Source organism: Notamacropus eugenii, chromosome 1 (genome assembly GCF_028372415.1).
Source record: "Notamacropus eugenii isolate mMacEug1 chromosome 1, mMacEug1.pri_v2, whole genome shotgun sequence".
NCBI lineage: Eukaryota > Metazoa > Chordata > Mammalia > Diprotodontia > Macropodidae > Notamacropus > Notamacropus eugenii.
The window spans coordinates 474,236,766-474,496,722 of NC_092872.1; the positions used below are offsets into that span (position 1 = coordinate 474,236,766).

At 38.7% G+C, this 259,957-nt stretch overlaps 3 protein-coding genes and 1 long non-coding RNA gene across 12 annotated transcripts; 3 read left to right on the plus strand and 1 right to left on the minus strand.

Annotated features, from left to right (window-relative positions):
* Nucleotides 1-25,546: 25,546 nt before the first annotated feature.
* NUP93 (nucleoporin 93) lies at nucleotides 25,547-149,306 on the plus strand. 2 transcript variants are annotated; one of them, XM_072632303.1, is made up of 23 exons: nucleotides 25,686-25,789; nucleotides 39,392-39,610; nucleotides 48,852-48,969; nucleotides 109,179-109,241; nucleotides 115,481-115,609; nucleotides 121,334-121,372; nucleotides 122,894-122,968; nucleotides 124,896-124,985; nucleotides 126,413-126,552; nucleotides 128,385-128,517; nucleotides 130,661-130,818; nucleotides 132,225-132,390; nucleotides 132,719-132,812; nucleotides 133,533-133,724; nucleotides 134,868-134,994; nucleotides 135,117-135,189; nucleotides 135,537-135,581; nucleotides 136,685-136,801; nucleotides 137,453-137,571; nucleotides 143,976-144,093; nucleotides 144,410-144,493; nucleotides 146,088-146,216; nucleotides 149,080-149,306. In XM_072632303.1, exons 2-23 carry the CDS (start codon nucleotides 39,432-39,434, stop codon nucleotides 149,188-149,190), a joined length of 2,499 nt encoding a protein of 832 aa, XP_072488404.1. In that variant the 5' UTR covers nucleotides 25,686-25,789; nucleotides 39,392-39,431; the 3' UTR covers nucleotides 149,191-149,306. The 2 variants fall into 2 exon arrangements, with proteins under 2 accessions (XP_072488405.1, XP_072488404.1); XM_072632304.1 differs by lacking the exon at nucleotides 121,334-121,372 and having other exon boundaries at nucleotides 25,547-25,789.
* A 14,774-nt stretch (nucleotides 149,307-164,080) lies between these two features.
* SLC12A3 (solute carrier family 12 member 3) lies at nucleotides 164,081-214,331 on the plus strand. Of its 6 annotated transcripts, none has more exons than XM_072632298.1 (26): nucleotides 164,081-164,489; nucleotides 165,606-165,752; nucleotides 170,630-170,705; nucleotides 171,287-171,382; nucleotides 172,706-172,845; nucleotides 173,334-173,444; nucleotides 174,324-174,435; nucleotides 174,992-175,122; nucleotides 182,928-183,012; nucleotides 183,668-183,822; nucleotides 184,322-184,429; nucleotides 184,844-184,967; nucleotides 185,626-185,727; nucleotides 186,079-186,234; nucleotides 187,684-187,783; nucleotides 189,161-189,272; nucleotides 190,089-190,229; nucleotides 191,158-191,264; nucleotides 193,902-193,984; nucleotides 194,071-194,142; nucleotides 194,517-194,618; nucleotides 195,764-195,875; nucleotides 198,405-198,491; nucleotides 202,327-202,462; nucleotides 203,668-203,735; nucleotides 209,790-214,331. In XM_072632298.1, exons 1-26 carry the CDS (start codon nucleotides 164,199-164,201, stop codon nucleotides 209,929-209,931), a joined length of 3,096 nt encoding a protein of 1,031 aa, XP_072488399.1. In that variant the 5' UTR covers nucleotides 164,081-164,198; the 3' UTR covers nucleotides 209,932-214,331. The 6 variants fall into 6 exon arrangements, with proteins under 6 accessions (XP_072488399.1, XP_072488400.1, XP_072488403.1 ...); XM_072632299.1 differs by having other exon boundaries at nucleotides 165,609-165,752; XM_072632296.1 differs by having other exon boundaries at nucleotides 164,082-164,489; nucleotides 213,765-214,331.
* A 10,548-nt stretch (nucleotides 214,332-224,879) lies between these two features.
* LOC140519380 (uncharacterized) lies at nucleotides 224,880-229,203 on the minus strand. Its single transcript, XR_011972196.1, has 2 exons — nucleotides 229,103-229,203; nucleotides 224,880-228,777 (listed from the first exon to the last, which is right to left on the minus strand). It is a non-coding gene; the product is annotated as an uncharacterized lncRNA (long non-coding RNA).
* Nucleotides 227,750-241,107, plus strand: HERPUD1 (homocysteine inducible ER protein with ubiquitin like domain 1). 3 transcript variants are annotated; one of them, XM_072632307.1, is made up of 8 exons: nucleotides 227,750-227,833; nucleotides 232,610-232,687; nucleotides 232,778-232,843; nucleotides 234,302-234,435; nucleotides 236,336-236,458; nucleotides 237,599-237,949; nucleotides 238,980-239,085; nucleotides 240,326-241,107. In XM_072632307.1, exons 3-8 carry the CDS (start codon nucleotides 232,832-232,834, stop codon nucleotides 240,488-240,490), a joined length of 891 nt encoding a protein of 296 aa, XP_072488408.1. In that variant the 5' UTR covers nucleotides 227,750-227,833; nucleotides 232,610-232,687; nucleotides 232,778-232,831; the 3' UTR covers nucleotides 240,491-241,107. The 3 variants fall into 3 exon arrangements, with proteins under 3 accessions (XP_072488408.1, XP_072488406.1, XP_072488407.1); XM_072632305.1 differs by lacking the exon at nucleotides 227,750-227,833 and adding an exon at nucleotides 228,346-228,690; XM_072632306.1 differs by lacking the exon at nucleotides 227,750-227,833 and adding an exon at nucleotides 229,472-231,229.
* The last annotated feature ends 18,850 nt before the right edge of the window (nucleotides 241,108-259,957 follow it).

Here is a 259,957-nt window from a genome sequence, read left to right on the forward strand (position 1 = left end):
GGACTTTGATGAATCAGGAAGATAGATTGGGGCTGACAATATTTTTACAATTCTGACTCACTTAAACCCAATTCACGTGTAAGAGAAGACATCACCCATGATGTCATTAGTCCTCTTTGAAGGACATATATACAATTATATATATATATATACAATACATGTATATATCATACACATTTCATTCAATATATTTGTAAGGATGTACATATACTGAGCAAGAGGCTCGATAGTTTTGTTTTTGTCAGAGTAGTTACTTAAGCAGAAAATATAGGTTTTTGTCAGAAAAAAAGAAATAGCATCGTGGGTGTGAGGCAAAGATATCAAACATATGGCCCGCAGGCCACATTGTCACCTGAAACATTCCCAAATCCAACATGAACCAGAGTAAGTTGCATTTGGGAAATATTTAACAAAATCAATAAATATATGATAGAATATAGATACTGTTAATATGTAGTTTTCAAAGTAAATATGTGTCCCTCAAATATCCTTATATGTGACTTAGTAGCCCCCCATTTCTATTTGAATTTAACACCATGGTTGTAGTGGGTAGAGTATAGGACCTGGAATCAGTAAGACCTAGTTTCCTATTCTGTCTCTGACACTACTTGTATGACTGACCTAATCACTTAACATCTCTGAGCTTTAAATTTCCTCATCTGTAAATGAGAGGAACAAGATGATCTAGAAGGTCTCTTCCAACTCTAAATTCAAGGTGTCTACTAAAAGCTTCCCAAACTTAAACCTGCACTAACCTAAAACTGCAGTAAGACTTTTGGGACACCTTGAAATAGGGTTCAAATGCTTTTTGAATTGAGATTATGTCAGATTTAAATACTCCTATAGTATGAAGTTGACTATAAACCAAAGACCACCCCTTTATGACTTAAAAGAAATGGAAAGAAAAAAGTAAACTCAATGAATGACATATTGATTTTTTTTCCTTAATCTTTGCACACTTAATAATTTAGACATTATTGGCAGGATGGCTAGAGAAATGCTTTTCACTGACCTTCCCCATTGCTTTGGGGCACATTTATCTTTAATCTAATAAGTGGGGTATTTAAAACATCTCTCATTGTTTTATTGATTGACTTTATAAGGGCACATTCTTGACTCATTTGAAGAACCCAAAAAGCCTGATCAGCTAGCTCTATATTCTACTTCTGTGGCCCCATGGTTTCCTGTTAACTATAAGCAGATAGTATTTGAATTGTGTCTTCAGGGAATGTTTCCAGAACCCAATAATGCAACTAAATAATCTACCAACCAGTTCCTAATGTCTAACTCTCAGAAGAGAGAATCATGCATATTGAAATCACTATCATATGACCAGAGTGCTAGTTACTGCCATAAGTTTAACTATGGAATAGCTTTAAAAAAAAAAAAGCTATATAGAATTGAACCTAGATCAAGACTTGAAATGCTGGGTATATCTGAGAATGTTAAGATCTCTCATTCAATTTATCTGTATCTGGTACTTCAAGAATTCAAAAGAAAATACTGTGACTTCAGCTTCCCCTCTACTGATACTTAATAGATGAATGACTTCATCATTTGTCATAGTCAAAAACTTTGTCACCTGGCAGACAATCTACTGATGATGAAGAATTTCTCTGAATATAGGTTAGCTGGTTCTTGGGTGACAATTTTCACTGGGCATATACTTGAAGTCTTTTCAGACTGGTGGGACCCAGCAGGACTTAATTGCCATTGATATCACCTGTAAAAACTCAGAGTCATCTTCATGCCATAATAAGATATCAGAGAAGAACTTTAGTGTACTTTCTTTACAGATTTGGCCTAATTCAAAGTGCATCAAGATTCAGAGCAGCTGTGAAGTCTCCTGTCTAGTAATAATCCTTCAAAACTTAGCCATATGCAGATACTAAACCACTCTCTGAGAGAGGATGGGCAAAGCAGACTCATTTAAGTTTTGGCTGCCTCTAGGGCTAGAAAAAAAATAACATATCAGCCATTCTGGGAATCATATCCTCTTTTCATCCAAGATCCTACACCTACAGGTTAATTAGGACTTCACTGCAAAATGAAAAAAAATCCCTAAAATTAAAAATCTACTTCTCTCTCTCCTTTGAGTCACTAATTATTCCAGGGAGGTTTCTTTTTTTCTAGTATACTCTAATTGGCTTCAATTTCCAAATGCCCACAGGGTAGATCAGTTACTGAGTGCTGGACCCTCTTGATGCTTGTCTGCAGCAAAAGGCAACTTAGCCCTTAAAAAGCAAATACTGGCAAAGCTGAAAGATGTTCATCGATTCTTTGTTAGCAGGAGATTTCTTGGCCTTCAGAGTAACCCCTATATCTATGCCAAATGTTAGCATTTCTGAGAAGCATTAGTCTGGGAAATTGGTGTAGGTTCTCTGAGAGTATCAGAAAAAGGCAATACATATTTAGGGAACAACAACCCTTTGCTGGAGGGCCTAAAGCATGGAATCTTAGCCTTTTTTGAATCATGGGCCCTTTTGGTCATCTAGTTAAGTCTATGGATTCCTTCTCAGAATATTTTTAAATGCATAAAATAAAATACACAGAATTACAAAGCAAATCAATTATGTTGACATGCAGTTACCAAAATATTTTTTTAAAAGTTCATAGACCTCAGGTTAAGAACCTCTAGACTAAAGTAAAGAGTGAATCATGGAATTAGAAACTAAGAATAAAAGGAGTCTTAGTAGTCAAAAAATGAAAAAAAATTGTAGAATTTTGACCTCAGAAGGAACCTTAGAGTTCATCTATTCCAACCTTCTTCTAAATGCAGGTATCCCTTTTACAAAATACTTTGTGAAATGTCACCCCAAGTTTGTGTGATGAGTGAGAAGAGAACTAGACAGAATCAAAAGACCTAATATTTGAACTCCATCGGTGTACACAATGTGGATGATCTGGAGATCATTCTCATTGGCTCTTCCCCACAAGGGCTATGCAAGTCTATGAAAATAGAGATATGAGTACAAAGACAGTAGGAATGGTACAGAGTAAGCACCTAACAAGTACTTATTGGCTGACTGATCACATGACTTTTGTGAGAAAGTTCTTTGTACAGTATAATGCATTATATGAAATGAGGGTATTCTTTCTATTATTCAGCCTCTGCTAAAACTGTTTTAGTGAGAAAGAGCTCACGATTTTATGAGACAATCTGTTCCAATATTGGGCATTTCTATCAGGAAACTCTACCTTATATAGGATGTACCAAAAGTTCCAAAACTTTAATGTCTTAAAACAGCACTAAGACTTTTGGGACATACCACATAATTGTTAATTCAGTACTTGAGCTGAAATCTGCCTTCCTGTAATTTCCACCAATTGCTTCCAGTTCTGGCTTCTGAGGCTAGTCAGTACAAGTATAACTACTATTCCATGTTACAGACCATCAAATATATGCCATTTCCTCTGGCTAATTGTCATACTAAATCAGTTTTAAGACACTCTTACCATCCTGTTCATTCTGTTCTAGATGGATTACAATTTGACGATGTCTTTCTTAAAATGTGGTGCCCAGAATGAACACAATTACCAAGTTGTGGTGTGACTAACACTGATTTAAAAAATGGAATTCACTTCTCCACCTCCATATGTTACTCTAGGTTGGGCCCTTTTTGTGTCCATCCCTATTTCTGAGTAATTTCTTCTTTAAAAAACAAAATGACATTTTGAGAAAACATTCATTCCTTTTTTTCTCACTTACACTGTCTGAAAGTGACCCTAAGTACCAACACAAATCATGCTGATAATTTTCCAGAAATAAATCAATTCAGGGAGTGAGGATGGGCTAAGATTTTATAATAATGCAAGGAGATGGAAGAGTACAAAGGTTCTTTGCATCTAGTGGTTAACTGTCTTGTGTTTTTTATTGTTCTTTATGTCATAAATGCGAGCTAGTTTTTATTTTTGGTCTAGAAGAATGGGAAAAGAGAGGGGTATGCAAAATGGCAGTGAATCTATTTTGTCTATTCTTAGGCAACAATTCAAAAATACAACATGATGTAGTGGTATGGTAGAGAAAGGGTAGGATTTGGAGTCAGGAAACCTGGTTTTGAATTTTGGCTCCTAACCCTAACTAGTCAAATGACTGAACGATAAGTCTTAGTTTCCATAAAATCTGGGTGACAGTCTGTAAAAGGGCGACAATGGTATACTACCCACTTCAAAATAAGTAAATCACTTTGTAAACCTAAAGGTATGAGTTAATTTAACAAGCATGTATTAAGTGTCTTCCCTATGCAAGGCCCTAATTTGGGTCCTAAGAATAAAAAGATGAAAATAGAAGAGGTGTTTATATAGCATTTTACAGTTTAAATTTTAAAAATGATTCTTCACAATGGACTCAAGTATCAGGAGATAGGTCTTCCCTCAGTGGCTGAGGTGCTGTCCACAAGTTAGGTGCTGACAAAATAGGAAACGCACTTCTCAAGTCTGTCTTGTCTAGAGGAGGAGGAGCGGGGGAGTTAACCAGCTTTCTATATTTCTCCTTTCCCAAGGCCTTGCTTCCCTCTTCTCATTCACCTCCCTCTACCTTATTATCATTGCTTTTCTTATTTCTTCCTCTACTGTTAGGATCCCAGCTCTGAGATAGCTCTGAAACTGGTACAAGTCAAATTTGGGCTTTTTACAGAATGAACTAGGTTATTTAAGATAATTCCAATGACTTCATATGCTTTCCCAAACTTTTTGTCATTTTGCTCAATTCTATTAACAAAATATATTTATTAAATGCCTGTTATGTGCAAAGCACCGTGTTATGCAATGGAGATAAAAAGACAAAAATAGAACAGTTCCTACTCTTAGGTTCTGTTTGAAAAAATCAAATATTTTTTCAGTCAATGAAAATCCACCTTCTCTCCTCCTACATTGAAAAAGAAAAAACAAATCCTATTATAAACATTCATAGTCAAGCAAAACAAATCCTTGCATTGGCCATGTCTAAAAAAGACGTCTTAATCTTCACTCCAAGTCCATCGCTTCTCTGTCAGGAGGTAAGCAACATGTTTTGTAATGAGTTCTCTAGAATCATGGTTTGTCATTGCACTGATCAGAATTTCCAAGTCTTTCAAAGTTGTTTATCTTTACAATTTTGTTGTTATGGAATAAGTTGTTTTCCTGGTTCTGTTCTCTTCTCTCAGCATCAGTTCATGTAAGTCTTTCCAGGTTTCTTTAAAAGCCATCTCCTTCATAGCTTTTTATAGCACAAAAGTTTTCCATGATGTTTGTATTTTAGTTGGGGATGGAGAACACAGTTTCAAATTCTTTTCCAGAATGGCCAGACTAGTTCACAGTTCTACCCACAGTGTATAATATACTTGTTTGCCCATAGCCCCTCTGCATTTTTCATTGTTATTTTTGTCAACTTTGCTAATTTTATGTGTGTGTAGTGGAACCTCAAATTGTCTTGATTTGTGTTTCTCTGATTAATAATGATTTTAAGAACTTTTAAAGTATACCTATTGGTAGCTTAGATTTCTTCATCTGAAAAATGCCTATTCATATCCTTTTACCCTTTATCATTTGGGAGAGATCTTATGTTTTATTGCTCCTCATGTATTCCTCATTCTAGTAAAACTGGACTTCTAGCTATCCCCTGAAATTGTTTTGCCATCTTCCACTTCTGTCTATTTGTGCAGCTATAATGGAATATGTTCCATTCTTATCTTTACCTTTCAGAATCCTTGTTTTCTTTCAAATTTCATTAAACCTTTCCTGATGCTCTCAACAAAATGATGGAGATGTTGTCTCCATCAAATTTTCCTAGAGCCCATTGCTAAAATCTCTTTCTTTGTACCAATCACATCCTACTTTGTATCATACTTATTTGTGTATATATTATATTCTTCTCTGACACCACAGTAGATACGTATTATTTGATGGCCAGTTAGCGCAATTTTTATCTTTGCACTAACATGTTCTTCCTCCTCATCTCTTCCTAAAAGAGTCCCTACCTTCCTTCAAAGGACAGTTCAGATGTCAGCTCCTATGTAAGGCTTTTCCTGATCTCTCCTGATGTTCATGCTCTCCCTCATTCACTTTTTCCTTACCTTGTAATCTGTTCTCCTCAAGGAAAATATAAACTTCTAGGAATATAGAGACGTATAGGAAGATTTATATGAACCAATGCAAAGTGAAGGATTATATTCTTCCATTTCCATACTATTTCTACTACATAGAATGAAGAAAACAATAGATAGACAAAATGTGATGACTACAACAATGTAAATGGGAAGCTCAAAAAGCGATGGAAACTAAATTATATGAAATTATAGTGTCTAAGCCTAGCCCCAAAGAAGAAATATGAGAATATACTTTCTTCCATTCTTTGCAAGGTGAAGGTCTATGGGTATGGAACATTGCATATTGCATCAAACTTGGATGATGTGTTGTTAATATTTCTGAAGAAGAGTTTTCTTTCTTTTTTATTCTTTGTTACAAGAAATGGTGTTATAGGTTGGAGGTGGGACCTACTGAGAAATGTAGGTGATGTAAAAACAAAAAAAAACCAATAAAATTCTAAAAATTAAAAAATAACATAAACTCCTTGAAAGTAAGAATTATTTTATTTTTGGTTTTGTATCCCCAGTGCCTCACAGTATCAGACACATAATAGTCATTCAATAAATGTTTGTTGCTATTGAATTTGTAACTCCATCACCTAGAGTGGTACTTTGCACAAAGCAGACCCAATTGTATATGGATTGATGGGAAGATAGATGTATAGATGCGTAGAATAAACTAAATTGAGCTAAATAATGAATGCTTGGTGGGGACAAGGAAGAAAAGAAAGTAGAATGAAGATAATTCTTTAGTTCCCTAGGGATCAAATTCAAATTTAGGACTGTTCCTTCATAAAAGCAGTACAACACTAAATTGTGTGCCTATAATGTAGACTTTAAGTACCATAAGAGTCAAGAAAAGAGGGAGATGATTGAGGAAAGGCACATAGGCCAGGCCTTGAGAAACAGGTAGGGTTGAGATAAGTAGTGAGTAAAGTAGATATTACAGTTGGGGAAACAATTGGATCAAAGTCTTTGATATCTGAATAAGCATGGGGGATAGGGAGGAATATTGAGGGTAACTTTGCAGTTTTTGAGAAAGAAGACAAAAAACTGAGAGGAAGAAAAGAGAAAGAGGTAGGTAGCAAAGGAAAGCAGAAAAGAAGGGAAGTTCAGGAGGAGGAGAAAGAGGTAGAAAGGTATTTTGAAGTAAAAGAACAGTCAAAAGCTGTCCACAGAACTGGTATGTCCTTTGCAATAGCTTCCTCAACTCATCTCCATCCCTGTCAAAATCTTCTGTTCAGATTTATTAACTCTTCATCTCGAAGTCCCTAGCATGTTCCAGAACATTAATTCTGAGGATTTGATTCAGTCTCAGGGTGGTATTTAGGTCAGTTTCATTTGTGGTGCCACAGAAAACTCTCCAGAGAGAAGATCAAGGTGGCACCTATTCAGAATGATTTTAGGCCTCCCCTTTTCCATATATGTCACTAACTTAGGTACCACTGAGATCCTTTCCTTTGGAGTATTTCCCTCTGAGTGCATCCTTTTATACATGCCATGTAAGAGGAAACATATTAAGCCAATAACATAGTGTGTGTGTGTGTGCGTGTGTGTGTGTGTAGGAACTTTCAGTTACATGGTGTTTTACAAACAAAACACATCACAAATCACAATAACTTTCTGAAGTATGTAGGGAAAGCATTATTACTGATTTTATTGATAAGGAAGCTAAAGCTCTGAAATATTGTGACTTGCTCATGGTCAAAGAATATTGAGTCAAAAGACCTGCATTTAAATCCCTGCATTGCTATTGCATGACCTTAGGCATGTCACTTCCTCTACTTTAGACAAAATGATTTTGAAAATTTCTTCAAGTTCTAGGTTCTTATGATTCTACCATCTTTTGACCTGGAAGAGCAGGAGAGCCCTGCTTGCCACTAGAGAGAGGTGTTCAGATGGGGAGGAAAAAACAGAAAAAGGCATTGAAGAACATCAAAGGTAAACTTGACCAACTGTGCAGTTTCCTAATAGCCAGTCTTGCAGATAAGTCAAAGGAAAACTAATTATAATTTCATATGGCATCAGTGAAAAACAACTTGGAGGAGATCCAGGCTGGTGGACTGGTCATTAGGGGTTGTTTCATTGTGACCTTCCAATTCATCTTTGGAAAGGAAGCAGGACAGACTCTGGGTTTGCCAGATGTATAAAGATGAGTGTTGAGAAACACAGTGATTTCCTTCCTGGCAGACAGGCATAAGTGACTTTGGCAGCCCACATAGGAGCCTGGGAAACTGCTCATTGTCTATTGCTTATTCATGTCAGATCTCACAGACACAGAAAAGCTCAGTCTGGACAGCTGTTGACTAAAGGGGAAGGAGAGGAAAAGAAAGAATGATGCAAAGGAAAGAAACAAATGCAGGATCATTGAGATTGGGTTATAAATGACATGTAGGGGAGGGCTGGTAAGAGGCAAAGGAAATAAGGATATCTCCATATTTCTCTTTTGGTTCCTTCAATCCAATCACATAATAATGGCAATGATGATAATAATAACAACAAACCAGCAATAAAAACCCATTTAATAAACTATACTATAGCCAGAGAAGGATCACAGCCCAAACTATTGCCTACAATTACATGGACATAATATTGGTTTATAACAACTTAAGGACATTTTAAATAGATGTTGCCATATCAAATACTCATGATCTCTGATCTGGTGGAATGAAAAGTTTTCAAAATATAAAGACCTAGAAAAATAAGCCAAAATCATGTGAAGTAGAATGAGTTTCATATCATTCCTGTTAATCTGTGTGCTGCTGCAGTTGTACCAAGAATCCTTTAAATGAGACTACAGAAGAGATTACATCCTAACAATTTCATTCAACTACGAAAAGTCATTATTCTTTGTAATAGTTTATAGAGCATAAAATATAAAAAAGCCAAAGAACAATTTGTCCCAAGACCATTTCTTCCTGAACATCATTGAACAAGATGAATTTTTTCAATATTAGTAGTAATAAGTTGACAAAAACAGCAGTGTAAGCTCACATACTGATAGAAATGTAAGGTTTGCAGTTGATTTTATTCAAAACAATCCCACAAGGTAGCTAGTCCAATAATTGTTATCCACATTTTAAAAATGAAGAAACTGAAAATGAGAGTGGTCATGTTGAACCTCAAAACTCTTTGTCAGTTAACTGACCAATTAAAAAATGTGTATAGTTATTAAGATGGCTTGAATGCTCTGCCTTAAGTCACTTAACTTCTCCATGACTCAGGCACCTCTCTAAGATTTTAAAATTGCAGAACAATTGCTATTCTGTATTAGCAGAGGGAGTTTTATTTTTTTCATCAGGAACTCCCTGTAGAAATGAAATAATAATGCCTGGTTCCCCTCAAAGAAAAAAAAATATTGAGAAATTACTACATGTTTAGTATAGTGGTAGATGCAAATGGCCCCTGTCCTCAAGGAGTTCACCCTCTAGCTGGAGAAATGAAACAAGCATCCATTAATTAGTGAACATTAAACAAATCATTCTGGAATTCAGTGCCTAGGTAGGAGCCCACATAGTACCACCAAAAAGGAGATGATTCCTAGGACCCAAAAAGAGATAACTCCTAGATCCAAGCAGAGGATATTCAACCACAGTCCTATGAGGCTACCTCTCTGATTCAGTTTTATACTTTGAACAAAGAGTAGATTATAGTTAAGTATTCTCTAATGTGCTAAGTTTGAATCAGAATCAGATCCATGGGGCAATTTGTTTTTGTGGGATTTTTTAAAAATACATACAGTACAGGAATATTCTTTCAGTTCTGCAGGAACTGGACATGAAAGAAAGCAAATACACAGTTGTTATGTAGTGCTTAGTACAGAATCCTGTAAAGAAAAGTAAATGGGCATGCAACTTTCCTTCTCCAAACTCATAGACCTTTTTTGTGTGCTATGTTGGTTTACAGTTTTTTAATTTAGGTGGGTTGTTCTGGTGGTGGTAGTTGGGATGTTTGAGAGTGAATAGAAGTTCGAGAATAGTTAAAAAGTCATTCTTGCTTGATAACAAAAAAATTTAGCTGCAAATAGTTCTGATATCAGTATACCTTGTTAGTATGTAGAATGGTTAACATTTGGAACAGAAAAGTATTTGGATTATTTGTGGAAATGTTGTAGAAAGGTCAGTGAAATGCAATCTCTGGTTCAGAACCCCAAGCTCTGAGTTTACACAGAGAAGGTTCCATCTTGGGGGCTTCTTTGTCTAATTCCTCTGCCTAGGCTTTTCCCTGGAAACATCAGATTATAGCCTAAGTCAAGGATTTTATCAACTCAAGACAAAAAGGGTCCTAAGCTCCAATGCAAGCAGTTAAGCAAGTAATATATTTCAAATATAGTAAAACCTTTATATCATGTCATAGAAAGAACCCAAAAAAGCACAGAAGACTCAAAGGACATCAGAAACGCTCGAGACAATTCTCTTTCACTCTTTGGTGAGTGCCATCTTCCCTTGGGGACAAACTTACTAGTTGTATGACCATTGATAAATCACTTGACATCTCAGAATATTAATTTCCTCACTGAAAAAAATGGGGGTTATAATATTTATACAACCTACATCATAGAGTTGTGTGGAAAATATTTTGATAACATTTGAAGTACTGCATAAAAGTGAGATATTACTGTTAAACCCACATATTTTTTTATTAATTTATTTAACTTTTAACATTCATTTTCACAAAATTTTGGGTTCCACATTTTCTCCCCTTTTGTCCCCTCCCCCCACCCCAAAACACCGAGCGTTCTAATTCCCTGTCTGCCAATCTGTCCTCCCTCCCTCCCCACCCCTTCCCTTTGGAAGGCAAACAATTCAATATAGGCCAGATCTGTGTAGTTTTGCAAATGACTACCATAATAGTAGTGTTGTGTAAGAACTAATTATATTTCCCTCCATCCTATCCTGTCCCCCATTACTTCTGTTCTCTCTTTTGATCCTGACCCTCCCCATGAGTGTTGACCTCAAATTGCTCCCTCCTCTCCGTGCCCTCCCTTCCATCATCCCCCCCACCCTGCTTATCCCCTTATCCCCCACTTTCCTGTATTGTAAGATAGATTTTCATACCAAAATGACTGTGCATTTTATTCCTTCCTTTAGTGGAATGTGATGAGAGTAAACTCCATGTTTTTCTCTCACCTCCCCTCTTTTTCCCTTCACTAAAAAGTCTTTTGCTTGCCTCTTTTATGAGAGATAATTTGCCCCATTCCATTTCTCCCTTTCTCCTCCCAATATATTCTCTCTCACTGCTTGATTTCATTTTTTTTTTTAAGATATGATCCCCTCCTCTTCAGTTCACTCTGTGCACTCTGTCTCTATGTGTGTGTGCATGTGCGTGTGCATTTGTGTGTGTGTTATCCCACCCTGTACCCAGATGCTGAATAGTTTCAAGAGTTACAAATATTGTCTTTCCATGTAGGAATGTAAACAGTTCAACTTTTGTAAAGTCCCTTATGACTTCTCTTTGCTATTTGCTTTTTCATGCTTCTCTTCATTCTTGTGTTTGAAAGTCAAATTTTCTTTTCAGCTCTGGTCTTTTCATCAAGAATGCTTGAAAGTCCTCTATTTCATTGAAAAACCAATTTTTCCCCTGAAGTATTATATTCAGTTTTGCTGGGTAGGTGATTCTTGGTTTTAGTCCTAGTTCCTTTGACTTCTGGAATATCCTATTCCACGCCCTTCGATCCCTTAATGTGGAAGCTGCTAGATCTTGTGTTATCCTGATTGTATTTCCACAATACTTGAATTGTTTCTTTCTAGCTGCTTGCAATATTTTCTCCTTGATCTGGGAACTCTGGAATTTGACCACAATGTTCCTAGGAGTTTCTCTTTTGGATCTCTTTCAGGTGGTGATCTGTGGATTCCTTGAATATTTATTTTGCCCTCTGGTTCTAGAATCTCAGGGCAGTTTTCCTTGATAATTTCATGAAAGATGATGTCTAGGCTCTTTTTTTGATCCTGGCTTTCAGGTAGGCCCATAATTTTTAAATTGTCTCTCCTGGATCTATCCTCCAGGTCAGTTGTTTTCCAATGAGATATTTCACATTATCTTCCATTTTTTCATTCTTTTGGTTTTGTTTTGTGATTTCTTGGTTTCTCATAAAGTCATTAGCCTCCATCTGTTCCATTCTAATTTTGAAAGAATTATTTTCTTCAGAGAGCTTTTGAATCTCCTTTTCCATTTGGCTAGTTCTGCTTTTGAAAGCATTCTTCTCCTCATTGGCTTTTTGAACCTCTTTTGCCAATTGAGTTAGCCTATTTTTCAAGGTGTTATTTTCTTCAGCATTTTTTTGGGTCTCCTTTAGCAGGGAGCTGATCTGCTGTTCATGCTTTGACTGCATGTCTCTCATTTCTCTTCCCAGCTTTTCTTCCACCTCTCTAACTTGATTTTCTATGAGCTCTTCCATGGCCTGAGCCCACAGAATATTTAGTCTGGATGTTTGGGATACAGACGCCTTGACTTCTATGTCTTTGCCTGATGGTAAGCATTGTTCTTCCTCATCAGAAGGGAAGGGAGGAGATGCCTGTTCACCAAGAAAGTAACCTTCTATAGTCTTATTTCTTTTCCCTTTTCTGGGCATTTTCCCAGCCAGTGATTTGACTTCTGAATATTCTCTTCACACCCACTTCGCCTCTGGATCCTCCCAGCCAGCGCTTGGGGTTTGAGATTCAAATGCTGCTTCCCAGCCTCAGAGCTTTTGGCGGGGGCAGGGCTGCTATTCAGTGTGAGATGAAGTTCAGGTGCTCAGGTCAGGGCAGGGCCGCCTCACGGGCTCAGTTCCCTCAGGGGGTTTATGCAGAGACCTTCAACAATGGATCTGAGCTCCTGCCTGCTTGGGGAGCCCTGGTCTGCTCCCGCCTCCGCTGTTGCCTCCCGAGGGGGCCTGAGTTATGGGGGCACCCCACTCCCCTCTCGACCCGCCAAAGAGACCCTCTCACCGACCCCTGTCACCTGTGGGTGGAGGAACCCGTGTGGCCGCTGGAGATTCCGTCCCTGAAGCCTGCTCGGATCTTTTCCTCTTGGTGCCGCGGCCGCGGCAGGGCTGTACTCAGCTCCCAGTCCCGGCGCCCAGTCCGCGGCGCAAAGGACCTTTTGCGAGAGGTTTGCAGGTCTCTCTGCAACAGAAATCTCCCTCACTCCAATGTTCTGTGGCTTCTGGGTGCAGAATTTGCCGTGAGTTACTTTTTGTAGATGTTCTATGGGTTGTGGGTTCGGAGCTATGTATATGTGCATCTTTCTACTCCACCATCTTGGCTCTGCCCCTAAACCCACATATTTATAAGAGCAGTTATTGAAGTCCATTTCCATGTTCACTACAAAAGAGAGGTTTCTGACTTTTCTGATTTTCCTGAACATCCAGCTGTGTGTGTGTTGTATACACACACACACACACACACACACACACACATATATATATATATATATATACATGTATATATGTATATACACGCACACATACATATACATTTATACATATATATTTAATAATCACTCCCAACATATGTGACCTCAGAACAGATGGTTTCTTTGGAAATTTAACAATTAAAAATGGAGGGCATTTGGACAAAACAACCAACTTTGGTTTTTTGGAGGCAAACTTTTAACAGATACCAAAACTGCAGAGTACCATCTCTTTTTATATTTTTCAATAAGTCTTCTTGGGGATAGGGACAACTTTTGTCAACATCTGGAACACTGAGAAAGAATACGGATAAGCCACAGGACACTGCCAGTCAAATTGAGCTTTTCTTTTGGCTAACTCTTCACCAGCAGCAATTTGTACAATTTGACATAAACAAAGTTGATGGAAGTCTACAGAGCTGTTATGAAACAATGGCAATGAAGTGATGAATGGGATGCTTTCTTCCCCTCTCAACAGACAATATGTTTAATAACATCAACTAAACAAATAGATGTTTCAAAAAAAAACCCTTCAAAATGTCATTAGAAAGTTAGCTGCCTGGGATGATGACTAATTAAAATGTAGGATTCAATCCTAATGTTACTTGAAAGATTTGGCACTAAACTCCACTGGTGGAAGAATAAGCTTATTTTACACCAGAGTGGGCCAATGGATAGCTCATTCTTATGGTCACTTAACAGGTCCCAAGCAGAAGTATTGGAATCTTACATATCACATGGTAGAGGGAAAGAGTACCTGAATGGGAGACGGAAAACCTAAGTCCTGGCTCAGTCATTTGCAAGCAGCAATTGCTATTTGGGGCAAATCGCCTGTTCTTTTTCATTTGTGCTCTGTTTCCTCATCTGCAAGGAGAAGATATTAATACTTGCAATTATTGTTCAAACAAATCTGCTATGAAGATCAAATGAAATCATAGATGTTCAGTAAAATGCTTAGTTAACTGTAAGGTGCTATGTATGGATGAGCTATTATAAATCTCCTACAATTTCTTCTAGGCAACTAGGTGTTGCAGTAGATTGGGTGTAGGCCTTGGAAGAAGACCAGAGATCAAACTCAGACTCAATTACTAGCTTTGTAACACTAGGCAAGTCGCTTACCCTCTCTCAGACTCAGTTTCTTTATCTATATAATAGAGATATTCATAGCACCTACATCCCAGTGTTGTCAGAAGAATAACATGAGATATTTGTAAAGAACTTTACAAATCTTAAAGGGCTTTATAAATGATAATACTAAAATGGCATTTACATAGTGTCTACTACGTGTCAAGCACTGTGTTGAGTGCTTTACAAATGTCATTTCCTTTAATCCTCACAATAACCTTGTGAGGTAAATGTTATTATTATTCCTATTTAACAGTTGAAGAAACTGAGGTAGGCAAGAGATTAAGTGATTTGCTCAGGATCACATAGGTAGGAAGTATCTGAGGCAGAATTTGAATTCAGGTCTTCCCAACTTCAGGCTCAGCATTTTATCCACTGGGCCACCTAAACACTTAATTGTTGTCATGTCGTTGTTGTTATTGTTACCTGGGACTTTGCTGATATCAGAGGGTGCGCCTTTGATTAAATTAGATGCTCATGACAATAAAGTATTGCTAATTCAGAACAAAGTGGGAGAAATTTAAACTAATTCTCTCTAAATTAGTATGAATTTCAAATTATAGGATATTTTAACAATGAAATACAACATTTATTTCTTTTCAGGTACTCTATCCAAATAATCTGAGAAACAGAAACTTGGGGTTGAGGGCTGGAGGGAACCTGAGAGATCCTCTAATTCAGTGCCCTCCTCCACCTTCCCCTCTTCCCATTTTTTTGTGTGTATGTTTGTCCTTCGTTACCAAAGAAGACCATTCCATCAGAGAAATAATGACATGACTTGCACTTGACTTTGTTTACAAAGAAGGAAAGTGAGGCCAGAAAAAGGAAGTAGCACAATCAGGTGATTGTAGAGCAAGGACTGAATCCAGATTCTAGATGATAGGTTCATAGGACTTAGAGTTACAAGAGATCTTTTGGAAATCAACTAGGTCAACTTACTCATTTTACAGATAAACACTGAAGTCCATAGAGGTTAAATTATTTATCCAAGGTCACCTAAGTCCCCATACTCCCAGAATTTTCTGGCAGCTTTTTAGTTGGCCAAAAATATAAATTTTAAATGAAAATATTGTAATTCATAATAGGTATATATCACATAATAAACTATTATAAAACAGAGACCTTTAACTCGATAGAATTAGCTGCTTAATTAAGTACTTAAGGATCTTTTTACTCCGTGTTGTGTCCATATTATCACAAATTTCAAATTAGTGGGATTAAAGTAATTGTCATTTCCGGATCACTGCAAATCATCTGAGAGCCCTTGTCCCTAAGAAATTGGTGAAAAAAATGTACTAATCAGTATTGGATTCAGTTGAAACTGAAGGCATAATCTAGAGAAGTGGATATAAATTGTTAAACCGGTAATTTGACTTATGCAGCTGATGAGTACATTAACTGTGCTGCTCTAAAAACACCATGGGGTCACTGTCAGCAAGAAGAAAACTATCAAAAGACCAAAAAAACTAACAATTTATTTGGATTTCTAGATTGCATGTACCTGAAGAATTACCTAGAAGATTGATTTTTGGTAGATTTCCAAATGCTTTGTTATCAGGTAACGTTTTAATTTTGTGAAGGGATAGAGTCTGCTAAGAATTCTGCTTTTATGGCTTCCATATTGTATCCCAAGTGTAGGTTATGTTTCTTTTTAAAATAATATTCTAAAACTTTGCTATTTTATTTTAAATAATTACTTGTATTATTCAATCAATTCAGACATTCCTGACTCTTCATGACCCCATTTGGGGTTTTCTTAGCAATAATACTAAAGTGATTAGCAATTTCCTTCTCCAGTTCATTTTATAGGTGAGGAAACAGAGGCAAACTGGATTAAGTGACTTGCCCAGGGTCATACAGTTAGTAAGTATCTGAGTATAGATTTAAATTCAGGAAGCCTGAATTCAGGGGCCTGATTCTAGGGCTGGCACTCTATATACATTGCACCACCTCAGTGGAGAAGCAGACAGAAGTGTGCTGATAAATGTTTAACAACCAGCTTTCTGGGGAGAAAAAGGTATGAAAGATTCATTTTTTCAGTTTAATCTATAGCATTAACATTTTCTCTATTACTTCATTAAGTCTAAACATAACCCACAAAACTAATTAATCAATCAAGCCTTGATTTGTAGTACTTGCTCATTTCCATACTGTAAATGCTCATGCTAAAGATTAACAATTAATCTGGAGAGTTGTTTCAGCTATCTCCAGCACACCCCTGGACCTAAAGAGATCAGCTAGTCATTCACATTGCTTTCATTTTGCAGATGAGGAAACTGAGGTTCAGAGAAGGAAATTATTTGGCTTAAGGTCATGCAGGTAGTAAATAACCCCAGACAGATTTTTAATCCAAAGCCACTGATCCTTCCATCATGTTGTTCAGTCATGTCCAACTCTTTGTGACCCCATTTGAAGTTCTCTTGGCAAAGACTCTAGAATGGGTTTAACATTTCTTTCTCCAGATCTTTCCATTTTCCACCAGCTTTAAAACATATTACTTTATCAAAAGAAAAAAATCTACCATTCAGAATATATTCAATCAGTCAATTAACCAGCATTTATTTAGTGTCTACTGGGTGTCAGACACTATACTAGGCCCTAGGGATTCAAAGAAATGTTATTCCCAGCATTATTCCAGTTGATTGACTAATTCTCCTTTGAATAAGCAGTTCATTACTTTCCAACAAATGCATCAGTTTTGGACATAAAAGTCTCTAACAAATTGTCAGCCACTCCTACGAGCACTCTTCAAGCTTTTTCTGTTTGTTCGTTTATCTTCTGTAAAATTTTCTTTTTGCATAGTTACAGCTGGTACAGACTCTGCTTTTGTTTTGCATTTCATATTTTGCATTATTGCAAGTCATTTTAAGAATCTTGAAAATAGAATATGATCAAGCCAGAATGTAAGTTGAATCAGGCAGAAGACAAGAGGTATGAGAAAGGTATGTCAAAGGAGGTAAGAGAAAGGATTTCCGCCTTAATCAGAGATTTCAGAAAGCCTGACTTTTTTCAAGGGCAGATGATGTATCAGTGTTCCTCTCATTTGCAGTATCAGTGAGAAAGAATGATGAAGTGGGGGTGGTGGTGAAGATATTAAGATCCACCAAAAGCCCTCAGTTACCTCCTCTCTATAAGGAGGGGGTTGGATTTCATTTCAATGTCTCTTCCAGTTCTAAAATACTATGATTTCTCCCTGGAAGCTTCAGTGCATCACCAAGAACAGACACTTGTAAGCCAGGTCGCTGTATCTCCAGTGTCCTTGAAAGTTACCACCATCAGATGGTAGCATTATGAAAGTCAAACACCAGACAATCACGCGGCTACATGTCACCAACGGGGCAGTCTGCATGAAACATGTCCAGATGGTAAGGCAAGAAAAGACCACACAAGATTGGGGGAGGAGGCAGAGAGGAGATGGAGGGAACAGGGATAGATTTGATGCTCTCTGAATGCCTTTTAAAGAGCATTGTAAATCCCTTCAGCTTCAGCACAGGAAGGATTATTAAGAATTCCTTCCTGCATGTTTCCCTGAAAGCCCCACACCTGGCATAGAAGCAGCTTAATACAGTCAGGAATTATCAATTCCTACTCACAAGGACTTTTATGAAGTATGAGTGATAAGATGACAGCATTCAGAGAAATGGTGCTTCTCAGTTTTTTCATAGAGAAGTGGTGTTTCTCCATTGTTTCATGCAGCCTAAATCAGCATTAGTAATAGTGATGCACAGAGCAGGGAAGATTTTCAGCCATAATGTCCTAGGTTTAAAATGCTCATACAGAATGACAAAAAAACAAACAAACAAAAAAGCAAAAACATGTCATTCAGAAGATTGGTCAACCTGCTCAAGCTTTCAAATCTGCTACGTAATTTATTTATCGGCATTGAGACATTTCAATTCAATTTAACAAATGTTTATCAGATGCCTAATATGTGCAAGCCGTTATGTTTGGAGCTGGGGATACAAAGTCTCCCCCAAGGACCTTGTTTTCTCCTGGGAAAACACATGTTCATAAATAAACATAAAAATACATAATACAATACGGAGTAGTTTTAAGGGGGCAAATCCCAATAATTAGGGAGGAGAGGGACACTAAGGAAGAGAAGAGAAGGTTGTCAAGAAATGCCTCCAAGGGGAGGTAGTGCTTGAGGGATTCCATGAGAGGGTGGAAGTGAGAATGGAGCACATTCCAGACAGGGTACACTATTTGTGCAAAGGTATGGATTTTGAAGGGGGACTGTTGTGTGTAGGGATTACTTTTCTGGACAGAAAATGAAATAGGAGAGGAAGGGGAGAGGGAGACAAAGAGAAAGAGAGAGACAGAGAGAGAGAGACAGAGGGAGACAGAGAGAGACAGAGAGAGGGAAAGAGAGAGAGAAACAGAGAGAGAGACAGAGAGAGAGACAGAGAGAGAGAGAGAGAGAGAGCTGTTCTCCAGTTCTTTTGGGGCATAAAGTCCTTTGCACCTGTCCCCTCCTCTTCATTCGCAGTCACTTCCTCAGTTTAGATCTTTGACTCTTCTTGATCCAGCTCATTGCAATAGCACCTTCTCTAGTCTGTTTGTTTCTAGTTCCTCTCCTCTCCAAGTCATCCTTTGCAAAGACGTCAGAAATGGTTCTGCTAAAACACATGTCCTGCCTTCATCAAGAATGTTTAGGGGTTCCTCATAGTTTATAGGACAAATTGCAAACACCATCACTTAGCATTTGAGGCCCTCCATGATCTGCCTTAAACCTGAATTTCCTCATCTCATTTCTCATTACTCCCCTTAATGCATTCTATGTTTTATAGGTCAACTAGTTATTTTTCAAACTTGACTTGGGTCTCCTGTCTCTGTGTATTCTCAGAGCCCTGTAAAAATGCAAAATCTTCTCTGTTCTGATTATACCAATTGTAGGGTGGTAGACCCTCCGAGACAAATACTGAGATCCCCGAAGAAAGAAGGGTAGTCCTTGCCAGCATGGGTATGTATGCATATATGTGTACATATATGTATAGTGTATGTATATGTATGTATATATATGTTTAGGAAGATATATTTACATATGTGTATATTTATACACAAAAAGTATATGTAATATATACATACACATATGTATGTGTATGCATGTATGTATAGTTTTATTAGGGTTTATTGGAGGAATTTAGGGAATTTACTAGCAAGACCTGTCCTTAGCACCAGGAAGACTGAAGAGAGGATCCCCCTCCATGCCCTTAGGACAGGTCAGGCGTTATATGGAAATAGAACAAAGCACGCATAGTGCCAGGGACGGCTCAGGGTCATGTGCATTTTCCCCCATGATATAGTTAAAAGTTGTTTTGCTGTTTACATTCATTCAAAGTAATTTACATTAATGGTGGAGTCATACGTAGTATTCTTACACTCTAGTTCCCATCATACAAGGCCAGGAATGCCTCAAACTTTACTTTTACCCATTAAAAATCCTTCTCTTCCTTTGAGACTCAGCTTGTAAAATCTCTAATCCATTCAGCTGAAAGTGTTATCACCCTCCTTAAATTTTCTTAGCATATTTTTTTTGTGGATCCTTCCCTTGCTTTTATGATATTCTATAATGCAGCATACCTGCTTCTGAGTCATATGACCCTCCCTCAATAGACAGTAAATTCCTTGAATGCAGGGGCTGTGCCATTTTTCATCTTTGTACCTTGAAGATATGGCATAGTACTTGTATATAATAATTACTTAATAAATGTCTGTTGAGAGAAGCATGGGAAGACTTATATAAGCTGATGCAGAGTGAAGTAAGCAGAACTGGAAAAACAATATATACAGTGACTAAAAGAATATGAATTTTAAAAACAGTAATATTTCCATATTAGTCACACAATAAATGTAATCAATCAAAATAAATTTCTGCACTGGCCATATCTAAAAGAAATATACATATGTAAACAAATATAAAATATATATGCATATCTACTTGTATACACATGCATATTATATGTCTATGTGTGTGGCTATATGTATATATATACATATATATGTTAATTCTGTACTCTTGATTCTTTCACCTCTATCAAGAGATGGATAGCATGTTTCATCATTATTCCTCTGGAATCACAGCTGATTGCTATGCTGATCAGAGTTCCCAAGTCTTTCAAAGTTGTTTGTCTTTATAATATTGTTGTCGTGGTAGGAATTTTTCTTTTGGTACTTTTCACTCTACATCAGTTCATATAAATCTCCTCAGATTTCTTAGAAATCATCCTCTTCATCATATCTTACAGGACAATAATGTTCCATCGCACATTCCCCAATTGATAGATACTCCCTTAGACTTTCACTTTTCACCACCTCAAATAAAAGAATTATAAATATTTTTGGATATTCTTAGAGTTTGCTTTGCTTTGAACTAATCCCTCCCTTAATCTACCCTCTTTCTAATTCCTCCTTCTCCCTTCTCCCCTTTTCTTCCTATTTCTCTGCTGGGTGAAATGTATTTCTATTCTCAACTGTACATATTTCTTCCTTTCTTTGACTAGTTTAAGTGAGAGTGAGGTTCAGTGCCAGCTGCTTTCTTCCTTGTTTGTGTAGACCAAATATGTGAGATAATTTCCACCTAATCTTCCTTTCCTTTCCTCATCCTAGTATCATTTCCCCCTACTTTTCCATTTTTCTTTTAAGATAATCAGGACATAACAGAATCATTTCAAGACTTTCTGTTTAATTAGACTCCTCCTATGAACCCTGATAAGATAGTGTTCAGAGGAAACGCAGGCCTCATCTTTCCATATTAGAATGTAAGCAGAGACAAATGATTGAGATACAAGAGTCAATAGGTCTTGACAGTCACCTGAGGGGACCTTTCATATGTAAGCTTGATAAAGATTGTATGTCTTACTAAAAGAAAAAAATGGAAAGTACTCCTATAACCCAAAGGACTCAAGAATCTCATTCTGGGAGAGCTTTAACACTTTCCTGGGAAGAGATAGAGAGGAGTGGATGACAGGTGGAAGCAGAATGGCAACCGACCTTGAAGTGTTTAATAGGACTAAGAGATGGGAGTGACACTGAGCATTACCGTGTGGAGCTGGAGGTAGCAGTAATAGAGTGAATATTGAAGAGTTCAAGGGTTAAGCAGGAACCTCAGAATCAAGAACTGGAGGAGAGACCAGAACCAAATTGCGAGAGCTACACCAGGAATAAGCAAATCTGGACCTTTCCTTCCACTGGTATTGTGAGTCATAAGTACTGTAAGGTGCCAGGTGGAGGATGGTGCGTGTGTGTTTGTATGTGTGTGTGTGTGTGTATGTGTGTGTGTGTGTGTGTGTGTGTGACTATTAGCTACCTAAATTATTTTGTTGGGGCTCTATATCACAATAATGTTATAGAATTTGTGGGGAAGGTGGGAAAGTAGAACTCTGCATAGAACAAACTTTTCTAGACTGGCTTGAGTATGAATTCTAAATGCATTTGTCATTGTGGCAATTAACTTGTTCTGTGTTCTATACCTGGCTAGCCTGCGTCCTTGGAGGAGAATTGAGTGTCCCTAAAAGTGAGGTAGAAATGAATTGGATCCACATGGTCTGAAGGTTTCCCTGGGTGGGCACATGAATCAAAAAATTACTGAAAAGCTTCCAAGATTGATCTCAGTCTCTTTGAGCCCAGAGGTATGGATTCTGGACTACAGATTACAAAAAACAAAGATTGCCATATTTTACAATTATTTGGTATTTTATATTTTGCAAAGCTCATTGTCATAACATCTAGTCAAGTTTGAGGGCAGAAGAGAGTAGGAAAGAAACAGAAATGAAACTAAGTTAAATACCTTTTTTATACAAAACTTTGGAAGAAGACTAGCCTTTTTTCTGGATATGTATGGGAGGTATATGTAGATATAAATGGATATTTCCCATAATGCCTGGGTTACAAGGTTTGCTGGAAAGAAGAAAGTCTGGAAGGGGACTTTAGGGGATACAGGGAAGATTAGTATCATAGAACTGATTGGACAAGGAGATATATTACTCAACCTAGTGACAAAGAACAGTTGAGCCAGAAACAGCATGGGCCCCACAACAATCTGTGCTGTACAGAAAGGCAAGGGCAGGACTGGCGTCTGAGATAGGTGTATGTTGGAAGCATGGATGCCAGAGGAAATGAGGAACACAGCCAAGATTCCAAGTAGGCCACAAGAAGAAACACAATTGTTGCATTCCCAAGGTTCCCAGCTCTTCCCATACAACTAGAATTTCCCCTATGATGTTGTGAGTTTTGCTTCTGTGGTTACAAACCAATCTTTTCAAAGAGGAAAAATAGACATGTTTCCTTCCTATCCAGACTCCGAAATGAATCCTGTTTCTGTTTTCCACGTTTTGTAAGAAACTATTCGTATTCATATGTTTATCAAAAGGTTCTTTGTGGGTGGGGAGGGTGAAAGTAGGTGCTGGGAAAGGAAGATCTGACCATAGCAAGTGGAGACCCAATTTCAGATGTCCGTAGAGAGACCTCTTGGTGAGACAAGCCAAAGGCATATTAATTTTTAATAGAGAGAAATTCCTCAAGATTGAACCTAATTTGCCTGGTAATAGGAAGAGTGTGTTAAGAAGCCCCACCAGGGGTCCTAGAAACCCTGATTTTATTTCATGGGTTATATAGCTAAAAGGCCCTGGGATATTAAGGATGTTTAACTGTTTTCTTAACTAAATGAGACACCAAGAAACAAGTGTCATTCATAGCCTGGATCTTTATTATTATTATTATTTTATATTATTGTTATATTATTTATAATATAATATAATAATTATACATATATATAAATATATATGGGGGTAGCTAGGTGGTACAGTGGATGGAGCACCAGTGCAGGAATTAGGAAGATCTGAATTCAAATCTCACCTCAGACACTTGACACTCACCAGCTGTGTGACTTTGGGCAAGTCACTTAACCCCAATTGCCTCATCCTGAGTCATCTCCAGTCATCCTGATGAAAATCTGGTCACTGGATTCAGATGGCTCTGGAGAAGTGAGGCTGGTGACCTGCACAGCCCTCCCTCACTCAAAACAAAGTCAAGGGCAAGTCATGTCATTTTTTCTCTGATGGCATGGTCTTCTTCAGCAAGGAAAGACGAACACATTCTGCATTCTACATTGTACATTATATTATATATAATATGTAGTAATAATATATTATTATATTAACTTTATTATCACCATATTTTTCCCTAAAGCCAATCTTTAATTTTTTTTATTCATTCATTATAGGTGTGTCCTTACTTTAAGACAAACAGAGGTTTCTATTTGGATTATCTCACTCATAGTGAGGAAAAGCCTTGTTGGTACAGGCTCTGCTCTGTTCCTCTAAATTCAGGGAAATGCTATAGACATAGTTTATCTAAATTTCACAAAATTTTTAACAAACACTCCCACCTTCTCTTTGTAAAAGAAAGATAAGGGCTAGATCAAGGCTGGGGAACCTGCAGCCTTAAGGCCTCATGTGGCCTTCGAGGTACACAAGTGAGACCTTTAGACTGAATCCAAACTTCATAGAACAAATCTCCTTAATAAAATGGTTTGTTCTGTAAAACTTGGATTCAGTCAAAAAGCTGCACCAGAGGACCTAGAAGGCCACATGTGGCCTTGAGGCTGCAGGTTCCCCACCCTTGGGCTAGATGCTAATTATGTTAGGGATTTAGAAGTAGGTGAATGACTGAACTCAAAAAATAATCATTAATGGGTTGATATTTACTTAGAGAGAGCTTTCTAATGGACTGCCAAAGACTGTCTGTATTCCTCAACATTTCTATCAATTACTTGAAAAAATGCATAGGAAAGAAAGGAAACATGAATATATGAAGAGCCTATTATGTGCCAGGTACTGTGCTAAGAGTTTTACAAATATTATTTAATTTGATCTTCATAAGAACTTTGGAAGGTAGGTGCTTCCAATCTTGCAGTTGAAAAAACAGGCAGAAAGAGGTTAAATGATTTGCCTAGGATCACAGGCTAATAAGTGACTGAGTCCAAATTTGAACACAGGTGTTCATGACTCCAGTCCCGGGGCTCTATCCACTGCTTTACCTAGTTGCCATAATAACCACAAATCCCATGTGTATCATATTTGCAGAGGACACAAACTTAGGAGGGATGGCTAACACATTTGACGACAGGATCCAAAAGGATGGGTCTTGATAGCCCGGAATGGTAGGCTGAGTCTAATCATTTGAAACACTGTAACAATTAATGTAAAACACCAGACATTCAAAGCTGTTTTAAATGCACTTCACCAGGTGCAGCACGCAGGGAGCTGAACTTGTGGTCAGGAAGACTGAGCTGAAGCTCCTCCCCAGACCTTCACTGCAGGACCCTGAGCCAGCCACTTCATGCCTTTCTGTCTCAATTTCCTGTAAATTCTGTAAGTGGGGATAACCACGGTGCCTTCCTGGTAGACTAGGATTATTCACTTAATTCCAGCGCCTGCCTCCTGTTAATCATTTCTTACCTATCTGCCAGGCTGCTTGCCCTGCATCTGCCTGCATGTCAGCTGCCCCATCCCAGGGAAGCTCAGGACAGCAGGCACCGTCACTAGCCTCTTTTTGCACCTCCAGAGCTTAGCCCAGCACGGGGCACATGGTAGGCCCTGAATAAATGTTTACTGAACTATCATAAAGATACAAGGAGGTAAGGCTGTCAAGGCTCTTTGCAAACCTTGAAATGCCATGTAAAGGCTGGCTGTTAGGGGACATTATTATCATTATTGTTCATTAACACAGATACAAGATGTGGAGGCTTGGCTGGGCAATAGTAGAAGATCTAGGGGCCCGGGTGGACTGCAAGCTCAGGTCAACAGCAGGGCATGACAGCCAGAAAGCTCAATGGAATCTTGGGTTGTATCGACAGGCATAAAGCCCGGGACGCCGATTCCCAAGAGTTAGGAGGGGCTATCTGGGCCAACCCGTCCCTGAAGAGGAATTCCCTCCACAACCAACTGGTCGCTCGGTCTTCACGTGAGGACCTGCGGCTCGTGGCCCGTTAGCCCAGGCTTGGCACGCCAGGCGCGGCTCCCCACCGCGCGTGTTCTTGTCCCTGAGCGCCCTCTACCAATAAAGTTAATTTGGCGGAGAGTGCCGCGCGGAGGCTGCTGGGTAAGGCTCCTTCCGCCAATCAGGAAGCGGCGGCTCCCTCCCGCCTCGTTCCTGCTCCTTCTCCGAGCCGGCTACGGCGGCAGCGGCCGCGGCTCCAGGGCCAGGTAAGGAAGCCCCCGGCGGCCCGCCCTCCATCCCGGGCTGCCCCAGGGCCGTGCCGGCCTTGCGCCCCACCGGAAATAGCGCTCCTGAGGTGTTCCACCGCCCCCGGCCCTGCGCCCGCCCGCGCTCAGACCTCCCCGTCCAGCCCGGGGTCACGCCCCACAATCCCCCCTCTGCAGGCCGCCCGTGCCTGGGTGGGGTCGCGTTCAGCGTCGTCCCCACCCTAGGCTTGGCTGGGTGCCCAGCAGAGCCCCCCAGAAGAGCTCCCGCCGCCCCAGTACGCTTCATCTCGTCAGCCAGGCCTCTGCCCTCCCATCCGCCACCCCATTCTATTACGGAGTCCGGCTGCCTGGAAGCCCCTGCTCCCTGTGCTCCCTGAGGGCTGCTTTGCCTTCTCTCCGCTACAGAGAAAGGCTCTGGAGCACAGCGGGGTTCACGGTTTCCAGCGACTCTGCCATCCCTTCTCTCCTCCCTCCAGACCCCTGGGTGCAAAGGCCAGGCAGCTGCTGTCTGAAGTATGAACTGTGCTTCCCAGGAGGCACAGAAATTAAGTCTGGAAGCTGCTTTAGAGCAGTCTAGGCATGGGGTCCTAGGGCTGAAAGAGACCCGGGAGGTCTAGGCTAAGCACCTCATTGTACAAGTGAAAAGTCTGAGGCCGAGGTTCCTGATCACACAGCAAGCAAGAGGCAGTTCCTCTAATTACAAATCTAATGCCCTTTCCACTGCCGTACTCCTTCCCCAACCCTTTTATTTTATAGGTGGAGAAGCAGGCCTAGTGGAGGGAAATGATTTGCCCATGATCTCCTGTCTAGTCGGTGAAGAAGCATTTATTAAGTGCTTGCTATGTTCCAATCAATCAGTAAGCATTCATTAAGTGTCTACTCGCCAAAAGGCACTGGACTAAGACTTAGGGATGCAGAAAGAGGCAAAAGACAGTTCCTGCCCCTGAAGAGTTTATAATCCAATGAAGGTGACAGCATATAAATGCAAAGCAAACTATATACAGGATAAATAGATAATAGAGGGAAGGCACTAGAATTAAGGGTAGGCTTTCTGCAGAAGGTGGGATTTTATATGAAAATTGAAATCAGGGAGGTCAGTAGTTGGACTGGAGGAGGGAAAGTGTTTCAAGCATGGACGGCAGTCAGAGAAAATGCCTGCAGCCAAGAGCTGCAGTGACTTTTTCATGGAATAGCCAGGAGTTAATGGCAATGGATCAAAAAGTTTGTGTAGGGAGGTAGATATAGCTGTCCTTTCTGCTTTCAGTGGACCAAAGTGATATCACTACGTGAGGGTCAAGACACAGTGTGTGGGACTGTGGCTGATTAGACCAGTAGGAGCTTGGGAGCTACCACAGGTTAGACACAAATATTCCAGTCCATATGAACGTTTGGAGTGGAGATATCCCTAAATTTGTGCATTTCACATTTTTTTTTGAGCTTCTGAAATTCCTTGCTCATAGAATATAGTATCTTCTTTGATTTGGGCATGCTTTGCTCGGTGGTCCTATGCCAGTGTCTCCCATGGAGTAAAGTATAAGCAGATTGGAAAGGTAAGAGGGGTCTAGTCAGGGGTGGGGAACATGCAACTTCAAGCCATATGTGACTTTCTAGGTCCTTAGGTTGAGGCACTTTAAATCCAAACTTCACAGAACAAATCCCCTTACTAAAAGGATTTGTTCTAGAAAACTTGAACTCAGTCAAAAGGCTGCACGCAGGGACCTAGAAGGCCATATGTGACCTTGAGGCTGCTCTGTGTTAAATCATCTTTGAGCCTTATCTGTAAAATAGGAGGTAGTAATGTGTTCTATCTAGAATACTGTTTTTTGTGAAGGCAGATAATGTGATTGATTTAAAGCTTGATGTTCCCCTATTGTGGTATAAGAAATGATGAACAGGAAGACTTCAGAGAGGCCTGGAAAGACTTATATGAACTGATGCTGAGTGAAAGGAGCAGAACCAGGAGAACTTTGTACACAGCAACAACCACAGTGTGCGAGGAATTTTTCTGGTAGACTTAGTACTTCATTGCAATGCAAGGAATTAAAAAATTCCCAATGGACTCTTGAGGCAAAATGCCTTCCACATCCAGGGAAAGAACTATGGAATTCGATCGCAGAATGAAGCAGACCATTTTATATTATGTTTTGTTTTGTTTTATGATTTCTCCCATTCATTTTAATTCCCCTCTGCAATATGACTAAGGTGAAAATGTATTTAATAGGAATGTATGTGTAGAACCTATATAAAATTGTATGCCATCTCAGGGAGGGAGGGGAAGAAAAATCTAAGACATATGGAAGTGATTGTAGAACACTGAAAACAAAATAATTTAATTTTAAAAAATATTTCACTTTTTAAGAAAGAAAGAAAAAAGCTTGATATTCTCATGTAAAGTATAGTTAGTGGGGTTTTTTTGTACATTGGTCTTTTCAGGAAAAGCAGTTCATATTTGTTTACATCATCCAATACAATGAATATAATAGTATGTAAACTCCTTGAGGACAGAGCTTGTCTCATTTTTGTTTTTATATCTTCAATGCCTGGCATACAGTAGGCATTTAATAAATACTTCTTGATTGGTTGTGTTCAGAATGAAAGGTGGCTCCCTATCTTAAGGCTTCCTCTGATTTTTTAAGTGTCTAACAGACACTTGGACTTTTGTGTTTGTCACACTTTGTCAGTTTGTCACACTTCACATACCAGATAATAAATAGCAAACATGTTGAAATTTACAAAGTGCTTGATGCACATTATCTCATTTTATCATTACAGCAGCCTCTGAAGCTGGTAATAACAATATAAGGGTAAGTGTCCTGACCACATTCTAAATGAGCCTCAGCGGAACGGTTTTGGTCGGCTTAGTCAGCCAAGGCGATTGACGAGATGTAGCATCTTATTGGACAGGTAGGGTAGAGAAGAGTATGAGGTGGAGGTCCTCTGGATGCAATCAGATTTCAATATTGTTCACACACCTTTTGTATTATTGCTTCTTTTCCTCTGCTCCTATATCTACAAAATGTAGATTTATATTTATGCCTTATGGTATTAGGGACCACGATGTAGAAAAGGAGACATACATAATCAGTTAAACTATCAATCGTTTATTATGTCCCAGACATTGTGCTGTGTGTAACTGGATTAGATCGAGGAGAAATCAGTCATAGGACCATGGGTTTGGAGATGAAAGGGACCTGGGAGGTTGTCAAGTCCAGTGGTTCTTTGCCTTTTTTGTGGATGCTGTGTTCTGCAGGAGAACTTTTCTGACTCCACCAGTTGTTAGTGTCTTTCCTCTCCCTCTTTTCTATTATTTTGTGTTCATTTATTTGTGGGTATATTCTCCACCCTCAAAGAAGGGTAGGCACATTTATTTTTGGTCTTTGTGTTCCCAGCACCTACCCTAGTACCCAGTATATAATAAAATGCCTGATAAAAGCTTCTTGAATTGAATTGTTCCTTATGTCTGGAATGTTTTTCCCCCTCTTTTTCTGTTGAATTCCTACCTGACTTTTGAAGCGCAATCAAAACATGTGCCCTTTCCTGGTTCCCCCCTCCTCCCTCCAACAAGCTTCCCTATCAGACTTGGAACTTGGTTTCACAACTCCATAATGCACTTACATAAAATAGTTAATATACATTTATTAAAGACACTGTGGTAAGGCACTGGAAATTTTAAAAATTGGAAAAAAAAAGTCCTTGCCCTCAAGGAGCTTACAATCTAATGGGGAAAGACAATACACAAAAGGAAGCTAAAAAGGGATGAAGGGAGAACCATATCCTGTGCTGGGATCTTGATGGTGACATCCAGTAAAGGAATACAGAGGAGGGTTGGAGCTAGGTGGGAAGTGAAGAGATGGCTGATTCGGTGCCTTCCTTGAATAGAGGTTCATTTCTTCTTCATTCTCTCCAAACAGAGGGAGGGTCACCAAGGGGCTGGAGCTACTGATGAGGTATAAATTCCAGGACTGAAGTGATTGTGCAGAATGCCTGAGGTTTCTTGCGCATGATGATGAGGTCCAGAAGAATGCAGTTGGGTGGGAAAATATTGTATATTTTGTGTTTGATTTATCCCCCCCTGGACTGTAAGCTCCTTGAAGTCATAGACTATGTCATATTAAATCCTCCAGGATTTAGCTTAGAGTTTTTCAACCAGTATGTCCTTAATAAATATGCCATACAAATATGCCAAAGGCAGTAAATGAGTTGAAAATTATTCCTAAGGCTTCTTAACATGACATAAAAAGTGTCATGAATCCCTTTGGCGGTTTGATGAACCCTATGGACCCCTTCTCAGAATAACATTTTTAAATGCATTCAATAAAATGTGTGAGTTTACAAAGGAAACTAGTTACATTGAAATACATTTAAAATATTCTTAAAAGCTGGAAACTAATTACTGAAATAAATTTATCAAAACATTAAACAACAACAACCCACAGTTCATAAATTTCAAGTTAAGAACTCTTGGTCCACTACAATCAGGAGAAATATGTGATTAACATAGGATCCTAGGATTTTAGAATTGAAACAGGCCTTAGAGCCCATGGAGTCCAAAAGGGAAGAGGACTTGGAGAAAGGGGACTGATTTTAGTGGAAGAGAAATGTGGCTTGGGGCATGCTGAGTTGGAGGTGATACCATCTAAATAAAAATATCCATTGACTGACAGTTACTGGTGTGAAGAGAACACTAGAAATACAGATTTTTGAATTATCGTCATAGCATTTACAATGAAGGCATTGGAGAGGGTAACCTCTCTTATGGAGAAAGTACTACATAACAGAACAGTAGGTGAACCTTTAAAAATACAGGATTCTAGATGAGGTAGAAGATTGTATTTATTCATATACTTATAGTAGTCTGTTGTAAACTGTGACCACAGAGAATCATAGAACTTACTATAGTTCTTATAACATGCTACATATTATACATTATTTATATATTATTATACTTCTTTGTTTTCTTTAGACATCTACATACTGAATAGTGATCAGAGCCAATTTTCTTTTGCATTGTGCCTTAGACCATAAAGAGTTGTCCAACAGCACTTGTAATATACCGTATGACAATGGACACTTGTAGTTGGATGGGACCATAAAGATTATTATATAGATAGAGTTCCCAAAGTGGGTGGTACTGCCCCCTGGGGGGTGCTGGAACAATGAGGGGAGCAGTAGTAGCCTTGGGTGTATTTGGGGTGGGGCATTGAAGGGGGCAGTAGAATCTTAAAGAAGAGAATTTTGAAAAACTATTCTTACATGTTTCATCTGTTGTGTAACAGAGCTAAAGTTGTAGTGATTACATTTCCAAATAAACACACAAAATGCAAGTTATAATCCATCAATGGTCAAGTCCTGGGACAGGTCTTAACAAGCAGGAGGTGACAGGCGTGTGTCACACACTGTTGGGAAATCCAGCATGTGTCAGCAGGAATGTGTGTGTGTAATGACTTGTTTACAGTATGATACTATATAGTTACATGATGCAATATTGCATCATCAAAATTTCAATGCAGGTGAAAAAACCACACATAATTAAATTTAAGATGTGTCATTTAAAAAATATATGTGTGTATATTTTTAAATGATGCAAATTTTTAAGAAACTATTAAAGGGTTAAAGAAAGATTTGCAGGGGGTGACTGAGAAATTTTTTTTTTGAAAAGGGGGTGGTAGGCTAAATAAGTTTGGGAACCTCTGATCTATCCCATGTATTTATGCCGGATAACTTACCTTTTAAAATGGGACTGTTTGGATGTCAGCAGATTCAGTTCTGTAGTTTGATAGAAATGAAATTTACCTTACTCATAAAATGTTAGAGCCTAGCAGTTACCTAGCTTAACCCCTCTCATTTTATAAATGGGAAAATAGCCCCAAGAGAGATGATGTGAACTTGATCAAAGTTCCACAGTTCGTCAGTGGTGGAGCTGAGACTAGAACCTAGGTTTCTTGACTTTTTGTCCAGTGCCTTTTTCTACTACATCATGAATTGAAAGCATAGTATAAACTTTGTTGTTATAAAATTGTTATAAACATTTTTTTTTGTTCTATATGATGCCACCTTTCTTGTCATAATAGAAAAATAATTATTTGTGTTGGACTTCATGCAAGTTTAGAGTCATTTTATCAGATATTTACTAGAGACAAGATTTTTGAAATGCCAGATAGATCTATAAGATGGAGATTAGGGTAGTCAGAAGTTCAAATGAGATGATAAGATGTAATATGCGTTGCAAACCTTAAAGTGCTATTTTTACTATTATATATATAATGTCAGTTGTTAAATTGGCAGTTATGTAATGACAAATATATTTGCATGTGATTTTCACATTTAGAACATTTTTTAAACTGAGCAAGGGAAGAATTTTGTGAAGGTGAAATAGTTTTTTAAGATAATATGTAATATAAAATTTAGTTTTCTACTGACAGCATCCTGAACATACTGCAAATACCTGTTGTGCATCTGTTGGGATGTGGAGGAGATGCTTTGGGGGCATGGAGGTGGGAAATAAAATATGGAGTAATCCAAATAACTAATAATAAAGCATGTTTTTTGGGTATATAGGAATCACTCAGCGAGAGGATTCATATAGTACACTCAATTGAGAGCAGTCTGTTCCCTTCACGTACAAAAAAGAAAGATGGTCTTTTTCCTGTTTTTTTCTTTGGGAAAACTTTTCCTAAAACACTTTGAGAACCCTATCTATCTGATAATTTTTATGGTCCCATCCTACTGATCTCTTTATTTAGGTACTTTGTATTACTTGAGTGAGTATGTTATTTTGACTGTAGGGAGTAAGAAGGAAAAGAAATAATTATTGCATTGCTGAAGTGCTTTCATACATGCTTAGGAACTTTATTATTGGGATAAAAGAAATGCCTCACCCTCTTAAACAGAAAACATTTCCTATAACAATCCACAGAATTAGGTCAGTAGATAGATCATTTACATAACTAGTATCCAGTGAAGCCCACCTTCAAATAAATCCTATAAGCCCTCACTTTAAATACTTATTTTTAAAAAGCAAAGTAAAAGGTTTTAAGTTACTATTAGTCTGGATTGCTGTGAAGCTCTTTAATAGTTTCTTTTGCTTTATTTTCCAGGCACTGTGGTGACTATGGTAACTCAGGGACAGCTTATTTCTGTTAGATATAATGTAGAGAGTTGCAGCCTTTAGTCTTCGATGCCATAATCATTTATGTGTTGACCATAAACCATAGTGTATTGAAAGCAGTAATTTTCAAGCTTTGAAGATCGCCTGCTTGAACCCACTTTTGTTAGCTGGGGGCTGGGCATGAAGACTTACACAAAATAAATCCTTTGTGCAGCATTTCTTTAAAATAGTAAAACACCAGTGAGAAGTATCCCAATTAAATTATGAGTAGAAAATATAGAATAATTAACCTTTTCATTTTAATTACTGTAAAATACTAGTCCTCAAACCATCTTGGACACTGGAGTTTATTGGGAATTGTACTTTGATAACTAGTGATTTAAAAGGTAGCTGAATGTGCTCAGCAATTTGAATATTTAAGTTTCAAGTCTTTTGTGGCCTGATTAAATATTGAACATAGCTCTATTCAGAAAGTGAAAATGATTACAGTTTTTTTAATTCAGTCTTGTTAATACCAAGTGATGATTTCAAATAATTTCTAGTGAAGGAATTTGACCTTTTTGCACTTTTACCTTTAATTCAGTTTGTCTTACACATGAAATATGAGAATTTCTTCTACAGAAATGTTGGAGCCCAGTAAAATATTGAAGTCTTATTGGACATGGAATGTTAACATGAAGTAGCAGATAGTGGTTTTGGTGGACAAGGCTGGTCCCAATGTAAAATTGGTTATGTAGAAGTCAGCATGAATTTTCTTCTGTTCATCTTTACTTATCAGCTCAGTCTTCTAAGCCAGATGCAGAAATCTAGAAACCTAAAATGCTTCCCCTGCTGTTCAAAGTTCCCACTTTGAACAGTAACAGCCTTATACCACAGTCTCTAATTCAGTTTAACAAATTCTTTTTAGATTGAGTTCTTTCCATGTGCAAAGTACTGTAGCTCCAAAGACAGAAAATGAACTAGTCCCTGCTCTCAGTGTGAATAGTTGTCTTTCATTTTTGCAGAGGATACTACTGACTTGATAATTTTTAGGTGCCAGAGCACCTGGAAAGTTCAGTATAACCTGGAGTACATAGGAAATTTGCCTCTGATCCCTTTCCTTGCCTTCTTTGCCATCTCCAATCCAACTTCTGTTAATATAAAGAAAGGCTTGACTTTTCTAATTTGGACAGAAATAGCAATGATTTTTTTAAAAAGAAGTTTAATTTATTGGTCAAAATTGACTTTGTTTAATCATTGCATTTTGTTAGACTTCTTTTCCATTTTTTATTTCATGAAGTAGATTAAAATTGTACTTTGAATCTTAGACAAGCAAGACAGCTTTGAAAGCAACAGCTTGAATTTATTTTATAATTAAAAAGAAAAGCAAGCTGTACATAATAGAGGTTTGTGGTTTCATGTACAATTCCTTTTTTTGTTCTACTGTGTATATGTTAATGCCCATTTTGTTCAGTATTTAAGTGCATAATAAGTTTTTTTAAATTGCCTTTTGCTAATGAGTGGAATCAGCTTTACCTATAGCAATGCTAGTGTTAATGCTGTAGCTTAAACATAGATTTGGGATTAAAATCTTCTCCTAAAGCTTTCAAAACCTCAAATTCAATGATAATGCAGGTCAAATCGTATTTCTCCTATACATAGTATGTTATAGAGTTTTTTCCTCTCTGGCCCCAGAGTCTGTTGTATCCTCAAGTGGCATGTAAGCTCACTGAAGGCAATAATAGTCAGTGCCCGGCAAATAGTGAGCATTTAATAGATGCATGTTGAATTGAATTCTAACATGGAAACAATAATAGTTGTTATATTTTTCTCTGTCACCAGAGTTATGACACAGTCCTGCTTTCTTATTCTCACCATTCATCCTTTTTTGCTTTAGATTTTTTTACAGTCTGAGGAAAAAGTAGTATTTATGTAGTATGTTTATATAAATTATATAAGTTATATAAGTAGTACTACATTATATTTCTATAGTTTATAGAAAGATAGTACATTTATCTAGGCAGTCTAAATATTTAGAAGGCGAAGAGTTAGATTCACTAACATGATATGAATTCATACCCTCCAAAGAGCCATTGCCTCAGAAATGTTCAGGATGAGTTGTTCTGCATGGCAAGGCAGTGGTGTGTGTGCAAAGAGCCTATGAAAAAGGAAGAGAGCTGATAAATAAAAGTGGAAGCCTTCCTGTGCAATCTTTTATTTTCACTATCCTGTTATGGTCAAAATATATCCATAATTAATTTTCCTGTGGTTCATTCATATTAAATCAACTGATTGTTTTTACTCAGATAAACCAAAGTGAAGATTTGCATAGGTTGGCTAGTTGAAAATTTCTGGCAGCTTTATGACATGAGTCTAATACAATTATATTTTTTAGCAAAATATATTTGAAAAGTAGAATATTTTAACTTATTATGTTATTCAACTTGTATATTCATGAAAACAAATGCTCTACTGTCTAAACTTTTATTATTCATTCTGGTAGTAGGAGTTAGAGACAATTGTATAACTAAGTATACAGGCTGTCTCCTCAGAACTTTCCCTACAAAATGGAATAAATGTTACTGATAATTTGCTGCATTTCTTTCCTTTTTCAAGGAAAATTTCATGTTTTTACTTTTCACTATTGAAGTTAGTAGAATGTGTGTGTTGTTAATGTAGCTATATTCAGAAGTTGAGAATATATACGTATATGCACATATATATATATATATCTTTGCAAACCTTTAAGCTCTATATGTTAGCCATTATTGTTGTTATTATGAAAGTGGAAATTATTACATATTCATTAGTTACTGTTTTGTTGATTCTATTTCCATAGCATCTGTCCCCCTATTATCTGCTCACAGGGCCATCACCCTAGTTCAAACTCTCATCACCTTTCATTTAGACTAGACTTGGCTGATAGTTGATTTCTCTGCTACAGGTCTCTCCCTTCTTCATTATGTCCTCCACACTGTTGCAAAAAGTGACTTTCTAAAGCACAGGTTGGATCATGTTAGTCTTTTAAGGCCTCAGCAAACTCTAATGGCTCTCTGTTACTTTTAGAATCAAATACAAACTTCTCAAAAGACATTTAAAAGCCATTATAAGACTCCATCTTATCTTTCTAGCTTTATTATATACATTACTTCCCTTCATATATGCTAAACTGGCTTTATTGTAATTTCTCACCCATGACACTGCGTATCACATCCCATTGCCTTTGTACCAGCTTTGTCCCTTATGTCTGCAGTACATTCCAACCTTGTCTTTGCTTCTTAGAGTCTCTGTTTTCTGTCAAAGCTCAGCTCAAGTTCTTTTGCATTAGGAACCTCTACATTAGGCCTTTCCTGGTCCTCCCTCCTGCTAGTGTCTTCCCCCTCCCCGCCCCCCAACTTACCTCATGTTCATTTTAAATATACTTACACTTACACTTGCTCCTTATAGAATCTAAGCTCCTTGAGGGTAGACGTGGTTTCATGTTTGGCTTTGTATTCCCAGTGCATGGCACATAGTAGGCACTTAATAAATGCTTTTTGCTTGATTGAAACTGAATATCACAAAAGTATACAAGGAAAAAATAGTTCCTCTTTCAGTCAGTAACATATATTGGGAAATTGCTATTGGAGAGCATCATTTACTTTTCTTTTTCCTTCTTTACTTTCTCCTGGCCCCAGCCCATCCAGGAACTTTACCCGAAACGACTATGTTGTAGGAACACTCATAGGCTTCTAGAGTTCCCTCTTTCCTCTGTAATCCAGGCTGCCTAAACGTTCACAGGGATTAGATGAGGTGGGAGTCAACAACTCCATTCCTTCTAATGAGATGAAAGTCCTTCAAAACCTGTGCTATCACTGCCTTCTAAGGTCCATATCATCCACCCTGCTACCGTATACCCTACAGTGTCAGCTGTGTTCACCTTCCTTTTACCTCCCCCTTCCCTCTCATTGTTTTTCTGAGTGGGCCCAGTGGGCACTTTTATTGGCTCTGTACATGTGATCCACTTTTGATACTTCCAGGACTTTGCATCTACCCTATAGCTGTACCTTCTTTTATTTATATATATCCTCCAATAGAAGCATAAACTCCCTAAGAGCAATAATGGTCTCAGTTTGCATTTCAAACACTTTAGAAATGTGCTTAGCACATGGTAAACTCTTAATAAATCCTTTTTTCTCTCATTCATTCCGTCCCAGGAGTGCTTTGCTTTCAAAGTCTCTCGTTTTTCCATAGATACAGATTGTTTGGTCAAACATTTGAAATGATCATAATTTAGTGTTAGGTAGAAAATAAGTGTTTATTTGAGACTCAGTCTAGAATTAGACTATATTAGACTATAAGGAATATTGAAAAGTTTCTTCTCATTTACTCTAGCTATCTATGAGCAGCTGTTATTTTCCTTTGAATCACACTTCTTTACCTTCATGTCCTTTAAGTTAATCCTTTTAAAAATTTTAACTTTTCTGCTGTGAATTTATTGCCAACTAAAGATTATACTTATTCTAATGCAGTAGGATATTAAGAGCAGGGGGAGAAGGTAGGAGGTGAACTAAGAAAAATATTATGACAAAGCTCTTCTATTTAAACTGTCTTGTTTGTTTGCTGTCTTCTAATGGGGTAATATTTTACCAATGAACATTTTATTCTGCATGATTTAAATGCAGTAATCGTCAAAAATAATGTTATATGAAAAAATCTTTTCCCAAAAACATCTTTATTGATAAATTTTGTTTCAGCATATCATACAAGTCCCCAGCATACTCCCAGTCAGATTCCTCACAGTGAACACTCTGAAAATGGTTAAGTATAATGATATATAATACAGAACAATGATTTGGAGTGACAGTACATGCTTCCTTGCACCTTAGTAATTTTATATTTGTTTTAAGAAAGAGCAGGTATTTGCTTTATTTGTTAGTTTCCATACTATGCATTGTTTTGGATCTAAGGTTTATTGCCCCCTAAAAGTTTTCTTAATTTACGTAATTATGTATATTGTCCTTTTGGTTCTACTTTATTCACTCTGCATCCTTTCATACATGTATTTTCATATTTCTTTATATTCTCCATTTTCATTTTTCCTTATGATTCATTCCCTAATGTTTGTAAACCACAGTTTGTTCAACCATTTCCACATTTGTTGCTGAAATAGGTTGTCAGATTTTTGCTTTTGCAGATAGTGCTACTATTGATATTTTCTTGCAGATTGTTCTTTTATTACTTTACTATTTTTATTATTAATGCAAATGCCATAGGATATAAACCTAATAGTGGGATAATTAGGTTAAAAAGTATGAAAAAATTTGTAAATTTTGTTGCATAATTCCAACTTTTCAAAGTGGTTAGATCAGTTTTCAGTTTCATCAGCAACGTATCATTGTGTATTCCTGTTACATTCAGAATTTTTCACAGGGATATTGGTCAAAAGGCTTAAATTTTAATAATTTATTCAGTATTGACATTGGCTTTTCTTAATCAATTGTATTGTAAAGCAAGTATTTCTGCTATCATTTGTGATTTGGAAGCCCTTTAGTATTATTAGTAGTAGTAATAGTAGTAGCAGCAGCAATGACAACATTTATTAAGCCCTCATTACCCTGAATGAACATAATGCATATAGGTAGATAAATGACTCAAGAGCCATTTAGTCTAAAAATATAATAGACCAGTAATATCTGGATACACATACAGAACTGGAGCTTTTGTGCTGATGAAAGAAAGACAAGATGGTGCAATGCAGAGAACCCAGGATTTATTGTGGGAAGCCCAAAGTTCTTGTCCTAATTGCCACTTGGGTACCAGTTATTATGAATCTCAAATGAGAAAATTCCTTGAAAATGGTGATGTACCATACAAGGTACTCTCCTTGGACATTTTTAGAAGAATGGGGGAACAAAAGGTGCTAGTCATTTTTAAAGTTCCCTGAGGTTGGTGCCAGAATTTCTAGTACCTGTGCTATTTTAGGTCTAGGGCACCTAGGGCAGGGGTTCTGTGAACTTGGATGAGTAAAAAAAAAAATGCATCTTTATTTTCACTAACCTCTACTTGAAATTGAACATTTCCTTCAGTTATTTAAAAACATGATTCTAAGAAGGCTTTGCCAGACTGCTAAAGGGGGGCAGGACACAAAAAAGGTCAAAAAATCCTGGTGTGGAGAGAGGCAGGAATTCAGGTCTGCTTAATCATATCTTTCCATTTGATCTAGTTTATACACACACACACACACACACAAACACCTTATATATGCATATATACACATAATACATATATGCATATGCAATATTTTAAATGAAATTGAGTCCTCATTGTGCACACACATCCCGAATATATCTGCTCCTCCATCGTCTGACTCATTTCCTCTATCACTATTGTTCCTCTGCTGTGCACATAAGGGCCCTTAATACCATTTGGTGCCAGTCTCTGTTGCTTCTTTTGTTTACAAAAAGGCCTAGTGATTTCTTAAGCTTTGCTGAAAACCCGCACAGTGTTTGAAGTTTCTCTTTTTCTTTTCTTAGGCTTCCTGTTTTCTCTTTCTGCATAATATCTGCCTCAGAAATGGATACTGAAGGTTTTGGTGAGCTTCTTCAGCAGGCTGAACAGCTTGCTGCTGAAACTGAGGGCATCTCTGAACTTCCTCATGTAGAACGTAACTTACAAGAAATCCAGCAGGCAGGTGAGCGGCTGCGCTCTCGGACATTGACACGTACGTCTCAGGAGACAGCTGATGTCAAAGCGTAAGTACTTGATTGTGAAAATGTTGGGCTATGTGAGCTGGGAAATAGAATACATTTTTTTCTCTTACTGTTTTGTTATATTCTGTAAATGAAGGGGAAAAAACATAAATAATCCTCCTAAGAACTTAAGAGAGTTTTTGAAATATGTAAAAAAATATTTTGCCTGCTTCACCTGTCCAGGCTTCAAGGAGATGTTGCCTACAGAGATGTTCAAGGGATAGTGGAAGTAAGAGAAAAGCCATTTGCTGCTATGGTATTATAGCAGTTGATGCTGTAAAATGAGATGATATTTGTAAAGTGCTTTGTAAACCTTAAAGCATAGAAATACTAGCTGTTACTGTGATTATTATTAGCCTTGTATTATGTCTTTGAGTGCTGACTCAGAAATGCCTGCTGCTACAGGTTAACAAATGTGAGCCATTTAGGCAAATCATGTATTTGAAGCCCAGGAAGTACACCACAAAGGACAGTGTTTTGCAGAGTACCAGGAAGAGCTTATTATGCTCAGTCAATAGTAAGATAAATCATTAAAGCATGATGTGATCCTGAATTGTTTAGCGTTAGTGACTGCAGAGGGCAAGACTGAAGGAAAGGAAAAGCATTGGAAGCATAGCTTCTCCTTAGGGGTGGTAGAGCAGTAAAGCCAGAGAGCCCTGAGAGGAAGTAGCTAGTAGAAATTGCTGACTGGCAGCTGTCCACTGCAATGATAATGTTTTACATGTCATGGATGTGCTTATATTCAGGATTCGGTGTAAGAGCAAGTAAGAAATGGTTATTGCATCTTTCCTCATTCTTCCAACCTGAGAAAAATATTTGTGTTTGTGTTTGATCTATTAGGGGACCAGCATATGTGGTATGTATTCAACAAATATATACCCAGTGTTAATTGTCTGGACCAAACTTTACTTGCCCCAGTTAGTAGTAGTTTCTAGACTTGCTGAATGTCTTGACTACAAAACAGAATTAGTAGGTACAGAATAGAGATTTTTAAAGTAATTCTCTCCTTTTCCTCATGCTTTAAAGCTCATGCTGGCTGTATCTACTTGTGCTTTGAGGCACATACTTTTTGTCCATTTTAAAGAGGGGCTAAAGGAGCTCTGGAAAGGACCTTACCTGGGTGCTTTGAAGCTCCCTGCAAAAAAGAAGTATCAGTCTCAGGCATCATCTTCAAGCATGTCTATTGTGGAGGGTAATCAGCTCATGTTTGCAGCATTATTAGTTTTGACCTACTAGAAAACTGTTATACATTTCCTGAGCATATAGGCTGTATGCCTATAGTTGTAATTTCATTTTATAAGTTCTAGAACTTAAGACCTAAAAAAATGATTTATTAGTAACTCATGTTCTCCTTTTCCTTGTTAATTCTATTCTTTCTCTAAATTACTTAGGGAAGAGTAATTAATCCATTGAAAGAATGAGAGCAGGGTAGGTTAGGTACGTGTATTAAAAATAACTTGAATTGACAGTAGTCTTTGTGCATTATTTTTCTGATAGGTAGAGAAATACACCATAATTTGAATAATGTTTTGATATATGGTAAGGTAAGCAAATGACAGATTGAATGGGATATTTTCTTTCTTCTTCAGATTGATAAGGAAAATTCAGGCTTTAAGATTTCAGTTTAGAGATAGGATTTAAGCTTGACATTTTCTTGATTAGATGTAATAGGGATGGTGTTGTCGGACTTAACTTTTAGATATAGACTAATATGTATTTGACTACTGAGTTAACCAAAACAAATTTAAGCAACTAGATTTTTTATTTAAAATTTTTTAAATTTTAAAATATTTTTAAATTTAAAAATTTTAAAGCAGAATTTTAAAAAATTTAAACAAAAACAAAACCCCTAGCTGCCAAATTGTATTTGGGTTATTCCTGAATTAACAACATAATGTAGTATTTTAATAGTTGGAAAGTTTGAGTAATTCTTTGCTACTATTAAAGTAGTTGATTAGAGTAGAAAATGAATTAAGCAAAAGAGATCTTTTCAATTCTTAAATATGTTCTTTTAGAAAAAATGACTTTAAGTACAATTAGCATATACTTATTCCTGCCTTTGCTTCCAGATGTTCAGTCAGAAGTTGGTATGTTAGGCTACATTGTGGGCTAGGCTTTAGGAGGGGGATCCAAAAAGAAAGTATAAAGGAAGTATGACTGAATGAAAGAGCACCAGATTAAATGTTGAGAGACCTGGATTCTGGTCTGCTCATCCTCAATCCTGAATCAAGCGTACTGTCTACCTTCTCTGAGCCACTTAATATTCCTGAAGAAAATTAAAAATTTATATTTATTCTGCAGTTAATTCATGTTATCTAATCTCAGTTGGACACTTATCACTGTTTGAAAGTTTAAAAAATTCATTGCTGATTGACTATTGATTCATTTATTGTATTTCTCACATCTGTTGTTACGTACTTCTCTGTGCTCAAGCCATCATCCATTCTCTCACTGTCACCTCTCAGCAGATGACCCCACCTTCTACTTTACTGAGAATGATTGAGGCCATCTGTTGTCAATTCCCTCATCTTCCCTCCCTGAGTTAATCAGAGTGCCTCCATCTTCATCTATCCTCTTCTCCTTTCTCTAGTCTCCGAGGGTAAACTCAAGTCTCTTTGCCAAACCTTACTCTTCTGCTTGTGGTCTCAATTCCATCTCTCATTCGTTCTAGCTCTTGCTATGTAGATTATTCATTCCTGTTTTCTCTCAGTTTCTTCCTCTCTGCTTGTTTTTTCTTTGTTTTCTAGAAGTATGTTTGTATTTCTCCTATTTAAAGCCTCTCCTATATACATCATCCCTTTAACCTCTTGTCCTATAGCTAATTTCGCATTCACTGCTAAATTCCTAGAAAGAGCAATTTACAGATCCTTCCTCTCATTCCACTTCCATCCCTTGCAGTGTGGCTTCTAACTATCATTTCATAAATAATAATGATGACAATAAGAATGATAGTTAGCATTCATATAGCATCTACTTTGTATCAAGTACTGTGCTAAGCGCTATACAAATATTACCTCATTTGATCCTCAACAACCTTGGGAAGTAGGTTCTAGTAGCCACATTTTACAGGTGAGGAAACTGAGGCAAAACAGTTAAATGACTTGCTCACCAATCTAGTAAGAGCCTGAGGTTGGATTTGGAAGTTAGGCCTTTCTGACTCCAGGCCTAGCACTCTACTGGGCCACAGCTGCCTCTACTGAAACTGCTTTTTAAGTTGAAATTGAATTAAAACTGCTTTCTAAGTTGGTTGACTTTTTTCTCAGACTTCATCTTCCATAATCTTTCTGTAATATTTTATGCAAGGAAGCAGACAAACAACAAGTATTTAAGCACTTAGCAGGTACTCCAAGTTCTGGGGGCACATAAAAAAGCAAAACAAAAACCAAAAACCAGATCTTCCTCAAGGAGTTTACATTCTAGCTCAAGGGAGCTAGAAGGTCAGGGGTGGGCTTATAGAATAAGTGGTACCTGGAAATGTATTCCATCACATTTAACATGTTCAGCCATCTTCTAATTGATTGGCACCCTCTCACATTCCCATTCTTTGTCACCTCAAAAAGAGCTATAAATTATAAGTACATTCTTAGAGTTTCTTTTGTTGAGTATTAATCCCTCCTTTAATCTACTTTGTCTAATTCTCCCTTCCCTTACTATTTTCCTGTTGAGTGAAATGTATTTCTGTACCCAATCCTGTGGATGGATGGGTATGTTTGTATGTATATGTGTTCTTTCTTCCTTTGCCTGGTTAAATAAGAACAGTGTTCCAGTGTCAGCTATTCCACCCCACCTCTCCTTCATTCATATAACTAATCTTCTTGTGCACCTTGATTATGTGAGATAATTTTCCCTAGCCTTCCTTTTTCCTTCCACCCTGTGTATTCTTCTTTCCATCTCTTTCCTTTCTCCTGTTTAGATCATCAAGAACCAACAGAACTACTCCCAAGCCTTCTGTATAATTAGAATCCCTCTACCCCCATGAAGACACGGTTCAGAGGGGGCACCTATCTCCTCTTATTAGAATATAAACAGTTTATCCTTGTATAGTCCCTCATGGTTATTCATATTCACTTTTTTATATTTCTCTTCTCTGTCCTCTATTTAGAATTTCTATGTAGTTCTGGTCTTTTTATCAGTTATGCTTGGGAATTCTCCCTTTCATTTAAGGTTTATTTTTCATTTTGTAGCATTGTAATCAGTTTTGCCGGTACGTTATTCTTGGTTGCAAGCCTATTTCCTTTGCCTTCTGGAATATTGTATTCCAAGCTCTCTATTTCTTTATTATGGTGTGTGCTTCTGACTGTGATTCCTTAACTTGAATTCTTTCTTTCTGACTGTAGTATTTTTTCTTTGCCCTGGAATCTCTGAGTTTTGGCTATAATGTTCTCAGGAGCCTTCATTGTGGGGTTTCTTTCCAGAGGTGAGTAGTAGATTCTTTCTGTTTCCACTTCACCTTCTGGTTCTAAGCGATCTGGGTAGTTTTCTTCTAAAATTTCTTGAAATATGATGTCCAACCTTGGTTTTTTGGGAGGGTTATATAGCATTCAAGTAATCCAGCAATTCTTAAATTTTTTTCTCCTTTCCAGGTGTTTTGTTTTCACTATAAGATAGCTTGCATTTTCTTCTATTTTTTCCCCAGTCTTTTTGACTTTGTTTTAATATTTCTTGTTGTCTCAAGGAATTGTTGGCTTCTACTTGATCCATTCTAATTTTCAGGGAGTTTCTTGCATGGCAAGATTTTGTACCTCTTCTGCCAAGCTGTTAATTGTCTTTCTAATTCTTTTTTCCATAGCTCTCATTCCTTTTCCATTTTTTCCTCTGTTGCTCTCATTTCATTCATAAAAAAACAAAACAAAACATTTTTACTCATTTAAAAAAAGAATTCTCTTGCTTTATCTGTTCCAGAAATTCTAGTTGAGTTTTTGCCCAAGCTCTAGTTTTCTTCAAGGCTTGCTTACAGATGCTTTGGAGTCACTCTCTTGTTCTAGGTTTGTGTCTTGAGCATCCCTGGCACCATAATAGCCTTTTGTGATGGGATTCTTTTTTTGTCTGCTCATTCTTCCAGCCTACTTTCTGACTTTAGGCTGTATGTTTGAGCACACTTTTGGAGGGAAAGTCTGGGCTGGTCCTTTTGCTGCATTCTTGTGAGCGTTCCAAGATCTTAGGAACAGGTCAGTAAGGGGATCTGTAAGCTTTCAGTATTCCCACCATGGTCTGACCCAGGGTTAAGTATGATTACTGGCCCCCGTTCCCCCCCCCCCCCCCATTCTGAACTCTGCAAGTTTTTGACCTTGGTTTGGTCTGAACAATAGTAGACTGCTGCTTGCCTACTCTGTGCCTGGTGGGAAATTCTGCTGATTCATAGTGACAGAACTGCAGGCTCCCTTTTGGGCTGGGGTTTTTGCCCTAGTTATTACTCTGCAGACTTCAGATTGGACTAAAGGTTTGAATTGAGACCCGTCTCTGTTTCTGGAGTTGGAGTCACACTGCTGCTACTTGCTTCTGAATTTCTGTCTCCCAGACTTGGGCCTGTGGCCATTTTCTGCTCCAGAATACCACTCCTGGGAACTGGAATCCTTCTGCAGCCCATGCTGAACCCTGATGTTCTAATATGGGTCTGAGATGTCCCCCTGCCCTGGCACTGAAGTGCATTGTATGTGGCTCCTCCTGGACAGACCCAGTCCCCTGGGTCTACACACTATGTCACTATGCTCACCTGGGTTGCAGAAATGACTCGGTGATAATTTAATTATACATACATATATACATACATATACACACACACACACACACACACATATATATATATATATATATATACATACATGTTTGTGTCTAATGATAACCATGTCTAGGATGGAAGGAGAAGGGAAGAAAGAAATTTACATGATAACTTTATTATATGTTTAAATGGAAGAGTAAGGTGTACATAATAGATTTGCAGTTTCATGTGTAATCTTTTTTTATCATACTGAGTTATGAAAATGCTTGTTTTATCCCGTAAATTAAAAATAAAATAAATAAAAAATTTTTTAAATGATGCACTGACTTTTTCTTGGGCTTTGCCACCAGATTTCAGTCTGGTGTGTTGTTTAGATTTATCTGGAGGAGTTTTGGGGAGGAACTCCCTGTACTGCTTCCTGCTGGTCGATCTTGGTTCTGTCCCTTATCTCTGTCTTTTAAAATCTCCTGCCTTGAAGGTTTAATTGAGTTACTACATCCTCCATGAAATCGCTTACAAATCCCCTCCATCTCCATGTGTCCATTCTTTCCATCCTCTGATTTTCCTAAAGTACTTTGTCTGGATTTTCCCTTTTCCTTACCCTGATCAACATTGGGCTATACTCACCTGTACATCTGTTATACCTGTTTTAGCAGAAACCGAGCTCCTCCTTGAGGCTGAGCATTGAAACATTCCTCAGTCTTTGTGCCAACAGAATCTAGCATAGCACCTTGCACATAATCAGTATTTAATAAATGTTTGTTAAATTGGCTTAACTCTGCCACTAGCCAGTGGTGTGACCTTAGTCAAACTGTTTTAGCTCTTGGGATCTTTTGTTTCCTCATCTCTAGATGTGAGTTTTGGACTGGATGAAGTTTAAGATCTCTTCCCAACCCTTAAAAAGCTGTCATTCTAAACCCTCTGCTCTCAAACTGCTTATTGGTTTGTTGGAGGCAAGACTTTGGTCTTTGAAACAGCTAGAAAACAATACCTAAAGGTGCTGAATTTTGGAGTACTTCCTGTGAGCAGTCAAAAACAGTCCTTCCCCACAAATCATTGTGGATTGGAGGTAAATGCAGTCTGACTGGAAACTGTCTGGCAGAGAAACTGAATTAGAACAGAAAGGCTAATGACTATGCCAGTGTTTGTCTGTGAAGAAACAGTGACCTGGAAATGTGGCACTCTTAGAGGGAGTCTTTGGTTAAATGTTGATGCTATGGGTGTTAGGAGTAGATTTTAGATTAAGACAGAATAGAAAACGTAGATGAGAGGGGCTTTGATAAACATCGAACACAGGAGCATAGAGGAGAAAGGAAGAGAATTATGACAGCAGAAATTAAGGGGGAGCAGAACAATAGGTGACAAGTTAGTCTGGGGAGTTTCACTGGGCACTGGTGGAATTGGGGTTTAGGTATCTTCAAAGAAAATGATTCTGATCAGAATTCAAGAAGATGTACCAGACAGAAAAAGACCTTGCTTCACTCGGGGGTAAAGGAAGCTTAGAATAGCTCAGACATTTGCCTGGGAGGTGGAAATAGAGTAAATTAATAAGAAAGGACAGTGACCCCAAAGGAGTGGGGCTAGAGGAATAATCTATGGATTGGAAGGAAGAAGTAAAATAGAGTGTCTGAACAAGATGAGTCAATGCTTTGAGTGTATTCCAAGCTAACTGAATAATGTTAGGCTATGTAACTGTAACTTACCTAATAGAGGTATCATTTGTATTCTGATATTTCATTTTACTATAGAAAAAAAGAGTAGCATGTAGTTATTGTACTATAGTAGCAGCTGTAGGAGAAGGGCTCTTATAAGAGAAGGGGAAAAGGAAGATTCTTTGAAGAATTTGAATCTAGTACTTTGGAGTAGCAATCTCTCCTATATGTCACTGTGTATTGGAACTAGAAAATGACCTAGAGTAAATAAGATAGAATCTGCTTTGGAGAGCCTTCTTCATTTTGTTGTTTATTTTTTGAGGGGTTTTTGTGTGTTTGTGCCATTTTTTTTTTTTTTATCACAAGCATATAGGAATTCAGTGAAGGAAAAGATCAGCAGTATGTGAAGGCTTTGCAGAGGAGATGAGACTTGAGCTATGCTGTGAAGAGCAAAAAAGAATTTATTAAAATCTTGTATGGGGATGATTCTTCTAGGTGCTATACTGTTATCATAGTAATTAGAATCTGTTGCCATTGAGACCAGGTTAGGAGTTCGAACTCATGTGGGCTAGTTAGTGTTTATCTGTTCCACATACTATAGACTAATAGACTTTCTTCTTAATCCTTAACCGCCAACTACCTTATAAGTTTTCCATAGGAGGAATTAGGAAGAATGTATGAATGGATTGGCACAAACTCATCACCAAACAATTCAAATTATATCCCCTGCTGGTGGTGCCTTAGTAATGCCATTTTTGTATAGGAAAGAGCACATTGATAAATTATTTAAATACACAAAGTTCCTGTCGTCTAATTTCATACTATGAGTCAGAGACAGCTGGAATCAGACTCCAGATCTCTTAATGTCTAATTCGGTGGAATGTGCATTAATTCAGGGCTTTAGACTAAAGGGCAACAAAACTTAGGTCCATTACAAGGAACAATGTTGGTACCAAACTTTAAGTTAATAATTAAGTGGAAGGTCATGAGACAGAATGGATGGAGAACTGGCCTTAAAGCAAGGCCTACCTCTAATACATACTGGCTGTGTCTTTTGGGCAAGTCACTTAAACACTGAGTGCTCTAAGAAATTCTGACTCGGTAAGTTGCAGGGAAAGTTCTGATCTTCAATGGAAGAGAAAGTTTTCTCACCATGGAGTTCCCATTGCCAGTGAAATCAGAGATCTAATCCCTGATGAATGGTTCTCATTTATATAGTGATTTAGGGTTTGCAAAGCTCTTTACATATATTGTTTTCTTTATCCTTACAACTTGTGAAGGAAGTACTGTTATTATCCCTGTTTTACAGATGAGGAAATTGAGAGTCAGGTTAAATGCCTTCCTCAGGGTCATGAAACTAGTAAGTGTCCAAAAATTCAGATTTTGGGAGGTGTGACTGTTATGTCAAAACAATATAATGATAATATATACATATTCATAAACATGGGACAGCTAGGTGGTGCAGTGGATAGAGTGCTATGCCTGGAATCAGGAAGACTAATCTTCCTGAATTCAAATCTGGCCTCAGACACTTAATAGTTGTGTGACCCTGGACAAGTCACTTAACCTTTTGCCCCAATTTCTTCATCTGTAAAATGAGCTGGAGAAGGAAACGACAAACCACTCCGGTATCTTTGTCAAGATAACCCCAAATGGGGTTGCAAAGTGTCAGACATGACTGATCCACCAAATAAGCAAACCCATAATATAATAAAAATAATCTAGACATTTATAAAAAGGCATAGTTCTTGTATATATGAAGTCTTGAATATAGAAAAAAGTCTTCATATTCATAATGCAGTGATCCAATTTTTTCTCTCATTTTTGTTTTTCTACTCTTTCTCTCTTCCTGTTTTTCTCTTCAAAAAACCAGGTCAGTTCTTCTCGGGTCTAGAGGACTTGACATATCCCACATCTCACAGAGGTTGGAGAGTTTGAGTGCTGCAACTACATTTGAACCTCTTGAGCCTGTGAAAGATACAGATATTCAGGTAAGAGTAATCTGACTTAAGGAAAGGAAAATAAAATCCTTGGAAGTAGTTGATTATTTGTTTTAGAACAATTGGCATTTTACCAGCTATCCGAAAAAACTATTATTATTTTTCTGCTTCCTGATTAAGTGAAACATCTGACCAAAAAAATCCCTTCTGGTTGGAGTATGGTGGTGAAGGATAGACTTGGATATATTTAGTTACTTTGAGGGGGTTTGTGGGGGTTTAAATTGTGGAAAACAAGCAATCTCCATCTTAACTTGCACATTCTCATTTCTTTACATTTCCTTTTTTTCACTTCAGTCCAAAGGACAGCAGTCATGGCTGCAAGATAATATTTCAGGCTAGTCTTTGTCTATTGGAACTCAAATGGTGTTATGTTCCTTTTCATGTTATTGGTTCTTAGTTGGCAAAAGTTTAAAAAAATTTGACTTCAACTTATTAAAATCTTTTCTTGGTTGATTTCTTTTTTTCCTCAAACTTAACAAACACCTGCAAACATGAACATTTCAACATGCAAAGATCAGAAAAGAGGAGAGTAGACACACTTGGGAACCTCTTTTACATATTTTTTAAAGGTACATGTTATATTTAGCACAATAAATGTAAAACTGCTCTGCTCATTACCTTCTACATATTTAAATGTTTCGTTGACATTTTAGTGCTACTACTGACCAACTTCTTTTCCTACTTTCTTCTCCCTTATACAAGCCTTGTCTTGTAACAAAGTATAGCTGAGCAAAACAAATCAACGCCATATTGAATAGGTCTGAAAATCTGTGTCTTCTTTTATACCTGTGGTCCATCATGTCTCTGACAAGAGCTGAGAAAAATGCTTCATCATTCAGCCTTTTGAAGTCATTATTGGTCATTACATTAATCAGAGATCTTAAACCTTTGAAGGATATTTTCATTTACATTACTCTAGACATTGTACAAATTATTCTCCTGGTTCTGTTCACTTCGCTCTGTCAGTTCATTCAAATCTCAAGTTTCTCTGAATCTGGTCCTTTAGTAATTTCTTGCAGCATAGTAATACTTCATTGCTTTTTTGCTATAATTTTTAACAATTTTACCAGTTGATGGGCATCCATTTTGTTTCTGTTTCTTTGCTACCTCTTTATTGATTTCTAAGGAGTGTTTTTATTGCCTTTGTATAAGGCACAAGGAATAATGTGAAAGAATGCTTCAATACTAATGTATCGTTGGTGGAGTTTTGAACTGATCCAGCCATTCTGGAGAGCAATTTGGAACTATGCCAACGGGCTATAAAACTGTTCATACCCTTTGACCCAGCAATACTACTTTTAGGTCTGTTTCCTAAAGAGATCATACAAATGGGAAAAGGACCCACATGTACAAAAATATTTATAGCAGCTCTTTTTGTGGTGGCCAAGAATTGGAAATTGAGGGCAGTACCCATCAGTTGGAGAATGGCTGAACAAGTTTTGGTATATGAATGTAATAGAATACTATTGTGCTATAAGAAATGACGAGCAGGCAGACTTCAGAAAGACCTGGAAAGATTTTTATGAGATGATGCTAAGTGAAGTGAGCAGAACCAGAAGAACATTGTATGTACAATAACACCCACATTGTGTGATAGACACAACTTTGATAGGCATAGCTCTTCTTAACAATGCAGTGATCTAAGACAACTCTAGAAGACTCATTATGGAAAATGCTATCCACAGTCAGAGAAAGAGCTTTGGAGTCTGAATGCAGATGAAAGCATAGTATTTGCTCTTGTCTTTTTTTGTTGTTTTGCTTTGTTTTTTCTTTCTCATGTTTCTTCACATTAGTTCTAATTCTTCTTTACAACGTGACAAATGTGAAAATATGTTTAATATGAATGTAGATGTAGAACCTATATCAGATTGCATGCTGTCTTGGGAAGGGAGAAGGAGAAGGAGGGAGAGAAAATTTAAAACTCAAAATCTTATAGAAGTGAATGTTGAAAACTAAAGATAAATTTATTTTATAAGAGAAAAAGAAAGAAAGAATGCTTCAGTAAAATTTAATGAACTATGCTAGTAGTATGTCTTTACTATATTAATGAGGAAAAAGATAATAAGAGTGTTAAGAAAGGTATGTCTTCTGTTAGTTTCAAGGGCCTTCAAATACCGTATTTACATTTGAATTCTTCCTTGGGAGAGATGGAGGTGATCTTTGTTGTCATTTTGGCCAATAATACAACTTTCAGATAGCTACATCTTGAGGATTTATAAAGAAGGATACTATACAGATGCATAACAGTTTTTCTATTGTTCTAATTTTGCTTTAATTGTGGTCTTTTCCCCAAACCTGAACAATCTTACCTAGTCACCTTAGTGTCTCAGTTCCATTATATTAGTTTTCATTCCTAACTCAGAAACTTTACATACTAATTTTGAATTTGATTGTAGAGATGGAAAGCATTTCTTTTTCTAAGAAAATATAATAGGAAGAACTCATATACATGGTGCCTTAAAACTTGCAATGTTCTTTTCTCTTAACACTTCAGTGAAGTAGGTAATCTGTCAGTGAGCAAGCATTTATTACGCTCCCACTATGAGCTAAGCACTGGGGATACAAAGAAAGGTATAAGACAGTTCTTCACAAGAGTCTCACAGTCTAATGAAGAAGACACTATATTCAACTATCTACAAACAAGCTATATACAGGATAAATTGGAAATAGGCACAAAGGAAAGGAATAAGAAAAGGCTCCTGTAGATTTTAGCTTCTGAGATTTTAGCTGGGACTTGAAGCTAGGGCATATAGGTTATGGAAATGAGGAGAAAGAGAATTCGAGGTGTGAGGGACAACTAATGAAAATCCATCGAATTGAGAAAAAGAATGTTTTGTGGAGGGAACAGCATATGGCTTGAATAATAGGTGGAGGGGGAATATGGCATAAGACTAGAAAGGTAGACAGGGGCCGGGTTAAGAAGGAATTCGGTACTAGTGGATTTTATATTTGATTCTGGAGGTGATAGGGAGTTGATTGAATTAGAGGGTGGTAGTGATATAGTCAGATCTGTGGTTTTAGAAGATTTGACAGCTGAGTGGAAGACAGATTAGAGTGGTAAAAGACTTAATACAGGAATACCAATCAGTGGGCTATTCAGTACTCCAGGCATGAACTATTGAGGACCTGTTGTAGGGTAGAGTGTCAGTGTCAGAGGAGAGAAGGAGGTGTAAACATGAGATGTTGGAAAAGTAGAGCAGCAGATTGGAATTGGGGGTTAAGAGTTAGGAGTCAAAAATGACACATAGGTTGTAAATGTGGGTGACTGGGAGGTTGTGTCCTTGATAGTAATAGGGAAGTTAGGAAGAAAGGAGGATTTGAGAATGAAGATAAAGAATTCAAATGAGTTCAGTTTGGGACATGTTGAATTTAAGATGTCTGCAAGCTATACAATTTTAGATGTCTACTAAGCAGTTGAAGATGGAAGGCTGGAGAGTAGAAGAGAAGTTAGGGCTACCTAAATGTATCTGATAATCATCAGCATAGAGGTAACTATTGAATTCTTTAGAGTTGTTAAAATCTCCAAGCAAAATAGCATAAAGGGAGAAAAGGGCCTAGGAGAGAATCTTGGGGAACACCCAGTTAGTGGGCATGACCTGGATGAAGTTCCAGCAAAGGAGACTGAGAAGGAGCAGTCAGGAGAAGAGAACCATTAGAGGAGTGTCATAAAAACTTAGAGGGAAAAGAGATATCAAGGAGAAAGAGGGTGATTAACAATGTCAGAGGTTACAGAAAGTCAAGAAAGATGAGGATTTCAAAGAGGCCATGAGATTTGGCAGCCAAGATATCATTTTTCAAGACTGATGTGGAAATATGTTTAACATGATTGTACATGTATAACCTGTATCAGATTGCTTATCGTCTTGGGGGAGGGAGGGAGAAAAATTTGGAACACAAAAATTTTACAAAAATAAATGTTGAAAACTATCTTTACATGTAATTGGAAAAAAAATAAAATACTATTAAGGAAAAAAAGATATTGTTAACTTTGGAGACAGCAATTTCAATTTAATGAAGTCAGAAGTCAGACTGTAGTCTGACTCAACTCTGTAGAGTTGAGAATGAGAGGAGAGGAAGTGGAGGGACCAATTAAATATGGCTTTCTCAAGGAATTTAGCCAGAAGCAAGAAATTTAGCAAGAAGCAAGCCCCTAGTGAGGAGGGGCAGCTCAGTGGAGCAGTGGTTAGAATGTTGGTCCTGAAGCCAGAAAGACTCATCTTCCTGAGCTCAATCTGGCCTCAAACACTTACTAGCCATGTGACCCTGGGATCATTGTAAAATGAGCTGGAGAAGGAAATGACAAAACACCCCTGGTATCTCTGTCAAGAACATGACTGAAAAACCACTCAGCAACAACAACAACAGCAAACCTCATGGGGATGTAAAGATCAACTGAGGGTTTTTTGAGGATCTAGGGGACATGGGCATGTTTGTAGGTAGTAAAAGAAGCAGCCAGTAGATAGGGACATGTTGAAGATTAGTGAGAGTGGAATTGATAGAGGAAGCAGTCTACAAGAGAAGGCAGAATGGAAGGAGATCATTTGTGCATGTGAAGGATTAACCTTAGCAAGGAGAAGGATTACTGTTTTTACTTGAGATAGAAGTGTAGGAAGAGGTAGTGGTATAAAGCATCTTAGTGATGTGAGATGAGGATGAATTGAGGAGGGACCTGGTGAATGGCCTCAATTCTTAAAGTAAAATATGAGGGAAAGTTCTTTGCTGAGAGAGTAATGGGAGAGGAAGCCATGGTAGATTTAAGAAAGAATGAAAAGACTTGGAAAAACACTGAGGTGAATGGGCTACATAGTGAATTGATTAGGATGAATTGAAATGAATTGAAAAGGACTGCCTTGCAGCAGTGAAGGTCCATTTGGGATTACGTGGTATAATTTTGTAGTAGACCCAGTCAGCCTGGTATTGGGATTTTCTCCAGGCTTGTTCAGCAGCACGTTGAGTAGGAGAGAAGGTAGTGGATGATGGGAGTAATCCTCGGCTGAGGCATGCCAAGGCAAGATCTTTGACAGGACAAAGAGGCAAAAGGTTAAGGGTAAGAGGACAATGAAGAGTTGAATTGCTTCACCAAGGAGTCCCATGGAGAAAAAAGGAGAGGTATATCCAGTGGAGAGGTTTTGGCCTGGGAAAGAAATGAGAGGAGAAGGATGACTCCCATGAAGACAGTAGCATTTAGGGTTGCATAGCAGAAAGGGAACTGCCATGACAACAGATTGTAATTAGATAAGGGAATTTTAGAGTTCATGATCATGGAAACAGAACATGTGGGGATGGTGGCAAGATCAGTGTGTGTATAGGGGAAGTAAGATGAAGGAGGAAATGAGTTAATTAAGGAAATTAATTAAGTTAGGGTGTATGTTGAAATCCCCTTCTGAAGGCAGGAATTTGAAAGGAGAGAAAGACCAAGCTAGGCTTTGGATGCGTTGAGGAAAGGAGAATGGTCCATATATAACAGCTACTAGAATTTTGATTTAAGTGATAAATATGGATTGAATGAACATCAGAGGAACAGAAGTGATGGTGGTAGAGGGAGAGTGTGGAAGTGACTGATTTTTAAATCCCATTTTTTTTTGTCTTCTTTGGCTTTAATTCTCTTGAAGTGAAACAAGAAAACATCAAGAGCTAAGCATTATTTCTTTAACTGTAATCACCTACTTTAGATTATTTTGTCTTTCATTTTACTTTTCAGTCTTAATCTGTGGCTGATGTTTTGTAGTGATGTTTATTCTTCAACATCAAGATGAACTTTTTTGTTATGTATTAGAACAATTCTATGACTCTAGTACTCTATTGAGAAACTTCAAACTTTGAGACTAACGATACTTCAGTTTTGAGGTGATGAAATTACTTCTCTTGGTTGGATTTTTCCATAAGCAGTCTTAACAATGCAAAATGTTTTCTTTTTCTTCCAATTAGTCACAGGATGGCGTTAAAAACAATATCACAATTTGATATTTGAAACTATAAGTAGAGAATGTCACCTCTAATTTAGATTGCCAATAATCTAAGTCCCATGAAATGATAAAAAGGGAATATTAACATTGAATTAAGACCTTAGTGGAATTAATTTTTATTACAAAGGTCTCAAGGAAGAAAACTTAGAGATGACAATCTTCTCTGCAAGGAGCATCATTATTTTTACTTACAGTTTGGGGCTGTAGGCTTTGGTCAAACTTGAGATTTCTTTTGTTTTTAAGAATTCAGTTTAGGGGGGGCGGAGCCAAGATGGCGGAGTAGAAAGACGCACATACACATAGCTCCGAACCCACAACCCACAGATCGGCTACAGGGGAGCAACTCATGGTGAATTCTGCACCCAGAGGCCACGGAATATTGGAGCGAGGGAGATTTCTGTTCCGGAGAGACCTGCAAACCTCTCGCGGGGGGTCCTTCGCGCTGCGTACTGGGCGCCGGGTCTGGGAGCAGAGGGCAGCCCTGCAGCGGCCGCGGCACCGAGAGGAAAAGATCCAAGCGGGCTTCGGGGACGGGATCTCCAGCGGCCACACGGGTCCCTCCACCCACAGAGGGACCTGCAAACCTCTTGCAAAAGGTGCGTCGCGCTCGGAGCCCAGCCCAGCCCAGACCTGCTCCGGCCTCGGCACCAAGAGAAACAGACCCGAGCAGGCTTCAGGGACAGGATCTCCAGCGGCCGCACAAGTTCCTCCGCCCGCAGGTGACGGGGGTCCGTGAGAGAGTCTCTTTGGCGGGTGGAGAGGGGAGTGGGGTGCCCCCATGATTCGGGCCCCCCGGGAGGTAGAAGCTGAGAGGCGGCTGCAGACAGGGGCTCCCCAAGCGGGCTGGAGCCTGGATCCATTGTGGAAGGTCTGTACATAAACCCCCTGAGGGAACTGAGCCTGAGAGGCAGCCCTGCCCCGACCTGACCACCTGAACTTAATTCTCACACTGAATAGCAGCCCTGCCCCCGCCAAAAGCCCTAAGGCAGGAAGCAGCATTTGAATCTCAGTCCCTAAACGCTGGCTGGGAGGACCAGGAGGCGAGGTGGGTGTGAGGAGAATATTCAGAGATCAAGTCACTGGCTGGGGAAAATGCCCAGAAAAGGGAAAAGAAATAAGACTATTGAAGGCTACTTTCTTGGAGAACAGACATTTCCTCCCTTCCTTTCTGATGAGGAAGAACAATGCTTACCATCAGGCAAAGACACAGAAATCAAGGCTTCTGTGTCCCAGCCCACCCAATGGGCTCAGGCCATGGAAGAGCTCAAAAAGAATTTTGAAAATCAAGTTAGAGAGGTGGAGGAAAAACTGGGAAGAGAAATGAGAGAGATGAAAGAAAAGCATGAAAAGCAGATCAGCTCCCTGCTAAAGGAGAACCAAAAAAATGTTGAAGAAATTAACACCTTGAAAACTAGCCTAACTCAATTGGCAAAAGAGGTTCAAAAAGCCAATGAGGAGAAGAATGCTTTCAAAAGCAGAATTAGCCAAATGGAAAAGGAGATTCAAAAGCTCTTTCAAAACTAGAATGGCACAGATGGACGCTAAGGACTTTGTGAGAAAGCAAGATATCACAGAACATAGTGAGAAGATTGGAAAAATGGAAGATAATGTGAAATATCTCATTGGAAAAACAACTGACCTGGAAAATAGATTCAGGAGAGACAATGTAAAAATTTTGGGACTACCTGAAAACCATGATCAAAAGAAGAGCCTAGACATCATCTTCCATGAAATTATCAAGGAAAACTGCCCTGAGATTCTAGAACCAGAGGGCAAAATAAATATTCAAGGAATCCACAGAACACCGCATGAAAGAGATCCAAAAAGAGAAACTCCTAGGAACATTGTGGCCAAATTCCAGAATTCCCAAGTGAAGGAGAAAATATTGCAAGCAGCTAGAAAGAAACAATTCAAGTATTGTGGAAATACAATCAGGATAACACAAGATCTAGCAGCCTCTACATTAAGGGATCGAAGGGCATGGAATAGGATATTCCAGAAGTCAGAGGAACTAGGACTAAAACCAAGAATCACCTACCCAGCAAAACTGAGTATAATACTTCAGGAGAAAAAATGGTCTTTCAGTGAAATAGAGGATTTTCAAATTTTCTTGATGAAAAGACCAGAGCTGAAAAGAAAATTTGACTTTCAAACACAAGAATGAAGAGAACCATGAAAAGGTGAACAGCAAAGAGAAGTCATAAGGGACTTACTAAAGTTGAACTGTTTACATTCCTACATGGAAAGACAATATTTGTAACTCTTGAAACATTTCAGTATCTGGGTACTGGGTGGGAGTACACACACACACATGCACACACGCACACATACATAGAGACAGAGTGCACAGAGAGAATTGAAGAGAATGGGATCATATCTTAAAAAAAAAAATGAAATCAAGCAGTGAGAGAGAAATATTGGGAGGAGAAAGGGAGAAATTGAATGGGGCAAATTATCTCTCATAAAAGAGGCAAGCAAAAGACTCATTAGTGGAGGGATAAAGAGGGGAGGCGAGAGAAAAACATGAGGTCTACTCTCATCACATTCCACTAAAGGAAAGAATAAAATGCACACTCATTTTGATAGGAAAACCTATCTCACAGTACAGGAGAGTGGGGGACAAGGGCACAAGCAGGGTGGGGGGGATGATAGAGGGGAGGGCATGGGGAGGAGAATGCAATCCGAGCTCGACACTCATGGGGAGGGAAAGGATCATAAGAGAATAGAAGTAATGGGGGACAGGATGGGATGGAGGGAAATATAGTTAGTCCTATACAACACAACTATTGTGGAAGTCATTTGCAAAACTACACAGATTTGGCCTATATTGAATTGCTTGCTTTCCAAAGGGAAGGGGTGGAGAGGGAGGGAGCTAAAGAGGTTGGAACTCAAAGTGTTAGGATCAACTGTAATGTTCTTACCACTAGGAAATAAGAAATACAGGTTAAGGGGTAAAGAAAGCTATCTGGCCCTACAGGACAAAAGAGAAGACGGAGACAAGGGCAGAGAGGGATGATGGAAGAGAGAGCAGATTGGTCACAGGGGCAATTAGAATGCTTGGGTCTGGGGGGGGAGGGGAGAAAAGGGGAGAAAATTTGTAACCCAAAATGTTGTGAAAATAAATGTTAAAAGTTAAATTAAAAAAAAAAAAAGAATTCAGTTTAGTTTTTAGCTCATTTTACTTGTTCCTGAACTGATTACATATACTCTAACATTATGTCTTTCAAAAATGAAGCAGTTCACACTTTTTATGCCATTGAGTTTAGGAGCTAGCCATTATTACTAGAGACAGGGCTTAACTTTCAATCATTTAAAAATGTTGTGGTAGTTAAATTTATATAATCAATTATACATTGTCAGAAGTTACTTTATTTTCAGATTTTTATTTTCCAAAACTATAAAGACAGCTCTGTGATTTGATAGACTTACTATTGTGTGTGATATTTTCCAAACAGTGCTTTGCTTTTTTTTTTTTTTTGAGATAAGGAGTATAACAAAATTTTCTGTGCTGAACCTAAGTCAGAGTGAATTTATTTATGTCAATTTACAGTACTCTTATAGTTTATAAGTGAAAATGTTGATGCATCCTTAAAAGGATGCTGCCAAGTACTTTGCAAACCCCAGCCATTGTTTGTACTACTTAGAAGCTTGAAAAGGCATTTTCCTTTGTGCAGATCACCCTTTTCTATTCGGTAAACATTGATTATTTTTTCCTCTGTTTCTAATGGAGCTTGAAATTAATATAGTTTTTCTTGTTTGTTTCCTTGTTTGTCGTAATCAATGATGTTGGTGTGTTCTGGAACCACATTTTCAAAAGTTGCTATGGCTAGCAAAGGTAACATTTTTTGAAAAATCCATTTATACATGTATGAGTGGCATGAGTGGATTTTTAAAAATGTTAATTGCTTTTTAAAAAATGTAGCCATGAGAAATCACTGCAAAATTGTGTAACAAAAGCTGAATGATAGCTGTTAGCTAGACATGATAATAAAGATCTGATTTTGAGCCACTTGTGACTGAACTGTTGTGGGAACTAAAATCCTTCTACAGTTTTACAAAGACCATTTTACTTGTGTTTGTCTTTTGCGAAAAAATTTCTTGAGGGTAGGTTTTAGGTTTTTGCTGTGTTCTGATGCATAGTGTTAGGTACTAGTATGTTTTGAATGTGTTATATGTGTTGAAGAAAAACAAATTGATGTGCCCTTTGTTGCAGGATAGCAAAATCCCCATTAAGGAAACTCCCTCTATCCTACTAATGCCAGCACTCTTTTTGCAACTCAGACTTTTAGAGAGTTGTTTAGAGTAAATACAAAGTGGTTTAGGGAGAGCACTAACAGTTGTGGGACTCAGGGAATGTATGTAGAAGAGAGTACTTGAGTTGAATGTTTAAAAAAAAAGGAACTAATTCGACCTGGCACAGATGAAGAGGGAGTGGGTTCCAGGTTGAGGGACAGTACAAAGGTGTAGAAGCAGGAGATCACTCAGTCAGCAAGTATTTCTTTAGTGCCTCTTATGTACCAGGCACTGTAATAGGTACTGAAGATAAATGTACAGAGAATGAAATAATCCCTGCTTGGAGGGAGCTTGCATTTTAATGGGAGAGACAGCTACGTATTTTAAAGTGTACAGTATAAAGGTAAATAATACAAACATATACAAATTAGTTACATACAAGGTAGTCTGAGGAGGGCACTAGCGACTGAGAGCTGGGTGGTTTTATTTAGGTGTGGAGCTAGATGATGGAGTGTCATATAATGAACATAGAGAAGGATAGCTTAGCTGTATCGTATAGCATGAGAGGGAAAGTAATGTCCAATGTGGATGGAAAAAAAGTTTCAGTCAGAGTTGTGTAGGACTTTTAAGTGCTAAATAAAGAAATATATTTTTTCTAGAGGGCGTAGGAACACACTGTAGTTGATGGTGTGGGCGGAATCAACATCTTCAGATCTACAATGTGTAGAGTGACCGGGAATGGGGAGAGTCTTTTAAGGTGGTGAGATCAGTTAGGAGATTGTTATCACTGATAGTCTAGGAAATGATATGCCAAACTAAAGTAATAGATGTTTGAGCGGAGAAAAGGGGAAAATGTGAGAGATATGTGGAGGTAGAAATAGGAAATTTTGAAATCTGATTGGATATGTGGGATGAGGGAAAATCAGGTTATTGAGATTAAATAATCTACACTATTTATTACTAAATCATTTAAGTATTTGAAGTACCTGGCAAAGTATCTGATGGTATGCCTTGATCTCTGAAGTAGCTGTGATATAATAAACCACAGGATTTGGAGTGAGAGGACCTGGGATTCATATCCCAGACCTGCCACTTATTAACAGTATGATCTTGGGCATTTTAGTTAACTTCTTTAGTCCTCTTATAAGAGGTCACTTTTTGAAAATGTTTGCATAATCTGCCTTCATCTCTGAATACAGTCTGTTAATGAAAAGGGGGTTGGGGTGGTTTACGAGCGAGAAACATTTTTAAGCAATTAGGGTGAGGGAAATCTGTGTGTCATTTATAAGAATAGATCCTCAATAATTGATTTTTACTCCACTATACAGTAACTATAATGAAATATTCATGATTTCCTTCCCTTTTCTGCTCATAGGCTTGTAAATGAAAGAGAACATACTCAGACTTCTTTTAGCCTGTCTTTTAAATAGTTATAAGAAGCTAAAAGGCATTGACAATCATAAAACTAATTCAGTACTGAAGTAATCCCATATATTCCTTTAAGACAAATCAGTAACTTTAAAATTGCAAAAAACTACACAATACAGTGAGTTAATTCCATTTTAAGAAAGCTTAAAATTCTGCTTTTTTGCCATTGGCCTTGCCTTTATTATTAAAAATATATTTGCATGGTTGAAGTTTTGAAATTAATTTTTTCTTTGTTTTTCTTCTAATTTTATACCTTCAAATTAAATCAGTAGATTTTTAAATAAATAAAACAAAGATAGGGAGAAAGATGATTTCTAAGTGTAAAATACCATAGTGCTGTTAATTACCCTTTATCATCTTCATATCATTTCCATTGTTTAACTGGACCTTAACTGATATTTAGTATGGGATTTTTTCAGGCCAGTAAAATGGAAAATTGAATTAGGCATAAGTAGTTTGGAGAATTTATGTTGTTTCCTTGCTTCCTTTTGATTAAATCTCATTGGATAAACATCCTATCCCTCCTCTTTATTTTTAATTCTTGGTTGTCTATACCTGATTGTCATCATCTATCTGTCTTATTTTCTGAGGTGAATGTCTACATGAATTCTTTGCCCAAAATGATAATTTTATATAGTACTTTGTAAAGTGCTTTACTTAATCTCATTTGTTCCTCAAGACAGCCCTCCGACTCAGGTACTAAAGATCAGAAGACTGAAGCCAGTTTTCTTGACTCCTCCTCCAGCTCTCTCTTTCTCTCCCATTCCCCCTCCAGAGACACTGACCTCCTTACTGTTCTTCATGTGCTCTATTCCATCTCTCCACTCTGGGCATTTTCACTGACTTGTCCCTATTCCTGAACTCTCCCTTCTCATCTCTGCCTCTTGACTTTCGATTTCTTTCAGATTTCCCCTAAAGTCTGAGGTTTGCCTCTCCTTAATCTGAGTATTTTCCCTCTGAGACTATCTCCAATTTACTCTGAACATATACTATCTGTACATAATTGCATGTCGACTCCTCTATTAGACTGAGTTCCTTGAAGACAGGGGCTGTGTTTGCATTTCTTAGTATCCTCAGTGCTAAGTATTGTGCGTACCACATAGTAGAGCTGCTTAAATGCTTGTTGACTTACTAACTGATGGTGATGTGGACTATCCTGTGTGAGGAACAGAAAGAAGGCCTGTTTGACTGGATTGAAAAATACAAATAATGTACAGTGAGACTGGAAAAAATAAATTGGGACTAGGTTGTAAATGACTTTGAAAGCAAAACAGATTTTTTCCTAAAGGCAATAGGAAACCACTGAAGTAGGTTGTATAGAGTAGACAAATGGTTAGATTTGCACTTAAAGAAAGAATTGGAGTGGGGAGAAATTTGAGATCGGGAGACGGGTTAGGAGGCTTTTGTAATGAACTGGGCAAGAGGTGATAAGGACCTGAGCCAGGGGTGGTAGCTTGTGAGCAAAGACATGGAATCAGATGTTGTGGAGGTTGAAATGACAGATTTTGGCAACTGATTGGATATGTGGGATAAGAGGGAGAATGAGGAGCTGAACTTTGGAGCCTGGAAGGATGGTGGTACTCTCAATAAAAATAGATGAAATTTGGGAGGGGAGGAGATTGATAATGAGTTCAGCAGTTCAGTTTGGGACATATTGAGTTTGAGGTATCTCCAGGATATCCAGTTTGCAGGTCTAACCCTCTTTATATTGTGCCTTGTTGCTTCTCCACATTGTAATAATGGTGCCTGTATTTAGGAAGAATTTGATAGTTTGGGCTAATAATAACCCATGTTTATATAGCACTTTAAAATTTACACATTCCTTTTCTCACAACAGTAATGAGGATGGTAGTGCAAATATTAGCACTGTTTTACAGGTAAGAAAAATCAAGCTCAGAGAAGTAACCTGATTTGCATATGTTTTTTCATGGCTAGCATTGGATCAGAATTTGAACCTAAGTCTCGTAAGACTAGTGTTTTTGTGGTTTTTTTTAACTTCACTTATTGTCTGTGTTAAAAGTAAAGCGTAAGGTGAGAAAGTTAAAGTTTGTTGCTGAAGACAGACAGATGGTAGAACTAGTACTCTGTATAGTTTTTTATCTTTTGAAGAGACCTAACTTGTTCTGACCTCAGACCTGAAGGAGAGACATCAAGTTGAGAAAGATTAAAGTGTATTCCTCAGTGATTGTTGGAATTACAGTGTTATAACATGCCTGGGATGTTTTGAAGATGGACATTTTACCCAAAAAAAATACTATTCAGACTGCTGTAGAGCAAATACAGGTGGCAAGATTATATTCCTTTGTAGCTTTTTTCCAACCATATCAGCTTCACATTGTCATTTAGATGAGACATGATTGTCAGCAACTGCCTGCTTAGGAGTCTTACCAAAATGATATCATTAGATATTCTTATCTTGGCTATGATGAGAATTTTGACTTATTTCAGTAAATAAATTGTTTTCTGCCCTAGGACAATTTTGTTTTGTAAGTAAGAGCATCTATTTCACTTGCTTTCATTTACCACTTTAAAAACTCTACTTTAATAAGATATTTTTGAGGACTATAACAAGTAAAAATTTTTCTTTCAGAAAAAAAATTATGGTCTGTTTGGTTTCGGAGGATGTGTTAGTCTAGTTAGAGCTCTCAAAGAATAGAAACAAGGCCATGCCTGCCTGTAATCTAGCTATGAGGTTTAATAATTACATACAAACCCCTGACCACACACACACACACACACACACACACACACACACACACACACACACACACAGAAACAAAGGGTCCCGTTCTTGATCTGGTTCTGGGAAATGAAGCCCCACGGGTAAGTGTATTCTAGGAAGTCAGTAATCCAGACCATAGATTACTACAGAGTGACCTGAGGCAGGGAAAATCTGTGTAGTTTTATGTTGAGGTAGATAGGAAACCCGGCATCTTACAAATGTCCCAATCTAAGGTAAGCAAACCCTAAGCACCTTTGAATACACTACTCATGAGTAGACTAGATATGGATAAATACAAGAATTCCTTTAGTTTGATGTCTGAGCTTAATGGTTCATCATCAGTTTTTCCAACTGTTTCTATTTACCTGTTCCCCCTTTCTTCCTCTGAGAGAAAGCACCCAAGTCTGATCATCCTGTTAGAGGAAGCCCAATTAGAAATATTGATATGAGACTACATTAAATGCAGCTTTGCTCTTTTCACATAATCAAGATCAACATCTACTTGGCCACAAGCTTAGTATAGACTAATAGTGTGACAGTGCAGCCAAAAAAAGCGAGCGTAATACGGAATCATATTTAGTAGAAGAATAGTATCTCAATTATAGGATGTAATAATTCTGTACTCCGATTGTAGTCTAACAGCAATGACTATTGTATTTATTTCTGGGTGCAAAATATTGCAGGATACCAATGGATCATGGTACATTCAGAACAGAGTGACCAAGGATAGTGAGAGGTTGGAAAGCTATGTTGTGTAAAGAACAATTTAAGAATCTAGGGATATGAGTCTAGAAGATAGATAATTAAGGGAGACATAATAGAGAGCTATTTTTATATATTGAAGGGCTGTCATGTGAATTATAGACATAATCTGTGTAATTCAGAGGTCAGAACTCATGCCAAACAGCTGAAAATTATAGGATGCTATATTTCAGCTTAATATTATGAAGAACTTCTAATAATTAAAACAGTCCAGCAGTGGAAAGACTTGCCTCAAGTAGTACTGAACTCCCTATTTTCTGGAACCACTTAAACAGTTTAAGAATGAATGCTAGTCAGAGATGCTCTGGAAGGGATTACTGTTGAGGGAAACGAAGCCTCTGAAGTCTGTTCTTACTCATGAGAAATTTGTAAATCAAGCTAGGTACTAAATATAAGTCCTACCTAAGTATGATTCTTATGAAACAGATGAATTTCATCTATAAATGCTTACATACACAGTTTTTCAGGTTCTTAAAAGTTTGTTTTAAAGTAGATGTACTCCCTTTCAAGAAGAGTTTGAACTTAGTTTAGAAACCACTTTTGTAAATTGTGCTGTCCTCTTACTCCTAGTAGAATAGTAGTTAAGTTCATGGTAGCCTTTGTGTTGTTGCTTTGCATATTTGATCTTTTGGCATTTGCATGGTGAAATGGCCTTTCTTTAATGATGAGCTACGTTCTTTTTTCTCCTGTGTTTATAGACAGATCTCAGTGGATCTCACTCTGTTTAATTCAACACATAAGGTTTGAGAGAAATCCTTTCCTAGCATGTAGCAGGTTTATTTTAGTTCAGGATTTAGCTGTGTGGACTGAGCTACATCTGGAAAATTCACAAACACTATTTACCTGCCTTGTATTCTGTTTTCATACTACATGGTAAATTGAAAAACAGAGATCCTTAGAGCTAGAAGTGAACTTGGAGATTATTAGTTTTGTGTTCATCTTTGTCTCGAAAAAAAAAAGCTGGGTTCACACTCTACATGTAAATATTCTTGCTGTTCATTGTCATTGAACCTTGATATGGTGTGAAACTCAAAACCAGTAAACCTGAGATAAAAATTTCACATAGATTTGGCAGTCTGGAAGCCCTTTATCTAAGCTTTGTGTCTTTATGAGTACCTAGCACAAGTCTCTAAAGGGAGATGGAGTTTATTGAATATTACTGGTCAGGTTAATGGACTGTCCCATTTTGTTTCCATTTGTAGTAGATGTTTACAGCTAACCTAATGATGATTGCTTTGGTCTGGTTGCATTGATTTACTTTTCCTGCTTTACTGTGATAAGAAAAGGTAGATTAGGTGCTATGTTCAGTCTATTGAGAAAAAGTAGGCAATTAACCATAAGTATTCTGTGAATCAAATTAAAAACACTAATCTTATTTTTAAAATTTTTTAAATTTTAGACAAATAGTAAAACTTAAATATGTAAGAAAAAGAAACATTATAAACTTAAATATTAAACTTAAATATAAAATAAGAAAATAAAAAAATCATCATGTGCACAGCAGAACATAGGAGAGGATTCAGAGTATATAATAATAACTTATCATTTCAAGAAAGCCTATATATTAAATACTGTGCATTATGTTGAAAGCTGTCCATCATTTTTTTGCTTCCTTGTAGGTTTTCTTTTGTGTTCTGTTGTACACTTTTTACTTTGTTTCTTTCTCCCTTCTTCCCCCCTGCCTGCCACCCCAAGGCTACAGTTGAGCATAGATATATTTATATATAGGTTAAAAATAGCAATTTTAGAATAACAGTGGATATTGCAGGCATCTTTTTAAAAGAATTTTGAAAAACTGCATTTATGGTAAGCCAAGGATATAAGATTTCAGTTCTTCTCTTCATCCATTCACAGTTTCTGTGTGAAGGCTGTGCGTTCTAAACAAGCAAGTAAATGGATGTTGAATGCATTTTAAACAAGCAGGAAATGACAGGCCCTTTTGTTTTCTCAGAGGTTTCTTATATCCTGTAGTGAGCAAGGAGATATAAATTACTGACGTAAAAAAGAAGTAAGTTCAAGTAATTCGGTAAGAGTATTTTGGGATAGATAACCTTTGACTAAAATATTTATCTCACATTTTGGCATAACTCTTTAGGTATTGGCTACCCAGTGGTGTCTTTGAACTGGACCTGCATTTAGCTTGCAGTTCTCTTAACCTGCCAGTATCTATTGATAAATGCATCTTTTGAAACATATATTATCACATTCTAGTTTATTGAATTCCACCAATTTTAGCTGCTTATTTTCAGAAACTAAAAATGAGCATACAATTTTATCTTTTAGAATCTTTAATATGCAAATGGGTAGGACTTAAAAGAAAAATAACCTTATAAGAATAATAAATGTATTGGTCCATTATGGTAGAGTTGTGATACCACATGTGACTTTTTCATGTTAAACTGCAACTCTTTGAGACAATTAATTTCAGTACGTGGGTGATAATATTAAACTGATTTTGGATTCCAAGTTTCCTTTCACTGCCAACATTCTGATACTTGACTCTATAGGACAAGAGTCCTTGAATAAGGGTCTTCATTAATAGTGATTATAGATGTGACTCCAGAGTTACAGAACTATGAGAGTCACTGTTATAGGACAGCATATGATAAATCACATGAACACAGTGAAAGGAGGGCTTAAGTAGTATGTTCATAGTATCTTACCTCAGAGTTTGTTCATGATTTTTTTACAAATCTCTTTTGTTGTTGTTGTGTCTGTTTGGACAAGAGAAAAAGGGTTGGGTGGGAGTACCTTTGGGGGCGTGATGGGGGAGAAGAAAGCCATCACTCCCCATTGTATTGTGACTGTATTACTTTTTGTTTAAATGCTTTTTGTTCGTGTTTCCATTTTGTATTTTGGATATAGAGAAGTTAAGTGATTTCCCCAAAGCAGAGAGAGTTGGTCACAGGGCTGGGACCAAGTTCTCAATGCCATCATCCACTAATCTGAAACACTAGTGATTAGACTTTGCAGACCCACTCCAATTATGTTGTATGACTGCAGGATGAGTCCTTTCTCTTAATGGAGTGACTGTGAAGCTGAGATGTGATAAAGAAAACCTTGCCTGTGCCTTCTTGAGACTGCAGTTTTTTAAGCACTGCAGCAGATTCTTCTGAGAGTAGCTGCGTGTAGCACAGTTTCCAAGAAACTATATAAAAAGAGCCCTCATCTTGTAAAAATATACTTCCGACTAGGCATAATTCATTCGTTTTTTGAAACAAAGGGGCAGATTATACCAATGTCTTGGCAGTATGTAGGTGGGAGTTCAGAATTTACACTCTCATTTGGGAACTTTAAAATGATTTGGCTTATTTCTTTAATTATGTGGTGTGAGATGGAAGATTCTGAGATAGGCAGTCCTCTCACCTTTTTCATTTGTTTATTTTTAAATGCTCCTGCTTCCTTGGAAGCAGCAGTAAGACTCTTCAGATCCATACACTTGTTTTTTGCTGTTGGTACCTGTTTATCTAGATGAGGGTAGAGGTTTCTGTGAATGTTGTATACTGTTTGTGAGGGTAGGGTCGGGTGAGGTGTTCCTGTTTGTTTATCTCTTATTCCAAGATACAGTTTAGACTAGTAAAAAACTTGTAATTTGTTCATAGCAGGTGAACCTCAGCCAAATTCTGGATACTTTGCCTGGATATAGTCTATAAAAGATGACTTCCCATAATAAGTATTCTTCTGAAGAGTAGTGAACACTCAAAGGTTTAAAAATATTTTAAGGAAAAGTGTTGACCCCATCACTAGAGGTGTTTAAGCACAGACTGAATAACCACATGGTGGGCATTGAAAGCTCTTTCTTTGTTTTTGATAACTTTAGTGAGTATTCCCTACAATGGAATTTATTGAGTCAAAAAGTATATTTTCTGTGATAATGGTGATGATAACTGACATTCATACAGTGCTTTAAAATTTGCCAAGTGCTTTATGTACATTTTCTGCGCATAGCCAGATTGCTCTCCAAAACAATTCTGCAAATTTTCAATTTCACTAGCAGTGAATGGGCGTGCCTGTTTTTATTCATTCCCTCCAGCATTGAATTTTGTTGCATTCCCTTTTCCTTTTGGGGAATTTGATGGATGCGAAGTAATGCCTCAAAAATAACTCTTATTTGGATCTTTGGTTATTAATGAGATTGAGCGTTACTTTAAATTATTAAGTTTGTGTTTCTTCTTTTGAAAATTACCTCTTTCTCTTATCATTTGTCCTCCATTATTTATAGATATATGGGAGACCATTTAGTCTAACTCACTTTTCTAAAGGATTAGAAATTGCTTTTGAAGGGAATTTTTTTCTTTTTTCTTTCTTTTTTTTTTTTTGCACTTAATAGTATTTTAATTTTTTTCCAATTACACGTAAAGATAGTTTTGAACATTCATTTTTGTAAGATTTAGTTCCAGATTTTTCTCCCTCCCTCCTTTCTTTCTCCCCTCCCTAAGACAACAAGCAATCTGATATGGGTTATACATATACAATCAATTTAAACATATTTTCACATTACTTATGTTGTGAAAAAAGAATCAGAACAAAAAGGAAAAACCATGAGAAAGAAAAAGCAAAACAAAAAAAGTGAAAATAGTGTGCTTTGTTCTGCATTCAGACTCTATAGTTCTTTATTTGGATGTGGATAGCATTTTTATTACAAGTCTTTTGGAATTGTCTGGAATCATTGTATTGCTGAGAAAGGCTGTCTATTATAGTTGTTCATCACATAGTGTTGCTGTTACTGTGTAAAATATTCTTCTGGTTCTCCTCACTTCACTCAGCATCTTAACTCTCACGTTTTACATTTGAGATTAACACCTTGTCTAAGGTCATACAGGAGACAAGCATCAGGGCCAGGACTTGAACACAGGTACTTTGATTCTATAGTCAGTATTCCTTCCCCAGTTGTAACATGCTGCCTCTCATATTTACCATCAGTAATTTCCCAGTACAATTTTTCTTTTTTATATCATCATATATATGTTTGTGCGTATAAATTTGTACTTTTAAACAATTAATGCAACACATTTAATATTAGATTTTCTAGAGGATAACTGATGATTGCTGTTTCAGGTAGGAGTTAGGTTAGATGATCCCTAAGATCCTTTTAAATTCTAATATTCTTTGGTTCTTTATCTTATGGAAGGCTAATAGATTTTGACTTGAAAAGGTACTTAAAATTATTTGAAGATCAAACAGCATTTTTTCTCTTTAGTATAAAAAATGATATCAAAGAAGAGATGGTAAAGGCCCAGTTTCATCTTCCACTTTCCTGCTCCTAATGTTGGAAAAATTCCAGTTGCAGCTTAGACTGTTTTAGAAAAGGAGTAAATTATGAGGAAGTATTTGAAAGTAAGACGTTAACAATAGAATAAAAGTAGTGTGACTCAGTGAGCCAGTGAAATAACATAGGGAATGGGAAGGAAGTAAATCTGAAAAATTTCTGGCACAGATAAAATCTTTAGGGCCATGAAAGACTTGGAACTGGTTGTGCAAAGTATGATATCCATTCATATGTGCTTAGTAGTAAAATGATTTAGATTCATGGAGAAACTATAACATACCTTTATAAACATTGATGCAAACTTCTTTCCTGGGGAGATGAGTTTTCCAGGAAGATCAAGCCTAGTTTAGCCTTTCATCACAAGGTGCTTGCTTCTTGACCAGAGTTTTCTACTTTCCTGAACTGTCAGCTTAATTTACAATCTGAAGCTCAGCCTATTATTTCTTGGTGTTTGCTGCCCTACAGGTACAGTGTAAAAGATTTCTGTGAAATCCTGGAGCAATATTTGGCTTAGAAACACTCAAAGTCCTGTGCTTGTGAAAATAGGTTGTATTTCAACCTCTGCTTGATTGTCTTCATTTTGTTTTGCTTCTGAAGCTGAATCTGAACATCTGACAAAGAGAAGGATAATGCTAGAAGCAATTTTAAAGGGCACATCACGTTTTACTGTAAAACTGAACTATTGATTGTTGACTTATTTGTAGGCTTAATGCAGGCCCATTTCCTTCCCTTAGTGTCTCAATGGCCATTAAGATTCTGGCATTGCGCCGGAATGTTGAAATCTGACATTATATAATATGATTTGGCTCTCCAACAGTATTAATGTGGGTTTGTTTTTAAAGACATAGACAAGGGCTAGCTTCCTTTCTAGTTATTTGTGTACTTTCAAATTTTAGAAAGAACCTCTGTAAAATAAAAGTATTCTCATTTTCCAGGGGTGATTGTAAAAGCACAAACCTGGCATTCAGTGTAGCAAGTGATATAACATATATACTTCATACACGAAAGAATCTTTTTTTTTTTTACATTTCCACCTTAGTCATCTTGCATAGAAGAGTTAAAATGAATGGGAGAAACCATAAAGTAAAACAAAATAAAAGAATCTTTGAGTTATAAACTTGAACATAGATATATACATACATTCAAATTTGTACCAACTGGGCTATCTGGTCCTTTTTATTAGATTGTTGTAATGACAGGGAATGAAATACAGGCCGTTTCACACTAGCAGAACAGCAGTAAGTATAGTAGTGCTGGGTGGTATAAGCTTACCTAGAATTGTCCTAGAATACCTCTCTGGGAAGGTTATTTATTTTAGACACGTTAGGTTTTATAGTATAGATTTGAAAGTACTATTTCTAGACTTTGGTTCGGTTTCTTGGGAGACCACTACCACAAATTAGAGAGGAAAAAGAGATATTAGTTATCATAGATATTAACATAATTTTTCCTCCCTTTGCCCTCACACCACTGACGTCAGTGTTTGTCATTGTAATTAAAGATGACTTGGGTGAAAAAAGGAGCATTAAAGGAGATTAGAAGTTTTTAAGGGTGAGTGATACTAAGGTGATTGGTTTGTGATGGTGTCCCAAGTTTAGGGTCCTAAAGGAAGTATTAGACAAGGCAAGCTTATTTTTAGACAAAAATAAGAGTCTTGGGATATAAACTTGAACCTTTAGACTTTGAATAAGAAGGTAAGCACTGATTTCTTGCTCTAAATAGCATACTATGTTTGGCCATTTACTTCAACCCATCTGAAAAAAAGTCTAGTAATATAGCCACTACTTTTTCCCCAAGAGTGTTAAACTAGTTTGTCAGTAAGAAAGAGAATGCTTGAGAAAATGCACCCTTACCTGTCTTAACAAGGCAAGTGTATAACGTAGAAATGCAGTTATCATCATTTCCAGAATAAAAAGACTATGACATTGATTAAGATATAGTAAAGGTAGCATGATGTAGTAGGAAGAAGATTGTGGAACTTGAAGTCAAAGGCCTAGGTTCCGGTTATGGCACTAATACTTAATACTTGTTCAATATTGAGGAAATCATGACACCTTTGAGCCTCAGTTTCTTCATTAATAATAAATGGAAAATGTTATATGAGCAACTTGCCTTACTGGAGTGGTTTTGTGAAAAGTACCATTTTTTTACCCTTTTAAGGGCTGAACATGGAGCATAAAATTACTTTTACACAATTTAGAATGAAATAACAGGTCAAAAATATCACATAGCCCTGCATAGACATGAAATGACAATTCACTTTTATATTACTTTTTTCTGTTCACCGAGCTTTCTCACTTGATTATCACTACAGTTGGGCCCCCATTCTACAGATGAGAAAAGTGAAACACCATTCTTTGTCTTTAGATCATGCAGCTAGTAAAGGGTAGAACTGAAACTGGAACCTAGATTTCTTGACTACACTTTCCACCAACACAGCTAAAGTTCTTACATTTCTAAGGGAGGCATCAAAGCTTGCACATACTTGGGTAACTCTTCCAGTATCTAGGACTTTGCTACACTTCATTCTGGGTCCTTTGAAGAGACCCAAAGCTCATTCTTTCACTGGATAAATTACTTAACTTTGTAGTCTTTTCCTTAAATTTTCTTTCTCTAGAAAACATTTTTGACCTGCTTCTTTCTCTGTAATGGTGTTGTGTATTTCCCAAACTTTTTGAAAAGAAGAAAGACAAAAAACTTCAGGCTTATTTTGATGCCTTTCATGGTATGGAAGTATCCAGAGTTCTAAATTGGAAGCTTTTCCTTTTGGACCCCAGAAACACATTATTTGTCACTTCACTCAAGGATGGCCTCCCTAAATTTAGAGAGTCTCATCAGGAGATGATAGTTGAACCAAATGGTGATATTCTTTCAAAAACAGCATCTCATGAAGATTATTTGCTGGGGTATTATAGGGTATGTCAGTGGAGAGAGTTTGATCACCAGCAAAATAGTGGATCCTTAAAAGTGTTGAGGTGATATAATTGTTAATACTGTTAATGGCAGAAACACATGTGCTTCCTACTACCAAAGTTAGTTTTCTATGGATGGAAGCAAGCAGCTTCTTTCTTATAGAATTAGGAGATGATACTGCTATTTATTATTGCTATCTTGGTTTACATATGAACTACTTAGACTACATTTGACAAGATTTGTATGCCTTGCTATTTTCTTGAATCATGTCCTCTTTACCCCCTGCCTTTCTTTCTTCTGAGAGGAATTTGATTTTCTTTACCTTAAATTGTGAGAGTTCATCCTTTTTTGAATCATGCTACCTAAAATGATTTTGGAGATAATACTTTTCACTGAAATTCTTCTGTTAAAAAAGTTTTCAAGGACAGCTAGGTGGCACAGTGTGTAAAGCACCAGGCCCTGGAGTCAGGAGGACCTGAGTTCAAAATCTGCCTCAGACCCTTACTAACCCTGATTCCCCAACCCTTCCCCCACACCCGTAAAAAAACAAGCTTGCACATCTGTTTACTCCACATTACATTTTGAAGATTTGTACCTTGGATTTAAGTTTTCTTCTGTTCTTGTAATTACTTCAAATTTGTAGATTCCATGGCTGGTTTTTAATAGAACATCCCTGCCATTTGAATGCCAGATCCAAACCATAACACATTTAGTTCTTTAAGTATTAGTAACATACTCCTATCCGGGGTTTTAGAAGACATTTCTTTTGTCCAAATTAGAGATTGACTGTCATAGTACGAGAATTGTCTCATAGGTAGATCTTTCTATGCTGCTATTGTTGGCTTCCTTAGTGGAAGATATCAGTTTCTATATTGGAATCAGAGGGACCTAGGTGCTTACTCCTCTTTTGGACAAGCCACTTCACCTTTCTCAGCTTTGGCTTCCATATCCATAAAATAGGGCATTTGGACTAGATCTCTGTAGTCCCTTCTAGTTCTAAATTCTCTGAGAATATACTCATACTCATTTAGTTTACCTTGGACTAATGTTGATTAGGTTCCAGTGACAGAATTCATTTGACTTAAGCCATCCATCACCTTTCTAAACCTTATATGTTGTCTACTAGTATTTGAAAGATGAGGTTAAAAGAATTTGGTTCCCTACTTAGCAGCCTTGTTCTTATTTAGCTCTTTGAATGATTACTCATAAGTGAATTTTCTTTGTCATTTTTGTGGCTCTTGTCCAAATGCTCAGAAAATATTTTCTGTCTTATTCTGAGGAGCTCGACTCAGATTGTCAGTAAAGGTAGATAAGCATTCTGTGGAATGGTACATTGGGCTAGCAAGTTAGATTGCATACTTTTAAAATAGGAAATATTTAGTTGGAATAAAGTAACTGTTTTTCTAGTGTTTATCATGCTATTTAAAATTAAAAGTTACTCATTGCAAATTAAATATGTTTAGCAGTAGACTGCAGGTTGATCCTAGACCCAAGAGCTGCTCTTTCCTATCAAAGAAAATTTGCATTAGAACAGATCTCAAAAGCAATCTAGTTCAGTATTTCAGTGGGACTAATACTTACAACAACCTCAGCAAGTGATCATCCAACCTTCTCTTGAAGACTGAGGGAAAAACCACTACCTGTAGAAGCAACTCATTCCACATTTGGACAGATCTAATTGTCAGGAAGTGTTTGTTTTTAAAGTTGTATTACTAGCTTTTACTTTATCACATCCTTCCTGTCCCCTATCTGACAAGCCTTCCCTTGTAACAAAGATTTTTTGAAAACCCAATAACTCAGCAAAATCAAATCAAAGGGCATCCTCTGACACTGTATATAACATTCCACATCCACAATCCCTCACCTCTCTAATGAAAGGAAGAAGGTACATTTTAGGAAGATTTCCTTACATTGTGCCTAAATTTGCCTCTGTGACTTCTCTCCGTTGTTTCCAGTTCTGTGCCTCTGAAAATGATCATAGTAAATTTAACCTCTCTTCTACACAGTAGCCCTTGAAGTACTTGAAGACAGCTCTCATGTCTTCTCTCCCTCGCACCCCTACCTCCAGGTGTTCTCTAAACATTCCCCTTTCCTTCAATTAATCCTCATATGTGTTCCATATGAAGAACATATATGTTCTTCCTATCAGCTCCTGTTAATTCAGGAAAAACTGTAGTCTGGCAGGGCTTGGTGAGGAGAAGCAAATGTACATTATTTAAAGCTTGGTCGTTCTTTTGGATTTTTATATTTTGTTGAATAAGGAAACATGAAGATATTGACCTCTTCTATTGAGGGCTACCTCTGTCGTATAAGCATGTTGGAAAACACTGAGCTATGTGTCAAGAAAAAGTAAGTTATAGTCATCTTGGTTTCTTGTGTTACTTTCCTAATTTAAATTGAATTGAAGTTAGTTCGTATTTTCTTTATTTAATGACAATTGAAACCTAAAGGAAGTTTTTTTTTTTAAGTGGTCATAGGAATTAAGTATGAGTAGTTGCTTTTCTGGGGAGGAGTTCCTAATATACAGTTCCTAATATGTGCTAGGCAATAGGCTAAGTACTTTATGCAAATATTATTCTTTGGAATCCATCCTCAGGGCAACACTTTTGTGAACTTTCAACATACAAATTCTAGGCCTTTTCTAAGAAGCAGGGTATTTTTTGAAATGTTTAGACTAGAATGCAAAGAGTTTCCAAACACTCCACTTTTGAAATGTATTTAATTGCATAAATGTACTATGAATGGTAACATTCGTATTTTTAAGCTTCTGAATTTTGAAAGGTGCTTTTTAGCTATTGATGTATTCCTGCTGCTTGGGCAGGGAGATGGGGAAAGGTGTGTTCATCCTTCGTTGCCGAAGAAGACTATGCCATCAGAGAAATGATATGACTTGCACTTGACTTTGTTTTGAGTGAGGGAGGGCTGTGCAGGTCACTAGCCTCACTTCTCCTTCAGAGCCATCTGAATCCAGTGACCAGGTATTCATCAGGATGACTGGAGATGACCCAGGATGAGGCAGTTGGTATTAAGTGACTTGCCCAAGGTCACACAGCTAGTGAGTGTCAAGTGTCTAAGGTGAGATTTGAACTGAGGTCCTCTTGATTCCTGCACTGGTGCTCTATCCACTGCACCACCAGAAGAGGGAGACAGAGAGAAATAGGAAGCAAGGAGATTCATAAACCATTTTGGTTAATCATCATTATCTTCTATGATTACTAGTAACTGATGTGCTAATACTGCCGCAAAAGTTAATCATTTATAGCTGAACTATGCCAAGGGGAGGTCTGAAATCTGGTTCCTCTGAAGTTTTAAGTTTGCCAGTATTCTATCGCTAGGAGTCGGTAGAAATGAAAGATTGTTTTTAGTCATTTACTTGGTTTTTCTGGATTTCCTTTTTTTCTCTCACTGATTCCATTTTTGTTATTATTTTATTAGTGGCTTTTATACATAAAAATCACAATCATTTCCCCTATCTCTCCCCTTTGATTTCTTCCTCAACAAGGAAAAACAGTTTAGCAAAACTCTGAGAACACATGCACCATCTGACATCAGTAATCCTCCACTTTTTTTTTAATTTGGAAATTTTAATTTAATAGAAAATATATTATAAAAAGTCCATTGATCCATCAATTTAAAAGAGAATTTTGCTAATCACATAACTAAAATAGGGGATACAAGTATAAAAAAATCAGTATTCAAAAGTTCTGTCAGAGGTACCTGAATCATTCCCAAGATTTCCCACCCCATTCCCCAACTCTCCGTGGAGCCAGCAGCAACTTCTGATAGGCACATAAAAGATTATATTGTAGGAAGGATGGAGTAGTCCCTACCCTTTTCTACTAAGAAGGAAGTTATGTTTCAATTGCCATTTTATTAGATTGTACCTCTGTGATTCTCTCTGTTCTTTTTCTCTTTCTCAGTCAAATTAGTCAAGGTCTTTGGTGCTTTGACACATTGTAATATTAGATATTAGTTTTAACAACTATAATAGTTGCAGTAGTGATACAACTTAGATTAGTGGGTGCAGCTTTTTAAAAATTTTTGATAGCTTTTATTTTTGAATCATTTTCATTTCCAAATTTCCTTCTCCTCCACTCTTCAGAGAATATCCTCCTAACAAGGGACAGGGAGAGGGAAATTTGGAGGTGGAAGTAATCTAAAACAAAGAAAGAAAAGGAAGTTAACAGAACTCATAATACATAAGATCATAGCTCTACAGCTGGAAAAGCTGCAGTTTTAGAGGTCATTTAGTCTAACATCCTCATTTTACCGTTAAGTGAACTGACATCTGGAGAGGTAAATGAATTACCCGAAGTCACCCAGGCAGTAAGTGGCATTCACAGAGGCTGACTGCATGTGCATCTTCCACATCCTTGGTTTCCCATCTCTGCAAAGAAGGGAAGCAGTGCATGTTTTCTTCTCTTCTTCATGGCCTGGCTTATTCATTGTAATTTTGCAGAGTATTCAGTTTTATTGTTCTTTCCATTTACATTGTTGTAGTCATTGTGTATATTTTTTCCTAATTCTGCTTTACTTTGCATGAGGTAAATTAAATAATAGGTAAATTAAATCTTTGCTTACTTTTTTCTCTTTTTGTATTCATTGTTCAGATGCCTGAAACATAGTAGATGTTTAATAAATATTTGATTATGGCTAGCAATAGAATCTCTGAGTTAAAGGTGTGGGCATTTAAGTCACTTTCTTAGCCTAATTCCACTTTAGAAGTGTACAGATCTAGTCTGAACACATATAAGACTTGGTTTTAAGTTGTCTGTTTTAGAAACTCAACTTTAAATGAATTCTCTTCATTTAGAGATAGTGTTTAGAGGGCTTCAGATGAAAATTTCATGATGAAAATGTTAGACACTGAAGCTTTAACATTACCAAAATAGTACAAGGGGCCAACCTCCCTTTTCTGGAATGTAGCCTTTTTCAGATATACAAGGGAAAATTCTGCTAACCTGAGGATAGTCACATATTGAGATTAGAAAACACATTAGCATGGTTACTTATTTTTGACTGTTTTCTCTTGGAATTTGTAACTCATGAGTTTGACTTTTAATTGTTAGCAAAATTCTTCTGTCTTTAAAAAATTTTTCTTTAAAATTTTTCTTTTCAGTTCTGAATTCTCTGCCTCCAGTCCCTTCCCTACCTATTGAGAAGGCAAGAAATATGATACATATTTCCACGTTAGCCATGTTGTAGGGAGGAGGAGTGGGGGGAGCAAGAAAAATAAAGTGAAAGAAAATATGCTTCAGTCTGTACTTAGAATTCATCAGTTCTCACTCTGGAGTTGGATAACATTTTCATCATGAGTCCTTTAGAATTGTTGTGGATCATTGTATTGATCTGAGTAGTTAAGCCTTTTTCAGTTGATTGTTGTTACAATATTGTTATTACTGTGTACAGTGTTTTTCTACTTCTCTTCACTATATTTTGTATCCATTTGTATGTCTTCCCCAGTTTTTCTAAAACCATTCCTTTCATCATTTCTTCTGTTGTCACAATTATATCCCATTTCTCAATTGATAGGCATCCCTTTGTGGTGCAAAGAACTTTCCAGTTCTTTGCACCACAAAAAGAGCTGCTGTGTAAGCATTTTGTGTGTATGTGTAGATAGATAGATAGATAGATAGATCCTTTTTCTTTGATCTCTTTGTGATACAGACTTAGTAGTGGGGGTTTTTTGATTTTAATTTTTTAAAAATCCTCAAATTTATTACTTTTAGCATTCTTTTATTTTTTAAATTCTGAGTTCCAAGTTCTCTCCCTCCCTCCCACCTCTTCTCCCACCCACTGGGAAGGCAAGCAGTATGATATCAAATATACATGTGAAATCATGCAAAGCATTTCCATACTAGCCTTTTTTTTTAAAGCATGAAAAATAAAATGAAAAATTTATACATCAATTTGCACTCAGAGTTCATCAGTTCTATCTCTACAGATAGATAACATTTTTTCATCATGAGTCTTTTAGAATTGTATTGGATTGTTGTGTTGATCAGAGTAGCCAAGTCTTTTACATTGATTATCATTACAGCATGGCTGTTACTGTGCACAATGATCTCCCTGTTCTTCTCACTTCACTTTGAATCAGTTCTTATAGGTCTTGCCATGCTTTTGTGAAACTACCCCCCTTGTCATTTCTTATAACACAATAGTATTCCATCACAGTCATATACCATAACTTGTTCAGCTGTTCCCTAACTGAGCATCCTCTTGATTTCCAGTTCTTTACCACCACAGAAAAATATGCTATAAACATTTTTGTTCATATAGATCTTTTCCCTTTTTCTTTGATCTCTTTGGGATACAGACTTAATAACGGTATTGCTGAATCAGAGTATACACAGTTTTATATATAGCCCTTTGGGCATAGTTCCAACTTATTTCCAGAATGGTTGGACCAGTTCACCGCTTCACCAGTAGTACATCAGTGTCCCTATTTTTCCATATCCTCTCTCGCATTTGTCATTTTCCTTTTCTGTCATCTTAGATAGGTATAAAGTGGTTCCTCAGTTTTTTTAAATTTACATTTTTCTTGTAATTAGTGATTTAGAGCATTTTTTCATGTGATTATTGATAGCCTTGATATCTTCTTCTGAAAACTGCCTGTTCATGTCCCTTACCCATTTATCATTTGGAGAATAGTGGTTTGTTTTTTTTAAAATAAATTTGGTATAGTTCCATATGTATTTGGGAAATGAGAGTTATCAGAGAAACTTGTTGTAAATCCACCCCCAACTTCCTGCTTTCCTTCTATTTTTGCTACATTGCTTTTGTTTGTGCAAAAACTTTTAAATTTTATTAATCAAAACTATCAGTTTTACCTCCTGTGTTCCTTTCTGTTCACAAACTCTTCCCTTATCCGTATGTCTTACAGGTAATTTTTTTTTTGTTGTTCTCCTCTAATTTGCTTAGGATATCACCCTTTATGTCTAATTCATGAACTCATTTTGAGCTTATCTTGGGATATTGTGGGAGTATATTGGTAAGTTTCTTTCGAACTGTTTTCCAGTTTTCCCAGCAATTTCTGTTAACTAGTGAGTTCTTGCCCCAATAGCTTGGATATTTGGGTTTATCAAACACTTGGTTACTATGGTCATTTACTTCTATATATTGTGTGCTTAGTCTCTTCAAAAGATCAACCATTCCATTTCTTATCTAGTACCAGATTACTTTGATGATCACCACTTTGTACTATGGTTTGAGATTTGGTACTTCCAGGCTACCTTCCCTTAACTTTTTTTTTCATTTATTCCCTTGATATTCTTGACCATTTTGACTGCCAGATGAATTTTATTATTTTTTCTAGCTCTATATAATTCTTTAATACTTTTATTGGTATACCACTGAATAAGAAAATTAATTTAGGTAATGATGTGGTTTTGAGGGGTTCAGGGCCCCCTCAAGCACCAGGGAGCAGGACAAGGATCCTCTTTAAAGAATTCAAGGACTCAAGCGGTCTTTAAGCCAGATTGGCAAAGGTTTATTTTTACTCTACCCAGCAGGCAAAAGTTCTTAAGGAACCTGTGACCTTAGAGGGGTACAGTTAAAGTTTATATAGGAAAAACTATAGTAAAATATGTTCCAGATATGCTGATTAGGTGATTCAGGGCAGGATTAAGGAATGGTTAAGAAGTGGTCAGTTTTTAAAGGAACACACACTCTTTGTATCTGCTTTGCAAGCTTTTTACTCAGAATTCACCAGGAAAAAGCCCATGAGGGAGGCCACAAAAGTTGTGATTTTTAGGTCTGCTACTTCAGTAAGTTAACTAGTGGTCAGGGCTGACTGTGGATTGTCCAGTCTGCTACCAATCAGTGTTTTGTTTGACAAGATAGTCGTCAGGAATGTATATATGTCTTAAGTCTAGAAAATACATAAAGAGGAGTCCAGGATGCATATAATGAGATGGGAATTGGTATGGATAGTCCAGTGGGTACCAAATATCTTTATGAGCCCATACAAAGCCAATTCAAACCAGTAATTCCTACAGGTATGGTTTGTTGCTGTACCAGGGAGAAAGATAAGTATTTTGCTGGGGCCCACTCATGAGTAATTGGTAGGTATGTTGTCCTTAGGCTGGGGAGAAACTGCCAGGGATAGTGTTTTTGAGGATAGGGAGAAATATGGTCTTGGAATTGGGGTCCAAGTACAAGCACCTCATCAGGTAATATTGTCATTTTTTATTATCATCAGCCTAGACATGAGCAATTAATATTTCTCCTGTTTTTTAGATCTCACTTTGTGTGAAAAACGTTTTGTAATTGTAGACTCTCAAGTATTTTTTTTACTGCCTACAGTTATTTTTAATGGAATTTCTCTATTTCTTCCTGGTGTGTTTTGTTGGTAATATATAGAAATGCTAATGATTTGTATGGGTTTATCTTATATCCTGCAACTTTTCTAAAGTTGTTCAGTTTCAACTAGTTTTTTAGTTGACTCTCTTGGGTTTGCAATGGAAGAAAAAAAGAGGGAGGAGTGGCAAATGTGCTCATTGCAAGACTTTGGAGTTAAATAAAAGCTCAGAGCACACAAAAGGAGAGTCTAACGTAAAAAAATTATGTTTAATATGGACATGTGTAAAGTCCTACACTGGCTTTCATTAAATCACGAGGATAGTATAGGAAAGACTTAGTTGGACAACAGTCAGTGGGGGAAATACATTTCCTTTGTGCAGAGCACCAGGAAGTAAGGTGTGTGATACCCTATGTGGAGAAAGAAAAGAAAAGAAAGCGGTGTTGCTCAACTGGAAGTTTGGTCCCTAGGGAGCAACTCCTCTTCTCACAGAGTTTGTCCTCCCTTCTGGAAGAGGACCATGATGTCAGGGAGATGATGCTATGATGTGCAAGTGAATTAGATTTAAGTGAGGGAGGGCTATGCAAAGCCATCAGCCTCACTTTTTCCTCCAGAGTCATCTGGGTCCAGTGGACAGATATGGATCAGGACAACTAGAAATGGCCCAGGATGCAGTGGGGGATCTTGGCATTTTTAAGCTAAGGCCTTTAACAGGTCTCAGTTTGACTGAGATAGCACCTATTCAATAATTTTAAGTCTTAATAAAAATGAGGCAAAAAGTGCCCTTTAAAAAAAAAAATAGATCTTGAAGGAGATCCTCAGAGTTTCTGGCCAAAACAGAAACAATTGTTATTAATGTTCATTCTGAGCCAGTCAGGGCCCAGACAGTGACCAAGTGGAGCTTGGTGTGGGACCAGAGTAATTTGGGGTTAAGATTCCTCTCTCTCTCTCTCTCTCTCTCTCTCTCTCTAATTCTCTCTCTCTCTCTCTCTCTCTCTAATTCTCTCTCTTTCTCTCTCTCCCCCTCGCCCCCTCCTCTCCCGCTCCCTCTTCCTGTCCCTGTCCCTCTTCCTCTCCCTCTCTCTCCTCCTCTCTCTCTCTCCCCTCTCTTTCTTTCTCCTTACACCCCTACCTGTGGGTGCTGTGCCCAAAGGAAATTTTAATTTTAATCTCTAAAACTTTTTTTTTCCTCTTAAAGACCAGCCTTAGGTACCAGTCACTGGTCCCAGACCAAATCCTACTTGGTCACTGTCTGAGCCCTGATTAAACTTAAATAACAATTGTTTCTATTTTGGCCAGAAATCCTGAGGGTCTTCTCCTCCCAGAGCTGATTTTTTTTTTTTAAAGAGGCCATTCTTTGCCTCATTTTTTATTAAGCCTTTATCATTGAATGGGTGCTGCCTCAGTCAAACTGAGACCTGTTAAAGACCTTAGCTTGAAAAGGCCAAGGTCCTCCACTGTATCCTAGACCATATCCAGTCTTCCTGATCTATATCTGGCCACTGGATGAGGTGACTTCGGAGGAGAAAGTAAGGCTGGTGACTTTGCACAGCCCTTCCTCACTTAAATTTACTTGCACGCCATGGCATCATCTCCCTTGATGTCATGGTGCTCTTCCAGAATGAAGGACAAACAACAGCAGGGGAAAATATGATGTTCTGGTGTAGAAGCTCAATGAAAGTCACACATGTGGAGTAGGCTTAAAAACTAATTTAATTTTAGACTCATTAATAGAAGCTTAGTGTTGTGAACTTCACAAGGCAGGTAAAAACAACACTGTACTTACTCTATCCTAACCAGCCATATCTGGAGTATTCTCTCCAGTTTAGGTAGTCTATTTTAGGAAAGACTTGAATAAGCTAGAATGGGTCCGTAAAAGAACTGGAGATGTTTAGCCTGGAGAAGGAAAGATTTAGAGTAGAATATGAGATCTGTCTTCAAAGGTTAGAAATGCTTTTGTGGGGAAGAGGGATTTCGTTCATTTTTCTTAATTTCATTAAGCAAACTGGATAAAACTGGGAGCAGTGAGTAGAAGTTGCAAAGAGGGAGATTTAGGCTTTCAACATAAGGAAAAATTGGCAAGTAATTATCATTGTCCAAAAGTATAATGAGCTAGCTCATAAGGTTTATCATTAGTGTAGGTCTTCAAGCAGAGAGCAAGATAACTCTTTCTTGGTGATATTGTAGAGGAGATTCCTATTTAAATATGAATTAAACTAGGTGACCTTCAAGGCTCCTTTTGACTCTTAAGATTCCACTAAGTGCTGACAGTGGATTCTTCACTTTGGAGTTAGAGTCAAATATGAAATAGAGGTATATTTTCCCTCATGTGATAACTTAAAAAAAAAACCCCTAAAATACCCTAGATCAAACCTGGAGTTCATCATATGCATACTGTACAATATCAATCTGAGTGGCACGTATGGTTGTAAAAGAATGTTTTCCTTGAAATCAGGAAAATCTGAGTTCTGGGCCTTGGCTTTGATACGAACTTCTTGCAGGTGCCTCAGTTTCTAAGGTGTTAAATGAAGAGCTTGGACTAGATTTTTTTTTAGGCCCTTTTGGCTCTAAAGTTGCAAGATTCTGTGAAACTGACCGTTTATTCTGAATACTTTTGAAAACTGTTTGCCAAAAAGGTTCACTATTTCTTTCTTCCCATTCTGTTCTTAAAGGAGAACAAATTAGAATTGTAGAGGCTTAATGTCCACTATCTGTTTTGCACATAGGAGTTTGTGTGTCTGTGTATGTGTAAACTGGAGAAAGGGAATAGACTCACTAAAACTTGGAAAACTTTATTTTTTATTTTTTTATTTTTTATGTTTATTTTTTTAAATTTATTTATTTAACTTTTAACATTCATTTTCACAAAATTTTGGGTTCCAAATTTTCTCCCCATTTGTCCCCTCCCCCCACCCCAAAACACCGAGCATTCTGATTGCCCCTATCACCAATCTGCCCTCTCTTCTATCATCCCTCCCTTCCCTTGTCCCCATCTTCTTTTTTGTCCTGTAGGGCCAGATAACTTTCTGTACCCCATTACCTGTATTTCTTATTTCCTAGTAGCAAGAACAGTACTCGACAGTTGTTCCTATAACTTTGAGTTCCAGCTTCTCTTCATCCCTCCCTCCCCACCCATTCTCTTTGGGAAGGCAAACAATTCAATATAGGCCATATCTATGTAGTTTTGCAAATGACTTCCATAATAGTCGTGTTGTGTAAGACTAATTATATTTCCCTCCATCCTATCCTGCCCCCCATTGCTTCTATTCTCTCTTTTGATCCTGTCCCTCCCCAAGAATGTTGACTTCAGATTGCTCCCTCTTCCCATTGCCCTCCCTTCCATCATCTCCCCCACCCTGCTTATCCCCTTCTCCCCCACTTTCCTGTATTGTAAGATAGGTTTTCATACCAAAATGAATGTGTATTTTGTTCCTTCCTTGAGTCAAGTGTGATGACAGTAAACTTCATGTTTTTCTCTCACCTCCCATCTTTTTCCCTCCACTAAAAAGTCTTTTGCCTGCCTCTTTTATGAGAGATAATTTGCCCTATTCCATTTCTCCCTTTCTCCTCCCAATATATTTCTCTCTCACCACTTAATTTCATTTTTTTTGAAGATACGATCCCATCCTATTCCATTCACTCTGCTCTCTGTCTCTGTGTGTGCATGCGCGCGCGCGCGCGCGCGCGCGCGCGTGTGTGTGTGTGTGTGTGTGTGTGTGTGTGTATGTGTATGTAATCCCACCAACTACCCAGATACTGAAGAGTTTCAAGAGTTACAAATATTGTCTTTCCATTTAGGAATGTAAACAGTTCAACTTTAGTAAGTCCTTTATGATTTCTCTTTGCTGTTTACCTTTTCATGCTTCTCTTGATTCTTGTGTTTGAAAGTCAAATTTTCTTTTCATCAGGAATGCTTGAAAGTCCTCTATTTTATTGAAATACCATTTTTTCCCCTGAAGTATTATACTCAGTTTTGCTGGGTAGGTGATTCTTGGTTTTAGTCCTAGTTCCTTTGACTTCTGGAATATCCTATTCCACGCCCTTTGACCCCTTAATGTAGAAGCTGCTAGATCTTGTGTTATCCTGATTGTATTTCCACAATACTTGAATTGTTTCTTTCTAGCTGCTTGCAGTATTTTCTCCTTGACCTGGGAACTCTGGAATTTGGCCACAATGTTCTAGGAGTTTCTCTTTTTAGATCTCTTTCAGGCGGTGATCGATGGATTCCTTGGATACTTATTTTGCCCTCTGGTTCTAGAATCTCAGGGCAGTTTTCCTTGATAATTTCATGAAAGATGATGTCTAGGCTCTTTTTTTGATCATGGCTTTCAGGCAGTGCCATAATTTTTAAATTGTCTCTCCTGGATCTGTTTTCCAGGTCAGTTGTTTTTCCAATGAGATATTTCACATTATCTTCCATTTTTTCATTCTTTTGGTTTTGTTTTGTGATTTCTTGGTTTCTCACAAAGTCATTAGCCTCCATCTGTTCCATTCTAGTTTTGAAAGAACTATTTTCTTCAGTGAGCTTTTGAACCTCCTTTTCCATTTGGCTAATTCTGCTTTTGAAAGCGTTCTTCTCCTCATTGGCTTTTTGAACCTCTTTTGCCAATTGAGTTAGCCTATTTTTCAAGGTGTTATTTTCTTCAGCATTTTTTTGGGTCTCCTTTAGCAAGGTGTTGACCTGCTTTTGATGCTTTTCTTTCATCTCTCTCATTTCTCTTCCCAGTTTTTCCTCCACCTCTCTAACTTGATTTTCAAAATCCTTTTTGAGCTCTTCCATGGCCTGAGCCCATGGAATATGTATTCTGGATGTTTGAGATACAGAAGCCTTGACTTCTGTGTCTTTCCCTGATGGTAAGCCTTGTTCTTCCTCATCCAAAAGGAAGGGAGGAGATACCTGTTCACCAAGAAAGTAGCCTTCTATAGTCTTATTTTTTTTTCCCTTTTCTGGGCATTTTCCCAGCAAGTGACTTGACTTCTGAGTGTCCTGTCCACCCCCACCTCGCCTCCAGATCCTCCCAGCCAGTGCTTGGGGTCTGAGATTCAAATGCTGCTTCCCAGCCTCAGGGCTTTGGGCTGAGGCAGGGCTGCTATTCAGTGTGAGATTAAGTTCAGGTGCTCAGGTGGGGGCAGGGCTGCCTCTCAGGCTCAGTTCCCTCAGGGGGTTTATGTGGAGACCTTCAACAATGGATCTGAGCTCCTGCCTGCTTGGGGAGCCTCTGTCCACTGCCACCCCCCGCTGCTGCTTCCTGAGGGGGCCTGAGCTACGGGGACACCCCACTCCCCTCTCGACCAGCCAAAGAGACCCTCTCACTGACCTTCAGCACCTGTTGGTGGAGGGACCTGTGAAGCCGCTGGAGATTCCATCCTCGAAGCCTGCTCGGATCTGCTCCTCGGTGCCGCGTGGCCAACGCAGGGCTGGGCTCCACTCCAGGTCTGGTGCGCAACAGACCTTTGGTGTCTGTTTTCAGGGCTCTCTGGAACAGAAATCTCCTCCACTCCGTTGTTCTGTGGCTTCTGCTGCTCCCGAATTTGTTGGGAGTTCTTCTTTACAGGTATTTTATGGGCTGTGGGTTTCGGAGCTAGCATATGTGTGTCTTTCTACTCCACCATCTTGGTTCCTCCCCCGGAAAACTTGTTAAAGAGCCTTGGGTTACACTGTTAAAATATTTAGAGTAGAGATACTACCTACTACTATTTTAATTTGCTACCATCAACAGCTGCTTTTATTGGAAATCCCTTATTGATAATGCATTTAATTTGAAAAGAGTATTTCTAAAATCTCATTTCATCCCCTTCAATTAATTCCCTTGTTCATTTTAAACCCTGATTCTGCCCTCATTCTGTTATAAGCCTCTCAAAGATAGCTGCTTCCTTCTTTTGCTGAGGGAATGGTTTAGCTTCTCTGTAGTCTGGCATCTAGATGTAGAAAGATCTTGCAGTTGTGTCCAGACCCCTGGGCAAATAAACAAGTTGGCGCATGAATTGAAGAAGCACCTGAAATTGCACAATAATTTGTTTTGCTGCCAAGTAAAGAATTGGAAAAATCATCTCTATTTTATCAAACTACTCAAACCTGGGATTGCCTTGTTAAAAAAATTTTTTTAAGAGTACTCCATGTATAACTTCATCACATCACTTTCTCATTTTCCAGTAATTTGTCCATATATCACCATCACCATCATTGTCATTGCTTTAAAATTAGCAAGTTGCTTAATATATATGTTCTCTATTTTCACCACAGCTCTATAAAGTAGGTACTATAGACTTTATCATCCCTATCCTATAGAGGAGGAAACTGAGATTCAGAAAGGATAAGTGAATTGTCTGTAGATACAAAACTTGCTAGTGGGCCTGTTTCGAACCTAGCTCTCTCTGGACTTCAAGCACAGTGTTCTTTTGGTATTGTCTTGCTGCCTTTCCTCACTGGCCCTGAATTCATTTCTACTAAATTTCTTTGCCATTATGTGTCTCTCAGTAGTTGAGAGGACATTGGTCTGGTTAGTGGAAGCCATCGTTAACCACAAAGAAGTGCTTAATAACTGTGTATGATGACAAATAACTTAGCTGCAGAATCTTCTCTGGAAAAATAGAAATGTCAGAGTGTAATGGGGCACATTTGCCAACTTTTGAGTATATTTGCTTCCATCTTAAGTAATATGAAATCTGCTTAAGCTATGCCTGGTGAGTGATGATCAGTCATTCTATGTTCTCCAGGTTGCCACCCTTCCCCTTACCCCTTTTCTCTCCCAAAGAGAAAATAATCTTCTTTTGGCTGACATTCCATCTGTTCACCTTTCTAGGTTTAGCTAGATTGATCCATGACTAGTGCCACACTCAGAGCTTGTTAGGACCTACCAGTTTTGTTTCGCTAGTACTTTCAAAACATCTGGCAAGGGAAAGAATCCTGGAGATGTAGTCAGAGGACTTGGGTTTGAATGTCAGTTCTATTCTTTACTACCTGTGTAACCTTGGGCAAGTTACTTAATGTCTCTAGGCCTCAGTTTACTCATCTGCAAAACATAGGGGTTGGATGACTTGGTCTCAGAGATCTCTTTCAGCTCACAATCTATGCTCCTTGAAGAACCCAGTCATTAGCAAAAGACTTTAGTGTAATAATCACTAATTTTTTCTTAGATGTTTAGCACTATGTTACACACTGTGGAGATGGCAAAGAGGAAAGTACATACAGAAGTGGGGAAGGGGATAGAGCACATAAAAACAGGGAAAATTCAAGAAGAGAGAATGTTCACATTACTGTTAACGGGAATAGCATGGAAAAGCCCATAGCAGAGCTGTAAGTGTTTGGTCTATAAAGATCTCCTCCCTTTGATCTCACATAGCACTTCTGTTTTTTATAATTTCTAATATGCTAACCATATAATTTGTATTATAATTATCTAGGTTTATTCCCTTTCTAGACTTATGCTTCATGAGGATAGGTATCAATCATATTTTATCTAAACTTTGTTTAATTTCAGTTTGGTTTAGTAGGAAATACGGTTTTTGACGAGAATGACATGATAAAAATGAGTATTTAAAGACTATTACTCTGTCATCAGTATGCTGAATAATTAGAAGGCAGAGAGACTGGCATCATGAAGCTCAGCTGTTGGCTGTTGAGGTAATCAGTGTAAATTGATGAGGACTTGGACTAGGTAGGATGATGGCAGTGGGAATGGGAGAAGGGATGAATTACAAGATATTTTGAAGAAAAAATCTCTAGGACTTGATGAGTGACTAGAAATAGATAATGAAAGGTAAGGATGAGTAAAAGGTAACAGTGTTTTGAGCTTGCATCCCTGGAGAAATAGTAGTGCCATTGATGGCATCTGTGAAGTTGGGTTGAATAGCTGTTTGGGGAATGGGGTAATGATTTCTGTTTGAATATGTTAGGTTTGAGGTAACACAGAAACATTAAGAATTAATGTCTAGTAACCAGTTGGAAGTATGAGGATTGAACTTTAAATGTAAGAACAGGACTGAGGATAGAGATTTCAGTCATCAGTGTAGGGATGATTAGTTGAAGCAAAGTGAATAGGTAACCTCTCTGAAGGAGAAAATGAAGAGAAAAGAGCAGTGAGCCAAGGACTTTGTCCGCTTGTAACAAGAAAGAGAAAAGGGGGAAGGGAACATGGAGAGCAGTCAACTCAGAAAACAATAGCACAAGAATCAAGACAGTGCACTATTACCAAGTTGAGGGAAGAGTGAATTATAATAATATACTTTATATTGGTGTAGTGCTTTTAACTTTAACACCTGTTGTCTTGTTTGGATCCGCACAACAATGCTGTAAGGCAGGTCAGATGCAGAGCATGACTTAGGAGACTGCCTAAAAGCTTTGATTTATGGTGAAGCTCAGTATATATGCCAGATATAAGTGTCAGGATTGTAAGCCTGAATATTATTTCAATTGAACATCATCATTTCAGTAGTTTCCCTATTCCCTATGTCCTAGTCCTACCATTAATTAATTAAAGACAAATGGAGAAAATAAAATAATAACTAACATTTATATGTGCTTGCTGTGCCAGGCATTATGCTAAGTACTTTACAGTTACATCATTTGATAAAAGTTGGTAAGTTCTCTTAACCCTGAAATTTTCTCCCAGTGTTCTAATTTTTAAGATGTTCCCTGTCTCTCATTTCTGTTTTTTTCTCCTCCATGTGCTTTAGTGGTTATGTCTGTATTAAAAACATGGTATAAGCTTAAACTTATATGTTCAGGGTCTCCCTGTACAAAAAAATAAGCATGAGCCTCCTTACCATAAGTTAGTTACAACGTAAATTTGTCTCCAGTGAAAATAGAGCTTTCATTGTAAGTGGTGTTTATAAACGTGTACATATCTAAGTATTTGTGTGACCTTGGATAAGTGAGTTAACTTCTGGATCTGGTTTTCTCTTTTGCAAAATGAGGGCATTAAACTAAATGATCTCTGAGGTCCTTTTCAGCTCTGATGTTGTATAATTACAAGCAGATTATTGATTTTATTTCCTTGGTATTCTTTGAGATGGGAGGAAAATCTGAGTTGTCCTAGTGTATTTTCATCGCATAGAAGATATTCCCTCTTTGATAATAATGAGGGAAAAATGTCTGAACAAGGCTATTTGTGCATTTGAATAATTATGTATCTTATTCCTTCCCTTTCAGTTATGTACTCTTTCAAGGATAGCTTGTCCATGAAATAGTGTTTGACTTCAACTAACTTGGGTTGTGGGGCCTATTTTTGTCACAATCTGATCCCCCTTTTGATGCTTAGACTCATTGCTACATGTCTGCTATGTTTCAATACTTTATTTTTTGGTCAGAAACAAAAAAAAGTTTGCTTCTTGTACTGGTACAGAGAAAAGTCCCCTAGGATGACCGTTTGTCTTAGTAATTGGAACATAAGCTGCAGTTGGTTAGTGTCAAAGCATGGTTACACACACAGAAGCGCACACGTCTCCCTCTGCCCCTCCTTTCTCTCTCTCTCTCTCTCTCTCTCTCTCTCTCTCTCTCTCTCTCTCTCTCTCTCTCTCTCCCCCTCTCCCCCTCTCTCCCTCTCTCCCTCTCTCCCTCCTTCTCTCTCCCTCTCTCACTTGTGAAGCTTCCCCAGTAATGCCTAATGTTGGGTCTGAAACTAGTAAACTTGAATTGTTGAATGCTTTTACAAAATTGTTGACATCTGCTATAGCACCAGGTAGAACTGTTGGTGAGATTAATTTTAAACATCAAATTAAAGTAAAAAACAAAACAAAACTAGAAGCTCTTTAGTTTTACAGTGCTTATTAACACATGCCTCAGTATTAAACATTTAGTGCTATCACAATGAATAAAACAATAGAAATAATGAATTGATTTTATGTTGCTAACAAATACTTAGCATTTAGACACATTCATGTGCTGCTCTGTTCATTCTTTAGAGGTTTTTGTTTTTTTTTTTAATGAAACACAAACACCTGAAATAGTAGGCACTAAATTGGCAAATGTTCTGGTCCATAAAATGTGAGTTAATGGAGTTACTTTAAAGGATTTTTTCCTCACTTAAAAAAAAAATCAGAATCCATAAATCAGTTTTGTCTTGTTAAATAGGAGATTGATAAAGACAGAAAGAAAAATGCCTATTTTACATACAGCATTTCTGTAGGTTAATATTTCAGTGGTACTATATCATGGAATTGATCATTAAAATAACCATCTTTACAGTATTCTTCAGTAGTGATGTTTATTTTACATATGTGAAATCTTATTTTTTATTCTGTTAGAGTTTTTGATTTTTCTTTTTGAAGATTAGGTGGGCCGTTTCTCGATTTTTCTCTAGCTTTCTGCACTGTAATGATGGCACCATCACCTGACTGCTGAAATATACTGGCCTGACTTTAATCATAGGGTGACTGGCTCTTAGCATGGTTTCATCTCTGCTGTTTTACATCCCTTCCTGTAATTGCACGATTGTTTTCTGCATTGAATTTCTGCTGTGATAATGAAAAACACAAGTTGGTATTTTAATGTAATCTTTAGTTTTCAGATGTACATGTAACCCTTTTTTAAAAGTCCATTTCTAAGGAACAAATTTTTAATCATTGAGACAGAATAGGCATATTCATGACTTACACATCATATATTTTTGCCTAAATGTCATACAGGGAAGTGGCAGTTGAGCTGAGCATATGTTAATAAAGAGTCTGCATTTTCATGTGTCACTGACAGTTTCATTGGCTGTATATTCCTGAAATGCAAATAACCTCTGTTCAAAGCTATAATTAATCTGAGTAGTTATTTAAACAGTATCTAAATCTTTTAACCACTAAGAAGCCAAACAGTGAAAATATCAAATTAAGTGCTTTCTTTTAAGGATAGTGAAACTGACACAAACACTGTGATGAGCGATTGTTCTATATGTTACATCTATGCTTTCTGTAAGTCTAAAATGGCAGGATCTGTCTGCTGCTGCTGCTGCTGTATAAAATCTTTTAACTACCATTTATTTTAGCACCATGGCATGTGCAAATTCCTGCTGCTCAGTTAAGGGAATAGCTTCACAACTGGTGTTACAATCTGTGGCCATAGCATTGCATCACAATGCACCAAATGCATTTTCCACATTAACCAAACATGACAGCTGAAGCGATTATTAACCATGCAAGATGTCGGAAGTCATCAAAAATTCACATCAGAGTAATTGCAGTGGCTTGGGGGGGGTGGGAAGTAGCATATCTTTCCTTGCCTACATGTTGTCTCTCCCCCTCTTAAATCTTAACTTGGTACAGTCCGTTAACAATAAAATACCCTTCTGTAACCTATAAACTGTTACTCCCATCAGTTACTGCTTTCAAACTGATGGTTGACTTCTCAGAATTTGAATACAGCAGCCTGAAAAATGATCACAATCCTTCACAAGCAATAGTGGTCAGCTTTTCAAGGGAGATTCTGCAATCTCATTGTCTTACTAGACTCTTCACTGCCTCAGCCACATCCAGACTTGCAGGGTATTTTCTTTTTCTTTTCCTTTTCTTCCTGCTCTCCTCTCTTTTCCATCTTTCCCTTTCCTTTTCCTTCCCTCTCCTCTTTTTCTTTCTTTTCTCTCTCTCTTGCTTCTTCAATTAAGGGGGGAGGGGGAACAGACTTGAGCACTGATAGAGCTTTATAATCCCAGAGAGAAGGAACCGAAGAGTTACAGTGACAAACAGCATCGACAGGTTTGTAACTCCTCAATTTTGTTATCTACAGGTAGGATTGTCTTTATTTCATAAAGAAATTTGTATAAATTCTCCCTGGTAAATAGGTTGACAATTTTGTTATTGTATCTACTCTCAAAGGCAAGGTTGTACTTGAATTTATGAGATAAATTCTGGTAACAGTTGGCTCATTTGATAGTAGAAGCACTTAATTCTCTAGAGAAATGTTCAAATGTGTGCTTCTCGATTCTAATCTTTTATTTTTGTATCGTTATAGGGTGGGGCAGTATGATGTATGCTTTAGAATTATAACTTATTTTTTTAAAAATCCATTGGATTTCATCTTTGAATTTTAATTATGAACAGTATGAACTTTATCTAGGCTTTTAATTCTATATGTGGTGTTGTGCAAAAATCTTGCATGGAGTAAAACATGAAATTAAATTTTCTTCTTGGCCAAAACCAGATACTTTTTTAAGGTACAATATCTGCATCATATAGAGATTCTTTTCCAAAAAACCCAGTTGTTTATAATTATGATTTTATTGTGGTGATTTTAAGAAAATAAAAGTGTTAAAAAGGTTAAGCATTATTTCTCAGTAAACATTTTATTATCAGCCTTTAAATGACATGTATCTTACTTATTATTGAATTTAGCAAAACTAAGGTAATTTTCATTTAGCTAAATATCCAAAGAAAATGAAATGAGTTCTTTAAGTATGATTTATATCTTTGATATAGAAAGTGTGATTATTGTAAATAAATTGAAAACTTTTAAAGTCATGTAACCATCAGTTAGTGAGTGTTATTATTATAAATATTAAAGTTCTGAATCACATTAAATAACATGATCCATAGCTGACATGAAATAAACTGACATGAAATGAACATTACAATAGGCAATAGAAGTATAGCTTTTTATCCTGATGAATATATTTGTAATTTGGAGACTTGTGGGTGTGGACTTTTTACTCTTTCAGAAGTATGGACTAGAGAATCACTAACCTAGTTTAGAGATTCAGCTCCCCGGTTCATAGGTGTGACTTTGTCTACTAATAACAATAGAAAGTCTAGAGGAGAAGTCAAGTGGGAAATGGATGAACTGAACAGGAAACAGAGTAACTGTTGAGTCTTTGGCTTATCTTGATACTCTAGTTCAGTATTTGAACATCACTAAGGTTCTTTAAAAAACTCTCACCCAGTACAGCTTTGAAAAGAATTGATTTCCTGAAAGAGACAATGAACTGTGGTTTACATTTGTGTAAAGATGGAGGAAACCTCTAACACTGACCCTGTGTGGGAGATGGCTCAATTATCCATGCGTTGGTACAGTTGCAAATTATTTTCCTTTGTCTGAAGTGGGTGGATGCCAGAGCCTTCAACTGAGCTCTCTAATTTAATGTATGGAAAATGTCTAAGCCACCATTTTTAACAATTAGCTGTACCACTGTCACAGTAAGATGGTTACTGAAAGCAGCTGTGGTGCCATTTCATTTACATTAAGTCCTATGGCACAAGAGCTTTGTTACTGTAAAAGTCAGAAAATGGAATTGTACTCTAGAAAGAGTTCCTTAGTAGGGTGGAGTACATTCACAGGAAGAAAATGGAATCCTTTTGTCTACAGTAAGTATTTATCATACTAGTATAGCGGTGAAACTGTGTAAGTTTAAAATCTTTTTTTTCAATAGACAGGATAAATTTTTAAATGGACTGTGCAAATATTAAAGATATGACAGGAGCTATCAAATGCATTTTGTGTTGTAAAGCATCATATATATTAATAAGTGTAAATTACATTTTTGCATTGTAAATTTAAGTAAATTATTTCCATACTTTTACATTTTAATAAATTATTCATTAACAATTTTAGCAACGAAATGGATGGATTTATCACCCACTAATTTAGCTGTAGCAGGAAAACATATTACTATTTAAAGGTGTCCAGTCTTTTTACCACCACTTGTATGTTTTCGGTTTCTGAAAGGGATTTCTGTATTTCCTTAGAAAAAGCTGCCATATTAGAGATGTACAATCAGTTGCTAAAATATACATGAAAATTATTTTGAGAAATATGTTGAGACAGCGACAGATCTGGGCTTTTTCCTCTCACTTCTGAGGGTGATTATCAGTGCCTTGTGTTTAATTAATAGTGTGCAACTTCAAAGCTACTTGTTTAAAACTCTTATTTGTGGTCATGTGCTTATAAATCTTGTTATTCTTAAAAATAATTGGATTTGATGCTTGCTATTCCTTTGTTCTTTTATGAAACAACTCATTGGAGAGAACAAATGGATTTTCATTTTTTTATTTTTGTGTTTATTTTTTAAAGGGACTAAATTGGTGAAATTACTGTGAATAAATTTTACAGTAAGCCATGTCATAGAAAATTTACTGTCAAAAGCATTGTAATACTGCTTCAGTAGTTTTTGTCTCCTACTGCATTAGTTGCCTGTGAATTCTGGCTTAACTTGATCTCTAGTTTAAAATACCAGCTATCACTCTCTTCTTCCTTATATCATCCATTACCCATCTTAGTTGTTAGATGCTGCTTAGTCTGATTAATGAGGATTTGAAAATGAGAAGGTGGAAAGATTTTGCACATCTATTTTTATAGCACCCCTAATGTTGTTCTGGTCTTAAAGAAGATTTTCTTAGAAGTCTGAAACATAAGTGTTAACATGGCCCTGAAAGTACCTTAAATCTTAACTAGCAAAATATACAGTTTGTCAGATAGATTATCTATACTATAAAGACATTGTTTCTTGTGATCTTTGGAAGGCAAATTTTTTTGTCTGTAAAAGTATAAATAAGTTATGTATTAAAATTACTTGACAAATTAGAAGTGGATACAAAATCTTAGATATTAAATGTAGTTTTATACATTAATAATGTACGTTCTTTGGTTTGACAGCATGTTAAAATGAATTTAAAGTGATGAAACTACTTTTGAAATTTTCTTGTGGAACTTTAAGGTTCTGTTTACTATTTTTCTTTTTAAAAAAAATACTAATTCTGTAATAAGCTTTTTAATGCTACCTTTTAGAAATACTTGGAAAAGTAGAAATAACTATCATATACTTTCTTCTCTTCTTCCTTCTTTCTCCTTGCTTTTTACCCTCCATCCTCTCCCCTCTCCCCATTTTGTGGCACTGAGGCTTTTTGTCAGGATATTTGTTAGGTGCTGTGTAGCTCTACAGTAGATTTGTTCCAGTATTCTCCCAACATTACTGATCTGCATGTTAGTGTGAGGAGCCAAGGTGCTTCCCATCAGTGAGCAAACAAGTTATATTTTTGTGCTACCAAAGTGTCATAGCATCAGGCTGGCAAGGAAGACCTTACTTTACCATAATTTAGATAATAGAGTATTCCCACTAGCTTATTAGGAAATATGCAGCTACTAAGATGGCAGTAAGGATATAATGAAATGGCGTCATCAGTGAAATTGTGTTAGGAAATTGATCTCATGATCTTTCTTGAAGAGTTGGGAGATAGCAATTACTCTGCCACTCAGTAGCACCTTTTTTTGTTCTGCTGTAGAATTGAAATTTTAAGATTGTTGAGAAAAATAATTTAAGATTTTAAACAAGGTATCTCTAGTATCTCACTAAAGGCCTTAAGGTTGAATATGGCTAGCCCACAAGTTTACCAGGAGAATAGTTTTTAGTGTAGTACTTGCCACAATATCTGCTTTGTGCTTTTTGACTTAGATTTTCTTTTGTTTGATGTCCATTGCTTTCCATAGTTATTAGTGCATAGTATAAGCTTTCCCTCTGTTAAATTAAAATGAAGACTCCTTAATAAACAAAAGGTTCTTTGATGCGAGAGTTCTCTCTAGTTTGTTGTGATTTTGTTTTATATCATAATATAGACTTTTTAAAAACCAAGCAATATTTATATTCTCACTGGTCTCAAGGCATGGGTGATTTAAGAAATATCAAAAAAAAAACAGCCTTTGATTGAATATTAAACAAATCTATAACCATGGAAGCACTAATTTCTTGCTATACAAAAGCAGACCAGTTCCCATTTCACCTTGTTCAGTTTCTATTTCCTTGGTTTGAGTTTCTTAGTTATTAATGAAGAGAAAAGGCAACAGCTCGCTTATTATTTGAAGAATCTGAGTAGCCCAACTTCATGGGTCATTCCTTATCAAACTCTGTTCGACACCAGTTATCTTTATTAAGCCATGTTTGGTCCCATCATTCCTTATCAAACTCTATTCAACACCAGTTATCTTTATTAAGCCATGTTTGGTTCTATGTTATAATCAATGTTACTGCTATTGTTTGTATTTAGTACGTTAAGATTTTCAAATTGTGTGTTCTCTCTGGTGCATTTCCAGCTCAGGGAGGAAGCTAAAGTGTCCAGTCATCTGCCCTGGCAGAGAATAAGGGCGTTAACCATTTGGTATAGGGAAGGTCAGGAATGAGAATTCGGAGGCCTTATCACTGTTCCACAGGCCCCTAAGAGGTCCTAAAATCTGTCATTTCCATTTCTGATGCTGGTTAGAGCAGTGTCAAAAGATTTCAGGCCTCCCACCTTAACCCATCTCTAATAGCTTGTACTAGAGAAAGAGCCTTGGTCCTTTGCTTATGTTGCTTGTAAGTGTCACTCTGGTTAAGCAGTGTTTTACATGATCTGTACTTGTGGGGAATTGTACCTTCTGCAGCATTTTCTCAGCTGAGACAGGGTAATCTAAAATGTTTTCTAAATTAGGGCTAAGAAGAAAGAACATTGTAACCAGTTTTGTTTGGGAAAAGTGCCCTTAGAAGAATAAATTTTAAAATAATATGAAGATAGATATAAAAGGGAAGGTGTTGCTTTTTTTTTTTTTTTAAGAAAGAAAACTGCCAGGAAGAAACCAAACATGAGCATATATGGAACTAATACTGAATTAGAAGAAACCCAAATCAAACTGGGGCTCACTTTTCTATGACAACAGTAATGATCTTCTGCTTGCATACTATCAGCATGAGCATTGCTGCATAGCAGGAAGAGTTGTATTTTTTGACTGCAGTGTAAATGACTGACACCGTGCACCAGCAGGGAATAAATGTGAGAAGTAGTTCCTAAACATTATCTTGGATAATAAAGCTGGTTTTAGCATTTCTTGTGCTTGGTAAATAACACTACAAGATCTGATTAGGCTCCCTCCAGAAACCAGCCTGGCACACCTGATGTAAATAGGAACCTTCTTGACACTTCTATTTACTCTCTCTCCTCCCTCATCACCTACCCTTCCTTCCCTTCTGTTTCTCTTTTCCAGTGGAAGAGAGGTACAGTTGATCAGACACAAATTTTTTTTTAATGTAAAGTTGCTCTGGTTTTTAGGGAAAGAGTTATGGAGAGGGTGCTTCTTTTTGACATACTGCCATTTTAAACTGCAGTGCAGATAATTTTAATGTTCATATGGTATACAGATGGGCTAATCCATCTTAAAACTGGGAAACATTTCCGTTAAAAGTCTCTTGAATTTATTTATAGTAGTTTGATTGTTCTATTGGCCTGCCATTGCATAGTTATCTTGTTATTATATTTAATAATAATCATGTTAGTAGAGAGTCAGGCCAGTTCGTTCTTGTTTATTGCAGAATCCTTTCTGGTCCTTTCTGAATTGAAACACAAAACAATTCACCATCATTTTATATTTCCAAAGTCAGGTTGGAACTTTTTTTTCTTTTCCTTCCATAGCCTTCTCTTTCTGTTGTCTCTGAAAACAGATCCAGTAAAGCATGCTTGCTTTTTTTCTTTCGCTTCCCTTTTCTAAAGACCTTCTCATTAACATAGACCTACAAATAGACTGACTAAAATGCCCTGAGTTGCTTTCCTAAGTTTTTCTTTGGGGGCTACATCAGCAGTCTAAAACCAGTTGTCAGGTTGCTCCCTCTTCCTAGGCTTCCTTATTCTCCTACCTTTTTTACTCATTGGTGTGACAAAGGAAGATGGATAGCAAATTTCTTGAACACTGCACTGTGTACTGGAATAATATGTCCTTCATATTCAAAGATGATGCCATTGACCTGCCATTCGTAGGCTGGGAGATTGGTAGTGAGTGATAGATTTGCATGATCCATCCATTTACATTCTCATCTGATTTTTGATCTTAAGATCAGAAGCATGAGTTTGTAGCATATCTCACTATATTTATAGCACAGGAAGAGCCTTACTTGAGTGAAATTGTGAGGAATTTACAAGATAGCTTCACTTAAAAAAAAATGTATTCCCCATTGATGTCTGAAATTCTGTGATCAAGTTGTTCATTTGGTTTGCTCAGTCACTCCCTAGTGTCATTTTAAAATATAGACACTTGTGAAAGCTAACACATTAAGTTCCTAATCTAAACATAAATTGCTTGATTGGGTGGCACAGCAGTAGAGAAGGAAGCGATGAGACTATTCCAGCACTTGGGTTTAAGGGGTTGTTGAAGACAGGCTTCATCTGTACCGTATTTTATAAGTTTGCCAGAAATTGACCCTCATTAGGTATGTAGTCTGTTGCCTTGTAATAGAGCAGAATGAAATGACCCATGTAAGGATTGAACCCATTACTTTGACTTTGTTACCAAAGTGTTCTAATTAACTAAGTTTGACTCCTTACTAAGGGGTAAGTGAAAGTCGAATGGTCGTTTTCTTATAAGTTATCAAAGAGAGAGATGCCAGATGCCCTGTAGGGTTGCTCTATATTGATAACATATTCCCTTCCCTTTGACATTAAGTTTTCACAGGTATCTCTTAGCAAACACACAGCTTTGCCAAATGTATCCAGGTGATTCTCACCTCTTTTTTCTATTTTCAATACTAAAAGTCATGGAAGCCATAGGGGGAAAAACTTGCAGAAATAGTGAATAAAACTGTATTAGCACCCCTTTGGAGGTATTGTGCCTTTAATACAAGAAGCAAAGCTAGATCATGGTGATAAAAGGTGATGTTGAAGCTCTCTTAAAGATATTAAATAAACCAAAATGCTCTTAGCAAGCTTGGACCACTGTAGGTCTTAGATGGAAGCACTGGGTAGATACTTGTTTTTTCCTTGTGTATTCAGCCATCTGCACCCCTGTGAAGAGGCTGCATTTTGTAAAGGTGTCTTGTGAATCTGACAACCAGCTTGGATAAGCCAGGCGAACCATCTACATTCCTTCAGGTCAGTTGGCTGTAGTCACAAGAATCCCAAAACTGAAAGGGACATGAGATGACCACTCTCTAAGGTCTAAATTCCAGAGGTATCCTGGACCATTTTGGGACAGCTCTCAGTGTTAAAAAAAGGGTTTTCCTTCTCTCAAACCTAAATATAGATTCCCTATATTGAATTCAATTCAGCAGATACTGGTTAGGTCCCTACTATGTGCCAGGATACTGCAAGGCACAGATGGACTTGTATGGCCATCCTCAATCCTTAATTCTTCTTCCACATGACAAGTACTTGAAGGCAGTTTTCATATTCCCTTCTCCCATTACTCATCCCCATTTTTACTCTTTATCCCTAATACATTTGCAGAAATTATGACCTTTTTTTGTGTCCTGTACCCCTCTGGCAATCCAGTGCAGCCTATCAACCCTTTCCTTTTTTAATGTATAAGATATAATACAGAAGATTAAAATGGAAATCAATTATACTGAAATGTAGTTACAAATTTTTTTTTCAGATTCACAGACCTCAGGTTAAGAATCCTTATTCTATACAATCCTTGTGGGACATGGTTTTCAGTCCCTCACTGTATTAGTCACTTTCTTCTGGACCATTTATTTATTCCTTTGTTTATCTGAATTGTCAGAACTGCATCTGAAATAGAGTATAATATGCTCATGGCAGAATGGTACTATTTCCTGGTCTAGATCAGCACCATACTGTAACATAAAAAAGAGGTCTATAACCTGTAGCTCCAAAGCTGCCTGCAGTGATGATAGATTTGCCGAGCTGGCAAATGGTGGAACACCACATTGATTCTTGCCGTGTTTGCTGCCACCTGCTGAAGAGGAGCTGTTAGGTTTCTTCATATCTGCACAGCAAGAAACCATACCACAACATTAAAAATATATTACATTTGGCATGTCAACTCAACTAGCATAGCACTGATTAATGTAGGTGTTTTTTAAAAGATATTTTCTAAAATTAATTGGGAACAAATTAATAAAATTTTAAAAGATTTTTCTTTAAAAAATAGGCGATTGGGAGCAGAGATAGGCTATAAAATATATTTTAAATATCTGAGGAAAGTGTAGGTAATATAGTCTGATGATTAATAGCATATGTTTCACTTGAAGAAAGGGTTTCTGATTACGGTTATAAGGAAGCTAACTGCCAGCAGTAAGGCAATAGAACGTTTTGACTTGATGTATTTGGCATAATCTACTTTTATTTTTGTTTTTAAAGCATTAAACTTTGATGGACTTGCATAATTAACATTCTTTAAAGTTAATAAGGGGAAGCTCCAGAAACCTTAGAAATAGTCTCAGTTTTTGTCAATAATGAGAATCTCTTTGTTCTTAAAAAGTTCCAAGAGGATTTTCAGTGTTAATACAACAAAAGAGAGCTAATGAAAATTGGATATGTGATATCTGATAAACCCAGTAACCTTTCATGGTCCTGACCAGATTTCCATTGTGCTTATCTGAAAACAATATCTTACTCCATTCTCTTTGCTTTCTCTTTGAATAGGAATTTTTCCTTTTCAAATTCCACCAAAGTAAAGGTTTTGGAAGAAGCTATCCATTCAGACCCTGTGATTCCCTACCTATTGTCCATGCCTAGGAATGGACAATAGGCAGGGAAAATTAGATATTTTCCCCAATGACCAGGTTTGTAGGATGACCGGTAATCAAGTCATGAGTTCAGTTCTCTCTACTTTCTTTCTATACTTCTCTCTCTCTGAGCTAGTAAGTTCTAGTAAGTTTTTAGAGCTTTTTGAAACACTATTCGATTAACACCCTAGAGTTCTTGTTTCAGTTTTCCAGTTTAGCCACTTTTGCCTTCCTTTTATTAATCAAAGGATAAGGTGGTTGTAAGAGGTCTGTGTCCTAAACTACATTGCTAGCTCCTGAAAGATGAGGATTCTCTCTTTGTAGTTGAGTGTGTTTTTTGTCGGTTCTTGGCAAATATTGTAGATGGATTGATTGCCATTATTCAGCCCAAGAAAACACCTATTTCATGATGAAGGGAAGAGAATGTGAATGCGAGTCATTGTAGGTTCTTTCTTGCCTTTTTTCTTGTCTGGGTTAAAAAATAAGTTTACTGTAGAGGTGTTCTTCGGGCTATGACCATAATTTGTTTTCATTTACTTCTTTTGTCAGCATACAAACTGTTGTAGGTGTTATGTATATTGTTTTCCTGACTCTGCTTACTTCATTTTGCATCAATTCACCTAAGTCTTTCCATCTTTGTTGGCATTCATCATGTTTGTGTCTTGCTGTTGTTATTGTTCAGTTATGTGTAATTCACAGTGCTAATTCTTTCCATGGGATTTTCTTGGCAAAGATATGGGAGTGGCTTGTCATTTCCCTCTTCAGTGGATTAAGTCAAACAGTGTTTAAGTGACTCACCCAGGGTCACACAACTAGTATCTAAGGCCATATTGAACTCAAGTCTCCCTGACTTCAGGCCCTCCTCCGTGCTGCCTCATGTTTGTTTCTTACAACAGTGTATATTCCATTACATTCATATACCATGGTTTGTTTAGCCTTTCCTGAATTGATGGGTATCCACTTTGTTTCCAGTTCTTTGCTACCACAAAAAGTTTAGATCTTCTCCTAAAGAGTAATGTTAACGTTTAATTCAGAGTAAGAGCTCATCTGTAATATTTAGATAGGGAAAAAAGGAAAACTAGGATCTGTTTAACTGGCTAAAGATTTTCAAAACATGTTTCCTGATAAGCTCATCTTATGTGTGATATTTCAGGTTTTGTGCTTACAGCTCATTACTTAAGGTGTGCTTCCTTAAGTTGTTATTAGAGGGATACTAACTCCCAAATATATTTATTTTATGTGATGTTTTAAGCCAATAAGACTGTTTTAGGAGTCTGCAATATGCAAGGCAATGAAGATGCAAAGGCAGAGCCTAAGAGCTTCAAGTTACCTACTTTCTGTTGCTATACCATTTACATAGATAAGTAAACTGGAAATATTTTTGAGGAAGCAAGAGAGCATTAAGATCTAAGGGAATTGGGAAAGGCCCAGGTAGGAGGTAGTGCCTGTATCATCCTTGAACGAAATCGAGGTTTCTATTAGGCAGGAGTGAGGAGACACTTCTTTCCCGGCTGGGGCGTAGGCTGTGAATGGAGATAAGAGATTGAAGTCAAGGGAGATCCAAGCTCACTTATTAGCTAGATAACACCGGGTAAGTCACTGCTCTAAACCCTTTGCTTTCTCTGTAAAATGGGGATAATATTGTTATTGTAAGGGACTTATGAGACCTTTATGCATGGGGGAGGGGGAAGAACCTTTCAAACTTTAAAGCACTGTAAACCGACCAGCTATTATTATTATGGATAACAATGAACAACAATAATAGCAAACATTTATATAGCACTTACTCTGTGCCAGGCACTATGCTAAGCACTTTACAATTATTGTCTCATGTGATCTTCACAACAGTCCTGGGAAGCAGATGCTATCCTTACTTACAGATAAGAGAACTGAGGTAAACATAGGTTGTTAATCGCCTGAGGTTTCAAAGCTTAGTGTCTGAGGTCTTATTTGAGTTCAGGTCTTCCTGATTCCTTAGAGATTCTGGAGAACAATTTGGAACTATCCCCAAAGGGCTATAAAACTGTGCATATCCTTTGATCCAACATTTGTTCTCCAGAATAGTTGGCTCAAGTCACAACTCTACCAACACTGCATTAGTATTCCAATTTTCCCACATCTTCTCCAACATTTGTCATTTTCCTATTTTGTTAGCCAATCTGATAGATGTGATGTGGTTGGTAACCTTAGTTCTCATGACTTTAATGATTATTTCTGTGCAAATTACTTTCAATTCTATATATTCATCTCTAAGCTCTCTCCTGAGCCTCAGCTGCTTCTTGGACATTTCAAAGTTAATGTCCCTAGGAACATCTGAAACTTTACATGTCAAAATGTAGAATTCACTACCTTTTTCCACAAACACATGCCTCTTCTTAATTTCTTTCTTTCAAAGATACCACCATTCTTATAGTAATCCAGGTTCAAAGTCTCTGCTTTTCATTCTGCCTGATTTCACATATCTAATCAGTTGCAAAGTGCTTTTTCATTACTACCTCCACATCTCTCAAATCTGTCCTCGATTTGACCATGTCATGCCCCGCTTCCAATTCCCCTTCCCCAACTAAATTCCATTAACTTCCTATTTACTTCCAGGAACAATACCAACTCCTGCTAAAGCCCTTTATAACCTGGCCCCTGCTTACTTTTCCAGCTTTTCCATTTGTCTCTTCTGTAATATAGTCTGGCCAAATTTGCCTTGCTATTTATCTGACAGGACCTTCCATCTTCCCTGTCTCTGTGCTAGCTGTGTTCCAGTGCATGGAATGCACTCCTTCCTCCTCCTGCTTTTTAGAATCCTTAGTGTCCTTCAAAGCTCACCTCAGTTATCACTTTTGTGAAGCCTTTGTTGATTCCCTCAGTTCCTAGACTCCAAATTATTTTGTACTGTTGTTGTTCAGTCATTCAGTCATGTCTGACTCTATGGCCCTGTGGACCATTCTGTCCCTGGGGTTTTCTTGACAAAGATACTGGAATGGTTTGTCATTGCCTTCTCTGGTGGATTAAGGCAAACCACAGGTTAAGTGATTTGCCCAAGGTCACATAGTTAGTAAGTGTCTGAGATCAGATTGAATTCAGGTCTTCCTAATTCCACACCCAGAGATCTGTCCACTGAGCTTTGTAGCTGCCTCTATCGTTTTCCATATGTTTTGCATATACTTATGAAAGAGAGACAGGATGGTAGCAGGTATAAAGCTAATGTTGGAGCCTGGAAGTTCTGCCTCCTCCACGTGTTGTCTGTGTGACTTTGGGCAAATCAGTTAACCTCAGTTCTGCCCTAGGCAGCAGAGAAAGTGCCAACTCACATTGCTGGAAGAAGTTCTCTATATTAATTAAGTCATAAGGCTAGCCCCTATCTCAGTCTTTTTCTTCCCCACTTGTAAGCTCCTTAAGGACAGGGCTTTTTCTATTCCCAGCACCTATCACAGTAGGTGGCACATAGAAGGCATTTGATAAATACTTGTTGATTGTTTGATAGCAGAAGCCTTCTTCCTAGTAAGATGGTGTTCAAAACTGGTGTGTACATCCATATACAAATGGATATGTGTATAAAATAATTTCCTCCACCCCAGTTCAGCAGTCTTGTTTGAAATGAGCTCTTCAACATAAACAGCAAAGGGAAGGCACGTAGTATGTGGGTGAATAGTGATTAGTAATATTAGAAACAGCTCATTTCAAAAAAGATTTCATGTTGTATGATAATACAGTAAGCTTTCCCTGCTCAAAATGGTAGCATTTGGTAGTTATTACTTCCCTGACTATACCATGTTCCTTAACAACAGTAATACCTTAGAGTTATATGTAGCCTTTGTTCTCAAGAATTCTAGGCATTTTCACATTGTCCTCAACCCCAAATGTTTATAAATTCAGGGGTAGTGTACAAAAGCACAATCATTTGCTTGTCCCACGTTGTGATAAAGTGTTATTAATTCAACCAGTAATTAAAGTAATTCTTGCACTGCACCTGGTCTTTGTTCTTTTTGACAGAAATGGGAGTTTTTCTTGACTTCCTTGCCTAAGCATTGAGAACTTCAGTAGAACCTTCTGAACTAGAAAAAAAGGGAAGGAAACTACTTCCATTGAACATAAGTATAGATGAACCTGGTCACTGGAACACAAGGCATTTTGTGAACTAGTCGTAGAACTGGAAAAGTTGAATGAGAATAATGAAAAATGAATTTTATTTAGAGTTGACATTAGAATAACAATGACAGAGATATTGGAATTAGGAATTTTAAGAGTGAAACTCAGTCAATGACTACTAAGAAGGGAGAATTAAGTGATGTAGGAGGAAAATATTTTATGGAACTGTTAATATCCTAGCCTTATGGGCAGTCATACCTATGGTCACAGAGGTGCTAGTGATTTAAGACAGTAAGTCACTATACAGTGCTGGAAATGGGAACTCTGCAGCAGTCACGTGTTGCCTTGTTGTTCTTACTTCTGTGCATGTAAAGTCACTTGTGTAGTGGCACCTACATGCTTTATAATTATTTTCTTTCTGCTGAGAAATTGTGTGGCGTAATGAGAACAGCACTACATCTTAGATTTAATCCTGATTTTGGGAAACTTACTTGTATGACCGAAAGCAAGTAACTTTCTCTGTTTTCTTATCTATAAATTGGGAATGACAATACACCATTTCCTCAGTGGATGTTGTGGAGAAATTCTCTATAAATCTTAAAGTGCTATGTGAATATGATTTTTGGGGGAAAAAAGCAACAACTAGGAATTCTGAAAGGCATAGATGAGAAGGGAGTATGTGGTCCCACCATGGGAACCAGCCAGTACAAAGGCGTGGAGTTAGAGGATAGAATGTTGGTGTATGAAAAGGAAGGCCATTGACCGGACTGCAGAGTACATGAATGGGAGTTAGAGAGAATAAGGCCCAGAGTTTACTGAAGAGGAGAGTGTGCTCTAGGAAAGTGACTAGCAGCTGTGTGGAGGATGGATTAGAGAAAAAATAGATAAGGAAAGGAAACCGATTATTATAAGGCAAGAGGAAAAAGATGGGAAAGAATATGAGAGGAAAGAAATTCATAAGGAAGGGTAGGGGGAGCAAGAACTAAATAAAGTCTAGGCAAAGAATATATATGAACCATTTACTTTGGTCACCTTTTTTCACTTTTAATAAGATTGATTCTTAATTTCATTTGTTGTAGGAGTGATTTTTCTCAAAAGCAATTTTGTGATTTGTACAGAAATTATTGTTAGTATATGTACTTAAAAAGAAATGACTGCCTCTAGGTGGCACACAGTGTCTCATCTTAAAATCCAGCTATTATAGTTCTATGCATGCATGTAAAAAATACTTTTGAAAAAAGTCTGCTAGCATGTGGTTTTAAAAGTACATATATAAAATGTGACTTGTAATCTGTGACTCTAGAATCGAAGGTAAGAGAAAGGAAAGGAAGGAGAAACAACTTGTGTATTTTACCACTTTGGACCCTAGAAAAGACTGGGTTTTGGATGCACATTGGTAAATGAACCTATTCACATTGTGAGTGAGATATAATATTTGTTTCTCATACACACATCTCATTTGGCTGATTTTTATATCTTTTGTGAACTGAGAAGTACTTTTAAAAGCTATTTTTATGATGGAGTTAATAAATGTCAACAAACAAATATTTTAAAATAAAGAATGGAAAAAAGAAATATATACACATATACACAAATATATATACACAAATTTTGTTGCATTTTATTAGCATGCTAGTGATGAAACTTTCTTTGCTCATCTGTATCCTTTTCTAAACTTTATTTTGCTATCTTCTGTATATTTTTTTAAAATTTTTGACTGAAAGCTATTTTAAAGAGGAAAGGAATACTCTGCTCAAAATTCGAGACTATATTAGCAACAATTTTTTCTGGGTATGTACAGTTTTTCCTTTAGGAAGTTTGAAAATTTCTTAAGTGATGTAGAATATTGGGCTGCTTTTAAATGAGTACCTCAAAATGTGCCAGCTAATCTCGCCTAACTCAGCTACATCTAACTAAAGTCTGGATTGACAGTAGCTCTCATCTTCACTTTCCATGAAGGTCAGACTAGGTATCAAGTACAAAGTTCACCATGTCAACCATGTGCACATCCACTATCTGAAGGGCTTGTTTAGATCATTAGCTTCTTGTGGCAGAAGCCAGGAAAGTATGCCCTGAGCTGCCAAAATAAAATACCTTGCCTGCCTTTTGTTCATAAATAGAAATTAATGATAACAGTTCATTAGCTGTACTAATGAGCTGGCCTCTGTGGTACTAACTGCCTTGGTTTTTAGTAATTGGAGACCTGTCTCATCAGAATTTCAAAGATATGATACCTAACTCATGCTTTAATAAAAACTTAGTTGGATATAACGGTTGATTTTGAAGAGTATAAATGAACATTGTTAGATTCTTTCCCGTTGTTGCAGTCCTAGCTCGTATAGTACCAAGTGCCTGTCATTTAGATTATGCATATAGTTGTGACTTTATTTGTTGTCTTGAGTATTTGAGGTAATTTTGTTATTGTAAGTCAATACTATTAAAAAACATACACACATTCCTTATTCCCCCAGTATTATTCTCCACCTTCCCCCATTAATTGATGTTTATTTTGTATTTTAGTTTTTGCTTATCTGTGAGCATGCTATATATCACCACTGCCTTCCCACAGTAGAATATAAAGTCCTTGAGGGCAGGAATAGTCTCTTTTTTTAAATCCCTGTATCTACAGCTACTGGCATGGTGTGTGATACATACCTTAGTGCTTATTAACTGCTTGCTGACTGATTGATTGATTGTGTAAAAAGCGTTAAATCACCTACTAAAGTCTGAACCTTTCTTCTCCCTCTTCTCCTTCCACTTCTCCTTTAACAAATTCAAGGGAGCTTTGTTGTCCTCAGGGTTCATATCATGAGACTGCTTCATAGGTGAAACCACCTATGAAGTCCTTTGATTTGGCAACATCTAAGATCATTTAGGAATCAGAATGGATCTCCTTGCATTGAATTCCGTCCAGTGTCAAATCATATCATTTGGTGTTTTAGTGTAGAACTTGATTGGTGTGGTGGTTACAAATGTTTGCCAAGACTTAACTGAGCTTTTTTGTATGTAAGCAAGGTATACAGGCAGTTTCTTAAGGTGGGTAAAAATTTAATGAACTTTTTTTAAGAATAGCAGATTTGTGCCTGGTAACTGTTATAGCAAAAGATATACTAAAATATTTCATTTAAAAATACATTGAATAATTTAATTCTCAAATAAGTGTAGGAGACTTTTTTTTTTAAAGGCATCTTTTGATTTAACATGACCTTATAAAACACTTTAAAACCTAGGGCTACTTTACCTGTGTGTAATGTTCCATGGCAAAAGGTCTCTCCATCCCCCCTACGCCAAGTTAAGGTTCAAGAAACATGGATGTATGCTTGTTATTGTTCTTTACATTCCTTGATGTATCAATGATTTCCTTAACAGATACATGTACTTTATGTATTTCAGGATATGCCACCTACATTTAAAGGCCTAACTGAATTTTTTTCTGTAAGGTTTCAATCTATAGTCATTCTATAGCAGCAGTTCTTACCCTTGGGATTCCAGGAAGTTCATGAACATGGAAGGGAGAAAAAATAAATATATTTTTTTATTTTCACTAACCTTTGATTTCTTTTGTAATCCTATGTATTTTATGCATTTTAAAACATTTTTCCAAGAAAGATTCATAAACTTCACCAGACTGTCAAAATAATCTGTGATATAACAAGGTTAAGGATCTCTGTTCTATAAACTGGTCTTTTTCCTCTTCCTGTTTCTTATTAGACCCATAGCAACTGCATAGGCTTTTGTTGACAAGGAGCAACTTTCCTGTTAGTAAGAACAATTAGGATGGGGATGGCACTTTGCTGGTGTATCCGTCAAATAAGTTGAAGATTTTTAGAAAGTATATGCTATACAGTAAATAGAAATTATCCCTCCCTTCTGTGTTACTAGCAAGTCTAACCTAATGAGTTCTAATAAACTTTATATGTGCTTTTTGCTCTACCAGTATCTTTTCCAGTTTCTTAGCAACTATTTGTTGGGATATAAAAAGGAACAAAAGATTTCTAAACATATTTTGAGGATTGAGTACATTTTAAAGGGTAAAGTGGGCAGGAGTTTGAAAAGTGAAAAACTGAGGTACTGTGCTATAGTTTTTGATCAGATTTATTTCAACATACACATTTTGTCCCCTTTTTAGGGCTTTTTGAAGAATGAAAAGGACAATGCATTGCTCTCTGCCATTGAGGAGTCCAGAAAGCGGGTGAGTAAGGAAGCAGAACCTCAAATGGAAAGCTGTTTTGAGAGACTCAGCATATACTGTCACTAAAAAAAATTTGACTTTTGCTATGGGGAGTCAATGTCCTTTAACTCAGTTATTTTCTACTAATGAAATTTAATTCAACTGCAAAAGTTCTGTGTATATAAGGAAGCATGTTGATTCCACCATAGTTTGGAAAAATTTTGTTAGTTAACTAGCTATAGACAATGACTGAAATGGAAATAAAGCCCTGCTAAATTATTTGCTCATTGGAAAGACCAGAAGACCTTTGAATTATATATCTACTACTGACTGATACTTCTGTAATCACGGGAATGCATTCCTCTTGAAACACTACATCCTGAAAAGGTCCCATACTATTTAAGGGGCTCTTTACCTTTTTGGTGTCATGGACCTCTTTTGCAGAATAATCTTTTTAAATGCATGAAGTTAAATGCATAGAATTTCAAAGGAAAGCAATTATAGTTAAATACAGTTATCAAAGTATTTTTAAAAACAAGTACATGGACCCTCAGTACCCTGATTTAAAGGGTTTTCTTAAAATCTCTTCCTATTAAACAATTTATCTTTATTATCACCACTTTTTAAACTAATTAATACCTTCAAGTACTTCAGAAATAGGCTTGGTACTGAATTCAGTAGTAACTCACAATAGACAGTTATGATTATTAAAATACCATAATGAAAGTGGGGAAGAGAAAATACTTATCACATGTGAGTTATCTCTAGTTATTTCCAATGTACATGTTATTTGTATCTGTTGAGGATCAAAGTGAGAAGAGTAAAGGAATGTCACATATCATTTCTGAACCTTATATTTACAAGTAAAATGATACTTAGAGATTCCCAATAAAGTATCCCTCGTTTCTTTCTTAGTGGCCTGCTTTCCTTTTTTCCTAAATGTAAATGTTCTTGGTTTGAAAAGTTCATACCAAGATGATTTTTGCAGTGTTGAAAATACCTTGTATTGTGGCACCAATAGATAACATTGATTTGAGATGACTCTATATAGACCTATAGTCTGGTTTAGTTATAAATCATAATTTCTAAAAAAGTATCATGAAATACTAATTTAATCACAAAATTATCAATAAGTTCTTTAAAACAGTACTTTGTTATTGCTGGAATGTAGATTCTAACTGGAATGAATGCCTGCAAAATAGGAAAAAATCATACTTTGAGTCAGATTTCACCAAAATCTGATGGAATTAAATTATGATTGCTAAATGCCACCAAGCCTTATTAATTCATTTACCCTGCTGAATGTTTTTTTCTGCATTTGGCAGTCTCCAAATATTATGCCATACTGAGACTAAATGTGCAGCCAACCAAAACATTTAGTGACATTCTACAGTGCATAACATGTGCGTATGTGTTTGTGTAAGACACATTCCAGTGTTGTAAGTTGGCCTGGAGGGAGACCTTTTGACTTGTGTAGAAGATATTAAGATGCTGAAAAGCAAAAATTCTGTCCAAACCAAAGGTGAATATGTATCTGGCATTTCAGCAAGTGGGTAGAGGGGAACTTCATGCTAGAATAACTTGCCAGTATCATGTTGAAATGCCAAGAAAGCATTCACACAAATTATAGAACCACAAATGTACTATGTCTTTTCCATTTAATGCATCCCAGCAAAAACGGAACAACATTAGCAGAACATATGCAGAGTTCCCAGAAGTCAGCAATAGCATAATAATAAATTGGCATTAAGTCAAAACAGGTTACCCTCTTCCTTGAGAAAAATGGGGGCCTATGTACCCACCACCTGTTCTTTATTAAGTTGTCCAATATGCTAAATCTCTTTCTTATGTTGTATGTAACATAAAATTCTTTTATTTAACGTAACTTGAAAGCATCCTATTTCCCTTAACTTTAGCTTACATGTTTGCCTTAAAATTTTTTGTAATTCCCTTTTTATCTGTGGTGCCTTATTTTCCCACTCTGTGTTACTTCTCTCCTCCCTTTTAATTTGTATTCCTGTGGCATCCTTCCAATTTCTCTTTCTCTCTTCTCTCTTGGGCTTTTTTTCTACTTGTTCCTGCTAGTCTAACCCTCCTCCTTCACCTCATGCTTGTATTTCCCCCATCTCTTCTCCAATTAATGGTGGTATCAGTGAAACTTCTCTAGCTATCTCATTATCACCTCTCCTTGATAGTCTTCTTTACACTTAGTAAGGATTCACAGGGGGTGTTAAAGATAGGTTACATTAAGGCATGTATGTCAGTGATCTGCTATGGTTATCCCCTGAATTCAACATACTATTATCTTTGATGTAACTAGAATTAGGGAGTTGAGAAAAACATAGACAGACAGGGAAGCAAAAAGTAAGAGAATTTTTTTTATTACTGGTTGAAAGTTTCTTGTCATTTTCACACAAATTGCTTAGTGGAACTACAGTAATATTGCATCTAAGTTGTAAGATTTTGAGCTAACAAACTATCTTAGTCATATATATGTATGGAAAGTTCAGTGGCCTGTTTTTAAAATTTTAGTGAATTTTAGTTGTTTTAGGAAAAGCAAAAGATCTTGACATTTGGGATTTTAACAACAGGATCAGTTTTCCACAGTCTCTGTCCCTTATATGTCCTGAGATATCTCATTTTCTTCCTAATAGATTTCTCTTCGGAGTAGTAGATTCCCTCCATTATCAATGTGTGTTTTCTGCTTAACCAAGATTCACAGTTTGGGTACAAAAGAAATTGCTTAAATTAGGATGGTTTTGCCATTTTTTAAAATGAGCCAAAAAACTACTTTTTAAGTGAGTACCCTTAATCTTTTAATTACCTTTTCTACTCTTTCCTGGCTCTCCTTCAACCTGTCCAACTGTTCCTTCTCAGTTTCTTTTGCTGGATCATCGAGATCATGCTCCCCAAAAGTAGTTATCTCCCAGGGCTTTGTCCTGGGTCTTCTTCTCTTCTCCCTCTATAATGTTTTGTTTGGTGACCTCATCAGCTCCTGTGGATTCAGTTATCATCTCTATGGAGATGATTCTCTGATCTGCTTTTTCCAGTCCTAATCTCCAGTCTTTAATCTCCACATTGTTTATTAGACATCTCAAACTAAATGTTCTATACATATCTCAACTTAAGCTTACCTAAGATAGAATTCACTTTCTTTACCCCCCTCCCCCCAACCCTCCTCTCTTCCCAGTTTCCCTTTCACAGTCGAAGGCACTCAGTCGCCTACATTTACAACCTAGGTGTTAACCTCAGTTCCTTACCCCAACCCCCACCCCATCCCAACTTCTTCCAAATCTTGTCATTTCTCCCTTCACAACAGCTCTCATACATGTCCCTTCTCTCCTCTCATGCTGCTGCCCCCAGTGTAGGCCATCATCCCCTCATACCTGAACTACTACAATAGCCTACTGAGGGAGATGGGGGAAGTGGTGCCTTTACCTCAAAGCTCATCAAACTTGAATCTTTTCTCCCCTCATCTATCAAATTAATCTTCCTGACACTCAGGTCTGTTCAAGTATTTCTCTCCCCCTACCCCTCTCCTCCCTATTACCTCCTGAATCAAATATAAATTCTGTAGTGTTTATCTTTTAAAGCTCTATATAACCCGGTCCTTTCTAGAGCTTTGCAGTCTCTTTTGTTCTAATCCATTACATGTCTTCTGTAAAGCAGTGACACTGATTGTTCCTCGTGTAGCACACTCCAGCTCCTAACTCTGTACCTTTTCATTGGTTGCTCTTGATTCCCAAAATGTTCTCCCTCTTCACCTCCACCTTCTAGCTAGGTGACCCACTGGATAGAGCACTGGGCCTGGAATCAGGAAGATCTAAGTTCAAATGCTGCCCTAAACATTTACTTGCTATGTGACCCTGGACAGGTCCCTTAAACTCTGTCTATCTCAGTTTCCTTAACTGTGAAAAGGGTATAATAGTAAGTACCTCCCAAGGTTATTGTGAGATTCAAATGAGATAATATCTGTAAAGTGCTTAGCACATAGCAGGCACTTAAATAATGCTTGTTTCCTTCTCCTCTTTCTAGGTTTCCTGATATCCTTTGAGACGTAGCTCAAATCCTACCTTTATTAAGAGGATTTTTTCTTGTCCTCCCTCCTTCCTACCTCACTGCTAGTGCTCTCCCTATAAGATTGCGTCCCATTTATGCCCATTTATATATACATTTATACTGTATATGTCTTATGTGTACGTGTTTATTTATAAATTGTCTCCCCATTAGAATGTCAGCTTCCTGAGGGCAGGGATTGTGTTTTTGCTTTGGGTTTTATTTTGGTTTTTGTGTTTTTGGTCCTCTGGCACATGGTAAGCATTTAATAAACACATTTTGACTGACTGATTGAAGGATTTTGTTGACCAGCAGACTGAAAAACAGAATGAGTACCTACCTATCCTTTAGTGAACTGGACATCCATCAAAGACCAGAAGTGCTGCATCATTAGCTGTTTTTTGTGAATGCTAATAACAAGTTTCCAAAACTGTACAGCATACTTCCCCTTGTGCTCTTTCCTGTTAAGGCTTACCTGACACCACTCCACTTTACTGAAGATCTGAAGGTTCAGAGTCAAGGATGCTTTGGGCTTGGCTCCTGAATTGATAGGAACCTACTGTGAATCAAGTGGGAATTATACGGCCTTATAGACTGCATCCAGAGCAATTGCTCATGTCTCGGAACAGGCTTTCCATTCAGACTAATGTGCTTCCTCACTAGCTGTACTTGTTTGAGCAAAAATCATCATGGGGGAATGTTCAGCATTATAACTTGTCACCCATGTTGCTCTTTGGAATGATTCCATTCTGCCTTTTCTGTTCACAAACAGCTAAGTAGGAGCCTGATTTTTCAATCTCTGATAATAGTTTTTTCTTTGTAGCAGACTGATTTTTGAAGTTATGTTCACTAATTCTTATATAAGTAAATCAAAATCAAACTTACAATATTCCCCCAAGCTTCTTCCTCTTTAGTTTTTGTAGTCTTTCTCCTTTTCACATTTTAACAAATATTGAACCAAAACTAAACTTCATAATAAAGGTAGGATAATCAGTATGCTTGATAGCCTCAAAAAAACTCATGTATAAATATATTATCAGTATAAATTATCTATGTTGCCAAAAATTAAAGCAGGCATTACTAACAATCATTCCCTTGGTGCTGCCTAATTAGATGCCAATCTGATTCTAAATGAAATAGCTTTTTGAAAAGTGTGTTTAAGCTGATAGGAAACCTGGTCTGCCAATTAGAAAATAATAGGTTGAATGCTCATGGTACAGTATGCTTCTCTATAAGTGCTTTAATTTCCCCTTAGTGTTTATCTTTTCCTTCTGTGTGCCTGTGCTTTTTGGCAGGAGTGTTTGCAGTGACACCAACATACAGAGGTATGGTTTGCCAGACATACAGTACTGAATCTAAGTAGAACATTTAGTAACTTAATTACAGAATAGTCTTTATTTTCTGTCATGAGTTCACTTTTTCCTATGAAAATGCTGCTATATGCCTTAGAAAATCCCTCTATGAATGTTTTTAGGTTTATGTTTTACCACCTAGCGTTCTTGGAATCATAGGCTTTTCATTTAGTGATCCTAGAGAGCTGGAAGGGACTTTAGAATTGTCTAGCTTAACATCTTCATTTTACACATGAAGAATTGAGGCACAGAGAGGTAAAGCCACTTGTTCAAGAACACTGAGATACCAAGGGACAGAGTTGAGATTTAAACCTGGATCATATGTCTCTGAATCCAACCAGTTGCCTAGAATATAAATGGATAGAATGGATAGTGAAGGAAGGAAGGAGGGAAGGAAAAAAGGAAAACAGTTGAGGAAATAGAGAGATATTAATGCTGGGTGAAACATGACTTTCCATCTTTTGGCAGAAAAGTGGTGAACTATGGTTGTGGAGCAAGGCATATGTTTTCTGACAGTGAGTGTGTTATGTTCACTTTAGTGGCAAAACTGGGACTATGTTGTGACTTCCAGCCCAGTGTTTCTTCTAGTGATTTTCATATCATACAGCTGTCTTCATTGCTAATTATGTAAATATGATCATATCCTTCCATTTCATTTGAATTTTTTAAAAACTCTTCCTTTATAATCATATTTGAAAACAAATCTTTTTAAGATTTTTTAAAGAGGTTACCTTCCCTTTACTCATGGAGAGACAGTAGCTTGTTTTTTGTTTTTTTAATTTCTTTTATGCTTTAGAGAAAATTCCTTTGTTCTTTGTATGCCAGATTCATTAGCATTTGTTTCTTTTATAGACCTTTGGTATGGCTGAAGAATATCATCGAGAATCAATGTTGGTGGAATGGGAGCAGGTTAAGCAAAGGATTCTTCATACACTGCTTGCTTCAGGAGAAGATCCTCTTGACTTTACACAAGAGAATGAAGTAAGTCTAGTCCACAAGAAATGTATATATAGCATCTTATATCAACAATATTAGAGTTAAAATCAAAGAAATACTTAGCTCAAGGTCACTTAGTTATTTTAAAGAGAGAGAGAGAGAGAGTGTGTGTGTGTGCGTATAAATGCATCTTAGGAGTTTTGAATAATAATTAAAAATCATTACAGAAGTTTTCGTTTTAGGCCTTTAAGAGTTCTTTGTTTATCTATTTCAAAAGATTTGTGTTGTGGAGGACCAGTGTTCTTATCTCCACATTTTTGGGGAAGCAAATACATAGTAGAAGCTGTATAGTTAGTATGACTCGGAAATTCTGGCTTCCATTTTGTAATTCTGACCACTACAGTCTAGGTCAGGGATGCCCAAATGGCAGATATCATTTCATGGTATCTAGCTTGCAGAGTAATTTTGTGCAGCCAATAAAGATATGTAGTATCTGCAAATTCCTTTATATTTAAAACTTTTTACTTTCATTTGAACCAGTCCCTCAATAAAAAGATGAAAAAGTTAAAGACATTAGAGAGTGGTCCATATACAATCTTAGACCATGTTTCCTTGTCAAATGATGTTCCAACCAGAACCTTCAAGGAGGAAAAAAAATTATTAAATCCTACACCAGCCCAGTATTTCAGTTTTAACTTCTTCATGAAGCTAGGCAAATAACTAGAGCAGTTTACTCCACCATGGACTTCATTTTTAAAAATGGTGTTAATAGGCTGTGGTCTGTAGTGGGATTTGGAAATAATTAAAAGTTGTTAATGAGATGTTCTTTTCTGGTAGCTAATCTCATAAAAATAGACTAGTCTACTTAGCAGACTCTTCTTTAACAACTTAAGGAGTCCCATTGGACGGTGGTTTATTGATGCTGGTTATATTCTATATTGTGACCTTCCAGCAGGGTGAATAACATTGCTGTCAGCCTAGCACATCCCGCAAGTGGTATTTATTCCAGATTAACCAAGATAATAACACTTTCTGCCAGCATGGTCCTCTGGTCAGTTTACTAATGTAATGAAATCCTTCTGGATTGTAAGAAGGGTAATGTGGCATATAGGTAAAATGTTGTAGAGGCCTTCTTTACAGCAATATTTTCCATCTTACTTAAAAAGTCTTTAGCTGTAGACCCCCTTGGAGACACAGATGCAGTTTTCCCCTTTATGTTTAAAATATCATTAGGCACAGAGAGAAAAAAGGAAGCAAGTATAATTTGATATCTGAAATATTCTTCCAGTTACGTTGCTCTTAGGAAAGGGGTAACTGAGATAAGAGCAGCTTTCAATCAGAAACAGAAATTGCTCTTATTTGGGGCAGACCTGATCATTGAAGGAAAATATCAAAATTTGAGTGCTTTAATAAAAGAGGATGGTGTATATAAAAAGTGGGAGAGGGAGAGGAGGAGATATGTGATAGAATTTGAAATATCCCTCTGTATAATTGAAGAGCAAGAGGCCATTCAGTCATATCAGAGTCTGGCAAGTTTTAATAAAGGAAATACTTCAGTAGCATAAAGTTAATTTGGGAAATTAATTTCCTCAGGATGTGATCAAGAAAAATAGTATAATATGATTGTTAAAGGAAGTTCAGTAATTTTACGCTCATTAATAACTTTTATAGGGTGGTCTGAATAAAAATCTCATGCTTTGGAATTAAAAAAGGATAGCACCTGGTTAAGCACCTCATGCTTCTGTGATTTCAGTATTTGATATGACAGACTGATTATCTAGAGAGAGCAAAGAAGGGGCATGTCAAAAATCACATTGACTACTTGGCTCTATCTAAATTTTTTTTTATCATGTATAATAAATGTCTTTTTTTCTTGAACACCCAATTAGCTCTTCTCCGTTTAGGTTCATTCCTATAGCTCAGTGTTGGCTTTTGCTTTTGTAGTCGATGATGAAGACAATAAAATTCCTTCTTCTTCCTTGTTATGAAAAAATCCAAGAGCAGGTTTCTTATGATTATCCTATGATAGATGTCTTTTCAGAATTCTTAAATAATATCATATATCTTTTCAAGAATGTTTTAGATCCTTGAGATAATTTTTTCTGACCTTCCAAAGTACGTTAACTGTTAAAATGTTCTTTACCTAACCTTGGACCTGTAGATGATTCTTTAAAAATCTGTTTCAGTTAAGTGGCATGTACACTATGAGTTGGAGAAAGAATCATAAAGCCTTGGATTTGGGAGAGACCACAGAGGCCATCTAGTCTAATGTATCTCAGAAATGACTTCTACCACAATATTCTTGAGATGTGGTCATTCAGCCTTTGTTTATAGAACAGATACTTCTTGTTCCTGAAGTAGTCAGTACCACGTTAAGATAACTAATTGTTTAAAAAAAAAAATTTTTTTTTTTTGTATTTTATCAAGCCTAAATTTGTATCTCTGGTACAGTGGAAATAGCAACTTGGAGTCAGAGGACCTGGGTCAAATACCAGCTCTTTTACTATCTGTGGGACCTTGGACAAGATATTTAACTCTCTGTGCCTCAGTTTTTTTAATGTGTAAAATTAAGTGGTTGGACTAGATGGCTTCTAAGTCTCCATCCAGCTCCAAATCTATGTTCCTGTGATCTACTGCTGCTCATACTTTTGCCCTTTGAGACTAGATAGAACAAAATTCAGCCTTTTTCCATATTACAGTCCTTCAAATACTTGGAAACTACTATCTTCAGACTAAATTGGTTCTTTCAGCCAGTCCTTATATGGCATAAACTCAAAGCCCATCACTGGCCTGGTTGCCCTCCTGGATGTGCTCCAGCTTTATAAAATATGGCATCCAGATATGTTCACACTAGGGTAGAGTACAGTGGGACTGTTATCTCCCTCAACTTGTCTGCTGGTGTCCTTTTTAATGTAGTCAAAGATCACATTGGCATTTTTGGTTATTGTTGCCTCTTATTGAGCTAGCAGCCACTTAAATCTCCAATAGATAATGAATGGTTCATTGCACCTAACCCCATGTTTTGTACATAGTAAGGGTACTTAATAAATGTCTTTGAATTTATATACATTGATAACGTAGAAGTTACTGCAAAAGAAGGAGGCAAATTTGCCTTTGAGCAGGAACTAAGACTCAGTGATTTCAGATGACAGTTCCAAAATCCAGTGAGTGCCCAGTTTAACATGAGACAAATTAAAGAGACAAAAAGTTTTAGCCTTTAATACTTTGTTTGATGTAATAAATTAATTAATCTTTCTAATATATAATAACATTTAGTCACAAATTAGGAAGGGACCTTAAAGGTCATGTTGTTAAACTCCTCCCCACAGGCTAGCTGCTCTAATCCAGTGCTTCTTAAACTGTGGATTTTGATCCCACATGGGGTCATGGAAAATTTGGAAACAGTAAAAGGTTTCTGAATGTGCAATGACCAAAAATTAATTAAAAATCAAGCACATAATGAATCCAGGTTGCTCCGGTAGCACTTACCTGTGTTGCATGGGGCAACTTCACTGCAGCCTTGTTTCTGGCCACAAAGAATGCACATTTGCACTGCACATACCATCATACCACACAATGCCATTGAACACTTCTGAAACACAAACAAGGAGTCAAGAGTGGGAAAAGTTTTAAGAAGCCTTGCAATCTAATCCACTCCCCCTCTTTTTTTTTTTTTAATTTGAGGAAATCTATTCCCAGAGAAGTTATGGCTTGGTCCTATTCAGACCACTAGTTAGTGGCAAACTTGGAGTTAGAAACCAGTTCCCCTGATTCCCAGTCTAAAATGGCATTGAAAAATGGTATAGCTAAGATTTTTTCAAGGAAACTGGCTCCTATAGATTTTATCTATAATGCATTATCTCTTATAACTTAACCTGTCTTTTTTTATTTGCCATTTTGTTTATTAGTTTTTTTTTCCCCTTGGGGCATAGGATTAGGAGAAAAAGGATAAAAAAAAATGACTACTTTATCCTCAACATAGTCTGTATATTTCTGAACTCTTTCTTCCTTAGGTTAGATGTTTGATAATTAGGTCAGCTTTGATAGTTTGTAACCATTTACACATTGCCTAAAGATTCTGTTTTCAACTTTGACCTCAAGCTTTCCATTTATCTCATAGTTTGGCACTTTCCTTTTGTCTTCACTAAAGAATACAACCTCTGCCTGCCATTTCTAGTACATCTCCCTTCTCCTGTCATTCTCTTCTAAGGCTCATTCAGGAACCACTGCCATGAAATCCAGCAACGTTGGTGGTGTATGGAGCCATTATTCCTGTGCAGTATGTTAGCACCCACCACCAAAGCATCAAGCAACCCCTTTCTTTGGAATTCTGACAAAAGTTCGCCCAGTTCCACTGCTCAGGAATATTTTTCTACACATCCTATTGATGAATAATACATTTTATGTGTAGGGAGCCTCATACACAAGTGAAAAGGGAAGCATATGTAAGGGCAAATGAAGGAGAAATACTTTGGAAAACAACATTAGGCAAAATTAATTTAAATGGAAATGTGAAGCTAGAAACTTAGTGAGTAACTTAGTGAGAAACTTTAGTGAGTAACTTCTTAAATTAGTTTTTTTTTTAGTACTGGAAAACACTTCTCATTGCTATTCAGCAATATTTAACTAAAACAGACACATGTTTTTTAATAATCACAAACCAAATAAATACCATTCTCTTTGCATGCTTCCCTCCCACCCACCGCCCACCCTATTTTGTTTTTTGCTAGCACTTTAGGAGATGATATCACCTTTTGAGTATAACTTTCAGATACTTTTTCACATTCCCTTTTGTAGCAGAGCATCGGACCTTGGTCTAACATATATTACATTTATCTTTGACCCCTTTCTCCCCTACCCCCCACCATGTTTTAGTCTTGTATAAGTAATATGTAATTAATACCAATCGTTCAAAGCATCCAACTCCCATTGTTACTGAACTGCAAACATTATTGACAGATTGGGAAAGTTGAAATGCATAATCCTCAGATTCCAGCAGATTGGAACTAACCTGGAAATTCTCACATTGTTTATAGAACAATTATGAAAATCAGTATAGCTTAAAATTACACGAGGCATACATGAAATTGAACTCCAGAGAAAATAAAAAATGTAGGGACCAAGTTTTCTGTTGTTAGGCCTTTTTGTGGTGAGAGAATGAGGTAAGATGGACACTTCTAGCATGGAAAGATCATAATGCTGTGTAGGCCCTGTCATTACAGTATTCTTTTCTCCATCATTTTTTAGTGCAAGACTCATTTCTAGGAAACATTTTTTTCTAATCTAAACTTTTTTTCAGTTTTTAGTGCCCTTTGATAATATTCCTTGGACATTTACCCTATATGATTATCATCTTGAAGCATCTTGAATTTTATCTTAAATAAATCCTCATTCTGCAAAATAAGCATTTATTTTGATTTACTAAATAAATTTACTAAATAAATCATTATTATGATTTACTAAAATTAGAGGATTTTAGAGTTGGAAGGGGAGATAAAGGTTCAGAGAGATGCACTGACCAAGGTCACATAGCCAGTTAAGAGAAAAGCCAGGCCTAGAACCTAGATTTCCATTACATAATGTTGCCTTTGAATTTAATCTTTTTGTGACCCCAAAGTCATATGTTCACTCTTGTTTTCTTTAAGTAAAATTGCCATGGTTTTAGGATTTTTTTAAAAAAATAATAATTTTTCATGAGGCCATTCTTTCCACAATAAAATCATTGTTAATCATTTTCTTCAAATCTCTTAATTGTATTTTCGTTCTTAGTTTGCCTTTGAGGTACTTCCTTCAGTCAGCACTTCTATGGTAGGTCTGGGTTTTTAACTGCGTAGCAAATTGTATATAAATTAATGTCCACTATGATTCTTCCATTTCATGTATTTATTTCTCAGCATTAAATTCAACTTAATTTTTTACTCCATTTTCTGACTTTTCTTCTTTTTGTTTATCTGTTTCTTTACTCTATTAGCAAAGATAATTTACTTGAAGCATTTACTGTCTGTGTGTTCTTGGTTGTTATGCGACCTTGCCGAAATAATTTTCAATATAAAAACATTACAATTGGGGTGGGGGTGGGAAAGGGAGGAAGAATTGTGTAGTGCAGGAGTTTTTTGTTTGTCTGTTTAAATAGCTTGCCAGAAATACACTTTTTAATTACAGATTCTAGTATGTACTTTTCAACTAGTCAGACACTCATTGTTAAAAGTAACAGCCACAGTGATATTTTAAAATGCTCAAAATGGCAAAGGGGAAAAAATATTGTGATTCACAGATGGAAGCTTTGTTTGTTTAACAGTCTCAAATCACACAACTTCCTATGACTAACATGTCCAAGTAAAACACCTTCAGTAAATGATGATAGTTGTCTAAATCCAGAATTACCTGGGTTAGCTATGGAGTTTATCTAAAGCAGTCCAGGGAGAGATTGCATAGTAGTAGTTCTTCCTTCACATCTGTTTCCCAGGAAACCTGCCTCAGCAGCTGCTTTGTTCTCAAGAACAAAGCATTTGTCATTTTTGAGGAGGGCTCAAGGAATTTTGCCTTTGCTTTTGGTTCAGTGTGGAAGTTATTGTATTTAAAATATATAAAATAACAATTCTAATAGGTATTATTTTGATAACTGTTCATATAAAGAATCATATATAATGTTTACCCTAATAAATTAAGCTTTTTATAGTTAGGAAAAATGACTTCTGTGTTTAACTTTTCACATGTGTCTTAGTCTCCTGACTAGTTTTTAAGATTTCTGAAGGCAAGGACTATATTTTATTTCTTTGTGTCCCCCACAATGACCATTACAGTGTTATGGATATATAGTAGATATTCAGTACCTACGTTGGACTGATTTAATTGCTCATATTTTTTTAAGCATTTTGGTGCCAAAAAATGAACCGGCAACTTCTCTCTTATATAATGCATAGATTAGATGTCTGTGAACATTGCTGCTTCATATTTGCCAAACTATCTTGATGTAATTGATGATGTTAGCATAAACAGAAAGACTTAAGCTTTATTATAGATACAAGGGGAAAGATGCCTACTGAGGAAAGATTGCTTGAGGTCTAAACAGAAAGTTTGAAGTAGTTTTATCTCAGAAATACCAGCAGAGATACTAATAAGGATGACAGAGCTTTCTGTCCTTTTCAAGACAATAAAGTATCATATAACCTCATAACATAGGCAAGGAGAGTTATCTTTTATCTAAACTCTTTAAATTATCCTTTGGGGGGAAGGAAGGAGCAAAAAAAAAATCAAAAATATGTACTTTTTAATGTCATATTTTAACTTGATGTCCTTAACTGATTATTAATATGTTTTGACCTATAGCCAAGCTACATCAGTGATTTGGGACCCCCAGGCCGAAGCTCTCTAGATAGCATTGAGATGGCTTATGCCCGACAGGTGAGTCTGATGGAAATTATTTTCCTTGGCAAACAAATTATTTTAAAATATCTTATCTGGGAAAGGTAGCCTAGAATAGTTGTGTGAGGATGCTAGCTATCCAGCTGACTGGTATGATCCTGCTGGTGCCACACATAACATAGCAAGTGCCAACATACATTGGTGAGGGGTTTTCTTCACTGAATGTTTTACCAATTAAAAAATAGTTCTAGGTTCCCCCCCAACCCTCCCCACCAGTTTTTTTAAATCTGGGAAAGTGAACTTTGCAACCTAAGGGGTGTGTAAGAGAGGCTGTTTCATGTTAAAACAAACAAGGGAAAAAATATGGGTTAAGAAAAATGGCTCTGCTGTTATTTTTTGTTTTTAAATCAGAAAATGGGTCATAGTCTTTTATTAAATAAAATCCTAAATAATTGAGAATCTTGCCAAACTTTCAAGGCCTATCTCAGTTCTAATAGTTATATTAATAGCTAACATTTATGTAGCTCTTACTATTTGCTAGTCATTTTGTTAAGTGCTTTACAAATATTATTTCATTTGCTCCTCACAACAACTTTGGGAGATAGATGCTACTATTATCCCCATTTTAAAGTTGAAGAAACTGAGGTAAACAGGTTAAGTTGCCAACAGTCGCATAAGTGTCTGAGGCTAGATTTGAATTCAAGTCTTCTTGACTTCAGACTCAGCACTCCACCTGCTCAACCACCTAGCTTACCCTTATTAAGTCCTTCTTGCCCATTATAGGTCACAGTGATCTCTCCTCCTGCTGAACTCATAGCCATTCATTTGGCTAATAATTATATCAAATATAGTTTTAAAAGAATGTCTCAATCTTTGTTACCCAGAAAACTAGATTGATCATCTAAACTTAACAAAGTGAATGTGGTTACCAAGTCTGTATTTAGTGAAAATATTAATTAACTAAGATGCTTAAGGAATTTGGGGGCTTTGCTTAATGGAATTTTCTGAACAGATAACCAAAAATTCTCTTCAGTTTCAATAAAAACTAGCACTAAATATTTACATAACTTACTATTCCAAATTCTAGTTATGGTCAAGGGAATAGGTTTATTTACTTATCATTGCTAACTTGAAAAACTTCTAAATCAGTAATGACGTTATATTTTTAAAGATTTTTACTGCAGTTACTTGATTTACCTTCCATATTTTTCACTTCAAAGAATTAAGAGAACATTTAAAGAGTATTTTTAAAAAGATAATCTTTGAGGTCTTGGTCGTGTTGATGATATCCTAAGGAAGCCAAGTTCTCACACATACTCAGCATGAGATATTCTTCATTCCCAGACAGTTTCATCTAAAGCATAAGGATTTCTTCCAGAAGAAGTATGTATTCCAAGTTTAGAGCAGTGATCATTGTAACATGACAGGATGGTCCACATAACATTGCCCATTTGGCTTGGGCTTGTTATCAACATTATGTGTCTCTGGCCTAGAAGAAAGCTAAAAGATTTTTGCTGCTACTTTCTGGAAAAGCCTTCCTTCTGGTTAGCAGATGGTAGCAGTGGGACACATTTCTCCTATCCCTATTCTTTCCTTTGATTCCTATCATCTGGGACCAAAGGATGGCTGAGCATAGGAGCCATGGGGTTGCCCATTGTACTCCTCTCCCTCATTTCCCCTCTTTCCTCTGTGTTCCCACTGTTCAGTTGGTGGGTGGTGATGGGATGTCAGGTGGCCTTGGTTTGTCTCAGTGCTGCTGCTTATCAGCTCAGACATGAAACTGGGAAGCTGGCCATGAGAAATCCTTCTTTAAGCTGGGTTTAACTTGTCTGCCCTGAGTTAGAAAACTTGAATGAAGCTTCCTTTGGCCATTATTTGAAAACTAACTTTAGATTTGGCCTGGAAGATTTTTTTAGAAAGGAAAAAATATAAATAGCACTGCTTACTTTGCTTTTGATAATTTCAGATTTATATTTATAATGAGAAGATAGTGAATGGACATCTGCAGCCAAACCTGGTAGACCTCTGTGCTGCTGTTGCAGAAATGGATGATAAGGTACTGACAAAGTGTTAGCATAATACAAATGTATGATCTTGTTTTTTAGATGTGATTAGTAACTTGCTGACTTGGCTGAAATCTACTAACAATATATTTCTTGAGGTTGAAAATAGCTTTCAGAGGTTTTCTTTAGCATTTCATAGTGAAGATTAGTTTGTTGTGGTTCTGTTTTTGGTTGTCTTTTAAGCTGTTTAGACATGACCTGCATGAATTCTTCATTGTAATTGTTTCATTTTGTTTTGAAGTCAGCTACTATTTTCTGTTTTGCCTTATAGCGTCCTAACTCTTGTACTAGACTGTTTGATCTGGAACTATCACAATTCTCAGTTTTTGGTGGGCTTACTGAAAAAATGATGGCTAGCCTGAATGTTTTCTCAACTTATGATCATTTCTCTCTCTCTTTATTCTGCTTTCTATTCTACCTTCCTTTCCCTACCTACCTTAACCTTTTCCTTTTCTCTCAGGCATCCACTTCATCCCCTTCTCTGTGCCTTTCCCCTCTTCTCCCCCCCCCTAAAAAGACTGGGGGATAAGCTGGAACGAAATAGACATCTACAATATATATATTTTTTTAAAGATAAAAGTATGATTTCCTCTTTCTTTTCTTTCTTTGAAAGAAAGTGTTAATCTACTTGTCATGGTTGATTTTATCATAAAGTAAGTATCCTTAACTTTAAAATTCCACGAAACTTTTTTACAGTGGAAATTTGCCAAATGCTGAAAGAGATGTTTTAAGGAAAGATTTAAAGGCAAGAAGATACTCAGAGAGAGGGAATGTGTGGGCAGCACAAAGGAAAGAATGACAGGCCTCCTTTAATTGTAGGTCGTCAGAGGAAGAATCTTTGGAAAGAGGGTGACTGAGTAGGGGGAGGAGGTTGCTCTGTAGTCCCAAAAAATGTGGTTAGAGGAACAGCCCATGGTGACTCCCTAGGAGGACAAAATGCGTATTATTTCGGCTAAACTCTTATTTTAGCCCTTGCAAAATCTAAATGACCTTGTAAGGACTGAATTGTAGCTACCTGAATTTTCAAATTCCTAGAGCTTTGAACAATTACCAATTTATTCGCACTCTCTTAATAGATAACCCACTGACAATCAGCATTCTTGTTTCTTTTAAGGCCTCTTAATTATGGAGGTGGGCATGTCAGACAAGGAGAATAATTGATCCAAAAACTAGTTCTGTTTGTTAGCTCACTTAAGCTCAAAAGCCCTTAAAATTGGACAAAGGTGAATGTTATGCATCAGAGCAAGCCAAGATAAGAACCTGTGGCACTTCAGCAGATTAAATTAACCTCTATATTTCCCATTTCTTTTAAATTATATTCAGGTAATTTTTTCCTAAGAAGAAAAAACATACCGTATAAACCTTAATGACTTCTTTAGTACTTGCAGCATTTCCTTCTGACTTTGTTGTTTTTATGTAGAATATTTCAGATATGTGGGCAATGGTGAAACAAATGACAGATGTGTTGTTGGCTCCTGCAACAGATGCACTGAAAAGTCGAAGGAGCATGGAGGTACGAATGGAATTTGTAAGGCAGGCTTTACGTTACCTCGAGCAAAGGTAAGCTGGAGCCAACCAAATGTGCCTTAAAGATCCTTTGTAACTGAAAGTTTTAAATGTATATGTAATCTTCATATAGAATGCTTTATAGATGTGACTGGTTGTAATTTGGAGTAAATGAGGCTGAAAGATATTATGTTGTTGTCAGAAGTGGCTGTTTACTTGGGCATCACTCCATGATATGAAATTGCACTACTAAAATAATATGGTAAATAAAGAAGCTGTTAGAACACACCTATTTCTTTCTCATTTCTTTTCTTTGCCTTTGCTTTTTTTCTCTCTCCCTCTCTCTTCCCCCCTTACAGTAGAGAGATACTATGATTGTTATATTGTAATGCCTTCGATCAAAGTCCCATTTCCTAGTATGGTTCCACCTGCCCTCTTTATGCCTGCTTGTGCTCTTACAGCATTTTAATTAGACTGCTAACCCCAGCAATTTTACTGCCTTCAAACCATTGACAGGCCTGTGTGCCCCTATTAAATTCTTCTTTAATCTTAATTTTCCTTTTGGCTACATCCAGTTAATCCCTGTGAGTCCACGCTCCACATTTGATGTGCTGATATCTTCCCTGCTGTTAATGCCAGTGGTTTGCACTAAGGTTTCTGTGCCACCTCCACAGCAACTTGAGTCAGTCATTTGGGGGATTACGGTTGTGCTTTTGTCCCTTTACAATTGTCCACTCCATTAATAGGAGGTTGTGCCATTCATCCTTCATTGAGGACATTCATTTAAGCTCTGAATTAGCCAGCAGGGGTTGCCATAAGTGTTGCAACAAATCCTCTTTATTTCAGAGAGAGATCACTGTGCTTCTTCCTGCTGGCTCAAGAAGAGAAAGCTGCTGAGTTGAATATCCTTGCAAAATTGCAACACTTTGCCACCAGGCCATGTAGACTGGTGACTGCTACCTTATAATATTGTTTTCAGTGCATCCACTGTATATAAAATGATATCCTGTTAAGAAGTCATAATATTTTCTTGTGTAGAGCTGTGCACTAAATCAGAGCCATTATAGCATAATATTTACTTTTAAAACTAATAATTTATTTGTTATACCATAGATATATAAGATAAACACATCTAGTGCTTTAGATAAAATAGCTATATTCTGGAGTGCAGTGCTGCATTTAGCAAATTTATCTAAAATTCTGTATGGCTTTTTGTGTTACAAAGGATTTAAACTTCAGTCCAGAATCCTTCATTAAGCTATAGTTGAACTTTTTTTGAAATATCAGTTTGTTTTATGTGTATTTCTTCTCTTTTCCCCTCCAGTGCTCAGCGTCAGGACAGCAATAATGGCCAACAATTGTCTATTTTGATTGATTCCATACTATCTTGCCATCTAAAATGTATAACTGTTAAAATGACCTTTCCCATAGTAACAGATTCAATATATAAGCAAGGTTTGAATGGGGGAGGACCGGGGCGGGGATTCAAATTAAGTTAAATTTTAAGTGTTATAATATGTTTATCCTTGAGTCACACATACCTTAATGGTATTTGTTTATATACCTCAGAGTATTTGTTTTCTATGAACTTGCAAATGATGGTACTATAAGCTTATATACAGGGCCTGAAAAATCCTTTCAGGGAGTCTCTCAGTGTTTGGTGAAGCATCTGGCCACTCTGGTTTGTCTTAGTTCTACCCTTTGGAGCAACATAGAACAATTCTATTCTATCTTTAAGCATTTAAAGGCAGCAATTGTATCATTCCCCTCCCCTTGGGATCCATTGTCTTTGATGGTGCCATATCTTCAGTGACATTTCATTATTTAACATACTTTTTTAAAAGAAATATCTTTAACTTTGGGCTGTTTTAATGACTTTTTCCTAGTTACAAAAATTACACACTTGTTACTGTTTTCGGAAATCTTCATCAAGCCCAGTTGGGTGGTGTACCTGGAACTTACCAACTGGTTCGAAGTTTTCTTAATATCAAACTCCCAGCACCTCTTCCAGGACTTCAGGTACTTTAAATTTATTTTTTTTGCCTTCCTTACCTTAGCATCTTCTAATGACTTTATTTAAACTGTATTATATAATAACTTGTATTTATCTTTTCTGTTGTTACCTTGGTAAGACTAAAGAGGAAAACAAGTGAATACCTGCTGTTTTAGGGAAAGAAGTTGTTTTAAAAACATGTCTTAAAGTTCACAGAATGTATTTTGACATATTTAGCTTTTTCATAAAACAGTTATTCATTCAAGTTTATTTTCTTAAAAAGTTAGTATAAGTATTAGACCTCCTAAAACAACCAAGAAGTTCATACCTCTCTCTATCTTACACATTCCATCCAGGTTTGGAATTTTAGATTTGACATAGACTGAAATTATTCCACAAAATGCTCATATTTCACCACAGTACCCCAAAGCTGGAAGAAAAAAAAGATTAGCCCAGAATGCAGTGGTTTCCAACTGGATGGTTGTAATCCCCACTGTAGTTCAGCATAAGATTTTAGAGCTGGAAAGAATATTAAAGGCATTTAACTCAAGCTCTTCCCCTCTTCCTACCTCCCATGTTACCACTGAAGAAAATGAGACCTTAAAAAAATTAGGCAATAGTTTGTGCAGAATGCCAGTAGTAGAACCCAAGTCTTCTGACTCCATTTCCAGGGAGCAGTATCTGGCCAGAAGCATATGCAGTGCTGGAGATAACCAGTATGATTTAACCGGCCACACATTCCACCTTTTCATGATTCAACAGTAATACTTCTTGTCAGTTCCCCTCACCTAATAGCCTTGGACTTGTCTGTTAGGCACATGCCAGATCTCTTCCCCCCAGTCATCAGTTATCAAGCCTAGGCCTAGAGGTATTGTAATGTACCAGTTCTCTCTCTCTATCTCTCTCTCTCTTTCTTCCCCCCCTTCCTTCCCTCCTTGTCTCTCTCTGTGCTATTCTTCCTCACTTTAGTTCTCTGCTTGGTTTTCCCAAATTTGTAGTCATATGACTCTGGGATAAGATTTATGACAACCACTATCCAAAAGAATATACAATTACTTTATTCCAGCCTTACATAATATCAGAGCAATTGAAGAACCTGGGCATTCATTTGGAATTATACCCCCAAAGCAATTAAACTTCTCATACCCTTTGACTCAGTGATACCACTGAGTATTTCTCCCCAAGGAGGCCAAACGTAGAAGTAAAGGTTTAATATATACCAAAATGTTCATAGTAGCACTCTTTGTAGTAACAAAGAACTAGAAACAAAATGAGTGTCCATTGATTGGAGAATGGCCAAAAGACATTAGTAAATGAATGTAATGAAATATTTTAGTGCAGTAAAAATGATGAATATAAGTAATTCAGAAAAATATGGTAAGATTTATATGAACTGGTGTAGAGGATAATAACAGAACCAAAAGAACAATATACTTAATGACTACTACAGTGTATATGAAAAGATTCCTGAGTAACTAAAACACCAGAGATGACCCTAAAAAACACCATTCCTCCTTGTCACAACAGAGAGGTGGGGAACTTTAAAGGCAGGATGTTTTACACATTGGCAGATCTCACTTTAGTCCTTTTGGCTTAATTGCTATATTATATTGAGGGTTTGGGGGGGTGTGGTTTAAACTGGAGATGGGTGAGGGGATTTCTAGGAATGACAGTGATAGGAAAACAAATGTCATCAATAAAATTTTTTTTTAAAGAAAAATAATCCATAGACTGTTGGCACAGGGCCATCTGGCTTATGGGTTTAAATAATGCTATAAAGAATAAGCTTTACTAATAACTCACATGGGCACTGTGCTTTAAAAAGCCTTTTGCTTGAATTTATCTACCCATTGAATTGATAGCGCAAGTAGTGGATCTTCATTTTAAAGATGAGGAAACTGAAGCTGAAAACAAGTTGTGGTCACAAACCTTGAATGTTTAAGTCAGAACTCAAATCCAGGTATTGGTGAGTGAACTTCAGAGATTTTGTTTGTTCTGCTTTTAACACAGAAAAAAAAAATTATGTCCAGTTAACATAGTTTTATTTATAAATAGAAAGATGACAAGATTGGATCTTCCCAATTAGACTATATCCTATACACAAGAAATGCTTTTTAACCAACTAGATGTTTTGTGAGTTTTTATTTTCAAAATATTTTCCTTTATTAGGATGGAGAAGTGGAAGGACATCCTGTTTGGGCATTAATTTATTACTGCATGCGCTGTGGGGATTTAGTTGCAGCTTCACAAGTGGTTAATCGGGCTCAGCATCAGCTAGGAGAATTTAAAACTTGGTTCCAAGAATATATGCACAGCAAGGATAGAAGGTATGTTGAATGAGATAAAGGATATCTAGAGAATTAGTTGTAGAAGTAGAAAGTCCTAGTTGTGACGGTAGTCTCCTTTGCCTATATGTGCCTAGAAATAAGCGTCTGTTTAAAAAAAAAAAATTTATTGAACATGTATAAAATAGTAATTGAGAATGTTAAATCTGGTTATAACACTAATGTTGAAGGACAACCTCTACTCCAGTCCCCTGCTGCTTCATTGTGGCTTGGGAAGTCCCTGGTCCTCACGCTGTACCAGTGGAGAGCAAGCTTTGACAGGTTCAGAGTCTCTGTGTGCCTAGCACCAACCTGTACATTTATAGCCTAGTAAAGTTCATTAGGTAGTTGACCACCAGGTGCTAAATTTATTTTTAACCATAGCATTTCTAGAAGACCAACTTCCAACGCATGCAGAGCTTGTGATTGTGCATCATTACAGGGGAATACCTTCTTTCTGTAGACTGTATATGGTAGTGAAGGACATGTTGGAGAGGAGCATGATTCACTCTTACCATTAATCCATGGTTAAGAAAAGTACTTTAGAATGAGATTCATGTTCTCTCACATTTTATTTATGAGCTACAAATTGATTGTCTAGTCTACTGCTTTCAAAAATATTGTTTGCTACATTGGTAAGTTGGAGACTAGATGATAAATAGTGTTCAGTAGTGCTTCTGTTTGTCAAGTCAGTTCAACAGGTATTTGTTAAATTCCTGGACACTAAGGAAATGCTGAATTTTGGTATTAGAGTTTGGTGTATTATTAGTACCTGCCTACCAAAGAATGTTTCCTCTGTGAGAGCAAGAAGTTTGATTTCTTTCCTTTGTTTCCCCGTCAGGTAGCTCAGAACCTGCTGTAACAGATTCTTACTAAAGGCTTGTTCATCTGAATATTGCAGGCCACAAGGATTTGTGATTTACGGGTCTGAGTACTCAGTAGACTAATGCAGATTGCATCCCCTCCCTGACTTGGAAGACCATTTAACGAATTGCTGTGATTTTTGTTGTGGTTGTCCAATGTGTTATGTCATGCCCAGCCTGGCTTTTAGTGACAAGCAACTTTAGCAAGGCTAATTCTGGGACAGCAAATATGCAGTCCATCACCAGTCACATAATTAAAACTGTTTCCATTTTGAAAAGATGAACAACAAATTGTGCTTCCCTAATGTAAAATGCACACCTTTCTAGGACTCCGTGAGTTTGTACATTTGTGGGAGCCTAAAAGAACTTTCTCAGAGGTTTTCATTAGATAGCCATGTGAAAAGTTCTGTTTGAATATTCTTTTAGATTCTCATAAGTCCTGCTTTATTCTTGTTGAAATACTCAAGTTGAATTTATTTAGGTTGTTCTCAAATACTCTCTGGCATTTTCTCATAAATTTGTGTTTGTCCATTTTTAAATCTTTAGATTGTCCCCTGCCACTGAAAATAAACTTCGTCTCCATTATCGACGTGCCCTTAGAAACAACACTGACCCTTACAAAAGAGCCGTTTATTGTATTCTTGGCAGATGCGATGTCACTGATAATCAGAGTGAAGTGGCTGACAAAACAGAAGATTACCTTTGGTTAAAGGCAGGTTGCTGTATTTGGTGGTGGTAGCAGTGGCGGCAGTGCTGTGTGTCTACTTTGTGCCTCTATTTGAGACATTTAGCTCGATGGGGAGGGTGAAGGAGGGGGCAGGGCAGTGAGATAATCAGAAAGCTGTGGTGTGCATGGTCAACAGGCACAGCAAATCTGTCTCCTGGTCCATTTTTCGCAGCATAACTCCTGACTAAGCACAACCATCATAGCACTGCCAGTTTTCCAGTATATTCACAATTGCATAACATCCATTCTCTATGTTATGCCCTGGTTTGAGAAGAAGTTTATAAAAATGTGTGTCTTTCTTTTGGGGATTTAGTTGAATCAAGTATGTTTTGAAGATGATGGTACCAGCTCTCCACAAGACAGGCTCACTTTATCACAGTTCCAGAAGCAGTTGTTAGAAGACTATGGTAAGAGTCTTTTTTGAACACACCTTACTGCTTTCCTGAGCATTTTCCATAATTTCAGTAGGTGAGCTTTTGAAGTCTAAAAACATTATGCCTCCCAAGTTCAGTAGCCTTCCTGGTCACTTTCAGAGGCCTCAGGTACCTAACACTGTAATTACAATACGAATGACGTTGTTCTGTAGACTAGTAGCCACATAGGAAGAATCTTATATCCCAAGTGAGTGATTACTTCTCTGAGCTACATTTGTCATGGTGCTACTTATTGGACAATATATAGAGTGCGCTTAAGTGATCTTTTCTCCTAAATCTCACTCACAACTTGAGAGGTCTGCCCAGAATGAATCTAAAGGTTACACTGAGGCCTCTTTGAACCTTTCCCTTCTTTCTTTGCTGAGCAAGCCTTGTTGGCAAGAAAAGACACATGATTCCTTTTGGAGGTGTTTGGAAGGCATGTGAGGGGGGAGTTTTTCTCTGTGCTCCCTTATGCATGGTTTCTGTGACTCTAATGCCAGCCCCATTTGCTTGCCATTTCCTCAGGTACAAAAAACACTGTTAATATCCCAGCTCATCAACTCATTGTAGCTAGGCCATCTTGTCAAAAGTAAAATATTCTCTAGCAAATTGAATTAGAACACTTTTTCGTAGTTATTTGCAATTATGTGGGGTAAGATTCTTTGAATAAATAACTTCTTTAAGACTGATTCTAACTTCATGTCTTTCCAGGGGAATCCCACTTTGCTGTCAACCAGCAGCCTTTTCTCTACTTCCAAGTGCTCTTCCTGACAGCACAGTTTGAAGCTGCAATTGCTTTTCTTTTCCGTGTGGAGCGCCTACGCTGCCATGCTGTTCATGTAGCACTGGTGCTTTTTGAGCTAAAGCTTCTCTTGAAATCATCTGGCCAGAGTGCACAGCTCTGTAAGTACCATTGCAGTAGGATGTAAAGGAAAGAGAAGCAGCTACTGGATCATTGTTAACCCCCACTGATGTCACTAATTAGAGCATCATTGCATCACCCTCTCTTTTTTATGGAAATGGGAAATAAAAATCACTTTGAAGTAGCTATATTCCCAATGGGTCCCTTGGATGATTTTAATTTGGGTGTTCTATGCATATAACATTTCATTCTTACAAACGTTTTTACATATTAGTACCACTAAACATAGTAGTTTGTGCTCTTCTTATATATGTACCACATTGTGATGTGAATTGTTTATCTGGGTATACCTTATCTTACCTTCTAGTCTATAAACCTTTTGTGAGCAAGGGCCATAACTGAAATATCTTTGTAGGCCCTTGAATGCCTATCAGCTGTGGCACATGGCACATAGTAGGCACTATAATACTTTGTGGACAAATTCTGTGCTAGTCAGGGAACAGTGCTAATGAGGTCATGAACTTCTTCCTTTATGAGCCAGCCACTTTTTCAGTGACTTCAGACAGTTAACCAAACCCAGGTTAGACATATCTTATCCATGCTGTCTATGTCCGGAGTGTAGAGTATGGAGATAAAGGACTCTAGGTAGATCATACAGCCTCTTACCACTGTTGGGAAAATAACTTAAAACTTGAATCATCTTCATATATGAAGTATAGAACATCATGATTTTTACTACCAAAATATTCTATTATCCCCATTTTATACCAAAAAGAAACTGGAATCCTGATTCCCCTTTTTAAAACTCCATGTCACTTTATTTTCTAAAAAGTCTCTTGTAGTCAAGAAGTACATGTTTTTTTTTTCTGACTTTCCACTTGAAAGAAAGAAAACACAGAATTAAGCAGACACATAGAAAAGCTTATCATTGACTTAGCTTCCAGTATTCAAGTTTACCAAGGTACTGAGCAAGGAATTAAAGTCACCCAGGAGCAAGTTCAGTAACAGGGCAAAGATCAGTCCCAAAAATGTTGACTGACCTTGAAGTTGAGTATCTTTGCATTGGATTTTATTTCAAAAAATATTTGATCCATTGAACTTTTAGTTTCCATTTATGTCACTCTGTGGTTCTATATAAATATTTATTAAGGAATATGGTTTGACCTTTTTTTTGTTTCTTATAGTAAGTCATGAGGCTGGTGACCCTCCTTGTGTAAGGCGTCTTAATTTTGTTCGCCTTTTAATGCTCTATACCCGAAAATTTGAGTCAACAGACCCAAGAGAAGCGTTACAATACTTTTACTTTCTCAGGTAAGAAATTGAGCAGTCATTTTGAATGACTTTCATTCCATAGTTCTTTGAATAACTGTGAAAACCCTCAAATTTATTAAGCATGAATTTTAAGAATGTTGTTTATATTTGTTCTCTTACAGAGATGAAAAAGATAGTCAAGGAGAAAACATGTTTTTGCGCTGTGTTAGTGAACTTGTAATAGAAAGTCGAGAGGTATGAGCCTTTTTTTTCCATTATGTTCAAAAACATGTTAGCATATGTGTATTTTATACTTCCATATAATTGACATAATACATATGATGCACATGAAGTAATTTTTTTGTTTACATTTCATTTAAATCATAGAGTGTGAGAGTTGGAAAGGATCTTGATGTCATATAAATTAAACCCTGTATGAATTCCCTCCAGAATGTCCTTGACAGTGGAATATTTACTGTTACCTTCAAATAGTGATGACATAAAATTTAGTTTTGGTATTTTGGACATTTTCCTCTTCAAATAAAAATACTGTTATCAAATGGATTGAATTGTTTATATTATTTTTTTGTTTGTTCTTCTAGTTTGATATGATTCTTGGGAAACTGGAGAATGATGGAAGTAGAAAGGTGAGTAAAAAAAAATCCTTCTGATTTTTAAAAGATTGTCAAAGATATACATTTGAAAGACAGTTTAGTTTCTAAACCTACTCAGTATCTCAGATGTCAAGCAGAAGCAAAGGAAAGGATTTAGCAAAAAGTAACAGGCTCAAAATGATGACCCTTGATATACGTACTTTTAAATCAGATATACAGATTCACCTTTATAATATTCTTTTGAGTGAGTAGGACACTTTTAATCTCTTCACACCTGCAATTTTTGGGGATGAGAAGATTTTGACTAGGAAATATGCTGAAAGAAGAGATTAGATATATCAATACCTGGTCTTCCAAATGTGAAAGTTTAGCTTTCTTTTTAAATTTTTCTTTCATAAAGAGATCTTAGAAAGCCCAAAAATTCATTCTTGTCCAGAAAAAAATAAATCAGTAAATTTTATAGATTCCTAACTCATTTATTCAGATACCAAGATCTAGCATAATGTTAATACAGATAAATAAGCTGTCATACTTACCCAAAGTGAGTAGAGGAACAAAGTTTTTTGATGTAATCTTTACTACAATACTGACATTGATTTGGGATCAACTTAAATTTTCTAGAAAAGTGTTTTCTGGCAGAGACTTAAGTAATACCTTTCCTGAGGCCTTTTCTATAATCATATTTGGTTGTTCATGTGGAGGCACTGATTTTTCAGCACCAAATTTCATTTGCCATTTGTTTTATAAAAGCAAATTCAAAATCATTGAGAGATCACTCTCCTAAATGTTTTGATTTCCTTTGTTCCCTCAGGTTCCTGGCATTAGCAGGTACTTTTTCCTGCTATCTGGGTCATTTTGAAATACTGGAAACCACTAATGTTTTGCTGCTGGCTTCTGTGTGCTATTTAATCAGTTTTGTCTACTTAGGTTACAGCTTTTTTTCATAAACACTTTCTTATTTTTAATGTGGCCTCCAGCATGTATTCCTGTAGAAATCTATACTCTTCAGTATAACCAAACTGTATTCGTTACCCTGGGTAAAAAACATTTTTAGTCTAACTTTTCTTATCCCAGATTTCTGTGTTGAAAACAATAGCTCTGTGTGTGCTCTTCCCCTCCCCTGTTTTTCTCATCAGCCTGGAGTTATAGATAAGTTTACTAGTGACACAAAGCCCATTATCAACAAAGTTGCTTCAGTGGCAGAAAATAAAGGATTATTTGAAGAAGCTGCCAAACTTTATGACCTTGCAAAGGTAAAATGTGTTCTTTTCTTTTCACTTAATGCAACTGACTATTGCCCTTTTGGAATAAGATGCACAAACATTTTCACTAGGCTATTATCTTGATCTTTTAGGAATTGTACCATCACCAGAGTGTTAATACTGTCTCTCCATTGAGTTGTTTTCTCCTGGTGCTTAGGCAGTTGATGATCCCAGTCATGGTGAAATTCAAATTTTACAGAATTGTTTTTACCCATAAGATGTTTCCAGTTGACAGAGCAAGTTATTGAAAATATGTCCTTCAAGCATCTAATGGTAGTATCATTTGGCAGCAAGTTAAATATTTGTCATATTTATACTGTGAAGTTTCTCAGTGAGAAATATGGCAAGCTCTTACTTTCTGTGTAGCAGCTAAAATGGTGTATTCAGTACATGATATATAATAACAAAAAGAGGCTTTGTAGGAATGTGAGAGAAATATTTCCATAGGAATACATATGATGATGACTAAGTGGCTAAGTGTAAATTTTAAGGTTTAAATTCTATCTGGTAATTCAAGAGGGAATGAATTAAGGGGGGGTGGTAACAGTATACTGAGGTGGGTTCTTATAAATCCATTATGTGCATTTTTGGTTACACAGAATGCTTTTTTGGGATCTCTTTTTAAAAATTTGTATTTGGCAGAATGCAGACAAAGTTCTAGAGCTGATGAACAAATTGCTCAGTCCAGTTGTTCCCCAGATCAGTACTCCTCAGTCCAATAAAGAGAGGCTGAAGAACATGGCACTTTCCATTGCAGAACGGTAATAAACAATAACACAAATAATGGTGCTGGTGGGTGGTGGTGCTGGTGGTGGTGGTGCTGGTACTGGTGATGATGATAGCAGCTTATGATATCACTTTATATTATACAAAGCACTTACCTCACAGTAGACTGATGAAAAAGTAGCAATAATTATAATAATAATAATAATAGCTCACTTTTACATAGTATACAACTAGTGATTGTGTGGGATTCAAACACAGGATTTCCTAATCCAGATGCAATTTTCTCTTCACTTTCCCCTGCTGTCTTTCTGATAAGTAGTACTTATTTCACAAATGAGGAAACATAGACTTTCAGAGATGAAATGACTTATCCAATATAACTTGCCAACTGATAACTGACCTAGGACTTGAAGCGGACTTCTAGACTGTTGCTCTCTCTACTATAATTCTGGGCTAAGTTCTAAATAGATAACTAGAAGAGTCCTACTGTTCTAGCCCAAGTCTTCAAAACTCAAAGGTCATTTTCTCGACCTTGCATAGATTGGTTTGGAACAACAAAAATGTAATTAGCACTAAAGGGCACCAAGTCTTTGCAAGTTTACAAATTTGGTACGACTGAGAACCAGATCTACAAGAACTTCTTTTACTCTTTTAAAGACAGTTTTTTTTTTCAATTGCGCCTTTCATAGAATCACAGAATTTTAGACTTGGGAAAGGAATTTGGCAGTCTTCTAGTCCAGTCCTTATCTGAAAGGAATCTCTACATAATATACCTGACCAATGGCTATCCAACCACTACTTGAAGACCTGTAGTGAGACAGAGCCCGCTATATTTCAAGGGAGCCCATTCTATTTTTGAACAGCTCTAATTAAGAAATTTTTCCTAACAGCAAGCCTAAATTTGCCTCTCTGCAACTTCTCCCTATTGCTTCTGGTTCTGGTATCAACAGAACTTGTCCATGATAGGCTTTCAGATGGTTAAAAACACTTATGATGTCTCTTCTGAGTATTCTCTTCTGTAGGCCAAAGACCATCCCCACTTTCCTCAGCTGCTGCTTAGATAACATGGACTCAAGGCCTTTGATAATCTTGTTCTGTGTCCTCCTTAAACTGTGGTCTCTGGAACTGAACACAGTACTCAATATGTGATCTGACTAGAGTATAACACTAAGTTACTATTACCTCCTTATTCCTGGAACTTATGCCTCTCTTAATGCTATACAAGACTTCTTCAGTTTTTTTGGCTACCACATTATACTACTGATTTATATTGAGCTTATAATCCAGTAAAACCCCCAGATCTTTTTTTCAGAAAAACTGCTGACTAAATGTACCTTTACCATCTTATACTTAAGAAGTTAATTTTTTTAACCCAAATGTAAGACTTTATTTTTCTATTGCATTTCATCTCATTAAATTCAGCCCAATGTTCTAGTGTGTCAAGATCTTTTTGAATCTTGATTCTGCCTTTAATTGTGTCCCAGCATTTGTTTCATGTGCAAATTTGATTGGGCATGCCATCTCTGCTTTTATCCAAATTATTTATAAAACATTTATAATATTTATAAATTATTTATAAAAAAAAATATTAAACAGTACAGGACCAACCACAGATTCCTGGGGCACTCCATTGGAGATCTCTTGCCAAGTTGACATCAAATCACTTGAGTCCAGCTATTCTAAGCTATCTTCTAGTCTACATCTTTTGACATAATATCTCAAATTTTTAACTAAAATCTGGGTAAACTACATCAGTAGCATTCCTGTTTAGGAAGCCTATCAAAAAAGAAAATAAGGTTAAAAGTTAGCTTGGCTAACTTGGCTTCTTGAGGAAGCCATGCTGACTTTTTGTGATCACTACTTTTTTTTTCTGTAGGTTCATTAACCATCTTTTTAATCTATTTTAGAATTTTACCACAGATTGAAGTCAAACTTATAGGCCTATAAATTTGTGAACTCTTTTTCTTTTTAAAAAAAGAATCAGAACATTTGCTTTCCTCTGGTCCTTCAGAATCTCTACTATTTTCTACTGCCTTTCAGATATTTCTGACAGTGGCTCAACAATCCCTTCTGCTTTTTTTTTTTCAGTACCTAAGGCTCTAGCTAGCTCATCTGGCTAGGTGATTTGAATTCATAAAAGGCAGCTAGGTGCTTTCTTACTTTCTTCTGTCTTTATCTTGAGGACCAACTCAATATTAGCCATTTTTGTTCTGTCATTTCTGTGCCAGTCATTCTTCTTGGCAGAAAAAACAGGAGCAAACACCCCAAAAAAAAGGCCTATCTCTTCTTTGATCCTCTGCTTTCCCTCATTATAGATTGTTTTTTACTTCTTTGTTACTATTCTTCACTTCCTAATCCAACTTTTGCTCACTCTGAGCTTTAGTACTCCCAACGCTATTTTTAAAGGTCTGTACCGTGATCTTAGATTCATCTTCTTTTCTCTGCCCTTGTGTACCTTCTCTGCCCATCTTGTGTACATGATATTTTAAAAATTGAAATTGGTTGTTTAATTTCAGACATCTCCAGTTTTTCTTCCTCATTGAATAGTTTTCCTTTTTATGTCTTCAGAATGCTATTGCTGACAATTTTCTATCCCTCCTAGGCTGACTTTGTTTTTAAATTATTTTTTATTCAGTTTGATTTTTCAGTTCTAAGTTCTCTTCCTCCTTGTTGCTCCCTCACCTAGTGAGAAGGCAAGACAAATAACTCATTTCAAATACATATAGTCATGCAAAATATATTTCTACATTAGCTGTGTCCGAAAGAAAATATGCTTCAGTCTATACTCGAGTCCATTAGCTCTCAACCTGGAGGTAGCATGTTTCATAATTAGTCTTTTGGAATTGTGACTAGTCATTGTGTTGACCAGAGTTCCTAAGTCTTTCAAAGTTGATAATATTGTTATTATTATATAAATTATTCTCCTAACTCTGCTCATTTTACTTTGCATCAGTTCATACAAGTCTTTTCAGGTTTTCCTGAAACCATTCCTTTTATCATTTCTTACAACACATTAATATACTATAACTTGTTTGTTTGTATACCATCAATATACCAGTTGATGGGTATTCCATCAGATTCCAGTTCTTTGCCACTACAAAAAGAGTTACTGTATATATTTTTTGTACATATACATATACACTTTTTTCCTCTTTTTTGATCTTCTTTGGAATATACTTTTAATAATGGTATTGCTGGGTCAAAGGATATGCACAATTTAATATCCTTGTGGGCATAGTTGTAAATTAGTTTACACAATGGTTGAACCAGTTCACAGCTCCACTAACATTTATCATTTAACTTTTTTGTCATATTAGTCAGTCTGATAAGTGTGGGGTCATACCCCAGAGTTGTTTTAAATTGCATTTCTCTATTAGTAGTGATTTAGAACAGGGCTTCTTAAACTTTTCACTCATGACCCCTTCAGCATTTCCATGGGGTCATGTGGAGTTGGACACAATTGAATAGCAACAAACAAGTTTGGTATGTGAATATAATGGAATATTATGTTGTACGAAATAATGACTATGATAAAGACAGGGAAGATACATCAACTGATGCATAGTAAACAAAACCAGGAAAGGAACATTCACAATAACCAAAATAAATAGAAAGAACAAGCAAAACAATTGAAGCTAAATATTGTGAAATTATAATAATCAAGATTTACCCCAAAGAAGATACATGAGAAAATGGAAGCCAAAAATAATTTTTTAAATCAAGCTTCCACTGTCCATTATTATTGTCCTTTTACCACACATGGGTAACTACTATCCCTTCTTTGATCCCTTTCCTTTAACCAAAATAACCAAACTCCCTGATCCCCTCAAATCATCTTTGTTAGCATTGGCATCCCTTGCCAGTTTCAGCTTATTCTGAGTTTTAACATGGCTGACATTTTACCATACCCCTTTGCATTAATTCTGTTGTACCTTTTCTTGTCTCCTTCTTTCACTGGAATTATGCTATATTAACTATTGACCCACCCCACCCTGAAAAAGATCCAATGACTAGAACTTGGAAATATTTCTATTATAGTAGAACTTTCTTTGTTATAAAAGTTCTTGACCTAGGATTCAATCTGTATTGAATAATTGACAGAAGCACCTTGCATTTGCCAGACTTTAAAACTACTTAAGAAACATAGTGTTATCATAGAGTGTATCTCTCATTTTGACTGGACATTTCATCTTCTTAATTCCAAACATGAAAACTACACAAGTTTTAACCAGATAAATTTGTCATCTTCATTGACTATTGGGAATAAACTTTGGGTCTTGCACTGATGTGAGTGTCTAGCAGAGGTTTTTTCTGTAGTACTTGTAATAGGTAATTTGGTTTTTCAGGATTTTTAAATATCTCTTTGGTATCCTTCCATCACACTTAATGCAGAAAACTCCAAGACCTGGAGCCTCTCCTTGACTTTCTCAATTAAAATGCTACCCATGTAGTATGAAAAGTTGTGGGTATATGTATGTAATCGTATGTGTTTGTATCTGTCCATCTTTCTATCTTAGACAGAAAGTAGTAATTTAGGAAAGGGAGAGTGTTGTAATTAGATTGAGTTGAATTGGCTTGGAAAAAACTAGATATGAAGAAGAACTAATTGCTTTGACATTGAATGATTCATTCTTGATACTTCTTTTAGTTTTGGCTCTTGTAGTTGTCTGTTAAGTTGTCCTTCTAACTGGCTGGGACATGACCAAATCTAATGTCTTACTTTGTCCTTTCCCTATGGCTTCTTCCATATTGTGGGTATACTGTCAAGGAAGTAGGGTAACAAATGCCCAACCTCATGCTCTTGTTGGAATGAGCTGCAATTAAACTCTGCTGTGTGTGTGTGTGTGTGTGTGTGTGTGTGTGTGTATGTGTGTATGTGTGTATGACATGTCTTAATAGCAATTCACTCCTTTGCCTTCCAAAGTGGACTCAATTGAATTGGCCTTGAGAGTTCTGCAGCCTCTTCTGCTTGGTTCGGCACTTGGTCCAGGACATGGCTATAGTCCCAAAACAAAACCTGCTTGTTTGAGGGTGGTTCATACTTGTTGGGTCCAAACTGTATTCTTACCCCCCTGAAAATCTTCACAATATTGGTCATACAGACAAGGCTCTGATTATAGCTACTGGATCTCCAGTGAACTCAGACATATAGCAATATATAATAATTTGTTCATATATTGGGAAGGTCTAGTGTAGCACCAGATTGTCGTGGGTTTCCTTTAAGAGGCAAAAGTATTATATTTAAGAAGTATTTTGATATTTAATTGTCCTTGTCTAAATTTTATTTTCAGGCATTATGCTTATAGTTCCCATATTAAGGAACATAAAAATTATTGCATGGGGTCAGTCTCATAAAGTAGCCCTAGTTCCCCCTGGTTCTCTAGTCTAATAACACAAAAAAATTGTGTTATTTGAACTGTAGGGTCCCTGCCACCTCAAAAATTCTGTATTTTATCATCTGTGAACATATCGAAATCTTTTTTAAACTTGATTTTATTTTCAATCTATATCGTGCCGTGAAATAGAGTTCCATTAGTCTGTTCCCTGTTGGGTAAAGTAGGAATATTTTTATATGCCCTAAATTTAAGTCTCAGAAGTTTCTATCTCATTTTGGAAACATGGAATATCCTTCTGATGTTTCAGAATTGGGTATTCACCTTATATATTTTCTTTATAGACTTCAGTCATAACCCTGTACTCCTTTGTCTTTTGAGATTGAAGACTTATTAATATGTTTAGTCTTTCATTATATATAAACTATCCTATGGCAGTGGTCTCTTTATCAACTTAATTTTTTTAGTTTCTCTGTTTGGAGCTTTTTCAGTATTTGCCCTGATGTATGGTGGCCAGTGTTTCAGGTACAGATACACCATGGTTTTTATACATGGGTAGAAGACCGCTTTGCTGTTTCATTTCTCTTTTTAACATTTTCTCACTGTGGCTTAACTTTTAAATGTAAACTCCAGAAGAGGAGGGTCTAATTTTCTAACTTGAGTATTCCCCACAGCACCTGTTCAAGTACCCCATAAATTGGATGTTTAATAAATACATGCTGACTGAATTAAGAGAGAATGTTTCATTTTTATTTTTGTTTAGACCTAATGGGAAATATATTTATGAAATTTTGCTAGGTAGTAAATTTGCTCCTTAGCCATGTATGTTTTAGAAAAAAAAAGAAATGAGAGTCCAGCAAAGAGCTTCCACTGACTTTTTTGGACCATTTAACAAACTGAGCATGTTTTGTTCCTTAAAAATTTATCACCAGAAACAATGGCTGTTATTTGGACAGCCATGCATAAAAATGTGTTGGGTTCAAACTAAATGTATCATCAAACTCTCACCATAGAGTCTGATTGTTTCTTTGCTATTTAAATTATGTTACACAGTTTTTTATTACTTATTTTCCACTAAAATTATAAACATTTTTCTTGTCTTTCAGGTACAGAGCTCAGGGAATAAGTGCAAACAAATTCGTTGACTCCACGTTCTACCTTCTGTTAGACTTGATTACATTTTTTGACGAGTATCATAGTGGTCACATTGACAGGGCCTTTGATGTAAGTTTGAGGAGCTTTGTTTGACTTAGAGATTAGTAAATGCCCTTGAAAATTCAAAACAGTTCACCATTTAAAAACAAAGGAAATGTTACCAAATCACATTTGGGACATCAAAAGAGACAAATATGGGATCCAGTTTCAGTCTCATAATCAAAAGAAATAATTTTAAATCTCCAAATTAAATTTTTATTTTGTTTCAGTAAGCTAAAATAAATAAGAAAAGGAAGACTATGTACATTTTAGAATTATTTCCATACTTTTAATATGGATAAAATTAAAGGGTTAAAATGTTTCATCCACATTCTGTTTTTGACAGATAATTGATCGCCTGAAGCTTGTGCCCCTGAATCAAGAAAGTGTGGAAGAAAGAGTGGCTGCCTTCAGAAACTTCAGTGATGAAGTGAGCACTTCTCTCTCTCATCTGACATTTCTTACAACTTAAAATTTGTTTTTTGATTAAATTAGCAGTATCATGTATAGTACATGTTCTTCTAGAGTAAATGAGATCTGTGTTGATCTAATTGGATTTGATTTAAGTTATTAGTTGTTTGATTTAAGTACTCTGGTGTTAAAGATGGCATAGTGAAGGGAGTTCAGGGCATGGAGTCAGGAAGACCTGAATTGAAATCTTGCCTTGGACACTTATTAGCTGTGTAATCCTGAGCAAATCCCTTAATGTTTCTCAGCTTCAGTTTCCTCATCTATAGAATAGGGATAATTATATCACCTGCCTCTCAGGGCTGTTAAGAGAATCAGGTGAGATAATATATGTAAAGCACTTTGCAAGCCATATTAAGGTGAGCTGTTTTTCTTATAATCAAATGTTACCATATATCTGTCCACCTGAAGATATTCCAGTCAAGTAGGAGGGACAGAAATAGAGTAAGCAGTTTATTATCATTTCTTCCATAGACCTAGAGTACCTCTGTAGCCTAGGAATACTGTCTTAGAAATGCAGAAAGTAAATATTGACTTTATTTGCTAGCAGGAACTCTACTAATACTGTGCAGAGCATTAGCACCTTTGTTTATTTTGCTTATTAGGGCTAATGTATGAAAAATTGGCTGTGTGCTGTTTTAAATGCACAAGTTATGCTATGTTCTTTCAAAAGAATATTTTGTGCAAATTAAGTACACATAGGAAACAGTTCTTGTGGTTTTTTTTCCCCATCCTAGCTTGCTTTCTTTTTCAAAAATAAATACATGAAAGATCAGTTCTCTTTTTATAGACAGGGCCATGGTCAGCCTATGATATTACTAGAGTAGGCAGTCACTTCCCTTGGTATGAGTGTCCCCAACCACGTCTCCTAAAAATTCCCTATTAATGGCTAAAGTGTAGATAATTTAAAGATAGAACGATCATCTAGTCTAAACAGATAAGGAAGCTTAGGCCAAGAGAAGTTAAATGATTTGCTCAGGGACACACATTCAATCAGTCAATGAACCAGGTATTATATTAAGCATTTATTATATGCCAGCCTTGAAGGATGCAAAGAAAAGCAAAAAGAACCTTTGCTTTCAAAGAGCTTACACTCTAATGGGGGAGATAAGATGCAAATAAGTAGGTACATACAAGATACATGCAATTGAAGGAAAGTATCCTGAGAAGGAAAGACTCAAGTGTATGAGAAGACTAAAAAAATGCAAATACTCCTGGCATGGGGTAACAACTGTCAGTGCATTAGTGAAGACTGTGTTGTTTTCTTGTCAGAACAAATTGCCTTCACAACTGGAGGTAAAGGGGCAAAAATGGCAGCCAGAGTAAAGACAGACTTTACCTATTTAATAATTCTGCCTGATACTTGTTAAGTGTGGAAGATTGTCATAGGAGGGAGTTTAATTTGTTGTCTTATTCTTAAGGTGTTATAACCCTCTAATTGATGGTATATGTCTGCAGACAGTGCACCTTGAGCATACTGCTTAGTTGAGGATGTTCCCACAATGAATGCTGTGTGCTATTTTCCTGCCTCAGTTTGTTTCTCTGTTCTTATGCAGGTCAGACATAACTTGTCAGAAGTGCTTCTTGCCACCATGAACATCTTGTTCACCCAGTTCAAGAGACTAAAAGGCACAAGTCCATCTTCAGCATCCAGACCCCAACGAGTTATAGAAGATAGAGATTCTGTAAGATCCCATTTTCCTCCAGAAATGATTCTGAGAAAATCATTTCTGGTTCTATTATAAATGTGTGTGATTCTAGCAGGTTCTGCACACTCCAGTTTTCCTTTAATTTCTAAGCATCAACAGTTGACATATGTAAAGGATGCTAATTAACCTAGTCTGTGGGATGAATCTTTTCATTAATGTTGTTAACCATTTTATGCCCACTGAGAATCAACTGCTGGTTTTTTGGGTTTTTTTTAAAACAAAGCAAGGTCCTTCTTAAATTGAGAAAAAAGCTGCCCTGATTTTAAAAATAAGAAGTTTAGACCTCGTATCTCAGGCACTTAACATTTCAATGAAATGTAATTTCATTAAGGAGAATTTTCCTTCTCAATACAAATTGCAGCACCATAGTAAATAGTTCTTCAGAGCTGCAGTAACTAAAAATATTTGTCATTAATTGTCTCTTGTCAGTCCTTTCCCAATTTAGTAGAATATACAAGAACTTGGATTCCGTTAGCATAACCATTGAAGCACCTACCTATCATTACATCCACGTTATGACAAGGCATCAGAGTAGAACTTTGGCAGAGATATTGTCCCTAACCATAAAGCTAATTTGCAAACTTCCAGGTCACCTAAACAGGCTTCTGATGCTGATTTGTAAGGTTCTAGTTCATAGAAAGGAAACTACATCTGAAAACCAGTGGTAGAATAGTCTTAACTCTAATAACATTTCAAGCTGTTGTGGCTTATATTCTTATGTGAACAGGAGAATCAAGCCTATTTGTTTAAGCAAGAATGAAGTATTTGACAGAGTAAAACTTTAGGAAAGTATGGTAAGGCATTAGATTAGTTTATCCGTTTTTTTTTTCAACTTACTTTTGTACAAACGTTTCCTCATGCTGTGTAATATTCAAACCTGACTGGGACTGAACAAAATAATAGTAGACTTAACTTCTTTAAAAATCCTAACCATTTGTTTTCTAAAATGCTTGCTGTTTAATATTTCTGCATAGTATCAGATTTTCAGTTACAAAACATATAATTAATGATAGGAAATTTTTCATCTCTAAAAACACTGGGTACATTACCCAAAAACCCCGTCATTTAAATTTCAAGTCCATGGGGTCATAATGGATAAGGCTTTTCTGAAGTCATCTGCAGCCCTTTTCCTTTAAGCCAAGGTCAAAGGCAACAGGAGCTAAAAGTGTGGCTATGTCCTGTGTGTTTTATATCATATCCCAGCATTTGTTACCCACCTTGTCTACATCTTTATCCAAATCTAATTTTATGTTGATTTGAACTTAACATCATTCTTGGCCAACTTCCAGGAGATTTAAGAGATTATCCTAAAGACCCTTTTCTTAGGTGGATGAGCTTAAGAGTAGAAATACTTATAGGGAGGAGGAAATGTATATTAGTTAGCTACTAGATTTGCCCAAACCATTTTTTCACATCTGAAATGCATCATTTAAAAATCAGTTAAATTGACTGTAGCCCTAGGGCACTTTAAAAAAAAAAAGCCTAAACATATCCTCTTTACCACTACAAAAGATAGCTTTGAGGATGGTACTACCTACCCAGAAAGTGGCCATCTGAATTTAAAGTGAAAGTACTATCTAATAAGGTAATACATTTGCCAGATGCCAAATACATTTTGTATTGTGTTGAAACAGCTGGGGACACATTTCACTCCAACTTCAACTCTAGCCTAAATTATATCTTACAAATAGAGTGCATGTATTTTTAGTAAGCCTTTAAAGAACAAATAATGAACACTCTTTTGGCATCTTAAATTTTCTTGTTGGGGCAGCTTACCTTCAGTTACCTTCTCACCTCTCCATTCTCTCCACCACCCTCTACTTCAGTTTCAAGCAGAAGTATTTCTTCTTCCTCAGAGTTCATCAACTAATTGTAGTAAACATTCCATATCTGTAGGCTTTTAATTTTTTTTCAATGTCTTGTTACCATTCCATAATGGATATTTTTAGTGTCTTCCTTTCTATTCCAATTAATGTTTTTCTTTTCTGTTTCCATAGGTCTCTGAATCATTCATTCATTCATATGGGACATTTGCAGTTCACCCTAAACTTAATCCATTTGTTATTCTGTACAGAAGTTACCATCCTAAGTTTCTTTGTTCCATATTCTATACTTTACTTTTTATAGAGAGTAAGCATTGCCCTGTTTTTAATGGCTGATGGGTGCACTGACATTTAAATTAATAGAACAGTCTCATCTTCCCTGTAATATTTTCCTCAGAATATCATATAAACATCTGCTTTCTTCCGAAAAAGGAGACAGCAGCCTCTGCCCTGAGTGCCCTAAGAGGGTACTAAGCTAGGCCCTTTTAAAGGGGAGAGGAGGAACAGAAGGATAGAGAAAAGAGAATGCAAAGGAATAGAAAGGAAAAAGAGCCCAGACTTGTCTTTCTGGGATGGGATGGTAAAAAGCCATGAGAAATCACCTCATTTGTTACAGATAGTTTACATCCACTTTCGAAACTAAATGAAAATCCTATAGGAAGGAGATGAATAAAATTAATAGTAGATTTGACTAGAAGAGAGTTATTCTGTCATGTTAAAGCAATGGTGTATTTTAAGGATCATGGCTTGTTACTTTGTGAGTAGTTTGGGGCTTCCATCTTTTACAAATTTAGCTACTCCTGACTGCTAAATAATCCTTCTTTCAACTAAGAGAGCTAATCATCAACCCAGTTAAACTTTATTTACTGGACACCGGAATTGATAGCCATAAGCTAAGAACATAAATGCTATCCATGCTTAACCAGCTCAGAACATGGTGGTAGCTCTCTACAACACATTAATGCCATGTGTGAAAACTAACTCCTAGGGTTTTTTTCCCCCCCTCTTTCTCATAGCAACTCCGAAGTCAAGCACGAGCATTGATTACGTTTGCTGGGATGATCCCCTATAGGACATCAGGAGACACAAATGCAAGACTGGTGCAAATGGAGGTCCTTATGAATTGAGAGTATTCACATGTTGTTACTATTACATCAAAGGAATGGGTCCCATTCTTTTTTATTTTATTTTATCTTTTCTATTCTGTATTTTTGTCAACACAAATAAATTTCTTTGATTTGTATTTCCTTTTAAACATCCTTTTATTTTCATTGTTTTGTCTTTTTAAATTTTTTTAAGTTATTATTTGTGTCTTGTAGAAAACTCACTAGTAGTCCTAGGCCATTGAGAGAAAAGAAAATAGATTTTATTTGGGAAAGTTAAATGTATGAAAATTTACTCAAAATGAGCAAACAGTGTTTGGGAAAGCACTGTTATTAATATTGAATGTGCAGAGAATAGGACATATGACACTCATCAGCACTACTGATAGATAACAACTTATATTTATATAGTAAGTGCTTTGAAGAGTCCAAAACTACTTTACTCTCATTATCGCATCTCTTCAGCACCACAGCTCAATGAGGTAGGGAGGGGAGTGTGACCATTACTTTTTATAAATGAGGAAACGGAGACCAAGAGAAATTAAATTGCTGAATAAAAGTTGAGATCCTCTGTTTGGTCACAAATAGCTATAGAAAGGGAAAAGCAGAAAACAAGTCCTTAGAGTTGCAGGTGTCAAGTTGATTGTGATGGGATGAGGAAAAGCCCTTTGACCCTTGGTGGAAAGATTCAGGACTTTGAGATAAAGTGGAGTTTTGTTAACAAAGGGCATACTTTGGCTAAGCCACCTAATGTTTGTACTTCTGTATATACAGCCTAGAGATTCAAGAGCAACTGAAGACATGTTGTGAGGTCATCTGGGAATGAGGCTTTGTTGAGTTATAACTCATTTGCCTTTAAGACTCCTCCAAAAACATGTCACTGTAACTAAAGAAATGGCTAAAGAAGTCATCCTCATAATGCTTGTTAAGGGAATTAAATCCCATTCGTAGAGGATGGACCACATTGTCATAATTTACCCACTAATAATGTAAGGTGGTGACCTTGAAGTCCCCATGTGTAGGGGGAAATGTGCCTGCTTCTGTAATCAAATAGGAAACCTTTGGTACCTGACCAGTTCAGATCTTACCAGGATCCAGTCTGTAATAAACTATCTTCCTTAGTAAAAGACTAAAAGAGAAGAGAGGGGTCAAATTGATTATAGATCGTTGTTCAAAGGCCTAGAGATTGGATTTCAAGGCAAATGTTACACTCCTTTGATTTTCTTAAACCAGCCCTGATTGCCTATCTTCAAAGTGAAATCTGAATTAGAACCTAAAAACTTTCTCCAAGTTGAGCCTTCAGTGTTATCAAACTTATAGACATGCTGAAAGAATTAAGTGCCTGTTTACATGGAATGCTTTACAAAATGCATTTGACGTGGGCTTGACCCTCTTCATGTTCTAAGGTATGTTTTCAGATTGTAGAACAGTTACCTTGTGTCATGTTCAGTGATCCTTCATTTAAGTATGCAGTGCTCTAGGATGCATTGGTGGTATTCATGAGATCAGTGCCCAAAGTAGTCATTAGTTTGTATCACAGAATCAGAGATTTATACCTGTACAGGACCTTACAGGTATTAGAATCCAAAACCTTAATTTTACAGGTCAAAAAAGTGAGGCTCCAAGAGGTGTTGTGGATTTACTCGTGGTCACACAAGTGATCAACAGCAGACTGAGGGTTTGATTCCAAATCTTCTGACTCCCAAGTCCAGTGCTTTTGCCACTATACTAAGTTGATAACTCTTGTTTATTTAGCTCTTGAAAGTTTGTACAGAACTTCATGTACATTAACTCTTTTTGAGTTTCACACCAGTCCTGTGAGGTAAGTATTTTTGTTTCCGTTATATAGAGAAAGAATCAGGGTCAAAGAGATTAAATTATTTGCCCATGGACGTAGAAATATAACATGTCAGACATGGGATTTGAACTCAGTTTTTCCTGTTGCCAGGCTCTGAACCCAACTATGCCTCTAAGGCAAGGATTCTTAACCTTTGGTAGTTGAGTGAAGTCTATGGACTCCTCAAAATAATGTTTATAAATACACAGAGTAAAATATATAGGATTATGAAGGAAATAAATTATATTGAAATACAGTTAATCAAAATGTTTTTAAAACACAAGTTCAGAGATTGCAGCTCATAAACCCCTGCTCTAGTGTCTCTACCTTTCATTTGAGTAGAATTGTATTACATTCTGAATTTCTCAGTGACAAGACTCATAAGAGAATATGTACAGATAAACCAATAGCCTATTACTTTCAGCTTTATATATGTGTGTTATCATTGTACTTTTCCATTAAGCATTCAAATGTGTCTCTGCTTCATTAAATGTCTGATGTGACCTGCCATATTTTCTTTTAGCCACAACTTCATATCATCTGGGAGATGGCACATTTAATGCCAAGGTAGAAAAGAGAAAATGAGGTTTATGTTATCATCATTGTATTCTTGTCATAACACTGATGGATGAGGGTTTTTAAATGTATGACTTGTTTTCCAATGAAAACTCTGGAGGTCAGTTAAACTCTGGTTAACAAATTGGAGGCACTTGATAATTTGCAAAATTCATGGTAGAAATGTACATTTTATATCCAGCTCATGGAACTTCATTTTATAGCTCATGAACTAATCAGGGCATTTTCCTCCTGAGGATCCCTGAGAACCTATAATGTCACTTGTGCATTTTTAGGTATACACACTGATTTCCTGCCTCCTTACTTGTATTCCATTTTTTACTTGAGTATCAGTGCATGCAGCTAATTTGCAAAGCTCTAAAGCAGCCAACTTTCAATTCTCCCACACTAATTACTCACTTTCTAGATGATGAAGGCCCTTTGTTTTACCCCCTGGGCCACTTTTTCATCAGTTTTACTATTTAACATTCCCCCCCAGGGAGAAGTAGAACTGAGCTATTATTCTTACTTATTTAAAGCTCAGGTGAGAGGATTAAAGGGAAAAGATTACAATTGTACCCTGAAATGAAAGTTCAAGATATACTTTGTCTCATTTGTCCATACTACCTTTTGTTTCCTTCCTACTGTGGGTAAGTGAGAGTTGGCTGTAGTCCCAGGTGTCCACACAAAACAAAGCACTGTATTTATTTGTCAACCTGTGTATAATGCAGCTGTATTTGACATTCTACCAAATGTCCTGTGCCAAGGTCACTTGTATTAGAAATACTTCCTGTCCTGAGTTGACAACAGGTAAGCCATTTTGTCTCAAGGCCAAGCTTTTGAAGACTTCCCCTTCTTTTTTGCCTCTCAACCCTAGTATCCTCCTGTCCCAGTACCAGATGTGCAGTCATTACTTGGGAAAACTTACTTGTCTTGGTTCATGCTTATTTTTGTGGCAGCGATTGGATCTGAAAGGTAGAGGCAAAAAAGCCCCATTAGGACAAGAGCATGATACTTTGACTCAAAAGTAGCCATCAGGGCTGGGTCATTTTAAGAGGAGAAAGTACAGGCTGCCCTACAGGGGAAAAAAACTGTAGATATGTTTAAATTTTGCATAGTAATTGGCATACCTTTTTTCCTGCCAAAAAAAAAAAAAAAAAAGATCCTAGTGGAACCTCTGGCATTGGGCTTGAAAGCAATTAAATATGCTTTGTGTCTCATTTTTATTGCCTTTAATTTCGGTCTCCTTGAGCTTCTAGGTCTCTGGTGGGGAGGGTGGTTCTGGTTTCTGTTCTCTTATCCCAGTTAAAGGACAGCAGCAGGGACGTAATGTGACAGGCATAGTCAATTAACATTGGGTGGCATGAATAGAACTGCAGCTTCATTTGGGGAAGCTCTGCAAAGCCAAGTTATTTGTGAGCCATTTGGATGGTGTATGCTGGTCCCATTCCAGCTGTCTCTCTATTGGCCCATGCCACGCTGCTGAGAGGCCTTTGGCCATGTGGCACCAGATGATTGGAAGCACTCTTGCTAAAGTGGATTCCTGTGATTTGTTGCAGCCTCTGTGGTTTTATAGATGATGGAAATTATGGTGTGAGATGGATTCACTTTAGTGGGAAAGGAGGCACTAAATGGAATTAGGCATTGAAATACATAGAAGAGCCATGCTGTCTGGGCCATGCTGTGACCTTGGCTATAATGAACAGTATAAGACCTTGTATCAAATTCAAATTAAGTGAAATTTGTAAGTGGGGGGAGGGAAGGAGGATGAGACATGCAAAGCCCTCTTAATTTGTGCCCTATTTTTTATTTTTTGAAGTAAGAAACAGAAGAGCTTTTGCTCTTTTCAGCCTGCCTTATTTCCATCTGTCCTGCTTTCCTGATTTTCTTAATGGTTGTCACTATGGTATATTTGCAGACATTGCTATGGGAAGCTATAATCTGCATGTCCTTTTCCACAAAATAATTCCTTTGTTTAATATGCTCCTTTCACTACAAATTCTCTAATCCTAAAATTCCTAGTAGTACTTGTTCTTTCAAATGAAATATCCAATGAAAAGGTTAATGCTTTGAGAGTTGAAAGACATGGATTCTGATGACATCTCTGCTAGCAAGAAGTTAAGTGGTTTGAGCAAGTCATTTCACTTTACTGAACCCCAGATTTCTTAATTCTAAAATGAAAATGGTAAAAGTAGAATAATCTGTGGTCCTTTGTAGCTCCAAGATTTTAAGTTTCTAAACTAGAGAACGGTCTGAAAAATAATCAAGAAAAATTACTTTCTGACGTATTAATGTTACCAGAAGGAAATCTCTAGGCCCCAAGTTGGTTTCCCAGAACTATTCTTAATACTATTCCCTTTTCTGGATAAATGTTTATTAGTTCATTAACTCTTAGAAATGAAAGGGACCTCAGAGGTCATCTAATTCAATCTTCTACACCAATTTAAGTATCCATCCAACCTCCATTTGAGCACTTAGAAGTGACTACTTCATTAGACACTTCTAATCTTAAGAATATTCTTCCATATTTTGAGACTGTCTGCCACCTGTTGGTACTTGCTTTGTATTCCAGTGTAACACAAAGTCTGACCACAGCCTTTCTAAATATTAGAAGTCATCCTTAAAAATCTCCTTCCATCAACTAATATCTGTCCAAGATCTGTGTGACATGGTTTCCAAATGGACCATTCATGCATATTAGAATGAAGAGGACTGGATTGGTGCCAGAGGGCTAGGGTTCACATCTCACTCCTGTCATTATCTGTTTGACCTTGGTCAAGTCATCTTAACTCTTCTGAGCCTCAGTGTCCTCATCTGTAAAGCGACTTGTACTAGATGACCTCTAAGGTCCCTTCCAGCTCAATCCATCCTGGTTTGTCAGCATCTCCTAAAATGAGATCCCTGGAAATGAATACAGTAGTTGAGGCTTATTCTGAACAGGGTAGGATATATGGTGAGGCTGTCAGCTCCCTTGTTCTGGACATGTTATAATTATAATCTGGACATGTTATTGTAATAGAAAAGCAGCCTAAGATGGCATTATTTTTCTCTTGTCTCATCACACTGGCAGTTCATACTGAATTTGTTACTAAGGAAAATCCCTCATACATAGACTGTGCAAAGCAGTGTTTTAAAGCAAGATCCTGAAACCTAAATGAATGGCTCCATAGTAGTGAAACTCAATGCGCCATAGCATTTGTCAGACAAGAGGGATTAGGAGAGGATACTACCCAGCACATATCAAACGGCACCCTATCAGCTGTGATATTTCACATTTTAGCCCTTCACAATTTCACATTTAGATGTTTCACACTTAGAGAAAATCAGGACTGCCTTCTTTGGCCATGGTATGGGGTTGAGAAGCCAGGGGGAGGTGTTTTCAGTGACCACCACCATCCGACTTCAGAAAAGTGGTTTTACGTATATAGGTTCACATTGTTAGGAAACAGCGTTTTTATTCTGACCTATTGACTACTCTCAGCAACTGATAAAAGAGTAGACAAAAAGTGGAAGCTAGAACAATAGTACCTTTTAAGAAACTCCATTTAGAATCAGGATTATAAATTTAGAGCTGGAAGGGAGGTTATTTAGTCCAACCCCAACATAGGAGGGAATTAAAGCCCAAGAAAGGCTAAGTGATAAAGTGCTCACACAGGTAGTAAATATGAAGATCTGAAATGAAGATGAGTCTTTCTGACTCCAGGCCAGCACTCTCCACTGTATCACCTCACTGCCCTAGTTGAAAGACTTTGCAGCACTGTGACCTACAGTAAGTTCTTGCTTCTTGGCATCTCAGCCCCAGTGGTGGGCACATTTCTGGCCATAGCAAAGTTATGTCTAGGTTGTGAGATCTGTGGAAGGTCACGCCGTTTTTAGATGAGAAATGCTTGGTTGTGCAGATAAATACGAGTTAGGTTGTTGGGCACCTCTCTCTAGAGAAACTGATTCATTCTCCCTGTGTGGTACTTAAAAAGAAAAGTGGTCATTTGGTGGTGCCTAATGATGTGCTAACTATGTGATCAGTGTTATCACTGCTATCTTTTTTTGTGGCAGATGCTGTTGTGCGATCATGTTATTCCATTTGCATTCTCTTGTCCAATCAGCCAAGTCCCAGACTGGGATGAGTAGAGGTAGCTTAGCCAAGCTACCATCTCAGAGTGAAGCAAATTATCACTTGTCTCTCATCTTTTCCCGTTTTTATCTAGCCTAGTTAAATACAACCTGTGTCATTTGGCATTTCACCTGTTGGTATTAGTTATACCTGCCAGTGAAAAACAGGGCCAATAATGTGCCTTCAGAGGCCCAGAATGCAGTTCTTTGCCAAGTGGAATCCTCCAAGGGAAAGCTAGATCACCACTTGTTGGAGCTATAGAGGGATTTTCCTCTTTCTTTGGGGTAGGAAGTTGGATTAGATGACCTGGAAGGACCCTCCCACATATAAGATTACATGATTCCTCATTCTATTCCTCGCTGCGGAAGAGCAGAATCTTTTCCCCTGTCCATACCACAGTGTTCTTATTGGTCAAATAGGGAAGTTGGATTAGATTATTAAAAGTTCTTCCAAGTGGCAATGATGTATGATCATTTTGCAGGTCTGCCAACCTGTCCTTTCCACAATCAACTTAGGAGGAATTGACTGTGCATCAGTCTTTTCCTTATTATTTTCTGGTATCATAGGGAGTTAGGCAGAGTGCTGTCAATTTTTTAAAGCCTTTCTAATTTATCATCCTCAGAGCATTTTTTTTCTTGAAGACATATAGGACAGGTGGTATCGCCATTTGACAAACATGAAATTAGCTACAGAGATGGGTTTAGTACCCAAATCTTCCTTTCTGATGGAACACACTGAAACGATAGCTTGTCTCATCAGCCATGCGCTCTGTCATGGAAACATGGGAATTTGAAGTTAGAGTAGAGGTCGTCTAGTCCAAGTCCTTTACCATATTCGCAACAAGAGACCATCTAGCTGCCTCTTAGAGGGGCCTTCACTAGTGAGGATCTTCCTGCTTCCTCATAGGATCACAGATTTAGAACTCAAAAAGAGGCCACCTTGTTCAATTCCCTAATTTTACAGATGAGGAAACTGAAAGACTAGAAGCCTGGTGAAGGGGTTTGCCTGAAATCACACAACTAGTAAGTATCAGAGCCAGGATTTGAGCCCAAGCCCTCTGGATTCCAAATCCAAGCGTGCTTTCTACCACACCTTGCATCCTTCTCACTTTCTACATTGGAAGATTGTCCTTGGGAGAAGAAGCAGAGTCTAGGCTAGTAATGGCTGGTATCCCAGACCCTTGCCACTCCTGCAATGCTGGGTCAGAGGCCTTTGCCCCCTATAGGCATCTAATCTTTAATTGTCTTCCTAAGGGAGATGAAAATGAGCCCATTGAAAGATCATTCTGATAAGAAATGTTCCATCGAAATACACAAGTTTTAGCAGAATGACTGCATTTCCCAAATTGCTTTAGGAGGGAGGGTACGGTAAAGCTGAAGGACATGTTTAAAAATTTTTTAAAAACTATAAAAGATAGGGAGATTAGCTTGACTCATTAGCAACTGAAATAGAACAAATAAAGAAAGCTAGCTAGCATGGTCATGAACTGATTGCTTGGCACGTGTTTTTTCTTTTTACTGAGGATACTTCCTGCCATGCTACTTCAATTCATTTTGACTCAACAGGTTTATGACCCTGTTGAGGACCCCTAACTAGAAATTTCTGCCGCTAAGTTTGGGTCCTGGGAAAGACAGTGCACACCTAGGCTTGGGGAAGCTGACCATGCGCTCTGTGGAAAGGCATGAGCCTTGTGACCCAAGTCCAGAGCTAAAAAGTTATACTAGTGACAAGGGGAAAAAAGGAACCCCATTTCTCTGTGAGTAGTTATAGGAGGGCATGAAAAGGATGTGGGCTTCTCTACCTGTCTGTCTCTAAAGATGTGCCTTGCTGCTGACCGCCTCACCACACCTGGAAGGGGAAGGAGCCCCAGAGCCTCAGCCCCCACAGATTCTGGTATTGTTGCTGCAGCTGGTGTTGTGAATCAGGCCGACAAGCAGCTCATCCTATTACCCGGCTATTTCACCACACCAGGGTTGCATCATACCGCTCTCCTTCAAAAGGCTGAGAAGACGCGTGGAATCCAGCCCCACACAGCTTATGTATCGCTGCAACGAAGTCCGCCATCTGTTGAGTGTTGCTACCACTGAGTGTTCCCTTCTGAGTGCTGCTCTTTCTCTTCTCCCCAGCCTCCTAATAAACGGCCAGTCTGCAGATGTCGGGGGGTTGTATGTGTGTGTGATTTCTGGGATACTCTAGCTACGGGATTATAAGTGATCCATGAGTTGGGGTGGTAGAGTAAGGAATTGATTTCCTGAGGCCTCCAGAAGAGAGAGCCCATCATCTATCTGTGATCTTGGAATCAGGGACCCCCAACCTCTCCTACCCATGAGTTCTGATCTTTTTTATGAGTTTCTCACCAATGGTGACTAATTAAGCCGTCATCACTTTATCTCCTCTGCCTACCAAAGGTAGAGATCAAAAAAGAAATAATGGCCCTACAGAGGTCACAAACTGTATATCCAGTCCCTAAAAACAAGACACTTGCCTACCCTGGATATGAGTTGGGGCAGATTAAAGGAGGGGGTGGTTCAATATTGGCTATTTCCACCCACATGTCTGCTGGCACTCTTTTGAGTCTTTATCATCATTACATAAGTTAGAGTAGCTCTTTCTTGTGGTACCCCATAGAGAAAGGTATATTCAGTGACAATGAAGTTGTCAAAAAGGTGAGGTAACCCATTCTGGATTTTAAACAGAGGGAAGTACCTATCAATCAACAAGCAGTTATTAAGAGCCTACTGTGTTAGGTACTGGCTCCATAGACTAAAGTGAAATAGTTCCTGCTCTTAAGGGGCTCATAATGTAGCCTAGGGGTAACAGATTTCTGGGTACAAAATAGAGACAAGAAAATTAGAGAAGAGGAAGGCATTAACAGCTGTGGGGGAGGGCTTGGAGTCAGAAGAGACTGCATGAAGAAGGTATCACAAACTAAACCTTGAAGGAACTAGGGATTCTACAACATGAAAATTTACCTTTCTCCTCCAACGTTCTTAATCAAGATTTTTTTTCCTTCTTCAGACCTAGATTGAGGTTCATGTGAGGTGGTTACAAAATTACCCAGTCACATGGGAATTTCAGAGCAGCAAGAGATAACATCTGCAGAAAGACACCAATGGGAGTAAATTAATAACTTCCCTCCCCCACACAAGTCATTGGGGAGTGAAGTGAATGGAAAATTGCTGAGTGGGTGGGAGGAAATGGGGCTGCTCTTTAATGGGGCGTGAGCCCCTTGACTTTGAAAGCCCTAGAGGCACACTTGACAGCTCTCCTGCTACTGCTTGGCTGGCAGATGCCATGTTGGGGAAAACTGGCACTTCTTCAAGGCCGATGTTCTAGATGTGAGCTCTTGAACTAACCTCAGGAAAAAGGAAGGGCGTTGGGGAACTCCCTTCTTTGTAGAAAAGGGCTCATTGGGCCTGTGACCCATTCAGGAACTCAGACCCCTCCAGGTACTCTCATTCTAAAATCTGCAGCTAGGACAGAAATAAAGGTCAGGTAAGGGAAGTTTAAACCCTCCACCTCCTGTAAACCCACTGTTTACACACAACTCTCTCCTGAAGTGGGAGAAAGTCACTACAAGTCATCTGATAGAAAGTAATGGGACCGTTTCAAACCTGCATTGGAGAGATGAATTAAGGAACAAGATAGTCAAACACCCATATCTCTCATAAATTTCCAGTCAGCTCTGGAGGTGCCTTTCCCTTTGCCAACTAGTTTCCCTCCTTTCTGCTAACCCCATATGCCCAGTGTTGTGGGTTTTTTTGTAATAAATTTGTATTGCTCTATTTTCTTTTATATTCCTCCTTCCCCTCCCAGAGAACTATCCCTTATCACAAAGTATTAAAAAAAAAAAAACCAGAAAAGCTAATCCCATCTGTAGAGTTCCATACCCAGTCTCCCTCTGAAAAGAGTGGAGGTGACTTCTCATCTCTTCTTTAGGGCCAAGCTTGGTTATTATACTATCACAAATTTCAGTTTTGATCTTTCTGTCTAAGTTGTTATAGTCGTATTCTTTTCCTGATCGCTTGACTTTACATCAATTCTTCCCATAATTATCTGTATTCCTTTTAATTCCTCATTTCTTTAAGCACAATGCTATTCCATTGCATTCAGGTACCACAACTTATTTTGCTGTTCTCTAATCAGTGGGCATTTTTGTTTTGTTTCCAGTTCATTGCTATTACAAAAAAAAACAAAAAAAAAGTACTACTATAAATATTTCAGTCTTAATGGGGACTTACTTTTTATTAATGACCTCTTTGGGGATAGAGAGGCAGCCTTGAAGCCAGGAAGACTTGAGTCTTTCTATATCTGATAAATCCTGACTTAGTGAGCCTCAGCAAATTAACTTCATGCTATACACAACTCTCAAGGACAAGTTGCAGAAAAAGAAAGTGCCATCCTACAGTAGTGTTTCCTGTGACAGTGAAATGCCAGGTTCATTCCCTATTTCCTATCCTTTCTTGCAGTATAAGCATGGCAGAGAGATCTCTGAATTCAAGTGGATTTTAGTCATTTTCTTTAATTAATTTTGAATTGCTTTTCTTAAAGGTTGGACCAATCCATGACTCTACTAACAGTGCATGAATGTGCCTGTCCTTGCACCACGTACGGGCATTTTCGAAACTGGTTAATCTCATCTCTGCCATAAACTATTTTCAGACTTTAGCTACTTCCCAGTCAAAGTGTGGCATGGCGAAAAGAAGGCTCTCTCTAAAAAGTTCTCTGACTTCAAATCTAAACTCTCTTATCAGCGTGACCTTGGGCAAGCCAATTAACTTTTTAATATTTTGGAGTTAGATTTAAATTCATCTAAGTTCTGGAACCTCTCTATGTACATACTCTACATATAGCCCATGTGCTGTAATCCTGGGCAGGTTACTGGACTTGAGAGCCTGAGGCAACTACAGCTGAGGTAGGTTAAAGAAGAGTGGCAGATCTGTGCTGGTACAGGGAATTTCCATATCAGGATTTTCTTTGTCAGCGAAATCACAGGACTGGACCCGCTCTCCCCCCCAAAAAAACAGAATTCTGTTGTTGGCAGACTCCAGCCCCTACTTTCTGGTCATCCAGCGGGTGGCCTGCTGACCAAAGCAACTCTGCCTCAGTCTGAGGAAGGGGGAAAGGGGAACCTTCCTGAAATTTTTATCAAAACAATCTTTAATTGACTAGGTCTACATGAATTGTAGGGACCTAACCACGTGAAGCTTTTGGCTCTGTGGAAAAACCTCACGATTCTTGGGTCTATTGACCTGACTCTGTGAAAGCACATTCTCTTTCATGAAACTACTGAAATAAAGCGCCATACAGCCCCCATGTAGGAACTTCTAATGTGGGGTCCATTATTGAAAGAAATATGACTATCCCTGACTCAGTAACCACAGCTTTTTCCATTCTAGCCTTCCAGCTTTCCCATTGGTGTCATTCAGTTGTGTCCAACTTTTTATGACCCCATTTGGGATTTTCTTGACAGAGATACTGGAGTGGTTTGCCATTTCCTTCTCCAACTCATTTTACAGATGAGGAAACTGAGCAAACAGGATTAAGTGACTTGTCCAGGGTCACACAGCTAATAAGTGTTTAAGGCTGGATTTGAACTCAGGAAGATGAGTTTTTCTGACTCCAGGCCTAGCACTCTTATCACTGCACCACCTTTAGTGGAAGCTTTATTTTCTCACATTGAGAAGCTGCAAGGTATCATGAATACCACATCAGGAAGACATAGATTCAAATCCTGATTCAGACATTTACTTAGCTGTGTGACCTTGGGCAAATCACTTAATTACTCTGAGCTTTTGGTTTCTGAGTCCTCTATGGAGCCTTCTAGTAATGAAATTAATGATCCTATAATCCAGTAAGATAGCACTTTTCCTGAAAGCTTTCTTCTGACTTTCTTCAATATCCTAAGGAAAGAGGAGAGAGTACTATTCCATGTTGGTTGGTGTCCCATCCTTGCTCAACAACTTTATCCTACATTCTTTATACCACATATGTGTATACATGTGTGGGTATTTATACATACATATGGGACACACACAGAGCATGTGCCTTTGTATACCTACCTGAAAATTTGCAATTGAAAGACCCTGTTTTTGCAGATTTCATGACATGAGGTCATGGTTGTAGTGAAAAGAGCACTTGGTTTGAAGTCAATGGACATGAGCTCAAATCTCAGTTCTGCCACTTACTACCTGGACAAACCTTGAACAAATCACTTCATCCCAGTGCTTAGCACAGTGCCTGGCACATAGGAGGGATTAAATAAATGTTTGGACTGCTAAGTGGCACAGGGATAGAGTGCTAAGTCTAGAGTCAGGAAGACTCATCTTCCTGAGTTCAAATTTGACCTCAGACCCTGGCTGTGTGACTCTGGGCAAGTCACTTAACTGTTAGCCTTAGTTTCCTCATCTATAAAATGAGCTGGAGAAGGAATGGCAAACCACTCCAGGATCTTTGCCAAGAAAACCCCAAATCAGGTCATGAAGAATTGGACACAATTAAAAGGGCTAAATCACAACAACAATAAATGTTTATTGATTGATCCCTCTTCTTCACCTTTAACCTGGAAGTGCATATTATCTCAGTGGTCCCTTTAAACCCAACAATCTATGATTCTATCCTCTTCATCACCAACAGATGGAGCAAGCCAGAAATGTGAAAGGGTTAATCTGCCCAGAATCTATTATGAGAAAGTAGGGATTGGGCATATCCCAAAACTATGGGTGATGATAGCACAGGATAACCCTCCTCAATGATGAGAGTCTATGAAAGGACAGTGAACCAGACCCAAGGTCCAGTTCTAATACTGAGTTATTTTTCAGGGCCCTCAGTTTTACAATCAAAGTTCATATTTCTCTACCATCTTAAGGGTGACAAAGTGCAGTTCTCACAATGATCTCATGATATGGGGAGCACATGTATTATCATTTATCTAAGGTAACTGGCTTTGAAAGTGACTTTTCCAGAATTACAGGTAGCTAATAAGTGTTAGGACTGGAAATCCATCCCAGGTCTCCCATGATTCCAATTCTAGTAGATTCTTTCCACCACTTGTAATCTCATCCTCACTGTCTCTCTATCCTCTAATTGTCTCTTCTGCTTACCCTTAGAGAGGCCATGTGATGTAGAGGATAGAACATTCACTGGACTTAGGAAGACCTGGGTTGGAATCCCATTCTCTGACCTTACTTAGCTATATGACCTTGGGCAAGTCACAAACTCTGGGCTTCAAATGCCTCATCTGTAAACCGAGGAGGTTGGACTCAATGATTTCCAAGGCTCCTACTAGCCTACAGCTGATTTCCTTAGAAGAAGTTAATGCCAAACTTCTGGGCTGCCCCAGGCCCAACTGTGCTGTGTTCAGTTTCCCACTGGGGAATCAAAAATTCTCTGATGTGTGTGTGTGTGTGTGTGTATGTGTGTGTGTGTGTGTGTGTGTGTGTGTGTGTGTGTGTGATGGATCCCTTTGGCAGTTTGATGAAGCCTATGTCTTTAAATACTAAAAAAAAAAAAAAAAAAAATGCATAGGATTACAAGGAAATCCATCATACTGGATTACAATTATCAGAATACTTTTTTAAAGAAAAGTTCATGGATTCCAGATTAAGAACCCCTAGAATAAAGCCACTTAGGCAAAGAACTTAAAAACAGGGCAGGAAAGGCAACTAGAGGAAAGAGATAGGAGTAAGGCTAAATTCACAGTCAAGAAAAAGAGAAGAAAGTGAAAGAAAAAGAGGGAAGGGGTTGCTGAAGCTACAAGGAGTTTAAAAAAAAAAATTAACAGATGAATAGACTTTTCTCCAAATCTACAGCACCTTCCCTCCACCCAAAGCTGAAACACCCTCCCCTGAACATCAGCAGGTCAGTTGGGTTGGATGCCAGGCTCTGGGCACTTGACATCAAAAGCACCTACCCCTGAGGTATTCCCTGGAGGGTCTTTCTGTGCCCCAAACCTACGTTGGCTCTCCCACTTGGGGAATGGCAGGGTGAGCTGAAAATTTGGATAGCTGGTGAGCCCCTCTGCCCAGAAAGGTTATCAGGAAGCTGTTCTCTCCTTGCCTGGGGACTGTAACTGCATGCCTTAAAAGCCCCTGACTCAAAAGATATGTCCAGAGTGCCTGGTGTTGGCCAAGTCCAAGGGTAGGGCCCTAGGGGATAAGCTGAGATCTTTTCTCCACGATCCAATAGGGAGGTCAGTGTGGGGAGGAGGGAAGTAGAATGCTCTACAATTCTGTCCTCAGGTCACAGTTCCAGGCTCTCTTATCTCCAAGCCAATCAGTTGGAAAGGGGCACATTATTTTTCTCTCCTCCTCCCACCCCTGGGGGACCATTCACCAGCTCTGGGAGGTTGGGGCTGGCTGGTCCACTCTGGTTCCTCAGCATATAAAGCTGCTCCCAATGTCTTCAGCCTCCCCACTGCATGCACGCGCCACACACACACACACACACACACACACACACACACACACACACACACATACTCCTCAACAAACTCCCCACTCCCCTCCTCCAAGTTTTGGGAGGGTGGTGATGGCTGAACTGCCAACTTCTGAGATCCCTGGGGATCCTGCCCTGTGCAGTGGCCGGTTCACTATCAGCACCCTGTTAGGGGGTGAGGATGGGGGGCGACCCCACTATGGGCAGCCTGACCCACACCTTGCTGCCTATGACACCACTCACAGCAGTACCTTCTACATGCGGACCTTTGGCTACAACACCATCGATGTTGTTCCTGCCTATGAACACTATGCCAATAGTGCCATGCCTGGTGAAGTCAAGAAGGTGAGGCCCACACTGGCCGACCTCCACTCATTTCTGAAGGTAAGAGCAAAACTTTTACTGCCCCTAGCCTTCCTGGCCTGACCTCATCCACCTCAATCCCACACCTTCAGTAGCAGGATCAAGCTGGGGGTGGGAAGGGCCTTTTTCCTCTCTTTCTAGGTTTACGTCAACCTATATGTCTCCACTAACCAGGAGCTGAGCTACTCAAAGAAGAGGCAGAGGCTGGAAGCCAAAATCCTCATCTCTGTCTCCCTCGCTGGTGTAACTTGGTGTGCCTCCCTTTCTTCTCTATAACAATGGGAAGAGTAAATGCTGGGACTGGGGCTGTGTCAATGGTTCTTAAACTGTTTCTACTCTACAGACTACTGTGGTTTAAAAAAAAAAAAAAGAGCCTACTCCCTCAGACCACCTGGCAGTGCAAAAACAAACCAAAAGACTTATCCCACGCAGAAAGGGGAGAATGATACTGCCTTAGTGAATGGAGGTAATGAAGGCTGTGGGCAGAGAATCACTAATTCAGATGTCAAGCCCACACAGACCTGGCGGCAATGCGATCAAACAGAGTTAAGAAACTAGAGCTCTTCCCAACTCCCTAGATTATTAGCTGTATGACCTCCTTGGCCTAGCCTTAACTTCCCCATCTGTAAAATGGGGATGACACTATCTACCTCACAGGATTGTTGTGCAGACCAGTAAGACAATATAAATGAAGTGTGAGCTATTAGACACTGTCGTGATACAAAAAAGGGTATAGCCCTTAGGCCTCACACCAAAAACTGTACTGGACCCTTGCTCTTGGAGACTCCTGTACCTGGTACTCAGCCCCAGCTCTGGAACTGAAGACATTCTGAATGGTTTTCAGACCAGTGTATGAAGATGCCTAATTCAGCCATCTATTTTTAAAGCTCTCTGCCCCACATCAGCTCAATGGCAGCAGCCATATCAGTCATATCTTCAGCACACTCTTTTCATCCTTTTCCTCCCTTTGTTCCTATTAGGACTCTTGCCTGGACCTACTTCCCTCCCAACCTATCTAATTCCCCATCTTGGGGAATATGGAGATTCCCAAAAACGTAGTCTCCACTCCTCTTCTCCTCCTCACCCACTATGCTCCCTGGAGGTGGACACTGAGCCACCAATCCCTGGCATTTCTAGCAGGAAGGCAGCCACCTTCACTCCCTGGCCTTTGAGAGACAGGCCAGCCACGAACTGTCTGATGGGTTGGTGGAGGATGCCAGCAGTGCAGCCGAGGAGAAGCCAGCAGGGGAGCCAGTGCGATTTGGATGGGTCAAGGGGGTGATGGTAAGTGGACAGATTTGCTAAGGGCTCTGAATTCTGAGATCCTGTGAAATGTGAGGGGTTCTTCAGGTTATAATGACTATAAGCATGTGTTCTGCTACACTCTAAGAACACAATATCCTCCCCACCTAAGAAAGGCAGTGTTGTTCAGTGGCCAGAATCCTGAACCAGGAGGAGTCAGGAGACATACCTTCTAGTCTCATCCCAATTCAATTCAGCTAATATTGATTAAGTCTGTACTATGTGCAAGGCATGGTTCTTGGTAAAAAGGCTATACATTAGGGTTTCTTGGGTTCTAGGAATTTTTTTAATACTTTGATAATTCTATATTAATACAGTTGCCTTTTTAATCTTCTGTATTTTATTTATGCATTTAAGAAAGTGTCCATAGGCTTCACCAGACTGCCAGAGGCCCATGTCATAAAAAAGGATGAGGCTCTGGGATATACCGAAACAGCACCAACAGCTCAAATATAAAACAGGAGCTTAAATTCTCTGGGAGGAAATGAAATCTCTGTCCCAGACTCTATGTGAGACCGAGGGCCCTTCCCTTCTTGATGCCACAGAGGGAAAGGCTGAGACTGGGTCACCTCTAAGTGTTCTTCCAGCTCTGGCATTTCATGGTTCTGTAATTCTCGGATGATGGGTAGGGCCATGGATTAAGACCCTTCTCTGATGCTTCCCTGGGCCAGTTAGGTGGCCTTGAGTTCTCAAAGACCCAAGATAAGCAGAACACTTGTTGTTCAGTCATTTTTCAGTCATGTCTGACTCTTTGTGACCCCATTTGGGGTTTACTTATTGAAGATACAGGTATGGTTTGCCATCTCCTTCTCCAGCTTATTTCACAGATGAGGAAACTGAGGCAAGCAGGGTTAAGCAACTTCCCCAGGGTCATACAGCTAGTAAGTGTCTGAGAATGGATTTGAACTCAGGTCTTCCAGACTCCAGGCCTAGTGTTCTATCTAGTGCCAGGTCTCACAATTCCCACCCAACCTAGAGCAGATTCTAAATGTGTCATCAGAAGTTTAGCTAAGGCTCATCACCACAAAGTTGACCACCAGGAGATGATTTTGGGGGCAGGAGGGAGCTTTAGCCACTGGAGTTCATGGAGGTCACTCACCAAGGCACAGAGGGAGCAGTGGAGGAAGTGACCACATTGATGAGATCCTAGATCTTTTCAGGTCTTCACAGAAAAATCTCAGGATCACAGATTAGAATAGGAAGAGACCTCATATCTGGAAAGAATCCTCAGTAGAACATACTCCAAAGCCTTACATTCAGCCTCTGCCTACAGACCTTCAAGAGTGAAAAGGCTGGATTAGGTGAGCTCTAAGACCCCTTTGTTCTGACATTCATTACTGTCTATTCTAATATTCCAAGGTCTCAGAGTAGAGAGAGAGGCACAGCCTCAAACCTAACTCTGCCTTCTCTGAACAATGTGCTCAGAGCAAGGCACTGCCCTCCGAGTCTCAGTTTCCTCGTCTATACTTACCTCCCTTGTGCACTATAGACGTCTTGTATTTCTCTCGTTGTTTGTACGTTACCTCCCCCATTAAAGAGTGAGCTCTTTGAAGTCCTTTGTTTCCTCAATATTTAGCATCATGCCTGGCACAAATAAATGTTTGTCGAGTGACTGACAGCACGAGAGCTGGATTTAGTGCCGAAAGACCTGAGTTCAAATGCTGACTTTGTAGTTTCCACCTGCATGTTCCACCTTGGACAAGTCACTTCTTTAAGATGAATGAATTAAACTAAATCATTCCTCCTTTAACCCTAAATCTACGATCCTATAATGACATGATTTTGAGAGTGTATAGGGTTATAGGAAGTAATTATCATCACTATGACCCTCACTGAAAAACTTTCATTCAGCACCAAATCATGTGCTGGGGGCTTCTCTGTGAAAGACCCTGTCTCAGCCTAGAAAGGTTTGACTTAGGACAAAACCGGAACTAAGAAATCAGAGATCAGTTTCTAGTCTCATCCCAATTCAAATTAATAGGCATTTATTAAACACCTATTATGTGCAAGGAAGTGTGCTTGATGCTGGGGGTATTTGTCAGAGGAGTTTTCCAGCTCTCCAGGCTGGGACAATTCACATTTAAGCAAGGTATCTGAGTGTAATTGTTAGCAGCTCACATGTATTAAGTGGGGATATTATGTGAATGACATATAGATATAAAATTAAATCATAATAATAGATTACTTGTATAGACAGGATTACAAATATACATTAATCAATTAAGTGACTATTAGATCAATGATCTTTAAATATAGTATTTATAATATTAATATTGCATAAATATATATTTATGCTCAACATACTATATATTACATCTCCCCCTGTAAAACAATGAAAGGCACTACATGAGAGTAAAATAAAAACAATAATTTATAATATAATATGAATGATAAGATATAAACAAAAATGTTTATATTTATTAAGCTGCTTACTAAAACTATATCTATATATACTAAAACTATATATATATAACTAAAACCTTACTAAAATTATATCCGTCAAACCCCAAAACCAGACTTGTCTTCCCCTTTGCCATTTCTAGGGATTCCCCACAAAACTCAACCAACTGATGGAATTTTTCATACCTGTTCAGTAAAGTTGTCCCTCCACCCAAGGTTTTATAGAATGACTAAATTTAGTCATTCTCCCCAGTAGGTTCCTTTAATCTAAGTGGAAGTCAATGTGGGAAATTCAGAGACTGAAGTTATTGCTCAGACCACTAGATGGCAGCCTTGTTTCATAGAATCATGGCATCCTGGTCGACCTAGTCAATACTAAGTCATTTAACAAGCATTTCTTATTAAGCACCGCCTTTATCGTGTGCCAGGTATTGGGATACTAAAACTGGAGATACAAAGAAGAGCAAAAACATGCTCATTTGTCTAATGGGGAGACGATGCAAAAACAAAACAAGCTATACATCCAAGGCCCATAGAGTGTAAAAGGGAAAGCAATTGTAGAGGGAAGGTACTGTCAGTGGGGGAAGACCAGGAAAGGCTCCCTGCAGAAACGGGGATTGGAGCTGAATATTGAAGGAAGCCCAGGAAGCTAGAAGGCTTCCGGGCTAGCACAGAATAGAAAAGAACCCTAGAACATAGAACATAAGAGTTGGGGAACCTCAGACATTATTGAATCCATTTTATGGAGGAGCAAACTAAGGCCTGGAGAAGCAATGGGACATGGCAGCCAAAAACACTAATATCATCTTGGGCAGCGTTAAGACAGTTCTATTACTTCCAGGTGTAAGGAGATCACAGGATCATGGTTGTAGATTCGGAAGGGATGTCAGAGTCTATTTTGTCCAAACTCATTTTATAGATGAGGGACTTGAAGGCAAAGGAGGTAAAGTGATTTGCACAGGGTCTCTCAGGGAGTAAATGTTAGAAGCTGGATTTGAATTCAGGTCCTCTGACTTCAGGGCCTCTTATAAAAGAGTCCCTCTCTTCTCTGCCCTGGTCAGACCCCATCCAGAGTATTGTGTTCAGTTGTGGGCACCAGAGTTTAGGAAGGACATTGATAAACTGGGCAATATCCAAAGAAACACAACCAGTTTGGGGAGAGACCTTGAGTCCATGTCATGAGAGGTTTGATTGCAAGATTTGGGAGTGTTTAGACAAGAGAAGAGATGACTCACAGGGGACATGAGAATTTTCTTCTAATAACTAAAGAACTGTCCTATAGGAGAGGGATTTGACTTGTTCAGTTTTGTTCTAAAGAGCAGAACCAGGAGCCATGGTTGATGCCAAGAAAAATGTCCTGACAGAGCATTGCAGAGTGGAAGGTCTGCCTTGGGAGGTCATGGGCTCCCCTTCACTGAGGAGAGTCTAGATGAACAATTGTCTGGAATGGTATAATAGGAATTCCTTTTGGATTGGGATCAGACAAGATAATCGCTAAGGGATCCTCTTAATCCTCAAATTTTAGGACTCTGATTTTGACAAAGATCACACAGTAAGTCAGGGATGGAATAAGGACTTGAAGCCAAGTCTCCTAACCACTAGCCCAGAGTTCTTTCCACAATAACCACCCTACAGAGATGGCCTTTCAGACATGGTTTTCCATTCACATGGGGTTAACCAACATCCTCTTCAGTTGTCTGCTACAAGGTAAAGTATAGCTCAAAAAAAAATTTTTAGTTAATTTTTTTTTAAAAAGGACAATCCAAAAGTCACTTCTGTAGGATGTTTTGTGGGATTTGAGAGGTCAATAGATCTCCTATCCTAACTATGGTGGGCTGAGGCCAGTGTTAATAGGAGTTTCCCCAAGATCCCACTTCCTGAGCCTGTTTAGTATATCACTTCCTCCAGTTTAGACATCAAGATAGTTTTCTGGATAACTGAAATAAAGACATTCTTTTAAAACTATATTTGATATTGTTACTTAGCCAAATGAATGGCTAGGAGAGGGAACAATCTCTGTGGCCTATAATGGACAAGAAGGATTTAATGGGTAGCTAGGCAGTACAGTGGATCAAGTCACTTAACAAGGCAAGTCACTTAACCTCTGTTTGCCTTAGTTTCTTCAACTCTAAGAGGGGCATAATAACAGCATCTAACTCCCAGGTTTGCTTTTACCTCTTCAGTTCACTTATGATGTATCTTTGTTTGCGTCCCATCCCCTTACCAAACTCATAGCCATGAGGTCAGCAGTTATCTTTGCTTAATATTGCATCTCTTTCTGTATCTTTCCATAGTGTCCTGTACACAATAATACACAGTAGGTCCTTGAGAAATGTCTATTGAGTTGAATTGAGGTGAGGGCCCATTCTCCCATACCCCAGTCCCTGGGCACAGAACCCATGGCCCCCTTTGGGGTCTCCTTGACTTTTTGGTTCAGGGTGACTCTGCCCTCTCTTCAGGTCCGATGCATGCTCAACATATGGGGAGTGATCCTGTACCTGCGTCTGCCCTGGATCACAGCCCAAGCTGGCATTGGTAAGCAGGGCTTTCCTAGGCTGGTGGAAGGATAGAAAATAGGGCTGTCAGGGGAGGGACAGAGCCCTTCACCATTTCTCATATTTTGGCCTTTCCTCTTGTGAGAAGAAGGAAGACCATGGAACATATAGGTTGCAGAAGGAAATAACCCTTAATGGGACTTAGGGAGGATCCCGGGAGACAAAGCTAGGGTGGTTGGTTGAGCATGGTCAGGAGTCTTTAAAACACAGGGTGGCAACTTCAGAGAGAATGATCCTACTCCTTTCCCAAGGACTCCAGGGAAGGAACTAGAGTTCTGGGCTCCAGTTACAGGTCAGCATAGGGAAGTACAAAGGGCTCCAAAATAAGAACTTAGGCCTACCTGCACCACCAACTTCCTTTGTGACTTTGGCAAGTTATCTTATTTCTCTGAGCCAGATAAGGATGATAAGCTCCGTCTTGCCTAGTTCCACATGATGATGGTGATCAAATAAAGAAATGGGCCTCAAAGAACTTTTCAGTTATGCAGTCCTTGACAAGTATGAAAGATTACAGAAGGAGTACTTAGACCTTCCCCTCACACCCCAATACTCTCTCCACAGTCTTGACATGGGTCATCATCCTCCTCTCAGTGACAGTGACCACCATCACTGGCCTCTCCATCTCCGCCATCTCCACCAATGGCAAAGTCAAGTCAGGTTTGCTGCTGTGTTAGACTGCTAACTGTTCCCCTGCCACTTCTTTTCCCCCTGCTCCCCCAGGTCCCCCAAAATTGTTGGTTCCCTGGAGGAACCATCCAACTTTGAAATCTCTTGTTGCCTTCTGGCACCCCCAAACTCCTCTCCATCAGCAAGAGGGGAAGAAACCACAGTACTAAGGGAGACTTTATGGGAAATGCTTGAATTTCTCTAATTCTCAAGTTCTAATTCCTCATTAGCCCTCAGTTCCCCCCTTTTTGTGGAATGCCAGATGGATTTCCCCCAAGTCCATCATGCACCTGCACTTCATTCTTCTGCCACTAGGGGGCATGTTTGGCCAATGGAGACAATTTCCACGTTGGCCTGAGCCAGAGAACCGTAGGAAGGTCAGTTTGCTGCTTCCACATGCAAATAATGTCATGCACCCCCAGAACCAGTAGAAATGTTAGTACAGGGCCAAGAATCTAGAACCCAGGTCTCTTGATTCTTAACTTCATGCTCTTTTTTCAGTCAGTCAATAAGTAAAAATGTATTAAATACTTGCTGTCTGCCAGGTGCAATGCTACTTTCTAGAAATACAAAGAAAAAAACTGATTTGTTCTTGCTCTCAAGGAGCTCACATTCCATCAGGTGAGGCAGCTGACCAGTTGACATATGTTTATTAAGCACCTTCTATGTGTTGGGCCCTGGGGATGCAAGAACCTTGCCCTTTCATTCCTTCGGGGAGACAACACGAGCCTATATATACTTACAATATAAATACAAGATAATTTTAGGGAGAAGGTACATTTATGTATCACTTTACTTTCCTCACAGTTTACTTCTGAGGTAGACAAGAAAAATAACTTTATTCCTATTGCATTGGTGAGAAAGCTGGAGTTCAGAGAGGTTAATTGATTTATCTATGAGCACACAGCTAAGAAACTTCAAATCCAGAGCGCTCTCTACTATGTTAGGCTATCATCACTTCCTAGCTATTTTTAGCTAGTTAGATTGGCCAAAAAATCCAAGAGGGGTGCAATGGAGAGGAGTCCTCTGGGAGTTGGGAGTTCTGAGCCCTAGAGCTGACTCTATCACCAACTCTCTGTGCCCCCTTAGCCAAATCACAAAGCCCATTTCTACATTAGAGCATCCCTATCTATGAAATGAAAGGGATGGATTAAACACTCTCTGAGGATCTTCCAGCTCTGAGAAGAGGGCTCTGAACAAAGTCTTGTCTTCTTAGCATTTTCTTCTCTTATGGCCTCATGTCCCAATCCCCACCATCTTCAAGCCCTCTGGCATCTCACCTGGAGTGGGGGTGGGGGATTGGGTCTCTGTTAGGTGGCACCTACTTCCTCATTTCAAGGAGCCTGGGCCCAGAGCTGGGCGGCTCCATTGGCCTCATCTTTGCCTTTGCCAATGCTGTCGCTGTGGCCATGCACACTGTGGGCTTTGCTGAGACTGTACGAGATCTGCTCCAGGTAAGCTGTGGTTTCTGGGGACAGAAAGGGAGACTTTGGGAGGCTCTTCCATATTTAGGCTACCCTGGGGTCCAACTAAATCATTTTTATAATAGCTATTAGGATGGCATAATTACTTGTAAATGAAAAGGAAAATTTCACCTAAAGAAAAGTGATTGGAGTTCCCATTTTCCCTACTTTGGGGAGTATTGTTGTCCTTAGGGCAAATTCACAAAGTAGTAGCTCTTAGGGGAATGAGAGCTTGGACTAGATGATCTCTAAACTTCCTTGTAACTCTAAGATTCCCCAAGCCCCTTATTCTGCATCAGTAAATACAGCAATTTTGACCCTATAATTCTCTCCCCGAGTACAGTTATCTGTTTCTAAAGGGGGAGGGGTGGGGTGCTGATGGGCTGAAGAAAAGGCTGCCTGGAGAAGCCTAATGGAAGTATCTCCCCATCCTGTTGGTCCTGACATCCCTCACCCGGCTCCCCCCTCCCCCCCCGCAGGAGTACGGCTCTCCCATAGTGGATCCCACTAATGACATAAGAATCATCGGAGTGGTCACCGTCACAGTGCTGTTGGCCATTTCCTTGGCTGGGATGGAATGGGAGTCTAAGGTAAAGTAGTATTGTGGGGAGAGAGGAGAAAGGCTCCTGCAGGTTAGGAGAAAGCACCTTCCTAGCACCAAGAAAACCATGCAATTCAGGTGGCTTCCTTCTCTGCCTCAAAGGAAGGCCAGCTAGATTCCAAATAATGACTGACCTCAAGGAAGCTCGGAAGCCTCCCAGGTAAATGAGACTGGTGACTTTGCTCTGTCAAGGGTGTGATCAGTGTGGCAGGGCCAGTGGCTCAACTGGCAAAAATGGGAGCTTCACCTGTGCATGGATTTCATCTTAGCTCTACTGGAGCTTTTTAAAATGCCATGATCTCTCTGCTGGGAGAAAAGAGTGCTGGGGATGGGGGTGGAGCACTCGGGGCAGTGGGAGAGCTCTATCGCACTCTTCTACTCCTCAGTCAGGCCCTCCCCTCCCCCAGTCCTGGTTCAGTCTTTCCCCTTTTTCAGGCTGATACATAGGTGTCTCCCTAGGAAACTTTAAGCCCCTCCCCTCTCCCAATACACAAGCTCTCAATAAGCATTTATTAAGTGCCTTCTGTGTGCCAAGCATTGTGCTAGGGACTGGGCATCCAGAGACAAAAATGAGCATTCTTGTCCTCAGGGTGCATACATCCTGCCTGGAGAAATGACATGTGCATATAGAAGTACATATAACATTGCAAAATAAAAAGGTTTCACCTGATAAACTTTACAGGGAAAAGGTTTGATTCAGAGCAATGATTTAACTCTATGTAAGTTGCTAAAAGTGGGACATTTTCTGAGTTGGAAGGGTAAAGATGATCACTCCTGGTTGGGGGAGGAGGAGCGGTCTATACTAGCCACCCCTACTACCACTGGCCTACACCACCAGGTTTTCAGCACAGGTGTCTGGCTCCTCTAGGCCCAGGTGTTGTTCTTCCTGGTCATCATGGTCTCCTTTGCCAACTACTTCGTGGGAACGCTGATTCCTCCATCTGAGGAGAAGGCATCCAAAGGCTTCTTCAGCTACAGGGGTATGTCTAAGGGCAGTGGAGGGAAGGGTTGGGACTTCCTTCTGCCTCCACCCTGGTGATAAAGTCTGTACCGAACAAAGTCTGGCTCAGTCTTTGGGAAATGGAGGGGGGAGGTGGAGTGATGTTGATGTTGGTTAGGTCTAGGGGACAATTAAAGTCCATAGATCTCTCCCTATACAGAATGGCAATGTCATACAGTGTTGGACCTGGAATCAGGGAGACCTGGGTTCAAATCCTACCTCAGACACTTAATTGCTGTATGACCTTGGGCAAAATCACTTCATCTCTCAGGAGCTCAGTTTTTTCATCTGTAAAATGAAGAGGGTGAATTGACTGACTCCTCCCAGCTCTGTGATTCTATCCTCGCAGCTCTGTGATTCTATCCTCCTGTGCCCTTTGGGCACTCCTTTGGGTACCCGTTTGATGGCCACCCCAGTACAATGTCCCATCTCCAGCGGTTGTGGAAAAGCCAACCCTCTTCTCTATGGCCTGGGCATAAGAGAAAAGGAGTTGAGTCACACAGGGAAAGGGACTGACCCAGCATGAATTTTTCCAGGGGACATTTTTGCCCAGAATTTAGTGCCAGACTGGAGAGGTATAGACGGCAGCTTCTTTGGAATGTTCTCAATCTTCTTCCCATCAGCCACTGGTATCCTCGCAGGTGCCAACATCTCCGGGGACTTAAAGGTGAGTTGTGACCATAAGACAGAGATCTAAAACCCTCTTTCCACCCTCCTTCCTAGAAACAGTGAACGAGAAATTCTTTATTGAGCACTTACTGTATGCTAGTCCTAGGGGTGGTCCTGTCAGAGATATGAGAAAAATCATTGGATCAATTAGAGTAAGGACTTAGAGATCATTTAGTATAAACCCTGTCAGTTTTACAGCTGAGAAAACTGATGCCCAGAGGGCAGAAATGATTTGCTTGACCTCACATAAGTAGAAAGGAATGGAGCTGCTATGCAAAGCATAGCTGCTAGGATCATGCCCCAGATCTAGAGAAGGCAGGGACTTCAGAGGTCATGCAATCCAACAATTTCATTTTAGAGATGAAGAAACAGGTTAAATGACTTACTCAAGCTTACACATTAGTAAATGACAAAGTTGGAATTTGAACTCAGATCTTCTGATTCCAGAGTCATCATTTTTTTCACCTGCACCAGACTGACTCTCTGATTCCAATTCCAGTGTTCTTCCTACTGCTCCATCCTGCCTCCCACCATTGAAGGAGAAGGCTTAGTTCCCTGCCCCCAGGGATATTAACTGGAGACATAGAAGTATGAGACAGCTAAGATGGAGCACTGAATATGGGATGGGTCCATCTGACATACCCATTTGATAGTGTCTGGGGAGCAATATTTTGATTTTGACAAATCTGTGCTTCCCCTGAGCCCCATATTCTCAAACCAGAAAGGTCCAAGTGGTTGGGGTTGTAACGTGGTCATTGGTATCAATCTAAATTCATGCCACAACCCCACCTCAGTCATGCGTCCTCAGATATTCACTTAGCCTTCCTTCATTCAAAACCCCAAATGCCTGCTATGGGCCAGATACTATGCTAGGATCTGGGGATACACATACAAAAAATCAAGCAATGCCTGCCCTTCAAGGAGCTCACTTTCTATCTGGGGAAAAACACCATGCTTGTAATAATAGTAACAAAAATAATAATAGCTAGAATTAACATAGCCCTTTAAGGTTGACAAAGCCCTTTATGTACATACATATATGCATATATGTATAATGGGCACAGTGAATAGCATGCCGGGCCTGGAGTCTGGAGGATTCCTCTTCCTGATTTCAAATTCAGCCTCAGACACTCACTAGCTGTGTGACCTTGAGTAAGTCACTTAACCCTGTTTGCCTCATCTGTAAAAGGAGCTGGAGAAGGAAATGGTAAATCATTCTTATACATTTGCCAGAAAAACCCCAACTGGGTCATGAAGAATTGGACACAACTGAAAAAACGAACAACATTCTATATTACATAATGATTGTTGTCCTTCATTCTTGAAGAGGACCAAAATGACATCACCATTTTAAAGTGAAATTTCAGCGTGTCTGACTGTGGCTGATCAAACCAATATGAGCTTGGAATGCTCTACCACAGGTCGGGCACAGATAGTCTGTATGAACACTGGGGTGGTTACTCCAAGTTTGCACATTCTACGTTTCCTTTGTGCTATTTCAATTATGCTTTGCTTGTAGAGCACAGCACCTTTTCTGATGTGGGCACACCATGCTGAGAGGTCCTGTGCCAGTGTCTCCCATGTCCCACAATCAAATCCAAGTTCTTGAGAGAGACCTGGAGAGTGTCCTTGTATCACTTCTTCTGACCACCATGTGATCGCCCATCCCACGCGGGTTCTCCATAAAATAGTCTTTTTGGCAAGTGTAAATTTTGCATTCAAACAACATGGCCAGACTATATTATATATAGATGTGTATAAATGTGTAGTTATGTGCATATGTACATATATACTCTCTTATATGATAATCTATGAGTTTATACAGAATAAATACAAGATAAATATAATAATGTAATATATAATATATATTTGTATAATAATTATATTAAAATAATAATTAAAATATTAATAATAATAAATAAAAGTACAAGGAGGAAGCAGTCCTGATTCCCAGTAGTCAGAATCAGGAAAGGTATTGTATAGAAGGCAGGGCTTAAGTAGGTCTTTAAGGAAGAGAGGGATTCTCTGAGGCATAATCTAGCTTGTGGGACTGCCATTTTAAAGGCATGGAGAAGGGAGATGAGGTGTCACATGTAAAGAACAGTACAAAGGCCAGCTTGGCACTTCATCTCTCATGCTCCAAGAGGAGGAATGCAGAATCAGGCTGGGAAGCTCAGATGAAGCCAGGATGTAAAGGGCTTTAAGAGTAAGACAAAGGAGTTCCTATTTTATTCTCCAATATTTGTGTTTATTTTTCCACTAAAAAACATTAGGAGGAAGTAGAGCATTAAGACTAAGGAGGAAATTGAAAGTCTTTCTCCAGTGCCCTGTGTTGGCATCAGTGTAACTGTGAGCTCTTAAAGGCTTTGATAGAGGACCACAAATTCTGGGAAGTCCAGAAGGGCTTCTTCTGTAAAACCCTTCTTATGATGGGTTCTGTATGTGTAGTATCCAAGACTCAGTCTAGTTAATTTCAGAAGGACTCATCACCCAGTTGATCACAGATGATGAAGTTTTTGGCAATGACAATGCTCAGCTAAATCAAAGAGGAAATTCTTTCCAGGAGAAGTCAGAGGAGCATTATAAATCTTTAAGTGCCACATAGACTGGAGATGCTAGTCTACTGGTCATGTTGTGATTCCACTGAGTCAGGGAACTCAGAGGGAAATTCCTTCCACCAATGCAGATCAGCAACTCTCCAGCCATTTATAGGTTCACAGGCTGATAGAGTTGGAATTGGAAGTGGGCATCCAGGCTAATTCCCTCATTTTGACATTTTGGCCAGGGTTTAAAGAGATTAAAAGTGGTTTGTTCATGATCACAGAGACAGTAAACAGCACAACTGGAAAAACATAAGTCCTTCAGCTCCAAATCCAATGCTCTTTTTACTGTACCAGAGTTGCCTGGGGGCACTGACAGATTGTGGCATCATTATAAAAATTGCATATTCAGCAGTTTTTCAGTTGTGTTTGACTCTTTGTGATCCCATTTGCGGTTTTCTTGGCAAAGATACTGGAGTGGTTTGCCATTTCAAAATCTTCTTCAGCTCATTTGACAGATGAGGAAACTGAGGCAAATTAGGTAAAGTGACTCACCTAGGGTCACAAAGCTAGTGAGTGTTTGAGGCCAGATATGAATTCTGGAAGATGAATCTGCTTGATTCCCAGCCCAGTGCTCTATCCAGTGTGCCACCTAGCTGCCATTATAAAAATTAAATTAATCTAAAATAATTTTATTTTTGAAAAATATTAAGAAATTATTGGCCTTTCCTTCCCTTAGAAGATCTAAAATCATAGCTCTATAGCTAGAAGAGAGTTAGAGGTCATCTAGTCTAACCTCTTCCTTTTTCAGATAAGGAAAATGAGGCCCAGGGGAGTTAAATGACTTTTGAACCCAGGTGCTCTGACTCTGAATCCATTTTTACATATTGCCTCTCATTTGGGGGAGTGACAAAAAATGGCAGCGGGAATCAGTGTTCCAGGGGCAGGGACTATGTCTGTTCATATTAATAAGAAGATTGTCTAGGTTGGTCCCTCAGAATTAGAAGGGACCTCAGTGGTCCTCTAGTTCAAATTATCTCTGGAAATAAAATCCCTTCTGTAACCTACCAAGCAGTCATCCAGCCTTTGCTTATAGAGCTCAAACATGGAGGAGCCCCCCACCCTTTAAGGCACTGCCCAGCTCTAATTGTTGAGGACTTTCTCCTGATCAAGCTGACTTTTGCCTCTTTGTCATTTCTACCCTTGCTCCTAACTGTGACCTCTGGGACAAGTCTAAACCTTCTCCTCCAGGCACCTTCAAATACTTGAAGACAACTGATATGCCCCTGAATCTCAAGCTTTAGCTTCTCCAAATAAACAACCCCAGGTTCTTCAACCAGTCTTCTTAGAGGCATCTAGGTGGTGTAGATAGAGTACTAGGCCTGAAATCAGGAAGACCCAAATTCAAGAAAGACCTCAGACACTTACTAACTGTGTGTTCCTGCGTGTGTCACTTAACCTCTGTCCACCTCAGTTTCCTCAGCTGTAAAATAGGGATAATAATAGCACCTACCTCCCAGGTTGATGTAAGGCTCAAAAATAATATTTATCAAGTGTGTAGCACAATGCCTGGCACATGACAGACACTTAGTAAATGCTTGTTTCCTAGCTTCCCAATATTTGAGCCTGTCAAGATGTTTTTTGGCCATGATTGGATCCTGATTCTGTCATCCAGTGTTTGAACTATCCCTCCCAGATCCGTGTCATCTGCCCTCCGGGCCAGGGCCTTTGTCTAGGACTTGGGCACTGAGGGACAGGTTGGAGAAGCCAGGAACGTGATCCAAACATGCTACTTTCCTTTAATAATCCCTTAAGAAACTCAGGAATTTTTTCAAATCCTTCTAGAATGTGCTGGTGATCACAGTGTGGGCCACCTCCCCACTAACTTATTATTTATCCTAAACTTGCTCCTTCAAGCTTCACAAGATTATGCTGCTTCTGGTGCTTGTTATTCGTGACTGTCAGTGTGGGGCATCATGGGACAGTGAAAAGGGCACAGAGTTTTGTTTTGAAGACCAAGGGGCAAGTTACTTTTCTCTGGGTTTCAATTTCCTCAGCTGTAAAATAAGGGATTTAGATACAGAAGTGGGGAACCTGTGGCCTCAAGGCCATATGTGGCCCTCTAGGTCCTCAGGCGCAGCCCTTTGATTGTATCCAAACTTCACAGAACCAATCCCCTTAATAAAAGGATTTGTTCTGTAAAACTTGGACCCAGTCCAAAGGGTGTGCCTGAGGACCTAGAGGGCCACATGAGGCCGGTTCCCCATCCCTGAGGTGATTCTTTTAGAGGTTCCTTCTGGTTGTAAACCTATGATCCTATATTCCTACCTTTCCTCTCCATCACCTTCCTGATTGGATAGAGGTCAATTCTGTTGCATTCAGGCTAAAGTTTGACCTTGTATGGCTGTTCTTCCTCAAAGCCCTAGCCCAGCCTAGCACCTAGCTCAGAGTTTTAGGACCCTCACAACTTCCTTCCTTCCTTCCTTCCCCCCTCCCTTCCCTCTTTCCTTCCTCCCTCCCTTCTTCCCTTCCTCCCTCCCTTCTTCCCTCCCTCCCTTTCTTCCTCCCTCCCTCCTTCACTCCCCTCCTTCCTTCCCTCCTCCCTTCCCTCCTTTTTTCCCCCCTCCCTTCCTTCCTCCCTTCCTTCCTCCCTTCCTTTATTTCTTCTTTCCTCCCCGCCTTCCTTCCTCCCTCCCTCACTCACTTACTCCCTTCCTTCCTCCCTCCCTTCTTTCCTTCCTTCCTCCTTCCTTTCCTTCCCCCTCCTTCCTTTCACCCTCCCTTTTTCCCTCCCTCCCTTCCTTCTTTCCTTCCTTCCTCCTCCTCATCCTTTTTCTTCCTCCTCTTCTCCCTCCCTCCTCCAGCATCCATGGAGACCAAGGGGAGTGCATAATATCTACCAAGTTAGCTACTTGTACCAGATGGATTACATATGCAAAAATAAAAATTTCAAAACTATAGGACAGCAACATCCCCTCTGCCCTTTCCTTCCAATAGCCCCAAGATGCTTGATATGCCAGGCAGGTGACCACAGGGCATGAAGGTGGTGTGGAGAGTGATGTGTGGACAGAGAAAAGTCATAAGCCACAAAAATCAACAAAGAAACCCAACACACATGCATTCAGACACTTGATGGACTCCAGGGTGGTCACCGGGTGTGTGCCGGAAATGTTTTACTGGTTTGGGATGGAGACTGTACGAAGGTCACACTTTTAAGTTTAACCTGCATTATTAACATTTTCTCCGTCTCTTTCTTACGTCTTGACAATCAACAAGCAATAAATCAAGTCCTGATTTGCAGCATTTGCTGATTTCTGTGGTGTTAATGCTCTTAATGAAAATTTAACAACTGGCTCTCTCCAGCAGGTTTGAGCTGGCTCCAACACATCCCTGGGTCTAGCTAAGAAGGGAGAAATCCCCAAAGCTTGTTCCTATGGAAAGGGAAGAGAGAAAGGCCTGGGGAACTCCTAACCCATAGTTAAAGAGCAGCAAGTTTCTTTTCCCCAAAGGGAAAGAAGTAGTTCCCCAAAGTTCCCTGCTGGGCTATACTCCTCCCAGAACCCACAGAAGTGGGCTACGCCCCCCCCAGGGCTTTCCATGATGGTGATGATGATGATGATGATGATGATGATGATGATGATGATGATGGTGTGATGGAAGCAGAGGTTCTTTTGTAGGGGTGGGCAGGAGTCCAGCCATTGATTGCATTAAGAAGTGGATATGTGGTCTTTACTGATGGGTTTAGGGTAGCGAACTCAGTATTGTCCATGCGTAAGCTGAATGGGGTAAAGAGGACAATGGCCACAGGGTCTAGGAAGGGTCTGAGCTGGGGAACCCTGCCTGGGTTCACCTTGTTTAGTAGTAACCCAACTGTAACTTTGCTTTGAGCTCCTCCATCAAAGTAGCTCTTTTGTGGGGTGGGGATGGGGGCAGGAGAAGGGAAGTGAGTGAGCCAAAGGACACATAGCACTGAAAAGATTTATAAATACCATGAAAATCACAAGATTGTACTCCCAGAGTTTGGCTCTATGAGAAGCCATGAGCAAAGCAGTTCTTGGAACATGTCCTGGTCCTGTTGCAAAAACTGCCCAGCAATGCTCTGTTTCCAGGTGTGACCTGGCTTACAGTCTGAACCCAGAAAGATTTCAAAGCTCTACTTTCTAGAGAGACCTCGGGCCCTGATGGAAAGACAATAAGGCTCAGAGTCAGTCAGGTCTGCCACTGACCACAACTGGTCACCACTCACCTTCTCAAAACCTCGGTTTCTTTATCTGAAAAATTGGGACAATAACCTGGTTCATAGGAGCCAACGTATGCTAAAGTACTTGGATGTCACAGAATCTCAGGTGCAGAGCTGGAAGAGGTCATCTAGTCTAAGCCTGTGAGTTATGCAAGTGTTAGTGATTATTACTAGAAAGGGCAAGGGGAAGAGGGATAGCAAGGTGAAGGGGAGCTCTTCACATTCATGGAGGACGTCTTCTGGTCCTTCACAGTGTGGCACTGGATTGGTGGAAAACTAGGAGAATCAAGCAATCAATAGACAGTTTTTAAGCACCCACTGAGTACCAGGTGACAAGGTACTCAGTCTGTGCTCACCTCTTTCCCACCTATATAGGAGGACTTGGCATTTGGAGGATATGAGTTGGATATAGGTCTTTTTAAGCATGGCTGTAGCTGAGGGCCCAAGCAACAGAATCTAATACTCAATGCCCAATGCTTGGACCCCGGGAACTCAACAGACTTTCACCTTGGGGCTGGAATTTTTTTGTTTACTCAAGGCTTTAGACAAGAGGGCTTTAGGCTGGAATAGAAGGAAACTGAGAAAGAATTTTCCCCCCAGTATATTTTTATTTATTTCAATAAATATTTCCCAGTTACATGTAAAAAACATTTAAAAAGTTTTTGAGTTCCAAATTCTCACCCTCCCAACTCCTTGAGAAGGCAAACAATTTGATATTGATTATATGTAGTAAGTCATGCAAAAGATAATTCCATATTGGCCATCTTGCAAAAGAGAATACAAACCAAAATAAGAGAAAAATAAAGGTTTATTTTTTAAAGTGTTCTTCAGTCTGCACTCAGAATTCATCAGTTCTCTCTCTGGAAGTGGACAGCATTTTTCATCATGGGTTCTCTGGAATTGTCTTGGATCATTGTCTTGCTCTGAGCAGTTAAGTTTTTCATAGCTGATCATCCTGACAGTATTACTGTTACCATATTCAATGTTTTCCAAGGAGGAATTGTTAAAAACTTTCTCCTTCAGGATCCTGCTGTGGCAATCCCCAAAGGTACTTTAATGGCCATATTCTGGACTACAGTTTCCTACCTGGCCATCTCTGCTACCATTGGTAAGTAGTGGGAGAGTAAATGATATCAAAGATGGATAAAGGGCTGGAACTATGCTAATAGTTGGGTCTGATGCAATATATTACAACTAAGCTCATTATTAAATTTATTTTTCTGGGGAAGTAGGAGAGGGTCCTAAATCTATGACTTTATTGGATAATAGAGCTATTATCTACAGATAATTTATCTATGATGTATTTAATGACATTTATTAGAAAACTCCCCCTAATGATGCAGATGAGCATCTGCTTCGCAAATTATAGAGGGATGCTTGGAACACTGAGAGGTTAAGTTACTTGTCCAGGATCACGCAGCAGGAAGTGCTAAAACACTTCTTAAACCTAAATTTTCCTGACTCCAAGACCTTTTTTTCTATCCACTAATTCTCACATCATTAAATGGATTTGGGTACCAAGGGGCAAATCCCATTCCCTATCCTATGCCTGTCTAGAAGCCAAACTACTCCCTTTAGGTGAAATGGGATCTAACCTGGTGATCCCATACACTGAGTATAGTCCTGGCCCTAACACTACTAGGGTGATACAGGCATGTGAATAAGGAGGACTAGTCACAGACTTCAATAACTTGCATTGGAAGTGTAGCAAGGCAGAGATTCGGGGCCAGCTATCCCTCTCCTCACATCACTTTCCTTGCCAGGCTCATGTGTAGTTCGAGATGCCTCTGGGGGCCTCAATGACACAGTGGTCCCTGGTTCCCCTGACTGTGAGGGGCTGGCATGTGGCTACGGCTGGAACTTCACTGAGTGTACCCAGAAGGGCAACTGTCGCTATGGGCTCATTAATTACTACCAGGTATTCCAGTGACTCTTTGAAAAGAGTCATCAGAACCTAGGGGGCCCCTGCCCTTATCTCCAGACTTTGATCATTTAGTGTTTTTGTCAAAGCCATTGCCAAAGTCCTGGTCAGACCATGGGGGAGGTCACAAGGGGAAGGAAGCCTCCTACAGCTGAGACTGTAATAGAGGTCATTGGACTAGGTCTTTCAAGATCAGACTGTCCAGATACAAGATGGACACCCCATCCCACAGAAGGCCAGGCAATAGGCCAGTGTGGACTGCTGTTCCATTCTTCCTCCAAAAGTGGTGATTTGTTTAATAAATTAATCAAGTGACTAATTTACCAGAGGTGGTACCCATGAATGAGAGGTACAGGACCTAGGTTTAAGGGGAGCAGTACCCGGGAGTAAGGGAGCTCAGTCCTCAAGAATGGGCGAACTCAGCACCCAGGAGCAAAGGACTCTGGGGCAAAGCCTGAGCAATGAACAGGAACTAAACCCTATGTGCCTCCTGCAGAGCATGAGTATGGTATCTGGCTTTGCACCCTTGATCACTGCAGGCATCTTTGGGGCTACCCTCTCTTCTGCCCTGGCCTGCCTTGTCTCTGCTGCCAAAGTCTTCCAGGTAAGAATGTGATGCCAGCCTAGTGGTGAATTCCAGATGCCATCCCATCTATAGCACTCAGTGGGATGGGTGGGCCTCTGATAGTACAAACCTACAGCAGAGCGGCTCAGGAAAGATTTGGGATGGATGAGAGTATCAAGAGAGAATGCAGACATAAAATGTCAACATCAAGTAACTTCACTATGTCCTCTAAAGAGATAAGCCCAGGGTGGGGAAGGGGGAGGGAGTGGAGATGGAAGAAGCATAGAGGCCAGTTTAAAAATGTTCCCAAGGAAGACACTTAAATGTAGCTCACAGCTTGTTCTAGGAAAAATAAAAACAAGTCTAGAATGGGAGAATAAATTCTGAGATCCCAAGATAAAACTTTGCTGTCTTTCATCCCCCTTCTCACTTTCTCCATCCCTCATTCCCCAGTGCTTATGTGAAGACCAACTTTACCCTCTCATTGGCTTCTTTGGGAAGGGCTATGGAAAAAACAATGAGCCTGTCCGGGGTTACCTGCTGGCTTATGTCATTGCGGTGGCCTTCATTCTCATTGGTGAGACTGGACCCTGGTCCCTGAGAGGCAGCAGGCATCGGGACTGGAGATTGGGGGGATGGGAAAGAGAGCACTTGCTTGGCTTAAAATCAGAGGAAAAAACATCTAGATTTCCTTCTGACCTTCTCTAGGGATGAGGGGAAAAATTAACTAAATTCAGATGCAATCCCATAGCACCTGAACTGGATTTGGCGTGAAGTGAAGAATGATTTAATAAGAGGCCTAATGGCTAGTATTAGATCAGGAGACGTGGCTGGCCTAAGCAGGGCACCTCATCTCTCCAGGTTGGAGTTGTGTTATCTGTAAAGCACAGATAATATTACCTGACCTGAGGGTGAAGGCTGGACCAGGTGATCTTTTGCATTCTCTTTTAGTTTAAAGATATATGATTCTCTGAAGTACTATGTGTCATTATCTCCTCTGAGCTTTTTCCAAATCAAGGGGCAGACAAGGGGGTGGAGGGAGAAGAAGGAGAGACAGAGACAGAGGACAACTGGCCTCCAGCTCCAATCTTGAAGGCTCCTGATATTCTGATCATGTCTCTTCCCTGCTCTCTCCCTCTCCCTCTCCTTGTTTGAGGAGGTCCACTCAAATACATCATGGACCAGGATAGTTGGGATTGTTCATAATTGTCTCTCTCCCTCCCCGGTCCTTGTAGCTGAGCTCAACACCATTGCCCCCATCATCTCCAACTTCTTCTTGTGCTCCTATGCACTCATCAACTTCAGCTGCTTCCACGCTTCCATCACCAATTCTCCCGGTGAGTGCTAATGGGGAAACAGAAGACCACCATGGCCCAACTCTCCCTCCTCAATGCCTTCTCCCCAGAGGTTGAGCTACTACATCAGGAGTTCATGTCAAAGGCTAGGTCAGCCCTTCAGGTATATCTGCTCAAATTTAGGACAAGACATTGCCATATTCAGAGGATAGATATCCCTAGGGGTCCAGTGGGCAAGACCCCACATTGAGAATCGAGATTCCCAACTTCTTGACAAAATCAGAATCTTCTTCATTCACTTCCCCCTAGAAACTGGGGCTAATACCCATCAGGTCCTGAGAGAGGGGCTGCCCACTGTCTTCTGTGCCAACCAAACCTTCCTCTCTGTCCCAGGCTGGAGACCCTCATTCCACTACTACAACAAATGGATAGCCCTGTTTGGGGCAGTCATCTCTGTGGTCATCATGTTCCTCCTCACATGGTGGGCAGCCCTCATTGCGATTGCTGTGGTCATCTTCTTGCTGTTATATGTGCTCTACAAGAAGCCAGGTGTGGAGACCTTGGTGGAATCTGGGGGGCTTTGGTTATTCATTTGTTTCCCTGCCAGGAGGAAGTTATAGTATAACAAAAGGTATTGCCATTAACAATCCCTCACATTTCTATAACACTTTACAGTTTATAATATGACTTTCACATAGCTTTTCCTTCTTATAAAGTGTTTTACATAGATGACTTCATTTTCTCTTCACAACAACCCCATGGGGCACATGCTTTGCTTTGATGTTATCATAGATCCATGACCTTTTCAGTCATGACAGCTCTCAGTCCTCATGGCAGTTTCAGCTCTTGTGGAGCATGATCTTCTATCCTTAGAGATTCTTTACTTTTTTTCCAAGAATCTTCCATTGAAGAGCCCCTGTATGCTAAAGATCTTGGCTTAAAATCAGAGGAAAAAAATCTAGAATTCCTTCTGACCTTCTCCAGGGATGGGGGGGTGGGGGGTGGTGGTGGTGGTGGTGAAGAATTAACTAAATTCAGATGGATCCCATAGCACCTGAACTGGATTTGGTATGAACTGAAGAATGATTTAATAATTGACTTGACTCCTTTACACTGTCTTGCCATTTAACAAAATCTTTTTGGGGCCATGATTTAAATTTCTCTGCCCTTCCCCCCAATCCTTTCCAGTAACTTTGAAAAGGAGGAGGGCAGGGATGATCACTCCCATGTTACAGACGAGGACATTTTTAGACACCAACTGAAGACTAATGGCCTATGCAGGTATACAGTGGACAACAATACCTGCTGCTGCAGGGTGGGATTGAGCGCCAATGGTTGCTCCATTCACTATTCTCTTTTTCTTAAGTCAGCCTTGTAGATACTCCCTTGCTAACCTATCAGAAAGACTGCTCTTCTTGATAAGATGACTTATACAAAGTAGTTTGTAAACCTTAAAGTCCCATATCTATGTCACCTAGACTGAAAGCACATTTTAATGACTATGTCGCTGCCCCTGGAGTCAGGTGAGACCTAGGTTTGAACCCTTGTTCTTTCTCTATGTAGCTAGGACAAGTCACTGAAACCCTCTGGGCCTCCTTTTTCTTATCTGAAAGTGAGGAGCTTGGACCACATGATTTCTGAGATTCCTTCCAGTCCTAAATCTACATTCCTGAGGCTAACACATACTAGCTGAGCGACCCTGAGCATGTCCTTTTAAATTCTCTGAGCCGCAAGTTCCTCCTCTATAAAATAGGAATAATATTTGCACTACTTACCTAAGGTTTGTTGTAAGGAAAATGGTTTGTGAATCTTAGAGCACAATAGATTTATTATGAACTCTTTTCATTACTTGCTGTAACTTGGCTTCACCTTTTAGGCTGCCAGTCAGGTCTTTTGACACTGTCCCTACTCCTAAGGTGAATGTGATGTTTGGATCCTTCTTTTAAAGCTGGAAAACTCTTCATCCTTCCTCCCCTTCCTACTTTTTTCTCTCCCCAGAGGTGAACTGGGGCTCTTCAGTCCAGGCTGGCTCCTACAACATGGCCCTGAACTACTCAGTAGGACTCAATGAGGTTGAAGAGCACATTAAGAATTACAGGTGAACAGGCTACCCTTTCATCCCCATGACCAGTCATTCTAAAATACTCATATTCCTGCTTTCCCCTGGCTTTAAGAACCATCAAGCAGTCAGTCAACAAATGAATATTAAGCACTTACCATGTGTCAGGCACTGGACATGTGCAGAACTTTCCGCCCCCCTCCCCACGGCTCCCACCCCAGTGCTTCTGAACTGAGATATTGACCAATGGGAAAACAATGGCGCCAATATTGACCAAGTTCACTGACAAAAAAATATGAAAAACTGAAATCACTCAGAGTATTTTATAATGAATTTGTATTTTATGACTATTCCAAGAACATTGTCCTCTGCTGCCTCATTGGAGCACAAAGTTTACCCTGGCTTCCTGAAGATCATGCCAAGCTCTCAGGTCCCAGGTACTGGCAGACTGCATGTGCCCATGGACTGAGGACCAGCCTAGCCAAGTGCAGAGAGACTTATTACCAGGCTGGCCTTAGGATGAATATTTAAAGGAGGTGGGCAACCTTTGGCCTCAAGGACACATGTGGCCTTCTAGGTCATCAGATGTGGCTTTTTGACTGAGTCCAAGTTTTACAGAATAAATCCTTTTATTAAGGGGATTTGTTCTGTGAAGTTTGGATTCAAAGGCCTGCACTTGAAGTCCGCATGTGGTCTCAAGGCCGCAGGTTCTCCACCCCTGCTAGACCACAGCAACTCTCAGAAACCATCTATTCAGCTGGAAAAGGGCGGCAAAATACTTATCAGTATTCACACTGACAAGATGACAGGGCCTTGAATTTTTTACATATTTGTTCTTAGTGCTTAGAAGGCACATTTTGTTGTTGTTCAGTTGATCCAGTTATATCTGATTCTTTATGACCCCATTTGGGGTTTTCTTGGCAAAGATACTGCAGTGGTTTGCCATTTCCTTCTCTGGCTCATTTTACAGATAAGGAAACTGAGGCAAACAGGGTTAAGTGATTTGCCCAGGATCATACAGTTAGTAAGTGTCTGAGGCCAGATTTGAACTCAGAAAGATGAGTTTTCCTGCCTCCAGGCCCAGCACTCTATCCGCTGTGCTACCTAGCTGCCCAAGAAGGCTCATAGTAGGTACTTAATAAAGGCTTGATTGACTTTCTGATTGTTTCTTAATGATAATGACCCTGTCCATTTATACAATGATATGTATTCCACAAAACTTGTGTATAATCATTTCAGTTTGATTCTTTTATTGTGCCTGCGATATAAGTCAGATTTTTGCAAATGAAGAAACAGATGCAGGCCATAGAGGAGGAAGAGAACACACCTAGGACCCAAAAATCCAACTTCAGTCTCTGAGCAGTGGCTCCATCCTTGGTGACATTGACATTTTTCCTTTTTTTTCTTTTTCCTCAGACCCCAGTGCCTGGTCCTTACTGGGCCTCCAAATTTCCGACCAGCCCTGGTGGACTTTGTGGGCACATTCACTAGGAACCTCAGCCTGATGATTTGTGGCCATGTGATCATTGTGAGTGTCTGCCTCCTTTTTCTTCTCTAGTTTGGTGTGGGAACAACCCTGGGTGGGGACAGTGACTTGCTTGTTTTCTGCAAATTAATGAAAGTCTTGCTGGCTTAAAAAAAAATCAGTAAAAGTGTTTTTTTTAATAGGATTGTAGATTTAAAGTTGGAAGAAGTCTTCTAGACAGGCCCCTTTATTTTACACATTGCTAGATGTGAGGGACTTTCCATGGGGCCTATGGAAACACACATTTATGGGGATGTTGCTCTCCTCCTCAAGAAACTCTAGTGGCTCCCTGTTAATTCTAGTTAAAAATATAAACTAATTTGTTTGGCATTCAAATCCCTTCACAATCTGACTACATGCTACATTTGTGGACTTAATGTAGCATCATTGTTTAGTTTCATGCTTTTTTCTCTTTCCTGTTCGCTGCTTTTTCTCCAGCTTTTACTTCCTACCCTTTCTCTCTTTCTCCCCCTTCAAAGATCTTTGCATTTGGGAATATGGATCCAAATTCCAGCTTTGTCCTCTGTGTGACCTTTCCCACTTGGGCCTCAGTTTCCCTACAATAAAATAAAGGATGGAGAGGATGGAGGACTAGACACTCCTTAAGATCCCTTCGTATTCTAAAGTCTCCAGTCTCCTCTCTTCTTTCCCTTTTCTTCTCACTCTCTGTTCACTGGGCCAGCCAGGCCCATGTTCTTCTAGTGACCTGCAAGCTATAGATGTTGGCCAGCCCTGAGCTAGTGTGGAGTTCTCCAACACAGCAGCCCCTAATTCTCTTGGGACAAGGGGGCAAGACTCTCTCTTGTACTCCCATGACAGGGACCTAGAAAACAGAGGATGCCAGAGCTCCGGCTCATCTCCAACGGACACACAAAGTGGCTGAACAAAAGAAAAATCAAGGCTTTCTACTCAGACGTGATTGCGGAGGACTTGAGGAGTGGAGTCCAGACCCTAATTCAGGTGAAATGATGGCCTGGGAAAAAGCAGAGAGCCCCAAGTGTGCCTAACCCAGAGTGGGCAGATGCAGGTCCGGCCTGCTCTGAATGACCTTCTCTGAAGATTCCATAGCCACCCCTCACTGACCTTCACAGTCTTTCCAGTGGGGAAGTTCTTCCTGAATCCTAAGAGCTCTCTCAATCCCTACTTCACAGAATAATAGATTTAGAGCCAGAAGGGACTTTGGGGTTCTTCAACTCCAGCCTCTTTGATCCACAGATGAGGAAACTAAAACTCAGAGAGTTTCGGTGATTTATTCAGGGTCACACAGCTAGTAAATGCTTGAGACAAATTTGAACTCAGGTCTGCCTCTTGTCCCTGACCCATTTAGCAATGTTTTTGTTTCATCGACAGCTTCCCATGAATGTCAAGAGAGGCAGGAAAACTCAGTATGGGGATCTGTGGAACTGAATGTTTGGGGAGGGAAAAGCCTACCTCTTCATTATTAGTTAACTTTTAATTGGGCCAGGTCTGCAGAGCTTAGTGTTGGGTGCAATACAAAGATGAATATGACACAGATGGTCCCTGCCCTCAAGGCGCTTTTAATCTAGTAGGAGAAATAATTATCTCTACTAATTTATGGGAATAGGCCAAGGATCATAGGCTTAGAGATCATCTAAAATCTTATTTTACAGATGAGAAAACTGAGGCTCAGAGATAATGCAAAAGATTTTGTACCTGGCTCTGGGATACATGTGATGACTTTTTCATTATATGTAAGGCTGACACTCGGGTAAACCTGTGGCCACATCCAGAGTTTACAGGGATTAGGAAGTGTAGGAATGGCCAATTCGGTGTTACACAATGTGTCTCCAGTAATCCACAAAGCCAATAATCCACATGTGAATGATGGAGAACTGGCTGGATTTCTCTAGCTCTTCCTTAAATACAGGCAGCCGGCCTTGGGAAGATGAAACCCAACATTCTGGTGGTTGGATACAAAAAGAACTGGCAGTCGGCTCATCCAGCAACAGTGGAGGACTACATCGGGATCCTGCAGTGAGTTCAAGTGCCTGGGGCTCTAACCACCCCTCGGGTCTTCAGGGAAGCAGTTCCCTCTCCACACCAGGTCTTAGATCCAAGCCACAGTGGGTGTGGAGGAAGGCCAGTATAGGTCAGGAGAAGATGAGAGATTCTGAAGGCTTCATAGGCATGGACAGAGAAAGGGAGAAAATTCCCACACTATCTCCCCGACTCCCATGTTATTCTTGACATTAAGTCACTCTGCAGAGAGCCTCTGTGGTTAAACCTCAGAGGTTTGACAAATGGGTCACACCTATGATTTTAATTTGGGAGCTGTCTCAGGGCTAATCCGTGGCTCTGTTCTCTCAACCAAAATGTCCAAATCATTTTCCTGCCTTAATGGCAAATGGAGGTAGGGTGGCATAGTGAGTAAATACTATTGTGCTGGGAGCCAAGAGAACTGGATTCTTGCCCTCTGGTCACATCATGTTCCTCTCTGAGCCTGTTTTCTCTAAAATGATCCAGTTAGACTAAGTGGTTTCCAAGGCCCTGCCCAGCTCTGACATTCTCAAATTGTAGTATAAACTGGTCTTTAATGATGAGGCTATCCTTCTGACCATCAATGCTTTAGGTCAGGTTCACAGATGGAGGGAGATCCAGAAACCTTAGGAAGTTGATCTCTGTCTATATTGACCCTGTGAACTAAAAACGAAAACAAAGCCGCTGATATCAACTTTTTTTCTCCTTGTTTTAAGAGAGGCAGTAGGAACTAGTGGAAAGAGTACAAGATTAGATGGCAAAAGACCAGAGATCTCGTTTTGATTCCTCAGCTTGTTGTGTAGCCTTGGGCAGGTCATCCTCGTCCTCAGTTCCCAATACTATAAAATGGGAGTAGCAATATTGGCTCTGCCTTCCTCACAGGAGGAAGGATAGGATTAAACGAAGTGCTGTGTATGGAAGCACTTTGTAACTGGGAAGGGGTCGGTTCTGGCCTGTGAGGTCTCATCATCATCTCCTACAGGAAACCTTTCCCAAGCCCTCTTAATTCTAGCACTTTCCCTCTGTTGATTATTACCTGTTTATTCTGTATATACTTGGTACACAAGATGTTTGTCCATCACCTGCCCATTAGATTGTGAACTCCTTTAGGGCAGGGACTGGCTTTTTCTTTTCTTTGTGACCCTGGACTAGCTCAGTGCCTGGCACATAGTAGGAACTTTGTAAGTGTTTAATGATTGATTAGTGTAAGGAACTCCCGGTGAAGAACTTCCTCTACCAGTGTAGGAAACAGCTCCTCTATAAGTGACAGTCTTGGCGGGTTACCAGGAACACTAAGGAACTTGCCCGGGGTCACGAGAAGTAGGACTTGATCCCAATTGTTCATGTGGCAGAGACCAGTTTTCTTGATACTATCCTTCTGTCTCTTGTAAAGTAAGATATAAACGTGAGCTAGTTCCCTGAGGACAGCAATGAGTGGGATCTGGGATAGTCACGGTTATGCTGTGCCACAAAGATGTGATAAAAATGTGATCATCATTGACTTTATTGGGCATCTGCTGTGGGGCAGCTGGGTGGCTCAGTGAAGAGCCACCACCAAATCTTCTCTCAGACATTTTCTTTAGCATGTGACCCAGGGCAGTCACTTACTCTCCTTGTGCTTCAGTTTCCTCCTCTGCAAAACAGAGAAAAGAATGGCATTTACCTCATAGAGTTGTGGTGACGATCAAATAAGTTAACATATGGAAAGCATTTTGCAAACTAAAGTGCAATATAGCCGCTAATTACTATAGTTGTTCCCATCGCTGTTGGAGTTGTCAGGTAAGAGGAAAACTCCCTGCCCTTTGAGAATTGTTAGAATGAATGCTGGATTTTGAGTCAGAGGCTGCTGTTCAGTCTCTCAGTTGTATCTGACGCTTCGTGACCCCACGGTACCACGGTATCATTGACATATCATGTCAATACTGTCCATGAGATTTTCTTGGCAGAGAAACTGGAATTGGTCGCCATTTCCTTTTCCAGCTCATTTTATAGATGAGGAAACTGAGGCAAAGAGGACTAAGTGACAACCCAAAGTCACAGGGTTAATAAGTGTTTGAGGTCAGATTTGGAACTCTGACTCCAGGCCTGGCATTCTCTCCACTGTGCCACCTAGCTGCTCCCCGCAAAACCAGTATCTGCCTGACTCCAAAACCAGTGTTCTTTCCATTGAACCATCCTCACTCTTGTTTCCTTTCCTTTCGCCTCAGCATCCCCTCACCTCCCAAATGTTGTGACTCCATGTTACCTTACTCCTTTTGCACTGAGAGGAAAGAAGATCTATTCAACTCAATCATAATAAAGCTCTGGGGACTTCCTATGTTTTTCTTCTCTCATTGACACCTGCGTTTTAGAAGATGAGCTTAAAATTCCATTAGCTCAGCCCTGAGCAGTCTCTAGGGGGAGAATTTTCCATAAAGCAGCAGTTATATAGGGAGAATATTTGGGGACAAATACCCTTCTAATGATACCAGTAAGCTATCATCCACGATGCCAAGGCATAAGGCCTTCCCTATGTATGACACTGATCTCTGGATAACTACATTCTCAACTAGTGTAAGAGGCCTGTGCTGATTTCCTGATTCATGGAACTCAAAGTACAGACAGTGGGCAGGACTGTGTTTATTCTTTTCCCAGTGATGCTTTTGATTTCAACTATGGTGTGTGTGTGATGAGGATGAGAGAAGGTCTCAACGTCTCTGAAGTGATGCAAGCCCACAGTAAGTGCTGTCTTCTGCATCTCAGCCACTCCCAGGCTATCACGGACAGTCTGTATTCAAGGATGCCTCTTTCTTCTTTCTTGTAGTCAATCCTGTATTTGACCCAGCTGAAGACCAGAAGGAAGCCAGAGCCAATGGAGATAGGCCATCTGTCAGTGGTATATGTCAGTCCCCTCTAAGTTTCAGCCATCAGTGATCTGTCCACCTGCAGGGCAGTTAGCTGACTGACCTAACCCATATTCTCATACATGCTCCCTCCTTTAGAGTCATGGTTGAAAAAAGGTCACTGATGGGGCTGGAGACAGACTTGTCTATGACATAATTTATCTGGCTTTGGAATGGCCTCAGGGTGTCCCCACAGCTCCCTATGCCTACAGTAAAATCATGATCAAGGAGCAAAGAATGGGGGTACTTTTTGGTCTGCCAAAGGGAAAGGAGAAAAGGTTCATGGATAAGGGTGAGTGAACCACCGTCCCCCAGCCATAGGTAAGGATGTCTCTTGTCTCATGGATGATCCATTATCTTTTTCTAGTGAACCCAGAAGTTCTGGTGGCTGAAGAACAAGCAAGCACCATATTCCAGTCTGAACAGGGCAAGAAGACCATTGATATCTACTGGCTCTTTGATGATGGAGGTCAGTAATCCCCAAAGTACCAGGAGATTTCTGAGATATGAGTTTAAGCAAAAGCCCCTCTGCCTCTCTTTTTGCCATTCCCCCATCCCCTAATAGGTTGTGGGGTTTTTTGCCATCTTTTAGGATCATTTTTACCATGTCCTTGATATGATCATTCATGAGACACAGTATACTGATCTGGGAATCCTGTCCTGTTTCTTATTGATTGAGATTCCTGAGTTCCATTGATTCTTCCTATTTTGATTCTTCCTCTAATATGCTATGACATTTTGGATGGATTCCCCTCTTTGTATATCTTGATCCTATGCTGTGAAAACAGGAACAAGTAGATGACTTTTCCTCCCTTGCAACTCTTTTAAGTCCTATCATGCTGAATATCTTGTCCATTCTCTTTCCTCTCAGAAATATGCTGATAATAAAACAATATAGAATCATAGGATTTTAGAACGGAAAGGAATGTACTAATCCAGAGATCACCCCCATCCCTTATTTTTACAGATGAAGGAAATGAAACCTAGGGATTGGAAGTGGTGACATATCTAAGGTCTTTTCTGGAGCTAATAGTAATAATAGCTGGCATTTACATAACACTTCACAAAACTTCTCATTTGATCCTTACAACTATCCTGGGAGGAAAATGTTATTAGCATCCCCATTTTACAGATAAGGAAACTGAGACAGAGATTAATTGACTTGCCCAAGGTCACATAGATAGTGTCTGAGGCTAGATTTGAACTCAGATCTTCCTAACTTCAAGCCCAATGTTCTATCCACTGCACTACCTAGCTGCCTATATTCTATGATCCTATACTTCTATTAATTTAATTGCTCAAGGCCAAGATTGACTTAGTATCAAGACCTAAGACCAGAACCCAGTTCTCCTGACTCCCAGGACAATGCCTGGGGATTCCATTCAATCACATTGCTTTCTAAGACAAACTGCAAATGTCTTTCTTTTATTGAGGCACCTAGTCCAGTCCCTTGAGCAGAGTGGTGGTTGATTTAGTGATGAAATCTACATAGAAGATCCACAGGAGGCAGTAAAAGACTGTGACTCAGCAAAGGCAGGTGGGCAATGGGGCTGCTTGTGCCACTGATTCTGATGCATTTTTTTACTTTTTGGGTGTATCTTTTATTTTCACAAGGCCTCACTCTCCTGATTCCTTATCTCCTTGGTCGAAAGAAGAGGTGGAACAAGTGTAAGATCCGAGTGTTTGTTGGGGGCCAGATCAATAGGATGGATGAAGAGAGAAAGGCGTAAGTGAGTTTGGATGGAGATTTATCTCTCTTGCCATTAACCAGTGTCCTGTAAGTTTAGGGCATTCAAAAAACTCGAAGACCTTTATGACACTATCTCACAAAGCAATGGTAGGCTGATTAACATTTAGCAACTGGCTCTCTGAAAAAAAATTATGCAGGATGTGATCCGTAGCATTTCCCAGATTCCAAAGTGTAAATACTCACTGAAAATTTAACAATCCAGCTGACTGTAAGGCAGGTCAGGCTCTTTAAGTCAATTAAGTCAACAAGCATTTGTTAAGCATTTACTATGTGCTGGGCACTGTGCTGAGCACTAATTACAAAGAAAGGCAAAAAAGTCCCTGTTCTCAAGGAGCCCCCAGTCAAATGGAGGAACAACATGGAAACAACTATGTATAATAAGTATAAACAAGATATAGACAGGATAAATTGGAGATAATCTCAGAGGGAAGGCAGTAAGATTAAGGAGGAAAGACTTAAGGAAAGTCTTCTTGCAGAAAGTGGGGCTTTACTGAGACTTGAAAGCCAAGAAAGTCAGAAGGCAGAGATTAAGAGGGAGAGAGTTCAAGGCACAAGGAACAGACAGAAAAAATACCTAGACCCAAGAGATAGTGTCTCATGAAAGGAACAGCAAAAGGCCAGTGTCACTTCATCACCAGAATTCTTGGAGGAGAATAAAGCATAAGAAGACTGACAAGGTAGGAAGGGGCCAAATTATGAAGGACTTTAAGTAATAGGAAGCCAATGAAGTTTATTGAATTAGGGGAGTGAAGGGAAAATCAATTTGACAGCTGAGAGGAGGATGGCCTATAGTAGAGAGACACTCAAGGTGGGGAAACCAATCAGAAAGCAAGGAGGCTATTGCAATGATAACCCAGCCACCCAAATAACCACACAGCAGGGAGTCTCACCTGGGAAGCAGTCCCACAGCAAAGCCTCTAAGCTCTGGTGCTCAATGTTTGATTATTTTCAAACTCAAGTTGTTCCTATTAAAGAAACATTTGAGAAATTGTTTTTGGTTTCATATCCCCTTTTCATACTTCTGAAAATGCCAGGTGCCCAGGACAAGCATATACCACCTCCACTGTGAGCTAAAGGACATAAGAAGATGGGGAGGGTGAAGTTTGCTTTTGAAATCAGATCAGATATCACATTGCTTGCCTTATCAATGGGTGGAGAAAAGGAGGGACAGAGGGAGAAAATTTGGAAAGTTAAAAACAAATAATAAATTTATTTTTAAAAAGAAAATAAATTGTATCAGAGAAGAGGTCATTCATGTGTGAGGGAGAAGGTCACACCTGGATGGAGAACTTCCTTCCCCTCTGTAAAAAGCCAGTAAACAATGGGGTTGTGGGGGCGGGGGTGGGGGGTGGGGGTGAATTTTATAATCTTTCAGGGAAAGTGATAAGCAATTTAAGCAGGTTCTCAAGGACAAGTCATTCTGGCAGCTTTCACCCTTAACCTCTATTCCTTCCTCTACCCACTAGCTTCATTAGCACTAGCTAGCCTGGCCCCCCTGCAGACTGCTTGCTCTCCCATTCTTTTTTAGATAATTGTCCTTAAATGAACAAATTAAACAACAGGCAATCATCTGTGTGGATGCTTTGAAGGCTGTCTCTGATCTGATGCTCTATCCATACCTATGCATGCAAACATATCTCCTACTCTCAGGCACACAACCTGCATTCAATCCAGGCCAGTGTCTTTCACAGAAACCAGTTGCCCCTGTCTGGGCCTTTCCTTCCATCTGGGATGGTCTTCCTACTCTTTCCCTACATCTCCAAGTCTTGCCCACCCTTTAAGGCTCAGCTTAGCAATTCCTTCCTTATCCTTCCCTTCTCTAAATGTCCCTAATACAAAAAAATCAGACCCCCCTCGCCAGAAAATTAAATGTTTTCTTTTTCATGGGGAGGAGTCTCCTTTTCCTGTCAAGACTCTAAGTCACTTGAAGATGCTTCACAGTGCCAGGCACATCACAAGCATCCAGGGAGGTGGCTCTTTAGCAACCTAAGCACCCCAAAAATCACACGGTAGGGAGGTCTCAGCTCTGAGTCTCAGACCCCTAGATCTGTACTTAGTGTTTGCTTATCTTGAAACCCAAGCATGTTTCTATTAGAGGAACATTAGCGAAATTTTTTTTTTTTAGTTTTGTGTCCCCTTTTCATGCTTTTGAAAATGCCAGGTGCCAAGAACAAATTTGCAGCCCCAACTGTGAGATAAAGACATAAGAAGATAGACAGTGTAAAATTTGCTCTTAACATCACATCAGAAGGGATGCAAGGGCTTAGAATCAGACCTGCATTAACTCCTATTAGCTGTGACCCCAGGCAAGTCACCACGTCTCTTTCTGAAAAACTGAGAATAATATATGGGATAATCAACCCTGTCTCACAGGGTTCTTATGAGGAAAGCTCTTTGTAAATCTTAAAGCACTATAGAAGTGAGAGTTATTTTTATTACTTGATGAATGACTGGTAAAAAAGTACAACAATAGCAGTAACCAATCTATCTTCATCTGCCTTACAGGATTATTTCACTGCTCAGCAAGTTCCGTCTAGGATTCCATGAAGTTCACGTCCTTCCTGACATCAATCAGAAGCCTCGGCCGGAACAGTAATTCTCTGTATTTTGGAGCTTTGGGGCTCAGGGGCATAGTGGACATGAGTAGGGGTAATGAACCCATTTTACAGATGGTCTCAAATGAGATTACACTGTTTTTATATATGTCACAGGAAGAGGGGGTAGATCTCCCCTCAGTGGTGAGATTCAACTTTTTAGGATTCTGGACAAGTTACCAAGTGGCAGACAAAGATTTAACTTAGGGAAAAACTACCTAACAGAGCTGTCCAAAAGAGAAATAGCCTCTCTAGCGGGATTACTCCCTCTGGAGGTCTTCAAGGTAAGATGGGCTGACCACTTGTTAGAATGTGATACATTGGATTCTTTCTCAGGTCCTTATAGGATCAAAAGTCCACTGAGGTCCCTTCCAACTTGGCAATTTTATGATTCTCTGAGAGAAAGGAAGGGAAAACAAGCATCTTAAGCTGCTTATTATAGTGGTAGTAGTGATGGTGAAGGGGGCTTTCCTTGTGGTTTCCTCTGGCTTTCTTAACATTACTACCTAGGCCTTTCTCTAAGGCACACTTGGAGGTGAGGCCTGGCAGAGGCTCTAAATCAGGGGTGTGACCTCCAGCCCACATGTGGCCCTTTAGGTCCTCAAGTGCAGTCTTTTGACTGAATCCAAACTTCACAGTTAAAGTTTGGATTTAGTCAAACGGTTGCACTTGAGGACCTAAAGGGCCACATGTGGCCTATAGGGTGCAGGTTTGCCACCCCTGGTCTAAGTACTTACCAAGCATCTTTTGGTTTACTGAAAAGGGCACTAGATTTAGCATCAGAGGACCTGGCTTTGATTCTTGACTTCACTACTATACAATCTTGACCAAATCCCTTTCTTTCCCTCTCTAGGCCTTGATTTCCTCCTTTGTAAAAGGAGGACATCAACCAGATGATCCTGAAATGCCTTTTCCATCTCTAAATTCACTGATCCTGATAGGTGCCAGGTCACAACTGAGTTTCTCCCCTTCAGACACTTTCCTGCCAGGTTTAGCAAGCATTGATTAAACAGCTACTATGGGCAAGGCACTGTGCTAAGTCCTAGGGATGCAGACAAAAGTAAAGTATTTCCCTGCACTCAAGGAGCTCACATTCTAGTGAGAGAAATAACATGAACTTAATGCATACATACGGAAAGAAATATGTACATATATGTAATGAGCGCACAAACTGGGAAGGAGAGGAAAGAAAGGCAGGAAAGTCTTCATATAAAAGGTAGCATTTGTATTGAGTTCTGGAGGAAACCAGATTTGCCAAAGATAAAGTTTACCATAAAGAAACCCTTCAAGCTGTGGGATGGATGCTTCAAACTCCGAGACTCCGTCAATCCCTGAGCTTCCTATTGGGGCTGCCTTTGAGGGGCCAAGTCTGTCCATAGAAACAAATGGCTTCCTAGGCTCACTGATTCCTAAGCTTTCTCCAGCCCTGGAGCTGCTTCTGGTTATGAGATGCTCTTAGCCAGCTTGGGGATGGGAGGGCCCTATCCCTATATTTCAGGGTTATATGGTTTTATATTCGTTCTTCACTTGCCCCACCAGTGCTTGGAAACTGGAAAAAGAAGGAACTGGGATGGTTTGGTCAAGGACCAAATATATTTCCACATTAGCCATGTTGTGAAAGAAGAATTAGAATAAAAGGGAAAAGCCATGAGAAAGAAAAAAAACAAAAAAAGTGAAAATAGTATGCTTTGAGTTGCATTTAGACTTTCAGTTCTTTCTCTGGGTAGCATTTCCCATCATAAGTCTTTTTGAATTGTCTTGGATCACTTCACTGAGAAGAGCTAAGTCTATCAGAGTTGATCATCACACAGTGTTGTTACTTCTGTGTACAATGTTCTCCTGGTTCTGCTGACTTCACTCAACATCGGCTGATATAAGTCTTTCCAGGTTTTTCTGAAGTCTTCCTACTCAAAATTTCTTATAGAAAAATGGTATTCCATTACATTCATATGCCACAACTTGTTCAGGCATTCCCCAATTGATAGGCATCCTTTCAGTTTCTAATTCTTTGTCACAAGAAAAAGAACTGCTATAGATATTTTTGTACATATGGGTCCTTTTCCCTTTTTTAATGATATCTTTGGGATACAGACCTAGTAGTGGTATTGCTGGGTCAAAGGGTATGCACAGTTTTATGTCCCTTTGGGCATAATTCCAAATTGTTCTCCAAAATGGTTGAATCAGTTCACAACTCCACCAACAATGGTGCTGGGGATTTTTCATTTAAATTTAGTAAACAAGCCTTGCCCTCAAGAAATTTACCTTCTGTGGGAGGAGACAACATGTATCCATATCAGCAAATATAAAATAAACAGAAGGTAAAAATACATACAGAGTAAATACAAGGTAGGCTGGATGTGGTTATCCACACACATAATCTCTTCAACTAGGGAGGCTGAGCCTCATGGATCACTTGAGCTAAGGAATTGTAATGTCTCTTGTACCAAAATGATGAAACCTTAGGGAATGAGGGGCAGCCTGGCTGCCTGAGAAGGGGAGAGCTAGCCCAGGGCAGAAATGGAGCAGGTCAAAGCTTCCATGCTGACTAGGAGTGGGATTGGGCCTGTGAGTGGATCCCAGACTTCCAGCCTGGGCAAGAGAGGAGACCCATGGAGAAGCTGATATTACTGAAAGTCCAGATCTATACAGAAGATCTGATAGACAGGAATTATTGTTGATTTGAAATTTTTCACCGTGATTCCTTTAAGTGGCATTCTACCCCACTCTACCCGCACTTCTGGCTAGGCATTTAAAATAAGATTCAGTTTAGAAAATTTTGATTTAAATAGTTTTTCAGAAATGTGCCTGCTGTATAAAGCAATGTCTTCCAGTACCCCTCCTTCTCTGTATTCCTACCACCCTCAGACACTGATCTGAGAGGAAGAGGAAAGTGGTTTGGGGTGTGGGGAGGTAACTGTCATCGATGACAAAAAGCCCTAGAATTGGCATCAGAAGATCTGAGCTCAAGCTCCAACTGAGCCATAGAAACTGTGTAATCTTGGACAACTTAGTTCACTTCTATAAAATGAGAATAATCCTTGCATTACTCATATCACAGAGCTCTCAGGAAGGTCAAATGAGACAAAAAACATAAGGTGCCTTGTAGATCTCATGCCAGCTACGACCACTCAGGGAAGAAGAGGGAGGAGAAGAAGAGTGAAAGGAATGCTTCAAGATCTGTTGGGGATGGAAAAATGTGGAGAGATGGTATTGAGTCTTATTAGAGGCTGCCAGATGGCACAGTGAACAGAGAGCTAGACCTGGAGTTAGGAAGTTGTTGCTCAGTCGTTTCACTTGTGTCTGACTCTCCATGACCCCATTAGGGGTTTTCTTGGCAAAGATACTGGAGTGCTTTGCTATTTCCTTCTCCAGCTCATTTTACAGATAAGGAACTGAGACAGACAAGATTAAGTGACTTGCCCAGGGTCACATAGCTAGTGAGTGCCTAAGGGCCAGATTTGAACCTTCCTGATCTGAGTCCAGTACTCTATCCACTGCTCTATCTGGCTACCCTAAGAATGCAGGAAGACTAGAGTTCAAATTCGGTCTCAGACTCTTACTAGTTATGTGACCCTGGTCAAGTCACTTAATCTCTATTTGCCTCAGTTTCCTCAACTTTAAAATGAGGATAGTAATAGCACTTACCTTTGCAAGGTTGTTGTGAGGTTCAGATGAAATTGTAAATCTCTTGGCACACTGTAGGTATCATAGAAATGTCTGTTCTTTTCCTCTTCCCTTCCCCTCTCCTTATCGTACCCCACTCCACCTCCTTCCTCCTACTACCTTGTACACAGTGAAGGCAGAGTTTCTCATATTCTTTCTTCTGTCCTCAGCACCAAGCGGTTTGAGGACATGATTGCCCCCTTTCGACTGAATGATGGCTTTAAGGATGAGGCTACCGTTAATGAGATGCGACGCGATTGCCCCTGGAAGATCTCGGATGAGGAGATTAATAAGAACAAAATGAAGGTATAGTTGGAAAGAACATTTCTGAACTGTGCCATTGGGGTGGAAGGGATGGAGAAGGGCAAGCAGAGAATTGGGATCCTCCCCACCTTTCTGTTATCAGGGCATCTGGAGCCAATTAGCTGGACTAGTTTGACTTATAGTATAAATCAGTCCGTGCTGCCAGTTTGGTTGCTCACATAGGCTGCTAACCTTCATTTGACCCCTACATCTCTCTGTCTCTTCTTCAGGGTAAATGATAGGATGGGGTGGAATCAAATTGAATTGAATCTTGGGGTTGAATAAGATGTTAGATATCACCTAGGCCAATCCCTCATTTTACAGTGGTTCCTTAGCCCAAGGAAGAGAAAGCAACTTGCCACAGGACCCAAAAGGAGTTAGCAGCATGGCTAGGACAAGGGTTTGAGCTTCCTTCCAAATCCATTGCTTTCTCTCTTTACCATGCTGCCTTCTCTACTTTTTAATGGTTTCACTAAGATGATGGCTATCATCAAATCCCTACTTCCCACCCTCTGCAAATCTTCTCTACTAGATGGTTAACCAACAACATTTATTGATCACCCTTGATGTTCAGAGACCTTTCCTAGGTACTGGGGGAAGGAGAAAATAAGAGAAATAAAAAAATTCTGTCACTGACCAAGATTGTAATCCCATTGTGCACTCAGGATTCCCACTCGAAAATTTTAATTGTTTAAATACACATGCAAATACACATGCATGTTTAAATACACATTCTTACAGCATGTAAGAATTACAAACTAATATACTTCACCAATTATATCAATGTTGAGTAAGGGTCAATTGGAATCAATCAAGGAAGGCTTCCTGAAGAAGGTGAGTTTGGTAATTAAATTCCAAGTAGTCCTGAAACTTCTTTACCTCTCCAGGAGACCAGAGACTGCATATTCATTTAGACCAGGGGTTCTTAACCTTTTTTGTGTCATGGACCACTTTGGCAATCTGGCAAAGACTATAAACTTCTTTTTAGAATGCTGTTTTTGAATACATAAATACTATAGTTTATTTTCAAAAAATTTTTTTATGACATAAACTAAAAAACCAGTTCAATTGCAGTATAGTTATCAAAGCATTAAAAAAAATTAACGGACCCCAGGTGAAGAACCTGTTATTTACAATTAAGACAGAGACACCCCTAGATAGACTGCTGTCCATGCCATAGGTGCTGATGAGTTTTGTTCTCCCCTCAGTCCCTTCGGCAGGTGAGACTGAATGAAGTTCTGTTGGATTACTCCCGAGATGCTGCTCTCATAGTCATGTAAGTCAAGTCTGACCAGGTTGAGAAGCTTGTCCTAAGCCAGGGAGGAAAGACTTGCCTCCCAGGTTCAAAGTTATAAAGGGCCAAGTTCAGTCGGTGATTCCAATATGTTGCTGGAGAGGTTATCTATCCTAACTTTCATCACAGAGCACTGGAGCTGGATTTGTTGATCCATAAGCCCCTCACAGAAGATGCAGAATCACTGACTCTGGTTTTGTTTTGTTTTTTTTACTTCTCCATCTTTTCTCTTTTCACACTAAATAAGCTTCATAAGTGGGACCTGAGGTACTCTAGTGTGTTCCAGCAGTATATACCCACGCAGGAAGAGGTATATTTTGCTCAGTCACCTCTTCCATCACTTTTGTCCTATCTCATATAAGCTGAAAGTCAAAGACTTGCATCCAGCTCAATTGTTCTAAACCTCTTCAATTTACCTCACATATATTGAGCACCCATTCTGTGCAAAGCACTGTACTAGGTATTGAGGTATGTAAAGAGGAATAAGACATGGAATTTCCCTCACCTCAAGGGGCTTCTAATGTAGTAGAAGAGATATTAAAAGTACACATAATTCAAAGCAGAATGAGATCCGTAAGTGCACAAGAGCTTAAGGCACAAAGCATGTTGGGAATTTGGAGGTGGGATAAATCACTTTTAGAGGGGTCTGAGGGAAAGCGAGGAGATGGATAAGTGAGAAGATCCACCAGGACCACCAGAGATGTCCAATTGTACACTGCTGGCTTGAGTCCTCTGGGAAGATTGCCAGGCAGGTGCCTCCTCTGTATTGTTTTCCCATGAGCTAAAGCCTGAAAAGAACCATCAAGCAACACATGATCTGTATGTGTGTGGCTCAACTTCTGAGTCATTTCTCCTTGATTCTGGGAAGGGTGGCATTAATAATTAGACAGGTGTTAATAACTACTTAGAGTCAGCCAGGTGTTCATACCTTGTCCAAGGCCCTATTGTTCATGGATCTGGTCTTGACCTAATTCTACCATTTACCACCTGTGACCTTTGAAAAGTTATTTAAATTCTCTGGACTTCAGTTTCTTCATCTGTAAAACTGGATAGTGTGGAACAGATAATCTGCAAGGCCCCTTCTAGTTCTAAAGCCTATGACCTTATGATATCTGTTCTCTTAGGAGTAGGGAAGGACACAATATTGGAAAGCATTGACTTCTCTCAATGTGTGTTGTACTATTCCTGGGCTCAGAATGAAGTACAGCTCTCTTGGGAGGGGCTTAGGGGAATGGAGCAGAAGTATTGGTAAGGCAATACAGAGGCATGCTGGGGCACAGGTGTATAGAAGGAAGGGAACACTTTATTTGTGGCCCCTGTGATTGCAGTCAGTAACAGACCCTTGGTATCTCAGATCTTGGACCCACTCTAATGGCTCCCTAATTCAGCATCTCTTTACCAAATCAGAGCAAATGATTGTGAAGTACTTTGCAAATTTTAAGTGCTATCTACATATCAAGAACTATTGCTATGGTATTCTTTTTATTATTGTTGCCATTTTGGAAAAGGGTATGGAAAGAAGACAGATCCTGCACTATCCTCTAGTTATTTTGTGGTGGTGGTGATGGTGGTGGTGGTGGGATCTAAGAAGAAACCGAAGCAGAATTTGAGGTGTCATACATTTAGAGCAGGCAGAAACCTTAGAGGCATCTAATCCAATCCAATATCTTCATTTTACAGATGAGAAAATTGAAAACTATGCCTAAGGTCACACAGGTACTGATAGAAGTAGGATCTGATTCAAGGCAGCTAGTTGGAACAGTGGATAGAGTGACCAGCTTAGATTTGGGAAGGCCTGACTTCAAATTATGTCTCAGCTACTTCTTAGCTATGTGACCTTGGGCAAGTCACTTAACTTCTATGTGCCTCAGCTTCCTTACCTGTAAAATGGGGATAATAATTGCACCTGTCTCTCAAGATTGTTGAGAGGATAAAATTAGATAATATTTTTAAAGTTTTTTGTACACCTTAAACTCCTGTAGATGCTAGCTATTATTATTATATATTATTTATCATATATTTTTATTATCATGCCCTGTGCTCAGAGGACATAGAGTAACTGTTCTTTCCACTACAGACAAGGCTGACTTAGGATACTCTGTTTAGAATCACAAGACCTAAGTTCAAATCCTGGCTTTCACTGACTTACTGTAGAGTCGCCAACAAATCATGTCACATCTGTGGACCTCAGTCTCATCATATATAATGAGGTATTTGGACCAGATGTTATCTGAGATCTCTTTCAGTTCTAAATCCTGTGAATCTATGAGCCCCAGAGTGAAGCTATTCATTTCCCCAGTAGGCTAATTAACACTGTATATTTCTTGGGGAGTGAGGGGCAAAGGTGACATGCATACCTTGTGACTCTGCTTCCTAGCCTCGCAGAATAGATTATGCCAAGCCTCCCTCCTAAAAATTGCCTGAAATGAATGATGCATTCTTCGTGACTACTATAAAGACATCTCTAGTCCAATATTTCCCCTGGCTACTCCATTTGGTGGGGTCCTATGGGAATTACACCTAGGGAAAACAGGCAGAGGATCTGAGGCTTAGCTGTAAGTACATAACCAGTACAGAGCACGTGAGTCACCCCAGAAGGAGTTTGGCCAGAGTTGGTAGGTACACCTACATTTCAGAAACAGTGAATATCCATTTGGGAAGAAAACATTAGTTATGAACTGAGATGGCTATTCAGGCAGTGTGTGTATGGATGTAGGTGTATAAATTGTAGCCTAATGCATTTTGCTTTTATTTAATCCTGTTTGTCCCAAAAATTGGAGCCAGTCACTCAAGCCAAGAGGTATAGATCTTTATCCCAAAGACCAATACCCCAGAGATTCGGAGTTCCAATCTAAGGACCTCTCTTTTTCCAGGGTTTGACTTGGAAACTCAAACAGTCAATCTCAATGACTGCCTAAGCAGAGGGTGTGAGTGTCCAAAAGCTTATAGAACAAGTTACTCCTGGGAGGACAGAACTCTCTACAGTAGCAGGCCCAGGTCACAAAGGATAGTCAAATCACATTCTGTAGGACTATCTTTTTCGGCCATCACCACTAGCAATGGCTAATGAACCCTCCAGCAGGAAGCCCTCTGAGCCTCCTGCTCCTGAGCAGGCCTGTATAAAACTTTTCTTTAAAGTCTCTAGGGAGGGAAATTCCAGTTTCTCTTTGTGACTCTGGGTTCATTTCCCAGAAGGAATCTAACTGATCAGATTTCAGTGACACAACTAATCAATCAGCTGATTTTTTTTGTACTTAATAGCATTTTATTTTTTCCAATTGCATGTATCAATCAATTGACTGATAGGTCAACAAGCATTTATTAAGTGCTTACCATACCCTACGCTAATCACTAGGTACACAAAGGCAAAAGTAAAACAGCCCCTGACGTCAAAGAGCTTATATTCTAATGGGAGACATGTGTGTGTGTGTGTGTGTGTGTGTGTGTATATATGTGTGTATATATATATATATATACATACACACATCATATATATTATACACTATATACATTATATATATGTATATATACATACATATATACACACACACATATATACACATATTTTATATACACACATACATATATACACACATTAAGGACATATATGAAATGGATACAATATGATTTGGGGAGGGAGCATAGTAGCTGCAGGGGGAATATAGAAATGCTTCACTAAAAGGTGGTACTTGAGCTGAGTGTTGCAGGATACTTGTTATTTGGGACTTTCATCATATTTTATGGTTCAAAAATAAATTCTGATCACTAAATCATCCATTAGATGAGAAAGGTGAATTTCGCTCTCCACATTTTACAGACAAGAAAACTGAGGTACAAAAGGCCTTGACCAGAGGTATAGTAGGGAGTCTTGATTCTCAGTACATAATAAAGTCTATTTCCCTAATTTTTAGAAATAACCAAGAAGAATCTTTTTCACATGGCCCTAATAAGAGACTTTAGAGCTGGGAAATTGTCCCTGAGGTTATATTTCGTGGTCCCATGTCCCAAATTCTTTTCTGCTAAGGCTGACTGGCTATATAAGCAAGATATTCCTCTATTTGGGGGTGAGGAGGGAGAGAGGGAAGGGAATTCTATTCTAGGGATCAGCCTCCCCGCCACGCACACACTTCAGTTGCATTCCTGGGTAAGAATATAAAGATTCCTTTCCTTGACTAATGTGTGGATTGGATCCTGGGATTTCAAGATTATAGACTTAGAACTGGAAGATACCTCAGTGGGTACATAGAACAACCCCTAGGAAAGCTCCCACTTTTGACTAAGGTAATTTCAATCAGTGTCCTGGGGAGAGAGGGGAGAGGGCTTATCAAATTGATCAGAAGTTCTCTACTTGCTTCTGCTACATAGAGCTGAAGAAATGGAGACCCAAAGAGCCTAAAAGACTTCTCTGGCACATAGTGGATGTTTAATAAATGCTCATTTATTGGTTAATTGTTTACTACCCAAGGTTGCAAGGTGGCAGAGTCTGAATTTAAACCTAGCTCCTCTGCCTTCCAAATGAATTTCTATCTATAGGTCTCACAAGCAAATGAAAGAAAGCAATTTGGAAATTTGACATCTGGCAAGGGAAGCACACCTCCTCTTCCCCACCTCGTTTGCTAATAATTTAGAAGTACACTGCAATGGATTCAGTCTGAAGACCTGAGTTCAAATTTCAGTTTTATCACTTGTGTGATCTTAGGCAAGTCACTAAACTGTTCTGTGCCTCAGTTTAGTCACTGGTAAAATGGTGGAGTTTGATGTGCCTTCCAGCTCTATAGCTACAATTCTTAGATCTCCAGCAGCTTCAGTTTCCTCATCTGTAAAATGAAGGGGTTCATGGAGATAACTTCTAAGCTCCCTTCTGGCTCTAAATCTATGCTCTCATGATCCTTCACCCTGTTGATGCCCTCTGGTCAGAAGAGATGTGACCGGAGAGGATAAGGCTTGACTCCAGTGAAGAATCTTTAACAACAGAATTTCAAGCACTGTGGCACTTGGGTAAAAGGAGATTTAGGGGCAGAAGGCCCCAAATACCCAAAATATCCTGGCCTGCTTAAATTACACTACATAGGTGGCCCCTGGTTTCTTCCTCCATATTAGATCAATCCTCTCTATGGAGCGATGCTGACCTTTTCCCAAGAGCTTAAATGATTACTCTATTTTTTGGAACAATTCACCAAGACCATGGTGCCGCTATGACATCACTACATTTAAAAAGCTTAACATTTGGCTGATTATTCTATATTGAAGTTAAAGGCAAGAAGGATAGTGAAAGAAAGTGAAAGTGAAAGAAAGTGAAAGAAATTTTAAAGCTCTGCCAGCTAATATTTGCCTCCCTGGCAATATTCAAGTGGTCATCCAGAGGAATTACAGGCAAGCACAAAGAACCAGTAGAGCAAACAGGGCTGGGGTTTTCTCTCAGAAGTTAGCAGCCTACTAATAGTCTGCAGAGCACCATATGATATAAATGTGGGGCATAGCTAAGTAGACAATTAACTCAATTCTTGTGCTTAAGGGCCTTATAGTTAATGTTGGGGGTGGGTGGAGCAGGGGTGGCGAACCTGTGGTGTTGAGGCCACATGTAGCCTTCTAGGTCCTCAAGTGTAACCCTTTGACTGAATCCAAACTTCACAGGACAAATCCCCTCAGTCAAAAGCCTGCATCCAAGGACCTAGAAGGCCACCTTGAGGCAGCAGTTTCCTCACCCCTGGAGGGAACTGAAACATACCCCTAGCTCATCACAGCTCTTCCAAGCTACATATGTGGGTGCCTGGAAAGGGATGCTGAAATGATCCCAGTGACTCATAGCTAGGATTTATCTAGAAAGGCTTCAAAAAGGAGGAGGTAAGTTTTGATCAGATTCTTGAAGAGCAGAGAGAGGAGATCTTTCCAGGGATGGGCAATGCTGTATGAGAAGGCCAGATAAGCCCTATGGAGAGGACAATAAACCCAGTTGCTAGAATGAAAGACAAAGTAGGAAGCTGGGTGTAAATGGGAAAAAGTCAGTAATTCCCCTCCTGTTGTTTTCTCCTGCAGAACTTTGCCAATAGGAAGGAAGGGAAAATGCCCAAGTTCCCTATACATGGCTTGGCTGGAGATACTATCTCAGGATCTGAGACCTCCTGTCATCCTGATCAGAGGAAATCAAGAAAATGTTCTGACATTTTACTGCCAATAAGGCCAGGACTGGGCCTCAACTTTCACTGTAACTGTCCATGTATGGGAACTAGCTGGTCCTTTTTCTCAGGCACTCACAATTCTTGGTTGTACTGCAGGTTAAGCAGAGACCAATGACACCATAATAGGCAGATTTCTAAGACTGACTCAACTTTATTTCCCTTAGTCAATGTGTCTCTTAGATCTCATCTTAGGGCAATGCTTCTTAACCTTTTACTGTGCCATGGACATCTTACATAGTCTGATGAGCCCATGGACCCCTCCTTGGAATAAGATTTTTAAACATAATATATAAGACTACAAAGGAAGCAAATTGTATTGAGATGTAGTCATCAAAATACTAAAACCTAAGTTCACAGACCCTATGTCAAGGCCTCCTTTATGATCATCATGGATTAGGGAACTATTAGAAGGTATTGAATAAGGGGAGGAAATATCTTGATCCACATTTTCTTTTTGAAGTTTTCTTTTGATCATCATTATAGTTATTTTAAATGTGTAACTTAATTTCTGTGCTAAGCTCCTGGGTCAAAGTCACACATGTGTTTATTGGTACTTTTTAAAAAGTATCCTTCATTTATTCCTTCTATTTTGGCATCAGGAAAATATCATCTGGCCCACTGCCCATTACCAAAGGTTCTTAGAAGGTAGTGCTGTGTCAAGAGTGGTGGTCTTAATGTCAAGAGAACTTGGGTTCAAATCCCAAATCTATCACTTACTACTTGCATGAACATTTAACCTCTCTTGTTTTCAGTCTCCATACCTCTAAGGGGAGCTGAACTAGGCATCCTTTAAGGGACCTTTCAACTCTAGATCAATATCCTGGGCAATCCTGTGATATTCTTTCTCTAGTGACCTTTCATCCAATGAGTTCTCACTTGGATTTGCTTCTTGACCTTGATTTATTTTGGGAAAACACCCCAGTTCAGCATGGTGACTTAATTATATCAAAAAAGAGGGGAAGCTGCTTATGAAACCTTGGTGATTATCAAGAAATGAGAACAGTTGGGTTATCAGGGTAAAAAGGAGGAACCAAAGGAGAAATAACCTAAAAATTATGTGGTAAGATATACAAGGAACTAATGGAAGGATATGGTGGAGGTGGGGAGTGATAAAACTGGAAGAGGTGAGAGGTCTGGGGTAAGGCTGGAGTGTCCATATGGCAAAGGTAACGAAGTAAAAAGGAAGAGAAGAAAGCGGCAACACTAGTGACGATGGGAGACCAAAGCTGGCCCCACGTAAGACTGAGTGTGTTCGTCCTTCATTGCCAAAGAAGACAATGCCATGAGAGAAATAATGACATGACTTGCACTTGACTTTGTTTTGAGTGAGGGAGGGCTGTGCAGGTCACCAGCCTCACTTCTCCTCCATCGCCATCTGAATCCAGTAACCAGATATTCATCAGGATGACTGGAGATGAGGCAGTTGGGGCTAAGTGACTTGCCCAAGGTCACACAGCTAGTGAATGTCAAGTGTCTGAGGTGAGATTTGAACTCAGGTCCTCCTGACTCCTGCACTGGTGCTCTATCCACCTAGCTGCCCCTAAGACTGAGTGAAAGATGAATGGGGGAAGCGGCAAAGAAGCCCAAATGAATGAGAAGGGAATCAACATGGGGATGAGAAGGGGGGATAGTACAGGAGTCAGAGGCAGCAAAGAGGTTGGGAAAGATGCAAAGAAGCAGATGGAGCAAAGTAAGGTGATTGAATCTGGCTCAAAGGGACTTAGTAGAATCAGCATAGTTACCTTCAAGCACACATTCTTCCAGCACCAAGGTCAGGTATAATACAAGGCAAGAGATATGTGGCATAGAGTAGAAAGAGCCCTGATTGGGAGTCAGGGAGTGAGGCGTCTACCATTGGCTCTGCCATTAAATATCAGTATGATATTGGCCAAGTCACTTTTCTTTTATGCACTTCAGTTTCCTTATCTAAAAAATAAGGGGGTTAAGCTATATGTTCTCTCAGGGTCCTGCCAGCTCTAAGATTTCATGATTCTGTGATCTAATCAAATAATAAAAGAGGCAGCATGGGACAAGGCTTAGAATCTGGAAGATCTAGGTTTGAGTCCTACCTCAGACACATACTAACCACGTGATCATGACCAAGTCACTCAACCACTCAATGTCCGAGGTTCATCTCTAAGGCATCAGTTCTCAAACTTTTAGGTCTCAGGGCCCCTTTACACTCATTAAAATTATTGAGGACCACCAGAGAGTTTTTATTGATGTGAGCTATATCTATTGATATTTACTTTATTAGAAATTAAACTATCTTAGTGCTATTATTAAGATAATTTTTACTTCAAAGACTCCCTGCAAGGATATTGGGGCCCTTAAAGGATCCCTGCACCACACTCTGACAATCATTGCTGTAAGAATATGCAAAAAAAAGTTTTGCCAGTCTACATTAGTGGAGGAAATTCCCACACTCAGAATCCCCTTACTCAAGTAAAGTTCAGATGTTAATCCCACCCCCAAAAGATATAATGAGTTTGAATCACTCAGTTAGTGAATTAGTTGATGTATCCAGACAATATGAAAGTAGAGTGATATGACTGGAGCCAAGTATGAGCCTAAGTCCCAAATCCCTTCCAGCTTTAGATAATGATCCTGTAATCCTTCCTCCTTCTTACCTGCTCAGTGGGAGAATAAGAAATTTGACCAGACAGAGTAATGGGGTGGAAACTGCATGATTCCTCCATATAGTACCTGCCCTGTGGTGGTTCTTAGCTTCGAGGAGTCAGATCTCCCCTATCTGAGTTGAGAACTTGAATTATATTAATTAGATCCAGCCATTGCCTCTTACTGTACAGGTCAATATCGTCTGGGAATGTAGATTGTGTTATAAAATCCCAGTTGCCTCATAGGAAAGAACCATGCAGCACCAGCTGATGGGCTTTATGGGTTTCCTAGAAAGGAATTTTAGAGAGACAGGGGCAAGAATCACCAGATGTGGAAGCATGGAAAGGTTTGGAATTGTTCAGAGAAAGAATGAAGAGATTATAGAACTATTTGAGTTCACTGGATTGGAATTACAGCTCTACCACTTACCATCTGTGTGATCTTGGACAAATTATTTAGCCTTTCTGGGTCTCAATTTCCTCATATGATAATAAGGGTGTTGGCCTTAGAAGTTCCTTCCAATTCTAAATTTATAATCCTATGATCTACGATTTTATTAGTAGATGACACCTCCTTTGAGCAGGCATGGATAATGTAGAAAGCCATCATTCTACATAGTCAAGGACAGGAGTTCTCATTTAGTTCATTTTGTTGCTTAAGAATAAGGTAGGAGTAAACAGTGAGCAGAGGATGCCCCTTTAGAACAGGAAAGTTATCTTTTGAGGTCTGTGGACAGAAACCAGACCATTAGTAAACGTACTAATTCAAATACAGAATGGATCTAACAGCATGCAAAAAAAAAAAATGATTTCAGGATGAAACACCAACACAATACAAAAACACATAAAATTTTTAATTTTTTTTTAACCATTTAAAAGCTGAATTTAAAAAAAAGTAATCATCACCTTCATTGAATTTACAATGAAATAGGTTAATATAAGGGGAATTCTGGATTTAGAAATAGAAGAATTGGGTTCAAATCCCACCTCTGAATTGTGACTGAATTGTTTGACCACGGGCAAGTCACCCAAACCTCTCAGTATCCCAATGTGTAAAATGAAGGGGCTAACTTTAAATCTATGATCCTATTAAGGAAAACACTATCACTGATTTTTTTTAAGCCAGCAAGACTTTCATTAACCTAATTGCTTCATAACTCACTGTTTTCCAGTTTTGTAAAGGTGATTTTTAAAAATTAACTTTGTTATTTAAGCCCTAGAGTTTTTCTTTGGACTTCGGTTGTTGCCATTTGTCAACTGGCCTGTTTCTGTGCATTTGCTCACTGTGTTCATGGGTCCGGCTCCTTACCACTTACTCCTTGTGCCTGGTGTTTTTCAAGAGCAACTGGGGAGCAGACTTCAGTGTTGCACAAAAGTCTGCCAATGTTCTCTGTCTTCTGGCTCCCTCACTTCAGATGGGTTTACTCTCGTGTGGTGAAGGAAACAAGAAACTATCTGTCCTTGGTTCTAATGAGTGTTCCTATGTGTCTGACAGTGTGAATCATGCTAGCTATGACTCTCAGAAACCTAGCTAGTGAAGGTAATTATGTGGCATTGCTTCCAAGACTTCCAAACTGGCTTCAAGTTTTTCATACAGCAAATCGAACCGATTGCCTTTATCCAAGGCCAAAGTCTCTAACAGAAAGACTTAAAATTTCAGGCTTAATAATCAACATTATAAAAATTAAAAAATGTTTAAATGATTTTTTATCTGAAAATTATGTTTTTTAATTAATCACCTTTACTGAGTTATCCAAATGAATAAAAACATATTAAACTGAGTGGTTTTCTTTCGAACCAGCAAGACTTTCTATGACAGATCCTATTCACTCTCATTCTTCTAGGCTTTGTTACCTAAACAGGTTCAATGAGTTCTAACTCCTGGAGGAGAAACAGAGCTGGCCTCTTTGAGAAGCAGCCAGTAGCCTGGAAGAGCACTGTTTGCTATGAAGGAAGGAATGGGGCCGGCCTAATTCACTTGAGACGTGGATACCTTCCCACCTAGAAAGAGAGAAGTTGAAGGGAAATAAGGCAGACTCAGGGCAGACCAGGCTGAAAAGTGCTTTAGAAAAAAAAAAAATACCTCTCATGGAAACACTGAAGAAGGGGCCCAAACCAAACCAAAAAGGCTTATGCAGTGCTGTCTGGGTGTGGCTGGCTAAAGACAACAGAAAAATTCTGCCAGCTTCTGGAATATAAGCAAGAGTAGCAGTTCAGGGAAAAGCCAGCCACCAGATGTACTCATCAGTAATTTGCCAATCTGGACGGAAATTCCATACTCTGACTGAAAGAATGAATACAGTTTAAAGAGCCCATTTTGCTGATGAGAAACCCACACCCTGCACAGCTGCTAAAAATACCCTATGGGCTCCAGCTACAGTAACCAGACATAAGGACAGAGTAAAAAAATGAAGGACAAAAAGGGACAAATTTATCATGGGTAGGCCATGCTGATAATTTCAGTTTTTTTTAAAGTGGAAAAAAAGAGTCATTTTGTAAAATATTAGAAACCTCCGAACCCCAAAATTCTATTTGTAAACAAAGCAGAGCATCTTCTGTTCCTAAGAGCTGAAGGCAAGAGGAAATGAGATGTGACAACATGAAGAAATGTTTGTACATTGGAGTAAAAAGCCAAGCTTTATTAAGGCTATTGAGGCTACTGGTAAGCCAGACGAGTTAAGGGAGAGGAGAGCAGGAGGGAGACAATACTTTTCTGCTGGACATCTGGGAACTCAAGGTTCAGCTGATCTGGCCTCTGAATGACTAACTGGCCAGAGTACAAAGTACAGCCCCTGTTTACATACTAGAAGGGAACAGAAAGTTAATGCTGAGTGTAACTATGCAGTAAGCCCAGGACCTATCACATGTATCCCATTGTGATCTGAGGGTGTCGAGGGTTTACTTTGGGTTGAAAAATAGACTTTCCTCCCTCTTACTCCCAGGATCTTAGTTCCCTTTGATTTTTAGAAGTCTAGAATGTCATTATTTTGTTTAATTAAATTTAAGGCTGGAAAGGGCTGGGAAATACACCACCAGTCCTCCACCCCCACCTCTCCCCACCCATCCCCACCCTACTTATAAGTATAAGGAGAGTTTTTAAGATATTTTAAAAAACAACTTCATGGGGCGTTTTGTTGTTGTAACCAAGTACTACTTGGACGTGGATTTGATGAAATAGAAAAAAGCAAGACACCAACTCTCAGATAGACTTTCTTTTGTTCAGTTGTGTCTGACTCTTTGTGACCTCATAAGAGATTTTCTTGGCAAAGATCCTGGATTCCTTCTCCAGCTCATTTTGCAGATGAGGAAACTGAGGCAAACAGGGTTAAGTGACTTGCCCAGGGTCTTCCAGCTAGTGTCTGAGGTCAAATTTGAACTCAGGTCTTCTTGACTCCAGGCCCAGCATGCTATCCACTGCACCACCTACCTTCCCCATAGCTTTACTACTTCCTTGTACTTTGAGCAAACATCCCCAGCCCTACCAGGTAATGCCCCAAGTTATCTCTCAAACTCCAAATGCCTGGTAATAAAACAATATTTATTTAAATTCACTTGCATTTAGACACAAGTATCAAAAGCCATCAAAGACCAAGGATCATTTATTCAGGGAAAGCCCTTAACCTCTCCAATCCTTTCTCAGCATTTCTTTTATCACTGTCCTGAGAGAAGATTCCATAGGTGGGTGGGTGTATCACTAGACATAGATCCATAGATCCAGATGTAGATCCTGATTTTAAGTTTGGTCTCCGGCATTCAAGAAAAGATGTCCCTTTGCTATGCTAAATGGCTGTAACCATTCTTTTAAAGAGAGAGATTATGGCCAATTATGGGAGTTAAAGCTATAAAGAGTTATAGAGCCTCTCTTTACTTGGGCAAATCAAGATTTCAGAAATAAACACAAAAGTTAGAGTTTGATTTATCTCTGGCAACCCTAGAAACCAAATACAAACATTTTGTGTATTACAAAAAATGAAACCAACTACAGTTTCCTCTTTTATTTGGTGCTTAGGATGCAGGAGGGTCAGAGAAACAAGAACAAAAACAAAGCCTGGGATGAGTGACCTTTTATACAGACAGGAAGGCTGAGTGGTTCCTTCTTCTACACAAAATCAACTCTTTCTGAATAACTCCCTTTCTTTATTTGGCCTTCATTGTGCAGCTGAAAAATGGAGATAACCTCTTTGCCATTCCTGTCCGTAGTTTGCTTTTCTGCTCTAAATTTCAGGATTCATTAGCACAGGTCACAATGTTCCCTATCTGTGTCAGTTAGCTTTGTTAAATCAAGTGCTAAACAGAATTTTAATTCATGCTTCAGTGTTTCAGGGAAGCCATGATCTCATTGGATTATAGGATTCAAAATTGGAGGGGGCCTAAAACATCCCGTATTCCAATCCCTTCATTTTACAAATAAGGAAATTGAGATCCACAGAAACTTAGCAATTTGCCCAGTACAAGTTCCTAGAGGGAAGGGGCCTTGAAATTTTTTCATCTTCACATGTAACGATTGAGGGTTTTTACTGGTCGAAACTGCAAGAGCAAAGCTTAATGTTTGGGTACTATACTTTTAGTCAAAAGGAAACAAACAACTTCAGTCTCTCCCTATGTATGATACCTATTTGTGCTCACTCTCCCTGCTAATGTTGTATGTATTTGTTGGAGAGTATGCCCTGGATTTATAGGGAAAATGTTTTGTTATGTCAGCTCCTCCTCTTCCTCCTTATACTTTGCTTTCCTCTAGTTGATTAAAGAAAACTAAACATATCAGAGGGATCTAGTGAGCTGGGGTTTTGAGGGGATATAAGTCTGGAGGAGATATTCTGGGGTCCCAAGTTTAAAAGGCGGGTACCCTGGGTACTACATTTATATGCCCAGGACCTACTAAGTACCTAGTACAGTGTATAGTCCACCACCTCTATATGATTCTTTCTCCAAACTGCAAAAAGGGCTTAAAGAAGGGGTAGGGAACCTGAGGCCTAGAGGGCACATATGACCTTCTAGGTCCTTGGATGTGGCCTTTTGACTGAGTTCAAGTTTTACAGAACAAATTCTTTTATTAAGGGGATTTGTTCTGTGAAATTTGGATTCAGTTATATTGGCCTTGATGCTGCAGGTTCCCCACCCCTGGCTTAGAGCAAATAAGCTGGTTTTGTTTTGTTTTTTCCAAAAGAAAAGCAGCTTTTTAATAATTGAATGACCCAAATGAAAACTGATGATCTGTCTCAGGTGATGCTGAGGTCCTGACTACTTGCCCCTGCAGACCACTGTGGGTTAAAAAGAGTTGGACATGACTGAAAATGACAAAACACCTACTGTATTGGGTTATGGTAAACTGAAGACAGAAATTATCACTATTGAGGATCTTGACAGGCTGGGAAACTAGCATGTTCAAAGGGAGAGGGATTGGGGTGGAAAAGAAAGCTATGAAACATAGACTGAACTTATTTGAAAGAGGGAGAGTGACCTGGAAGTCTATGGTGACAGAAACAAGGAATAAGGGAGGGAATAAACATTAAAGGAGAGGTGTTGGGTCATGATGGCAGAGGAAGGGTCTAAAAGTAGGTGGGGAGGGGGAGGGAAGAGAAAGAACAGACAGTGCTGAACATGCTGCCAAGAGATGTATCTTTGGGAGAAAACTAGGTTTCAGTGAGCACCAGAATATGAAAGTAATGTGAAATAAAGAGCTCATTGACCATAGGATTATAGATTTACAACAGAAGGGGGCTTCAGAGGTTATCTACATCCCCTTCATTTTCCAGGTGACTGAAGTGATTTGCCCAAGGTCACACAGAGAATAAATATTAAAAGTGAGATTTGAATCTCTCCTCTTGGAATGGAGATCCAATGCTCCTTCCACTACATGATCAGTCTCAGAGAAGTCTCAAGAGGTGAGACCTGGCCCTAAAGTCCTAACAGTTCTAGGGAGGTAATGCACTGACAGACCAGCTAGATGGACTATCTGTCTATTGGAATACCACAATTTGGACAAGAGGCATTCTTTATTCTCTTTGTTTTTCCTGAATATTTAGGCCAAACTTTTTTGAGGGATTCTGTATCTTGGTTAAGAAACTCTGCAATGTTCTAAGCTGTGGGTTCCCTACCCCTTTTCTAGGGTCTGTTAAATCAGCATAATGTCATCTGTACATAGGAGCATCTGAAGGGCCTTACTCCCTGAAAAGAATCTCTCTTCCATTTGGACTCTGTGCCATAATACCCTCCATGACTGAAAAATGCTTCTAGTTAGCATACACCTCCCTGTTTCATGTCTCAGTTATATTAATAAGGTTATAAGATCATAGATGTAGAGCTGGAAAGAAGATTAGAGGTCATCTAATCCAAAGTCCCCTGAAGCCCAGAAAGGTTAGGTAATTCACTAAAGGTCATCCAGGTGTGAAAAATCAGATGAGTATGAACAAATCTATGCCTGTTTTATCTATCACGGAACCTTGTATGATTTTGACAGATATCTAGAGAGCCTTTTAGGTGACATATTTATTACTCTAACATATCAAATGCTAGAAATAATAAATATAGAAACAACAAATAAGGGGATCTTATATTCTTGGCACTTTCAGTCAGCTGTAATGGACAATAATTACCAAAAACCTTATACCTTCATTAAGAACTCTTTCCATATGTGTATAACTTAATTTCATAAAGTGGGAATGGAGGTTTGGTAGATATTGTTTTATTCTCATAGCAAGACTCAGGACTTACTTTCTCAATCAATACTCACACTAGCAAGTTAGGTCCCTAGATTCTCTATATTCCTCCATCTGCCAGGAGTACCTCTGGACTAATTAAGACATTAATTAGATTTTACAAAGGGATATTTACTGAGAAACTATTGCAGGAACAGAAGTACAAACACATCCTCCCAAAACTGGGGGCACGATCTTCCCTCTCGGTTCCTAGGGAAGGGAATGAGTATTTCTATAATATCTACTAGGTGTGGGGCACTGTGCTAAGCGCTTTATAAATGTTATCTCATTTGATCATCAAACAATGTTGCGGGGTAAGTACCATTATTATTCCCATTTTATAGTTGAGGAAATTGAGGCTAACAGAGGTAACATGACTTGCCCAGGGTCACAGATCTAGTAAGTGTCTGAGAATGGATTTGAACTCAGGTCTTTCTAACTCCAGGCCCAGCACTCTATGTACTGCCCCAGTGACTTCTAGTGGGAGAGTGGGCTACCCCACCAATCTTACTTCCAAACAAAGTATAACTAATGGATGAGTGGCCCCCTTGCATTTAGGAAGCGACATCTCAGCTATGGCTGCCTTGGTGATCTGCTAAAGTGCTGGGTCCAGCATATCACTTCTCAGTACCGTGCTCCCCACTAGGCATGGGAGAGAAAAAAATGCTTAATATTTGAGGGTGAGCTTTTCTACATTTGGTTCAGTGGATCCTCCAAAAGCTAATATAATTTGTTACTAGCACTCTGCTCCAATCTAAGCCTTTCTAACATGGTAGAGTCTGCCAGAGTTGACCGCTCTGTTGCCATAGCCTTCAAGAATCTAGGGTTACTATCTTACTTTGATGAAGCATCAAAGTTGGACTTTGTAAACTAAAGATTCATTTTGATATTTCTCAATACTCACGTCTTCATGGATGTTGGCACTCACTCCACTAGAGCAAATTTCAGACCACCCTGGCCTTCTCATCCTATGTGACTTTTGTTCATGTCCTTAGAGGATTTACCCTGTGCCCTTTCTTTAAAAGTTTAAAAAAAAAAAAAAACATTTCTTGGCATATAGTAGGTGCTTAGTAAATGTTCATTGACTGATTTCTATATAACAATGTCATATTTTGTCCATATGCTCTCCTTCAATCTTGCTACATGACTGGCCTTTTTTCATTTATATATAGGACCTTAGATTGAGAGCTACAAGTAACCTTAGAAGTCATCCATTCTGCCCCCTTTTTACAGAGAAGAAAACAGAGGTTCCCAGGGCCATGCCTAAGGTACACAGGTAATAAGTAGAAAAGCCAGGGTCTTGAATCCAGGTCTTCTAACTCCAAATCCAGTCCTCATTCTAATCTTCAATGATGTTTTTAGGCTACTTCTCCCAGGCAAGCCATTTTTTGTCATGCACTGAGCCTATGTGCGCTCACAGAGTGGCTTGCCACTTCCTTTTGGGAGGCAGCAAAGGGATTTGGAGTCAGAAGACCTAGAGTCAAATCTTGACTCTGACACTTATTACCTGCTTGGCCTCCCTTGGACTTAAAGCTTTCTGGGTCTCTATTTTCACATCTATAAGATGAGGAGGTTAAACCATGGAACCCTCTAGGATCCTTTTCGGGTCTCAGTGTATGAGCCTATGGACCTAAAATAGGACCCAACAACTAACGACCCACTGTGTTAATGGATCTGATGGGCAGGTGGGAGGAGTCACAAGATGCTGATGAAGATATCTACCTTCTGGCATAACTCCATCCCCAGGGAAAGATCAAATGAGAGATACAGAAAAGAGATTTAAAAAAGAAAGCAGAGTTGACTTAGTTCAACTAGACTAGTAGATTAAGCATCTGTTACGTATAGAACACTGTCCTGGTTATTTACAGGGTATTTCAAAGTTTAGGCAAGACTTCTTTACTGCTGTTGTGGGACTTAACAGCATCCCAGAGGGACATGTTGCAAGAATCAAGGAGTAGAAGTTGTCAACCTGAAAGTTTTGTTAAAAAAGGCAAACAGGCTAAATGCATATTTATTCCCTTAAAGCTAGTGGTTATATGATCATGGAGCCAGAAAAACTTCTGACTAATACAAGAATGACCAGGCTTAAATCTGTTTTAGGACAATCCAAGGTTGTCTGTGTCCTTCAAATTTATGGTCTGCATGAGTGATTAACTATACCAGAATTTCTTAATTGGATAGGTTCTAAATACATAAGATAAGAGAGTTGACAGCGTTGATTGAAATTACAACTCAGAACAAGTGTTTTCTCCATCATTAACATGTCATAACATACTACATGTCCACAAGATATTTAAAAATAAGTCCCACTATTCCAGATAGTGTCTCAGGTTCAGGGTCTCATAAGGAATGCTAAGTCAGCCCCATCTGGCCTTGCTGACATAGGAAGTTTACTCTGAGTTTACTTCAGAGAACAAAGAGACTGTTAGGTCCAAGTTCTTCTTAATTCAAGCTCTGGCCCTTATTAAAGTCCAAAAATGATATTAAATATTATCAAAGTTGGGCTTGATATAATGATATAATTCCAACAATTAGAGCTGGTCACATGACCAATGGCATACTTCAGAAGGCAATGCCTGCCCCCTAATTAGAAACCTTTAAGCAAAGACTGGAATAAATACCTTCAGTGGATATGCTGTGAAGATTTGGGATTTTTTGGGGGGGACATTTGGGTTGAACTTGGTGGCTCCTGGAGAGAGTACTAACAACTAGGGGAATCAAAAACAGTTTTCTATTGGGAATAACACCTGAGCTGACCCCCAAAGGAAGTTAAGGATTCCTAGAGACAGAGGTGAAGAGGGGGTGTACAATCTTAGTCCACGCTCACTTTCCAGACTTATTTCATATTGCTTCAACTAGCAGTTCTGCTAATTTAATATTCATGTAGAAAAAGCACGTTATTGGGATTCAGAGGAGCTGATTTCCAATCCATGACTTTCCAATTTACAATCTTGGTCTCTCTGAGCCTCAGTTTACTAATCTGCAAAATGAGGGAGCAGGGGGCAGCTAGGTGGTGCTGTAGATAGAGTACCAGGCCTGGAGTCAAAAGACTCCTCTTCTTGAGTTCAAATCTGGCCTCAGACACTTACTAGTTATGTGACCCTAGTCAGGTCACTTAACCCTGTTTGCCTCAATTTCCTCATCTGTAATATGAATTGGAGAAGAAAATGGCAAATCATTCAGTATCTCTGTCAAGAAAATCCCAAATGGAGTCATAAAGAGTCATACAGGACGGAAACAACTAAACAACAACAAAAATAAGGGAACTAGAGTAGATAAACTTCAAAGCTTCTTCTGTCACTAAATCCATAAAACCTATAAGCTCGCAGGTAGAATTCCTGGCTACCTTCAAAAATCTACACAAGTATCACTTCCTACCTGAAAGCTTTTTAATGCTCTCCTAGCATGCTATTATTGAAATTCTTTCTCTAGTTATATTCATTTATACTTATTGGTGTACATTTTGTCTTCTCTGTAGAAGGTAAGATCCTTAGGGGCAGGGACTCTTTTTTTTGTTTTGTATTACCCATATCTAATACAATGCCTTGCACATAGTAGATATTTAATAAATGCTTGTTGAACTGAACTAAAGAAGATACCCCTTCTGGTTGTCAGAGATATTGACAGAATTGGTAGCAACATTGTGGGATCTCCATACTCATAGGATCACAGAAGCATAGGATTTGGAATTAGATGGGGCTTTAGAAATCAACTAACCCAATTCTTTCATCTTGCAGTGAAAGAAATAGAAGCAAGCCTACAGAGGTGAAATGATTTGGCTAAGGTCACACAGCTAGTACTGGTGGAGCTAGTATTTGAACACCGGGCATAAAATTATGAATTTAGAGCTGGGAGGAACTTCTTAGGCCATTTAGGAACCTTTTTATTTTTACAGATAAGGAACAGTTTGCCCAAGATGAGAGAGAGAGTCATCACTGGAAGTGGAATTTGATCCTAGGTCTTTGGACTTTAGAGTCAGTGTTCTTTCCAGTACAAATCAGTTTAGAGTTCATGACCTGGTTATGTGTGAGATAGTCCCCTTTCATATTGAGCCATTTGTTGCTAAGTTTAGTCTCCTCTGAGTTCTAAGAGTTACAATTTCTCTGCTTCAGAGTCGTGAGAGGGGTTTATTTTTTAATGTGACAAGTTGTAGCATACTGGGAAGATAGATACAAATATGATTTATCTAGGTGGCACAGTAGATAGAGTGTAGATTATGATATATATATATATATATTATTCTTGAATTTGCTTTAATATAGAAGCACCTGTGATGTTGACAGTTTCTTTTGTATTATTGTTAAGTAAATGATGTTAAACATCTAATGGTGTTATTATTGTGAATGGTTGGGTTGTTTTTTTTTTTTTTATAAATAGAAGCACAATAATGGGGGCTCAAGAACTAGAGTGGCGAGTAGAAGGAGTTATCCTTAGAGCTCTGAGAGAGTTTGTGTGTAGCCATGTAACATGGGTTCCTTCTCTGGGAACCTAGACCTGCCAATGTGAGAGCAGGTTGGAGTGAGCAAGTTTGCCCAGAGAGTAAGTAGACGGCCATATGTTCTACATGAGATTGTGAAGTACTATAATGAAGTGCCACATGAACCCATTAAATATGTAAAGACTAGAGTCAAGAAAGAGCAGGTCTGGGAACTAGGTAGGTGGAACTGTTTTCCTTGCTGTATAATAGTTAAAAGTTTTGAGTCTTTATACCCAGCACTCAGCTTCAAACAATGCAAAAAGGCACCCAAACTATTGATCCTTTCTTGTTGGATCCTCTATAGAATACAGAGAAGGCACACCACCATTGTTCTTGAGGAATTTGCCTTTTAAGACTTCATCCAGTCCCCACATTCTCTCTCTCTTTTTCTCTCTGTCTCTCTCATTGTTTCTCTCTCCCAAGACCTCACTTCTGTATAGCTTTAATGTTCATAAAGCAATTTTCTCATAACAACCCTATAATATAGGTAGTGTAAGCATTTGTGGTTTCTGAATCATGGGACATTCATGGGATCATAGATTTGGAAGAATAAAGTTTAAGAAGTCATCGAGTCCATATCCCCTCATCTTACAGACAAGGAAACAGGTTCAGAGAAGTTAAGTGATTTACCCAACTCATACAAGGAGTAGCTATCTGAAGCAGAATTTGAATCCAGGACTCTCTGACCCCAAATCCAGTGCTCTATCCACTACACCATTTTGCCTTATGTTTCTTATTTTGCTGATGAGGAAATTCTGATTTGTTAAGCAACTTACCCAAGGTAACACAGTTAGGAACCATCAGAAATAGGGCTCAAATCAAACTCTTCTGATTTCCAATTTTGTGTTCTTTCTATTACACTAAAAGCCAAGAAAGAAAACACAATCTTCCTATCTAAATTAAAACTGGTTAGCTAAGATGACTTATTGTCTGAGACAGTTTATACTGGCTCCTTTCCATCTGAATCACATTGGTGTGGAAATAGCCCTAGATTTGGAATGAGAGGACCTGGATTGTAATCCCAGAACTGCTACTTACTCCCTGTGTGAATTGAATACACTGCTTCATCTCTATGGACCTCAATTCACTCAGCATTAAGATAAGGGGACTAAACTAGATGAGCTCAAAATGAATGAATAAGTGAATAAATGAAATGAATGAATAAATGAAAAAGCATTTAATAAGCACTTATGTATAAAGTACTGGAGGTATGCATAGAAGAACAAAACAGTCCCTGTTCTCATGGACCTCATATTCTAATTGGGGAAAACAGACAGGAAGGTTTCAGCTACTAGTCAGATGGAAAGTCCCGGTGGTCCTTAGGGTGAAGCAGCAAAGCAGATGTAAATGCGTCTTCTTTAGTGGGCATTTCCTTTAATAAAACCACATCCATTTGTAGCATCCTCACCAAGTCTACTTCCTCCAACCTCTAGTGACATTGACTGACTAAGACCCCAGAGGGAAATTCAAAAATAGGGGGTTGGGGTGAGGAGGAGAAGGTCTTTTACTGTTATTCATAAGTCATCATTCACAGTGATTATCAATTAGCTAGCCAGAGTTAATTAGCTACTAGAAATGGATATTTATGAAAGTTACAAAGTAAGAGTAGTTGGTACTAAATATTCCCCAGAATCGGGGTACAACATTCCACATGCAAGGTGCTTAGGAAGTACAAGCTCAAAATTTTTAAGCTAAGGTCTTTCCCAGGTCTCAGTTTGTCTGAGGCAATCTCCATTCAGTGATTCAGGCTAGATAAGAAAAGAGATGAAAGATGGCCTAATTTGACTTGCCAAAAGAATCAGTCTGGGAGTATAAGCCCCTCAGAATTTCTGGCCAGAACAGAAACAATTGCTATTTACACTCACTCTGAACCATCAAAACCCAGTTTGATATAATAATGAGAGTTGAAATAGATAATCTCTAAGTCTCCTCTCAGTTCTAAAAATCCTAGGACCCTATGATTCTGGGCCCTTGATTGTTCCATCCTGCTCCCACCTCTTCATGCATTCTCCTACTAACATTTCTCTGTTTCTATTGATAAAGTTGCTATCAATTCTCCTGGAAAACCATGTGCTGACATTGGAACTTTGAAGACTGAATGTACTAGAGATTTTACTTTTTTTGATGGGATTTTGAGACTGTATTATGCCTTTCTAGGTGCCTTCCAGTTCTAAAAATTATGAAACTATTTTTAGTAACCAGAAATGAATGAATTTTCCCCTAATATTTTCCCATTTTTCTTTCTCCTATCCTAGAGGATTATATCAGGACTCCTAGAGAATACCCATAGCACTACATTGACTCTAGACTTTTAATCATTCCCCAAGCATTCATTAAATGTCAGGCACTATCCCCTATTATGGAGCATCACAGTGAATAGAGCACTGGGTGGGGAATCAGGAAGACATCTTCCAATCTGGTCTCAGATACTCACTAGGTGTGTGACCTTGGGCAAGTCACTTAACCCTATTCTCAACTGTGAAATGAGCTGGAGAAAGAAGTGGCAAACCACTCCAGTATCTTGCCAAGAAAATCCCAAATGAGGTCAACAACAATCCCCTATTATTGGGATACAAAAATAAAACAAAAGTCTTTGATCTGAAAGAGGTTATATTTAAGTGAGATGGGGTAGGAACAATGTCTACAAGAATGGAGTAGTAAATACAAAATGCAAAGTAATGAGAGACAGGTTGGGATACTAGATAGTGAGGCAGCCTCTCAGTCAGGAAGTCTTGGGTTAAGTGGCCACCTCTGACACACACCAGCTGTGTGACCTTAAGCAAATCAAAATACTCTGATACTCTTGAAAACCATAAGTTATAGAACAGGTCCAGATCTGTAGTGACAGAAGGATTTTTCTTATCTGGGATTTCTCAATATCAATAAAATCAAAGGCCTAATTTAAAAAAAAGGAAAATGTAACATGGGGGGGATTTAATTGGGGATGTGATCAGGAAAGGTCTCTTTTGGAACGTGGCATTTGAACTGAGGCTTAAAGGAAGTTAAAAGATTCAGAAAGGTAGAAGTAAGGAGAAAGTGCATTCCAAGTAAGGGGAAAAGCTGTTCAAAGGCACTAAATCAAGAGATGGAATGCTGAGGACAGGCCAGTTTAACTGGAATGTTGAATACTTGATGGCGAAATCAAGTGAAAGAAGGCCAGAAAGGTGGATTGTGTCCTTATTGTGAAGAGCTTTAAGCTCCAAACAAAGGAGTCTGTATTTTGTAACAAAGTATCTTGAGCAAGGGAAAAACATCCTCAGACCTGTGCTTTAGGAATATGAATTTGGCAACTGTTTGGAGGAAAGAACTCTGTCAGCAAATCTTTAAAATCAGGTAGTCTTATCCTGAAGATGGTGACTTTGTTTCTTAAATATTTTGATAACTGTGTTTCAATATAATTTATTTCCATTGCAATTTTATGTATTTTATTTTATGTATTTAAAAACGTGATTCTGACAAGAGATCTATAGTGTTTACAAGACTGCTAAACAGGTCCATGACATGCACACACAAAGGTTAAGAAACCCTGTTTCAAAGAATGGTATTCCTAGATTAAGACCATTCAGATGTAGTGGAAAACACCCATTAATTTGGGATTTGGAATCTGGGTTTGAATCACTACTCTACCATAAGAATCTCAGAGGCTCTCTAGTTCAACACACTCATTTTACAGGTGAGAAAGCTGTGAAGCCTAGGAAGGTTGAGTGATCTGATGAGGTCATGTAGATAATATACAAGTGGCAAATCCAGCTAAAAACCAGGGTCTCCAAGGTCACCCTACTTAACTCCTTGTGCAGTTTTGGTCAAATTACTTCCCCTCACTTTGTTTCTGCCTCTTTGAAATGAGATGATTCCTAAGATCCTTCCAAGGTCTAAATTCTCCTATACTATGACTTTGGGATTTCTTAAGACCGGCATAGCCTTTGTCTTTTCTGACACACTAGCCCTTGAAGGCCTGTGGGCTGAACCACCAAGTTCAATCTGACGTCATAAACGTTTGTCAAGCACCAGGTATGAGTAAAGCACCGCAAGGCTCTGGATTGACAAAGACAACGAAGTCACAAGGAGCTAACTAACATCTATCTACACAGATAACATATACTAGAAGGTAGGAAGTAACCGTGTCAAAGTAGGGATCCAGATAAAAATGCTTTATGAACATGTGAGGAAATTTGCCAAAAAATCAGACAGAAGGGTTTTGAAACAAAGGGCAAAGGTATCATCTAAGGCAGGTCGGGGGATCGTCTGTGGTCAGGGGGCTGGCAGGGCAAGGATTATGCATTATGACGAAACCATTCAAAGAGATTTCGAGGCTGTGGACGCAGGCTGGGATACTGGCCATGGTCACTTCAGAGTTCAGCCGCCTGATGGGACGAGGTTCAAGGAAAACCAGCCTCAACGCCCCTGAGCCCCAAGTCCCAGTCCTAAGCCTCACTGTGCTCCAGGGTGACGCAACTCCAGGCTCTTGCATCAGTCTGTCCTCAGAGTTCCTCTCGGCCCCGCCCTACTTGGTCCAGCGGCTAGGAACAGCAGCCCAGCTTCTCTTCCCCATTCGTGGATCTGCGCTCCGATTGGGCCACGTTGGGGCTGACCCTCGGCTTCAGCCAATAGACTTCAGCCACAGTGTATCCAGTGTATTCGTTCGCAGAGGCGGGGAGGGGCTGCCCATAAAAGGCGGCTGGGTTGGGGTCGCGCGCACCAGAGCAGGAAACTGTCGTTCGTTCGGCTGTTTGTCTCAGGCTAGGGTGGGAGCAGAGGCGGCGGCACCGCCCTCTAGTCTGTCCGCTCAGGCCGCTGCGGGCCGAGCCGAGCCTTGGGAACCCAGAAGACATGGAGCCCGAGCCTGTGACCCTCTTGGTGAAGAGCCCCAACCAGCGGCACCGGGACCTGGAGCTGAGCGGGGACCTGAACTGGAGCGTGGGCCGCCTCAAGGCTCACCTGAGCCGCGTCTACCCCGAGCGACCGGTGAGGCCGGGGGACATGGCCCAGCTTGCTTCCCTGCGCTCTCGGCCTGGCCTGGCCTCTGCGCCGCTCCCAAGGGGCGATTCAGAGCTGAGGGGGTGGGGGGAACCTTAGAGATCGGCTAGGCCTCTCCCCGATTCTGCAGCAGCTGTCACCTGTTTCTGCTGTTCCTCTTCCCCCCGCCGTCCTCCCCCACCCCCACCCGCCCCTTTCCCTCTGGTCAGCAACTGTCCCCTGCCTTCTTGTCCATTTGTCACCGAGTCCCCCCGCCGCGCCTTGCCCGCAATTCCCTTTCCTCCTCTCTGCTGCTCGCTAACTCCCTTCCTGTCACCCCTTCCCCGCCTTCATGTCTCCCAACTTCCATGCCTGTCTTCCTCCACAATTCCCCCACCTCCGAAGATCTGTGTTTTCTCACCAGGTCTCCTCCTTGCTGTCGGCCTCTACCGCCTCCTCTTCCTCTCCTCCATCTCCTCGCTCCAGTCCACTTCCCTTAACTCTTCCATTCCCTCCCCCTCACAATTCTCATCTGCTTCCCTCTTAACTCCCTGCAGTTCCTCATCCTCCTGGAGTCTGTCCTTTCCAGTAACCTCTCCACCTAGATGTCCTTCAGTCTCTCTCCCTCCCACCCATCCACCCAATCCACCTCTCACCCTAGTTCTTCATCCTCCATCTGCCTCAGCCCACTTGTCCGCCTTTCTCCAACCCAAATCTTTCCCTGTTCCACCCCCACGGAGCGGAAACAGTACTAGAGGAATGGGGGTGGGGTGGGGGCAGAAAAGCAGGGAATCCAGGAGCCTGGGTTTCTGGTTCCAGTTCTGCCCCAGGACTCTGTGACCTTGAGCTTCACCCTTCTTTGACCTCAGTTTTTTCCCGAGTAAAAGAAGTGGCTGGATTAGATGTTCTCCAATGTCCTCAACATAGTTCTTTAAAAAATTATAAAGTTTCTTAATGTTCTTTGTGTCATCTGTTACATAATTGTGTCTGCAAATTTATAGACAAACAGTGGGCAGGTCTCCAAATCCTTTTCAGTGTTAACACTGACTTGTCTTCATCCTTCTCAGTATTGATACTATGACAATCCTGGGTTTACCCTCACTGGGAAAGACTTGGCTTGAAAAGTCTGCTCTCCTCTCTCCCACCTTCCTTTCTCCTGGCTCCTTATTCCAGTTGCTGTGTACCTAGCTAGGTCCTTGTTCTTGCTGGTACAGAGGCATTTTCTTGTTTGGGTGGTTATCTGAGATGAACTCTTTCTGAAGCAATGGGACTTTGTGCCATGATGGCAGTGTCTTCTCTTGTTTGGGTGTGTTGTCAACCTTTCCTTTTATCTGAAGCCCTTCCTCCCTCATGTGATCATGTATGAGTTGTTGGAGCCTTTGTTTATTTACCCTGTGGCCTTATGTAATAGGCAATAGTAGTGTTTGCTTCCAATTATATAATTCTTAATTATGGGGAGCAAAAAGAACCAAGGTGGCAGGAAAGGATTACAGAATATCTGTTTTAGAAACTGTTACAGCACAATACATTCAATTTTATTTAAAGTTAAGAAGAAAGAAGTTAAAACTTTCTGAAACTTAAGAACATCTGGGTAGTTATTTTTTCCTTTGCTTTAATGCAGTTACTTTCTTTCCAGGCTTCAAGATTTAGTTTGGCTTATTGTTCAAAATCGTTTGCCATTTTTTGTTTTGTAAGAAAACATTCGATTTTGTGATTTTGTTAAATATATTAATTAGTGACATAGAGTAATGATAGGTAAGGTAAAGCCACAAGAATTTATTAAATACTCCATGCTCTATGCCAGGTACTGTTTTGAGCTGGTATTTATGGAACTTTCAAGTTTATAAATGCCTGAAACTCCTACTGCATTGCTTAGGTGACTCTGGGTTCTTGAAGGCTTAGTCAACAAAGCACAACCTCTTGAGAGTCTCTGCCAGAAAAGACTTGGAGGAGAGTCCCAGCAACAGATTATGTCAGTTTTCTGGCACAGCTCAGCCACTCGAGACTCATTTCATCCCCAGAAGGCGGACTCCTGGATGAGAAATTCTTTGGTCATAGTAGCCTGTAAACATCAAAATACAAAATGGTGCTCAGTTTTCTGAGTTTCCTGAAACCAACTTTCATATCTGGAATGGCAGAAAAAAGGGGGAGAGGAAAGAAGAATCCTAAGAATTAATAGTTTTTTAGAACATTTATAGGTTTTAATGTATAGGCTTAACTATTGATATTTTAAATAAGAGAAAATCCTTACTTAATGACTAAAGAAAAGTACCTCCCATTAGAAAAGAATCATATCAACCTTGACATTCTCCTTAGAAATCAAACCAGAAGACAAAAGGAAGTTGTAGTTAAATAGAAGAATGGCTTTTATTGGAGAAATAAATAAAGGAACTAATGGAATTAGTGCTCATCCAAGACAACAAGAACAGCATCATTTCATGGAACATTGGCCATCTAATATCACAGTGTTCGTGACAAACATTTACAAGAGGCCTCTGTGAAGATAGCTCCAACTTACTGCACTAACAGCTATTGAAGATCTGAGAAGGTAGAGGAATTTAATGAACTTGATAAAAGTTCTCCCTCCAAATTCAGCATAGAAATCAAATTATCTCAGTAGTATAAATGCAAAGTTTGGGACACAGCAAAAAAAAGTTGGAAAATATGGTTTTGGAAGTAGAAAGGAGAGAGCTTAAATAAAGGCTTGCAGACTATATAGAAGCCTCATAATCAGTGGTACTATATGAGAAGAGAGTCAGGAGGCTTTGGACCAAATAGCATTATTAGAGAAATGAAATTGATTATATTTTAACAAATAGGAACTGGTTGCTTAAAATGGAATCATTTCCAAATTAATAGAGTCAAGACAATCAAATTGTGAGAGCAAATATCAAAATCAATACCAAATGAGAATAAAAAATGCAAGATCAAGATCCTGTGGATTTAGAATGATAAAGAACTACACTAGTCCAGTCCTTTTATTTTACAAATGAGGAAATTGAGACCCAGAGAAATCAAATAGCTGGTAAGATGAGGTCTGAACTAAGATCTTTTGATTCCACTCTATTACACTGCCTTTCTAAGGATATTGCAACTTTTGGGGGAAAAGGTATTATCTTCACTTAGAATTTGCGGGAGATATTTTCCTTTTTTAAGGGTTTTATATCCATCAGGTATTAACTATTACATTTTAAATCCTGTAATTCATACATTCTTTTGTTTGTTTTTTGTTAAAAATTGTAAGACCTCTTACCTTTAAATAAGGCAAGATTCATTTACATGAGACCAGTTAGGAAACCTTGTAAATTTAAGCCACTTCTAAAAGGTGCCCAAGGAAAAGAAAATCTGATAGACAAATCCGTGTGTGCGCACGCGTACATGCGTGCATCTATCTGTCTACCTATCTGACATATTTCAGTGGACTAACTGCAGGAATCTTTTAAGTGTCATTTGGAAATTTCTTCTTCCTGGAGGTAAAATGATAAAGAGATCTGTGTTACATAGTCCTACCTGGTTTTTGTGGAAACTAAAGTTTAAAAATATAGTCTTGGAAACCTAATTCAGATTCTGCTTTTCTGACTGAAAAGTACAGATTGTATATAATTTCCGGAACAAGTTCCAGATTCAGTGGTAGGATAACTAGAAATTAAAAAGCCATTTTTTCCTATGAATTTTAGAAGTGGAAAGAATTTTGCATTACTAAATATTGGGTATCAGTGAGAACTGCTGGTCAGTTGAATATGCTTCCTAAATTTAATATTTTTATAGATGTTAAAGCAGTACCTTTGGAAGGATTTTTTTCTGGAGAGACTTGAGGAAAATCAGCATATCCAATACTTTTATGCAGAAGAGGTTGTTCAGTATATAGGGAATTGACCTGCCACAGTTAAAAACTGAATTGTGATTTCCATTCTGTTCCCTCAATAAGCGAGAAGAGGACCAGAGATTAATTTATTCAGGAAAGCTGCTGTTAGATCACCTTTATCTCAGAGATATACTACCTAAGGTATGTTACTTATAAATTAACTTTTGAATATACTACCAAGTTCAATTCAGCATATAAGGACCTTATATGGGTTTTTTTTTCTAATTTTAGCATGAAAAACGGCATGTCCTTCATTTGGTTTGCAGTATAAGAAATCCTTCAAAAATGCCAGAAAAGGTAAGTCTAGTTTTTCATATTGCTTTGAAAAATGTCACCCAGACTCTTGAGCAAAAAAGCAGTTGAGTTTAAACTCTCAAGTTATCATTTTTTAGCTGTAATATGTTCTTTTTTTCTCTTTTCCCAGGAAGGATCAGAAATTAGAAATGGTACTTTAAAAATAAAGTGACAGTATATAAATATTAATACAGATGTCAGCAGGAAAGAAAACAGTTTAATATGAACAAGAATATTATTTGATCTACATATACTTGCATAACCAAATTCATGAACTAGCAGGGATTTTGTAATATATTTTTATTGCATTTAGACCATTTTAAGGTATGACATAGCATAGTGCTCAACTTTTGATAGAAGGTAAATGAGTGACTATCTTTTGCAAATTATTTTCCTTGACATTAGTATGTGAACATGGAATATTCAATTGGTTATCCAAAAACCAAGATCTTTATAGATTATAGAACCCTTAAACATGTTAGACTCAGAAGCAGGTATTCAGCATTGTTTCCCAAGGGATAAATAATTATTCTTGGAAATAGAAATCTTAAATTTTTTCTTATCCGAAGTTTTATTTTTAAAAAACACAATGATACAGAAGACCCCAGTATTCTAGGAATTTTGACTGTGTTGTATAGATGAACTTGATAGGTTTAAATACAAAAAACAGTGTTTGGAATTTCATTTGGCATTGTATTTATCATATACAATTGTGCTAAAGATGCACTGTATCATCAGGAAATGTTCTCACCATTAGACCTGAGTTTTCACACTTGTAAAACTAAGGCATTGAAACAAGATATCCAAGCTTTTCCTCAGATCATTCTCAAAGATTTTTATGACCTTCTAGTTTAAGGCCTTTTGTTAGATTGAGTGAAACCAAAAAATGCTTACATTAAGAAAGTATTAGCTGTTTAGTACCCATAGACAAAGTACTGTGTTTAACAACTTGAAACTTAAATAATGGTGAAACTCAATTTATTTTACAAAAGCTTTTCTCATAACAACCTAGTAAGGTTGGTAGTAGAAATGTTGTTAACCCCTTTTTTACAAATGAAGAAACTGATGCTCAGGGAGGCTAACTGACTGAATTTTATAGGCCCAATAGCTAGTAAGTGTCAGAGGCAAAATACAAACCCAGGGTGTGTAATGCCTCCAAATCTGGTACTCTTTCTACAACATTATGATGCCTGTCTAAGTGTGGGGAAAAATTAATTGAAAAGTCATGTTCATTTTCAATTGATTCCACTGGATGCATAAAAAAATAAAGTTTAGTTGTAGAAAGGAAAATCACAAGATCAGGAAATATTTGCAAACCCTTCCTCTTTCCCCATCAAAAAACAAAACCCCAAACCACTCTAAGCTATCTTTCTTTCTTTCTTTTTTGTAAGCTCTATTTCTTAATATTGCATCAGCTACATTCTGAATTAAACCTCCAACATTCATATTGGTATTACTTAGGTTTCTGAATCCAGTGAGCAGCCTACTGGACTGAATCAAGACCAACTTTCTTCTGTAGACTCCTCAAATGGTGGATTAAGGCAAAGGGATATTCTTCATAATCCTTCTCCACTTGCATGGGAAAATAATTCAAGGTGAGTGTATGCTTTAAACATGGAGGTTGTTTTTGCAAACACCAAGTACAGTTTCCAATTTAAGAAAACTCTACAAATCTGAATGTTAAAAATGGGTAAGTGTTTTGCCTATATTCATACTTGAAGAAACTGCTAAATTTCAGTTATAGGTTAATGAGAATAAATATATGAAGCTTTTTTTCCTGCCCAAGTTAGGAGCTGCTGCAGTGATCTCTATTTACATATAACTTTTCAGGACTATATTTGCTACATAAGTGATGTGCACACATATTTGGATAGATCCTTTACCAGCAAGTCATCATTTATCAGTTTTGCTTTGTTTGATAACAACAGTCTCCACAAAGCCTTTGTGGAAAATTAAGCTGTTAATTTGCCACTCTCAATGCTCTAAATGTAGAAATAATTTGAGCAGCCTGAAAATTTCTTCTATTCTTTTCAAATTATCCTTAAAGTAGTTTCTGTAGATTAATTTGCTTTTAGATGCTGTTCTGAAACCATATTTCAGAGGAATAAATTGACTAGGTTATTTTTCAAGACAATTTAGGTATAAAATGAAATTACTAGATTGAAATATTGGGAAGCCATTGTGGTACCCTAAGTTGTACAGAGCACACTATATATCCCACCAAGGAGTGATAGATTAATGCAAAAGGGAAACGTTATATATCATGCTTAAGTTCTTTAAAACAGGAGAATTGTAGAGTACAGAAGTACAAGAGTATAAACGATATGTTCTTCTCTAATTGAGTACAACTGTAATGGCACTGGATATGTATATAGTTAAACGTGGGAGAAAGAAAATAAAATAGGTTTACAAACCTGTGGGTTCTGGAAGAAAAAAAAGTTGCCCTTGACAATGGATGCCTGATTTTATTATATATTTACATGAAAAACCTCTTCTATTAAGTTTTATTTCATTCTTTCAAATTTAAGTGATATCAAAGCCCTTTTCATAGTAGCACACACTGTATTACCCAATGTGACAGGGATGATTTGGATTTTTTAGTAGAGTAGGCATTTTTTTTTATACACTGTGTGTGCTCTCTCTGACGATGGCCGGGTGGGCAAGCATGTGACCAAGCTCTATGCATAAAGTAGGGAGGCTTGATAGTTTTTGTGCTTTGTTACTTATTTATATAGGATCTATAAATAAACTTAAAGGTCATTTTGGTTCAAATGGAATTATGGAGCAATCTACTAAAGGTTAAATAATCATCCTGAAAATCTAGAATGTTTTATTTTCTCTTTTGGTTGGGAAAGGTTTTTGTTGCAATGTGGGAAAGGGGACAAAAATTTCAGTGTTGGTCATTCAATTACCTTTTGATTTGAATTAAGCAGAAAACAGTCATTCTACTAATAAGGCTGAAATGGAGTTTCTTTTGCCATTCCCTAGATAGCTTTAAACAAACAAAAATGTCACTTTTCAGAAACATTCTTCAAAAACCAAGTGTAGACTCTGCCCTTCAGTAGCCTCTGCTTATGAAATGTGTGTGTGGGTATAAATACAGAGAATTAGATATTGATACAGCTAGAATATGAAAATTAAATGTGAATTTGTGACTTTTTGGTGGTAGATGTTCTGTCAACATAGCTTCTGCCTATTTTCTACAACGAAAAGGTGAAAGAAGTGGGAAAGGAATTAATCTATTATGTCAGTTTAGTAGAGTCCATTATCATGATACACAGATATTTGTAATCAATTCTTTTCCTCTGATTCTTGCCAGTTTATTCCATTTTCAAGTTTTAATTAATTCATCCATCTCTTAAATATATGGGTAGATCCTACTATATGTAAGTTATTGAGAATCTAACTTGGATTCCCCTAGCTAGAGTATAAGCTTTAGTTTTATTTCTTTATAATAAGTAAAACCTAAATTATCTTTTTTTATTTCCAAATAAGAATGGAAGCAATTCAACAGACTTACCAAGGTGTGGGTCCTGGCTTTTCAGGCTATACTACCTATGGCTGGCTGCAGCTCTCCTGGTTCCAACAGATTTATGCCAGGCAATATTACATGCAATAGTAAGTATTTTCACCTATTTTTTCACCTCAATAAGAACTAATGGAATTATGTAGTGATACTGTCTTCAGAGTTAATGTTATAAATCTTAAGTTTTTCATTGTTCCAAAGAAGAATGTTTTTGGATGGACTATAAATAAGATCTTACATTGTAATATGGAGATGTGTATTTAGTGTAATGTGAGAAAAAAGATATCTTAAATGTTTAGTTGTTTAAATCCAAGATCTTAAAGACTTGCCTGAGGTTCAGTGACTTGCTCTGTGGACACACAGCTAGTAAGAATCGGGCAGAATTTGAAATTATATCTCATGCATCTGGACTCCATTTCCTAACCTGTCCACCACGCAGTGCTGCCTCACTATCCTGAAATGCTCTTAAGGCTGAAGAAAATTTGGTTTTGTCAAAATAGACAAATGGTATTACGTGAAGAGTGTTGGACTCGAAGTCTGGAGAGACCTAGTGAGGTTCATCTCCTGCTTCTGAAACAATTAGCAATTCACATAACCTTTTGGTGTCTCAGTTTTTTCATCTGTATGAAAATCAAGTGAATGTATGTAAAGGGTAGTACAAATTCTAGAGTATAAAGATAGGAACCAGACCTGTGATTTCATTGGCTAAGTATGAATTTATTACATATGTAAGTGAATTCTCTCTTGAAATTAGTTTCACAAATATTTGGGTTCATTTATATCACTGGTATCAAAGTCAAATAGAGATGATTTCTGCAGGCCACATATTGACATAGAAAACCACAAATTAACATTATCTGTGTTGCACTGTATTTTTATTCATTTTGTTAAACATTTTCAAATTACATTTTCATCAGATTTCTCCACCCTCAGGAACAGACTCAAGTTTGAAACTGCTCATTTACCAAGAGTGTGTGTGTTGTGTGTGTGTGTGTGTGTGTGTGTGTGTGTGTGTGTGTCTCAAACTGACTACTCTGTTTGATCAACATCAAGCTTTTTAGTAAACATATGGCTTATTAGTAAAGATGTTAATTATATAAAAGTAAAGTGTTTCTTACAAAATTCTTGGCAGAAACAGGAGTTTCATTCAGCAAATGTTTGAGTAACATTCATGGGAAAAATAATTTACTGGTCTTTAAAAAAAAATTTTCAATTTTTTAAAAAAATTTCAGTTTAGCAGCTACTGCTGCTTCAGGGGCCTTCACATCATCACCAAGTGCACAAGAAATACCTGTAGTCTCCACAGCAACTCCAGCACCTATTCACAATCAGTTTCCTGCTGAAAATCAGCCTGGCAATCAGAATGCTGCTGCTCAAGTGGTCGTTAATCCAGGAGCCAATCAGAATTTGCGGATGAATGCACAAGGTGGTCCTCTTGTAGAAGAAGATGATGAGATGAATCGTGACTGGTTAGATTGGATATATTCAGCAACCACGTTCTCTGTCTTCCTTAGCATCCTCTATTTTTACTCTTCTCTGAGCAGATTCCTCATGGTCATGGGTGCCACACTTGTCATGTACCTGTAAGTAGAAAATTTACTCTTTTCCTGATACAAAATGTTAAAAAAAAAAACAAAACACCAAACTATGTAGTGACTACACAGAGTGACTCAAACCAATTAAAGTGTTGTTCGTTGCAGGTTGGTTTCAGTCATTTTCTAGGGACTGTTCTGAATCACATTTTTAATTGTCCATCTTTCTGGTGCTCAGGCATAGACTATATGAGAGGAAGAATATTGAACTGAGAATAGGTTACTTGAGTTCATATCATAGGCTCCAATGCATTAGCTAGTTGTTTGACCTGTGGGCAGGTTCTTAACCTTGCTGAACCTTACTCTCCTCATCTGTAAAATGGATACAGTAATACTGATACTGCCTACCTCACAAGGTATTATAAAGAAACCACTTGGTTAACCCTAAGGAATTTTTAAAATCTGAATAGGCTGTTATTAAGAGACAAGTGTACAATGAGGAAATGTGTAGCTTAGTTGTGAAGATCAATTTTATTTTCCATTTTTGATAATGAATACTTCAAATGGGTTAATAAAACTGATAACTTTTTATGTTCTTATGACAAAGTGCCCATGGTTTATAGGCCACAAGAATATATTCACATCAAAAAATACAGAGACTCTGTTAATTTTGAGTTAACAGCCTATTTGTGAGGCCACTTGTTTTGCAACAAAGCTGGCAAAGTGACAGGGATGAAGTTGGTGCTGGCTTCTCTGTCTAATAAGGTCATTTGTCTGTCTCTGCCTACATATCCATTAAAGAAGCTATCCTAGTCCCTTCTTGCATGATTGGCAGGAGTTTAGACGCCACCACTTGACAAAGTTTGTGTTTTAGAGTGATTATTAGTGTTTTAATCAAGTGTGGACTTCCCAAGGACTGTTTCTCAGTTCTCTTACTTGTGAATTTGCCTATTTGGATTATCCAAGTCAGGTCTCACTCTTTTAAGACAGTGCCTGCCTTGTTTCCTTCTTTTGAAGGGAAAAATGCAAACTTTACTTCAAGGTTTGTATCTAAGATTACTTTAATGTTCTCTCTTTTAAGGCATCACGTTGGATGGTTTCCATTTAGGCAAAGACCAGCTCAACATATCCCAAATAATATGCCTCCTCGAGTAGCCATGAATCAAGACCCAAACAATAATTTACAGGTATGTTTTCTCGTGTATTGAGACAAGTAGCTAGAAATGACATTTTACATCAGGCAGCCTCTTAACCTTTAGTTTCCAATAGCTTAGCCATATAGAAAGTTAGAAGTTTAAAGCAAAATGCTTGTTTTCTTCAAAATTAATATATTCATTATCTATTTGTTGTTGTTAACTGTCCTTGAGGGAAGGATTATTATCATACATGACTCCTTAGAAGCCTTAAAGTATTAAATAACCATGAGCTGCTATTTTTATTGCCATACTACCTTATGTGTGCAGGAGAAGAACTCAGTAAATATTGGATGAACGATATAATGGATTACCAGCGAATTTAAAATTTAAAACAATTTAATTTAAAACAATGAATGTCAAGAGCCATCGTTTATTTTCGGCAAACGACAATTTGCATTTTACATAAGTAAAAATAGATCCCCTGTTTTGAGCTTTTTAAGTATTCTGTGATAGCATACAGGGCAGCTAGGTGGCGCAGTGGATAGAGCACTGAGTTTGGAATCAGTGAGACTCATCTTCATGAGTTCAAATCTGGGCTCAAACACTTACTAGCTGTGTGACCCTGGGCGAGTCATTTGTTTGCCCCAGTTTCCTCATCTGTAAAATTATCTGGAAAAAGAAATGGTAAACCACTCTAGGATCTTTGCCAAGAAACCCCAATATAGGATCATGACGGTTAAGACAAGACTGAAACAACTGAACAACATGATAACTAACATACTACTTCACAGATACTTACAGTATAAAGTGATTCTACTAATTTAAGAATTTCAGATACATGGATAATCTCATTATTAATAGATATGTTTGGGGAAAAATCTTGGAAATTGATTTTTTTTTTTGTTTAGTTTGTATCATTTTAAATGTATGGCAAAGGGTTTCTTAAAAGAAGGGAGTATATTTAACTTGAGGTAGGTTTGCAAATAAGCATGCCATTTAGGGCCTAAAATAAACCAGTCTTTTTAAGCAAGATGGCGATTTGGTAGTTTAGTGATTGTTTAACTATAAATTTTAGGACTGTAGGTCTTTGAGTTTATGCTCCTGATGGGCACTTCCATCAAAACATTATCATCTTGAGGTCAATTATGGTGAGAAGGCAGGAAGAAAGCTCCAGGTCATAAATTCTCAACAAGACCTTTCCTACAGATCCTACTTTATACAGAGGAAAGTATGGCTGACTTTTATTATAGGATCAATTCTCATGGTTTTTTTTTATATTACCACTTCGTAGGAGGAAAATGCTGATGGAGATGGAGAACCTGGATTAGTTCCTCCCCAGCAGGATTTATTGGAAGGTCAACAAGGCAGTCCTTCAATTATGAGCACTGCATGGCTTGTCTTCAAAACATTCTTTGCCTCTCTCCTACCAGAAGGCCCCCCAGCAGTAGTGAACTAACCAGTTTGGTTGCCTACCTGTTAGTTTTCCAAGTGTGGACTGACTGAGTCGTGTAACTCCAACTTATGACTTAATTTGTCTTCTCAACTGGACAAGTCTATGACTCCGAATAATTAAAAGAACCAGCAGGGATGTTCTTTTGTGACCAAGCAAATACAAAAAGCAGGATCCCGAATCCATGTTACGAGTTTATGGACTTCATGAAGTACATCGTGCTTACTATGTCTTTATTCCAAAGAGCTTAATATATGCTGAATTTAGTTTAATAAGCATTTTAAGTAGAAGGCATTAGTGTCGCACTGTTATGCCTGAAGAGCACTTAAGAGATTGTGTGTTTGCATGTGTTTGTACATAGATGTAATAGGAGCAGAATGCTTGGTTCTGCCCGTGTGATTTGATTCCTGTTGGAATGTTTAAATGTGGTTTAAATTACACTAAGTGTAGTACTTTGTATAATCAATGAAATTGCTAGACATGTTTTAGCAAGATTTTTCTAGGGAAGATATATGTGTAAATTGCTTTTTTAAATGCAGTGCTTTATTTTAAACCAAGGGAAAATTTGTAGAGGTGGAAACCTTTGCTGGGTTTTCTGTACAATAAAGTTTTCCTACAAATGAGGTTAGCACAGACTCCTTTCATCTTAACAGCTTAGAGTATGCCCATTGTAATCACAGCTGAGATTCTGACTGAATTTTTAGGTAGCCACAGTTTATACTGGCTGTTTATGAGTCTTGTTTCTGCAAATGAAACATCGTGCACACACATGAAAGCTCTTTGCACCTATTAAGAACACACCTGCATTTCAAGCAGTAATGTTGTATTGATAATTCCTACCAGAACTGGATCAGACACGGAAAAGAGCTTTCAGAAAGCCTTGCTCTCCAACCCAACAATTCTCTTGCAACAGTGTTCTGGGATTGCAAAGGCATAGATGGAAAAATCACTGGGAAGAGGATCTTTACATGGGGGGGAGGGTGACCACTTTCAATGCAATTCATTTATTAAGTAGCTGTTATGTATTAGGAATAGGAAGACTAAGAAAAAAATGAAACAGTCCTTTTGCCCTTAAGGAGTTTACAATCTACCTGAGTAAACAAAAATAGTTTGAGGAGGGAAAATATATAAAGGCTTACTTCAAGAGGCATCTCCTGAGATGAGTATTGAAAGAAGCTAAAATTCTATGGGGCAGAGTTGAGAGTGCCTTCCCCAAGTGGGGGAACGGACAGTGCAAAGTCCCTGAGTCCAGAGATAATGTGTGGATTTAAGAAATAAGCAGGTAGGCCAGTTCATCTGGAAGCAAAGTACAGGAAAGGAAATAAAGTGACATCTATCTGGAAAGATTCTAGAGCCAAACCATGAAAGGCTTAAATGCCAAGGTAAGGGCATTATATTTTGTCCTAGGACTGGTAAGTAGCCCCTAATGATTTTAGATCAGAGGGTGATGTGTTTTAGGGAGATCATTTGATAAACTTTGTGGAGAATTGATTGAAGATAGAGATGAATAATGAGGGAGGGAGGGAGCTCATGATGTGACTGACCAATTTTCTTAGTAAAATAGGAAATACATCATTTGCTAAGAGGGAGAGGGGTAAGAGTGGTTTAAGAGACTGAAGATTCACAAGGTTTGGCAAAACCACTATGGGGTGTAAGACAGCCAGCCAGGGAGGAATAAAGTGACTGCTGTGGAAGCAGGGAGCGTCTGGTTAAAATGAAATAACAAATTTGTAGTCGGTCACGATTGTTTAATAGTAAGGAGTAGAGAAAAGTAGATGATGTGGAGTAACCCAGGGAGGATGGGCAGTGGCAGTATGATAAGGGGCTGAGGGATTCAGGAGTAGAGCACGGTATAGTTATACAGATTAACTGTATAGGATCACTACTTTGAAAATGAAGAAAGTAAGAAGCAATAGATTAAGAAAGCAGGAAGGGCTAAAGTGGCTGCAGGTCTGAAAGTTTTAGTCTTGGATCCTCCCTAGAAGGGAAGAAGGTTGCCTCCTACCATGTATGAGATCCTAATTGCAGGTTAAAAGTTATTTCCAGTAAAACAAGCCAGCTATTGATTCATGTGTAGTGGTAAATAAAATCAGATCTTATATGGTGATATGGTGATTTGCTGATTAACAAAAAATCTTAAGAATTAATTAGTTGCATGGCACTGTATTAAGTACTAGAGGGATTTACAAAATCTAAAACATGGTCCCTGCCTTCAAGGAGTTTACAATCCAGTTGAAATGACACATGAAATGTAAATAGACAACTCTGTGTTGCAGCCTATGTTCTTGCAGTTGCACACTTTAACGAGGCAGCAGTACAAAACAATGGAAGAGGAAATGTAAAATGCATTGCAGAGCTAGTTCTCAAACAGATTGCACAAATGGCTGTAGGAGTTGAAAAAGAGATCTCCAAGGCTTGGGCTAGTCAGAGAAAATGTGTGGAGGAGTTAGGACTGGAGCTGAGTTTCAGACAGCAGGTAAGGCTTTGAAAAATGGTGAGGAATTAGGGAAGAGTATCTCAACCCTTCTAAGCATAAACAAGGTATATTTCATAATTCTTAGGAACCTCCTGCAGTTGTGGTTACAATTAGGCCTTTATAAAAATGTTGAAAAAAATCTTAAGGTTTTTTTTTCTTCCATATAATATGTAAGCATTTGGCTGGAAGGGTAAAACTCGAGACAGCTGTTCTTATGACTTGTTTTTAAACATCTGAATGTTGTAGGCTTACTGTTTTCTTTGATATAAAGAAGGTACAACTGAAATTCCAAATTTCAGTGGTAGCAGAAGTTTTTGTAAAGGAAAAATCTTTGGGAAAATTGGAAGAGGCTGATCATGCCTAGCCTATAAGAATCGTGGGACCATAGATTTAGAGTTTAAATGGACCTTAGGGACTATTTAGTCCACCCCTCATTTTATAACCACAAAGTTAATTCAGGGTGACAAAAATGACTGACCAATTGCGAAAGTGGCATGTTCTTTAATCATATTTTTTAAAACAAATGCTGGAAGCCTAAGAAATTCCTCCACTGGGATTCTACACAAAAGGGAAGATCTGGGTATGTGATTGTTCAGAGATATTGTGGATAAAGAAATATTAAAGAAGAGAATGTGTTAGAACTATAGTCAAAATGAAGAAGGATGAAAAGATGAATGGGTGAAAAGCACTTAAGTGCCTACAATGTGTTCAGCCCTGGGGATACAAAAAGAAAACAGTTCCTACTCTCTTTCTAATTGGAGAAGACAACAGATGTTGGAACTTTTAGTGCAGGGAGAATAGAAAGGCAGGAAGTCCTTAGAGGGTAATAGCAGGTCCCAAGGGTCCTTAGACCATTCACAGGTCAGAAAGCAGTGCCTAGGATCTAGTGATAGGATGCATCAAGTAGTGATAAGGCCAAATGGTAAAGCCTGGGAATTCTCCATCTTACCCTTTTAGGAAGGATTGTAGCTAGTGATTTCAGTTCATCCAAGGAATATGAAAAGCCATGTTTGTTCTGTAGCATAGCAGGACCTGAGGGGGCCTACCAACATTGAGAAGTGGTGGATAGATCTGAGGGTCCAAGAAGAGCTAGGATCCTGTATTCTTTCCCACCATAGAAAGGATTAGGAATTGGGGGAAGTCAACATTCAGCCAGTGATGAGGAAGGGGACGGATGGAAAGCAAGAAGGTTGAGGAAGGGCCTGCATTGGCAGTTGTTCCTTTCTGGCCTGCTGTATGATCTGAGTTGGCTGGAGTAGAGGAGGGAGAAAAGGGTACCCAAAACTATGTAACAATGTATTCCATACTAAGCACATTCCAGAACTTTAATGGGTTTTCCCCAAAATTCTGACATCTAATGGGACATTTCTTCCCCAAAGCAGTTCAGAGAGCTCTATACTTATGCATTAATGTTCTCTTCTAGCTTTCAACCAAGCAAGGTAGCCCTACCTCCAGGCTTCCTTCACCTAAGGGCTCCTCTCCCATAGGCCTGCGTTCCCTTCCATAAACCCCCACAAGAGCATAGCTAAGTCTCTCTGAAAATACCCCTTCTCCCAGGGCAATTGCACTCCACTATCTCTCTCTTTCCAGCCTCCCACACTGTAAGATGAGTACTGGAAAGCTCAAATGGGGACCTTCAGTTACCCATATCTTGATGGGTGGGATACTGCCTGAGGAGGATCAGATGTCCATGATGTTAATAACTCTTTCCAATTGACTCCCATTAACGCTATGTGTTAATTTTAATATGTTTTTGCTCTTTGGGAATTATCCATGACTGGCTATGCTTCTCACTGAGGGATGGACCAGGTCTCTTAGGTCCTCTCCAGTTCTTTAAGAATCTATGAACTAATATGTAGTCATGTTCACAGCCACAATTATAGTAAATGTAACATTCTGGCAGGAAAGAGAAAACTTATTTTGATGCCTGGAACCCATATGAATTTAATCTATTTTAGAAACTGGAACCATGTCAAAATGTAGATGGAGCGGGGGGGAAGTAGGAAGGAAGGGTTAAATAACCTTGAAAAATGTTTAAATATTTTTTATGAAAAGCAAGGGGAAACATGCATTACAAGTCAACAATGCTAGATATTTGAAGCAAAGCACTTCAGTAACTGGAAAAAATTAGCAGTAGTGAGGAAAGTTTGTTTTAATTGAAGGAAAATGATACGTAAGTGAGGAGAAGGGATAGCAGTGTGATAGTTCAATTCAGACTAGACTGAGAAAAGACCTGGAAGAATTCCAGCTCTACCATTAATTTGTTATGTGACCTTGGGCAAGTTACTTAACCCCTGTGCCTTAGTTTCTGCTAAGATTATATCCAATTTGTTCCATACATATCTTGTTTTTAGATAATTTAGATAATACATGGATTCCTCCATTAGGCTGCTTGAGGTCCAGGACTGTTTGGGATTTTGGGCGGGGGGAGGGGGCTTGCACATAGTAGGCATTTAATAAACATTTGACTGACTGTTATGATGACTTTTGACCACAAGGTGGCAGAAGGCAAGAAGACCTCAGTTCTGCTCTTGAACAAAGAAGAAACTCTTGAGCAGAGAGTTTGAATTTGGACAAAAATGTTTAAAGACAATTTTTACTTCTCCAGCCACCCCAAGTCTCCCCTTCCTCAAGGCCTTCATGACCATTTTGAGATATGCTAATTACTCAAAGCCGGTGAGTCCTTCCTATTAACTCAGAAACGATGGACTAAACCAAATGACGTGGTAAGTACATCTGATGGTATGTGCACAGCTCCATCACCCAGCCTCCAGACAACGCGACAGAAGAGGGAGAGGATGCATTTCCTGCCTCTAGGACCACAATCAGTCATTACAGTTACATAGTCTTTGACTTCACCTTACCAGGCTTTCATTTATAGCCCCTAGGTCTCGCTGTAGGGCTGGCTATGTGTATCATCCTCCCAATCAGAAAGGGATAAACCTGTCCTCCTACAGGGACATCTGGGATCTGACCTCCTGTAGCCCCTTTCCCTCCCTCTTCTTTTTCTCCTTTCTCTCCCTCCCTCCTGGTCTCTGTCTTTCTATTTCTATCTCTACTCCCACTCTTGGTGGGGGTAGGGTAGGGGAAGGGAGGTGGAGGAGGAGTAGAAAGGAAATGCTTACCTTCTTTCTTTTCAAGTAAACCTGGTGATTATACCCTATACAAACGGGATATAACCTCGTGGTCTCAGAAGGGCAAACAGAAAGAAAGCCCTAAATTCCATCTGAATCTGCTCTTGGAAGTTTAGTTATGGAACCCTCAGGATATGGCTCGTAAAATATGCCCCCCCATGGTCTCCTTGACCACAAAACCAGGAGTGGAGTCCTGGCTGATGATATATTCTGTGAAACAGTGGGAATTGCGTCTTTAAATGAAACAAGTTTAACAATAACAGCAATAGACACAAGTGAAAGATAATCAATCACAGTGAAAAATAGTCAACAAATATTTATTAAATGCCTACTATATGCCAGGTGAGACAAATGAGAAAAAGAAAGCTGGTCCTTGTCCTCAAGAAGCTTACAATCTGACAAATTAAAGCTACACACAAAAGGAAGATTAAGGAGATAGGGTAGCAGGGAATACACAGTATGAGGGCATCATGATGATGGTGGAGGCAAAACCAAGTAAAGCAGCTGAAATGAGGAGACAGTTGGAAATTCTAAGCCTTTTATAAAGGGAGGCTTTACAAGAAGCCCTCCCATCAGAGGAGACAGGCAACTGAGGATACTGAGGGGGTGTTGATGACCAAAGATCTATGAAAAGGGAGTAGAAAGTTCCAAGGGAAAAAATCTGTCTCAGCAGATAGATGGTGGTAAGAATGGAAAGAAAAGATGCCCTCAGCTGCTTTGCAGCCTATGAGGAAAAAGCCCACTGCCAATATTTTATTCTTACTGCTCTATTTATTAATACCCTGTTTGTCTTCCATGGACATCTGGTTTCACTTGCATGGTCTATCTGTTCTCTCTATCTGCCTCCTAGTTTTCTCCAAACTTTGTGTGGCAGCACAATCTCACACTCCCTTGTCCCCAAATCCTCACAACTGTAATTGTGAACTCTATCCTTCCCACCCCAGGGAGCTCTCTCAGTCCCTGGAAGCTTGAGAGAGGAACAACACAGTCATTTTGTAAATTATTTTTGCTGATTCTGCTTTCTTAACTCTGCATCATTTCATACAAGGTCAAGTTTACTTTCTGAACTCAAGTGTAAGATTTTGCATTCATCCATATAAAATTTCATCTTATTAAATTCAGCCCCATGCTCTAACCTGCCAAGATCTTTTTGAATCCTGTCACCCAGTGTTTTAGCTCTCCCTTGCTTGTCATCTGAAAATTTGTTTAGGATTCTTTATTCATTGAGAAAAATTGTACGGTACCAATCCAAGCATGAATCCCTGGAGCACTCCACTCCACTTGACCTTCCAACTTAAAACAGACCTATTAATCACTCCTTTTGGGGGCTAGCCATGCGTGAGTCCACCTAACTGTACTATTGTCCAAACTTTTTTTTCTTTCAAAAATAACATGGGAGATTTGATCAGATGCTTTGCTAAAATCTAGGAAAAATAGTTTAATAGCATCCTTCTGACCTATTTGTTCAGTAACCTTTTCAAAAAAGCATGACCTCCCCGGTGAAATCTAGCTTCATCTGTTATCACCATTTCCTTTTCTAGATATTTACTAACCATCCCTCTAACAATACGTTCTGGAATTTTTATAGACTTCATTCCCTTCCTGTTTTTGCAAATTGGAACATGTGCTCTTCCTCAATCCTGTGGTACTCCTCCTGTTCACCACAAACCTTAAAAAAATTTATAAACTTAACAATAAATAGCATGAACATTTCAATATATGTAGAGCAGAAAGTCAGCTTGTATATGAAACCATCATGGCAAAGATTCAGTCATCACTGTCAGACAGTGACTCAGTAATCGTATATTCCAGTTCTTTTGTGACCCATTTGGACTGCATGATTTGAACTCTCAAATCAAAGCAATTGTATGCTTTCTTGCCATTTCAATTATCTCACTTTTCACTACTATCAGTTTTCTTTTGGTATCAGCCACTTATGTTATTTTTTTCTGGATAAAAAAAAATATTCTTGCAAAGAAAACAGAAGCAAAATAATAATGAGGAGAGAGAGAAGTGAAGGAAGAAAGGAAAAAAGAAAAAAGGAAGAAAGAAAAAGAAAGGAAGGAAGGAAAGAAAAAAAAGAGAAAGGAAAGAAGGGAGGGAGGGAGAAAAGAAAGAAAACAAGCCCTGGTTTCTCTGTCATCAGTTATTATCATCCTGTCATTCCAAGCAGCAGTTCTACTCTTCCTTGATCCTCCTTTTTCTTCCTCTGTAGTATTCCCCACCCCAATGATCTCCTAACATCTGTTTTGTTGTCCTGGACTTTCCTCACTAGAGGAAAGCCTGAGCTTATTCCGCACTTCAGTGCTATCCATTCCTACAGAATCACGCCATGCAATTGTATTTGTCCTCTTTTACTTTTCTTTGTTTCCAGTTTCTATATATGACTTATTAAAACCTAAATTGGTTCTTGTGTACGTGAAAAGTCTTTTTAGACCACACTCTCTTCTCCCTCATTGGAGTTATTTTTGTGTCTTCAGTTTCACTCTTGACAGGTTCCCATTCCTTCTGAGCTGACTTTCCCTGTAGAATTTTAGTCCATGAGATCCTATCTAGTCTTTCTCTAAACTCTTTGAAATCTGTTCCCCAAAATCTAGGGTTCATGTCAGCCTATTTTTAGCTTCCTTTCCTTCTTGATTCCAAATTCTCAGATGAAGCAGCTGCTTCCTCGTAAGGCTTCCATCAAGGTTATTTCAGCATCCACTTTTTCTTTGCTCATAAGAATCATGTCCTGAATAGAATTTTCCCTTATTTCTTGCATCTTTTGAAGGATGTGCCCCTCCCCATCTCTATCCCCCCAGCCAGGGGAACTTAGCCAGAAGAAGCCTATTGTGTTGTCAGATGTTCCCTGGGGTAGGCAGTAGATAAGGGCTAAACCCCTTAGCCCTGCTAGGATGGGAGTCAGACTTATGGCTGTGGAGAGTAGGCTGGTTTTTCCACCACTCAAAAAAAAAAAGAGAATAGAGCCTGGTTTGTAACATATGAAGGACAGTGCCAACGAAAAAACTCCTTGACAGCTTCACATGCTCACCCTGAAGGCTCTCAATCAAAGCTTTCAAGCTCTGGGGGACCAGGGACCAAAAGGGTAACCCCAGTCATCATGAGAGTCAGCCATGCCTGCTGGCGGGACCCTTCCTGCTTCACCAGTATGGAGCCTGCTCACTTGGCCATCAGCAGCTATTTTTCTGGTTCTCCATACCAACGTATGGAGAAGCAGATGTATGAAGCAATGTATGGTTTCTTGAAAATCTCTAATCTCTGTTTCACCCCCTCTATTGTGAGAAGAGGCAGAATGGTTGGCAAATCTGCCAATAAGTCTGAGTTTGCTCTGAATAGAGAGTGGGCAGGAATGCTCAGTGTGTTGGAGTACAGCGCCAATAATGGGCAGTTTGTGGATTCAAAACTTGTGGGAGTCAATCAACTTCACTCATAGAAATTTTCACCATTGAAAATCAGTCCCTCGAAAGTGTGTGTACTCAAAGGTCAAGAGAGTGTGGCCACCTCAGTGTACTCTCTGCCAGTGGAGATGTAACTTATAGTACATACCCTTGGTAATGGTAGGGAGAGACTTCATTGGTATGAAGCAAGGAGTTCTTAACCTGGAGGTCACAGATCCCTAAAGAATACAGATTTCAGGAGGTCCTTGAACTTGGTTGGGAAAAAAAATTACATCTTTATTTTCATGAACCTCTAACTGAAATTTAGTATTTCTTTTAATTATGAATGTAGGCAGCAAACACAAGAATCCACAGGCTTTACCAGACTGACAAAGGATCCATGAGAAGCACAGAAAAGGGTAAGAACTCCTGTAATATACAGAATCCTATAATCACTATGAAGTGATTCTGGGTGTCTCTCACACAGAAAGGAGGATGGCTGTTTCCTGCCCTCTACCCTGTGATAAACCCAGAACAGGAGGGGGGGCCTAGGGGATCCTTTTCCATCACTGTCAATCAAGAGGTTTGGAGCAGCCCCAGCTTGAGGCAGGAGGATAGATACGAAGCCCCTTAGGGCCCCATCCAACTCAAAGTGCCTATGTAAATAAACATGGGAATATAGATTTAGAGTTGGAAAGGACCTTGAAGACAAGATAGTTTAGCCCTTCATTTTTTAAATAGTATTTTATTTTTTTCAAATTATACATAAAGAAAGTTTTCAACATTCACTTTTCTAAGATTTTTGAGTTGTAAACTTTTTTCTCCCTCCCTCCCCTCCTCCTTCCCAAGACGACAAGCAATCTGATACATAATCCCTTCATTTGGCAAATGAGGAAAATGAAGCTCACCTGACAGCAAGGGACAGCTAGGTGGTGCAGTGGATAGAGCACTGGGCTTGAAATCAGGAAGATTCCTCTTCCTAAGTTCAAATCTGGCCTGAGAAACTTGCTAGCTTCGTGACCCTGGGCAAGTCACTTAATCCCATTTGCCTCAGTTCCCTCATCTGGAGAAGGAAATGGCAAATCACTCTACTATCTTTGCCAAGAAAACCCCAAAAGGGGTCACAAATGACTAAACAAAAAGCAGTGTCTGAATCTGGGTCTTCCTGGCTCCGAGTCCAACACTAACTACTATGGTGTTCAGCCTCTTGGGAGCCCCCAAACCCTTGGCTTGAAGGCTCTGTGACTATAAAGGGAATTTAAAGGTTTCTCAACTAAAGGGTGAAAGCAGGACAGAGGGTCAGCCAACTCGGACAGGATGGCCAGCAGTGACTTGACACACCCTTTCAGAACAGTGAGTCTTTTCCCTCCTTCAGGAAAGAGCTTGTGCCAAGATTTCTATTTGTAACCCTTTGGAGGTCCGCTGAGCAGCATTCCTGCCTTAGGTCAATGACCAGGAGTAACTCTTGGCCTCAAGTTCCCAGACTGAGGTCTTTTGAATAGGCTTCTTCCCCATGGTCTCCAGGGGCAAACCTGAGGTCACATTATCTAGGCCAGGAGTTCCTCTGGGTAGGATTAATCTGGATTAGAAATTTCTCTGGGTAAGTTTAAGTAGACAGCAAAACGTATGGGGAAAAACCCAGTCTGGGAGTCCAGGGACCTGTGTTCTATGCTTGACTTTACTACTAACTAGCTATGTGACCTTAGATAGCTTCCTTCCCCTCTCTGCATCTCATATAATTATTGGGTCACTGATCAAGAACCAGAATTAATCTTAAAGATCTAGTTCTTCCCCTTCATTTTAGAGATGAAGAAAATGAAGGCCAGAAAGGTTAATAGACTTGCCCACAGTTACACAGCTAGCATGAGGTGAACTGAGATTTGAACTCAGGTCCTCTGACTCTAAATTAAGTGATCTTTTTTTTTTTTTTTAAATTCTGATGTTTACCACTCAGTATCCTTCTCTAGGGCTAAAGAAATCAGGGGCTGGCTCAATTGATGCTCCTCAGAGAAGTAGCTCTAAGTTGGATCTAACCATTAATTGATTCCAAATCTGATATATTCACTGTAGATTTTAGGAGCAACAGAGTCTTCCCTGAAGTGATCCAGGCATGTGTGACTACTGCCACTTAGCATGGCAACTATGGCATGGCCAGTGAGCCAAAATAACCCAAGGTAGGTACTTAGGTCTCCTCATCTCCTGATCTTCCCATTCACTCTCTTAAAAAAATTTTTAAAAATATTTAACTAACAAGAATTTATTTTTTCTCTTTCCCCCAATGAATAATAAAAAAGAAAACCTTAACAACACACACATATATGTGTGTGTGTATGTATGTACGTATATATATATATACATATATATATGTATATATATGTATATACACACACACACACACTACAGGTATAGTCAAGCAAAGTAAATTCCCATATTGACCAAGCCCAAAAATGTATGTCTAATTTGGTTTCTATCTCTGCTGCATCAGGAGGTAGGTGAAATGGTGCCTCAGTCATCTGGAATCATGGTTTGTCACTGAAATTCTTTCAAAGATGTTTTCCTTTATACTACTGTTTTACCAAATAAAATGTCCTCTTCAGCTCTCTGTACTCTTCCTCACTTCATAAAATTTTTCCCAAGTTTCTCTAAAACTGTTCATTTTGTAAATTCTTATGATCCTACATTCCATTACATTCATGTAGCATAATTTATTTAGCCTGTCTTCAAAAGGTAAACACCTCTTTTGTTTCTAATTTTTTGCTACTACAAAAAGAGCTGCTATTTTTATAAATATGGGTCTTTTTTCTTTCTTCTTTGCTGTCATAGGAATATAGGGCTAGTAGTTCCCTGGGTAAAAGATATGCATAACTTAGTGACTTTTGGGGCATGGTTCCAAGTTACTTTTCAGAATGGTTGGACCAATTCATCGTTCCATCAACAATGCATTAGTGTACTTGTCTTCCTGTAGCCCCTACAACATTTGTCATTTTCCTTCTTTTTCATCTTTTATAATCTGATGGATGTGAAGTGCAACTTCAGAGTTTATTTAATTTGCATTTCTTTGAAGCATTTTTATGTGATTGTAAGTAGTTTAGATTTCTTTTTTATGAAAATGCCTTTTGATATCATCTGACCATTTAACTATTGCCCCTGCTGCCACGTTATACTACCTTAGTGATGGGTCTTCTGGGTTACGTGATAACAAGATGGTGGACTAGATATTTTCTCTGATCCATTACACCTTTCAGACCTCTCCAAAACAGAAACTGTGTGTCAAAGATAAAGCAATTTCAGTTCTTTTCATAGTCTAGGGCACCTTGAATTTAAAAGAAGATTAAAAATAAATATTTAGAAACTGACACATACCTTGAGCTCACTCAGAACCCTTTTATCCACCATCCACTATGGTACCAGCTATGAGGCTGTACTAACCAACTCAAGGACTTGACATACAAGCTTACAATAAAACATAACTCCACACTCTGTCCCTGCTTATGCTTTCTAGAATCATGGAGATTCTTCAAACTGCACAAGCTAGCTGGTGCCAGGACAGACCAATGTCCATGGCAATAGCATTTTGTGCTTGCAAAGATCTCTGCAGGGAAACTGAGGAACAGAGGGAAAAAGGTAGGATACATATCTGACCTTGAAATAGAGCTCAACCCACTTTCTCTCAGAGCCTCAGAGACCCAGAACATGGAAACTGACCTTGTGGCATCAGTGCTACAACACTGAAGTAGGATAGCAGGGACTGAGAGAATAAGCATTTATTTAGCTTTTATTTAGCACTTACTATGTGCCAGGCACTGTTTTAAGTGATTTTCACATATTATCTCACTTGATCCTCACAATAACCTTGTGAGGCAGGTGCTTTTATTATCCATTTTGCAGCTGAGGAAACAGAAGTAAAGAGAGATTAAGTGACTTTGAACACAGGACTTTCTGACTCTGAGACCACTACTCTGTCTACTGCATTACCTAGCTGCCTCTGTACCATCTTGGTCCCTTGCATGTCAGAAGAGGTCACTGTGCAAGAGTGCCATGTGATTATCTAAGCCTGAGGAGAAGAGTTCCGCATTGAGCTAGGACCTGTCCATACAGATAATTCTGTTGTCCTCAAAGTCACTCGGGGCAGAGATCTATATTGCCCAACATGGGAAGAAACTGAGATGGGGCCCCCAAAAGACTGAAATTACTAAAGAGCTTAGGAAGAAGAAAATTCAAAGACCTTAAACATAGGCAGATAAAGCAAGAGGGGAAACATTAACAGCAGAAGTAAATACGGCCTCCATATCTAGTAAATGAGTTTAGGCATCTATAAATAAATAATACAAAACAAAGGAAAATGACCTAACACTTAATGAGTCAGAGAACCCTCTGGAATCTGAAGAGAACATGGAATATGCAATTCTTAAATGGTTTGAAAGAGAAATGAGAATTATGAGAGCAGAATTAATGACCTGTACAGCAAAAGTAATGGCAGGATAGAAAAACTGGAATATATCATGACAAGACTCGTTAAAGAAACAAAACAGAGAACAATCGTTTGTGAATACAGATATGCAGAAGTGAAGGACAATCTAGAAGAAAAGAAGCAAAAACCAATAATATTAAAAGAAAAGATGCTCACTAGGTAAAATGATGGGACCAAGCTAACTAATCTCTAAGGTACTTGCAAATCTAACCTGTGATTCTAAGTGTTTGTGGACAAAAGGGACCATCACCTCTTGTCATTTATTTTACTTTTTTCCCCCCACAGCCGTGAGGTTTGATTGATCCTTCCCTGAACTGGTAGAGCAGTCCCCAGAGAGCTAGACGCTAAGAACTGGTCCATGATTCAGGTCAAAATTGATTCTTCTTCCTACTTCTCCCTACTCAGGGAAAACAAGAAACAGGTACAACCATGCAATATAGGTAAGATCAGTGCTACTGAGGAAGTGAGTTAAGTTTTGAGCTTATTCTCTCAAAGACTGAGGTGGTGAGAGGGAATATGTCTTTGAGGTTTTAGGGAAAATGTTTGCCCATTTATTTTTACTATATCTTTAAAGAAAATATCCTTTGATCAGAGCTAATCGAATTAAAGCAGTTAAAAGAAATTGAGGTACCACTGGTCCCCAAAGTGAAGGAAAAACAGCTGGTGGGAACTCAAGCCAATGGCATTAAAGATAAGAAAACCCTAGAACCCCATCAGGGAACCCTAGAACCCTGAGGGGGAGATGTAGCCTACCTACAGGCTGCAAGAAAGTGAACCTCAGCATATATACTACATACAGTTAAAAAAAATAAATTTTTTTGTTTATGGAACTTAATTTATGAACTCATGGGCCAGATGATTTTTTAAGGTTGCTTCCAGCTCTAAGATTCCATGAAAGACACAGAAGGGGCAAGTTAGGAAAAGTATTGTGAACTGGAAGACAACAGCTAAAGGAAATTTAAGACACATCTCCCCCACTTCAATCCTTTGCAGAAGTGAGAGATCCATGGTGTGAAACACTGCATAGATTGTTAATTTTTTTTCAATGTCAGCTTCACTGATTTTTTTCCCTCTTCTTTCTCATTTTCTTTCTTTTCTTTTCTTTTCTCTCTTTTTTTTTTTTTTAACATTTTTTATTATAAGGAATGGTCCTATGGGAAGGGGAAGGGAAGAAATAGAAGGGGAAATTGGGCAATGCAAAAAAAAGAGATATCAATAAAACTTCATTTTTTCAAAAAGAGAGATCCCAGAGTAAGATAGGTGTGCCCCTTCCCCTTCACAGGGCATTGCCTGAGGTATGCCTTACCACCACATTCGGTCCTTGCCACACACCCAATGTGACCACCACCACTACCATCATCATTATCACCTCATTCCAGTTCAACAAATGTTGATTAAATATCTCTTCTGAGCATTTTACCATGTCAGGTATTGCGAATACAGTGATGAAAAACCACCCAATTCTTGCATGAAGAATCTAACAATCTGGAAGGGAAGAAGCATATACACCTCTAACTCTTTGAGTTGCAGTGAAATTCAGGGAGAGAGGAAGTAGCCACCTCGAGCTGGAGTGAATTGGGGGTCCGAGAAGAGCATGCTAGCAGATTAATCTATAATTTATAGCCTTTCCCAGTCATTATCCCCTGGAGTTTTTCTTAACCCTTCCAGGAACAGGGAGCTTCATCAGCTCATTAACTGTGGGTGTTCAGCCCTTCATAGGGGGCAGTCAGCCACCTCACTGCTCTCACCTCCTCCCCATTAAGCAGTGACCGACAGTACCCTCTCTGGGCATTCACTGGGGTCAATGACAGTTTCAGCCACAGAACAAAGCATAAACAACCAGTGAATGTTCCACTGGCACTGTGCCTATACACACCCCACCCCCTTCAGTGACCAGGAAGGACAATACCCATCAGGAAATCCCTGTGCAGTTGGGGAAAGACACTGGTTATTATGTGAAAATGCCTCTCAGAGAGCTGAAGCTCCCAGAGTCAGGAATCAGGATTATCATATTCCAGGTGAGTTCATGAGCCAATACCAATAAGGCCAACATCCCTCTATCAATCAAGCAATCAACAAAAATTTATTAAAACGGCTTGTGCCAGGCACTCTGCCAGGTGCTAAGAGTACAAGTACAAAGAAAGAAACCATCCCTATGTGCAAGAGGCTTACACTCCAATGGGGAATAAAAGAACATGCATGTGTACACAGAATAAATATGAAGAGAAACAAGGCAAATAGCTACAAAGTAGGTCAATACAAGGTAGTTTGGAAGGGAGATCACAAGGAGGTGGGCAGGAGATCAATAAAGGCTTCATTTAGAAGGTGATACTTGGGCTGTGACTTGAAGGAAGAAAGATTCTATCAAGCAGAGATGAGGAAGGAGGGCATTCCAGGTATGGCCAGTGCAAAGGCCTGCAAATGGGTTTGAGGACTAGAGAAGCAAGTTTGTTGAATCTTAGTGTGCAAGGGGAGAGTAATATCCAATGAGGTTGGGGTCAGGTTGTGAAGGACTTTTATTTTATTAGCTCAGCCTACCCATGAGCAACTAATATTTTTCCAATTATTTAGATCTGACTTTATTAGTGTGAAAAATGTTTTGTAATTGTTTTCATAACAGTCCCTGGGTTAGTCTTGGCAGGTAGACTTCCAAATATTTTATAATGTCTACAGTAACTTTAAATGGAATTTCTTTTTCTATTCCTTGCTTTAGGGCTTTGTTATTAATATATAGAAATGCCAATGATTTTCGTGGGTTTATTTTATATCCTGCAACTTTGCTAAAGTTGTTTATGATTTCAAGTGTTTTTTTTGCTTGACTCTCTAACATCTGCATAGAGTGGTAGCTTTGTTTTCTCTTTGCCTGTTCTAATTACTTCAATTTCTTTTTCCTCTCTTAATGCTAAAGCTAACATTTCCAGTACCATATTGAATAACAGTGGTGATAATGCACATCCTTGTTTCACCCCCAATTTTATTGGAAATGCCCTTATTCCCATTACATATAAAGCTTGCTGATAGTTTTAGGTAGTTGCTACTTATCATTTTAAGGAAGACTCCATTTATTCCTATGCTCTCCAGTGTTTTTAATAGGAATGAGAGTTGTATTTTTTTTAAAGTTTTTTCTATATGCTTTCTGTTAATTTTGTTGTTGATATTGTCACTTATACTGATAGTTTTCCTGATACTGAACCAGTCCTGCAGTCCTGGTAAAAATCCTACCTGGTCATAGTGTATTATTCTCATGACAGGTTGCTGTAATCTTCTTGCTAATATTCCTTTTAAAAAATTTTTCATTTACATTCGTTAGGGAAATTGGTCTGTATAATTGGACCAATATTGGTATAGGTATCAGAACTATATTTGTATCATGCGAAGGATTTTAAAAGCTAAACAAAGGGGATTAGATTTTATCCTGGAAGCAATAAGCAGCTTGTTGAGTAAAGGAGTGACATGGTCAGATCAGTGCTTAAGGATAATTGCTTTGGCAGCAGTATGTAGGGTGCACTAAAGCAGGGAGACACTTGAGTCAGGGAGATCAATTAGAAAGCTGCTGAAATAACCTTGTTTTTGAGTCATTTTAGTAGTGTCTGACTGTATTTGACCCCACTTGGGGGTTTTCTTGGCAAAGATACTGGAGTGGTTTGCCATTTTTTTCTCCAGCTCATTTGACAGATGAGGAAATTGAGGCAAACAGGGTTAAGTGACAGTGTCACACAGCTACTAAGTCTCTGAGGTCATATTTGAACTCAGGTCTTACTGACTCCAGGCCCAGCACTCTACCCACTCCACCACCTAGCTGCCTGAAGTAACCTACATGAGTTAAGGAGAACCTTAACTAAGATTATAGCTGTATGAGGAGGGAGAAGGGTTGCAAGAGATATTGCCAACATCAAAATGGTAAGTTTGAGCAGCTACTTAGGCATGAGAAAGAAGACTTGAGGAAAACTCTGCAATTATGAACCTGGAGGATTGGAAGGATGATGATACCTTCAACAGAGGAAGAGAGAAGACTTTTGGAGAAAAGATGAATTAAATTTTGAACATGTTGGTTTTAATATGCTCTTGGGGTGTTTGAAATGCCCAGGGGACAACTAGTGATGTGGAAAGGAAGCTCAGGGGAGAAGCGGGGGCTGGGTACACAAATCTCTGAATTATCTGCTTACAGATGATAGTCAAATTTATGTAAATTAAGGAAGTTAGAAAATTTGAGAGGAGAGATGGACACAGACAGAGAAGGAAAAGAACCTTGAGAAGCATCTGCAGTTAGGAAGCATGATATACATGATGGGCCAACAAAGGAGACTGAGAAGAAGCAGTAAGACAAGGAGGAGAAACAGGAGAGGGGCATGCCATAAAAGCCCAGAGAGAACAATGTATCTGGGGTGGAGGGTGGGGGTAATAAAGGTTGAGAAAGATGAAGAATAAGGGGGAAAATCAGATATAGTAACTTTAGGGAAAGTAGCTTCAGTTAAGACATGAGGTCAGAAACCAATTGCAAGGAATTGAAGAATGAATGAAGGAGGAATGGAAACAATGAATTTAGAGTTTTGAGAGGTCATGAAAAAAGTGAGAAGAGATATAGGACAATAACCTAAGGGGTCTAGTGAAGTTTTTTTAAGAATGGAGGAAACTTGGACATGTTCGAGTTATATGTGAAGTCCTTTGCAAACCTTAAAGACTACATAAATGCTATTAGGAAGGCAGTAGGAAAGGAACTAGTAACTAGGGAGAAGTTGAAGTAGTGTGTGTGTGTGTGTGTGTGTGTGTGTGTGTGTGTGTGTGTGTATGAGAGAGACAGACAGACAGACAGACAGAGAGAAAGACAGAGAGGGACAGAGCCAGAGAAAGAGGATGATTGAAGTTTTATTCTATTTAAGAAGATGGGAGGGGATGGGACTAGAGGAAATGACCTTGTCAAGAAGGGCCATTTCTTCATCATTGACATGAGGAAAGGAAGAGAGAAAGGGTATGATGTCAAGAGATTTTGAGTAGAAAGTTGGAGAAGAGGGAGCTCAAAGTATATTATCAGTTTTTTCAGTGAAGAAACATGGTCTTCAGCTGAAAGAGAGGTTAAAGAGAAAGTTTGGAATAGCTTCTATGGGGAGAAAGATAGGGAATCACTTAGGGGAGGAATAAAAGGACTGCATTGCTGCAGTGAGTACCCTGTTGAGTAATATGAATTTATAATGTACCTAGTTAAGAAACTTCCTCCAGATCCACTTAGCATCTAATGAGTAGGAATAGAGGAAATAGACAGTTGGAGTAATTCAAGGCACAATATTGGCAAGAGGTGAGTGATAGTAGAGTGTGGAGTTGAAATGGCTAACTATGGAGTTGGGATTGGAAGAAGAAAGTAAAATCAGAGTCAGGGTAATGGTCCCAGGCTAGCCTCATCTCCATGGGCAGATCAGGGGAATGCCATGGAATGAAGGAGAGTAATTATGATTACTGACTGAATTGATTTCCTACCAACTTTCAGTAGTCTAGAACAGGGGGACTAAGCTTATTACAGATAAAGAAGTTTATTGTGGATAAATGTAAAACTCTGTACAGTAAAATTATATTTACTAGAGCAACTGTAGAGGATGGACTGGTGGTTGACATCACGGGGCTTTACTGACTACAAACTCAATATTAGTGACAAATGTGATATGGAGCTTTAAAAAAAGCTCATTTGATCCTAAGCCACGTTATATACAAGGGAGGTGAATTCCCTCCTATTCAGAACATATCTGGAATATTCTGTTTAGTTTTGTGTATCGTATTATAGGAAAGAAGACATTGTCAGGTCAGACAAGGCAGCTAGCCTTGAGACTGAGAAGACTATGTCCTGCTTCTGACACAGACTGGCTGTGTGACCCTGGGTAAGTCACTTAACTTCTTAATGTTCTAGGCTACTCTCTATGACTACAAGTTGCACAGAAGCACAATGAGAATTTGTCCAGCCTGGAGTTCCCTTCACCAAACGAAATCACAGATCTGGTCCCCTATTCCTCTCTTATTGACAAGCTA

What these genes read in the sequence shown, in the direction of transcription:
- NUP93 (XM_072632303.1), top strand. Translation starts at nt 39,432, where the DNA reads ATGGATACTGAAGGTTTTGGTGAGCTTCTTCAGCAGGCTGAACAGCTT. An exon ending in AAGATTACCTTTGGTTAAAG is followed by an intron (nt 132,391 to 132,718) that starts GCAGGTTGCTGT and finishes TTGGGGATTTAG; the next exon opens with TTGAATCAAGTATGTTTTGA. An exon ending in GCACTTTCCATTGCAGAACG is followed by an intron (nt 137,572 to 143,975) that starts GTAATAAACAAT and finishes CTTGTCTTTCAG; the next exon opens with GTACAGAGCTCAGGGAATAA.
- HERPUD1 (XM_072632305.1), top strand. Translation starts at nt 228,556, where the DNA reads ATGGAGCCCGAGCCTGTGACCCTCTTGGTGAAGAGCCCCAACCAGCGG. An exon ending in CTTCAAAAATGCCAGAAAAG is followed by an intron (nt 232,844 to 234,301) that starts GTAAGTCTAGTT and finishes GGTATTACTTAG; the next exon opens with GTTTCTGAATCCAGTGAGCA. An exon ending in AGGCAATATTACATGCAATA is followed by an intron (nt 236,459 to 237,598) that starts GTAAGTATTTTC and finishes AAAAAATTTCAG; the next exon opens with TTTAGCAGCTACTGCTGCTT.
- SLC12A3 (XM_072632296.1), top strand. Translation starts at nt 164,199, where the DNA reads ATGGCTGAACTGCCAACTTCTGAGATCCCTGGGGATCCTGCCCTGTGC. An exon ending in GATGGGTCAAGGGGGTGATG is followed by an intron (nt 165,753 to 170,629) that starts GTAAGTGGACAG and finishes CCCTCTCTTCAG; the next exon opens with GTCCGATGCATGCTCAACAT. An exon ending in CAGAAGCCTCGGCCGGAACA is followed by an intron (nt 198,492 to 202,326) that starts GTAATTCTCTGT and finishes TTCTGTCCTCAG; the next exon opens with CACCAAGCGGTTTGAGGACA.